A 288,358-nucleotide genomic window follows, 5' to 3' on the forward strand; every position below is an offset into this window, starting at 1 on the left:
TTGAAAAAAGTCAACTGCATGTAGATATACAATTTCATCAACTCTGTATGAGGCGTCCTCCTCAGTCTCTTTCAACATTTCATCTCCAGTATTACAATTTCCATACTTGAAAAGCTCTCTGTCTGCAAGGAGGAGAAGAAAAGATTGTTTCAGTGAGCGGGTGGGACTGTGTATGGCTAATTCATAGCAGTTATGTAACAGTCACTTGCACCAGTGAGTCTAAGAGCTTGTGGACATCCTTCAGGCAGCGCAGTGTGATAAATCATTGCAGGCCTGGGGTCATTTGGGTTTATGTTGGATTGATCCAAGCTTGACGAATCCACATGGAGATCACTGAATTTTTTTCCTTTGAAAAAAAAAAAAAAAAAAGGCTGACCTCTCAGCCAAATGTAACTCAGAGAAGGATAACCATGGACCGAAAAGCTTAGTATTCATAAAATTAACAATAATTACATCGGTTCATGCTTGATTTTACAGGCTTTGGAGCCATCTTTCATTCTTGAACATAAAAAAGGTTTATAAGCCAGACACCCTATTAGACATTGTTTGGAAATTTTCTTTGGTGTACATTTTCCCTGTCCATAGCTATCATTTCTGGCACTATCCTCTCAGTAATTAGGCCTGCTGGATTTCGATTCAATAATCCCCCTGGATTTGATCAAGAGTGTTTAGTTTTTTCCTGTCAAAGTGTGGCCCCTGTCCATCTTCCTTTGCTGCGAGTCAGCACTCGGCAGATCCTTTTTGGGCAGACTACTCAGGATGTCAGACAGGAAGAGGCGAAAAAGAAGCGAAGGCAAACTGGGCGATACCCAAAGACGGAATATTATAATACGATGAAGTGCCTGCATGTGCAACAGACTTCACTGCTTCCTTGGGTGATCGTTTAAAAGTACTGTAACCCTACTTTACCTACCTAAGTCTCTTCAGGTTGCCTTTTATAAAAATAAAAAGTTATTTTGAAAACATTTAAAAAAAAAAAAAAAAACTTTTAAAATTAAGTCAAACTGAAGTGTGAAGTTATATTCAAGAGTAAAGTGTATAAATGATATGGCTGTGGTTCAAGTGACAAACCACTGAGTCTGTCCAGTCCACTGTCCAGTCATTACAGCTCATTCACTGTAACATAAACAACAGTTTGCAAACAATAGTAAAATGGGAAGTAACAGCTGGTTTTCCAAAGTCAATGACTTGAGAGTGATATGCACTGAAAGTGTTTGGAAAGAAATAATTGTGTCTGTCTACATCTGAGCGAGACCCTATGGTATAGAATACATTTAACAAGAGGGAGTTTATTTTGCCCATTACGTCATCTTTTGCTCATTACATTCTGTGTTTATGGTAAATCTGTTCCATGGCGAGTCTATAAAGTGCAGTCTTGAATTTATTTTGGCTTCAAAAGTCTAAATATCACTTCTATGTACATGTTGAGCTCTAAGAAATAATGGGATGTTTATGGGTTTTTGGGACCAGTAGTCAGGACGGAGTACAAGTTCAAGGGTTAAAGTGACAGATTTGATTATGTGTGGACAAGAGAGGACCAGAAGTATAACTTAAATAGGAAAAGCACTGGTAATACGAAGCTGAATATTACCGTTAACTTTATAAAAAATCACTATGTGGAACTCTTGAATTTAACTCACTAAGTCTGTCTGTCTGCCTCTCTCTCTCTCTCTGTCTCTCCACATATAAAAAAGTACATTAAGGTTCAACAAAAAAATTTGTAACATTTGTGGTGGTAGCTGTTAAAGATCAAACGACCGAGCCTGGAACCCAACCCATTGGCTTCCCTATGATAATGCCTACACATGAGATGAAACATAAATTATTCTGGCAGCTCTGCATGTGCCAGCAAATGAGCTGCGTCTGCAGGTTTTCCTTCCTAACCTTTACCAGTGCGCCGTGGAAAGCTGGCTGTGTTAACAGTGGGCCTTTTTTGTCCTGTCCTGGTAGGTAGAGTTAAGGAGAATATCCGTATTATACGCTGGCGGAAAAAAGGCCATTTGACAGATTTGCACAGAGGAGTATGAAGGATGTAAGGTGAGCTGAGGCTTCCTGGAACTATGTGCTGACAGCAGTACCTTACTTACTGACTTTACCTACAGAACTGTGTGAAAACCTTTGGAGCAGGTTTGTGATTAAAGTGGCACATAACAAAACAGTTAATCATATCGCTGAAATGCACAGAAGATGATTGTTGAACATTATTACAGTGATTCAACAGGCTTCATCAATATTGTGGATTATTGCATTCTTGACAGCTGTTGAAGTCACATTTAAACTCACTCTCAGTTTCACATTTTAGCCAGGAACAGTTTTAAGGCACTTTGATGCTAAAGATGAAAACTAAGCAGTTGAAGGTCAAACATAACATAAATCCATCTTTCCGTGTGGGGTTTGCATGTTCCCTTTGTGGATTGTCTCTGTTTGTTTAAGTTTTGTAAAGCAGTATAGCTGGTAGATGGACGGAGGAGTGATTGGTAACCGGATACAGCTGAGGTGGGTGTGGCGGCTGGACATGTGGCAGCTGGATGGTTTGATGCTGGAAGCACGAGTGAAACAAGAAAGACCTTCAAGGATCCCATATGAAACTATGGTAGATCCATCTCATTATAGCACTGAAGAGTTAAGGTTTATGTGAATAAGAATGCTGAAATTCATCTTTAAGTCTGGTGGACTAAATAGGCTTTTCTTTGTATCGGCTCAGAAGCTTGAGCGACACTCAGGTCAGATTTCTTTATATACGTCTCAATTTGTTCACTTAGCCTGTTTCCATCGTTCTCTTTTCTCGCTCTTCCTTCAACGTTTCCACTTCATCCTCGAAATGTTTGACTATTTTTATCTTTTTTTTCTGGTGTTTCTAGACTTTTATGCACAGTGATGGATGGAAACGCTCCACAGCTACTGGCCAAGCACTCACATTCTGACTGAGGTAAGAGAGTGCCTTCCCACCCTTCTTTCCCTTTTAATCCCCCCAAAAATGCACTGAGAAGCAGTGTGAAGTTATTGAAAAACATTTAACTACTAATTCATTACCTGAAACGTTGATGTATGGCAAACGGTTACGGCAAACCGCTTTAATCTGCGAAAGTGGTCTCAGCTGACTTCATATGTCATGCATAATGAGGTCATGCTGGACAGAAGTGTTGTCTGTATTTTTGCAACAATCCATCAGAATCCATTCATCATTCTGCTCTGGTATATTTCATTGTCTGTCTAAACACATCCCCACATGGAAAACTAGGAGCACAGACCAGCATGGAAAAAATGACTGGGTCACAACAGAGTATTTTGAAAGGAGAAGAAAAAAAAAAAAAAAAAACAAACCCTGGAGGTCAAAGCTCCTTAGAACGTTACAATGGCAGATTTTTCACCGCTTGTCCAGGAAGTTTAAAAAAGAAAAGATAATTTTCCCGTCAAGGTATCAGCAGACGTTTGGACTCCTCGGGGAGCTTTTCGGGGAGCTTTTTAACTCATTTCCTCCCCTCATCTTGCTTTTCCTGCCATAGGCCCTCACAAGTCTGAATCCTGTTTGAAATGGTGACTAAACAATGTAATAAAGGTCAGACTGCAGCTCGGTAACAAGAACCAGCTTTTGATTGTCAGTCAATGTGAAACTTTCCAGTGTGGCATAAAGTGTTGGTTGATGGGTGAAAAAAAGAGCTAAGGTGTGGATATAATCCAAGAATGTGATGGGGCAACCCCGGAGGGAGTGGAGGTCCACAACTTTAGTGTCCATGTTTTTGTGCACTTTTGTGTGTGTGTGTGTGTGTGTGTGTGTGTGTGTGTGTGTGTGTGTGTGTGTGTGTGTGTGTGTGTGTGTGTGTGTGTGTGTGTGTGTGTGTGTGTGTGTGTGTGTGTGTGTGTGTGTGTGTGTGTGTGTGTGTGTGTGTGTGTGTGTGTGTGTGTGTGTGTGCGATGTAGTGATATGCCCTGCCAGGGGATTTTCCATAGTCACCGCTTTGTTCAGAAACAGATGCAATATTGGCAGTCAACTCGGTAGTCAGGGAGAGATCCGTAGAAAAATAAGACCTCAAAGCATTCTTCCTGCTGTCCCAGATAATTTCACACTCATCAGCGTTCTCACTGCCATACTTGCGATTAATGCAACTTTCTTTTCTCTCGTCCAGTCATAGTTTGACTATTGGCTTCTCTAGTTCCTCACTCTCACTTTTTCTCTCTGAATTAAGATCCCCCTCTGCCGAGTTTAAAACAAATATATCACTCGTGGACTACTTGATAGACAAGTACCTTTCCTCTTGTGGTTTTGAAATGAAAATGTATTTAGTTAAGACGGGACGGATTACACTAGCAAGTAATTCGCTCAGCTGTCTTTTCTTGTACACTGTCTGTTTCTTTCACTATCCCTCCCCCACTCCTCGCAGCCCTCCCTCTGCTGCGCTGCGTCCATGTGAGGTGATTCAGCATCAGTGCAAGTCTTTAAAGCGGCACGTGAGTGACCTCACCCTCACACATCTGCCACAGAGTTTTACCCAGCAGGGTACCATGACGGGTCCCAGCGCTCTACGGGGGCTGTAATCAACGCGTACAAATACAGAGCCCTGATGAAGGAATTGACCAAATGTGCACACACTGTCCAAACACAGATAATCACTTGTGTATACACAGAAAACTTTAAATGAGGGGAAAGTTGCTGGAGTGGTTCAGAGGATGAAACTATGAAACTAGTCCGGTGTCTGTACTACTAACTTAAAATTTTTTTTAAGTTATCCATAATTCAGCAGATTTGTACTTTTTACTTCTTAGATTTTTTTTTATTGATGCTACTTTCTTTTTGGACTGCACAGATCGTAGTTGTGTCACAGAACGGGGCCTGGACTGTGTAACCTATACAAGGTGTACCCTGCCTTCACCCCGAGGCAGCTGAGATTGGCTCCAGCGTCCACAAACTGAAATTAGGCAAAGTGTCCTAGAAGATGGATGGATATGTTCTTTTTCTTTTCAACCTAAAATATTTCCCCTTGTTTTTTTCTTACATCTTTGCGTGCCTTCCCTCCATTAGGACCATTGACACCCTCAATTGATGGAACAGTAATACAGAAAAAAAAAATGCTCCCATTGTGTGACAATTAATTCATTTAATGCAAAACAGATGTAAAATCCTGAAAACTACATAAAAGTCCCAACTCGATGGAAAAGACCGGCGGTATGAAAGTTTGAAACTTGACCTTGGAGTGCAGACACCTATTGTGTGTGACGTCTGTTTCAAGAAGGGTTTCATAGCAACATGATTGAAGGAGCATCAGATAACAGTGACGACGTGGTGACTCAATAAAGAAACATGTTCTTACTGGAACCTGTTCAAGACAAATATTGGAAATTTCATGCACAAACAAGACGGCTCGTACAAATGGTCTTCAAAATGTACGTTTCAGACTCGGAGGGCATTATATTAGTGCCGACATTTATTTTACATCTACTTGAGGTCAATGAAATTTGCATTTATAATTTTGCCAAGACCTTAAAAAAGCATCGCCTGTAAACCATTCCAAAAACATTTGTAATTGAAAATATGTCAAATCACATTGTTTCAATTATAGTTTTTGGAAAAAGACATTCTGTAATTGCAATGCATTAAGTGACGTACGTTCAACAGAACAGTTCCTGTGTGAGCTGCAGATTTTATAGTTCGGCTTCAAAGCTGCATTAAGAGATTTTTGTTGGTCACTTGGTGGCTGTGAAACAAACAAGTATGTAAACGCAGTATTACGATATCCTCAGTCCATAAAGTAGTGTGAAATTGTTAAACAATTGCCCATAACCAACCAGGCGGAGAACGAAAAATATTTGCATTCACCGAGTCACGTCTCTCATCACCTCATTAATGTCAGCTGTCTGTCCTAAAACGGATGAACACTTGGACTCTTCTCACAATTTTGCTGTTCCCCTTGCCAGAAAAAAAGAAAAATACAATCCAGCTTCTTTTGAATGTACGCTCACAGAATGATGTAGACTGAAGGTTCATGGGATATATTGCATTAAATAACTAAGACAGCAATGCTCAGCTGAGCCTAATGTATTTGGGGAATACTTAAGTTGGCATCATTCTCGGCTCATAATTGCTCTTTAAAAGTATGAAGGAGTCGGAGCAAAGTTTTTCCAGGGTTCTTTGGGACGTGTGTGAATGCTTTAATAACGCAGATACTTGGATAAACCAGTGAAGTAATTGCAAGTTGCATTTTCTCCGCGTTTGAGAAATCATTTGATGTTTGCATTTTTGCAAGACCTCAGGACTCCAGCCCTCCGTGGGATATCAAATTACCAACCTTGGGATGTGAAGAGAACGAGCTCTACGAATCAAGCCACATCTACCACAAAAGAATGATGTGGCTTCACATGATATGGTTCAGTGGTTATAGTCTGACCTTTCATGGTTATTAGTTTCATTTTTCACACAGTTCAACTTGCAATATGATGCCTTGCTCTACAATTGTTGCAGGGTTTGCTTATTTCCTTATTGCTTTGCGGCGAATAGACGTCGCAGATGGAACTGCAGACAGGAGGAGAAGAGAAAGATTTCAGATTCGTGGCTGCAGCTCGGAAGGACATGGAGATGATCAGTTTAACAGAAGAGGTGGCAAGTGATATGATGAGCTGGAGGCAGGTTGTCCACTGTGACGTCCTCTAAAAGCAAGCAGGTGAAAGACAAAGAAGTCCCTCTATATACCTGTGTTTAGTGCACTGATCAAGAAGTTATTGACTGGAGAGATTCAGAAGTAGTGCCCTTGTACTTCACAGGTATAGAATACGTATGGATTAAATGCAAGTGTCATGGTTAAGATGCCTGACTCTGGTAAATGAAAGAGTTGTAGGAAGGACATGGTTCAATCTCTTTACCATCGCTACAGTAAACAAACCTATGTAGTTATCATGTACACATGCCTTCAGACTGGCTTGGTTGTAATAAACATGCCAAATTCCAAAGCATCTTAAATGTATCCAGTCTTTGTCTCAGTACTTGGCAAGAATAGCCCAGGACATTTATATTAATTCTTTTTATTATTGACTTAAAAAAACACGTTAAGTGCATCTTTAAATGCATTTGCGGTTGTCAAGGTTGTTAAAGGATCAGTTAGGCAAACATAAAGTATCACTGTAAAGTTGTTCCCACAATGTCCCAAAACACCAAAGGTTGTTCCTGCTGTTGCTTCCTTTTGCTTCCGTTTGTCGGACATGGTTTCGTCTCCTCGTCCGCCAGCAGGCAGCTCCTGCTGTGATGAGACTTTTTTTTTTTTTGGGCCGATCGGCCTGAGAAGATGTTGATTTTCCCGTTCACAACATCTTCTGCCTCTGCCGTTGAGGAAGTTTTTTTTTTTTTTTTTTAAATGCAGAGTGATTAATAACGCATAATGTAAATTATTGCCCTGGATTCCTCTTCAGGAAAGAACGTTCTTAAATTTTCCATGTATGACTTCTTTTTGCTGTGAGATGACTTTTCAAGATGTAATGTTTTCCCCCTATTTTTTGTACTTTTTCTTAAAAAAAAAAAAAAATTAAATAAAATTGATTTAGTGGCCTAATGCAATTTCCAAGAGGGGAGGAGTATAATGCTTGCTTTGTAGTCTTGCATTGGACATGCAGATTAAGATTTATTTGGTAACACTGAGTTTCTGTGTGTATCCGTAGTCATGTTTGGACGTCTTTGTGTATTTTAGTGTGCGTATTACTTGTGTGCATGTGTGATCTCTCTGGAGGCATATGGACAGCGCATGCCTCCACACACACACGCATACACGGAAGTACTTGTGTTTCTGTTTATTCCACATCTGTCAGTGTCCTTCTGTGTATAAATAAATCTGGTCCCCGGAGCACTTTTCAATGACAGCGAAGAGATAAGTAACATTGTATTTTGTGAGCACAAGGATCACATGATTTATTTGTCACTACTGTGTTGTGTGTCTGTCTGTCCCAGCAGAACCGTGCAACATTTACAACTTTATGAAGTCTGACAAAGTGGGAATGAGTGTAAAAGACACATGGAAGTGGAGAAGAAATCCAAAAAGTGTTTGCCAGGTGGGAACAAACTGCATTGGCAAATGGTGTTTCACATTTTAAAACATTTTTGGAAACGTTTTTTGACATTCCATGTGCCGTGAGTGAAACGGTCCACTGTGCATTTTACTGGCTGACTCACCCTGTGCCATCTCGGCTGTCCAACCTGCGAGTCGATTAAAAAGGGCCTACTAATTATTTGCAGCAACCGCATTTACCGAAGCTCGAGCCTCACTGAATTTGAGCGATCACAGCAGCTGAAGCACACTGTTCAGTAACGTAGACACATATGGGGATGAATTCCAACCGAGTAACACAATTATTCCACCTCCATCTCACAGATGGCAAAGAAGAATAAGTCAACTTGTCAGATTTTCTCAGGTCTATAAATGAGCTGAGAGCGAGAAACAGTTTCTATGCTATACAAGCATGCTGAGGCATGTCTGCTTCATATTATGCAACTGCAAGCCAGGCCCATCTTTATAGTTTGTTTACAACTTCTCCGGGTCTGGTGATTTCATCCTTTAGTAGGCTAGTGTATGTGCGGTATTGGATGTGATATACCATCAAAGCAGTGAATGGGATGTAAATTCTACTCGGTTTGAGTGTCGGGGTAAAGCTCAAAGGGAATGATTCATAGTGTTGTCCGACAACAATATAAAGAGTTTGATCAGGATCCATACTGTCAAGAAGCTGTCTCAAACATATCTTTCTCCAATGTAAATAGAGTTTTGCACTCAAAATTTGACCCCAGAGAGCAAACTTGATCCAAACTGTGATTTGACTCATGTTTCACTCATTGTTTAGTGTCACTGTCAGAAATGAAAAGACGTACATTTAAGAGTTTGTGCCTTCTCTGTGTGATCCACTGGACACGCGGTAGATCAATGCTATACATGTGGATGTGAAATGATGTAAGGTCGTTATTTTCATACAATTTGAAGACATAAAAGGTGTGTGTGTGTGCGTGCATATATGTGAGTGAGTGGTTAACAAAACAGTTTGTCCATCCAGCAACAGTTCTATTGGAGTGCTTGCACTTTAATTCTACTCTTTCCAGATGGGGGAAAAAGAATACCACTGCCTTGATAATTTTCCAGAATCTTCCAGAATCTGGCTTTAAAGGTGCATAAACCATTATGCAGCATCCTGGCATCTAAAAAGTGAAACCTACTTTTCTGGTGTGTATCTTATCTTGTCAGGTGTACAAACCAGACCCGTCTTAAAAAAACTTTTTTTCTGAAAATGTTCCACAACTTATAAACCTGCTTTCTTTTGACACTGGTGAGACTCTGTTAAATACTCTTTTTATACCCAGATCATTCAAGATGCAATATGCTCCCTCGGCCATTTACTGCACTTGTCCCAACTTTTTTGAGTTGACCATCAAATCAAAAGGAATCAATGTTTTTCATGAAACTGCTGCAAAATGTTTTACCTAAATGTTCAATGATCTAATATATTGTCTTGTGACTGTTGATTTATTTAGAATTTTGCTTTCAGTTTCCATTAACTTTTTACAAATTGTCCAAATAACTCTATCACTGATAAGATAGAGTTATTTGGATAAAATGATGTCAGTGCTGGTAAAAAATTGTAATAGACCTGAGCAATTATTGTTAAATCATACCTTTGGACTCAACAATGGAGGAGTCCCATGTTGGAAAGTCAACATGGAGACAAAGTGCTTTCTGAACAATAAACGTGTCAAAGGTGAAACAGCCCTGCCAACTGTGTGTTTTGATTTGACACGAAAAGCCGCTTCTGGCTTTTGCTTCCACTGGCATGGACTTTTCCAATGAGGTACGCAGCAAAAATAATGAAGTAATAGAAAATCTCTGCAACTTGGCATTTGACATGAGCCGTTGAAATGGTTTAATTAGCCTGCAATGCCCAAGGTCTGCGTGAGATGAGCTCAGAATCAGATAAGTGGCTTTATTGTGTCTTCTCGACCTGCTTTAGATGCCAGTGATGACGTACGTTTCACCCTATTCTGCACATCATTTTGTACATGTATTGTTTAAGCTGGACTTCTATTAAAGGAATGGGTGAAAATGAGTGATGTTTTAATTGATATACTGCCTAATAAAATTATATGAGGTGACAGAAAAGTGTGTGTGTGGTGTGTAGATAGACACATCCACAGTGATGCAGATATTTTATGTAGAGTATATAGGGACATAGATTAAGATTAAAAATGCAAACAGAGAAATAGATGTGGACATAGATATGAATATAGATGCAGACACATATATATAGAAGCAGATAAAGATTTTGTATTTCTTGTAGATGGAAGAACACAAAGTTTGATAGTCCAATATGAGCTCATTATGCCCAAAGACAAATTCTGGTTTATTGCAATGTGGGTCTAATTTGACACAAATGTATGAACCTCAGAGAGTGAACACACCCAACAAGTATGTAACAACCATTTTTTGTGCACACGCCACGGCCATGGAAAGTGTGGCTGATCAGGACAGCACCAGAAGGCTGGTCTGCAAACTTTGATCAGTGTTTACACAAGGGAGTTCGAATACAATTTTCTCTACCAGACTGTATTTGCTCATCCACACAAATCAGGCAGAACTCGGCATTCTTGGAAAAAATTAGATTTTTGGATGCCCCAGTTCTCAACTAAATGAAACTTCTGTGTTACTACAAGCGATGATAAGCGACGACATAATTGAAAAAGAAAACTAAAGACTTCTGAGGAAGTTTAATTACCATTCTGTACAGATTTAATTTGATCAACTTCTCAAATTTGTATGATTAACTTTATCAGTTTCAACTCATTTTTGGAAATAAGTTAACATAACATTCTCAGCGTTTGTTCACAAAAAGTTCATTGAACATATCATATCTGACTGTATTTTTAATGAGTTAAAGATGCACGCGCCTTCAAAGACCCTGCAGCAGCTGTCCTGGCAGCGCTCATGTTCGGAGCCTCTTGATTCAATCACAGTATATAACGCTGATCTCAACTCTGACTGTAAAGACAATCAAGCCTCATCTTGGCCGTTTCTTTTTTTATCTTTATCACATGTACTGTTTATAATCCAAAAGTGTAAGATAGAATGACATAGTGGTTTAAGTAGCCAACAAACCAAAGTCATGGGAGTAATTACCTACAATCCGTAACCCTATTTATGTGTTTTATGAGCCAATAAAAGAGTGTATGATCTCAAAGCTGTTGAGTAACATGGGATTTGCTTACATAACCCCCCTGAGCTACAGCAACATAACTGTTTATTTACACACCTGCAGTTGTTTGTGATGAGCAGGCACGTGTTGGCACGCTTCATTGCCAGTGCTTACGACGACTCGTGGGAGAAGCTACATGCATGTCGGACCTCACACACAGTCTTAAAAAAAAAAAAAAAGTCAGTAGCAATCACCTCACCGTTTAAGTCTGAGAAAATACTCTGCTTTGTTTGAGTTAACAGCTCTTCGAATGATCTCCTTTTCCAACTTTGCTTCCTTCCAGTAATGTTAGACATCGTGTCATAAATGGAGTTTAGCCGTTGACAGAAGTGGGATATGAAGCAGTGCCTTGTCTGATCCCGGGCTGAATATCCTAAAATGAGTTTGCCATAAAAATAAATCTGTGTTTTACTGCTTCAGATTGTGGTAAGACAGAGTGACAGTGAGAGTGTGTGCATTGGGAAAGTTTTACTTAAATTGTAAAGCACCGAAAACCTTCTGGGTATGAACAAATCAAGTGTTTGTCCTGAATAAAAAGTGTGTGTGTGTGTGTGTGTGTGTGTGTGTGTGTAATCGTTGCTGTTGTGGCAACCGAGATCTGTTTACACTTTCACGTTACAGGGGAGTTTTGTGTTTGAGTGGACAAAAATATAGAGTCTAGTAGTTGTAGTAGCCGGTCCCCAGGAGATGAGGTTGCGTTAACTCAATGTCTGCGAGGGTGATAAAACACTGTGTGTGTAGATGGAGGTGAACTTGTGACTGTTATGGTGACTGGAATGTGTTTACACACTCATTTATTGACTTTCAGAAGTTTGTGCGAGCACAAATAAATAGGTTTGAGGAAACCGACCAAATAAGACAATGCAATGGCTTCAAAAGGCACAAAAAACATGATGTGCATGTATACAACTTTAAAATAGCACGTTCGACGAATATTAGAAAAAGTCAAGTAATCTGCCTTTTTCTCCTGATTCTCTCAAAAGAAGGTAAAAGACAGTGATTTGTTTTTCACATTTAAAATCTTGTGTCCTGTGCAACCCCACCTCGGATATATAGAGACAACAACAGACGTCCTCTGATCATTTCAAAAAATAACATCTGAAGTGCCGACCATGCACTTCTCTCCTGCGGAAGTTCCTCATATTTACGCGTGATCCAACCATGTGCCAACAAAATGATATCACTGCAAGGCTCCGCAGGCTGAGTTCATAACTGACTTTTACAATGAAGTCAGACCAGTAAAAAAAATAAAAAATAGGGTTCCATCCAAACCCAATTACAAGAATATAACCTAAAAGCAAAACAGCCGAGTCTCTTTGTGGTGCTCAGTAAATATTTTGTTTCTGAGCAAACGATAATTCCCAGATCTTTTATATTTTCCTGAGACTGTTGGCGAGTTCAGAGGACGAGAACGTACCGTCCCACTTTATTTGGTTCTGCTGAAGACACGCTACATATTCTTCACTTTATCCTTCCTCCAGCAATCATGGCTCATCTTTCAGTTTATTCAACATTTTAGCCACACAGCTGTGACCTTTAACCTCTGGACAATTCTTCGTTCTTTTTTTCAAAGCAGAGACGGCGAGTGACCATTTCGGTTTCACAATAAACAAAGCTGCTTGCTCAGACTGGTCCAATAGAGCCAGCCATCCCTCTTCCGGACTTGCTTGATGTATAGATTTGGTTTGTGGGCTTTCAAGAAATTACACAACATTTATCATTAATGTTTTCCCACAACACACACTGGTGGTCTGCTTTAGAAAACTGCTCTGAGATCACTATTCCTAAAAAAACAGATAAATGTTCAGGATGTTAAAAAAAGACAGAATCCCTAGTTGTTTGTCTTGTTTTAAAACTGTCTCTGACTGCTTTTCACAGGAATAGTTCAGACATACTGAACAGTGTAACTATAAATAAAAGAGCTGAGAAGTCTTGAACAAATGAAGAAAAAAAAAGTATGTTGACGCAACACATCTAAGTTACGTTGGCCATTTTAGATGCTTTACAGATGCTCTAATCAATATTTGTTTTACGTTGGTCTCTTCGGATCTACCATAAAAAAACTTGCAAGCATTTTGTGTTGAGTTTTCCCGACTCCTGTTTCAAAGAAGCTGCTGCCAGTGTGTTGTGTGAATGGTAAAGTGTTTACATTCTTTGGAACCGTGAGCCTTCGTGCTTTCACATGATGCATGCTTTGCTCCAGAATGGGTCAGCGCCAATCAAAATACAGAGGTGAAGCTTACGTTTGACCCACATTTCGGTTAAGTGGTTCACCATGAATGAAGCAAGAATGTGCCATGCGAAAGGACTCGCTCGCAACTACGCGGGCCTTCCGTTGACCTCGGCGCCACAGAACTCTTCAGCGCATTTGAGCGTGTTGTTTTGGTTTTAGGGGCTCCTGAGCTGAACTGTTTTGATTCGGTCTCACAGGAGCAACGTCCTGTTTTCATTTTATTTAAAGAAATGCTTTGATAAAGCTTCCAGATGCTACTCGATCAGCACCACACTGAGAGCAGGCAAAGCCACTGACAAGCTTTAATGCGTTACAATCAGGAGGAAAGTTTTTATTATAGAAATTTGAAGTGGAGTTTGCATATTTTCCACCTGGTATTTTTCTCCAGGTACAGTCCAAAGTCATGTATTCCAGGTTAACCGCTCACTCCTAAACTAACTAAAGGTGTGAAAATGTCTGTATATTGTCATCTTCATTTTTGATTTGCCCTGAGATGGACCAGCAATCTGTTCTACAATAATCTTCTGGGATCAGCTCCAGCATGAATTGGAGTGAAGATAAAAATTAAAGTCAATATGTTGTATTTAAATTGATTGCATCTCACTACCTCGGTCTTTATGTGATTGTGCAACCTTGTTAGATACTAATATTTTAGTTTTGTTTCACAACTCAGTTACGCAATTGCAGGATGTATTGCAGTGTAAAATGAATCTGGCAATCTAATTGGTGCACGTTTCTCAGTAAACCCAACATATGGGAGTGATGTGGGACTTGACTGCATTCACTCATACAGGTTACAGTAAGCGGCTTTATTTACTGCTGCCTATCTAAATGTTTCAATTCACGTATAAGAGAAATAAACTTGACGTTGCTCCTCATGGTCTTTCTCTTCAGCATCTGTTTCTCACACTTCCCTTTTCTCTTCGCTTTCCTCCCTTCAACCTTCTCCTGATTCTTCTTGCGATGATTTCAGCTCTTCAGAATGAAGTCTAACTTTTTCCAGCCTGAATACCATGTGACCCACTTCTATCCCCCCCCCCAAAATAAAATGTGGAAAAGTGTGAAAAGATCTGCATTCTTCGCAAATAGACAATTATTTTTCATTTAGGAGATTTACGTTGTCCTTCAGTTCAGCCGTTCTGTGTATTTTCTAAAGTAGGGGAATGAGCTCTTTTTAAACTGACTGCAGGTTCAGGAGCAGCTTCCTGGCATCGTGAAGCTGGTTTGAAAAGCAGAGTTGAATTTATAATGTGAGATCCACGTGTGGAAAGTCGGCTCTGCCTGTACTCAATCAACGCAAGCATAGCTTCTCTATATATACCTACGTATGTGTGTATAGTTTGTCTGATTAAAACAAAGAAAATAAAAGCATACTTTCTTTTGAGATGATGGCCACTAATTTAGCTTGTGATGTGAGCTTTTGGCTGCACTTCTCGATCAGAGCCGATCCACTGGGTCAGATGCCTGAGGCTGTGAGAAGAGGTTGGCGAGCCAAACTTTGTTGATGGGATCTGTATCCATGGCAAAATCTGCCTTTGGGGAACAAACAAGGCCACCCTGCCTTGATTTGTTTTAAAAAGGATGGTATCACTTTGAGCACCAGTACTACTGTGAGGCCCCTTGGAGTTATTTTTGACGAGGACTTTTCCTTCATCTCCCACATTCAAAGAAATCTGCAGGACTGCTTTCTTTCACCTGTAATGACTCTAAAATAAGAAACATGTTGTGATGCTGAGAAATGGTTCATTGCTTTTGTTATTTTCAGAGTAGACTATTGTGATTATCGAGCAGGGTGTCTGCTTAAAATGTTCAATTGATTCAAAATGCTGCAGTGAGAGTACTGACAGGAACCAGCCACAGAGATCACGTCACTCCATGATTAGCTTGTCTTCACTGGCTTCCTGATGAATCTAGAATTGAATTTAAAATCCTCCTTTTAACTTATAAACCTCTTAACAACCACAATCCATGTTCCACCAGCAGAACCCTTCGTTCTCAGAATGCTGACCTAATGGAGGTTCCGAGATTTCCTAAAAGTAGAATGGGAGGCAGAGCGTTCCGCTGTCAGGCTCCTCTCATGGGACCAGCTACCAGTTAATTCTGGTTCAGGCCTCCCTGGACCATTTTCTTGTTAAGGTGCTATAGGTTTATACTGCTGGGAGACCTGCACAGGCCTTCTCTTCGCTCGCTTCATATCTTCATATGTTATTATTACATTACATGTCACACTTTCTCATGTGGAATAGCTGGGCTTTTCTCCATAAAGGTGACCGTGTTGTATTTGATGCTGTATACATAAAATTCAATTGAATTGATTTTGTAGAAATTCTTACTATTTCCCCCTCATTATCGATTGTCCATAGTGTTGTGGGCTTAAATTTGGTTTCATACGGCCAAAGACTTTCTTTTAAGGATTATGAAGCACATCTTATCATAGTATGAAGGCAGTAACGATATACTTGTAGTTTCAACAACATGTTTGCTATAAATCCTATGTTTTAAGTCTTATTAGTGTGTCTGCTCTTGTTTTCTTATTCATAGATTTTGCCACACCGCTGTATTTGTGTTTGTCTATTCCTTCCCCATTTCCTTTAAAAGCAATCATTTCTCACAAAGACGAACACAAAAAGAGCTGCTGACTATCCTCTCTAACATCTGTAGCAAATGTGGGTGCCTTCACGTACACGTGTTTATGAACTGCGTTTATCTTCATGTTTGTTTTTTTTGCTTCTCTTCCACTGTCAGTTTCTTGATCATTAATAGTTTTTAAAAAGCCTACTTTCTTGTCTCACCGGCGAGGTTAGGAAACGATTTCACAGAACTAAATTTCAATACGCTCTGCTCATTTCAAACGGCAGCCAATGAAAATATTTTGGGGGCAAAGCAAAGCTCATCATTCACTGAACACATGGCAACAGAGGCCTTCATCCTCACACAGCATACCTGGAAAATATGTCTGAAATCTGACATCTACCGAGGTGTTGACCAATTGGTCTGCAATGACTCCAAAAACAACCATCCGCATTAAATCATTGCTCAGGAGAGATAGTTGATGCCCTCTCAGTGCACTCTCCCCATTTGGTGTCTGTTAAATCGTCTAACCTCGGCCTTGAAGTAAGAATAATATCAACATTTGTTTTGTACTGGCATAAAAGGAATGACTCTAAACAAGTTTTCTTTCTGTACGACACATCACACGTTTTGCGCAGATATAAGTGAGATCAATTTCCCATCCTAAAACAATATTTGAAACCTCTTACAGATTTACCATTACTTGTAGATTTTTCCATTAATTTGACCATACTAGTGAAACATTTTTCACTTGGTTTAGTGTGGCGCAGATCCAGTTAAGATTAAACTCTTTAATTAATACTCTTTTTCCGCAGCGAGAGTTTAAGTGATATCCAAGCATTACAATACAATCATTGTACCAGATCTAGTCATGTACATGAATGGAAATGCAAAGCTTGAAATATTTTATCAAGCAATTAAACAATTACATCAAAATCTAGAGAACTTGGCAGGGAATAGGATTAATATTGACATTCAGGGAATCTGACTTACACCAGTGATAATTGATTCAGCAACTTTCTATTAAATGTCTTTCCAAGTCCAACACAGCAGCTGTGGACTCCCATTCGAATGGTGGTGAAGTAAGTATGTAGAGCCTCACAATACCATTATGACCACATTGGAGTATTCAGTTACATTTTGCTTCAATAACCGTACTTACATGCACAGTGGTGTAGTGGCTCGCATCCTCACCGCTCGGTAAAGTTATCACCAGCCCTTCCATTGTCCAAGAACATGCATCCAAAGCCTGGATAAATGGTTCAAGAAGGGCAGCCAACGTAAACAAATCAAAATAATGTTTTAATCTGTGGTGAGAGTGGAGAGCAGGTGGAAAAAAACATTGAGAGGAGGACGCCTGCACTGAATAGAGACGGGGCAGGATATGTGTGTGAATAATGCGGCGGTCAGTGGAATGATGAAGATCCAACGCCGTGGGGGTGGATGAGTTCAAGTGCCTGGGGTCAACCATACAGAGCAATGGACAGTGCACAAAAGGATGGAGTTGGTGGAAATGAAAGGTGATGTGTGACAAAATGTGACATTAAGAGGGAAAAGGAAGGTTTACAAGAAAGTAGTACCTTTGTGGCTGAGCTGGAGGTGCCAGGGATGAAAATGAGATTTCCATTGGGTAAACAGGATGGGATTAGAGGCTCATGTAAGACTTCCGAGAAGTTTCAAGGATCTAGTGAAGGAGGACGCAGAGTTTGTGTAACACTAAAGGAGCGAGATGACAGGGAAGGATGTAGGCAGATGATCCGCTGAGGCGACCCCTGAAGGGAGCAGCCACTGGGGGATATCGAGAGAGATTTATTTCTTATTTGTACTTAGTTGCTATCCAAACATTGATTTCAAATGAAATTACATCAGAGTTCTGTATTACATAACGATTTCAGATATTTTTGAACCATGCAGCTGATGCATCACCTCATCTATTCTTACATAATACCATCAAACCAATATCTTTGCAGTTATTTCTCACCTGCCTCTGGTGACAATATGTTTTTTTTCACATTTCATCAGATTTTAACCACTGGTGATCCAGTCGGCTCAGTATAACCAAGCCTGTCTCTCAGATTTCCACTGGATTGACTGAGTAGAACTGGATCACGTGTGCTTTAAAAGAATGTGGCAGCAGGGGGAAAGTATGATATGATTCATGCGTATGGATCGCTGTTGTTTCCAATAGCACCTTTATTCAATCTTGCACAGTTCCTGAGCAAATACTTGGTCTTTTATTCTTGAGCTGTATACAAAAAAATAATAAAACTTACACAGTAACTTTTAATGGATTCTGGTGAATAGCAAGAAAAACACACAATGATGGCTTAAAAACACATATCAACAAACAAACAAAAAAAAAGCTGTCAGAAGCTATAACATTATGAAATATAAATGAAAAGACCTATACACACCTATAGTGTCCATTCTTACAGTTTGCTTTGCAGCATGTTCTTCATCCATTGTTACTGCTTTGACCAGGTGTGTGCATTATGATGAGATAAATAACACTGGGTAAGGGCTTCGCTGAGATAGCGGGGAATAGTACAAGGACACTCGGAGACAAGAGGTGAACTAAGCTAGAGCACACGTGCTTATTTTCCCATCATATACAGACTGCTTTATGTAAAAAAGTGCATTGTAACGATATACATTTTAGTTGTTTAAAAAGTAATATATTCTCTTTTTTTTTTTTCTGTGAAGCTGGAATAAATTTGTAGTGGTGTCTACTCCCGGTGGCAGGCAAAAGTCTGTATTTTAAGGGCAGACATGGCGATGCTGAAGCCTGCAGCAGGATCCAGAACAATTTGCCCTTGTTAATATTGTCTCCTTCCTGTGTTACCACTTGCCAGGGATGGGCACCCCACATTCATACCAGCCCACAAACGGATGGGGCGTACGCCGTCCAATAACTCCAAATGAAACCGGCTCCTGTCTGTAGGCGCGATAAAATCCTGCAACAGACACAATAAAGAATAATAGATAACAATAAAATACACCGATACTTGGTAGGAATCTATATAAAATAAGAGTTTAAGTCTTGTGTGGCCTAATTTATTGCTTTTTAAAATGGAGATAAAAAGATGATACTCTCGTCCTAATGAGACAGTTATTTCGTGTCAGAATGCTTGCTTTCAAAAAGTTTCACAATGATTTGTTACCATGCAACATGTGATATTACTTTTACTACACAAGTGAGTTTCTTTTTACTAAAATGTGATCTAATTATGTACATTTAAAGACTTGTTTCATCTGGGGCATAATTACAGTATTCTCATTATGTGATCATTTGACGCCTTTTTTCCATCTGCCTGAAAGTTACAGCATCAAAATATGTTTTGGTGAACCTACAAAAACAGCCCGAACTATGACAAGAAACATGCGGATCACTTTCACTGTATCCATAAACTTTACTGTGTTCATGTTCATAGAATCAGTTCAGCTGGCTCATTATAGAGAGCGACAGGTCGACTTAAGGCAGGTTGGGTTTGTTATTCTTTACCTTGTGCTGACGGCAGATGATTTGATAGGTAGGCCGGGCCTGTCCTTCCATCCCTGTAGGAGTCCACGAACTGGCAATGGTCCTCTCCCTGACCAAATGTATCTCCTATACTGTAAAAAGGCTCTGCAATGAGGGAAATCGAAGCAGGGCTATTACCCTTACAATGTAAAATTGCTTATAAATATTATCCAATTCTGCTTTGAAAGGACAGTTTCATTAAATACTGTGACTACTGGGTGGCAGGTGTTACCTCTTAGACCATCTCCCATGAAGATCTTGTATCGTAGTGAATTACAGAGAACAACTCCAACAAACTTTCTGTACCACGTGCGCTTGACGTACTGGCTGCCCTTACAGCTGCTGTGTGCTGAGTTGTACTTGAAGGTGAAGGGGATCCAGATCGGTTCTCCACCTGAGCAGAGGTTAGAAGCAGTCGAGGAAAGGAATAAAGACTCTAGAAGTAAAGATACATAATCTGCAAAGGTATGTACACTTTTTGAAGGATATCAGTAAATGGCCAGACTGTCTGTATGACTGTTTTGTATGTCAGTATAGCGGTGAGCACTTAGCCCGGTTCAATTCCACACTTGGAGACTTTCCTGTGCGGAGGTTAGGAATTCTCCCTGTTTGTGTGTGTGGGGTTCCTGTCTACGTGCTCCACTTCCTGCTACCATCCACAGACATATGGAAGGTCATTTTACTGTAGCGGTATGGATGGACTCAGTGGATGGGTTGTCACTCTCTCAGTGGTTTTCAAACCTGTGACCCATTGTGACATTTTCACGACGGAGCCCAGTCACTATGCCTCTTTAAAAAGGTTTACGATTAATATTCCAAGCAGAGGTGTTGAGGATGGATGAATGAATGGTTAAACAAAATTATAATATTTTCAATATTTACCAAAGACCTTAAATCAGAAATGTGCTGCCGGTAGAAAGACTTACCTGGCGGTCTTTCAATGAGAAGAGGGTCATCTGAAAGAAAGAATGTGATCTTTAAAACACTGATGACCGCTCTGAACAATTACTGTATTCACCCGATTATGGGAAAGAAAGGCTGATGGATTTCAGACTGTTTAGTACCAAAAATATATAAAACTACATGCAAAGGTGTCCTCCGAGCTATTTGAGCAGGCATAAAAAAGAAAGCACACCTGATTCCGTCACATAGGTGAGTGTCTCACTGAAGGGTCCCAAACCAAACACATTCTTAGCCTGAACTTTGAAGTAGTACCTGAAAGAAAACAGACCACAATGCCAGGATTTAATGAGAGATTTAGTAGTTAAAGTGTCACTCTGCCAGCTTTGTTGTGACTGGTTGAAGGCGAAGAAAATGTTGACGAGCCTAGCAGATGACTTGGCGTGCTTTAGTCTGCCTGATTTAGGAGCAGTCCGACTTGTTCTAGTATGAGTCGAGAGCGAGGAGAGCATAATAAAACAGCTTTTTGGCTGAAGTTGAAGGGAGAAGTAGAGAGTGTAGAAAAGAGTGGTGGTGGAGGGGGGCTGGGCAGTGGAGATTAACATACGAGAGCAAAAGATGAAAATAAATGACAATAAAAAGAGAAGGTATGGAAAAATAAAACAGAAATAACAGTACATTGAGAGAAAAAGTATGTGTCGAGGAGTGTACTCAGAGGATTCGTTTCTCACCATTCAGTCACTAACTGTCGTCAAAAAAGCAAAACAAAGCTATGTGGTGAGTTCACTTTGTCTCCAGGTTGTTAGGGCATCATAGAATATTGTCACATTAAAAACAACACCCCTGACAACTTCCACTTTGCTCACTTTGCAGACCGACGCCGTCTGCTGCGAGAGAGCCTTCTTCCACTCCGCAAGGTCACATTCAGTGAGTTCACAGTCCGTCACTTTCTGGCCAAAAACATTCACCACATACAGCTTCGAAGCCTGGATCCAATCATGGCGGCCACGTGATGATGCTGACCAAAATATGTTACCAGAGATGAGGAGAGAGGGAGAGAGAAATGCAGCTGCGCAGAGAGGTGATGTAATGAAAGAAGATACTTGAGTAGAAATCTGAGAGGGTAGAACAAATAGAAAATGTGAGACAGAATATTTAAATAAAAACTGAGGCGGGCTACAAAATCGAGAAGTTGACAGCAGTTGATGTTGGAGCTTCATTCACAAAGAGAAGGGGAAAGAAAGCGGAAACTGCACATTCTGTCGTCCTCCACTCCAAACCCAACCACACAGTTCTCAGTATATGTGGCAGCACAGCCGCAGGAACTTCTCAACCTGCAGACGCAGAAAGTAAAGGTCTTCATTTCAACTATTCTTTAACTTCACTCAGTTATTTCTCTGGTTTACTGATTCTCTGGTTTAGATTTTCCTAATTTTGGTCACGATTTAAAAACTTTTTTTGAGTACCTTACGAAATCTAAAGTGATGAATAAATGAATGAAACGAGCAAACAGATGATATTCTGTTGTTTAGATGCAGCTGGTGCTTGGAAAGAATAAGCAGTCTGCAAAAAGTTATCAGTTTTATGTCGACCACACAGCTGACTTTTGTCAAAAGCAAAACAGAAAACTATTAAACACTTCAAAGAAATGCTTGTCACAGCTTTTCAGTCAGCCACAACTGATGGCTTCAGATGCTGTGTTCAGCTCCTTTCAGAGATCACAAGCACGAAATAATTTTACATTTCTAACCATTTCTATTATTCATTTTAAAACCAAAAGGGTTAAACATACAAGACGCCACTTTGAAGCTGCGAAATGTTCTGTAGCACGTCATGTTCTCTTGTTAAATTAGAAGATGAGCGCGCTTCAAAGTTCAAGTGGAAATAATGAGTAGAAATCTGACATATCTATATATCTTTAACAGGGTACATATACAGTCAATGACTCAATGGGGGAAAAGTAGGACTTCTCATAGGTGTGTACATATTCAGTCATTCTGAGTTACACTGTTTCAGTAGTTCTGGAAACCAGAAGGAGCCTCGAGCACGGGAAACACCAACACTGTCCCATAAACCATCCCATGATCCGGACGCAAACGGCTTGCCAGGGAGGGAAACCCGCTTCACAGACTCCTGGAAAAACTTTCTTCTTACATGCAACGATCGTGTTTGAGTTCAGCAGCAGGTGTTTGGGTCTCTGCAGATGTGACATCTATCACATCTCAACAGAGTCATTCTTGCACTCGGGGTGGGGGTGGAGTGGGGGGGGCGTGAGCCCTCTGTTCCTGATTAAGTCACACATCTGATGCTGGTTATGAGATTTTCAATGTATATGACGAGATGATACTGATACATGAAGTAATGACAGATAAATCTGCTTTAATCTGGAGGGTCACATGGGAACCGAACACTACCTGCATATCATCTGGCTGGTTATGAGCACCATTTTTTGTGAATTCTTTTTACAAATATTTATTTTAGAAAGTTCCTTTCTTCGTCTGGGAGGTCAGATGATTTTACTGAATTTGTATATGTTGTAGATTAGTTGCATCCTGTTTACTCTGTCAGGCCTCACCTCAGCTCACACAGCAAAATCTTGGAATTGACTCATTGTTATAAAACAGCAGTTGCTATTAGTTCAGTCTTTATGTCTGCTTTTGATTCGGTGTTTGTGCTTATTTCAGCAGACTATCATTCACAACTATTAACACACTGTTTCAATGTAAAATCTTTTTAAGAATATTTAAATCTTTAAAGGACTGTGTTTAAGGAATTGAGCCTGTTCAGTGTGTACCACAAATAGCGTGGACTTGGGAGGGTCTGGGTCTGATTTAAAGAATTCCAGTTCAATTCAAAGAGTCTGGGTTTAGTCTGAAGAGTCTTCATGTAGCCCAAAGATTCCTGGTGTACAATAAATGGGTCTGGCGAAGTACAAAGGGTCTAGGTCTGTTTTCATTTGCGTGGTTTGATTAATCCATGTGTTTTGAACAGTCTTAAGTCAAGTTTTAAGAGTCTGAGACTTCTGGAAAATTCAAATTCTTTTGATATATATATACATATATATAAATATTTTTTTAAGAACCCAAGTGTCCTGGTAAGGTTAAAGTTTGAATCCATTTGAAGGATTCTTTGTCTCATTTAGTTCACTTCCAAGAATCCAGGTCTGGACTAAAGAAACAGTCATATCTAAAAAAACACAAGTTAATCTGAAAATTGGTATGTTTTTAAAAATGTCCAAGAGTGGTGTAAGAAGTCAAGGTGAGATGTTAGGTGTCCAGGTGTATAGCTTTAAGGCTTCACATTCCAAAGTAAATCATATTTCACAGTCGAGGCACGAAGTGACATAATCATTAATCCCACATAAAATCAGTGTAATAGATAGAAATAATCGCCCTATTATTTGCACATTTTTGAAGCCTTCATGGAAAATATTTTAAAAGCAGGTGGATAAGAAAGAAAGAAAGAAAGAACCCCTCCCCCACATTTCCTTGCATATATTTTGGAAACTGTGACCCATGTCTCTTTCGAAATAGTAGTGGAAACATGCTGTGAAGCTTTCAACTGGCTGGAACCGAGTGTAAATGTCAGATAATGTGAGAGGTACTTATGTTCCACTCAATTTTCCAAGGTCTCTACCGAGCTTTACGACACGTCACCTCAGATTCAAATCTGCACCATAACCTGCCTCCCGACTTCCTGCACTACTTTCTCAGCATCGCAGTATCCAGTTGGCACTCTGCTCTGATCAGTGTCTGCTTGGCTTGATCGCGTATGATCACTTTCTAACGGACAACACGCACATACAAAATGGCACGCAGAACATGCAACCACGAACACACACACTCACACAGACTAAAAGATCTCTGAACCGAGCAAATCTTTGTTTGTTAAACCAGGTTCTTGGCTTTTATCACTTCCATGTGAGAGACGTGGAAATGACTGCAAAGGAAAAGTGTGTGACTATGTAAACTTCTCTCCAGGCAAGCAAACGTGTATACTTTCAGTGTGCAGCGATATAAACACACATGACAACACCAGTTACCTTGAGTTGGGCTTGAGATTCTCCACAGCGAGGTGTGTCCCACTGGAGGACTGAGACGACCACCGGTTGTTGAGGACGTCGTCATACGAAGCACTGTGGACCAGGTAACCTGCGAAGAGCAACGCAATAAATGTGGCAGGGCTCGTAACTCTTCTAAATATTGAGGATCAGCTTTTCTGAATTAGTGTAGCTACTATATGGACTCTCAAATGACAGTATTTATATCACGAAGTTCAGCAAAACAGAATTTAAAATTTTCAAAAGTACATTTTTTCTTTTAAGGGAAAAGCTACACATCAATTTCAAAATTGTGTATGTCATTGTGCCGTTCTTAGTTTTGAGCTTTTCCCTGTTTTCGTGTTTTGTATTCCCTCATGTTTTAGTCCATGTCTGGCTTCACACTCCCAGCCTGTGTTCAGTTCAGTGTCTCGTTGCTCCGTTCCTCCTCTGATTCCACTTGATCGTTGTTGGCTGTGCTTTGTTTGTGCGTGTGTTTATAGGTGCCTTAACTTTTCTCCCAATGGGATTTTGTTTCGGTTTGGAAACGCTGGTTTTTGTTTCATTGTGTGGAAAAATGTTGGGGTTTTGGATCTGCCCTTTTATTAAATATCTCCTTTTGGGTTGAACCCAAGTCAACACATTGGGTCTTTTCCACAATCGCCCCTTTGACACTACACACATTGTGCAAGTTTACTAGTTTCTAGTTACTGTAGATAAATGGTAAAAAAAAAAAAAAAAAAAGCCCCCAAAAAACCACAAGCATAATCACTACAGCCACAGTGTGAAAATATCAATCGAGGCATCAGATTATTTCTTGGCAGCAATAATTGATTTTCAGGTATTTATCATATCCAGCTAAGTCTGTCATCATATCAGTGATAAAGTGGATTCTTCAAGTTTACAGTTTGGAACAAAGTTCCTGTTTATCAACTATTACAACAAGAATCTGAGAAACCTTCTAATTTGTCAATCTTGGACTTAAATCCTGTTTTCAACACTGTTACATAACTGGGTCCACGCGGTGTCTCATGCATCCAGCTGTTCTGGCCTCTCCTTCGACTCGTCCTGACTGTCCTCCCACCCGTCTTTCTCTCTGTCTGTCTCTTTCTTCACCTCATCCTTGCAGACTAATCCCGAGAATCCCACAAGCAACCTGAGGTCACGCGGTGCTCAATCCTTCGGTTTAAGGCTACAGAGTCCAACGCTGCCGCACATCAAACTACCCACTGTCTATGGGACTTTTTTTTTTTTTTTTTAGTTTGACTGTATTTTGACTGGAGCGGCACCAACACAGCTGGCTGCTGACAGGAGGGGAAGGGAAATACTAGCTACTTTGTTTTTCCTCTTTTTGGGTTTTCATCCCTTCTCCGCTTTACTCAGTTAAACTGGGGCATGACAGAGTAGCGGCTTCTCGCAATTACCATCAGCCTCTTTGGAGGATCTTGTCCTAGTCTGGGTATAACTTTATCAAGTTTCCCTAGAAGTTGGTCTCTTTTAGCCAAAAGCAACACTCCTCAGTAGTTATGAGGATATTTTCCTCAAAAATATTTAAGGAAAGCTTCCTCTGTGCACGGCAATAAATGGAACCACAAGTTGGTTTCAGGTGAAAACTCACACACACTCACAGCTGTTTCCATCCACTTGTTTTAAAAGCAGTGACCCAAACGCCGTAAGCCATGGCTGTGCAAACACACCCTAACGACTCAAACAGGGACTCGTGATCGAATCTGCATGTGTGAACCGTACCTGTGTATTTATGTCAACTAATACACACTGTATGCAGAGGACTGGATTGTTTCTGAACAAATAGCAACATAATAACCAGAATTATTTAGATCTGTTGTATGTTCATACAAATAAATAAGTTCACATGGTGGAAATACATTTGCTGATAACCATATTATAGAAATGAGCATTTGTACTAATAGATGTCCAGGCAAATGAAATGCAAACTATATCAAACTAAGATTAAAAAGTCAGAATAGTCTCTGCACTGAAAAGAAACATCATGAAGAACAAATGGAAAGAAGGAGGGAGGAAGAAAATACCATTGACAGTACAGAGTATCTGTTTTACACATCAGAGGACAAACCCGTCCTCGGCATGACCAGGAGCTTGTGTGTGTCTGCCAAGGAAAACACACTGCCTCTCTTGCTGGCCCAAGACTTACCCCTGATAGTCCACTATGTCTCATACTGTAGACTCTTATCATCACTTTCTTCTTTATTCCCTTTTCCATGGGTCAGTTTCTAGGTCAGAAGACTTGCGATTTTCCACAAGAAACAGTAGGAGCTCAGCAACTTGTGCTCCACGTGTTAAATACAGTCTGCATTTTCATGATTTATTCCCAATAAACTTCTAGACTCACTTCTTAAAATGTGAGCCCTGAGGGATCCTGGTGAAGCTCAATAGATGAAAGGTTGATGACACAGAATCGTGACATGAATTGAGTATTTTTGCAGTCGCTGCAAAATGTGCACAAAGTGCATTTATTCTCCTGCTGTTACGAATATGCAAACGCACTCATGCAGCTTTAAAATTAACCTGCAATTTTGAACTCTCCTTTGTTCTTAGTGAAGGAGTGAAAACAACAATGGCACATCTGGGTAGATGGTTTCCATGGCAGCACTCGCTGATATTTGACAACCTTGCCAGCAGATGTGCTTTTAAATTACATAGTGCTCTGGTGAGTTTTACCAGGCTCGCGGCGGCGGTCACACACAGTTGGCGACATCTGTCCTCCTTGCAGCTTCTGGGGAGACGCATTGTGCTATTAAGTTTTAATTCCACCTGAAAGGTGCAAAAATGCTTGTTATGCTGCTCACTAGCCAATTGAGAGCCGCTATGTTTCAAACCGAAACTAATAATTGAACTGATTGACCGTCTAATAAGTCATTTTAATTAAATTTTTCATTTGTGACACTTTAAATCAATCAACTATCTGTCCTCTGTAGAATTGTGTTAGACTAGTAATCTCAGCGATACATGTTGAAAATAAATAATCATTAGACTTCGAACCTTATCCAAACAGTTTAATCAGTTCATACTGTGACTTTGACTTGGCTGGTTCGTCTCACTAAATTATGGGGAGTTCAGGTTGAAACTGTTTGGGTGGGCGTGTCACTCAAAGTTTAATCTGTTAATAGGCTACTGTTTCTTATGTTAATACGTCATTGGGCTCACGTTGTGCTTCATTAACACATTACTGTGTTTAACAACCTTCATTATGTTTGTTGGAGTCACACAAGTTCACATGGGGGTCATAAGACACCAATTAAGATGGCCGATGACCATTTGAAGCTGGATTAGACATTTGTTTGGCAGAGAATAAAGAACAGTGTTATAAAAGGGGGTGAGACGATGACAGAAACTCCTATTCCTCTATTAAAGGAAGGTTTTTCAAATTGTAATTGCTCCTTTTGGTGTAAATACACAGCTCAATCCAGTCTGGAGAAGGTAGCCCATGTCTGTTGATCCATAAGTATGTTCAGAGGTAGTTAAACTACCACTAGTAAATGGTGGTACGATCATTTTAGAGAGGGGTTAAAATAGCCAACGTATGAAACCTTACGCGACACGCCCAACAAGTTTAAATACTTGGGCAACCAAGAATTTAGTTAGACTAGCCAGCCCAGTCTAGTGAACAGCATGAACTCAGCAAGCCACTTGGATAAGAGAGGAAATGTCTTCCAGTACCTATGGGAAGGTCCAGCTGACCTGATTCACCTGCTTTGAGATGAGGCTGTCTGTCATTTTAACATATTAAATTACAGAAGGAAAATGTTTTTCTGAGATTGTGTCAGTCAGAGCCTCTGAATCTACCTTGAAAATCTTGTTGTTTTTTCTTATGTGGAGTCCAAAAAACTTAAAAATATCGTTTTTTTGTCTTGCGATGTTATTCGACAAGTAAATACGTCATTTCAGTTTAATTTTCCCTTTTTCTTGGGAGAAGTCATCTGTCTGTCGTTAGTCTGTGATAGAAAAGCAACCTTCTCTTTACACTCTCCAGGGAGTTGCATAACCAAACACTTTCCATCACAAAGCAAGATTTCTTTATAAAAAAACATCAGGGGAGTGTCTGCCGTTTCAACATATTAGAGGGAAGATATTCAGTGGTAACCTCATCAGGCATAAGCTCTGATCATATCTGCAAATATATTTATTCCAACTCGATGTCCAAAAACATGTTTAAAAGAGCTCAAACACATGATTTTTTTGTCTAGTTTTTTTTTTCTGTTCGGGCATGTTTTACTCAATCGTCTGTCCATGTTGGCTCTGATGGAATGCCAAACCCATGCTCAACCCAAGGAAGGAAGGAAGGAAGAAAAAAAGGAAATGCATTTTAAATACTGCAATGAGACATTCTTCGGGTTTATGTCAGTTAACCAGTAAATAAGTTATCAGGTTTATTATTCCCCAGTTGCATTCAACTACATGTTTATCTGGTATAGCTGGATGCAGCATCCTTGCCTAGGGACACCTTGCCTGGGATATTTTCCAGTCTTCCAGACCGTTATCTCATGAAAGAAAGTAGGGATGGATAGATATTAATGCTGTTATTGCCGTTTTAACGCGTCTATCAACTCATCCTGTCATCATTGACCTCATTTCAGTTTAGGTTTGCGTCGTGGTTAAAAAGACGTCTCTTACCTGACACCATGTCATCCTTCAGGGGCTGAGCCCAGTCCACGATGATGAAGGAATGGCAGCCTTCCATGGCGACCACAGTGAGGTTGTGAGGCTTGTTCTTGGGAGGCTGGTTCTGATTGACCGCTGAGCTCTCCTTCCCGATCAGGTTTTCTAGGACGTCCACCTGAAGGTACTCCAGAGCCTCTGTCAAAGAGCAAGGTGCCCCCGGGTCCTTCTGGATGTAGTTCACATAAGGCGCTGAAAGCAGGGAAAGTGGTCACTTTAAAAGTCCTGTTTGCTTAGTTGCATAAATTACAATTTCTCTACCTTTAATTCAGCTCTTCTTTTTTTTGTTTTTATCCTTTTTTTGTTATTTATTTGCTTGTTTTCAGTGACTTTGGCTATACGAGCAGTACCTGCAGCTGTGAATACTTTAGATATCCCACAGTTTTAGTCAGACTGGGATTTAAAAGGAACCACTGGAGTCTGGAGTTGCTTCCACCTCCCCAGATGATTGGATCTCTTCAGATGCCAGGAGTGAAACACATGTCAGTGTCTACACAGCCGCCCACAGTCTGCTAGTCTGTGCAGGTTTAGGCTGTTATAAGCATCCTTCTGTATGTCTTACGACCTCTGTGCTACACATTTATAAGGTAAAATAAATGCATGACGTGCCATCAGAGTGGGCAGATTTATGTGTCAGTCTTTTCACAGGATGCGTGTAAGGTTGTATTTCTCTACAGCACCCACATGTCCGAGATCTGTACGGGCTTGTGCACGTGGATGATCCAGATGTTTATCTTTGGTCATGTGTGCAATTCTAAATGCTTAATGTATCTCCCTAACAGAGACATGTTGTCCGCTTCTGCTCGTTGAAAGGCCAAACACAAAACTAAGCGACAGACATAATATCCCACTGGGGAAAAAAATAAAAAATAGATAGTTAAAATAATGTGACGTTTAATTTCAGCCGACTAAAGCAGATATTTGCATTCTAATAGTCCACATTTCCAGGTCGTCATTTTCTTTGTCCATTGTGGCAAACGTCATCCATCTGGAAGTTACTGATGCAGATGCATGCAACTGTTGAGGATTATTCTTAATATTTTCTATCTCAGCCTTGAGCTATATCCATTCTAGCCAAACCCGGCCTGAACAGATAAAACGTCAAAAGGAAAGTATCTGTTAAAAAGTTCAAGCAAAGCATGTCAGTAGTCTGGCAGGCTGTTCAAGTGTATCTAAAATATATGAAACTCATAAATAGGAGGAAAAAAGGAGTTTCTCATTGAGCCAAAAGACTTTTCTCTCTCTGCTGAGGTCACCACTCTTTAACTTTATGATTTCCATTTTGGACTTGGGAGATTAATCACTTTCAGATGTTTGTGAACGGTGTGTAGTCACAAGACAAACGTTGTTTACCAAATTATTGTAAATGGTATCCAGAGTTGGTCATGTTTTGTCTGGAGCAGATGACACTGAGGATGTATTGTTATAAATCTCCACTTTTAAAAGGTTTCAACAGAAAAGACACGGACAAGTTGCCTTCAGTGTGTCAATCAGTGGAGTTGAAGCCATTACTCAACACTATTGGAGGATGCCATGGGACTCGGGCTTCATTTGCATCCAGAATGAAAAAACCTTACATCTGTGTCGCTTTAATACCTGTACTATTTTATTATGACCACAAATCTCTGAAGGGGCTTCCTCATCACTTTTCTAAATGAAGGTGTCGTTCCTTTAACTTCACATGTCAAGTTACTAACCACAGGGAGTACTGCAGAGCCTAGGAAAACAATCGTATGATGTTTTCTGTGGCTTGAAAGAGGCTTTGTCTTTTCACAGTCATACTTTGGCATCTATGTACATATTTTTCACAGAGAAGCAGGACAGCTAGGGTTTAACTAAAGAGCCTGTTGAAGTAAGGGATTTTAAACAGCTTTTCTAAAGTACCGTACTTTGTGACTTCATACTTTTTCACAACTTCTAATGCCAAGACATTACCTTTAAAAGCAACTTGTATCATGTACAGTTGGGAAACATGACATGCACCGCTTTCTTTACCTAAATCTTTTATAAGTACTTGACTATCAGGGTACCATGCCACTTGTAGTAAAATGTATGATCATAATGAAAACTTCCGAATTCTGAATTGATCATGTTCTGGGAATGTTGTTAAATAGATTGTTAAAACTTACACTATACAAGTATAGTAGTAACTGTCATCATTTAGGCATGACAAGCCACCATCATAAAGCCAAGTCAGATTTAGAGGACCTTTGACAACGCGTAGGTTGGAGTAAAGCTGATCCCACTTTTATTTCTGTCAAGAGACTATCTTGGTCTATTTGGGCAACCTTATGGGTTGATAGGGTCTGAGAAGCCAACATAAACACACATAGAGACTAAAAAGGCAGCTGGAGGTCACAGTGTATAACTATCAAGTCTGGAGTCAACACAATTTGCTCAGTAAACTTTGTTATTTGATCAAATTAATGTATGTTTGTAGATTTGTTCTTCTTTGTGGGAAATTGTTGCTATTAACTATGAAAGGATCGTATCTTTATGAGGCGTTACTAAGAAAGCCAAGATAGAGCTTCAAATTTATGGCTCGTTCACAAAGGAAAACAGGGTTCCCATCAGCCCGCCATTATTTATAGCACTGAGAGACCTTCATCAAACAGATGGACACATACACTCATACACTCATAAAGAAAGACCCAAAAACACACGACACAGCAAGGTCAGTCATGCTGTTTGACTTTGTTAGCACGAGACATATGATATTTGTTAGGTTGTCAGGCAAATATACAGTACGTTTGTCTTATCTATCCTTGAATAAACTCACAGAAATGAACCATGGTAAACGTAAAGGTTAAAGGTTTGCATACATATGGTGAAAATATTCCTCATCTAAAAACGGGGCCATCAAACATATGAAAAATTGTGAAGTTAATTCAAAAATCTGAGCTAATGTATTTGGATAAAAATGACCTTTCATACATTACAAAAGTAATTCTTAAAATGTCGAAATCATTCATAAATCCTAGGAACCTGGAACTCGATGAAAGTCAATGCTATGACAAACATTATTTTCTTTGGTTACTCAAAAGAAAAAGCTGCAGATCTCATGTTTTTGGCCACAAGTCAAATATTCACCCTCACTGAGCTTTGTTTTGGACCGACGGTAACTCCTGGAAGCAAACATCCGGCTCTTTGAATGCCCGATTATGTTCACAAACTAGTCTCTAGATACATCTGCCAACGGTTTGGAGCTGAACAGGTTGCTTCTATTGGACTTTTGGCTGCAGACTGTTTCTGCCATACCTGAAAACAGTGAGAGGCAAAACAGAAAATAGACGCTACAGAGTCCAAAGAGCTGAGGAGGACTGCAAACCGAGTGATGAATATATGTTGGTTTATTACAATGTCTAAACCTTTTTCATACAAGTAGAGAAATGATCAGTTCAGTTTATAGCATCTAATTGTGTCAAACTAATTTATATTTGAAGAGGTGCAGAAGTACATTATAAAATAAAATTTTAATAAAATCTCTATTTGCTTTTTTAACATTATGACATTTTGAGCCAAGCCTCATGGTTCCAAACTGAGTGAAACAGCTAAACGTTTTGAAGCATCCAAAAATGCCTTTGTGCTTCTTTACCAATTCTGCTGAATGATCCAAGACCATATCTGATCTGTCAGTGTTTTACTTTGCTTAGGTCTGTTGCTTTTCAAGGCAACCTAAGTTTCTGCAGCCTTCATCAGGCACATTTTTACAAATTCATCCCCACAACTTGACTTTGATCCTAATGCCTATTCACTAGCAATAAGCTAACTATCTTTCAATGTGGCTGTTCGGTCGGGTTGGGTTTTTAGTCACAGTGTTGTGTTATGTCTGCTCTTTTTAAAAAAATAAATATGGTGATCCCCAATGAATAAGTTAGAAACAGCTGCAATGTTTTTCCTTGTAAATTTTACACTTTGCACAGACGTCCCATGGGCTGGTTTTGGCCCCTGGAATACAGCAAGATGTTTTTGGTGGATTAGTTTGAGTAGTTTATTGACGATACACATTGAAGTGTTTGAGTACCTGTGAATCTCTTCTTTCCACTGAGGTCAAACTCAGACGACGGGCCTCTGTTGCTCAGACTGGTGTGCAGCTCCACAGTCGGGACCTCTGTGGTGGTGGTAATGGCGGTGGTGGTGGTGGGCGGCAGGGTGGTCTGGACAAAAAACTCATCTAGCAACAACACATGTGTCAGTGAACCTTTGATCAAAGTAGATTTATAGCATTTATTTATTGCTTAGTAATATGCTCATGTGTTTGATTAATACTACGTAATTCTCACCATGACCTATGTAGTAAAAGTGTCGCATAGAATTAATTGCGGCCAGACACCATGAGGTCACTTTCAAAAGACACCACAAGCTGTGTTTTTGCTACCCGTAGTTTCCATGTGAGGGGGGGTGTTGAGGGGGGCTTGTGGACAACAATGATTTTTAGTCACCAAAGCTAACAAATGCCGAGGGATTCTGTGGTTAAAATTCAATTAGCTTCTTCCTCTTTCAACACATTTTGCTGCACCAGTGGACATTACATCATGGTCCACACACATGCAACCAACTTTGCTTCACGACAGGCAAATGCTTAGAAAATAACATAAAATGTGACTTTATAATCAAAGAAAAAGCAGATATGACATGCGATTAGTTCTCCCTATCATCTAGAAGTTAATATCAACCAAGTTCTGCAGGTTGACCGTGAAAATAACAGATTCAAAGACTAATCCTCACTTTCAATTGAGCTTTGGAATGTTCACATGCGTTCAAGTGAAGAACGAAAAACAAAACAAAGAACCCAAGGTAGAATAAATCCAAAACTCCAGCTGTGGACCAACACAAAGCCAAACAAACCTACAAGAGTAGAAACAAAGCGAGGACCACAGGCATGGCGAAAAAGACAGGAATAGCTTGCACACAGATCCACTGATAGATAAACATACAAGGAAATAAACAGACAATGTGGAACAGGGCAGGTTAGTCCATCCAAGCCCGGTGGCGATAGGTTAGTCTGAAGCCAAAACCAGCCAATACCTTTCTCAAGAGCTAAAGCATCAGGCAGCATGGTTACTGCAACAATGTCGTCCATTTCCATTCCTGAGGAGTCCTCTGTCAGAGAAGCAGAACAAGCTGAATGCATCAATTTCACATGACTATGAGCAATTTTGCTGAACTGGCAAAAAAATTTAATAAAAATACTCAAATGCACACATTCACCTCCACATGGATAAACCGACAAAATTGTTTAGGAATGTAACAATTTCTTAAATATAATGTGGCTTTTCAGCAACACAACACAGAACAACCAGCATAATGAAGATATGAATAAATCACCGATGGCCCAGCTTTCCCCCCAAAAAAGAAATCTGGAAAATAAATAAATCAGTGACATTTTAGCTATGGTGCTTAAGTGTATGGGAAGATTTGAAGGTAGTCTGTGTGTGATAAGTTTGTTTATGACTCTTCAAACCATCAAATCTTGGGAAAACAATTTGTACAAATATTTATAATTAATAAAATAGTCACACAAAAACAGAACTGTCCATTTCTGATTAGGTTAGGTCTATGGTTACAATATTTTTTTTTGTGTTAGTTTGATAAATAAGTACTAAAAGCAGAAATACTAATAAGTACTACTACTACTGCTATTGTAAATACTAGTACTAATAAGTACAGCTTAAATTATGCAAAGTATAATCTGTATTTTAAAAGTTGATGGAGTTGTCAAATTTCCTGCCATGTCTTGACCATTAACATCGTGTTACACAGTATAGATGTGTGTAAAAGTTTTTCGATCCTTACGATAAAACTACTCACAATGTGAAATCGGCGGCACAAAGCATGTTTAACCAAGCAGCACTCTCACCAGGCAGCTCCCACATGCAGAGACGTACAAATGATTCTTGTGGCAACATACACACACACATCTTCAAAATACACTGAACACTGTCCAGATCACACAGTTACAGCGTTGTAGGCCTCTGCAGGCCCCAACGGGAACCGCTGATGGACTTGACCTGGATGGTTATGACACACAGTATGACTGATGTAGTAAATTCATGCTTTATTTATGTTCACTAATATACCTTCGAAGTCCACTTCAGCTCTGTGGAAAATCTATCAAATAACAATATTTAGGAGGAGAGCCTGCAGTATATGGTCTTATTGCTGGAGCACAAATTCTCTGAAGGCTGATCTCTGATAAATATGCTGCGAAGTCAGGGATTTAAAATCGGTGACTCACCTTCTGGGTAACAGTCCAGAATTCCCTCTGGGTCCAGAACTGGATATCCAAATTCATCTGTTTTGGAGAAAGTTCCAGGTGGGCAGGTTGGGAATGGCATTGGAGTGGTAAGTTCCTCTGACGGCCACTCAGTCGTAGTTGTAGGTTCGGGTGTGGTAGTGGGAGTCTTAGTGGTAGTTTTGGTTTGGATCCTGGACCGAGGTGGGTTCAAACCAACCACAGGTTTGCCTCCTATCATTAGGACCTTTTCTTTGGGGTTAACAACAGGCTGACTTTCCCTGCCATGGCCAAACAGGGCCATGCCTTCCTGGTTTACCAATGGACTCCCCATATGGTCTGTAGAGTGAGAAGAAAAAACCCCATAAATGAATCTCAAATACCAAATTGTAAACATGTCTGTAAAACACATTGTATTTTAAATGCATTTTAAACAAACCCAGTTAAAAAAAGTACAAAAGTACAATTTTCTAAGTTTAAAATTGTTTGTTAACAAGGCTATTGTGCAGTTGCTGCACTCGATATTTAGTTAAAGACATCTTCATTTCAGGCATGAAGTAAGGATGACTGAAGCATATCACCAAAAATAGTGCGTCCATCTTCTCCCAGCACCACTCTCTTAGGTTGGCCTTGGGAGTCCTGAAGAACTTGACCGTCCTGATTCATAAGAACTCCGAGCTCCAAGTCCACCACCTGGAGAGACAAAATATTTCCCAAACCTTTAACACCATCTCAGTTAAATGGAGATCTCCTGCCTCTCAATCTATTGCAGTGCAGTCTACTGTCTGTTATGAGAAGTGTAGAGAATAAGTTATAGAGAGACTGTTTGCACTTGGTTTATCTCAAAGAAAGCAACTGATGATCAGTTAATGAAACATAATTACCCATTTGGTTCCATCGGGCCCGGTAATAAACCTTTGACCAACAGCTTTACTGGTCCCTTGAGAGGTTGACACGTCTTTGTCACCTGTTGCTGTTAGATTGGGTCGTCCATTTTTACCTTACAATTCCAAAAATTTACATTTTGTTACATGTCATCATCACAATATCACATAATAACTATCATTTAAAGGTACAGTGCACTGATGGTATTCCACTGACTATGGTATTCACTCACTTATCTGTGTGATTAACCTGTTAACAATTCATTGGGGTGTGTGTCCTTTTCCACAGATTTTGTTTTAGTAGAGTGGTATTAGGTTGGTTGCAGCATTATATCTGTAGCTGGATGCCACTAAATGTCACAAATTGCACATTTAAGCAGATGTTTGTCAAAGCAAGTTTTTACTTGCTGAGTAAACCTTAGCTATCAGCATTTGTTTTAATCACATGCGCAAGTCAACTGACTTTACCATTTCTTGGTTTACCTCTGACGATGGGATAACGAGGCCTGAGCCCATTATTCCTTAAGCTGTCTCTAGATGACGATGAGGAGTGGGAGTTGCCACCATTTAATCCCCCTGTTCTTGTTACAGAAGTACCACTGCCAACGGCATGATCTGAGGTCAACACTGACTGTGGCAGTTTTGACGAGGAAGAGAAATCCGATGAGGATGGCGAGGAATTGGATGTTGTAGAATCTTGCCGAGAGTTCTGTGCTGGTTGTGGTCTTATGGGAACTCTAGCGCCACCAGCCTGCCTGTTGGCAACAAAGGGAGAGCGCACCCTTCCATTCGCTCCCATGCCGGGACGCCGCTGTGTTGGAACAAATGCCGGTGAAGGCCTTGTCCTCGATGGGGTTTCTTTTGCATCAACACTGTCATTATCTTCTGCATTTCTTTGGGAGTCACTTGAAGTTAAAGAAGGATTCTTTTGCTCTGCAGTGGGGTCTTCAACTTTATTAATTCTCCCAGTGGTTCCTCCATTCCTCTCGTCAAGGTATTCCTTACTGTGATCTTCATTGGAGATCCCTCTGTGGAATGGCTCACCAGAGTCTTTGCTTCCACTTGAGGAACGCTGGGAATTTGAGGACGTTGAGGAGGGATGTGATGAAGATGAGGTAGCTGGGTTTCTAAAAGCAGTATTTTGATTTGTCACAAAAGGTTTTACTGAGCTCTCACCAGCTCCATTCTTTAGTGAGTCCTGAGTGGAAGGAGTCCTCAGATGCTCACTGGTCTCTTGAACTGAGGACACTTCTGCAGCGCCTGTCGCCCCTGACACTCTAGTTGGTGTCCCCCTTAAAACTGGTCTACCAGCCCCAACAGAGGATGACGCTCTGCTCATTGGGGTTCCACCATCCTGCCTGGAGGATGACGTCCCCCTACTTGAACCGAATCGGCCAGGGTAACGACTGGCCAGCCAAGGGAATCGTTCAGCAAAAGACGGGCTAAGTCTGGAACGAGGAACAACAGGTTTCTCATTAGTGCTAGCCTTAGTTTCCTCTTCCTGTTTTGTTTCCTCCTCCACCTCCTCTGTGGGTTGTGTTGAGGTAGGCTCCTCCACTTTGGTTATCTCTACATCTGGGTCTTTGGGGTTGCTGTTATAATTTTCCTCTGTATAGAAAGTGTCTTGCTCTGGGGATCTGTGTGAACCCTGTGAAATTCTTGTATTATGGGACGTTGTGACGCCCTGAGACCCTCTGTGTGACGTTGACCTAGACTCTGATGTGGACTGTGATTTATCATTATTTGAATCTGAGCCTGCCTGTCTGTTGGAAGTACTTCCTGGAGTTGACATAGATGTTGGGTTGAAAGTATTTGATGTTTTGTGGTTTTGACTCCTGTCTGCTGAAGTGTCCTGAGATGTGAGTGAATCTGTTCTTGCTGGAGAGTTCGACTGTGAGGTGACAGCAGGTTTGTAACCATTCAGAAATCGGGTTGAATTCCCTCGAAACACATTTCCAGATTGCCTCCGGCCGTAACCATATCGAGAAGCAATTCCTGAGCCACTTGTACGCCCAGCCGAAGATGAAGCTCTGCCTGTAGATGGCGTATCTGTTCGCTGTGAATTGCTTTCCTTTTCAATCTCTGTGGAAGGTTTTGCATGTGACACACTGAGTGTGTCATACATGTTTTTGGTTTCAGGATATGTGGAAGCAACATAATCCTTTCTACTGGCTGCTGACTCTTGAACACGTGAGGAAGTGGATGATGAAGATCTTGAAGAATCAACAGGGAAGGAGGAATCAGAAGAAGAGGATGATGTAGCTGAAGAAGATGAAGATGAACCCGTTGAAGGGAGGAAAGAGGATGCCGCTTTGGATGGGACCTTTTGATGGACCCTAATTTTTACAGGCCTTCTAGTTTTTGTAGGACGAGGTTTAGTTGGGGAAGGCGTCAAAACTTTGAGGCTGGGGGTTTCAGTCACCGTGAGATCTTCAGGAAAAACATCATTGTCTGGCTTTTCTGTTTCTGGAATAACCTCTGTAGTTGTTTCTTCCGCGGGAGGTTGTGTTGTTGGTATTTCCTCTTCTTCTTCCTCCTCCTCCTCATCTTCTCGAGATCGTCCTCTGGTTGAACCTCTATTCATCCCATTCCTTACGGATCCCCTCACGGAGGAGAAGATGCTATGATATGAGCGTGTCTGGGAAAGTGGCCGTGTACGCCTGTTGTTTGGTGCAGCAGGACGTGGCTGGGGAGTTGTGGTCGGTTCCTCTGGCACATTTGTTGACTGGAAGTTGGATTCATCATGGTCGGTATCCTGTTTAGATGGAGTGTGGCTTGTCCTGATGTTGTCTTTGGTTTTTGAGAGCGATGAGGCGGCACTCCTGGCTGGCAAATGAAAAAAATAAATAAATAAATTGAAAGATATGTGGTGTTTTTCTAGCGTCCATGTAAGCATGTACTGAAAAGAGTTAAATGTGCTTACATCCTGGCATAGCAACACTATAGGCCTTGCTCTGTGGTCCCATCCCCCGCCGGTTGGTGGCTCTGATCTTGAAAATGTAACGATCTCCGGGTGTGAGACCATCAACGGTGGCCGTGGTGCTGCTGCCACGGTACGTCACACTTTTCATTCCAAATGGTTTCATAGCAGGGGCATAAGACAAGATGTACTCTGTGTGGAAGCAGCATGAAGAGGTTTGAAGAAATGATAAGAAAACTCATAAGAACTGATCTTTAAAATGGCTTTTTTTTTTTTTTAAACAAGACTTTTTGTCCCGGCCTGACCTCTTATCCTTCCATTAGGTTCTTCAGGTGGATCCCATGTTGCGATTACAGCAGTTCCTTTTCCTCGTAGTGGTTTGATCTCAAAGTTCTCTGGTGGCCCAGATGGTGCTTGCAATGAAAGAGAACACAAAACAATGAAATGACAGGAGTAAAAAGATTACAAACCACATGCCGCCTTAAGAAAGGAAGATTAAGAAATTGCTGTATAAAGTGAGGAAACTTTTGCCAGGGGGCTTGAAGCGTTTCTGCTGCCATACATTGTTAAAAAAAAGAAAAAAACGTGAGATCGTGCATGAAGCTGCAGATGGAGACGTGAACTGTGAGCCAGGTAGTAAAAGCTGACATTTCAATGAACTGCAGATCAGGAGTTGCTATGACATGGTATAAATCCTGCAATGACAGAGCAGCAGCCAAAGTTAGAATCAAATATCAGGTGGGAGTACGAAGCAGTGGTGATGATGAGGTGTGGTAAAGCAAAACGAGAAGCAAATTCCTAATAGGCAAAGCTACGCATGAGTGAATTCTTTTTTTCTGAGAATAACAGCTCTTTTCAGATCATGAGAAAACGTTTTAGCGCTACTGCTTCGGTAATCATTATCCTTCAACTGCATGACAGGATTTTCTGTAAGCGATTCTCGGCGTTCAGCACTGATAGATACCTGACTCAGGAGTCCTCTGAAACACAGAGACACTCCACTTGCCATGGTTTTCTTCCTGGGAGATTCTGACGGAGAACTCGTACATGCTGTCAGCAGACAGGGTGTCTATCATCAACCTCCTCTGGGTGCCGTCCTTGTACTCCCAGCGTGCTGACTCACCCTTCTCCCTGTATCTCACTGTGTATGATCTGAATCAAACACAAATATGGCGTTATCGTCCACTCATTTTCTCTCTTTTAGCTTGAACCCTTTTTCTGTCTTTGCAACAGACACGTCCACAAATGCACTTTACAACAGAGCTCACCTGGATGCCCCGGGGGCAACTTTTCCCATCTCGACAGCAGGATCAACCCAGGAGATAAGGACTGACTGAGGTGACATGACCCTGGCGCTGATGTCTTGAGCCTCATATTCGGGTGGCTCTGCACAAACATTAAACACACACGTGAAGACAGAGACAATGAAGACCTAGTTCTTAATCTTTAAGTAGTAAATATGAATGTCAATTATGATCTGCTTATTTTTGCAAAACATAAAATACTGAGAATTCTATGGCGGTACAGTTATTATCTAGAAGGCTGCTGGTACCTGGCGTGGTGGTTTTGGTTGCGAATGCTCTGTTGGCGGGAGCGCTCTGGCCCTGGGCCTTCTGTGCCTGCAGTGACACCACATGAACGGACTCAGATGCTATGAATAGAAAGGGATACCAGGCACGACCAGGGTTTACACTATGGACACTGAAGACAGTACAAACAAAATGCATCCACTTAGCTAAATTATGAAACAAAAATAAACCCCAAAAGAAAACAAACAAAAAAAAGCAGCATTCAGATGCTGTCCACCTTGATTGCTTGAAGTTATCATGCTTCAGTAATACATATCCAATAATAAAAAAATTAGTAGTATAATATGTGGGTCCTCTTACTTAGTTTAGGTGTGTGTCGGTTTCTTTGGTCAGACTGAGGCTTGGTATGATGCTGCTGCCTTCTTTCCAGCAGCGCTGCTCCGGTCCAAACTCTCTCAGGCTGTCTTGGACCTGAAGAGGATTGAGGTGCCCTCCTTTGTGTCCTGGTATTCGCCGGGGCTGACGGGTGGTGAGTCATTCTGTCTGCCCTGGTTGCCCGCGCTGCAGAGGAGGGATTTCTGGCTGCACTTTGTGAAGGCCTGACTGAACCTGTTGACGGATGATAAAAGCAGGCATAAGCCAGAGTGCAATGGAGTTCATTGTACCCTCATGACCCCATAACTCACTTGTAATCGGTGCCATCTACTTGGTTTGCCTAAAGGGCTCTCTCAAAGCGTGAAGGAAAAAAAATAATTGAACATTTTTGTTTCTCACATCTGCTCAGCGATAGAAACATAATGTCACTTTCATCCAACTGTTGCTGTAAACATGGATATCGTGAACAGAGTAGTAAATGCTGTGGAAGCGCACCAAGTCCTGTGTCATCTGCTGCAGTTTTTGGTCATCTGTTTCTCACTTTATTTCAGTGCGAGTTGTCGCTTCATGTTTGACGATGTCTCAGGCATGAACTCGGACAACCAGGCTATCCCCCTCATCTGCAATAGCATTGCCAATATGACAACAAAAGGAAAAAAAAAACCCTCCCGTCTCTCTCTCTGTTTTGTTCTCTTTCTTTGTTAAGACCGTTGATCCCTCCCTCAACCATTTGTTATAATCACTGTCAGATGAAAAAGACCTTCTCTGTTTTCCATCAGGACGACTGCATGCGCTGTTAGTCCTGATAAGTCAGCCTAACAAGGTGGCTAGAAAGAGGTTATAGGGTTGAATCAGTACTGTAAGTTTTACTTTTCAAAGTGTAGGTAGGATGTAGAATCAATGAGACGTTGCCATATCTACCGAGTGCCTTCTTCAGTTATGGCCAGGAAAGTAAGAGAGGGTTTAGTGCCGATGGTGCAGAGTGGATGTGAATGGGTGTATGAATGCAAAAAAATGTTTTGTCTCAATTTGACTTGGAACGCTGCTTGCGTTTTTAAGCCTCAATCTCTCATCTGTCCTTTGAGCACAGCCAAGTGAACTTTTTCCCTTTCAATTTGGACAACACTGATGATTTGGTATTGTATGTCTCCTAGTTTTGATTGTGCTCTAGGTCTAACAGTGGGCTGTGATAACAATAAGACTCTACAGTATTACATTACTGTTGCATTTGGATTAAATCTTATTGTTTACAAAGTATTTGAATTACTTTGAGGTTATGAGTTTGTTCTGGCTTCCAGACTAGGGCTGATATTTATCATTTTTAGCATGGTTAGAAAATTAGCACTTACACAACACACAGAAGAGAACACGCACAACATTACAGCCTTAAATCCCACAAACTATTCATTTGAAATATGTTTGTTGTTAATCTCAAAGGGCTACACAATGACCACTATTCTACCATTTCCTGTCAGCTTATAATACCCAGGCAGGATATAAATAAGAAAAAGTTCAAAAAGTCTCATTAGGTGCTTTTGGATTTTCTCTGTTTATACTATTAGATACTGTTAACCACAGTTATCTTATGGCACTAAGCCAGTGAGGGGAGTTTTTTGTTGTTGCTAATTCAGTCTCACCCCTAATCCATTTCAATGGGACTGCTTCTTTGAGAAGCTATAACCTAAACCAGAAATAGGCACATTTGGTTTAAATCAGCCCATTTCTCCTTTCTTTTTCGTCTTCCTGTCTCTCTTCACTCTGGAAAACTGTCACAGTGCATAGTTTGGCCCAGGTCACAATGCTGCGGACCACAAAAACCATTGACTCCACAAGCCAAATCCCGGATGTCTTTTCCTGGAAGCTCGGTGGTTTCAGGTGCTGCGATGCTGGCCGGCAGACAGGCAGACATACCAGTTACAGTGGAGAGACCCACCTCCGTCTGCTCAGGCTGGGCTGGATAGGAATGCCCCTGTTTTTTCCCCTAACACCCCACAAAAACTGTCTTGAGGAAACGACGCTTTTAACCACTTTGATATTTCATCACCTTCTGAGACGAGCCGAAGCTTGGCAAACTCAAACCAGTGAGTTTGGGTTTCAGCGTGGACTGAATCGCTTACTTTACACAGTTTACTTCTATAAACAATTCTCAACGGAAGACGACAGTCAAAGGTAAACAACCTAGTCTAAAAAGGGGAAATGCAAAACTTATTTGTACATAATGGAATTACAGATGTAATGTAAGTGACGCGTTTGTTATATAAACGCTGCAAATGAAATATGCAGCACAAATGCCGTTATATTTGCATTCATTCATAACAGTGAGCTTTCAGCAAATAGTTAGGCCACTTCATACAGTGAACTGAACGAATTAAATAGGAAAATTGACTTAACTTTGAATTTCACGCTGTGATTAAGTTCTCTCTGAATTTATAATTCATAACTCACAATAATGCCACTTTCTCTGTTTAATTGGATTATGGCCTTCCAGTCTGTCACAACTTTGAAAGTTGAAAAACAATATGACAAATGGACCACAGACAGATGATTGGCGCTCTAATCGATGAGACCGCATGGATGTCACATTGTCAAATCAGGAGGAGCTCAGATTTTTGTCAATAGCAAGTTTGCAACCCTGAACTGAACCCCCGAACCGTTCCCAGTAGCGGTTGGATGGATGAACGTGACTAACAACGTAAGGCGTAAAATCAAAAAGTATTAAATATGTTGAAATCCATTTTACCATTTATATTGTTTATATACCACTTTTAGCTTCTTCTTGGGGTAAATAAGGATTTTTAACATTTACTTTGTCTTCTTTTTCTTCCTTCCTTCATTACACAAGACTTTTTTTGCCAGAAACCCATCATTTGTTTGACTCTGTTCACCCAAGTGTAACTCAGCAAATATGATTAGCAGCGTCTCCAAAGCAGCTCTGCCTCAAACAAATAAACTGAGCCTCCAAAGCAGCATGGTGAGTCAGTGGTTAACACTGCTGCCGCATGCAACAAGGTTCTGGGTTCAATTGCAAGTCCTGGTGCTTTCAGAGGAGAGTTTAGATGATTTTTCTCCACGCCAAGTGGTTTGGAGACTAAATTGTCCACAGAAGCAGAATGAGCAATTGTCAATAATGAGTTTAGAGCTTTTTGCAAGCCCTATAGTTTAGAATATACACAGAAATAGAAACATGGTTTGCCTAAAGATATCTGTCAATGCTGTAATTGAGCAACTTGCTCACATGATATCTATACAATCGGTGGAAAACCTGCCAAAGATGTTAAACGACTAATTTCCTACTTACTATACAGTACGTGTAAACCACTGAATGCAACACACAATAAAATCAACGTTAATACTGGACACACAAGAAAAATATACATGGCAACATAGATGGGAATCTGTGAGTCAGAAGTAAGTGAGAGGTTTTGCCCTCAGATCCCGTCGGGGCAGAACAAGAGAGGAAATGAAGGAAAAGGAGAGTGTCGCCCCCAAGACATGACACTGTAAATCATCATCACATCTGAGGGTTCATTTCACATATCCAATGTCAGCCGATTGTTTCTGCCTTGAAAGCGTTTCTCCTGTATATTTTACTCAGATAGATTTGAACCGAGGCACACCCCTCCCTTGCGATGGTATTGATGGAGATCAGGTTTTACCTGCTGATGAGTTGTTGACAGATGCTCCGCCCAACACTGCGAAGCCATCCAGGTTCACCCATTCTGGGTCTATCAAAAAAAAAAAAAAAGCACACAAGAAATCTGTATAAACAATCATGTCAAAATGATACATGAGCAGTATTTTGTTAATGACAACCTAAGATATTGATAATTTGTATGTGTTTTTCTGACACAATTTTAATTTGATACTACTAATTTATACAAATGTGTAATACATGACCCTATCATCCTGAACAGGACCTGAGCAGCAAAATGGATGCATGAATGTATTAGAAGTATTAATAGGTTACATTTTCAGAAAATTTAAATTTTTCCTGAATTAACTTATTAGTTTTTATTTCTTTATTTTTTTCAACCCAAGCATAAGTCTTGAATCTATGCCAGAAGCTCTTCCTTACTTAGACAATCCAGTTTTTGCTGATCCAGTTCAGACTAACTTTGTATTGAGCCTCAAGACTTCCAGGAGCTGGTTAACGGGTGCATTAGACTGTAAGAAGGTTTTGGTCCTATTGCTCCTTAATTTAGTAAAAAGAGTCATGAAAATGTTTTTTTGCATTATTTATCTAACTATTTCAGCAAAGTAAGTGTTTTTTTCTATCTATATCCATTGTATTTGATTATGTGGGATGTTTCTGAAATGCTTCAACTACAAAACTAGAAAAAAATGTCTGCACTTATATAATAACCACATGATTTGACCCCCAATTAAATAATGTGAAAAAAAAATCTTAAAGTTTTTGCTCAGAAGCTTTATTAAGTTATGTAATGATAAATCAAGGCTAACTAACGGCTCTAAAAAAATATATATAAAAAAAAAAAAGAGGTGAGTGGTATGTGATCTAACTTTCTTCCCAGTGTCTCTTTAGCTTGTATTTTGTTGTTCTTGTCTGATCTCTTTTCAATTCCTTTGCTTCCTGTATTTTAGCACCAATGTCCTGTCCCATTCCTGTGAACATCACTTCCATTGGTCTTAGGATTAGTCTGTTCGCTCTCTGTCTTATCTCCTGTTTATTTCTAAGTGTGTATGTGGTCATGTGTTATTCCCAATGTGAATTACGTCTGTTACCTAATCTCTTGCCTGCAAACCAGCTGCATTACCTGGCTGTGATGCCTGTTTTTCTTTTTCACTCTTTTTTTTTTTGCCAGGTAAGATCACTTTTCGTTCCACCTGCTTCATTGTTTTGACCTTGACTACAATGATTATCCTAATTTCTTCCGTTCTTGACGACTTTCCATTTTGCTCTGTGTTGCACACAACAGGTCAGCTCTTTGTTTTTGTAGCTCTAAGAACAGCTGGCCAGACACATTAGCGACGTGGAAGCAAAGCAGAACTGTGTTATTTATGACGGCTGATGCAGCTCTCATGCTGCTGAGGGAACAACACACGATCTGCAAGGAATTTCTGGAAAGGCAATGTCGAGACTCTGCTCGGCAGCCAGAGGTTTCTGGTGAATCGTATCGGGAGCAGGCGAGACCAGAAGGGCCGCCGCAACGTGCACCGGGCAGCACATATTACCACACAGACATTTATAGATGAACAAACTGAGATGCAGTACAAGACAACGTATGACTTCATCACTGGCACCACCCCGTGCTTCACCACAGCCACCACCAGACACACATGCACTGCACACACACTCGCACAAAGCAAGTGACCACAACACAGAGGGCTAGGTTATAGGAGCAGGGCTGGGTTTTGGAAAAGGGCTGGCTGCAGACTTTGAGTCGCTGGTGAAATATGGCATCCAGGTGCCAAGGCAGAGGAAAATGGAATAACGACAAAAGCAGACCAGACGGTCGACACAGCAAAGTGCCTGTGCGTAGAAACATAAAGACTTGACTTATGTTTTACAATGCGGGATTACAAATAGGCAAGAGAAGCCCGGCGAGCCTAAAATAACCTCTATCACACAACACTGTGCCTCAAGCTTTTTCTTGTTTCACTGGCAAACTTTGATGACTGCGCCTCCAATTATGACGTAATCCAGCGATAATAATCGCACACAAGTGAGTGCTCACGTCTCACCTCCCTGATCTAAACTCTGTACACAGCGCTGCTCATCCCAGCTTTGTTTTTGGCACTTGTCTTGAGAAAGTGCAGATTTCTGAGGGTTGAAAGCTCACTCCAGTCTTCAAGCCAAGCTTTAATTTCTTACACTCTGGCCATTTATTTTCCAATGAATCACCTTATTCTTTTTTTCTTCTTCTCACATTTCTTCCAGCTCTTACATTCCCATTTGTTTTCTCTCGGTTTGTTGGTAACTGTTAAACATGCTCAAATTCTTCTTTTTTTTTTTTTCTTGTTTCCTTACCTACATCCTCCAGTAGAGGAGATCGATTGTCTTTGCCCACTTTAGTGAAGCGGTGAGATCTCGCAGGTTTGCTGGAGCTGATGACGAAGCGGTCCACAGGTCTGCCATCCAGATGGATGGAGGGCTCCCATCTCTCTCTCAGGTCTTTGTCCACAGCTGTTTGTTTGCCATTTTGTGGCCGCACTGGTTTCTCAGCTGCAAAACAAAATGTGTCATAAAAAAAAGAAGATGTGGCCTTTTTAATTCATTTTGGAACTTAATTAAAGAAAAAGAAATGCTTTATTCCCTTTACAAAATACATGTTACTTTTGCATATAAGAATGTTTGTGGGCTTCCTTTGGGTCTTCAAAGTTTAAAAACATGTAAGTGTGTGGTTGTCTCCCTCTGACGGACTGATGCAGTGTGAGCTGGGATCAGCTCCAGCCACTTTGCAATGCTATGCTGAGCAAACCAACACAAAAGAGAGATGGATGGATGTAGTTGGACGCGATCGGCTTACGACGATAAGCGATCTTCCTCTCACTAAAGCAAGGAAAATGGAAAGCAAATGGCTCATTTGTTTTGATATAAAATGAAAAATGTAGCTTATGTGTGAGAAAAGAAATTGCCTGGGGGAAGAGTGAGCACATGGGAAATGATAAACAATAACTTGAAATATTGACAATAGCTCATTTGACTTACAAAGTACTAAGTGATGGCTTCATGCTTGAGCGCTTGTTGAAAACTCAGCTGGGTCAACAAATAAAGGGAAGAAAGACCATTGATACTTTTTTCAGCCCTCATGTGAACTACACACAAAGCGCTGATCAGTGTTCAGTCTGTTGCTTTAAAGTTCATCACCAGGAGGCTGTTGGATAACAGTCCCCCTCACAATATACACACTGCTCTCTCTGTCACGGTGTTCTTGTCAAACAACGGTCAAAGAATTATGTTTACGGATTTCGATTAACAGTTTTTTAAACTGTAAACCAATTAGAGTTTTGGCATCACTTGTTCTTCAGAGACATATGATAAAAGAAAAGACTCCATGCCGAAGGTTTTACTCTGACTTATTTGTAAAAATGTTGACCCTCTATCGCACTGCAGAAAATCCATCTTTAAAAATGTTTTGGTTTTTTTTGGACCGTGGGAGAAAAACAGAATGGAGGGAAACCACACATGCAAAGCGAGAACATGTAAACTCACATGCAGACATTGTATCTGTTTGTTTTTTTTTTTTTAAATTGACCTCGGGGCAGTAGGGCTCACATTTTCGTTTTGTTTATAATAGCATTGGAAGTTAGAATAGTTTTGTTGATGAATGGATATCCAGTATTGTAGCTCCGCTGTGTTTTCCACCCAGTCCTGAGGGAAACTACCGCTCTAAATATTCCAGTGTTCACTCGCGAGTTGCTGACTTTATCTGTCTGCTGTTTTGATCCGAGGCAGGTGGCCCGCATTTGGTTTTCAGAGTGAAATCAGCTGTCTCTTGTCGCTGCTGCTGGAAACAGTGAGAGGGAAGCAAAACAGCAACACTGCTCGAAGGATGTGAGAACACAATGGGAGGCTCAGATGAAGTACAGGAAACATGCAGTCATTCAGTCAACAGTTAATACCATTACAGTATCTTTGAATCCTTAAATCCAAGCAGGTACTGTAGTTCTCCTTGCGAGAAGGGGGAGATGATCCCAGCTTATTTACATATAATAAATACTCAATATAAAAGGTTGCTCGTAGATCACAAGACAAACACAGAAAGTCAGTCACGCACAGTCATAATTATACGTACAGGCAACTTAGAGTCACCAGTTAGCCTCAAATGCATGTTGTTGGACTGTGGAAGAAGACCACATTATTTGGAGTAATAAAATCAGTCGGCACAAGGAAAACATGCATAAAAAACAAAATACCCTCAAGCTTCACTCCGTATTGAAACCAGGGACTCTTGTTCCATGTTGAGAGCGCTAAACACTACACCTCGCTGTGACTTTTATGTTTCATGTCGCTCTCCTTCTACTGGCCTTTTCTTTTCAACAAATTTAGACATGAATACATGTGATAATAAATTTTCCCAAATATTCGACTAGTTTAGTGAACCGCAGTGAACTGATGAAGCCACTTGGATGACTGGACAGAGGATTAAACGTCTTCCAAGACATATGACCAAGTCTGAAAGGTGATATAGAAGACATACGAGTTTGGTTGATTCAGTCAGCCAAAAGTAGGAATAGTAAAGTGAGGTTTATTGGCTTGCTGGAAATTTATTGCTGTCATAATTGACATTATTGTTACCATGAGGTCCTCATAAGTGTCTTTGCTCCCCAAAAGGTTTGCAGCGGCACTTCTGCTTCAGCCTGCCCCACAAAATCACTTTTTCATTTGTGCGCAGGTGTGCTCCCAGCTGGATCGCGCTCACTTTTCACATTTAGAAATAATTGCCACTTACAGAGCCGTACTTCACAGACGGTCGCAAAACCTCCCCGGGGGCCGATAGTGCAGTGTCAGCTTAAGTCGTTGTTTTAGGATGTGCTGAAGGGCCGCCTCATTACTGATTCTCCTCACTGTGAATACCGGCACTCCTGAGATACGTGTGGTTGCACGGGCACATAAAGGAGCGTGGCAGTGTTTATCCAGAGTCCCTTCATTGTTCTTTTAAGTTTTATCACCTATCCATGGCTGTCTCCAGTGACACTTTTCTGGACACGCTTGCGTCTCTCGGCCCCTGTTTCTAATAAGACTCCTTATTACGTAGGACGGGATCTGCTGCTCTGTCCAGACTTCGCTCCATGATTTTAGCCTCTTTGGAAACTCATGATCCGAGCGCACACCAGACATTTCTGATTAAATCAAGACTCTTCAAGCGCAGCAGATGCATGATTGCTGTCCAAGAATAAACAGTTTGGCAAGAAGCTGAGCAAGTGAGCAGTAACATCGTAATCTTACACATCGAGGCTCGGTTTCAAGGCATTGCAGCAGGCGACTGGAGCAACAATGCAACAGATTCTATGCCGTGTTTGTGACCGTGAAGTGAAAAGACAGACGAATACCAAATGATTGAGTTTGACAGTGGAAAGTATGAAGTATGTGAAAAATGATGGAAAAGCCTGTGGGCCAATTTATCACAGAAAAGTAAAACAAAGTGGGTTTATGTGTCTGATGGACTCGGTATGTGTTGCATTAATACACACTCAAAGACTCAGACAGATAGGCAGACGCAAACATGTATCTGCAAGTATATTTTGGCACAAGAAGCATGTGTAGGTAAACCCTGGGGTCAAAGGACTCCTGAAAAACGTCAAGAAAATACTTGTGGCCCCGCACCTGCAATGCAGTTCATTTTTTACAAGAGCACCCTTTCACCCGGCCTCAAAATCACAGATGCCGACCCTTCATTCACCCCTAATGAGTTCGCCTTTAACTCCTCGTAAATGTCATCGTTTGCCAACTACCTTTGATAATCAGGATCACTGCTGAATGTGTGCATGTGCGCACTGATAAGGCACTTATTGCAGCGATTGACAACACTGCAAGTGTTTTTGGTGAGATGATTCAAACTCATGTGCAGCTGCAGGTGTTTACATCGTGACGTTTTCCGATGTCATGACAACAACAGAGGATTGCACTCATTGAAGAGTCTTTCCTCAAATGAGTGGAAGGACCAGATGCAAATGACGTGGAAGTTTCCACTTAGTAAGTTTCAAGATATTTTTTTGATCACTATAACACAAATTCAACAATATCTATGGATCGCAGCGCTGCTTTTTTCCCCCCACCGTAACATTCAGCAGCACTGATTCAAAAGTTTGAGATGTTTCAGATTTAGGATTGGAATTGCATTTTAAATCACTGCTCAAATAGTTCTGGATTATCACTTCAGCCAAAACCCACAAATTCTCGCTCACCGCAAGTGTTGTGGAGATGGTTTCAGTTTAATCTGCCAACATTTCAAAATGTTTTTCTCTCGGGCGTTTAATGGCCTTCCAATAACATCATTTTTACACAAGAAGTATGCATTTTTAAGTAGACCACCACAGATTTCTCTCTCCAGAAAACCAGTGTCAAAGTTGCTGTGAGTAATCAATACAACATTCAGTAAACAACTTTCACTCGACATGACTGCGTGTTCTGATATGTTCAGAATAAATGTGACTCTGTTTTTAAAAATGTAATGCTGAGTGTCATTTCCCCCCCCAAAAAACATGCACTGGGGGTCCCTGACATCCCTGGCATGAATATAATCCGTGCACTAATCATGAAGCTGCAACCAGGGTCTCCACTTCTATACACGCTTATGTGGGTCTTTCAAGTGGTGCTTCGCAAAATAACACGCTGCTGCTTTAGGGTGTATTAGTTGAGAGGGACTTCTGAATTTATTTACCTTTAGACTGAACACGTAACTTGAACAAACCACAAGAAAGCTGAAAAAGATGTGAGCTGCCGCAGTGTGAGGTTGATGTCAAATTTTGCCCGAGGGGACCGAATTCCTTACGGTGCCAGTAATTAACCTCGTCATAAAGCTGACACACCAGACTGAGGCTGTAACCCAAGACGGCCACACCGACCCATCAATTACCGCAGAGTCCGACACAATGCTGTCAGTTTGGTATCAACAGGTGATTGTTATTTAACACAAACTTTTACAGGAGAACACAATATATGCATGGGAACGACCTGAAGTGAGGGCATGTTTCGTTTGGGCGGTTCATATACATACACATTTATGAGTCATGGCATCTGCAAACAGAAGTCAGCCAGTACAATTATAGCTGGAAAACATACTTTGCTTTTTAGAGGTGGCCATAAGTCAGTTTCCTCTCACCCAGAATCAATCAAGTTGACGCTCGCACACATACAGAGCGCTCACTTTTAAGTGTAAGTTTCCTTGACCGTGAGAGGGAACCAGAGGGGCTACAGAAAAGCCATGCATGCGCTGGGAGAACATGCAAACTCCTCACAGAAAAGCAACAAACCACACTAAAACTGGATACGCTGTGAGGTCACCGTGCCAACCACTACACCGCCGAAAAACCTCCAAAAGAAGTTTGATCAGTCACTCACTGATGCAGACTGAAAGCTCACTGTGCGGCGGCTCTTCATGGAGCACTTCTAGTGCCCTGACTATGTGACAGGTGTGTGTTCACAGCCCAGGTGGTACTGGTTTAAAGATGACATCATGACACGAGACATGCCGCCGCTGGCAGGTCTGACAAGCAGCCAACTCGCAGGTGGGTGGGATGCGGGATCGAACCGTGTCGTGGAAAATAGTAGATGGACTAGACATATGTTGGCCCTGACGCCGAAAAACTCACTGCTGATTTCCCGAAAGCTGTTGCTAAAATATGACGTGTGTTATTCCCGCAGAATCCCAACATGTGAAGTCGAGCATAAGATTAAATTCCTGTTGCCTGCAAAAACATGATTCTCTAAGTCTCTGTCCCACTTACACTGCAAACACATCACAGACAATCCAAGAGTTGATGGACTGCAGCTGCATGGAAGAAATCAACTCTATTTCTTTTTTCTTTTATCCAAATACAGTAGGTTTTTATGCTCTCTATTATAACTGCTCCCACCGAGGTGTCCAGGATATCCCCATCAGCCCAGCTTTATCCACTGTGAGCAATTTTAGGATGACAACTTGATGACGTGTGTGGAGAAAGTTAATGGGTGACTCTCTCCTCTTCCTTAACAAGCACAGTCAAATTGCCCGCGCGGAACACATTTAACTCCGAAACTGCTCCGCACGCTGCTCAGCGAACGTCAGCGAACAGCAGTGACCTGTGGATGCACTAAGCAGCTCCCAGGTGTGAATGTATGGAAGCAAATGATTGTGAAGCAGGGTGTTGAAGGGAGAAAGGGCTCTGAAATGGCTTCCAAATTGACGGAGAAGAAAACGACTTGAAGAAAAGACCACAACAAATAGCAGCTGCCTGTATTCAGTGAAAGCAGTGATCTCATGCTATAAGTGCTTGCAGTCGAGAAGGAGACGTATAGAAACGTACAGATCAACTGGCACGCTGAGAGGACTGAAGACATTGAAAGAGAAAAAGAGAGTTTGGCTCTGACCTTTAAACCCATCCAAAGCCATGAGCTTCCTACTCTCCAAGCTCCTCAAGGCTTTATGGCACTTTTGGTATTTTGGATATTTTTACTGTCTTGACGTTGTGGGAGTCTTTCCCCTGAAAATTGATTTTACAAAGAGCACTTAACAAACTTCAAAAACATGTGTGCTGCTGTGGGTTTTTTTTTTTTTTTTTTGCCTCAGAGCTGCACATTTTGAAAAATAACTGCATGGAGACGAGACTACTTTCTGGTGGAACCCTGTCAGTCTCTGCATCACCAAAACAATTCAGGTTAAAGTATTATGTGACATTCTGCTGGAAGGCGTGTTCCACTCATTCCAGACGGTTAACAGACTGCAATGCCTGCTGTGCATAGGAAATATGAAAGAAAACCTGATTTCTTTTCAATCTGCGTCACCCACCAAGATGGCAGCTAATTTATCACCACTTACAGACATATTAGTCACCAATTTGGCACGAGACCACTTAGAAGAAACCTTTTTTTAAAAAAAATTTTCACATAGCAACCTGAAAATGCCATCATTTTCTGAACTCTGGATTTTCTTTAGACTGCTCACTCTAACTGTTACAAACACATAAATCTCCAATTTAACTTTTATTTTCCCTGCAAAGACTGAGGTATGCAGATATCCCTGCGAGGTAAAGAAGTGGGGGGAACCACCTGCAAACTAGTCACCAGTGGCCATACTAATCCACGTGAATGCTTTATAAAATACACGGACTACACGTTAACTCACATTAACTCTTTCATCAATGAATTATTATCTGCACAGAAGATCAGAAAAAAAAAATCAACCACTCCCAAAGAAACTGAGCAACACGTCAGTGCAAAACAAACAAAAAAAAAAAAGTGTTTACCTGTCCATCCAAGTTCCTGTGTGCAAAACGTAAGGAATAGCGCCAGGAGCGTCCTGCTTGCGGCCAAAGCCATGGTGCGTGTGGCGCACTTCAGCCGAGCTGCAGCTCTGGATGCAGAGGGCAGGGACACAACAGCCCTCCTCCCCTCAGTCCACACCAACACTCTCTGACAACTGTTGCTCTTTCTGCAATCTGCAATCTGAAAATAGAGCACGTCTATATCTGCATGCACTGTTTAAATATTCTGTTTCTACAATAAATCCACTCATTTTGTGCTTTAAAAAAAAAAAAAAGAATGGCTGTGGGAAACCAAAATGAACTGCTTACCTTTAGCCAGCAGTGAAAACTTTACATCCTTATTTTAGTGTTCGTCAATCCAAATGTCGGACAGTATAAACTATACTATCTGAATGTGAGGGTGCTGCTGCAAGGTGTCCTTATATTTTGGATAATAAATTCAAAAAAGGGTGAAAATGTCTCCCTCTTCGGGGAAAAGTTCCGATTTCAGCAAGAAATGAAGCAGATCTGAACTGGGGAGAAAAAAAAATGTTTTGGATTCATTCAGATGTGCGCTTTAAACACTGGCCACGCCCACTACCTATATACGTGTTATGAATGTTTACTTTTGTGACTTATTTTAAAGACTGAAAGTAATAGATTACAAGTTTATCACCGCAGTCAAACAGCTGGTGTCTGAACTATTTTTCCTCCTGTACTTTTTATTGCGAAAATGTATTCTATGTAAAAGTGAAATAAGTTTCCATTATGAGACATTGACAGGCAGGCTGGTCAGATGGACTTGCTCTGCACTTCTTTCAGCTTTATTCCCGACACATCTTAGCGACTTTGAGGTTAAACTTTTTCATCACTGCCCGATTCCATCTGGGCACCAGGTGTGAAGGAACAGGACGATGGAGAGAGAAACAATCTTCCACCATATGATCTAATTTGCAGTCAAAGTTCAGTCACGAGAGTTTTCCAAAGAGGTCAGATAACCACTAGATGGCGGTATAACTCCGCGTCTTTGGGAAGGTGCGTGTTGTGAGAAAGTGATTTTGTTTGGTCAGAAAGAGACAAATCCATGGTTCGAATAGCGACTGAGTAAATAGTGTAAGTTTGATGACTCACTCAGAAAATATGTGACTGGTTTTTTTTTCTTTCTTTTTAATTTGATGGCTATTTCCATTGTTTCATGTGGTTGTTTGCCCTTTATAGAACCTCACTCTTATAATGGCTTTTTAGATTCTCACGTCTTTATATGTCTTGGGATCCACATCACTGTTTATTTTAACAGAAAATGTCTGTCGGAACATGTAGTTATCTCACAGAAAGGCATTTTTTTTAAGTTGTTATTTTGGAGGTTAGGTTGTCAAAGTAATGGAGATTCATCAATCTGTGCATACACAGTCCACAATGGCACATGAAATATCACCATTCATTTGTCTTCGGTTGATTTAATTCTTATTCCTGAACAACACCTCCCTCTATTGGCTAAAGTCTTTATTTCTTTCCCTGTACTGTTCTTGTTTTTTATGAAGGTAAGGTAGCACGGGCCTGGACAGGTCACACCTACGTCCATTTAACCCAAGAAGCCCGCCTTTGCATTGTGAGAGGAAGAGCACGAGTAGAAAACCTACGCAGCTACATGGAGGGCATGGAGACTCCACTCAGGAAGGCCCTGGCCCGGATTCAAACTCCTTGGTGTGGGCTGCCAGTGTGAACCGACGCACAGCCGCGCCACTTTTAAACATTACATTATTGATTCAATTTGAGAATGAGTGTCAGCAGGAAGATGTGGCATGATAAATTCTCTGGTTAAATGAAGGGGCCAGACTTTCACCACATTCTTCAGGGAAGCTAAGAGGCATATCATTTCGATCCATCCATCTTCTATTCTGCTTTATCCACTTAGCCTTTTGGCTTTGAGCTGATCCCAGCTGGCGATGAGCGAAGGCCGCCTGCACCCTGGACAGGTCATCAGTCCATCACGGTGTGAACACAAACAGGGCCATGACATTCACAATAAACACAGGTCTTTACAGTCACCATTTACCCTCATGATCTTAAGATCCACCTCCTGCTGCCAGATGCTGATTTACACAGCTTATCCATTGTTCTTAATATCTATTGCTTCAAACAACAGATCCAACTGTGATCACTTTGAGTTTTTTCAAAGGCCTCGAAGAGATTCTACAGTCTTTTTTATTGTTTATGTTCCCCCTTCAAAAAGAAAAAAATATATATATATTAGTCACACACCCCCACACACACAAGCTTGAAATAGTTCATGAGTCAGCACCCAATGTCATACATTTTTTAAACTGAAAATTCTTATTGAAGTACAGTAGGAGGCTCTCTCCCTCTTTCTCTCTCTTTCTGCAAATCAGCAAATGTACAGACTTACACACACACACACACACACACACAAAGAGTGACAGAGAAAAAGAGTGAGAGGACTGGATTGCTCCTCCGGTAACAAACAATTCAACAAGCTCCATATACAGACTACAAGGTGTCTTGTCTTGTTATACACATGATGCCCGAGGTTGTTTATGCCACGTCGCGTCGATTCCCTCGAGTGAAGAAATAAGATGCTTGTGATGAAATGAACTCCCTGCCGATGTACAGTATCAGAAGTGACTGACTGTCAAGCTCAGTTTATTCAGACTGTGTTAATGCACAGCAAGGTCTCCATCATTTTACCACTATTTCTGTACTTTTGCCATTTATCAAAAATATTATTCTCGGCTGTCGTGTAAGATGCTCTTATCTGTAAAATTCAAGTCGTACTTATCTATACTTTAAAAACTGAGAGGTGTGGGAACTTGGGGCTGAGAAAAGCATTGAATTAGTCGTCTAACACAGTTCAACAAATACAAGGACCCGATACACAGAAACACCAAAATCCAAGGCAAAACACTTTTTAGATGCTCTTTTAGATAACTTCCACCAGTCAAGGCTGAACCGCGTAGACACTCGTGTGGCAGTGTTGCAGTCAGTGTACTATGCTGTCATACAGTATTAGTGCAGAAGCCATCCTCAGCAGGTTATTTGACTCTGATCTGACAGCTGCTGCTCATATCCGAACAGGCCCGCGCTAAGCTGTGCTGAATCCTGCACGTGTCCGTGAAGCTGCTGGCGGTGTGAGATTCAGAAACATCACAGCACTGTCGGGGCTTCTGTTACCATCTGTTCAACGGTGATACTCACATTTGTGAGGAAAGTCAGCGTTTAGCAGCGTGAAACATGCAGAGTCTTCTTTTGGCATTTTCCCTTTAGGGGTTACTGTATTCTCTTCTAATACCATCTGTCCCTATATACTCAACATCATTTTCCCTACATAACTATCATCTCTCCTACATACAGTATATGACTCAACCATTATTACACTTTCCCCAAAGTGTCTAACATGAACTGTCCTTATATTGTATTCTATCAATCCTCTCCGATCGACTCACTCTCATTAAAACACTCATCAACCTCAACTCTGTCACCTCCAGTTTAAGACAAGATAAGATCGGACTTTATCAATCCCACATGGGGAAGTTCAGCCGTCACAGCAGCTCAACATTGTACAAATACTTGAAGACAGTCAGGATAGGTGAACACAAGAGAATAAACTATGAGTATACATACATGGATAATTACGTAGATAAACACATGGAAACACGGTAGGGAGAATACTTATAGTAGTATTAATATTTACAATATTTACAGGATTCACAGTGCACCAGTACCAGGACAGGGGTGTTTACACAGATTCTTATTCAGTTTCTGACTCATAGCAGCGGGTGTGAATGACCTGTGGTCGCGCTCCTTCCTGGATGGTGGCAGTTTAACCTTTAACCAGCTGCTCTCACTACCGTCCTGCAGACCAACTGCTTCAATCCAGCTGGGATCTTCTATCTCGGATCACTCTTGTCTCCCTCCAGTCCACTCTGTCTCTTCTCTAACCTTTCTTTCACCTCTTACACTGCTTTGGACGGTTGTTCCTAAGTACTTTAACTGTCTCTTTGCTGCCCGCATCCTCACCTTTTCACCGTTTCACTGTTCGTCCTGCTTGGCTCCATTCATCTCCTCTCTAATTCAAACCTCCACGTTCTCCTCATCCTGCTCCCTACACTCACTTCGGCTCAGTTTATTGTCTACTGCTCCAATTACAGCACAGATTGTCATGACGCGTTGCATTCAAATAAAATACATAAACAAAATTTACATTTACAGGCAGGTGCAGGTGACGGTAAAAAGGGAAACCTCGAGCAAATATAAACTCAGAGCTGCCGGGTTTCATCTTGGATCGGTTGCAGTTGGGGAACAGTGAGGGAGTAAAACGATTACACAGAGAACAATAAACCGACAAGGATGATATCGAATCACAAATACTCATAATCCTTTGTTACTTTTATGGTATTTTTCCAATTATAGCATTTTACCGATACTTTAGTACAATCGACATCATCCAATTTTAAAAAGTCTCGACTGCATGCATGAAGTCACCAAGTTGAACTGTTTAACAGGAAATTTCAGAATGATATGTGAATTTGTTTACCATAGTGTACATTTTAAATTGTTTATAATTTGTGCATTGTGCTTTGAATCATGTACAGATACATTGAATAAAATGATATTACAAACAAGTTGCCGTCAGATAGCAACCAAACCTCAGACAATGCAGACTTCAGATGCACATGGTGGTGTAGTGGTAAGCACCGTCATCCCACAGTGAGATCGACTTGGTTCAGGCTCTTTCCGTGGTGAGTTTGCTCTGTCGTTCCTCTCTGTGCATGCTGGGATTTGGTCTGGGTACCTCGGTTTTCCCTCCATAGTCCAAAAACATGTGCTAGAATGAATGCAGTCTAAATTATGTATGGTTGTCTGTGTTTCTGTGTTGGCCATGTGATGGACCGCTGCTCTGCGCTTATCTCCCACAGTCAGCTGGGATCGTCTCCAGCACTACAGTAAGATGGATGAAGGGGTGTAGTACATGAAGGGGCAATCTAATATAACTGAAAGCAAATATATTTATTATTTTTGATGATATTGAACACACTACTTGTATTTTCACAGTGCACATTAAAATAATACTTCAAAGATTTACTGTTGATGAAAAGAAGTCTTGAACAATGTTTTCAGAAAATCCACATATTCAGCTGAATATCTATTGAGTACTTCTCAAATGTGCATGTCAGTGGAGAGTCATCTCTTGTGACAAAGATACAGCAGGTCAGTCAGCAGGTTAGGGTGATCTTGTCACTTCAGCAAAACAGAGTAAACAACCACTGCCCAGGAGCCACAAAATAACAATGTTCATGTGACCCCTGGTATTTGGTACAATTCACCCACAGCCTTGCTATGGGCAAATGAAGTTGCCTGGCAACGGTAAAGGACCTCATTTAAGAAAAAAACAACAAAAAACAAAATGTAAACCCGCTGCTTATAGTTGTATATTATTTTAAGGTCACTGTCAAACACAACAACAATAATAAGGTCAACACTCGGGTGTGGCAACATACTCTCCTCTGGATCTCTCCTGACTATGTAATTTCATTGTCTGAATTTAGTCGATACTGAAAGATATGCAGATACATATATATATATGCACATGTATACATACATATATTATTGAATCCAAAAGACATTCAAATTCTCAGCCACTCTGACAGTAGGTATTGTATATAGCGATGAATATCAAGTATATTACATTCATTTCCAATCACACTTTATCCATCTCATGGCTGTGCGGTGCTGCAACGGTTCCCAGCTGATTCAATGTGAAAGAAGCACACACTGGACAAATCAGCAGGCCATCACATGCAAACATAGAGAGACAGATAACCACATATAGGTCATTTAGAGTTAAGACCAACATGTTTGATGTATTGTGTGTTTTTTTAGTTGTGTGAGGAAACTGGGGGGCATGGAGGAGCAGCGCTTAGTGCTCTCGCTTTACAGTGAGAAGCTCTGGGTTCAAATACCGGCTGAGCCTTTCTGTGTGGAGTTAACATGTTTTCCTCTGTACTCGGTACTCCGGTTTCCTCCCATAGTCCCAAAACATGCATGTAAGGTTAATTGGTGACCCTAGATTGCCCAGCAGTGTGAATGCATGGGGCTATTTGCCCTGTGATGTACTGCCCTCATAGTTAACTGGGATTGGCTCCAGGAGCAATTTAGAATCACTAATTAACCCGGTGCATAGTTTTGACTGAAAATCCATGATGTGCAGATAGAACATGCAAACTCTCAGTATGAAGCATTAAGAGTGCCAACGGTGCAACTAAAACGGTGCATTTACAGACAGAAATACATATGAAGCACACACATTGATATCTAGTTTCGAACAAGTATGACACAGAACATAAAAAATACTGGGGTGGTGATAAAGAGAGAGAATTTAACATCTGTATTATGGAACGATGAAGCCGTTGCGAGAAGAGAAAACAGAGAACTCGAAATGCGTTTTGTTGTAGGCTGGAGGATTTTCACCCACTGCAAAACAGGGAGGCGGTGAATTTTCTCCAAATCCCACAGCCAGGCTGATGTTGTACAATTAGAGCATCCCATCCTCTCCCCTCAGTGGAGCTGAAGAAGCCCACCCCCGCCCTTCCTGCGCAACGAGCAGAGTAAAACCAGCTCGGTGGAGAGAAATAGAGCAAGCACCCACGGAGCACAGAGAAACAGGGAACGACAACTCGTGCCTGTGATTAACTCGCCTTTTATTTAAATTTTTTCTTGCCAAAACAACAACAACACACATTTAAAGTGTTTATTCCGTCCGTATGGAAAACGACTTGGGATCCTGCGAATCCAGACGAAAGAGGAGGCTCACCTGAACATCTCCAGATTGCACCAAACGGGTTCAAGTTTTCTCTGTGTGGAGTAAATTTGCTCCCACGATCAAAGCGGACCAATGATGTCTTTAATGGTTCACCTGAAGACGGCCGCTCACCTCCGGGGTAAAGGTGACAGGATCGCCAAAGTTACATTCAGAGGTAAGACGCATGGTCTACCTGCAGCATTTCTCTGTGTGCGCAGAGATTGGATCAAGCTGTGCGCTCAGACCCCATTTGAGTCACATTCCACAGTCTGACGGGACATATTTAGCACTCATGACTGCATGAAAAGTTGGGGAAACCCTTTTTTTTTTTTTTTTTTTTAGATTAATGGCTGACGTGCTGCGCTCCGACGCGCGTCTTATCCAAGAATCACATCTGGACGAGAGGAACTAAAAAAAAAAATAACAAAAATTAATCCAAACAGCAAAACACGGATCATAACCGCACATAATGTAAGCAAATATAATCAGCAAATTTGTTCCAGGCAACATTCTGCATCGTTTTATTCAGAATTCCAACCAGATTTGAACGCATCATCAAGTATATGGGCCGTTAACTTTGACAATTATTGTTTAGTAGCACAAAAACAAAATGTGCTGACTTGTATACAAACAAGTGTGCCAGGAGCCAGGGCACAAGTCCTTGTTAATATTTTATTTATGATAAAACAAAAGAAAAACAACAGTGTTGCTGTTGACTGTTGCTCAGCCTATAATGGAAAGACATTGATTTGTCATTCCAGTTTTTCACTTGCCTCCTTTTACTTACCTTTAACTTGTCAGGGCAATTAGGGCAAGAAGTAAGTGATGACTAAGGTAATCGATTCCTAAAGAAGGAAACGGAGGCAGACAAAGCCTTCTTTGTCATACAATTGAGGTAATGACCCACCTCCTCATCTTTTGATAGTCTTGTGGGTCATTAAATTAGCCCTTCATCTGGAAGAGGAATGGAGTAGAGGATGGGCACAGGGAAGACTGGTGCATTTATTTGCCAATGTATAGGTTTGTGGGGCTTTTGTGTGTGTGTGGAGAAGAGGAGCAAGCAGGAAGGAGGAAGGGTGCATGTTTCAGCACCTTGGACAGAGTTCAGTCCTGTCTGACAGGTGCTCAGTCCCCAGTGATCTCTGATTTAGTGTCGGCATTACAATAGTGCAGGATGTTACCAGACCACAGCTCCCTGTTTTCTCCCCTCTCTGCTGTGTGTGTGTGTGTGTGTGTGTGTGTGTGTGTGTGTGTGTGTGTGTGTGTGTGTGTGTGTGTGTGTGTGTGTGTGTGTGTGTGTGTGTGTGTGTGTGTGTGTGTGTGTGTGTGTGTGTGTGTGTGTGTGTGTGTGTGTGTGTGTGTGTGTGTGCGCGCGCCTGTGAGCTTATACATTGGACAAATGGATGGCTCTATGCTGCAGTGAATTCAGCTGGGTCTTGATATTATATGAACCGTGTCATCCAAGTCAGGGATTAGATCGTCCTCTCTTTCCCCCTGTGGTCTAACTGTCAGCACGATAGCAACAACTCATATGTTTACAATTTCAAATACCCTGAGCATTGTGGGATGTACATATCTTATTCATGTTCTGCGGGCCTACATATAATGCAAACATTGTTATTTTGTTAACGACTTGTTACAAAGATGGAACCTTTACAGTGTGAGCAGTACAGTAACAGGGATCTCTTTAAACTTGATTTTCTTCTGAATTATTGTGATTATTTTCACCAATGTCAAATTGATGCAGTTATACAACCAATCCACAGTTGTTATAAAGTCTTACGATGAATTGCTTTATTTTATTGTTCACCCTATTCTAGAGTATTAAATTTCAATTATTGAATTACAGAGATTTCCAGGAAAGGTGCCCACCGTATGGTTAGTTTTATTTCAAAGACTGCTATTCTAGTAAAGCAGCTGCTTTATATTCTGGTATGTGTTAATAATATTCATATTATTGAGTTAAACGTAGAAGATGCCACAAGTTAATTTTATTCATGTGGCAACGACTTTTCCACAGATGGTGAAATCATTTTACATATCATGACCCTCTCCACAAACACTCTCTCTCCATCTGTTTGAAATTCTTCTTCATCCATCATTTAATTGTGGTTAAATTTAACAGGCATCATAAAAGTTTTACTATTTCTCAGTTCCAAGGTTGATCTACATTCAGTGACAACATTTCTCTGTATGAGTCTCAGTCTTGAATCTGCAGTCACTTCCAGTATTGTGGGTTTTGAGCCTTTTCCCTGCAGACTGTCACTCACCAGAGTTTCCTGAGTGCTTTCAGCTCCCAAAACACCCTTCCTGTCTGGAGAGGAAAAGGTCTGCTGGTAGGACCCAGACCCTCTGGATGCCAATGCATCTACAAACCCCAGTGAGGCTGGTGGTTATATCTTGATTGAAACATAAACCCAATCAAATCACCCGGTTTTCTTGGTGATAAAACATGCTTGAATACCACACTTTTGAGCCTTGTGTGCCGTCATTGAAGACTTCCATTAAATATTCAAATTGCTGGTGGGAAAAGTAAGTCAACCGTTCAATGTAATGAGGAGCTGGCTCTCCTTTGACGACGATACCCTGAAGCATAGTTGGAGCTGCACTCTTCTCACTCGCAAAGCAAGTGCAACTTGGCAAACGCAGAGGCTGTCTGATGTAAATAACGCTGAAGAATTACTACAGCTCTGCCAGGTGTCTATACTTTCTTTGGTATTTGTTTCACTGACTTGTACTCTGTCGAACACAAGCATCTCTACTTTCTCAAAAGCTTTTTCACTTTTGCTAGAGTGAAGAAGTTGAATCTGTACTTTTGCCAAATTCACTTTCTGTACTTCTTAAGTAAAGAATGCGAGTACTTTTGCCAGCTCGGCTTGTCAAAAAGTTGCTCAGTTGATTAATAGTTCTTCATCAACAGTTATTGATCTTAAAGTGAAAAATTGATCTACAAACCAGACAACCCCCCCCAACCCCCCAGGAGAAAACTGTCTCTTTAACTAATGCCGTCCATTTTGTTTTGATGAGGTTTGTTAAAGCCTGACTATGGTTTTTCATGAATGTTAGAAGAACAGGGGTTCACGTCATTTTTTTCAACTTGCACTGTGAATATTTAATTGGTCTGTCCAATGCCAATAAAAACTATTTATTAAAAGTGTTTTCATTTATACTAGATAGCCCATCCATTGCTGTATCCAGCTGGTTATACCCTGGCCCGACTCGCAGTCCGTCAGAGAGAAGATGCAGACAGACAGTAGCACACACTTGTTCCTGGGGTTAATATAGGGTTTAAAAGGTTGTGTGTTTGGACTGTGTGACGGGGAAAAAATACACACATGGGGACACCATGCAATATTCACAAAGTACTATGGCTTTTTTTGACCTGTACTCGCCTTATAAGCCGTATGGTTTCAGTTAAAAACAAACACTGTGCTGTTTTCTGAACAGTCCAACTAAAAGTGGTACTTTATTAACTGAGAACACTGACGGTCAAAAAGTGGACTCAGGAGGAGTGGCATCACAATTTAATTGATTTCCTGACAAGCCTTTGATGAATTCTTGGTGTTATCTGTGGCTCTTGGCTTGATCAAAGAATTGCTCCACAAATTAGCCCGCAGGATCACAGTTCAGCATGATCACCAAAGATAGGAGTTAATGAAAAATTAAGACAATCTTTCCACTTTTAAATAGTCAATGTGGATGTGACTCACTTGCTAATGTCCGTCTCAAGGATTGAACTTTTAAACCTCACCTTGCATTGTTGCTTTGTCGAAGTGACTTTACATATGACATTGAACCATAAAGTCGTCCAGCTGAGCCCAAGCTCAAGTTATGTAGATGATGTTGCCATTCACTTATTTTGTAAAGTAGTTTGAGACTGTTGAAGCAGTATAACACGTGCTGTACGAGTGCCATGTCTATGCATATTATAATTTGTACCAGTAGGATGTGTCTCACAGCAGTGGAATCGAATCATCTAAACATTTTGTCACTTATCCAAGTGACTTCATCAGTTCATGCTGTTTCATTGACTAGGCTGCTTTGGTATATAGTATGTTCTATATAGTATAGTCTGTTATTGCTTCTTTCACCTGTTTGACTCTTCTCTTCATACATGTGCTTTTCATTCAAACGGCTGTTAGCGTCGTAATACTTGTTCCTTTCCCTTAACATTCCTCTCGTCCCTACATTGTCTGCCGGAGCAGATACTTACTGTGTTTTAAATCACACTGTTATTAGTGAATTAGTGATGCAAACCAATTATTGTTTACCCCTGAATGGGTCAGGAAATAAGACTGAATTAAATCCCAGTATGCAGCGACAAAGATGAGATACTTCAGTATGCAAGCTGTGATAACACTCTGGCGAGATTAACAAATGCTCTCCATGTTTCTGTTTTGTCCTCACTAAAACGGTAAAACAAGGAACCCTGATCTGCCTTCATTTGAGTCGTCTTAGTCTTTCACAGACTTCTCAATCCATCTCTATCATTCATTATCCTGTTCGCGGCATAGAAACGTAGCCTCCGGTCCTTTTTCTCCTCTCCAGGTCACTTCTTTCAGTGGCACTTTTTTCTCTGCTCGTTGCTCGTTGCTATTTCTCACTGTTACATCAAGGCCAAAAGCCAAGCTGATTAGCAGTGTTGTGATTATTTGGTGAGGAGCACCTTACATAAGCCTCACATGAGCTACTTCTCCAAACCCACATCTTCAGCTCTTTGAAACCAGCGGCATTGTCGTACAGTGCAGCTGTTTTCAATAATGTAGGAGGAATATTGTCTCTCCAGCTCTGACAGAGAAGTGTTTGTTTGTTTTCTAAACAATATGTCAAAGGATGTGTGTTTCATAAGGTTATGGAGAGTGTAGGAGTAATGAGGAAGTGAGTCGAGGACACTTTCAGCACAAATTATGAACAAAACTTTTAAACTTTTAGTCTTTGTATTGGTGAAAATTTAAACAGGATGTGAATAAAGCATCATGTTCCTGCAGGGCTTTGGAGGACATGTGAATCGATGCTTTCAGTGCATATAACATAGCAAAAAAACAATACTCCAGGAGAAAGCATTAATTTCTATTTAGATTTACAGCCAGGCTGACGGGGGCTTTAATTAACTTCGCAGGTGTCTGTGTGTGTGTGTGTGTGTGTGTGTGTGTGTGTGTGTGTGTGTGTGTGTGTGTGTGTGTGTGTGTGTGTGTGGTGTGTGTGTGTGTGTGTGTGTGTGTGTGTGTGTGTGTGTGTGTGTGTGTGTGTGTGTGCGTGCGTCCGCATTAGACAACCAATGCATGAAGCCTCAGATACACAAAGCAAACTACCAAAACAAAGCAATATGCACGCCGCCCAGCCCATTCATGAGCGCCACAAAGCAAGCAGGTGAGCACAGGCTGCATCACGCCTGAGTGAATCAGGTTATTGTGCAGAGAATGGCAATCCGCTCTGAATACAACCTTAAATAAACACGGCAGCAACAGATTATTGTTTTCACTGACCTCCACAGGGACCGACTCCTGCACGTTTTTATCATCTCTGACCAGCGCAAACGCGCGAGTTAAGTTTATAGCCCTCAAACTCTGTAAGTTGAGTTGATTCTGTCTCTGTTCTGTCGCAGAGTGAGTCATACAGGCAGCGTTCACTTGTCTGCATGTCTTTGTGTCTCCTGTGGCTCCACACAGCTGTCTCTTCTCTGTTTGTCGGGTACTCAAGTCATTAATTTCTCTTTTTGCTGATTTGTAGTCAGAAACGTAAACAGATTTTCCATGACAGCAGGACGAGTTACAGTTTGATAAATGACTCTTTAAATAAACACATTCATTCATCAGACTGATCTTCATCCTGCAGACAAAAATATATATAAAATATATATATATTTCTACTCTCAAGAAGTAATTACTTTTCCTGCAGACAAAAAGACTACATGATGTGGTCTTATTATTTTAGACTTCATTTGTTATTTGGTCCTGTGCATAAACCTCCTGGGTTGGGCTCAATGACGGAGGGTCACTAGATCAGTCCAGGTGGTCATTTGATGATAACTAAACAATGTTATTCCAGTTAAATAAAGGACATTAATGCAGATACCAGGTGCTTCTTTTAAAAGTAGTGGTTTGACTTTACCGGTGTCACAAAAAACAACTAATTACTTGGGAAGGAAATGCACACTTTACTTTTAATTGTCTCCCAGGATTAGGATGTCTCAACTCTTTTGAAAAACTGAACAATTAAAATAATGTATTTTTTTCTTTGTTTGTTTTTTTTTTTTTTTACAGTTTGTTCAAATGCTATTTTAGGTCATGAATATACAGTGAAAACCTGACAAATAGCACAATTATTTCAGAGTTTATAGCTGAAAAATGGGATGCCAGGAAGAATTACTCTCAGGTTTTTGTTATTGTTTTTGGAGCATACAGTCTTACAATTTCATGACTTATTAGCAAATCTTCAGCAGACATGCAGAATTTGCCATAACACCTGCATTAGTGTGCATTATTTAGCCAGTTAGCATTTAGGTCCATTTTCATCACTTTTTGTTTAAAACCTTTCCTGCGTCAGTTGATATGTTCAGGTAAGTTAAATGCACCAATCGCATGCGCTGTTGTACTGACTGGGAGGAATAGTTACTTTGCCAAATCTTCAAAAATCATTACAAATGTGTTTCTTTAATGAGAAAGATAACGCATTCCTTTTTGTAAATTGTCGTCATTTTCACTAATCCTTCAAATCCTACACAAGTGACCCCAATCTCAATGAAATTATTGAATTCAATTTACAAATAATTATTTCCAGTTGAGGTTTAATGAGGTTTGAAATGTGCTTATGGGATTAAACTATTAATTGAATTTTGAACATTTGAAAATGGTTTTTGACAATTGTATTGAGCCCAGTGAGAATATCCTGATAATCTAATATCTTCTTCTTGTGCTCTATACAATAAATGCTTCATGATGTGAGTCCACACAGTGAAAGTGACGTAACTTCATCCCACCGATGTCACTGAACCATGTTTTAACCACTTGATTCCTCCTCGTCTTCCAGGTCTGCCCTTTTACAGCCGAGTGGTTGAAAACTGTGAAGAAGTGGCCCATTTTAATGAGGTCAGTATCTTTATTCCCTCCATCATACGCCACCCGATTTATACTGTGACCAATCAGTTGTTATCAGATGACAACATGCTGAATCCACCGGCTGCAGGCTTTGGTAATGGAAACTGGATCAGAGACGGAAATCCTTAATGAGAGGACACAAAATCGGTGGTGTTTTTTTTTGTCTTTTAATTAATTAAGGATTACTTGGCTTCCATTTGGAAGATTTTCAAGCACAGTTACTTCTTTAGAAACAGTGTGTTGTAAAGGATGAAGATTTTTAACATTAATTGAAAATCTGACATCAGTTCTTTCAGTGAGGGTGAACGCTGCTTTGTTTTCTTGATTTTTGTTATGTTATCTGGCATCTGGCTGTTTGATTTTTTACGGGAAAAATGGCAGGAAACAAGTGCTGAGAATTGAAAGACATTTGGCAAAGAAAGGAAATCCTGTCACTTTCCGTTTTCTACTTTGTTTTTATAGAATTTGGCAAATAAATAGCTGGTAATTTTCAAAATGGTAATGCATTCAACATCTTCAAATGCTACCTATTATTAAAGACAGGAAAAGCTCATAAATTATTCCAAATAAGCCCAAATAATATAACCCCAAAGCTCTAAAAGGAACACAAGTTATGAAACATGACCCATGTTTGCATTGAGGCCATTTTGTATCACAGGTTTGCACAAGGTTCCACATTATTCCGGCACCTGCTATTTACCAGTTCCAACAATTTGAGAAACGTGTCGCACTTGAACAATCTTCATGCGGATACTCGGATAACCTCTCATGGGTGAACCGCTGAGCCGTGACAGGATCACATCTCATCACCTCATTACCGTTTGCCTTCAGAAATCCCCCACTGGTTCTCGATTGAAAATGCCCCCTTGTCCTGCCAAGTTTCTCCTAATCGCCCTTTTCCTGTTCACTTACAGCCTATCAGAACCGTAGAGACAAGGCAGAGGTAGTGATCTCCGCCCATGCATAGTATGCTGCATTGTTGTAATTAAACGAGACAGTTACTATTATACTCCTGTACCGAGAAACACCTGGTCGCTTAAATAGCTCCTGGACCAGACCTGAAGGATTTTTCAACTTGTGAAAGAAAGTTGAAAGAACTTTTTTCCAATACCTCCCTTTAATAACTCCAGTAAATTACATTATTCTGCACAGAGGCAGAGATCACAGTATCTCTTAAACAACCCAAAGGAATTCACCTGGGCTCCTCCGGTGCTGCTCGGCCTGTCTCTTTTCACTTTGGCTGCTGTGAAATTCTGGGAAGTGTTCCCTTTGGGAATCCTGCAAGCTCCTGTGACGATGAGACACCGGCGTTATGATAGATTCAAAAGCAAAGAGTCATGTAACAGGGCAGAGTGCTGCTGCAGAAATCACACAGGGCTGAAGCAAAGGAGACAGAAGAAAGGTACCAGATGAAGTCAAGGAATGAAAGACCAAATCCAAAAAGAAAGCATCTCAAACATATACAGCACCATCCCACAGGAGCTTTTCTTTTATGTTTTTTCCTTACTGAGCTGCTGTTTTCTTTTTTTTTGCGGCAAAAGAAAACTAAAACGTTTTGCTTTGATGGGCTCCGAAGCAGAGTGCTGCTTCCTTTGCTGATAAGCAGGGCTTTTGTTTTCAGTCTAATCAGGAAAATGGCTAAATGACTGTACACATTTGGCCACTTGCACAGTTATGCACTCAGAAAAGAGAAATTATCCCTTCAGGGGGGGGAAAAAACAGTTTATGAAAAACGGTCTTGGACAAAATATAAGAAAGAAAAGCAGTCGAACAGGGAAGTGTGAGGGAATATTTACGATGATGCTGTATACTACTCCCGAGGTTAAATTACAGTAACTGGTATAGGACTGCATGGCTGCCGTTGATGCATGATGTCTTTTGACAGCCTCACCCGGTTCTCAGTCCTGCAGTGCTCGGGAGGTCGTTAGCATCACTCAGCATCAATAAAATGTTCGAGCTTCTCTTGGGAAGACTTGTGGTTCAAATATAGAATAATCCCGCGTGTAGCCTACTTGTGTTTATGTGCATGTTTATGTGCAATAGATAGAGAGAGAGAAAGAGAGAGAGAGAGATCATGGGTGTATGTTCTACACTTTGGCTGCCCAGTGACCGATTGTACATGTGGTGTTTTCACTCTGACCCCTTCAGACGCTGGAGCAAATCCTCATCACATCCTCCTCATCCTCAGCATTTGCATGGCTCAGTAAGCTCAGTCCAGCCTCTGGAGTCGAGGACCATTAGCATAGAGTTGTGTGTCTTGTTGCTTTATGCATGGACTAGCGGGATGCCTTTGAACTACCGTGTGCATAGACTGGGTGGAGAATCTGTATTCATTATTCATTCCATGGTGGGGCTTTTAGCAGGGGAACATCAGGGCTTCCCCCCACCCCGACTAGTTAGACATAACTGGAGCATAGAGAGCGCTGCATGTACTGTATGTGGCCACAGGGTTCAGATTATCGCCTGCTGATATGGCTATACTGATGCGTTTGTTTTACACACAAGATGTCGAGAAATTGGAACCTTGCAGACAACATATGATGCATTGATAGGCAAATATATTGAGAATCCATTCATCCCGAGCTTCCAGCCACTGCCCTGCTCTGTGGGATGAGCAATTTTTAATGAGACCCTTGTGATTACGTAACACTGCATTCTGAATGTAGTGACTTTTCAGGGCTTCTTTTTTTTTTTTAAGATGTTGAGTACTTACTATTCCCTTGCCTGCTTCGAGTAGAAAATAATGTGACCAACTTCTTCCTGTAAAACAACACAAATCCTCCGAGTTACACTGAATCAGCTCTCTACGAACCGTTCCAAAGAACAATCTCAAGCTCCTCTGTGAAGTTGTAGTCCATCAGTACCTCCTGTCCTTTATGTAATCCCAGACTGGCTCCATGATGTTGATATGGGGGCTCTATGTCGGCCAGACCATCTGCAGCAGATGGCTGATAGCATTGCTGAAACCAGTACTGACCAATAGAAAAAAAAAAAAGAAACAAACAGTGCTGGGCCTTGTTTCTCGACAACATCATGCCAAAACTCGATATTTTTCTCTGAGTGGACAGAAATGATGATTATTACAGCTGAAGAAAATGCTTGGCCACTCCAGTTTGTTTGCAGTATATCCAGGGTCAGATTTGTCTTGGGGAAACACAGATCCTCTTGTTGCTGTAGCCTTCCTTCTGCTGAATTATTTTAATCATAGAATGGGTTAAATATCAACTCCAGACAAAATAAAACCAGTCGTGCATTTCAAATCAAAGTAAAAAAACTACAAAAAACTGTGCCACTGGTATATCACAAGTGAAATAAAACAGTTAATTCAACTACTCAGACTACTCACATCCTTTACTTAAGTAGAAGTACAGATATATATAAAAAAGGGTAACAGTAAATGTACAAATTCAACTTCTTTACTTTGGTAGAAGTAAAAATGATTAGTTCTGAACTTAATCTTTTTCTAGAATAAACACAAAAGCAATAACAAGCTGGTTGGATTTTATATGAAACACCATGAACTCCATTTACAATTTGGTTTCATAAGGTCTTTCAGCTGCTGAAATACAAACAGGAAATGTCATATCACGTGATCACTCATAAATGTATCCCCTTCTGCTGCTTCGGTTTGAAAGAAAAGACAAGATAGTTTTAAGGTTTGAAGAAGTAGAAAGCAAAGATATTTGTCTTCAATGAAGCAACAGTAAAGAGTCCCCAGAAAACATAAATACTCAAGTAAGAAGTAATGTGCAGATCTTGTCATGTACAGTGCAGAAGTACAAGTACTTTACTTGCTACCGCTGTGGTTAAATACTCACATTTGAAGATATTGTTAATTTCAGCAGGGATCCCAGAGCAATTGAAAGAATCTGATAACATTAAATGTAATTCTTCAATTGCAACTGCTGTACCTTTTACACTTCTGTTTGTATATGTTTATTCTTGATTATTATCTAAATGTTACATTCAAGTGTTTCAATATAAACTTTAATTAGGAAATACCTAAATTTGGATTCGTCATAGTTTATTCTAAAATACGTGGACCTCATGTGGCGCAAATAAAACTAAAGAACTATGTTGCTCAGCAGATCTGCATCTCATACAGTTACATTCAGTTGCATCAGATTACAAATTGTATGCAGGTCCAAATGTCACATAAAGGTAGTTCGAGCATTTGAGCCTGATTATATAGAGAAATACCCCAAAAAAATTTAATTATCATGCAAAATACAGTAGACATGAATACAAGCACACCCCTGCCGTTGATATATGGTTTTAAATAAGTTGATATCTTGGACTTTGTTCAAGCTCCATATTCAATCTCTCCCATAGTTTTCCTCCATTACCTGTAATACCAGTTGAACAATCCACACCAATATTTATATGTGATGTAAATGAACCAACTCGCACGCCCAGTGATGGCAGGAGTGGTTTGCAAGGGTCTTAATAACTCCAGGTTATGTTTGTTTTCGGCATATAAACAGAAATTAGTGTCTATTGGGCTGCTTTCCTTTTGTTTTTATAGGGGTCACCATGGCAGGTACCTCCACCTCATGCTGTTTTTACACCACTTACCCTTCCTTCCACAAAAACTGATGCGCCACCAGCATACAAATGCAAATACCAACAGTGAAAGACTAAAATACAATCAAATATAGTCCCATGTTAGGAAAAACAACACACGGAATAAGGGAATCTTTTGTTTCTTAGAAAACTCCGCCCCGGCTGTCTATCAGATTTGGGTGGAGGTGCTCGATTGGCTGACGCTCCTGCAGTCTGGGCGGTGGACAATGTGGTGGTAGTGCTCCACTGAAAGCCTCGTCAGACTGACCAGTGCTCTGAACTCGGCGGCGTGTTGTGGCTGGTCAAAGCACAGAGGAAGTGACCGCACCGAGCTCCACTTCCAAACCACTTCCCAGATTTGACGGATAATCGTGTTTGGGAAGTAAGCGAGGTGGAAAAAAGACGTTTCTGATATATGAGAACATGCAATATCAATATCAGGGTGAGGTTTTAAACCAATATACATAACATCAGTTCATGCAATTAGGAAGCGCCACTGCTCAAAGTCCTATCTCTGATGCTTCATTTGACCAGCAGTGAAAAAGAGGCAAAGCGCCTCCAAACTAAAACCAAGCTGCAATGATGCTGGAGCTAAAAATAGTTTATGATTTTCTCCAGTTTTAAGACTTGGGGAAGCTCCAGGGAGGTGCTTTCCCTCATCTAAGTGTGTTGAATTAATGATGACCTCAGCAGAATTTCTTTCCTCGCTCGTTTAGATTTGGAGGGAAGCTAAAAGGGGAAAGAAGAGCAGCTCTGGAATAGAATCCTAAACCAGCTAAGAGTATAAACCATGCTTATGACTGTCAGTTTGTTCCATGCATTACATTGTTCATTATTTTATATCTTTGTGTATGTTTCAAGACTGATGAAGGGAAATTAGGTTCTGTGTTGCTGTCTATATACAATATATAAAGAAACATAGTGGTTTTGTTTATTTTGCCATCGCAGTCCCCTCCACTAAGGGACTACAAGTTTATTGTTGCTTGTTCTGCTTTCATTTCTTTGTTTTTGTGAATGTACTCATGTGCAGCAGCTCATAGCTCATCTGCTGTTTGGACTTTCTCTGAGGAGTTATACAGTTCCCCGATAGACATTTGCACAGAAATCAAGCAGCTCAATAAACTCCCAAATTACCCACAATAATAAAGATCCAGTTCTTCATTTTAATTGCGACACATTGTACAAACCTGTACATCCAGAACAAACCGTCTTAATGGCTTGTCTCAGGTTAGTCTACTAAGACAAGTTACAGTCAACAGTCATCTACTAGCCATCTATCTTCCATACAGTTTTTGTTTTTTCTCCAGGATGCTGGAGATCACCCCGCCTGAACCAGGGAGCTTCTCGCTTCAAGGCGAGAGCGCTAACCACGACACCACTGTGCAGTCTCTTTGGGGATTTCACGCTCTGTTAATAGCGATCAATACAAACAACAAGATTTAAAACTTAAGCACTTGTGAAAAAAAACAACAAAAAACAACAAAACAGTCCTTCATGTGGCTCAAATGACCTTTCAGGTAGTTTTCAGTTTCAAACCTTGAGGATAGAGTGTAACACAATGTCACTGTGTGGTGTGTGGACTCTTGTGGTGAATATTGAGCTGAGCTGTGAGGCGACGTTCTCTGTTTACCATTCGTTCTCACCTCGATTTCAATATACATTTTCTCTGCAGGGTGTCGGACCTCACTCTCTGTAAGAGACTGAATAACGTTAGTATGTGGTAGAGCCTCAGAATGGAGCTGCTGCTGCTCCTCCACACTGATGGGAGCCAGTTGAAGTGGTTTTGGTTCCCGGTGACCTCCCGTTGGAGTTGTACCTGGTATTCCCAGCTGGAAGAGATTTTTATCTCTCCCACGTCTCAAAACCGGGAACGTCTCTGGGAAAGAGCTACGTGACATCGTGCAGGACAGGAAACTACTTCTTTCCTCTCATATTACCACCGTGTCCATGCGGAATAGACGGGAAAGAAGATGGTTGAATGGACAATGAATTGACAGATAAATAAAAGCTATGCTGATTGTAATGATGTAACTCTGGGAGTAATTGGTTTTCTCTGTGACCAAGGAGTCCAATTACTGAATGAAGCACATGGAGACACACGTTTATTGATTGACATTCACTATGGATCATGATTGGCTGGTTAGTCCTGCAGGCGTACACCTCCCCATGTTTTTACAGCATTTGGTATTTAATGTCGGTTTCCATACATCTGTGTGTTTTTAGGCTTGCTGATTCAGAGTGAAACATAATTCAACCAGATGTCAAGTTGTGCAATAACAGGGCAATACTTTTAGTTGTTGGGGTTAAATGATTCATTGAATATTCATTTTTAATTACATCTGGAAAATGATGGCCGACTGTGTTTTCAAGTTTAGTTTAAAGAGTAATGCAAATAAATGGGCAGGGTTTTTGTTGTCATTAGTTGCAAAACAGAATGTGGAGAACTTTTCCTGGAAAATGATGCATGTGATTTGACCTAAATCGATTGTTAAAGTCACCACAATTATGAAAGGAAAATCTGGGACATATTCAGTGTGATGGGCATATATCATTAAATGTCATTATTTAAAAATATTACACCTTTTTAAATAATGTATTTCAACAGTGTTTATTAATGTAATGGTGTAACCAATTTGTACAGTAGCTTCAGAATTGTTACAGTTCCAACCTCTTACCATCAATTCGGCCTCAAAAAACAAGGAAAACAAACAAAAAAGCCCAAACTTTCAGGCTTCAAAAATTTTAATTAATAAACAACCGGTCAACATTAACTGTACTTAACTATTAGTATTACTGTAATGATGTTTAGAATAGCGTCCCTTTTCAACACAGTGCTATATAAAGGTTTTCAATATATCTATCCTGTAGAATGACCGGTAATCAGTAGTGTTCATGAAATATGGATCAGGAGAGTGAATATCATGGTGATACTTTCCATTTTGTATTGGTTGGTAATCTTTCCGCATTACCTAACTTAGTGTAGGTTGTGGGGGCTATTTCAATCCATTTCTGCTGAAAATATTAATTTACTTGCAAAGAGAATCAATGACATTTCATGTAATTGAATGTTACTCGTCACTGCAATCAATTACTCTTATTTAAACAATGTGCAAAACACAAACACTTTTCCTTTTGTTTGTCCCTCATATATTTGTACTCTAACACAATGAGGAAAATCGGCTCAGATGCATTATCGACCTCCACAAGCATCTTTTATTCAAAATGATTCATAACTTCACTTCATGCTGTTTATTTAAGAACGTTTAATTGCGGGGTGAAGCGATTTCCCAGCACAACACCCACTATTTATAACAAGCTGCAGAGCAGTTTTCTTGACAATTTACTGTCAATTATCTCTGCACCATCTGGTCAAGCAGACACCAGGGAGCAAACTTAATTTTCTAATTAAGTTACTCACATTTGTTTTTTCTTTCTTTATTTGAAGCTATCTACATTGAAAGGATATTCAAGTAGGTTGCAAAGGAAAAGAGAAATTACAGGCGCTTCAAATAAATCATGCACAACAAGCGCGTATCGCATGGAACATTTAAATTCTGATTATACTAACTAGTTTTGATGTTTTCAACATTTTCAGCAGCTGTTCCATCAACAAAACATATTGTTTGGATGTTAAAACCACTCTGGGAGGTTTAACGACAATATGCCTGCTCCGGTGGCATTTTATCCGACGCGCGCTATAAATTAGACAGAAACATTGGCGCGTGCAGAGTTTGGTGACACATGGGAAACAGGGTTCGGATGGAAATATAAACAACGATGGATAGTTGAACTGGGGAAAAAAAATAAATTGTGCTTGTGTTGGCGGTGGGGTGGGCATTTAGGCAGCGCTGTCAGTGAATTGGACAAGGTTGAGTTTCACTGCGGAACCAGCTTATCAGAGATGCTGTTTCATCCGTACTGTCAGACACACAGTGTGACCCACCAACGAGCTGTTGCAGCGCATCAAAACAAAGGCAAGGCTGCACCCTATTTAAATTAGTGCAATACACAAAACCAAGCATATGTTCTGTAAAATAAGTCGCTTCCAGTGTTTAAAGCCTAATGCAATGGACAAGACCAGTGTTTTTGCCTGGTCTCTGTATGGGCTTTGATTTCTTGACCTGTGCCAGTTGTTGAAAATATTGGAATCGATATAGAGGGAGACTGTTGGGGTGCAGAGATGAAAGCGATGGCCCTTAGGTGGTGTGGTCATGTCTACTGGAGAGAGCCAAGCTATAGGGAGAGGAGTTCTGAAGATTGAGCTGTCAGTCAAGATGGAAAGGCGGAAGGCCCGGTGAGGAGGTTCAGGGATGCATTGAAAGAGGACTCGAGGATGAATGATGTGAGGGAGAGTGAGCGAGAGTGAGAGTTCAGGAGACAGAGGGGGCGAGAAGACGACAACCTGCTGCTGCAGCTCCCTCTGGGAAAATGCAGAAAGAAAAAGGAGAAAAGAATAAGATCTATTGCCTTTATACATGTACAAGGGCTGGACTGGCATCTGTCCAATGCTCGTGTAAACACTATCAAACAAGCATAAAACCTTCGGAACAAGCATTTAAAACAACAACAGCTGATAATAAAGTGAATATGACTGATTGCACAAGCGGCAGTGATCATCCTGAGATGTTTTTTTTTATTTTTTATTTTATGCTGGTTATTGAAACAGTGCAATAATAAAAGGGTAGTAGGCATGCGATGGGGGTTGGATGAGGGTAACTGAGGCCACAGTTTACTCTCACTTTAAAACAATGTGTAATTTATCCAACGACTTATCCTGCACTTCAAGGCATTCAATATTCTACTTCTAGTAGAAATACATAAGCTTGCTTAAAACTGGCCAGATGTGTTTATTACAAATTCCACTGATAAATGTTAATCAAGCCCTTCTCTTTCAAAGTATCATTACTGGAAATACATAATGTAATAATGTGATAAAATGAAAGGGTTGGACATCTCTCACGGGGTCTGATCAGTGTAAAATTATCTGCACCCTACAGCCTTTGCAGTTTAGTTCAAGATTTGCACAAGCTTGCCGTCAACCATTGTAAAGTGATTGAAGTCGACAGATGAATGGACGAAGTTGGTTGTATTTGATTGAAACCAAAGCCACGCTGGGATAAAAGGGAAACTTTCTCCTGTTTCTCCTAACTATCAGGAACCACGTGGATTGAGTTGGTGCAAATAGGAGTGACTGGTAAAGCTTTCTATAATGAGAATCTGGCTGTTGCTGCCTCTTTCAGAAGCCTGCCTTTATCTCTTTTATCCTTGAAGAATAGATCTAAGCCTGTAAAACCTCGCTGCAGAGGGCTGCATCATCACACGAACACAACAAGTCTGCAAACTTCAATGACGTACTGTCAGCACAGAAAGACTGCTGATATTAGTAATGTACTGTATTTCACTACACCCCTCTAGAGAATGATTGTAAAAGATGGCACATACTGTTCATAATTAATCAGGCATTTTATTATTTCTTTTGTGTGTCCATGGCAACAATCATGAGATGTCAAAGAATGGCGATCAGAGGGAAACTGAGGACGACCCGATCGTCCATCTGTTCGCCGCAATGCTACAGCGTGAGATCACAGCAGTATAGCGTCTCCTCATTTCAGCATTTAGCCTCTCTGATAGTTCAATGTGGCCTCAGGACTCAGGACTTTTAATGAGACGTCTCGCTCCAGCAATTAGGCGTCAAACCACATGTAAGGTTAAAGGTGGAGCGGTACCAAGAAAAGCGTGGACAGGAAATGGAAAGGAGGAAGATCTTCAATGAGATCAAAGCTATTTTACTTTTCTTTTATATTAGTGCAGAGATGGCTGCTTGCCAATCGCTGTTGGACACTTTTCTTTTAATCCTTACAATCGGTGATACATTTTGATAAAGCAAGTCGAGCTGAATGCTGCAGTCGATGCAATGCAGCAGTTTTACGTCACGATGACTGTCGGAAAGTTTGAAGTCCGATCAATACGGAGCTCCGACTCTCCACAACAGAACAAAAGTTCAGCACATTAGATTCATTGTTGGTGGCGTCCTTTGTAGTTTTACATATCCTGAGGGGTTTTCACCCATTCTGGCTGAAGCATGTCAAACTGTTTGTTCTAAAAATAGACTCTCTTTTTTTTTTTTTCTCAGCAGCAAATGATTTGACTTGAGGAGAAAAAGCACAGGTGCGATTAATAATCTCATTTATGGCTGGATTCCATTTAGCTGAGGCAGCTTCGGGGCCGAGCCGTATTGCAGCTGTTCATTCATTATCTCAACTCGCCAAAACACAATATTGTCCTTTTTTGGGGGGGGGGGGGGGTTCTTCCTTGTTCTTGTCCTGCAGCCTTCCCATTTGAGGAGTTGTTGAATGAAAAATATGCATATCAAACCCTGTCAGCTGTGACAGGATCATTGTGAAGGAGTGATGGAATTTGAACAAGTTACCTCAGGAAGAAGAGAAGTGTTAGTAGGTGAGGAAAAAAAAAACCAAGTGGTTGATTTGAGTAACAGTTTAATATTTCCCTCTAAACTTTCCTCAATTTAATTATTGAGAAGAAATCCTGTCTAAAAATTCAATATGAAGAGACTTATTTTGGATTAACCATAGTTAACCTTTATCCTTTATCATGTTTTCGCTCAATGAGGACCAATGTGAACTATAAACTAAACTTAGACATAATACCGTTAAAAAAGGAGAAGGAAATTTTAAGTAAATGGTACAGAATTATTATCGCTTTAAAATAAAACAACAGCCAGTAAATTTGTATTGCAAACCACCATACCTTCATACTTACTCCTATTGTATGAAAGTATTTGTACTCTGTTACTTTCCCTCTCTCTGTATTACCTGTAAAATGAATGTTTGTGTTGATAATCAGATGGCAAGAAAGCTTCGAAACAAAAAATGGAAAAATCAATAAAATAAAAAAAATTAAAAAAAGGTTATTTGACACCTGCGCTCAACGTCTTCTGTGTTGGGCACATGATATTTTCTTCTCCAAGGGGCAAAGTGCCAATGTGTATTTATTCAAGACACAAACCCCTTCTGGCATCTGTATGACAGGAACAAATTCAGCATTAGAAAATATATCTATAACATTTGTTTTGGTTCATGAAATGTCAGTTTGATGAATATCAGAAAAGACATGAACTCAAAAGAATTGTTGAAAGTCAGAAAGTTTGGGCCTTATAGGTCTGCTGATGAGGGTTTACCATCAACAATGAAATATATACCAATATATTTGTAGGAAAGCATACAAATAGTTTCAGTTTTGTCAGATTTGTGTTGTTATAACGTCAAATGCTCCATCAGCTTCATCCACTTCCATTTGTTGCACAAAGGTCATATCACACAAGAAAATGACCTATTATTGGAGGTCTAAGATGAACAATCGCTGACAGCTCAGTCTGTCTTCATTTTGTTGGTCTGCTATATCCAGTTTTAAACTAAAATTAAAACCCGTTGCTCTCAGCAGCAACATACTTTGTTACCTTTAGGAAATCTTGTCGCTTCAAAACATCCCAACAGTATCTTTACAGGCCGTGCTGGTCCACAAGCATTATAGTCACCCCATAAAGGTTTTATTGGGGTCGCCATGGCAACACAGACCAAAACACATAATTGCACCCATGCAGTGGGCTGGAACCATGGCGTGTAAATGTGTTTAAAATTTAACTCCATGTTGCTCAGAGACTGAGAAATTAAAATTGAATATTGAGCGAAGTCCCTGCTATCACATAATCATCTCATTTATTTATGTCTAACTTGTTGAATAAATAAAAAGACTTGAATAAACAACATTGCAAGCTACCTGGCCAGAAGAAGCAGAAAAATCACTTTGTATGTATTTTTTGCTGTCCATAAAATAAATATTAAAGTATGTCTTGCGGGTAGAGCTGTATTTTTGGATTGATGTATTTTTCCTGTATTGCTGCAGTGTGGGACTTTCTGTACATTCAGACTAAACCTTTCCAGTGTCTCACCTTAATGGATTTCCTGCTCTGAATTCATTCTCCTCCAAAGTCTCTGTATTTAGACCGTTGTAGGCGTTTCATGGTGGGTGTGAGAGTTTTCCAGAAGAATATAATTAGTTTACTTTTCTTTCCTTTAGTTCACATGTGAGTCTACATCCGAGAACTGAGACATCTGTTTGCTTCTTTACTGCCTCGTATTAAAAATGTAACCTCTCCTATGTTGCTGCCCAATGACTCTGGTGTAAAATAAACAAAACATAATCTTCTTGCAGTGTTTATAATTTCAGCTCAAGTCTGCGTTAAGCATTGGTTTGTGCATATTAGTCGTCATTTCCCCAATAAAATGTGTGTGCTATCAACTGTGCGACATTAACCCCATGCTGCCTCCCTCTCCCTTCTCTCTCGCTCCTGTTCCAATACACTGGAGGAGATTGAGTAGTAAATGAGATGTGGTACAGAGGAATTAGCCATAATCTCAGCCAAGGACCAACACTCTGGAAGGTGTTTGCAGCGCCGGGGTGATGTGCTTGGAAATAAGAGGCATCAGGATCGGCCTCAGCAGGATGGAGTGTCTGTGGAGAGGAACCACAGATTTTAGACTGATGGCTCAATGCGACACACACACACACACATACACAGCCGAAAACCTTGAAAAGCACGTCTTACAGTAGCAGGTTGAAACCCCGGGGATCCGGTAATGGCACAGTCCTGATGGAGCTTCACTCTGACAGCCTGCAGTGTTTTCCTGAATGAGAGGCCAATATCAGCAGGGGGTGAATGAGCTTTAAATCACCTGCACTACATTTCTTCCTCTGCTCTGGTTGAGTCTCTTTCCTGTGATGCTGTGAAGAGGGTTCAGAGGGGATTTTGTAAATATGAAACATGTGAATCCATCATGTTTCTAACCTCTAAAGTGAACTCTTATGTTTCCCCCTTAACTTTCTAGTCTTATTCTAGTTAATGTGGGAGTGCAAAGTAGTGCATCACAGTTTGCTCCTATGGTAGTGCTTGTAATGGGACTTCTGAACAAGAATTGCCTTTGTGCCTTTAGCACATCTGTCATACTTCCCTTATTAGGTTAATTACTGAATAATTTAGACTTTGCAAATCCGAATCTAGTCCCCAGAGTATGCAGCTTAATTGATATGAATAACTCCCTCCTCCAATGTAAAGCCAGCAGGGTGAAATGTGGAGGGAGCGTTTTTTGGGGGATATTTTCCTGTTCAGGTTCGCTTTAATTAGAATTTTAATAGCTGAATAGAGGTGTTCGAGCATGTTTCTGAAATTTGTCAAGGCCGAGAATATTTCCAGAAATGCTGTTACTGAAATTTCCTCTGTTATATAATTCATTAAACAACAGGGAAACTAAAGAAAACCTCAGTATATGGTATAAGTCCATTGCTAAAGCTTTAGTTTACTGTGCATGTCCATTTCATAATAGATGAGATATTGGCATCATAAGGTAACATCAGACATCATTAATACATGAAAACACTTCACTGTATAATGTATATCGGTTTTGGTTCATTAAACCATGTTTCACATATTTCCCACCAGTCACTGCTTAACTTATGAATCCCTAAAACATATATACAAATATTTTCATCCTGTACTTTGTTAGCCTTGGTAACAAAGTCTTATTGGCTGTATCTCATGTCAAGCAAACTTTGCATGCTTTTTATTTAATAAAAAAAAAAAAAAAAAAAAGAAAACACCATCTCACAGCTCTACAAATCTGAACTGCCTGAACATTTATAGACTCCCGAATTTATCAATAAACCTCAGCAATGACATAATTACCCTTATAAATATAAAGTAATTACAGTATGCAACAGAATCTGTGGTGTTATTCCCTTTGGTTGACACAATGTGTTACAACAGACTGTGAAATCCCATAAGTTATATTACAGCTTCAGATCATAAAGTTGGATCTTATTGGTTTTTCAGTGTTCAAAGAAAGAGGAGACTGAATTATATGGATTGTGTGTCGCTGAGTCTTATGTTTGAGTTGCATTGCATTGCATTTCTTTCTTTATTAAAGTGAAGGACGACAGAGTGCAGTCATAGGATGCTATGGTTTGCTGATTACAGGCTACGGATCGTTCACAAAAAAACAGCAATGAATTGACTCTTTTCAAAAGGAGGTTCCTACTATTTTCAGAAAATTGCTATTAATTGTTGCCAAAAACATTGAAGAGTGACCGACTGGACCATTTTGGGGTACAACGTGGTATTGCACGGTCGATCATTTTATCCACACGAATCATTCAATATTAAGTTTTTCCTTGTACTTTTTATTGTTTATTTTTTTGTTTCTAACTTTTTCTTAATGTACCCTAAAACAAAGAAGGTAATCAATATGCTTAGTGCTATATAACTTGGATATGTCTCTGGTAATAAATAAAACATTCACACATTTTCATTCCCTTCTAAACAGGATGTTTTAAACTCAGGGGTGCTGCAGAAAAAGACGTATGCAGACAGGGGGCTTAGAATACACTGCAAAATTGTGATTAAGTTTCAAGATGAAAAACAAAAAGGCATAGGAATGCAAATGTCAAATATAATCTGCTATAAATATTTAACACTGTGATTTGTTTTCTTGCAGAGTTAGATGAGAAAAGAGATGCCACTGTCATGTCTGATAAGTGCAACTTCTGTACACGTTTAAAGAATGCAGAGTTCTCGCAGAGAACTCATAACTTAATAACAGTACAGTTTAAAAGAAAATACATTTAATTAAAAAGACTATGAGATATTGAGATCTTTGAGTGGTGGACTATTGATCTTTTAAAAAAAAGCATTTAAAGGCAGTGTCATTAAACCTCATCTATTTTCCACATTTGTGCCTCTTGAGAACACATTTATTCGATACTAACTGTTATTAATAGACACATTCTGGCTATCTCTTGACCCATCGTATATTCTCTGTTTCAGATGTTTCGGTGGCCCATTGCCAGCAGGCTGGATGGAAACGAGATGCTGGAGATTCAAGTGTTCAATTACAGCAAAGTGTTTTCCAACAGGTAACAGGTCTTGTCCGAGCTTGAAAACGTCCCACAAATAACGTTTCAGATTAAACTGTTTCTACCTTCAGCATCCTTCCTGTCACATCCTGTAGCCAATTCAGTGGCTCAGTGTGTTTCTCAGCTGGAGGCGAATGAGCCCAAATTCCCTCAAAGCTCAAACTTAAATGGGCTCAATTGCCTGTGAAACAGCCTGAAAACCACAGAGCCACCCATAAGTGAGTTTCACCTAAGTAAGAAGGTCTGGAGGCAATGAAAACCCTAGTGGTTACTTCACACCCTCCAATCCAACAAAACATGAGAAACACACAGGTACTTGTGTTTAGGCTGCTCTGTTACCTCGTTTGTACAGTTTAAAAATGATTCATATTCAGCCATCCCCACCCCAGTGGTGACGGCGACCATGCAAGATGCTCACACGTCATTTGGCGCAAGTTCAGGCACCTACCTGAAGACACATCCACACAGAATTGCACCTCAAGCCAAAAGGTTTGAAGAAAATCTGCTCTACCAACTGAGCCATGGCTGCAGTTTTCTCCCTGTTTTTTTTTTTCTCTTGATGTCCATAACACCAGAAAAAGTGTGTTGCATTCAGAAAACCCCCTAACCTAACACATGTGCAGTGCAGGCTATTCCGAGCGTAAGCGTGTGAAATCTTTCCACTCACCTCATCTGAATTTATTATTTCCACAACTGGTTGCCTGATGGATGTGTTCCACATGCAGGTAATTGTCCCGACCTGGGAAACTTTACATCGCCCACACTATCATCAGAATCTAGGGACAATGTGTTTGTGAGTCCTGATTATGTACGACCGTCTTCATGACATTTCTGTGGGACCTCACCATACCCGTCATGTGCTATTTTACTTGTGTGTGATCATGTGTTATGTAATAAGTGACACATATCTTATCTCATTATAATGACAACTGAGAGCAAACAGCTGGGTGACAGGTGTGCCGACAGGCGTTGTACCCACTCTACATCAAAGTGACTCCTAACTGTCATAAACACTTCTGTAGCGCCGTACTGTGGACGACCAGAAGTGAAAATGACAAGAAGACGATATTAAAGCCACACATGACCGCGTATGGGGGACCGTACGATTCTAACATCAGTTTGGAAATGCCCTGATAATGAGTTTCTGTTCAGGATTCAGTCAGGCACTGAGATGGGATAAGTGGCTCCTTTTGGTGGAATCAGATGTTGCTTCCCAACTAACCATCTAGGATTTACTTCTTATTTATCATATTCATGTCAAGGTATCCAACAACTAGTATATTTTAAAGTTATTGTGATATGAAGTCCTAAAAAGTGGATCAGCTGTCATTACCTCATCGTTTGAATCCTTTTCAATCTGCCCTATAAAAAAAATAAACTAAGATTTCTGCACATTAACGGTTGGTTGGTTTTAACACCATTGATAGAAAGTAGTGGTTAATCCAAGAAATCCAGGAGGTACAGTGTTTTAAATAGTTTTTTTAAATCCATTGGATTCATATGGAAATTACCCCCAAAATACAGAATTCTCGCTAATGAGTCCTCCCTCATTGAAATGGTAAACATGCATGTTTAGTATTTAGCTTGAAGCATATTTCCACTGAAGTCCAGGCTGACAGATCTTCGAGCAAAACTCCAGACTTTTTCTCTTGTTTACACTAAATAAAGACTTGACGTAACCATTGAGCTGCAGCAGATTCTCCCACACTCGTCTCTTTTGCTATTTTCTGGCTCCGGCTCCACATCCTTAATCTCGCCTGCAAAGCTTTGATTGGCCTTCGGTGTACATTTCAAGCATGGCAGCACACATCAATAATGACAGAGTAACTTTATTCGCCGAACATCAAGTCTGTGCAGCACATCACAGGACCTGAACTAAGTTATGAATTAAATTTTCATTCATATTTTTACATACAAATAGGCGGTTTTAGTGCAGAGTGAATTATATGCTTGATCAGGTGAAACACCTTATTTATGCAGGGACACAACCAAAGTTATCATTCAGACTTGCATATAGAAAAGTGCTTGTGCGTGCAAAAACACTTGAGCACACACCTAAACACAAGCTGACACACATTTATGTGAGTAAATTATTCAAGGTGAGTCATAGCTTGAGTTGTTCTCACACCTGCTCCATATGTCCGCAGGCTGGTTCATTATCCGGGTAACTGATCTACTTCATCACCGAAGGCAGCAACACACTGTAAGGGCCAGTGTGTCACACCCTGCGACCACAAGTGGTATCGCATTACCACAACACAAACAGCGAGCCGTGACGCACCATGGTCCCCTGGCTGTAGTGGTATATTATATTTTATCGTGTGTTTCCCCCTGAGGCGGAGAGATATACCTTCATGTTCTCTGGAGTACACTGTGCGTGAATAACTGACCGGTGGGACAGACGTCAAGCTTGACTGTATTCAGTATCTCTATCTTGTGATTAGCGGCTCCCCTTTGGTGTTGGAGGAGAATCAGCGGGTCCACAGAATCCGATTCATAATCATGCAAATATTAATAACCAACTGATTAACCAGATGAAGGACTTTGTCATATCAAGTCTGCATGACTTCCCAAAATACACAATTATAGGTTGGAATATCCAGCCTTCAACATTAGTAATAATATTCGTGAGAAAGAAACAATAAATTAGTTGCTCATGTAATCAACAGATGGACTCTTGTGTTTTGCAAGTCCATTCCTGGATGACAACTATCTTGCATGATACAAATGTCTATCTTTTCCTACACTTCTAAATCACATAATTGTGGCATAACCATGGTCTGCAGCCTGTTAGTTAACTGTAGTATAGGATATAAACTCTCCAGCTTAATGCATCAGCGGAGGAATAATCCACAGGTTTCACCTAGGCTTTTGCGATTGTACAGTATCTTTGTCCTCACTCGTATGTAAAGTGGCTGCTCTGCTTTAAAACATTGTCCTTCCTGACACACACAGCCTGAGACTCAGTTGTTTCTAATGCAGACATAGAAGCCTGAAAACTAGTTAAGATGTAAGACATACGTTGACTTCAAAGTTTCCTTTGTAAAATATTTCAAAATGCAGCAAGAATGCCAAGGTGACCCAAAAAGGAAGTACCAGTGTGGCGATAGATTAAAATGAGTGACTTTGTGTCTCTAAGTTAACTCACTTCTCAGTATTTTTTTCTAGTTTTCTATTAAGATAAAACGCAGAAGTTTCCTTTAATCCCCCCTTTTTTTGTGCTTTTTTTCTGTTCAGGAAAATGAAGTCGAATTTAATTTCATTGTTCAAGGACAAGAGAAATATTGAGTAGCACCAACAAGCAGTTCATAAATAGGATTATGAATATGAATAAATTATTCTGTAAATAAAAACTAGAAAGCTAAGGATTAGGGGAGCTATTGCATAGGGTTAGTCTGTTCATAATGGGCTCCACCAATCTATGCTGTTCCTTCCGGTTGCTTTCTATATTCCTGGAGAAACACACAGTCGTTTCAGCATTATAGGTAGTCTCTGTTGGGCCTTCAAACGTCTGATGGCAGATTTTATAGTCCAGATAAGGTCAGCTGAGATGTGGACCCCAAAGTATTTTCAGCTCTCCGCCTTTAAGGTTAGGATTAGACTGCAGTGGACCTCAACCTTCTGAAGTGTAGTAACATTTCCCTGGTGTTTGTAGAGTTAATGTCCTGGTTATTCTCTCAACATCATCATCTTTTTCATTGTTTTCATATTTAAGTCGGACTGTTTTGTGTCATCAGCAAATAGGAATATGTTGTCACTGGAGTGGAGCTCAGACCTTGAGTAGTTTCTCCTGACAGCACCAGTAGAAGAAGGATATTTGTTCTGGATTTTCACAGTAAATGAAAGTGGTCATCATCTTTGATCAGCGGTTAAAATCCCATGTCAGTGTTGGGGAGAAGACAATAAACAAGAAATCTTTTTCAAAGGTTGTTTTTTTTTTTGCGGTCAACAAGTTACACGTAGCAGCTTGTAAAAGTATTAATACTCCTTGAACTTTTCCTCTTTTTGTCATATTACAAGCACAAATGTAAATGTATTTTATTGGGGTTTCATATCAGAGACCAACACAACGTGCTGCATGATTGAGAAGTGGAAGGAAAATGATATAAGGTTTCAAATTCTTTTTAGGGTTTGGGATCGTTTTCACATCCCCTGATCCAATACTCTCTAAAACAGGGGTCTCCAACCCCGGTCCTCGAGGTGCCCTGTCCTGCATGTTTTATCTCTCTTCCTGCTTCAGCATACCTGAATCAAATGATAATGTCATCACCAAGGTTGTGAAAAAGCCCAATAATGAGTTCCTCATTGCAATCAGGTGTTTTGCAACTGGGAGAGTTAAACATGCAGGACAGGGCCCCCTGATGACCGAGGTTTGGAGACCCCCGCTCTAAAGCCACCTTTAGCTGCAATCACAGCTGCAAGTCTTTTGGGGGTGATGATCCTGCCACGCAAAGTGTTTTACATTTAGTCCAAATTAAAAATGTGGTCTCATCTGACTAGAACACCTGCCTCCACATGTTGTAGGCTGTATCCCTAACATGGCTTGTGGCAAACTGCAAACAGGACTTCCTCTGGCTTTGTTCCAACAATGGCTTTCTTCTTGCCAGTCTTCTACAAAGGAGTAATTTGTGGAGTGCAGACTGATAGTTGTCCTGTGGACAGATTGTGAATCTCTGCAGCTCCTCCAGAGTCACCACTGGCCTCTCGACTCCTTCTCTGATCAATGGGCTCCTCGTTCGGCCTGTCAGTACAGGTGGATGACTGTTGTCTTGGTAGGCTTGCAGTTGTTTCCATTTTCTATCTAAACCTGAAACGTTTTATATCTATAATCAAAGACGTGAACCGAACCCTAACCCTCCGCCTGCGGGTAACTAAACCATTGCGCCACACCCAGGTTTGGCCTGACATGCTAATGGATTTTTCCAGACAAAAATTATAGCGCTAGATAGCTCTCTTTATTATGTGTGGTTGGAAATGGTTCTGTGTGTGTGTGTGTGTGTGTGTGTGTGTGTGTGTGTGTGTGTGTGTGTGTGTGTGTGTGTGTGTGTGTGTGTGTGTGTGTGTGTGTGTGTGTGTGTGTGTGTGTGTGTGTATACGTAAAATACATTTTAATGGGTGTCTTGCATGTGAATCAATAGATGCAGGTCATTAAACTCTAAGTGAGGAATTTGTGACCTGAATCTTCATATTTCCATCATTATGTGCTGGCTCATACTTCCCCTCCATGTATCCTGTAAAGGCCAGTTCACACACGCCCTCACATGCACACCTGTCAGCTGTAACATTTTCATTTCACACTGCAAGTTACCAGCAGCGGGAGAGGATTCGTACCTTGAGAATGCCTCCGTCGGGTTTGCGATCATATTTTACATTTCAAAGTTGCGCTCCCCTTCTCTGAAGTTCACCTGAACCAGATATTTCGTCATAGTCACGCCTTTATTTCCTCCAGAAACACGAGGATCACAAAGGAAAATAATGCAAACTGAAAGCGAAGGCACCTCTGAATTATGGAGCAGATGAAAGTCAGTTGTTTGCAGATCTTCAATCAATAATGAATGCCACCTTTTGAAGTGCTAAAAAGTAAGCTAGAACATGATAGGCCCTGCTCAGCTCAATTATTCAGCACTTGTACACATGTTACAATGGCTGAGAGGAAATGACCGACCACAAATATCCCTGGACTATTGATCACCCCGCTTTCCTGTGACGGAAGCAATGAAATATACGGCTTTGGATTGTCAAAGAAATTGCTCCTTAGAGGTGCAGAAGTTGCTATATTTTAGCAGAGAGCAAACTTTTCCTCACAAAACCATCATTACACTGACCTTCCCCCTTCAGCCACTAAAACCCTCTAAAGTTGAGCGTGGAAATGTGCACTGGGGAGCCTGGCAGACAGACACCTTCACAGAGAAAGCATGCCGACGCCAAAGGGGAAGCACACACACACACTTGACATTCAAAGCAACGGCAGGCTCTGCAACTTTCAATTTACCTCATTATTAGATTTTTAAGCTTCACAGACAAATGCAGCGTCACTTTTTCCTGTAAGCCGAATTCATCACCTCAGACTCCAGAGGAAAGAAAAAGTAGAGAAGAAGGCTCGTATGGAGATAAAGAAAGAGAGCCGTATATTAATCTAGAGAAAGGCACCAAATGATAACAGCTTCCGTCTTTTATTTACCCAAAGATAAGCTGCGACTGCTTCTGTGGTTATACTTTGGTCATAAAATTGGCGAGAGGGTACTGTTTATCAAACTGAAGTGTGGATGTACTTGTGCACAGTGAGCTCGTGTTTTCACCACTCACTCCGACTGTCAGCTGCTATCGTCCTTTTGGGAAGCGAACATCATCCCATCCCTGCAAATTTGTCTGCGTGCATTTGTTTGTGTATGCGTGTGTTATGATGTTATCCCTCCCTGCGGAATCATTTCCAGCCCCGTGTTTGTATATCATACTTTAAGTGTTGAGGAGGTGTTTGTCTATGGGCCAGCAGAGCCAGTGGCCAGTGTGGTAGAAATGGTGTGGCTGCACTGTCTGTTCTTCATCTGTGGCCGATTGCTTTGGAGGCGACAGTATGTTTTGGGGGAAACTCTATAAATTATTCAGACGCTCTAATTGGCCACCTGACAAGGAACTGTACAGGGTTTCTTCCTGCTGTTCCTGAGTGGTACATAAATACAGTTAATAATCTGATGATGTTGTGTGTGAAACAGCAGGAGTTAAATGTTCCCGTTTTGTCTGGAATGGTTTTTACAGAAGAGTTAGAAATAAAATAATCCTTCTGTGATACAACATTATGCACTGTTTTCTTCTTATGTCCTGGTTGTGTGAAGTCATATATCCACCTTTTGAAGAATATTTTCTTAGTAAAGATTTAACTTTGCCTGCCTGAAGCAACAGAAGATCTCCCAACTCTTCAGGTACCCAGAAAGAAGTCCATTTCTTTCAAAAGAAATGGACTTATTTAGACATTCATAGTTAATTGCGATAAGATCTTGTTAACTTGGTTGAGGTCAAACATGAACTCGCTGGGAAAAAAAACCAACTTTGAAATCTTTGGTTTATGTAAAAAAACACTTATAAACCAATTCCCTGTTCATTATATCATTCGAATGCACTGCTTTTATCAACATTTCAATACATGAATACCGTCTCATTCAAAGTGTGGTGTACCTGTGCAGTTGGATATAAAGCGGTCTCGGAGACTCCATTGCATTTATACATTGTTTTCTTGAACCAGAAAGAAAAGCTACAGGCAAATTGAAGAAGTGAAGAAAAAACCTTTTCACTCAGTGCTCAAGGTGAATGAACGATGTCTTCAACCATTGTGTCACTTGTCCTTAAGGGAAATGATAAAAGTAAGACGGAAAGTAGCAGTGAATTGCTGCTGTGGCTTGAAAACCTTGCAAAGTTAGTCCGTCTGATATGCCTGCAGACGAGTCGCCTATTCCTGTATATTTATCATTACTTGTTACATCACGGTGCTATTTTTTGATCAGACTAATAGTTTGCAGTGATTATTCTCAACCATACAAGTGACATCAGAAAGCAATAAGTGGTAAAACATTGTTGAAGGTTTGTTCTAATTTACATTAGGAGTATAAGTAACTGTTGTGTCATATCTTTTTTTTTTTATATTATTGCTGAATTCACTTGTTTTCCTCTTTGGTGCTCAGATCAAGTGGAACTTTTTCAATCATCTCATACATCTGGTGTCTCATTTGCAAATGAGAAAAAATCTCCAGTATTTGAGTGTAATACATACAGACATCAGTGGTTTACTTAAGTAATAGTTCTTGACAACTTTAAACCTCTACGGATGACGATTCAGAGTTAAAATGAAAGGATCCCAGCAGCGGATGGTAACAGTTAAATCTAGTCAACTGCATGCTTTTTTGTGAAGTGATGAAGATCTAATGTGCAATGAAGCCTGTCTCTCATTCTTCATCTTGTGAAATATACGCTGCTGAGAAATGGGCTCATTTTGACCAATGAAACGGAAAACAAATTTGTAAAAATGAAAAGAGGAACATAACACAATTTACAGTTTAAAAAAAAAGGTATCGTTGAAATAATAATTTCCTGTGAGCTATGTTTTTAATCATCCATGCGTGAATCATTTTACTGAATAAAACTAAACTCATCGCAAGTGCAATAAAGCAAGAGAAGTTTGAATAAACTGAATACTGTTTATAAGACAAATACGTCGCGAGAATTAACCTTTTTAGCACTGCCTGATTAAGGTAATCCTTTTTAACTTCACGCACTCTCAATTCCAGAAATTGTAAAATGCTGTGTGTGTGTGTGTGTGTGTGTGTGTGTGTGTGTGTGCGTGCGTGCGTGCGTGCGTGCGTGCGCGTGCGCGTGCGCGTGTGTGTGTGAGAGATCGAGACGTTATCTTCTCACTCTAAACTGCTGTGAGGTGTGACGAACTGCAAAAGGGGCCGGTGACAAAGGCAGCGTGGCACTTTGTCAATGTCTGTCACGGTGTGTATCTGTTCCCACTCGTCACACAGCGGAGTGTTCATCACCATCACTCACACACTCACTTTCACACTGTGAGGCACGAGACGCGGTCAGCAGAAGTTTTTCAGTGAAAGAAAACGCTTGCCAGTGTCTTATTTTATTAAAAAAAAAACGTGACCCGGTGATGAATATGCATTCGTACAGAGATGAACAACGTTGCTCCTGAGGAGAAACATGCGGACAAAAAAACTGTATATATAATATTCTGCATTGAGTCTACTGATTTCTGTTCTCAATGTGTGTTTGTGTGGTTTCCCTGCAGACTGGTGGGGACGTTCTGCATGGTGCTTCAGAAAGTGGCTGAGGAGGGGCACCTGGAGCTGACCGACACACTCATTGACGATAACAACACATCGATAAAGGTAAACACTGCTCTTACTATGAAACAACAGCTGCTATTTACAGTGGCTATAATGTTTGTAAGTTTTTTTTTCTTTACCTCTTATATTGTTGCAATTTGTAGAATAAATCCACATGGATATTTGGGTTAAAATTAGGAACATAAAATAACTCATTTTCATAAAATTAGCTGCCATAATTCCGGTATAATAATAAGTCCTTCGGGGAGATTTCCCTGGTACAGAGTTTTTAAGCAAAAGTTGCAACGAATCAGCGAAGTTGCCCATCCCTGCTCTAAATAAAGTATTACCGTACACAACGACAAATTACAAAAACACAACAGCCACAGTCCTGTACTTGTGTCTTTCAACAAAAGTGTCAGTAAAAATCTGTCATTTTAATTATTATATTTGGCACAATCCCCAGAAAATCTGGTATTTTAGAATAAAGAAGAATAAAGAAATTATTGTTCAAAAGCTGTCGTTATAAATCAGCAGTTGTGTAGAGATGAGTGAGCTCAGCATTGGGTTCATGTGAGAGCTGTTCGCTGTTCATTAAGGATTAATCACCTACCGAATGATTTAATTGAAAAAAAACTACTTGGTTTAAAGTAACAGAGCACAACCTGTCTCCACAGATTATAAGACTATGAATTATATTACTCATCAATATCAGCCAAAATATAAAACAAACTGCACTAGTCACTTTAAAGTAACGAACAATTAGTGTAGTTTCTTTTTGGTAATATTAGTTTTTCAGTCATATCTTTTGTTCCGGTACTGTACAGAGACTTAGTTTGAAGGTGAAAAATAAAAGTGGCCGTTGAATCACAGGAGCACCAGTGGCCTTTTGAATTCATGGGGCCTTGATATACTTGTCTTGATAAACCCACGGGGTGTTAAATAAACATGCGAACATGGCCTTATTACTCTATAACCACAGGTATTCGGACAAGTGAGAATATTGCATTTAAAACTTTAAATATTATGGAGGAGCATAAATGTGTCACTCAATTGACGATGCAGTTTTTCTTTCTTAGTTCTACTTAATCTTATACTTTAAGATGAAATTAGTGTGGAACAAAACCAGCCTGTGAAAGACAAAATCCAACCGTTTCCTGTTGTACATTCGACATCCTGCCTGACAGCTATTGAAAGGGAATGAATGTCATTAGTCAGCAAAAAATGTTCACAAGCAAACAGGGGTCGTTAAACAGAGAAATCAATCTTGCGTTCCACCTACGGTGACGGCAGTAGGCGATGTAGTGGTCGTCATTTGGCCTATAAACGGCAGCAGCCCTGAAGACCCCCACATCAACGAGGATCTGATGGAAATACGACAGTCTCTTAGCAACATCAGCACATTAAGTCACTCCTCATTAACATTAATCTATGTATTCTCTATTGATCCAGTTTCGAACAGATAAACAGAGAGAAGCCCAGTAAGGGAGAGTATGAGGACAACTTTGTGGTAAATATATAATGTGAGAGTGACCATGTAAATGGAAATGAGGGCAGCTGAATGGGGGCTCGTAACATAACACCCCAAGGGGGCAAAAGTGTGTTAATGGAGCCAGAACTGCTGATGTGACGCTTCTGAGATGATGACAGACAGAATGGGAGTGCTTTAAGGGTTTCACACACCAATAGAGAGATTCACACTTAGACACTGACAGATTGTTTACAAGTTACTATCCAATGTATACACACACACACACACACACACACACACACACACACACACACACACACACACACACACGCACACGCACACAGCCAATGTCATTACCGTATATCCCTTTTGGCAAGAAACTGGTCAAACTAAAGTAGACTCAACCTTAGAGCAAGACTCTGTCTTACAACGCCGCACTTGTGCTGTTGCCATAGTAACAACTTTAACCCTTGATGTGCCGCAGTTGCAGGAAGAGAGAGTGGCAACCAGAGTCCTGTGTATATTCCTCATCCGTCTTTGTCAGTGGAATAAATTGGCTGCTCCGTAATAAAGATCAGGTCGCTGTCAGGAGGATATTTGTCCAAACACGATTACTGCGCAGACACGAAGACAAACAACGGTGCCATCGATGTTCCTGGTCTGCATTAAACAAACTGTTAGTGTCAATCTGAATTCCCCCTGCAGTTACCAACGGGACAACATGATTTATAGTCCTGCTAAGTTTGTTGCCAATATTGAGAGCTTTTTCTGTTCACAATAAAATGAACTGATCTCGACCTGCCGAGACTCACTGCTGTGGCTGGTTTTTTTTTTTTTGTTTACTCTTTAACTCTCTTGGATTTATGAAAATCCTCCAGTAAAATGTCACTAATGTAGTGTATTTTCACTACTTTAACTGTCTGAAAGAGATGTTCACTTTTCATTGCACCCATTAACAGAGGCTCACACACCAGTGGAGACAGAGTTGCTCTGTAAGTTGCTCAGCGTCCATTGGGAGCAACTTGGGGTTTGGTATCTTGTACACTACACAAGAAGTAGTGAACCACTTAACAAGAAAGCTTCAAACATACCTCTTAAACATACCATCCATTATTATTATTATTATTATTATTAGTAGTAGTAGTAGTAGTAGTAGTAGTAGTAGTAGCAGTAGTAGTAGTAGTAGTAGTCGTAGTAGTAGTCGTAGCATTAGTATTATTAATATAATTTAGATTGTTTAAGATATATTATTATTATTTCTTTTCATGTTTTTCTAGTATTTGATATTAGGAGTTTTTTCTTTGTTTTTTTTGTACCTTTCTTCTCTTTAATAATTGTTCAATTATTTCATCTGGTTTACAAACTCCCTCGTTATTATTTCCAAACTTTATTAGACAAGGCAAATGTATTTCTATAGCATCATTAAGTGACAAAACAATTCACAACACTTTTCAAAGAAATACATTCAAACAATTAAATTAGTTAAATGGCTTTTTAAAGTCAGGACAAAAAAAAAATACTTATTGGTTTTTTGTGTTTTATTAAAATACAAGGCCAAAAATACACATATTTAATGTAATTTAATCTTAAATACACGTATGGGGAGAAGATGCAAACTCCACATAGAAAGGCCCCAGCCAGTAGTCAAACCCGGAACATTTCACTGTGAGGCGAGAGCGCTAACCACTGCTCCACAGCAATCACTCTAAGTTTATGTTATATAGCAGTCTGCCTTTGACGCACTATGAATTGGACTAATCTTTATGAAAAGTGGCAAATAAATAAAGTTTATGATTGGTTATGATAGATTTTGGTGCTGAGACAGGCAGAGTCAAGGATCAAACCACTAATCTTAAGATTATTAGTATTAATTTAGTGCTAACCAAATGTAGGAGTTAAAAAACTAAGTAATGTGCAAGTTAAACTGCTAATAACAATTTAGCACTTTGTAATAATAAGAAATGTATTCTCCTAATTGGTGTGACTCTGTTACAGAGTGAATTTTACTGAACTCTCCACTGACTTTCAGACCAGCGTCACCATAGAGATCAAATACCAGCCGATGGACGGCACAGTGGGCGCGTGGAGCGACGGCGAGTTTCTGGATGTTCCCGAGGACCGTGATGGGATTTTTGCTTTTGAAACGGACAGCTTGCTGTCGGGACAAAGCCACGGGTCAGGGACGTCTCCTGGACGGTCGCTCCAGGGATCAATACCCACCTTCAGAAAGTGAGTCACATTCACATTGTCTCCAAGTCGGCTGTTGAATGCCTTCGTTGTGGAACTGAATATTCATTTCTTAGCTCCAAGATATTTTTTTTTAAAGCCTGTACTTTAGTTTTTAAGAGGATAAGAGCAGCACTCGTGCCAACAAGGCCCACGTAAGTGAGGATGAAATTAAATGGACTTGTTTAGTAGAGGTGGAACAAATTTAAATTCTTTTTGTAGTTGTATCTAATAGAAAAGTATACAGAAAGCATGTCTTTTATTTAGGTTTTTTACCAGTAGAGTATCATGTATCCATCTCTACTGCAGCATTCTCCAGCTTCGAGTCTGGGTATAAGTCTGCTATTCACTGGTGAAGGACATTTGCATTGGATAGGAGGTTTCTATTCAGGTCATCTGAACTAACATAGTATCTAGATGATAGTAAGAAAGGAGAAATTAGTAGTAATAATCACTGGTGTTTGTGAAAAAATGTTTTTGTCATCTTTTAAACAAATTTTAAATAAGTATTATAGATGGTGGAATTAATATAAATTACCATTTTTGAACTGGATGTTAATCAATGCCATAAATGTCACAAGGTGTGAATTAAAAGCCATAAAATAGGCTACGATTTTACGATGACCGTGACAATTGTAGGCAATACATGAGAATTTCTTGTGAGTTTCAAAATTAAATCTTTCCAGTGGTGCGCATAAAATTATCACCTGTTACATTTGGTAAACAAAAAGTCATGTGATTTTAAATTCAAATCCAGCTTTGCAGCTCATCCCACGATTTCAAAGGGCCGTACGGCAGCTTTCCAATACAGTTTGGGATTCATTACCACGAAGCATAGTCACAACGAGGTAATATAGTCACAACTAAATACTAACTCCCTTAATATATATGCTTTTTTTCATAAATGAGCATAAATGCACTTGAATTTCTACTTGGGGAGCCGTGTTATAAAGATGTGTGTTCCTGAGTTCATGTGTTTCTGTAAGAAGTGCATTATGAGTCACTGCAGAAATAAACAGTCAGAGTGTTTGAGCCCCTGGTTGATATGAGCTCCGCTGTTGTGAGCGTCGTCATTAACGTCATGCTGCTTCATAAAGTTGGCGTTGGTTTTGTCTGTGACCGTGTAGAAACGGATAGAAAATGAATTTCTTTGCACAGAATGAATTTCCAAACAATAGAGCGGGATATTTTTCTCTGGTTTTTAATCGATACTGTGAGAGTTTGAACTTTGCTTGACATATTGTGCTGCTGTTCATTGTAATTGACATGAATTGTTAGACTTCACAAGGTCACAGAGATTTGATATAAAAAAACAACAACTGTGAAATCCTTCACTCTGCATCCAGCTTTTTGCCTCGGTGCATTCTCCTCCTCTCTTGTGATTTTGCTGAATAATATGCGAGGTAATCCGCGGGTGCTGCAGATTTCTGCCGGGACTATCTGCGATGTAGGAACCGTAAACCCCTTGCTATGCTGCATTTAAACTGAGAGTGTGGAAAAACAGCTAAATGCTATTCTGCTCAGTATTTCAGTTTTTCTTTGTCTACACAGAATGCCTAAGTCTTATGGTGTACTCTGAAACACGAGAAAAGTTGCCCTATCTAAGTTATGGAGCCTCCCACGGGTGTTATATAAGAGATATTTGGATTCAGTCAACAGAGAAGAAAAAAGAAAGTAGTGCTGGTAGGAAACTCTGTCAATGGCTCAGGGAAAGAAGGATGAAAATCGTTTTATTTTTCACTACAGTGTTTTGTAAGGACATTAATTAGGCTTCACATACATTTTATTCACACTTTGCTTCAGATAAACAAACTCCCTCAACTGGCTGCCAGTCAGACATTGTGAGGGTGGCTGATGTGCCTTTGTTTAAATATAAAAAAAAGTAAAAGACTGGCTGAAATAAATGCAAACGATATCAAGCTTTACTAACAAGTACTGCTCGGATCTGCCCCAATGCCAGCTCTGGCTCGACAGATTTTAATAACCCCGCCACTTCTCAATCAACCTACCGCTGAATTAACCTCTGGTGGAGATGTTTGCAAAACGATGCTTCCCGAAGATATTTCATTGACTTTTGTGTTCTGATGCTTTGCAGCCGACGTTAATTGCCCTTATTGTGGCAATGAAGCGTGAACGTGGAGCCGATGATAACCTGGAATGACTTTCTCATTGCTCCAGGGGGGAGGAGGAGGAGGAGGAGGAGGAAGAGGGGGGGAATATATTGAGCAGTTTTGGCCCCGAGGTATATCTTCTGCAGCCTTCTGTGTGCGGTTTTTTGTCTTTTAATTCTACTTTTCAAACTGATGTGACGCAAATGCGTCTCCTCAGTTGTCACCTCGGCTGTCTTATTTTTTTGGCGATGTTAAAAGAAGTCTGTCCTTCCCAGGTGGTGGTAACGATGATGTCAGACAACAGATAACGGAAGTCTTTCTTCGAACTGGAACATAAAACCGTCACACTTTATTTCGGTCACACTCGAGAGACTCGGCGAACAAACACCTTGAGTTTAATCACGAGTGTGTTGATGAACAAACAGAGGAACTCCTCCCACTGCCGAATATTCCTGCAGCCTAAAGGCCACTTTTTCTTCCTCTACGAGAGTTTGTGCTCATTAAAGTTTTCAGTGGGAATTGAATTTCATTATATGGGTAAAGTGATATTGCGAAAGACCGGAGGTGGCTTATTAAGGCATATCGGCTTCTCTTCGTCTCGCTAACTGAGCGAAATTGCACTCGAAGTCGACTACCTCGCTGCCGGCCACCACCCACCTCTCGGCCTGCAGGATGATTTATGGCAGCACCTCTAAAGCATTTTGTTCTATCTGCAACACCACAATACGCCTGCGTCACAGGGGGGTTTTGTTATTCTTAATAAATAAATTACTTTCTGTCCGTGAAGCAGATTTTCTGACTGAAGAGAATGGATTGTTGGCTTCGGCCTCATTTGATCTTGATATTTGATCAAATACTGATATCAAAGAAGAGATGTCAGTATGTGTTGTTCAGCACGAGTGTAAGATCCTTCTTTCGTTGTATGATAAAGAGTATGCTATTCTGAAACAATGTTTAATTTAGGATATACATCAACCATTCACAAATCCCAGAAAGTGCAACACCACATGATAAAACCATCGTATTATGTATTTTGTGCCAGAGGCTGTGATGGAGGATCGATCCAGTGGTTCGACTCTCACTACTGATGGTTCAGAGACTTAACCCCCACCTGCAAATCAAATGGTTTTCTGAGGAAGCCAAATTACTTTCATTGTGATTTTGCACTGAGGAGCTTTATTTATTCATGGATTTATCTCCATGAATCGCCATGTCTTCAAAGACGGCTCTGGTGTCAAACGGTGACGATGCGTCATCACACGAGGCTTTGATGCAGGTGTTGTTTGGTCTTTTGTGTCGCTCTTCTTTGTCTCGGAGGGCCTGCTGGGGGCAGCACTGAGTCCACATGGACGCATTCATAATACACAGAAACGATGTTTAGTGTTCATTACGAGTTCGTTTTTTTTCTTTTTCTTTTGTTAATGTGCCGGTTGGTAAAGTTTCTACCAACACAAGTGTTTTCACGCGAGATGACTGATTGGATCTTTTCTAAAGCCTGTCTGGACTTTCAGACACCGACTTGATCTGATGTCAGTCTGCTTGCAGGAGCTGCTTTGGGGCAGCTCTGGTAACTCACCCTCATTTGACAGCTTCTTATCCCGAACCCTGAGGGAGGCTTCACATATTTTGTGAGGAAGTTTTTACAAAAAAACGTTAACTCTTCAGACTTGTTGATATTTGGTTCTTGAGATCAGGCTTTCAAAAGTAGAGAACAAAAAACACAGCTATGTGTTGCTTGTAGTCTTATTATATCTTTCAGTATTTTGAGATAGTTTTCTAAGTTTCAACTATGTTGCATAAAAAGTATTCCTCTTTTATTTAGAAGTGCTCAACAGGTATAACATTTGGCCTGTCAACCTATCGCTTGGTTTATTCCTTACAATCCCATGCTTCTGGTTATGTTCCTCAACTTTATAGATATGCATTTCTGTATTGCAGTAAGCCTCCTTTTTTTTCTAAATTTGGCCAAAAACCCCTTATTGCTCCAGTCTACTTGTATATAATACATGTTATTATAATAAAATCTTCTCATGCTGTCATGTTAGGGAATTAATATTGTAACCCCACTAACGACTGACAAAGCAATTGTATTATCTTGTTAGCATTTCTTTTGTCTTTTGACTGCTGCCGTGGTGTTGATTGTTACATGGATTATTTGGTTGTAATCCTCATATTGTGTTAATATGTTGGCCAGTTCATGCCTGTGGTTGGTTTTATACAGTATAAGAGATGGCTATGTTATTCTCATTTCTCATCTCAAGTTATCAGCCTTCAAACCTAAGACAAGCTGCTGTCAGCAAAAATGCTCAGATCAGTGAATCAGAGCATTGCCGACACACTCCAATTACAGATATGACTTCACAGGGAACCCTTCCGTTTCAGGGTTTAGTATAAGCGCTATAGAACTATACATCATCAAATGGTTTATATTTTATTTGTACAATCAGATACAAATTTTTTAAAATGCCAGATGTTTTTTTGGGTTGTTTTCGTGCTTGTTTCCTCCAGCTGAGACAGATGTCAGCTTGATCCTGTGTCTTTTTTCTTCCCGTATGCTGGTATTCTCTAGAGAAACTGCTTTGTGCTCCTCAGCTTTGCTGTGGTGTTTTGCTGTGGTGTGCAGTGTTCTCATCCACAGTGATTGTGTGATGATGCCGTTGTGGAAATGTGTGAGTTTGTGTTATTTCCTGTTCAAAGCTCTGACGAGGGAGCAGATCATGATGACATGAAGACATGCCTCTTGGGGGTAAATTGCTATGTTCGCACGTTTTGTCCTAGTTTGGATTTGTATGTTAATGTGGATTTAAATAAGATGTTTGGCTAATTAAAGACGAGGACAAAAAATGCATAACATTAGGAAATCCTGAAATGTTATATAATTTTGCCTCCAAAACTCTGCGTTGCAGTCTATTCAGACTGTTTTGTCCAGACATTTTGTTCCAGCAGCCCGGTTGATGCAATAACACAGTAAAAAATGCAACAGTGCTATTTGGAGTGTCTATTAAAATTTCAAAAAGCGACATGCATTCACAGAACAACCATTGTTGCATAAGGTACAATCTCATAACCTTCCATTCCACTTCGGTTTTCTCTGCACATATTTCTTTCCATGCTTCTCTCATCATCCTTCTACCTGCACTGTGAATCACTGTGGATGAGAATTCACTTAACAGATGTTTACTCAGTAAATCACTGCATGTCACAAAATACTAACCTGTGAGCTTTGCGAAAGAAAAGAATGTGTAGTTGATCCTCCGTAAGTAGGTCATGAAGACTCAGAGGAGCTTTTTGTATGAGCACATTAAACTTGCAGAAGCTTTTATCCACGCGACACTAATGAGAGAAAAGTTAGAAGTAAACACTTGTGAGATCACAAGCAGAGAATATCAATTCCAAATCCATCAACGCCATTATCGGCAAATGAAGCAGGGGTACAAAGCACATAAGTAGAGGTGTCAATGCAACAGACACAAGAAATAATCTGGACATTCTGTTGCATCCAATAAGGTTTCAGTTCAGGGAAAAGAAGAAGCTAAAATGAAGAGCACTTAATGCACCAAAGGAGGATTTCCAATGGGAGAAAGAAATTAAGCGTTGAGAGATGAGAAGCTGCAGAGTTCAATAACCTTTCAGGACAGAGTCCTCCTTCACTAAGAGTTTTCATACTTCACCTGAGAGAGAGAGAGAGAGAGAGAGAGAGAGAGAGAGAGAGAGAGAGAGAGAGAGAGAGAGAGAGAGAGAGAGAGAGAGAGAGAGAGAGAGAGAGAGAGAGAGAGAGAGAGAGAGAGACATTCGGCCAAACCCCCCAGAGCAGAATGTATAGTATATGTCCATGAAATATTAAAAGTGTTAATTCCTACTGGATTATCTTTTCAGCTCCCCTTTTATTCAATTATTTTAATCTAGAGGTTTTGAGTGCGGCAGAAACTCGTGAGAATAGATATCATGCAAACAAGGGAAACTCATTAAAATTAGAGTATAATTCAAAGTAACTGCCCTGCGTGCTATAGTAGTGGTAAAACTCTGAATATTAATAAAATACAGCAAAGCACAAGTGAAGTCTTATATGTTGAAATGAGATAAGTGGATAAATGCATAGAGCCATCTACGGTAATTATTTATCATTTCCCTCACGCTAAAAACAATGAAACGGTAGTAACAGAACACACCGACCCTATGGAGTAAACAACAAAGCAATTGATCAAGAAAACGGTGGTCCACAAGAGAAACATATATTAGCTTCCCCAAAGTAACTTCATAATTATTGTTAATTAAAATGTTCTATTAGGAGCCTCAGAGTTTGAAATCTCGAGCATCAGCTGTGAAACTGTCTGCAAAGTAACACAGATTTCAAAGTTTTTTACTTAATACCATTTATTACCAATGGTACAACAATAAATAAATATGAACTATAACGCCAGATCTGTTTCACATTCACATCAGAGATAACTGTAAATATTCACAGCGCACGTAGTTCAAGTTTCTTGATGTAGTCAGCAGTTAAATATGACGCTGTCAGCAAAATATCCAGCATTAGATGGATCATTTATTTATTTTTTTATTTATTTATTTACAAACGTGCAAAAAATAAAAAGGAAACAAGAGAAGCAAACAGAATGAATTAAAACCAAAAAAGACACTCTTCCAAATGAGTAATCCCGAGATGACTCTCCATTCAATTTCTATATGTAATGAGACAATTTATTCATAGTTTCATACTTGATTTCAATGTTTGAGTGCAATGGACACATATCTGTCTGCTGTTTTCTCTTATAATGTTTAATAGTTCTGCGTTTTGTTTGTAAACTTTCTTCTATTAGTTAATCTTGAAAATTGCATCACTTTGTTTGCGCTGTATATTTTTTTGTTTTTTTGTTTGTTTGTTTGTTTGTTTGTTTGTTTGAGGGTTGGTCTAAAGGGTCTCTGGTGCATTTGTAGTTTTTACTCAAGATCAAATGACAGAAAAGAGCAACTGATACTGCCCATCGAAATAGTTTCTCTTAAACTTTTACATTTTGTGTGAGCGTCACTTGCTGATGCCCGGAGTAATTCTACATATTTCCATTAGACTGACTGGCAGCTGTGAACTTTCTTTGCCTGAAGGTGACATTTCATTTTTTAATGAGATGATGGAGGGATGGCTTGTTTAAAAAAACCCTAAAAAAATTACATTTGAAAGTTTATCTCATTTCAAACTCAGACATGACCTCAAGCATTTGTGTTTTAATGTGTATTTATTGTGATTTATCTCAGCAAACGAAAGCAAGAGAGAGTGAAAGACAAGTAAGTAAAACATCCGATGCTTCCATTTGTTTTATGTCGCTCAGATTTCCAGATACTCTGAAAAAGTTTTTCCTGCAGGTTTTCTGTCTACTGCTGTGATATGACTAGTCTTCACCTCAATAACATCAGCAATAGTGATTTGTTCAATAACATGACCTGCGTTTGTATATATGTACATATGACCTAATGTACCATCAGAAGTAAAGAGAGGTGTATTGCAGCAGAGCGGCGGGAACCTATTAAATTATATTCCACCTGTCATCTGCCCTTTCTTTCTCCAGACTAATTCACTGACTGTATCGACTACAGTTATCAAAACCATTCAGACGTGTTAAACAGTCTATGATAAATAAACAGTTAATTGCATCAGAAAATTCTACAACCGTTAAAATATAAATCCTCAGAGATTTTACAGCTCGCCCTATCTGGAGCTGCATACCGTGTCTCAGTGGCCTGAGGGCCACTTTGACCAGCTGTGACCGGTACACTCAACCGGAGATAACAGCATAAGGAATTAGTTAGTTTCTCCACAGAAAGTGAAGTGAGAGCAATCGACTGAGCGGCAGTAACTGTAGGGGCTTCATCTGTGAGTCTAATAAGGATGCATTGTCTCACACATCTTTGTTTTACAAGAGTGAAATCGTCCAAAGTTGTGATTAAAGTCTGAATTATGAAACATGGGACAACGATGCCAGCATGGGTCATCAAGGTCACATTGGGGTAAATACCAGATAACCACCGGGTAACAATAAAAGTGGCAAAAAGTCACATTAGGATCAAGTTAAAGTCACAAGCAGTGCACAATAGGGTACTGACAGCCTGTAGGTGTTTCCCTGTATTCACCCCTTCACCCCTTCCACACACTTACAATGGGGTAACAAAAGAGTCAGTGTGAGGTAACAGAGGGGTAATGACAGAGCCAATGTGGCATCACCACGGGGTAAGAACAGGGTCACCATAAGGTAGTGATGCAAACAGGCCACAATTGCGCAGAGTCAGTATGCAATGCAGTAAATACTAAATATATACAATATAACGGGGAGATACAACTTCAAGGTAACAAGTAGAAAGTAGCAATAGACTATAAGTGACAGCAGGGTAATTATAGGCTTTTTACAGGATCAGTTCTTCATTGACTATTACCAATTTCTTTGCAGCTTCAGAATTCAAACACAGACTTCACAAATTGAAACCAGTGTCTTGTTTAATGTTTCAGGATCCCCATTAGTTCCCTCAGTAGTGACAACCATCCGTTACATAATAGTCACAGTCGATCATTCATAAGATCCAGAAACATCACAATACACATGAAGGTTTACCCATTTCTAGACTTTCTAGAGTTACAGTGTTTGTGATAGTAATCTAAATTAGTGTGAAACAGCTCTATAGAGAACTGTTTTCTTCAATGCACTGGTTTGAGGGTGACTTAGGCTGAAGTTTGAGCTGCAGCTTGGTGAGTTCTTTCTTAATTGCTTTAAACCAGCGCTGTCAATCATAAGGCCCTCGGGTCAAAACCAGCCTGCAAAAGGCTGCAATCCGGCCCATGAACTCACCAAGCATATTGCAAACACTGCAAAGAAAGCATTGAATTGTTTGTCTTTTATTTATTTTTATTTTTTATTGTGCTAAAACATGCATGCAAAAGGCTGCAATATGCAACCTTGCTTGTATTTTGTATCATTGAAATGGGGCTCTATGTTGAGATCACAGTCATTCTTGGTCATATAAACTTTTTCAAAACGTACAGTCTGTCCTACAACAAAGAAAAGAGTGTGAATTCAAAGGTTATTAGGTCATTATTTTACCGGTCCTGCTCACTAAAGATGAATTTGAACTGTATGTAGTTTGACCATCATGACATGTTAACTAGATCACTGTGACTTATGGGGCAATAACAGTGTCAATATGCAATACTTGTGGGATATTTACAGAGCATCGAGGAGGTAATGATAAAGTGACAACAGAGTAACATCAGAGTGTCTCAGTGACAATGAAGAGGTAATGATGGGATAGATAAAGCTTATGGATTAATTCTGGGGGAAGAAAATTAGGATTAAAGAGTATTTAAGGCTTTACTGTTTACCTGAGGTTTAGTTCAGTTAGTTTAAGCCTCTGGAGGCTGTCCACTGTGCATGTACTCAAACTGGCATAGTGCCCAGCCTCTTTATCTGTCTCCTCTACCTCCTCCGTTTTTAATGTCTTCAACCATGTCACTCCACCTCTCTCTCTCTCTCTCTCTCTCTTTCTCTTCCCCCTCCTCTCCGCTCCACATCATCCGCTCACCTGTCCAACTGTTATGTGCCTGCCGGGTCTGTGTTACCTGCACCTGACAGGTGACGCATGTGGACATATAGTTTAAATTAGAAAACAAGTATTTGGGTGGATTTATGACGATCTGACATCTCTGTGCAATCGTTCCTGTGGTATGTATGGGGGAACCATTTTGTTTTATTTGTGGGTTTGTGAGGATTTCTTTTCTGGCAGCTGTAAGTGTCAGATGATCAGATTTTACTGGAGCATTGAAATTGTTGATTGATGAAAGCCACGCCTCCATTTAAATGTTTTATTTTATTTATTTATTTTTTTTGTTCATTCTTTAGCCATGAAAAATGTGGTTCCAGATTGAAAAAAAAAGTGAACTGAAACATTTGAATTATTGACCAATCAGCAATGTTAATATCTTGAGGCATGTTAAAGTATTAATGATGCACTGTATGAAATGAAGTCATCATTCCACATCTTGTATTGTTTTGGTACAAAGTGAAAAAACAGAAAGATGAATATGTTAGAATAGATAAAAACATCAAGATGTCACTGTCATAGCTACAGGTTTTGAATCCAGTGCTGTTCTTTCATAGTTGTCAATCAAATGCATTGATCAGACATGTAATTACAGATGCAGACTAACAAACGTGGTATATTTTCTCCCCTTGGTTTCTCAGTGTGGACAGCTTTGATTTTTATTTTAATGCAATGTGAAGCTTGTTGCTCAAAATTAAGACCTTCCTCTGCACTTTATAGCTTCAATCCATGACGGTCCAAACATTTATTTTGAAAGTGTTGTCGGCACTCAGCTCAAGATGAACTCTTTTTTATAGCCTTTGACTTTTTTGGTACTCGGTGAAAATGAAGTTGAGCATAGCTTCAGAATAATGAGGGGAAAGATCAAAGCAGACGCTGAACTCTGAAGGCTCAAGCAAACAAAAAGAAAACCCTCCTATTCATTAATTTCCTGACATGTATCCATATCCGCAGCAAATTGCACGGTCGCAGTCTTTTTTAATTATTAAGGGCCCTCATTTGTCGTTGTGCTGATGACATCACAAACTCTTTGTTGTTGTGGTGATATGTGATCCAGATAAAATTCAATGTGGCGACACCAGATACTCTTGTCTTGTGATTGAGGGTCTGGAGAATTGGTCGGCAGGGATGTGGGGGTAAGGGGGTTCAATCTTCTAGAATTAAATATCCAGCCATATTACAAAGATGTCCTTGATGTATGGACAGCACCATAGTGGTAAAGTGCATTTTGAGTATTTGTTGAGTGGGATTTCTGTGGATTTTAGCTTTTATCACTTCTGAAGCCGCTGGAGATGCTGAAGAAGTTGAAGTGATGGAGTATGAAGTTAATTAGACTAATATGAAGTTGGCAGATATAAGAGTCGATCAGCAAGGAATCAGACATTCTGCAGTCCTGGTATCACTTTCTTCTTATCTACTCACTTTCATTGTTTTGCTCTTCCTCACTAGAGCAGGGAAGGGCGTTTTCTCAGCCATGAAGCTCGGAAAGATCAAGAGCAACAGAGACGACCACAAGAGAGGAGGTAAAATAATCAACAGGCCAGGCCCCGTTTGATCCAGAGATGATGATTAAACTAAAACTGTGTAGAGAATATATTCCCTATCCAAATTTACTGAATTATTCATCAAGATATAAGCCTAAAAGTCATGCAATTTGAATATAAAGCATACAGTCGACCATGAAATATCACGTATGAATCTTGGTTATTGCTTTGTTGGATTGCAGCGGATGAGCCGGCTGTCCTGGACATGGAGGACCTGGACAGGAAAGCAATTCGCCTCGCGGGAACATTGGACCCAGACACCATTTCTCTGGCCTCTGTCACGGCTGTCACCACTAATGTCTCCAACAAGAGGTCAGAAACACTGACACACACATGATGCCGAAGACCTGGTCAAAAACACACGGCCAACAATTAGTCAAAGAGAACTTGAAAATTGAAGATGAGTCTACAAAGTACACGCTTTACAACTGTTTTGCCGGCTCTGGCTCCTGGTGGTTGTGTTTGTGCCTTTCGCCGTGGAAGATCACAAATATCATCACCATTCCAAACATGGAGCTACAGAAATACAAGACTCCGACTTATAGGAAGCAGGAACATTAGCTTCTCAAAACCAAGTGATGTGATGCTATTTAAAAGATACGTTTACAGTTATATATTAAATGTATATTGAGTGGAAGTGAATACAATCTATAGCTCGGTCCTTCACAATAGTCTTAGTTTTAATTGTCTCTTTAAATTAACGCACATTTACTTACAAAGGTATGCACACACATACAGTCAGAATTTTCACTACTGAAGACGTCAGTAGTCATAAAAGTAGATTGTCTGTGTTGTGTAATATTGCAGTTGGTTATGAAAGTGTAAAAAAAAAAAGTCGTGAGAGTCACTGTCTCTGAGCCAGAGTCGTGCAGAGCTCCTCAGACTGCCGGTATTGATCCTGGGTTTCTAGAAAGTGCCTAAATAAGGTGTAGTACATTATGCAGTTTGAAGTAAAGCTGGCATGGTCACACAAAGCCTCCCCAGATTGAGGCATTTAATGATTTTTGCAACATACAGTATACGCTAAAAATGTCAATGCACACAAAAGGGAAAAAGTAGGATACTCCGTATTGATATACTTTGTATTTGTGTGTAAAAAACACAAGATATATATATGCACTCACACGCATTATAATCTTTCATCTATGACAACGACATGTAAAGTTTTTTTTTACTATTCATGTATCACTTTGCATCTCTTCAGGTCAAAGCCAGATATCAAGATGGAACCAAGCTCTGGACGACCCGTCGATTATCAGGTTTGTATCCGTTCTTTGTACACCTTGGTCATTTCTCTTCATGAGAGCTGAATGCATCTCTCACACTCTCATGAATGATGGCAGGGATAATTGAACCACTGGAAGATTTGGCAGCTACATTCGCATATGATCTAGCGACCAATGAGGCATCGAATGGACATTTCTTCATCTTGTAGCTCACAATGTTATTTTCACACAAACTGCCATCCATCATCTGCACAGCTTTGTCTAACTTTGAGTCGTGGCGCCTGGAGTTCACAGCTTACTGTCGGTGAAGGCAGATTATGCCTCAAACAGGTCGCCAATCCATCACAGGACTGAGACAGACACAACCACAGTCCCACCTAAAATCAATGTAATCATCCATTCGTAACTCATTCAACCTGTTCAAGTACCAAACTGGTAAACTGTGGATTATATTGCTGTGGATGGACAAGTTACCTGTTCACGATGTATCTTGTCTTCAACCACAGTCAAGTGTGTGTGTGTGTGTGTGTGTGTGTGTGTGTGTGTGTGTGTGTGTGTGTGTGTGTGTGTGTGTGTGTGTGTGTGTGTGTGTGTGTGTGTGTGTGTGTGTGTGTGTGTGTGTGTGTGTGTGTCCTTCCAGCTATTATATTAAGCTCATTCTTTCCTAGGCTCCATATCTATATATGTATATACTGCAATTGTTTGAGGTTATGTGCAATATTCCAAGGCTACATGGAACAATAAATACCGCTATAACTACCCAAAGGCTAAACAACTATGCCCATTCATAAACATCATCTCATTTATTCTATTTCTGATGCAATTGTAATGAATGTCATTTTGTGGGGGGGTTTATGTTCGGATGATTGTCTCTCAACATGTGTAATACTACTGCTTCTGCAAATGTGCGTCCTTGTTGACCAACAGTAGTGGCTGTTTGCCTCCTGTGGCTGCCACGCCTGAATTTATTTACTGTAATAACAATGAAACAACACAGGACAGTGTAAGTGTCCTCCAGCGTTCCTCATAGTCTCATTTCAAGGCATTTTTAAATTAGAATCACGCGCACAACAAACCTTGGTACATAAGCTGTATAGACTCAACCCCCCCTCTGTCTTTCTATATCTTCCTCTGTTCCTCTTCATCATCTAGAGATTAATTAGAAATAAAGGGGTAGTGTTTTGATGTTCAAACCTTCAGTCCGGATCCAGTTTTCTTCATTCGATGCATCATTACGTGAGCGCGGGGAGATGTCAGAGGAAAACTTACAGGCTACATTATCTGGCACAAGCTCTCACCGCTCAAAGGCATTTAAAATGAAAAAGACTATTTTGGACTTTTTAATGTTCTCAGGGTAATTACTGCGCAGCTGAGTGATTTACCATGATAGTTTATCTGCTTGTTGACTCCCTGTTGCAGGAACGCCAGCTTGTTGTACAGTTCAGAGCTATATATGATGTGATGATGTTTCTTACCAGATCAGCATCACTGTGATTGAGGCCCGACAGCTAATAGGTCTCAACATGGATCCCGTCGTGTGTGTGGAGATCGGAGATGACAAGAAGTACACATCTATGAAAGAGTCTACCAACTGTCCATACTATAATGAGGTTAGTCCTTTCAAGCCTTTAAAACTCACTCTGCAGATTAGGAGATGTTGTAAATATGATTAGGATTTATTTGTTTTAAATCTTTCTGATCTTACAGTGGTATTATGAAATAGGTACATTAAAAGTAATGACACAGAACTAGATGACTAATCTAAAGAAACATACTCATTTAACTTCATGAAGTCTTTAGCTTTACCAATTAAGTAAACTGGACCTGATTATTGTGATGAGCTGCATCACAACTCAAACTGGGCAGAATCACAGTGTCTCGGGGTAAATGATGTCAAACTAGGCTGAACGAGGCTAGTCAGCCCTAGTAGCAGTAAAACCTGTCGTCACGTGCAGGAAAATATTGAAATGCTTGAACTGAATGTGGTTAGAGCCACATGTGGCTCCAATGACATGAAAAAAAAAATATATATATTTTTTATCTTCATCTAATTTTGATGCAGCTTAAGTAGACAAACGAGACACATTAAGGTAAAACAGCAACAAATTTTAAAAGTTCAAATAGTTAAAAGTGGATTATGGCTAAAGAGCTAAATCAGCTATTAGCACACGTACCCGATAAAACACTAATCAGTTCATCTCAGTGGATATTTCTGCTGCTGATTAGATAACCCTTGAAAAAAAGGCTTTACTTCCATGAACAGGTCTACGCTTGTCCGTCATGACAACTTTTATAATAATAAGATTCTCTAGCTTCTTTCAGATCATTGTTGTGAAACAAGAACCCACAAGCTCCTTCTCAATGTGTGGACATAATCATTATGTTTCTACTGTAACTCACACATGCACAAAGTAAATTGCAGAAAGCTCCAAACCTTCTCTTTTATGGTCAAATGTGTTGATTTACTTATTGGCTGAGATACTAAATGTAACATTTTAAACTGAGGAGTTGTGGGCAGCTGTTTGTAAATAGCAGAGGACCCCCAGTAGGATAGGAGGGGTGACCCTGCAACACCGAGCTCCGTGTCTGTGTTGTGTCTGCACTGCAGGGAGAGTAAGTGAGAGTTTGTTTGTTATCGATTGGCTGTGTTTGTCTGGAAATAAAACCCAGCTGACTGACAAGCTACAAACCAGAGTGATCAAGATTATAGTGCCTCAAATTTTATCATCTCATCTTGAGTATCAAGGTTGTTCCCCCCAATTTTATTTCCTTGTGCCCTGCATTTCTCTGACATAGTCCCCTGAAATAGGCCATAACAGCATACTATAATACTCTCGTCATTATTGGGGCTCATTGATATTAGATATTGTAAAAACTTATTGTGTGAATTACTGATCATTTTTGAAAGATATGCTTTTTGTAAAAAGACTTGAGCAATGAATACATTAAAGGTCACTAAAATATTTATGTATTCATTGGATTTTGCCAGATTTGAGCACAAACAGCAGTATTGTCAAACTGTACATTAATATGAGCCTCTAGCCAACGGAGCTATTATTTTAGCTTTATGAGGTTGCTGCTGCGTCTTCCTAAAAATAGCTCATGAATTTGGTTTTGTTGAAACCCGCTAACAACCACATTATTAGTGTTCTTCCTCCGACTAATTGGTGCATCTTCAGCTGAGTGAACCCATCATCAGACTGACCCACGCAGTGCTCACATCTCAGCTCAGGTGTCACAGTATTTATTTATTTTTTCACTGTAATTCAACTGCACATTAAGTCAGAAGTTACAGAAAGAAATAATTAACAATAACATCCCCTGATCAGTTCACTCAGCTTTTCTTCAGTGTCGTTACGGTTGAATTGGTTATACTTTTGTGTTGAATAGGACTTTTAAACTTGTGTTAACACTATTGGTCTTATTTAAACCTGGAAAAGTGTGTATTTTGCATCTAACTTTCAGTGCTGACAACTGACTTCAATACAGTTTTTTATTTTTATTATTATAAAGTATACCAAAATATGCTCATACCTTACAACAGTTTCAGTAATTTGACCATTTGAACCCAGATCTTCGGAAATTCCATTAATCTGTTTAGAATCAAGAAAATAGACAGTGTTACGGTCAATACTTTCATTGAAAATCATACTTCAAAAGTCCTTATTGCATTTATTGTAATTCACATGGAATAAATTCTTAAATTTGTCATCAAATAAAACTTGTTTGGGTTCATTGAAATAGTCTATATCTCCTGCTGAAGTGACCTCAGAATGAGAAAAGCAAAGTCATATTTCTGCTCAGTTTTGTGGTTTAATTTTTGTCTTATCTACTTTGCCTTGTCAGAACCAATTGTTTTTTTCACACTACTCTCACAGAGCAAAGCTGAAAGCTGGATGTGCTGTGAACACTCTCGAGAATAAAGGAGGCAAGAGTAAATGGTTTTTTTTAACTAGATTTTTTCTTTTTTTCTTCTCTCTGCAGTATTTTGTGTTTGATTTCCACGTTCCTCCTGACGTCATGTTTGACAAGATCATCAAACTCTCGGTAAGTCTCTGTGTCACGAATCCTTCACACTGCAGTAAAGCTGAATAAGGTGCTTTCTGCCTTTTTTAATACAAACTGACACAAAAACATAGACTTTGTTTGACGGGGATTTCTTAACCAAGCAGCGGTTTAAACTAGAACCCAAACTATGAAACTGATGGCGCCACAATGAAACCTCCTTCTTCTTCACTTTCTTTAATCTCTCTAATTGTGTATCTCATGTAAATCCTCTTTGGAGAATGTTGAAACCTCCGAGCCATTTACCTTCAAGGTTTTTCTATATTTGGATGTTCATGTTTGAACTTCATGATATCCTCTTACTGATTCGTTTGTCTTTAGGTTATCCATTCCAAGAATCTTCTCCGGAGTGGGACGTTGGTGGGAACATTCAAGATGGATGTTGGGACCGTTTACTCTCAGCCCGGTAAACTGCGAGCTGTAGCTCTCATCCTGACAACGGGGAAACTTTTCCGGAGTTGCAGTTAGATTAAACAGTACCATTGTCACCCAAACTTGAACCGTGTGTCTGAGAATTAAATGTCAGGTTTAACTTATGACTGCAGTTACTTTCATTGGTGTCGTTATGGCTGAAGTGACTTGAGTGTAATCTCCACCAGAACACCAGTTCTACCACAAGTGGGCCATCCTGTCCGACCCTGATGACATCACCGCGGGGTGCAAAGGGTACATAAAGTGCGACATTGCTGTGGTTGGGAAGGGCGACAACATCAAGACTCCACATAAGGCCAATGAAACTGATGAAGACGACATAGAGGGGTAAAAAAAAAACAACAACCTGCCATTGAGCAGCAAATCTGTTTAACAAAATTTTCACACTATCACTTTGTGTATTTATGTTTAATAGAGTATTTATGATCACATATTTTTTTCTGTTTTTTGTCTATAGAAAAGATATATTCTACTATGACTGGTGAAGCTATGATGTCATAAATCCTTAGCACTCTCTCATTTTGTGCATTTCTTTTTCATCTGTCTCACACGCTGCAGAAACCTTCTGCTCCCGGAGGGCATCCCAGCAGAGAGGCAGTGGGCCAGGTTCTATGTGAAGATCTACCGCGCCGAGGGACTCCCCAAAATGAACACCAGCATCATGGCTAATGTGAAAAAGGCTTTCATTGGAGAGAACAGAGATCTGGTGGACCCATACGTTCAAGTGCAGTTTGCTGGGCAGAAGGTAACTGTTTATTTGTTTATTTATTTATTTGCCATCTGTTTCCTATGTAAACACTGCATATATTGTTTTTATCGTACTTATTTTATATTTCTCTTCCATTCTTTTTCATTCGATTTCATTCTTTACTATTTATGTTTTTGGCGTCGGCCGAGCCTCAGTAACAGAATTTCATACAAGGACATTTAAAAATGCGTAATGGTATTAAAAATACAATCCTCGAATCTTGGATCTTGAATTATCACTCCCCAAGGAGCGATCCCCCTGGAATACAATGTGAGTTTAATAAACCGCACAAGTGTGAATATGTATGCAAGGCTCAGATGAGCTCATAAAAGCCATGCGTACCGGTATATGTATTTATAGAGGCGCAGCAGCCATGGTTTATTTTGGCTGCTGCTTCTTTCCTGTTTTAAATATTTTAGGGCCATTAGGTAGCCATATTTATGTGGTGGTTGCTTTGGTTGAAATATAACATGTTTTTAATATAATGGCAAATCTTTCTCACAGATCCACTTATTCCATGAATAAACTTTATCACCAGCTAAACAGTTTCTGATGGTTAAATGTCCAATAATATGGAGGAAGTTTAAACTGGAAAACAGACCTTCTTGTTGTGTTTCAACTTGAACTGTATTATCACATATTTTTATCTAACTATGGAAAGATAACCCATGAATTTTTAATCAAATGAATGTCTACATTGTGTATTTATTATTAAAAAAAATTCCATGTATGTTATAATTCCCTGTGATAAATGAAGACATTTTAATGTGTGTAACAGATTTATACAGTAATATCTTGTACACAATATCAAGTTATTTTTTGTGTTCTTTTTGAGATGCGAAGGGACACATAATCAATATTTAATGCTATATTATGCAGCTCACCAAAGCCCGTATAAAAAAACAATCTTATTTAAGAAGGATTATCAGTTCCTAGATCATGCAGGTCATGTGGTCTCCAACTGACTGACAGATGTATATGTATTTTCCACCTCTGTGAATTTCAGAGCTTGTCCTTTTATGTGATTCCAGGGAAAGACTTCAGTCCAGAAAAGCAGTTATGAACCAATCTGGAATGAGCAGGTCATCTTTACAGAGCTGTTCCCTCCTCTCTGCAAAAGGTTGAAAGTTCAAATCAGAGACTCGGATAAAGTCAATGACGTTGCCATTGGGACCCATTTCATAGACCTCCGCAAGATATCAAATGACGGCGATAAAGGTGACTGAAACTACATAAAGCACTGGAAATTTGTCTAATCTGCTTTGATTATGTGTCAAGTACTGTCATTATTTTGCTTTATCAGGCTGTTATTCCATTTCACATGCTGTATAAATTAGCTGTGCATGATTGTCCATCGAGCTGCACGAGGCACCTGACCCCTCCTGTTAATGTCTGCTGGAATTTAGTGACTGGCAGTCAAATCGACTTGCAATCAATATATATATATTACCATATATATTAAACCTGAAGTATATGATCCATTGAGGAGTGATTTTGAATGAGCCACATAATGAGAAATTATCAAACTGTATTATTACGATCATTATAAAAGTCACTGAATTTATCAAACTTAAAAAGGCTTTGATATTTGTGTCTATTATTTGATTTTTCTGTTCCAAAAAATCACACAAACCAGAAAAGATACCTTAAAGGTAATACTGGTGTTTTATTCAGCTCGATGATTCAAATGAACATTGATAAACAAGACATGTGGTTTTCTAAGTGACATGTCAGGTGATCAAAAGTACATCAGACAGAAAGTAAAACGTTACAATCAAGATCGTTTTGTCTGTTTCTGAAGCCTTCCTAATGTGTTTATGTTCCCACAGTTGAGTGAAATTGTTTGGTCTGCTGGAGATCTTTCAAAAGCCATCAAATTAAAAAACAATGAACAAATCAGACATGACTTCTCCCTTCTTAATTTCCAGGGTTTTTGCCCACTGTGGGTCCAGCCTGGGTGAACATGTATGGCTCCACCCGCCAGTACACTCTAATGGACGAGCACCAGGACCTGAACGACGGGCTCGGAGAAGGCGTGTCCTTCAGGGCTCGTCTCCTGGTGTCCATTGCTGTGGAGATCCTGGACACCACTTCACCCGAGATCATCAGCTCCACTGAGGTCCAGGTGGAGGGTGTGTCCAACATCTCAGAGGTGAGAAAAGCGCAGAGAAAAGAGTTTGTTGAAATCAAGGTAGTCATAAAGCATAACATAGCTCTTACTTTCATAACAACAAAGCTGTTAAATCTCTCCTAACATCCTGTAAACACTGCGATGCGACAATCCGTCAATGTGTTGACACTAAGTACTTATCTGCTCTTTAGGGAAATTGTTGATATCCAGTTAGTTGCTGTGGAGGAAATCATATTTAAAATCTCCGCTGGGATCTTCAATCATGTTCAAATGAGTTTGTTGTAGTTATGCTTTTCAAAGGATGGACAAAATAGTTCTTTAAAGAACAAACACGACTCTAAAAACTCAGTAGATATCCTAACTGAGCTCTCTATGTGTGATTTTAAATCTTAGAATATCCTCCTACCACTCTCCAAGGGAGAAACCTTAAATGAGTATTTCAGTCAATATTCCTTTGAAGGTTTTGAAATTAATTTGAAGAGTGTTTTATTTCTTACTGTACTGGTGTTTAGGTCAGTTACGACTGTCCACCAGTTGTACCTCATACCTCATATGTGTTTGGAGCAGTACATTATTACGTCATTCAATTTCATGTGCTTGAAGCTTTTTCTGAGCTGAGCTGTCAAATGTTCCGAACACATAATGCTGAAGTGACATGCAGTAATTCACATTAATGTTTCTATAGCAGCACATGAATTAGTGAAGAGCCTTACAGGTCAGAATATCTAGAGGAAATGAATACACTTACAACATTAATGAAAGTCAAAGTGGGCTCAGTAACTCAGGAAAGCGACAGGTACACGTATATTACATTACAAACAGATAATTTGCGGTTTTCTTTCGGTTTGAAAATAAAATTAAGATGGAGTAACTTCTGCTCCAATACTATGATTGTCGTTTCTCTCCACCAGAGCGCCACAGGAAAAATGGAGGAGTTCTTCCTCTTCGGGTCGTTTCTGGAGGCGACCATGATCGACAGAAAGATTGGCGACAAGCCGATTACTTTTGAAATCACAATCGGTAAAAGAAACATTAATATGTAACATCCCGGTGAAGTGTGGAAGCAAACAGGAGAAATGAAAAGCTACGCTATCCACATAAATGCTTCATAACTACCTGCAATGTTCATGTGACAGGTAACTATGGCAACCAGATAGATGGCGTGAGCAAACCTTCAGGGGGAAAGAAGAAGAAGAAAGATGGCGAGAATGAAGAAGAGGAAAGCGAGCTGATCCAAAACTCTAGCGAGGACGAGGCGGATGAAGACGCAGACCTCGCCTCCGTCTCCTCGACCCCTCTGATGAAGCCCGTCATCACCGACAGGTCAGGGGGCAAAGGTCACAGGACCAGTCAAGCTCTTCAGTTCATATTGAATTAGAAATAGGTTGAAGCTTAAGGTGGTTATTTACTTCGCACGATCACAGGGAATGTGTAATTCACGAGAGGACATCACCTTTGAGGAGACGGGAAATAAAGAACATGAAGTGGCATATTTGCTTTTTCACATATCTTTAGAAATTTAGTCCATTTATCCGCGTGAGCACTGAAGTTTGATGGTGTTTGTTGTTGAACTGTACAGGAACTACTTCCATCTTCCTTACTTTGAAAAGAAGCCGTGCGTTTACATCAAGAGCTGGTGGCAGGACCAGAGGAGACGACTGTACAACTCCAATATGATGGATAAGATTGCAGACAAACTGGTCAGTATTGTTCCATCTTTTGGTTGATGGTGTGGCTTAGTTCTACATCTCTACCTGTTTGGATTGGTAACCATATTGGTCCTAAGCCTTGTTACCTTTCATGTCTTCACAGGAAGAGGGTGTGAATGATGTTCAGGAGATTATTAAAACGGAGAAAGCCTTTCCAGAGCGCAGACTCAGGGGAGTGCTCGAGGAGCTCGGAATTGGCTGCAGGTGAGCTCTATTTTAATGACTACCATTTCTCTTTGTCTTGTATCACACCGAGTAGTGTGACTGTGCCGATTATAGCGATACAAAGAGTTTCCCCTTGAAGCCGGGAGTGATAAACAGTGGAATACTTAAGAGCAATCTTTGTATTGAGCGCTTTTAACAGAAACTCACACTAATGACTTCCTGAGGCATTTCTAAAACAGTCATTATTGGGTGTTATTTATTCTGGATCTATTTGAATTGTCTAAAACATTAGGTTTTTTTTTTTTCCCTCCATTACCTTTTTATTAATTCATGTGATCTTGCGCTGGACAATTGATTTTAATAGAATTCGAAAACATTTTTGGAAATTAGCAAGAAAAGGTGGTCAATTTTGCATTTGAAATCATTTTAACTGAGTCGAAATATCAAAGGGTTAAGACACCATTTGTGTGTTATGTTCTTTGCAGTCGGTTTGTGGCGTTGGCTAACAAGGATGTGAACCAGGCAGGCAGAACCAAACTCGACCGAGAACGGCTCAAGTCCTGCATGAGAGAGATGGTAAGATCCACTTTTCTCAAAGCCAGAAGGAAGGATGGGGCATTGGGAATAAAGAGGGAGACAGTGCAGTGATTGACTTGCTTGATATTCAGCTGCTAATCTCAGCACCGAAAGTACATAACATGGATTTGCTATAAAGGCCAAGCAAGTCAATTAAATCCTGAAATAGAATTTTCACTACCTCGTAATAATTATTCACAGTCCATTTGCATGCATTTGCAATAATATCACAATTATATTATCTACGATTCAATGGTTATGTATTTCTGCAACTCAACTTTTAATTTGGCGGAATGCAACAGGAAGGCAATCTGTTCTGCAGGAACAATAAAGAGAATAAACACAGGCGAGGTGCTGAAGAGAGACCAGGTCACAGTGTGAAACTTTTTTTTTATTGTACATCGTGTCTGTGTATATCTCTCTCGTACGGAAGAGAAAAAAAAGACGTTCGTAATTAAAATTTTAGAGCACAGAATGTGAAGGTCAATTTGAAATTTGAAGTGAAGAAGATTAAAAATTGTTTAACCCTTTTATGAGTAGATCGACTGGATATATTTAGATTTTATAGCATTTGCAGTATTGTGGAGGTCCTGGATCAACATAATGACTTTGGCCTCATAACTCATTTATCTGCTTCCTGGTCATTTATGAATTTTGCAGATAGTTTGGAAAATCATGTTGGCGTGAACAGAGTAAAAAGGTTAAAGTAATAAGCGTAGAATATAATACCAGTAGAACACACCACAGCTATAGCACAGAAATTGATAGTTGTTTAAAGGATTTGTAGTTTCGGTAATGTCCGTGCAATTTAGAAAGAAATAACTTTAAATGCTTTAAAATGAATGGACGCACATTTCTATGCAACATGTTTGTATGTAAGATATTATCGCTACGGTGCTCTTCATCACCACTTATTATCATCTTACTCCCTGTAGGACAGCATGGGTCAACAGGCCAAACAGATACGCACTCAGGTGAAGAAAAACACAGTTCGAGACAGACTGAAGCTGGTGCAGATCTTCTTGCAGAGGCTGCGATTCCTTGCTGATGAGGTATAAACAAATCTTTCCATCTTGTACACCGTGATCCAGTTCAGGCTCGCAGGGCGCTGAAGCTGATGCCAGCTAACAATCTGCAAAGTCAGACACACCCTTGGACAGTTCCCCCGTCCATCACAGAGCAGAGACAGTCACACCTGCGAGCCATTTAAAGTCCTCACCTATGTGATTGTTTGGACATTCGCTGTACCTGAGGATGCGAGTCTCTCTCTATCCTGCCTTTGCCCACAGTCATCTGATATCAGCTCCAGCCCCCGATATAAAAACACGATAGAAAACTCATAGATGGATGTAAAAACTATAACGTGTTGGTCATTACTGGAAAAGCCATGTATTTGTTTTGTTCAGCCTCAGCACAGCATCCCAGACGTGTTTGTCTGGATGATGAGCAACAACAAGCGCGTTGCTTACGCCCGCGTTCCTTCCAAAGACATTCTCTACTCCATTGTCGATGAGGAAACGGGCAAAGACTGCGGAAAGGTCAAAGCTGTCTTCCTGAAGGTATTTTCCCTTGTACCTAACTCTCCGACACTCAGGTTCGACTCCGCGTCGGTCTGACGACCACATTGCAAGACCTCTTACTCTTTGCATGGGAGGAAAATACACATAAATAGACAGCAGCTTCTCAGCTTCTCCATACTGACAGCTCATTACGCCGCTGCCAGGTCTATAAACCACTCTGAGAACCACGGTATGATCTCCCCTGACTGTTTTTCCAGACTCAGTTTTTATGCGCTCCATCTTGTTATGATGCACTCGGTGATACAGAGTTTTATGTAATTTTCTTGACATTTTTTATAACTCTCAGCTGCATTAATCTCCCTCAGCCTAAAATTAGCCTCATAACTCCTCCTGTGCAGCTGATTTATCTCACCTGCTTTTCATCACTTTTCTCCAGGCGATCGCGGTAAAGCTCCATTTTTTTTCCCTGGAAAGTTATTATAGTTAAAACGATTTTTCAGATGAATTGATTTCCTTCCTGTTTATAACTGTTGATCTTCATTAACAGTTTAAATACTTTAATTCTAATTACAATGTTTATGTGAGCGGTATTATAAATGTTTTTATCTTCAGTATTGGTTCTATAAATAACAGAATTGATCTTAAGTTAAATAGATGGACAATAGCAAACTATCAAAGCTAATCTGTCTGAATTGATTCTTCAATTTTAGTAAAGTCATCAGTGGGGTTTTTTTCTGTTGTGACCAGTGATGTAATAATATATGCTTTGTCATTTTTACGTTGGGAAATCAAAGGTTAGGTAATTATCATCATACATTTATTATAAATAACACAACTGGTGAATATTGAAGCCATATGATACAATACTCACAGATATTAATATGTGCCATCTATAGCTGCTGTTTGTTTGTATCGGCTGAGTCTTTGTGTGAAATTATCTGCATGGTGTCAAAATAATACCATAGTGAGGATATTTCAATGCATAATCAATTGCACAGTGCACAATGTGTTTGCAATGAGTTCTTTAATATAAACAGATCTGTTTTGTTGTTGTGTCTTCAGCTGCCCGGTAAGAAGGGCTTCGGTCCTGCAGGGTGGACGGTTCAGGCTAAGCTGGAGTTGTATCTGTGGCTAGGCCTCAATAAGCAGCGAAAGGACTTCCTCGGCGGTCTGCCTAATGGTTTTGAAGAGATCAAAGCAGCTAAAATGGGCCCAGGTCTTCACTCCGTCCCCCCTGTCAGCCTCGTCTACAACAGTAAGCAAGAAAATGGCACAGTGTGACACTTGAGCACATCAGAGGAGCCGATCCAGACTCTCGTCAGCTCTGTTAGAGTGAAAACACTTGGCAGGGAACACTTCATCGCTCAAATTAACTGTCACTCAAACACTCATTATTGCTGAGCATGCAGTGGCACAGTTATGTAATCTTCCTGAAGTGCACTGCAAATCTACTTCAAGTAGCGCGCTTACAAGGAAGTGATTTGTTTATTTTTTTTCCCTTCTTCTTCTCTTCATGATGAAGTTCCACAGGCAGTTGTATCTTCTGTCACTAGTAACTTTGAAAATAATAAAAAGAAGAAAATGAACAAGCTCTCACAGAAGGAGACATTTAGTTGTTTTTAATCACTTTTACTTTTTGATTCACTCTCCCTCTCTCACTTCTAAGCAACGCTCTAATCCATTCATGCTTTATGTGTCCCTCACCTTATGTGATTCTCTTTTAATGAAAGAAATATTAGTTTTAACATCCAGTCAGTACTTTTCTTTCGCCCCCATCATTTCTAGTTTCCTAGCAAATCACCGCCCTTTCGGAAGATACCAAAGCAAAGTCAGACTCACTGCTCATCTGATGTGTTGTGTGTTTTTGTGCGCGTGCCACAGTGAAGCAGGTGTTTCAGCTGCGAGCGCACATGTACCAGGCTCGAAGTCTGTTTGCAGCCGACAGCAGCGGCCTTTCGGACCCCTTCGCCCGGGTCTTCTTCTCCTCGCACAGCCAGGTCACCGAGGTAACGGACAAGTGTTTGTGTGTTTGTGTGCATTTTATAAGTAATGTGTTTAGATCACATGTCGACAGACTCTGTATATGTGTGTGTGTGTGTGTGTGTGTGTGTGTGTGTGTGTGTGTGTGTGTGTGTGTGTGTGTGTGTGTGTGTGTGTGTGTGTGTGTGTGTGTGTGTGTGTGTGTGTGTGTGTGGGCAGGTTCTGAGCGAGACTCTTTGCCCTACTTGGGATCAGCTGCTGGTGTTTGATGATGTCGAGCTGTTTGGCGAGGCGAGCGAGCTGAGAGACGACCCTCCAATCATAGTCGTCGAACTCTATGACCAGGACACTGTGGTAGGATCTTGTTTTAAAACACCGCGTGTTGATCAGCTTCACAGGAAGAAGTTGGTGATGATTAAACTAAATGTGCTTTGCCTCTCCATCCCTCGTCTTCTTACTGCCCGTCCACCCTTGTCTCACTCCACCCTGTCCTGCACATCAAACTCAAACAAACATGCTGTGCTGGCTAAACAGAGTGTGAAATGCATTGCAATGGTAGATTTAGTCTTTTAGGTTAGCTGCTGGTGAGCTCTTATTGTTTTAAAATGAAGCTGCATGGAGCTTGTTCAGCTTGTTTTAGTTGTAATTTATTGCAATTCTTATTCATAAAAAGACAGCTTTTTTTTTTTCTTAAAGCTGTATGTTTTTTGTTTTTTAAACTGGGTTTGTGGAATTTTTTTACTAGCTTTCCCTTTTCAAATTGCATCCTTTAGCCTCTATCAATCAGTTCTAGCTATACTGACACCTCACGGCTGCCTTGGAAACTGCACCTCCCTGACCCCTGTCTTAATTCCCTCCCTTATCCTCTTTACTGTCTTGACTGGCTGCTGTCACACCACACGATGTACAGGGTAAGGCAGAGTTCATAGGTCGGACATTTGCGAAGCCCACCATCAAGATGTGCGACGAGCATTATGGCCCCCCGAGGTTCCCGCCGCAGCTGGAGTACTACCAGATCTACAGAGGGAACTGCACTGCCGGAGAGCTGCTGGCCGCCTTTGAGCTGCTGCAGGTGATAATATCAATATTCCTGGTGATGAATACACACGTCCACCCAACGAAATACATACGTATTTATTGTAAGTCAAAATATTTGTATTAAACTGCATTATACTTGTTTAAAGTCATAAAGTGTTGTTTACTTCATATCTTGACATCATGAATCAACATTTAGATTCTGCTGTTTGGAAAAATACACTATAATTCAATATACTTAGTATATATATACTTAATTAGACTTTGATGATTATTGATATCTTTGGCTGATCCATTGTCGGGACTTGTGACACACACACACACACACACACACACACACACACACACACACACACACACACACCTCTTTAAACAAGGTGACTGTGTTGTCAATTTTGTCACTAAACTTTGTTTTTCACAAATCTGTGACTCTTTACTTTCGTTGACTTTTCTCACTCTTTGTCTGTTCTTCCCAATTTATTTTCTCCTTTTCTTTGGTTTCGCTGTCATATCCTCTTGTCCCGTCTCGCAACATGACAAATCCCATTTTCTCCTGTCATGTTTCTCCGGCCACCATCACCTTTTCAAACATCCACTTCCCCTGTTCTTTCTTCTTGTTCTTCTTCTCCGGTTGCCTACAGGTACCCTTCGATGCGGAGGAGATCAGGCGAGCTCTGATCGCTGTCCATAACTTTGCTGTTCCTCAAATCAAGGTTCTCTTTTCATTCCCTCTTTTCATCCCACTCTGTCTTACTGTTTGATGTTGCTGCTTTCAGTCCGTCTGTACTACAATAACTTGGTTTTTCTGTGCCAATACGGCATAAATCACTTCAGTTTCCCTCTCTTCTTTAAAGCTGTAACACTTTAAAATATGGTGTGTTCAGATAACCACCGAGGAAACTAATGAAATAATGGAGTAGTTAAGTTCCTTTCTGCTCCGTATCACCAGATCGGTCAGGGTGGCAGGGTTGATCTTCCTCCTCTGGAAGGATCAACAGACTCAGAGCGTGGTCCAATCCTTCCTGTGCCGCTGGGAATCCGGCCTGTCCTGAGCCGCTACCGCATAGAGGTGAATTCGACTTCTTCTCTTGGTTTTCAAGTCAGGAGATCCCCACTTTCCAACTCTACTGCATTTTTCTTTTCTGCTTCAGGTTTTGTTTTGGGGTTTGAGGGACCTAAAGAGAATCAACTTAGCGCAGGTGGACCGGCCCCGGGTGGACATAGAGTGTGCCGGTAGAGGCGTTCAGTCTGTCCTCATCCAAAACTACAAGAAGAATCCTAACTTCAGCACGCTGGTCAAATGGTTCGAGGTGGTAAGTGTAAACTCCAGCAGTTTCAAAGTACTCACATTCTTGTGCTGAATACACAAACGTGGCTTTATTTCCTGCAGGACCTTCCTGAAAATGAGCTTCTCCATCCACCGCTCAACATCCGGGTGGTGGACTGCAGAGCGTTCGGCCGCTACATCCTGGTGGGCTCCCACGCTGTGAGCAGCCTGAGACGTTTCATCTACAGCACTCCTGACAAGTCCTCCAACAACTGGGCCACTGCAGGTACCGAAACCCACCTGACGGGGTCGATGCATTAGTTAGTACTGAGTTTATCGCTCTGGATATGTTGTGTGTGTGTTTGAATTGGCAAATTTTATTATGAGATCCTTGAGTTTTTCTTTTATAAAGACACTCCTGTCAAATGCAGTTTGATGAAGGTTAAAGGCTGAAAGCCGTCAGTGCCTTTTTTTTTTTTCATAGAATGAGTGGGGAAACCTTGACGATTAAATACGTGATTCTTTAATTATATTTAAATAATGTATCCTTTCTGATATGTATACATTTATTCAGTCACGACAGGTGTCAAATATTTTTTGTAGAAATACAGCAGAGTGGAGGGATCAATTTATGATCAACAGGTAAACCAAAGTTAAAATCAGTCCCACTCATCATAAAAAAAGAAATAAAAAATCATTATGCACTAATTCTCCAAAGCCATTGTAATTATATTGAATTGATGTTGTTTTTTTTATAATCTATTATTTCTTGTTGTTTGGCCCTCCCTCTCAGAGGTTTTAGAGCAGGTCAAGTTTTACAGCTGTTGACTTTTATAATGATATAAATGCAAAATGTGAAATATACTTTGTGGAGTATATACATTTGTCATTAATATAGTGCTGCAACCCACATCTGGGTAAAACTGGCTGGCTGGATGGATGGACTATAGGATAGTTATTTGTAAGACTTATGTATGTTTAATTTTTCTTTTTTTAATTGAATATCTCAATTTATGTGTAAGTAAAGTATTAGATTCGAGGATGGTGAAAGAAGCTAATGTATTATGGTAGAGTTGCATGTCCTTTTAATTTCAATCAAGTCTTCATCAAAATGTAAAGAGTAAAGTAATAATTCACACAGATTAAAATACTTCAGCTCTTTGATCTCCTTCATTAACTTTTCTGATTCCTCTGCTTACTCTCTGTCCTCACTTCCACCTTTCCTGTGTGTCTCCTTCCTCCCTCTGTTGTCTTGTTTCTCTCTTGCATGTCCCTGGCTGTCTTGTCCTTTCCTGCCGCCCTGCTGCTGCTGCTGCTGCTGCTGCTGCTGCTGCTGCTGCTGCTGCTGCTGCTGCTGTCTTTAACCCCGGGCTCCACCCCAGCTAAGCTAATGAATGGCTACATGGTCCTAACCAATGGCGGCTCCCAACCCCGCTCCTCACCCAGCCTCTCTTCCCGCACCTTCTCTCGTCCCGCAGGTGACATCCTTGTCAATATGGACGGAGAGCCGCCGGTACGAAAGATGGACACAGTCGTCAAATTAGATCCTGTAAGCGTTTGAGAACACGAGACATTTGTGTATCTACGTATGTAGATTGTGGTAGTAGTGGCACTGCTTTGTGTACAGTCCTTTTTACCTGCCTCTGTATTTGTGTGGCTCATACCTGCTCTGTCCATTGTGTGTATTAACCCTTGCGCTGTTTCATGTGACGCCCCCCCTGTCATAGATGTCTGATGCTGTAGTAAAAGTTGACATGGTGAGTAGTCTTCCTGTGGTGTTTTAGCACCGGAAACATCGATTTTGTTGTTCCGTCACAATGAAAAACCACGCGACTGCAAATCACTTTAGTGCCTTTACTTCCACAACAGACTGAGGAAGAGAGCGACAAAGAGAAAAAGAAGAAGAAGAAGAAAAAGAAGGGAGGAGTGGAGGAAGATGACGAGACAGACGAGAGTGTGCTGGACTGGTGGTCTAAATATTTTGCCTCAATCGAGACAATGAAGGAGGTTTGTCTCCTCTGATATTCTCTTTCCCGCTCACATCTATTTGCTGTTGTGTGTCTCTCGCCGGGTTAGAAACTGATCAGTCTGACCGATTATCCTGGTTTGGATTTTCAGACCCTGAGAGCCCAGGAGGCGGCTCAAGCCGAGGCAGACGAGAGAGAGGACCTTGAGATAGCAGCTGAAGCGGCAGGTATTGATCTCCAGCAGATCAGTCGGGCTGCCGGCCAGAATCTCTGCTGCTTTGAATGGATATTTCAGCAACACTTGCTCACGAGTTTTGCACGTTTGCAAATTGTTTTGTCTGCTTTCGGTCCGTTGCGCTCAGATTGAGCACGAGAGGCATCGTGTGCGTTTCCTGCTCTTCCCCCACTTCCTCCAATGCATCCACCCTTTATCTTTGATGTTATCATACACATAACCATTTTCTTTGCATCGGCATGTGTTTCCAGCCCTGCAATGCTTGATGAAAGCTGGCTGATGGATTTTCACTGAAATGTGTACACTCATGAAATATTTATTGATAAACTGAATCATATGTAAGATAGCACTTCTGGATGCCCCTGGTGTGTTAAGGAGCAATACTTTTTTCAGGGTTCCTATCAGTATTTGGTTAAAAAAAAAAGTGTAAACACTTGAGAAGATTCTTTTGATTGTGACATTTCAGTAAATGTGAAGCTTCATGTCTCTTAAATCGTGCCTGTGATTTTTAACATGATAGGACTATTCCTTCCCTTTATGCATCTTAACCCTTAATCAGACAAGTAATAACAGTTTGTAACTTACTCTTTTCTCTCAAATTAACAGTAATATCACAAAGACGGTCTCAGATCAAAGCGCATGCAGGTAAATCACCCAGAATTTGACAGAAGTATACACACAACATGAGGAAATTTGTGTTTTGTAGATTACTTTCTGCTGTTCCTGTCTATAGAGCTTGTGCCATTGGGAAAACGTGTTTATTTTCCATTGACATGGTATCATATCAGTAAGGAACGTGTAAAGCAGAGCAAAGTATGTGAGTTCTTGCTATGAAAGATTTGCTAAATCTTCCCTGCCCATGCCAGAGTTTTTATTATGGTTTTGACTCTTGACACTAATGGCCTCAACCCCATTGAACACATGCGGGAACAGCTTGAGATATGCTGACTTGCAGCAAATTCGGTCATAAAATGTTGTCTGGCACTGGGGAGGGTAGATTTGGCACCAATCAAGGAAGCAATACACAGGTTTTCCAGTGTTATAAAAAAATATTGCCAGAAAGCATTGTAACAACAAAGAAATAATGTAACTAACACAAATTTTCTCACTTTTTGTGAATAGTTGAGTCAGTCTAAATTCTATGTTTTGGGTACCAGGCCTCAGTAGTGTAAAAAATCTGACATGCATTAATATGCAATATGTGATTTTGATCAATTTGACACTTTTGAACACATTTCATTCTATGGAATTTGAATGAAACTTTGGATATATATGTAAATATCTCTACACACGTCTTTAATTTGTAATGCATATTTTTCACGTTTCACAGTACTTCAAGTACCCTGTAAAGATATTGAGAAAGAAGAGGTGCTGTAAAATGATCTGCCTCTTTGCATTTGCTTCACCACCTTAAGCACAACTTAACTAACATCTAACTGGTGTGCAGTTTCTCTTATTCCACAACGATGAAATCCCTGTGTCCTGCAGTGCATCTGTACATGACTGCAGCAGGATGATTGTACATAGGACTACATTTACAACAGCATCTTAAGGAAATTCAGTCCCTGTCAGCTTTCATGTGAACGTGTTTCATGTTGTGCCGCCTGCAATTTTGCAACCCCTCTTCATGAGTCCAACCCTACTTTGTCCACCTCCATCTCCACTCACCCTTTCAATCAGATATCAAACCAGATGACCTTCTTCTAAAAGGCTCCAAGATAAAGGAAAAGAGCAAAGAGAAGAAGAGCTCCAAGGACAAGAAAAAGGGTCATGCTGCAGACGGCGCCGAGAGGCGTCCAGTTAAAGCGAGAGTGGATGAGCTGGTGGTGAGTGTGTGAAACACATTCATACAAAAGGCCGCCTGCACGCAGGGATACACACTATGAGCCTTTGCTTTGTTGGCTTACGCAGGTATACAATAAAGAGCTGGAGACCGAGTATGGCAACTTTGAAGACTGGCTTCACACTTTCAACTTGTACAGAGGAAAGGCTGGAGACGACGACGAACACGCTTTGGATGACGACAGGATTGTCGGAAGATTCAAGGTGAAAAAAAAACTGTAGAAACTGTTTTTGCCCTGAATGAATTAAAAGAAAATATATATGAAAAATGTGTTTTCTTTGATCCAGGGATCCTTGTGTATGTACAAACTGCCTCTGTCTGAGGAGATCACGAGAGAAGCTGGATTCGATCCTAATATGGGCATGTTCCAGAGCATCCCGCACAACGATCCAATCAACGTCCTCGTGCGCGTCTATGTGGTCAGGGTGGGTGACATCCTCAACAATTCATTCTGTGCGAAAATCAGAACAGTGATTACAGAAATAATATTTGTTGGATTTTCTTTTTTTCCCCCCACTTCAGGCTACAGACCTCCACCCAGCTGATATTAATGGGAAGGCTGATCCATATGTCGTCATCAAGTTGGGAAAATCAGAGGTCAAGGATAAAGAGAACTACATCTCCAAGCAGCTTAATCCTGTATTTGGAAAGTGAGTAGAGAGAAAGGTAGTGGAGGCGGGATTAGCACTATCATCTCACAGCAGAAATAACTATGATTTGAACCTGCTGGCTGAGGAGGCCCTCATCTACATTGAGTTTGCATGTTGTTCTTGGAAGTACTCAAACTTTCTATCCCTATCCAAAGACATATTTTCTTTACTTTAATTGAAGTCTGTTCGTTCTCCTTGTCTATGCATGTTTTTGGTTTCCTCCCACAGTCTAAAATAAAAACGGATCTGAGGTTTCTTTTTCACTCCGACTGTGCCCATATTTGTGAATGTGAGGATGAAGTTGTTGAGTCTGACTCTCTTTTGTGGAGTGAAAGAGAAACATCCTGTTCCTGGTTCAAGGGGAAAGTACTCAGGCTTTCATGACTCTAGCAGGAGAGTAGGAGAATAATACAATGCAAAATACTAATGAATGGGAGAAACCAGACACTGCATTGTCATGAATATTGAGTCACATTAATTAAACCTAACAATAAGAGTGTCCCTGGTTCATCCTGTATTTTGACTCCGTCTGTTGCCCTCTTTAAATTGCTCAGTTTCTTTAGTATGCTTGTCTGTCCTCAGGTCATTTGACATTGAAGCCACGTTCCCCATGGAGTCCATGCTGACTGTGTCCGTGTACGACTGGGACCTGGTGGGCACTGACGACTTGATTGGAGAGACCAAGATCGACTTGGAGAATCGTTTCTACAGCAAATTCAGAGCCACCTGCGGTATTTCATCCAACTACTCCGTGTGAGCATCTGTTTGTTCATTTATTCTCTTGAAGTTACTGGTTAACCGGCACTGTATGAAATTTTAAATCCAACTTCTCAGTCAAAGTTCACTCTGTGGAAAATAACAAATTTCTCTGATCTCTGACTTCTATTAACATCTTTGTTATTTATTGATACAAGCCATGGATATAATATTTGGAGGGACCCTATGAAGCCCAGCCAAGTCCTGGCAAAGCTCTGTAAGGACGGCAAGATTGAAGCACCTCAGTACGGACCGGGAGGCAAAGTGAAGGTGGCTAATCGAATATTCACGGGACCAACGGACATCGAGGATGAAAACGGTATTTAACAAAGAATCTCTACGATCATCTGACTGTCTTGAATGACCTACCGGTTAAAAGTGTTTCTCGGAAAGTTGAATCACGATGGAAAAGTTCATATTCCCCATAATTTAATCCAGATTAACCCTGCATGAACTGAAATATTTCAAGTTGAATTTCTTTGTTTATGATTTTAACTGAATATATTCAAAATGTAAGATATTTTATTTATTTATTTATTTATTTTAGATTAGAATTATCACAAATAAAGTCTCAAAAATGTTTTTGTGTCTTTTAGTTCATCACATATAAACAAAAATGTATTTGTTATTTATATGTCATGAGTTAGGAAATAAAATAGAAAATATTAACTTTTTAGTGATAATCACATTTCTTGAGATGCATCTGCAAGAGAGCGATTTGATTTTGAAGTTGTGATTACGCCTCCTCTCTTTCACCAGTATAATGTGTTGTTTTCATTTTTAAAAATTAGTTCAACACTTCTTTCTCACTGTATATTGAAAATTATTTCTTGTTTTTATTCCTTTAATTTATTTATTATAGAACTTTTTTTTAATTCACAGTGTCAACCTGGCAAAAGGTGAAACATTTAGAAGGAGAGGGGATAAGGGTTAAAAAAAAAAATAAATATTAACACCAATAGTACAAGTACAATTTAGAAATTACATTTTCATGTTTTTACTTCCCCTATTATTGTTTTGGTTTTCTATTTTTGGTTCTGCGCTGATCTCTCAGGTCTGAAGAAGCAGACAGAGGAGCATCTCGCCCTGACGGTGTTGAACCACTGGGAGGAAATCCCACGGCTTGGCTGCAAGCTCGTCCCCGAACACGTGGAGACCAGACCCCTGCTCAACCTGGACAAACCCGGGATCGAACAGGTGGGAGGAGAGCAACGTTTTTTTCAGGGGGGTGTGGAGAACAGACCCTCCCTTTAGTTGTCAAATCTTTCTTCATCTGCTTCATTTTTTTTTTATCTATGGAAGATACAAAATCCCTCACCTTCTCATAGTGATTAAATCTACGTCACTGCAGATGATGGGTAAGCAAATGGCATTAAGGGCTTTTGTTTTGAAAGTAAAGTTCAGTCCTTGTATCAGGCTGCCATGCCTGTGACATCTTTGGTGGTTCACTGTGCCTGATTTTAGTACTTTAACATTTGTTCTCAAAGTGTAAAAGTTTGTCTTTTGATGAAAGAAATTAGTTGAAGCTACATTTCTTCCTTTAATATAATTTATTGTCATAAATAAATGAATAAAATAAATAAATAAAAAAATAAAAAAATAAATAGTTAAGCCTTCCCCTTCAGAAACATCTCTCCCCCCTGATTTCTCCACCTTGCATGAAACACATCAGTCTGTTAATGATGATGTGCATCTCTTCCCCTCCAAGGGCCGTATTGAGATGTGGGTGGACATGTTCCCGATGGATATGCCGGCTCCTGGACCCGCGATTGATATATCACCACGTAAACCAAAGAGGTACCTCTTATCACCCTGTTACATTTTGAGATTTTTACCAAAACAAATACCAATGTGAGCGATCCTCTGAACGCTGCTTCTTAAGTGTCTAAAGTTCTTGAGTTTCTTCAACAGAATATGTAGTTTTATCCCCAGCTTAATTTTTGGTGAGTCTGTTTGAATAGTTAGCTCTTTATTTGTATGAACTAGAAGTCCAACTCTGTGTGTCCCTTCCTCCCCCCCTTACCAGATATGAGCTCAGGGTGATTATTTGGAATACAGACGAAGTAATACTGGAGGACGATGATTACTTCACTGGGGAAAAGTCCAGTGACATATTTGTCAGGGGGTAGGTACAGCGGGACGGGGCAGCCAAGCCTCATCCCGTGGGTGTGAGCCGTGTGTGGACTTTTTGTTTTGTTTTGCAGTTAACCTTTTTTTTTTTTGTTTGTTTGTTTTTGTTTCCATTTTTCTGTGTGCGTATTTGTGTTGTTTGTCGTGTCCCTGTGTTTGTGGCGTGTCTCCTGTCTTCCCGTCTGTCTGTCACCCTTTTCTCTCTTCTCTGGTCAATGCTCTGCTGATGTCTAGCTTTGAGCTTCGTGTTGTTATTTGGAACACTGATGACGTAATACTAGAGGACGATGCTTTCATGACAGGAGAGAAGATGTCTGACATCTATGTCAGGGGGTAAACACACGATACCATCGCATGGCTCGTACCAAAACAAAATCCCTTCTTTCCTCCTCCTGAAGCTCTTGAATCTTTTCTTTATGGCTCCTTCCCGTTTGAAATCTTCACCCGGCACGCAACCTCGCTTGTTTCAGACTTTCCTATGAGCACGCTGAGAGCACATGACTCAAGAAAAATGTGAAACGTGACGACCAAACCACATGAAAAACCTGGAAAAAAAGAAAAAGTCAAATTTTTGCTTACATAGCTGTAACATTGTAGCCTTCATTCATCTGGACATGACCAATGTTATTAGTGAACTTTGACCTGGTAGTTTATGTATTGTATTTTGATCAATAAGAAAATTTAAGGTCCAAAAACAGTTTATTTAATTTTTTTGTTTCACAAAAAGTGCTGCAATTACCTCATTTTATATTATTAGTTAAAAAAAAAAAACACACACACAAAAACACTTCTTGTACTACCACTGTCATAAACCTTTAACTCCCTTATATATGATCTTTTTCTGAAATTTTTTCGGATGTTTGGACAATGTTGATTCATTGATCTAATTTTGACATAGAAACATCTTTTAAAGCATTTGTGAAAAGTGGTGCCATTGAAAAATGTTTGGAATGTATTTTATTATATGTCATGTTTGAGGTTTTGTGGTTTGGTCTTGCGCTACCATATCTACCAACTTACTATTTTAAATTTTTTTTATTATTTTTTTTAAATCAATGCAAAAACAATCAAAGCATGAATGTGACCTGTACTGTGCGATCACCGAGAACTTGATCAGAAGCGCCACATTAATAATGCATAGCTAGTTCTTTTACACTCTCAGGAGCCTCGTTTGTTTGACACTTGGATGTCATGAGGTTTTGGAAACACGACTTTGAGCTCTGTCAGCTGCATATCCGAGCTGTCAGTCTCCTGTCCTATCAAGTCTCAAAGGTGCCTTGTCAAATTCAGATCCGGTGACTGCGGAGCCTTTTAAAGTCCAGTGAACTCTTCATCATGCTATTAAAACCAGTTTGAGATGACTCCTGCTTGGTGAGATGGTGCAATGTCACACAGTCGTCAATGCAAACTAGATATGCTGTGTCAATCAGACCAAGATTGACTGATATGTATGAGGTTATAGTGATTGCCTGGCAAATATTTACACCATAACCACCAACCTGGACTGTCCACAGCCAGAAAGTTGGCTCATGATTCATCCTATCGACTCCAACTTCTGAGCCCACCATCTGCAGCTTCCACACTAATGGGAACTTATGAAACCAGACTTCTTGCTTGTTCCATTTTGGCAAGTCCATGTCCGCTGTCGAATCAAATTCTTGTTTTTGGCAGGAACAGCCCAACATGAATGTCTAGTTGCCCTGCCCATCTGTCTCGAGGTTTGGTATGCTGTGAATTCTGAGACCCTTTCCTGCTCACCGTACTACGTGTAGTAAACAATAGTTTTCTGTGCGTGCAATTCGTGTAGAAACCAGACGGGGGAGGTTTCTGAGAAGAATTTCAGAGGTGGAGTTTGACAGTGCTATTTATTAAATTAAAAGGCTTTTATTGTTCTGAATGTAATGCAGACCAGATAAAACAAATACACTGAGCATACATCAGATACTGTATGTCAATTGGTTTCAGGGCTATATATAAAGACCTACCCGCCTGGCTTCCTCTTTCAAATTAAACTAACTGTACTTTATTAATTGGCCACCACTACAGCCTCCTATCATACTTTATGTTACTTCTGTATCAAATACAAAAGCTTTTAACTGTGAAATTCCCTAGAAAGTCTGATCCCAATCAGAATGGGCTTTTAGATGATCCGAGGTGATCCTAGAGTTAATGGAGCGACCTGAAAACTTAAAGTAAGTGGCTTTATTTACTGTGAGATATAGATAGATTTTGTCCCCCTGTGAGGAAAGTCATGAACAAAAAGGGAGGAATATGTTACCTGAGCCCCCTTCCCCCATCCCCCATCCCCCCCAGCTTCAGACTGGCACTGCAATCACTTCCTTTTTTTTAGGTGTAATGTAACATGAATCCTCCCATCCATCGCTCTGCGCGCATGGCTAATTAGAGAGCTACACTAAGTTGCAGGTGCTCCTAATAAAGTGCTCGGTGATTGTATGCATGCCAGAATTTTAATGACACTTTTCTTTGCAGCCTAGATTTGACTTTATTTCTTTTTTCTTTTTTTTTGAGGATGATACAATTTTTGGTGCCTCCTCACTCGCACATCTCTAAATCAAACTCACTTTTCCCTTTGCGGGCATCACCTGAAGACCTCACTCTAACAAACAGGCTGCCATCTCTAAACAACCCTGAACACTGGGTGGCAAATACACTCTGAACAGAGGATGACTGTCACCGTGTGCTTCAAATAGCGAGCCCGGTTATATCATATTAGACGTGAACATAAAGGAGGACTGGGGTTGTTTCAGATGGATCTAATGTTGTCATACAGTAGTTGTGATTCTTCTGTTGAATCACAGGAGATCAAGCATGATTTCTTACGTCTGCAAACAAGTTAAAACTCCCCAATGCCCTCCAATCAAATCCATCGCAGTTTTTCAGATCAGTGTTTTCAAGCTGCTTTAGGTTGACAATAAGACTTTATCCGCTTACACACGGTGTTTGTAAGTCTTTTTTGTTTTATTTGCATGGCTTCGTAAGTGGTGTGAAACTCCAACATCAAATCAGATTTTTACATATCAGTCAACAACAGGTTTGACATGGTCATGTACTCATCTATATGAATCTGATTTGCTGTTGGGGAGCCACATTCTGTTTTTTTTATTTTGACCAAAAAGCATCATCTCTCTTGTTAGCAGACTGGTGTATTTAGCTTGTCCTTTGCTCCTGTTTAAACAACTCAAATTTTTATTGATTGACTGACAATTGCAATTTTCCTACTTGTTGGACCTTAGAGGTGCATGACTAACAACCCCCCCCCCCATTATAAAAGATAATCTACTCATCTCTGCAAAGACTCGCAGCTTTATAACTGATTTCTGTGGCGGTTTCCACAGATGGCTGAAAGGACATCAGGAGGACAAGCAGGATACCGATGTGCACTACCATTCCCTGACTGGTGAGGGAAACTTTAACTGGCGCTTCGTCTTCCCCTTTGATTACCTCATGGCTGAGGAGAAGATCGTCATCTCTAAGAAAGAGTCCATGTTCTCCTGGGACGAGACCGAGTACAAGATCCCTCCTCGTCTCACGCTGCAGGTCTGGGACGCCGACCACTTTTCTGCTGATGACTTCTTGGGTAAGAAAGTTAAGAGGGAAATACTAATCCCAGCACACATGAAATCCATGTCAGCATGTTTGAATAAGACGGACAACAGCCTGTCGTAGTGTCGCAGCCAACTGACAAAGCAGATTTTTTCTCACGATGACAAAAAAAAACAAAAAACTGCAGACGTGAAATCAAGTACAAATTAAGGTTTGACGTTACCTCAACAAACTGATCTCACTCTTGGGAAGTGTGCATGAGCTCGCCTAATCTTTGATCTAAGCTGCTTGTCCTCGACTCAGCCGTCATTGTGATCTGACTGCGTTCACTGCCACCGTTCACTGCCACCGTTCACTGCCACCGTTCACTGCCACCGTTCCCAGGTGCGATCGAGCTGGACCTGAACCGGTTCCCTCGCGGCGCCAAGACAGCCAAGCAATGCTCCATCGACATGATCCGCAATGAGCATGAGTTGCCCACCATTTCCATCTTCAAACAGAAGCGGGTCAAAGGATGGTGGCCGTTTGTCGCCCGGGACGAGAACGATGAGATGGAGCTGACGGTAAGACGGCCGTAAAATACCGACGAACAACAAACATCTGAGTCCAGCGCTTCTGTTTGTCATTCCGTGTGGGAGACAATTTAAATATGTAGTAAGAAGGAAGGGACAGAAAAAAAACATATAGCAATAAAACAGGGCAAATCTTGGTTTTGAAAAATTTGGTATTTATTAAAGGAATGAATTTTTTTTTTAATTAATATTCTTAACATATTTAATATTTTTGAAAAATAACATTTCAACCAATGAAAATTTGACAAATTGGTTAATGTCCTATAGTTCTGGGCAATACAATAATACTAAATCAAAAATAAATAAAAGAGATGCATACTTAGCTTTTTTTTCCATTTGAACACAAATAGCTCAAAGGTGAGCAAACCTGCATATAGAAATACATTCATAAAATGAAAAAGTAAGATTAAATATATTTTTATAAAGTTGAAAAATAAAGTGGGGTATCAATCATAAGAAAAGAATAGAAGTGATTTGAGGGAGAAAAAAAAAACTAATCAGCTCTCAATGAATATCTAATCTTTTCTATTTTGAAGAAAGCCAACATCCTTGAGACATTAAGTACTGGAAGGACTCTTTGTGGATTTCCAGTGAAGAGGAAGGTGAAATGCAGTGAAAGCAATGAAATCCAATCGGTTAGAATTGTGTCTGTTGTAATCTTCTGGGCAACCAATTATGGCAACATGTACAGCGACTGGAAGCACTTTGGAAATAATGTTGAAGTACTTGAAAAGATCGTTGGACATGAGTAGTAAACTTCGAGAGAGAAGTCTGACATTTATCACAGCTATCAGTATATTATACTAGATTTGGGACAAGTTTTCTTTTAGCAAAGTGAAGTGAAATTTGTACACCACCATGAATTGAACAGGTGTAAGACGAGTACAGGTTGAGCTAGTATGAATTTTGTTCAGGGCGACATCCCACCAACTGTCATGTCAAGTAAGTCCGAACTTGTTTTAACTTTCGTAGTTGGCGAGCTGTCAAAAGAAGAGTTTATGATACATTTCTCAGATGATCGAGATGACTCTTGTAAGGCGTCAGAAAAGAAAAACCTTTTAAACAGATTTATTACAGTGTCTGATTTATAGATATTGGATAAAAAAAAATAGAGGAAGAACGATGAAACTCACTTGATAAATCTGCAAAACTATAAAAAAAATAAATAAATACTAATATCGTAAAAATCTTTAATAGTTCTAAGGTGTTTATTGTGCCAAACAGTGAAAGTAGAACAGAAAAAAAAAAAAAAAACTGTTTGGAATTTTTCAGCAAAGGAGCAAATATTGATGCAGATATGAATTTGAAATGAAGTCTGTACTGACACCAGATTTTAAGGGTGGAACTCACTACTGGATTGTTTGTGAAGCCACAGGGATTATTGGGAATGGGAGAGGTGAGCAGAGTGAATGCACCTCTAACTGACACCATGGGAGATGAAAAATTTGAACCAGAATAATAGTATATATGTATGTGTACCCAGTAGTGGAATTGAAAATTTGGGAAAGACAGTCCAGCATTAAATTTACAATTCTGAAGGACAGCCTCACATATTCTGGATGCCTTAGAAATGCTTTGGTAGGAATAATATAGGACATTAAAACAGAAACGTTCTTTCAACATTGATTCCTAGATAACCAAAGCCAGAGGGGCTCAGCCTGACGGGGATACTGGACTGATTTAATTTTATACGGAAGCATTAACGGCATAGCATTCGCTTGTGGAAACATTAACTTTATAACCTGAAAATGGGGCAATTTTCTGGGGAAAGAAAGGATAAAATTAATGGTACAGACAAATTGGAATCTAATACATTAAGCACTAAATCATCCGCGTAAAGGGACAGCTTGAATTCAGTTCCCCATTGTGAAATACCAGTGAATGTTGATGGTAAAGGCTCTGTGGCCAAAGCGAAAAGTAAAGGAGATGAAGAACACTCCACAGGACTTTTATCTGAATCAGCCGCATTGTTTCAGTTGTGACTGAAAGTCTAGTCTGCAGACCGGATAAGGACATCGAAATCCTCACAGTGGTGTCACTGCACATTATCCAGGCTGAAAACTCACAGAATTTAAAACCAAACACCTGCAATAAAGCCTGCAAAATTTCTATGTTTTTTTTTATATATGCTTACTTTTGATGTTTTCACTGTGGTTACAGGGTAAAGTTGAAGCTGAGCTCCACCTGGTAACAGCAGAGGAAGCAGAGAAAAGTCCTGTAGGACTTGGACGGAATGAGCCCGACCCACTGGAGAAACCAAAGTAAGATTCGCTGATAATGCACTCATTCACTCACTCACTTACTCACTCACTGGTTTCACAGTTTGACATTATGAACACTTGTATGGACATGGAAAAGACGCAAAATCGTCCCTTGAACTGTCTCTTCAATTAAATCATTCCTCCAATGCAAAAAGCAGTGCGTTAAAACAGAGTTACAAATCACCAGCAGATTAAATCAATGTGAGGAGAAAGTCCCCGACACTGCTTTTTACATTGTCAAAAAGCCACTGTGACACACTCGTTTTTCCTCCTACCATCTCTTCAACTGTCTCCCTGTCTCTCCTCTCCCTTCGTCCCTTCTACCTTTTTGGGCATGTGACCCTCCATTTTTTCTTCTTTGCCCTTCCTCCCTCTACTTGCCTCATCTCCATTCCTCCTCCCCCCCCTTTCTCTCCCTTCTTCCACAAAGTCGCCCGGACACCAGTCTAATGTGGTTTCTGAGCCCTCTGAAGTCCATTCGGTACTTCATCTGGCACAACTACCGCTGGCTGATCCTCAAGGTTCTCGGGCTGATACTGCTGCTGCTCATGCTGGGCCTCTTCCTCTACTCAGTCCCTGGCTACCTGGTCAAGAAGATGCTGGGGGCCTGACGCGCTGGTAGCCTCCGTCCCCTCCTGACTGTTTTCTGCTTCTCTTTTTTGCCCTCTTTTGCTTCCTGGATCCTCCCGTCCTAACTGTTGCTCTTCAGTTTCCTAGTTTGCTCTTTTTGCTTCCACTTTCTGCCCTCCAGCGTTTTAAAACTTGACTATCCGTCATTGTATCTTTACTGTATAATGTCTCGACCCTTTGTGGCAGCCAGTGTTTTGTCATCAAGGATCATTGTCCATCTCATATGTGACTGAGTGTGTGGTGTGAAAAGATGCAGGCAACAACAACTGCTGTCTTTATGTAATTTATATGGTAATATCTACGTATGTTGTACAACTACAAGGACGGTCATGTATCAGTCAATAATATTCTACTGCGGTAACCAGTCAAGTGTATTTGTCAGTCTGATTCAATTAATTCTGACTGAGAGATCAAGTTGTCCTGTTTACATGTGCACAGGTTAATATGCGCCAAGAATATCATCCAGTTCAGTCTGTGGATCAATCCCATAATGCTTTGCACTGTGATGTTTAGTACTTGTGACACGTGCACAATGATCCACAGCAAACTTTACCTGGAGCCATTGAAGATATATTAAAGCCATTATTTAAGATGAATCTGTTCACCCCAGAATCAGTCAGCCTCTCATGGACTTGGTCGAGCCTTTCAACTATTTTACTAAAATATGTTTAAGAGCAGTGATGTTTCCTGCATCAATCACGTGTCCCTTGCCACAGTTTTTTTTTTTTTTTAATCATCTTGCTTAAAGTGTGGTGTGGTGATGTTAGACGTGCACAAAAGCTCAGACACTTTGAAGCAATCCAAGATGATAAATTGCACAATCTCCGATCGGATCAAATACTCAATTATACCACTACCATCTCAAAAGTGTTGATATATTGGCATAATATTTAATAACTGTAAAAGTGTACTTTATTAAAGATGGAGATTTCTGGAAAATATGAAAGAAAACCAAAGCCCAAATTAATAAAGCAATGAACTGAAACCTGGTAAAGAAGTGGGCAGGGCTCAGGGACGAGGACAAACTCAGGAACAAAGACAGGCTGAAGCTTGTATACACACAAAACAGGAGAGGGAAAACAAGCCACAGCCGGCACAGTCAGGGTGTGATGAGAGAAGACAGTGTGAACAGAAGAGAGAGATGGAGAATGAACTGAAAAGACATGACAGACAAGACATAAAACTAAAGGTTCTTACTGACTACAGTTTTAGCAGTTGTTCAGGTTTAATAGCTGCTGCATGGATTTCATGAGCTTGAATATGACAGTTTGGCTGCACAGTGAGCCAGAGGTGATCACTACAACAACGTACTTCATTATCCAGTACATCATCCACACACCACCACCATTTCTTTCAGACAAGAAATACACACATCTAACAATCGATCGAGCAGTTTCTCTGGTAGCAGCTACTTGCAGGAGACAAGCTCAATATTGAAGGAGAGGAAGCTTGTGGATGTGGTCCTTATACCTCCATGGAAATCTACTCTCTATTGTTTTGCTGCAACGCTGATTGTTACATGGTTTCAAAGTTCCTACTGGCTGTTCGATGCTGTGGCTCGTTGCAGGAGACAAAATAACACAGCGTGTAACTCCTGAGGCTGCACGATGTCAGGTCAACATGCAGCGTCATCTTGTTGAGTGTTGGAACAACGATATAGTTTGCCATGAATATGAACACTTCTGTAGATGATGTTAATGTCTTTGTGCTTCGACATTTGCTCTTTCAAATAACACTGCTCTTTCTATTAACCCCAAATTTACAATGATTGTGGGCAGGTTTTTTTTACACATTTCGTCACCTCAGGCACTCAAATCTACTTAGTGGGCAGATATCTCATTCTTCCTGCAAAGCACGATAACGCAGTGCATTGAATGATCATTTATCGCAGGTTGGTTTGTCTTTCACATTATGTATAATGCAGGCGTTGATATCATGACACGGGGACATTTACAATGTATTGTGCAGCCCCAATAACCACTTTCAGGGACCTACGACACGACAACATGACCAGATAAACTACGCACACCAAAACCTGAACTCGACATTAGCACGAGAATAAACTCAGATAAAAACATGCATTTGTTTTATTTTTTTATGTTAATTTGTTGATTCCGGTAATTCAGCTTCAAATGAATATTTGGGTTGTTTCATGATGCATTCAATTTAACAATACATAAAATCCTAAAAATGTGGACTCTGGTAAACTTGTTCATGCTAAAAGCTATGTTAAATTATAAATATCTTGAAAGTCTTAACGATAAGTCTTTTGCAGCAGGTGTCTCAGTGTAAAACTACAAGAATCAACTCTGCAGAAACATCCTTTTTTAGAGCTGTTGGTTAATCATCCATCTCTTTCTTTTTATCAGCATACCCATCCTTCATATTGGTATTCTTTCACCCTGTGGTGTGTGTGTGTTTTTTTTTTCCAAGAAGTAACACTTAGTACTGATAAGTGGATTGTGAGCATGCTGTAGTGTGAAATACACCAACATATAAAACGTGGCTGACTAACCACTAATCCGCTTTCTCTTTCTCTTTAACCCCTTCGTGTTTCATCCCACGTCTTTCTCCAACCTCTCTGATGCACCCCTACATCCATGCATGCTCCCCTCCCCATTTCTTCACTCCAACCCTCCACCTCCTCCGTCCAGTCGCCCAGACACCACCTTCCTGTGGTTCCTGAGCCCGCTGAAAGCCATCCGCTACCTGGTGTGCAACCGCTACAAGTGGCTGATAATCAAGATCGTGCTGGCCCTGCTGCTGCTCATCATGGTGGGCCTCTTCCTCTACAGCATGCCGGGCTACCTGGTCAAGAAGCTCCTGGGAGCCTGAGTCACCGCCGGGAGGATGGAGGATGGAGGACAGAGGAGGTGGAAGAGGAAGAGGGTGGCAGGCCAGATAGGTAGAAGGATGGATTCATGAGTTAATTGGGGGAATTAAGAGAGTTCACCCACATGAAGAGAGGCAGACAAATATAGAATTGTAATGTTTTCTCCTCTGTAATCCATTCTGATCTCCATAATCAGCCCGCCACCTTCCACTCTGACGCTGAGGCGAGGTTCAGACACCATCTGAAATGACTGTTTTCCCGCTCAAACTACGACGAAATGCTTAACTAACCAATCTGTAACAAATCTGCATCCTTGAACTGACTCAACGGCGATCATTGGCCACACAGTAACCCTTCATCTTCTTCTTTTTACGTGACATTGAATGTTTCTTTATCTGTTCAGAAAGCTGTTTATTATTTATTTATTGAGTTTTGCTGGGTTAGCGGTCAGATGATAGCATGGACGTTCATTTCAAGTGATGCTCTCCCATTACTGCTTTGGTGTCTGATTCAGATCAAATTAAACAAAATAAAAAGATTTTTTTGGTAACTATTTATTCCTTGACACCATTTAGCGTTGTAATTACCTTACTCGCTAGATCAGGGAAGTCAAACATACAGCCCAGCCCACAAGAGGGTCCAAAGTGGCCTAACGGGATGAAATTGCACAGTGTATGATATACACACATTTTTGATAGTTTCTAATTTATTCAACGTTCGATAAGATTACAAACACAAATGCGAGATCTACACCTGAACAAGAGATGGCGCAGAGTCGCTACAGTCCAAGCTTGCCAGCAAATTTACATTAGCCTCTCGCGCATCCTGTCAGAGTTTAGGAGAGAAGTGATAGGACTTCACCAACACCGGTCGTGGCACAGAGGATCTCAGATTGCATCTTTATTAAGACATTTCAGACTGTTCATCAAATTCTTGAAGATAGTTTTATGGGTTTATTATTTAAGTGCACTTGAATGAACAACTTCAGGGTCCTCTGTTGCTTCTGGTAATCTGGCCCTCTCTCCATATCACCTGGCATTGCGTGTGGTGTCCATTACCGTGTTTAAAACTTGCCTGTGGTTAAAAAATCATAAGCGTTGGACTTGTTCTTTGTGAACCTGTGTTTCACCGATAACAGTTGTTGTTTGCACTAAACTTGCCTGTTTTTACAATTAACCTGTGTATTTATGTACGTGTTTCAATGTGTGCAATATTTGTTTGTTTTGGCAATTTGAAATAAACTGAATTTCCCGAACCACATCCTCAAAACTGTGAGCTGCGATGCAATTTGATGTCGAGTCAGTCTGTGTGGAAACGTAAAGTGAGCTTCAGCTGTTTGATTTGGTCTCTGGATTTATCTCTGGGGTTAAGCCCTGATTTGAGGAGATTGCATGTTCTAGCTGTGTGTGCATGGGAGTTTCTAAATGTGCTCCAGTTTCCTCCAGAATCATGACTGTGAGGTGAATTAGTGACTCTAAATTGCCTAAAGATGTGACTGTGTGTACAAGAAGTGTCTCTCTCTGTGTTAACCCTGCGTTCAGCTATAGCCAGCTGGGATCGACTCCAGCGTCCCTCGCCCTTACGGTGGATCAAGCAGAATAGAAGATGGATGGATGAACTGTTTTGGTGAACTGTGACCTTGCGCATACCATCATTTTTAGCTCCAATGGGCTTAAAACATCTAAAAACCACTGTAGCTATCCGGGACCTCGGGGTATGGAATATGTGCAGGTGCATTTACCAGAGACTAAAGCACAACTTAAAGACTAACTGATTTAGGCTTTAAACTCATCTATAAATGTCGGTGCTGTTACATATCTGCAGGATTTGTTTTCATCTCACTGAGCAAGCAAAGGTGAGAAGAAAAAAAAAGGATTTCAGACTTGTTTTAAAGTAGTTTGAACTGAAAAGCGGCAGCTGTTTGACTCGTGCATCTCTCTGTGCAGTCGTCCCAACACCAGCATGTCGTGGCTGCTGAACCCGATGAGGACGGTGTGTATCCTGGCCTGGAGACACTACAAGCTGCACTGTGCCGTTCTGCTGGCGGCTGCCGTGGCGCTGCTCTTCCTGGCTCTGCTCTTCTTTTCTCTGCCCTCAGAGCTCAGCCGCAAACTCTTCAACATAGCTGGGTAGAAGCACCATTGTACACTGTTTTATATTCGATTTTTCATTGCAGCAGTGTATTAAGCGCGTATAAGGTTGTAAGAAATAAAAATACATTGAAGAGATTTTTTTCTTCACAAAAATGTCACACTGGGGGAAACTGAGAGATTCCTGCTAAAAACAGGAGAAACAATGAACATTAAAGAGAGAAACTAATTGTAAAAATGCAAAAGAGATGCGATCACAAGCAAAAAAAAATAAAAATAGGTAAACCAATACAACAAGTTACAGGTCGAACTGAAGTCATTGGAGGAGAAAAAGAGAAGATTTCTACCAGGAGGCTCAGTTTGATGCAGACCCACGACTTTGCTCCATCTGACTCATTGATAAATGTGGCTTGAAATCGCGGGAACAAAAAAAAAAAATTAAAGCATTGTTCTCTCTCGTGAAAAAGATTATGTTTTAAGGAATTTTCCCCACACGTGTTACATCGTCTTGTTTGGCAGGTTCTTGTCACGCTTCTGATGTGCTCGTTTTTTTTGATCAGAGTCACGGTTTAGCCACAGTCGCCACTTGTTAGGGGTGTTCTGTCACGGCTGTTTTTGAGTAGACATTTAGGTTTTCCCATGTATTTGAATGAGGCGGCGGGACGCGGCGGGAAGCAGCAGGATTCGGCGTTCGGAGCGTTGGCAGCTAACAAAAACAAAACCGCTCGACTAATCAAAAAGCTGAACTGAAATATTGAGCAGGAGTCATTTAATGTTGTTTTGAAGTCGATACAATATTCACCCTTCAGAGGAGATAGCATTTGCAAATCTTATTTTGAAAGGCAAATTGCAGACTTCCTGTTGTATGTAGGGGTATCGCCGCGTGATTTTTAGGTATTGATGAGACGAACAACTGATTTTGGACAGGGTTGTTCTGATACCAATTTTGTGTCCCGATACCGATACCGATACCCGGTTGCATAGTATCGGCTGATACCGATACTTGCCAATACCGATACTTGCCTATACCGCAGTGTTTAAAAAAGATATGGCCTGTTTTTCTTCCAATTCTTAAGAACTGCATACTCACTTGGTTGTATAAGCCATAATAGCAATGATTTATACAACCAAGTGAGTATGCAGTTCTTAAGAACTGCATACTCACTTGGTTGTTATTATGGCTTCATCTGGCACTGCTTAAACATTTGTGAAACAGGAAAAAAAAACACCAACACAGTAAATGTAGGACAACTTTTTTATTTCCTACCTGGTATGGGTGAAACTGCAAAAAGAATAAACTTTTCTTAAACCTGAGTTTTAGCTCACAAATGCCAAAAAATAGTGCAATATCCATGTACCGGTAAATACATGTAAAACAGTAGTCCAACCCCAGTTAAATTTAAATTAAAATAACAACTAATATAGATATGAGGCTTTCCTTGGCATGCACTGAATAAGTCACCATACATCAGGATCAGGAGTCAGGGCAGTAGTGAGTGAGAGTCGGGAGAGAGAAAAACACACGGCGCTGCGTATCGGCGAGTTAATAGTTCGTACCTGCCGATTCAGATACCAGCTTGTGGAATCGGTCCCCCCTCCCAATACTGGTATCGGTATCGGCATAACACGAATTTTGGGTTTGATCTCCCACCACGGCCGTAGTGGGGTTTTTTTTGTTTCTAAGTGGCCGTTTTAGTGTTTCTAGGTGGTGCTAGAGAGCACATTTTGGCACTCTGGCGGTTATTTTTTATATTTTCTTATATTCAAAACCAGTGTTGATTAGCGTGCCAAATTTGGTCAGCATTTGAGCATGTTTAGGGGGTCAAATTTATTCTCCCTCACAGGTATTAGCGTTTGCGTGAGGGCCTTTTTTGGGTAACAATCTTACTTTGAAAGGCAAATTGCAGACTTCCCACTGAATTTAGGTCAGGGGTATCAGTGCTTTTAGGTCTTGATGAGACAAACAATTGAGTTTTTGTTGTATCTCTCTTCCACATTCCTACGGGCCGTGGTGGCCGTTTTAGTTTTTCTAGGTGGTGCTGGAGAGCACATTTTGGCACTCTGGCGGTTCATTTTTACATTTACTTTGCCAGTCTTGATTCTCAGTCTCTCATTCCACTCTCTCTCTTTCTCCATCCTCTCTCTTTCCTGCTTCTCTTGAGTCTCTTTCCTCTCTCTCACTTGCTTCTCCTTCCTCTCGCTCTCCTGCATCTCCTTCCACTCTCTCTCCTGCCTCTTCCTCCTCTCTGCCTTCATTCTCTCTCTCTCTCCTCCAACTCTCTCCCCAGCCTCTGCTTCCTCTCTTTCTCCTTTCTCTCTCTTTCCTGTTTCGCCTCCTTCTCGTTCCTTACTCACTCCTGCTTCTCCTTCCTCTCTATCTCATGCTCTCTCTCCTGTCTCACCTTCTTCACTTTCTCATCCCTCTTTCCCTCCTTCCTCTCTCTCTCTCCTGCCTCACTTTCCTCACTTTCTCCGTTTTCTCTCTCTCCTTACATATTCTCTCCTGCTTCTCCTTCCCCTCTCTCTCCTTCCTCTCTGCTTCCCTCCTCTCTCTCTCCTGCTCTCTCTCCTGCCTCACCTTTCCAACTTTCTCCTCCCTCTCTCTCTCCTTCCTCTCTCTCTCCTGCCTCACTTTCCTCACTTTCTCCTCCCTCTCTCCCTCCTTCATCTCTCTCTCCTTCCTCTCTGCTTCCCTCCTCTCTGTCTCCTGCTTCTCCTTCCTCTCCTCCCTCTCTCTTTCCTGCCTCTCCTTCCTCACTTTCTCCTCCCTCCCTCTCACCATCCTCTCTTCCGCCATCTTCTCTCTCTTCTGCTTCTCCTTCACCTCTGTCTTCTTCCTCTCTCTTTCCTGCCTCTCCCTCCTCACTTTCTCCTCCATCTCTCTCTTCTTCCTCTCTTCCTCCTTCCGCTCTCTCATCTGCTTCACCTTCACCTCTCTCTCCTTCCTCTCTCTCTCCGGCCTCTCTATCTGCTCTCTCTCCATCTTTTTCTCCTTCCTCTCTCTCTTGGGCTTCTCCTTCACCTCTCTCTCCATCCTCTCTTTCTCCTTCCTCTCTGCTTCCCTCCTCTCTGTCTCCTGCTTCTCCTTCCTCTCCTCCCGCTCTCTTTCCTGCCTCTCCTTCCTCACTTTCTCCTCCCTCCCTCTCGCCGTCCTCTCTTCCTCCATCTTATCTCTCTTTTGCTTCTCCTTCACCTGTCTCTCCTTCCTCTCTCTTTCCTGCCTCTCCTTCCTCACTTTGTCCTCCATCTCTCTCTTCTTCCTCTCTTCCTCCTTCCTCTCTCTCTCCTGCCTCACTTTCCTCACTTTCTCCTCCCTCTCTCCCTCCTTCCTCTCGCTCTCCTTCCTCTCTGCTTCCCTCCTCTCTGTCTCCTGCTTCTCCTTCCTCTCCTCCCTCTCTCTTTCCTGCCTCTCCTTCCTCACTTTCTCCTCCCTCCCTCTCACCATCCTCTCTTCTGCCATCTTCTCTCTCTTCTGCTTCTCCTTCACCTCTTGCTCCTTCCTCTCTCTTTCCTGCCTCTCCTTCCTCACTTTCTCCTCCATCTCTCTCTTCTTCCTCTCTTCCTCCTTCCGCTCTCTCATCTGCTTCACCTTCACCTCTCTCTCCTTCCTTTCTCTCTCCGGCCTCTCTATCTGCTCTCTCTCCATCTTTATCTCCTTCCTCTCTCTCTTGGGCTTCTCCTTCACCTCTCTCTCCATCCTCTCTTTCTCCACTCTTTTCATGAGCTCTTGTCTGATTCGCTCCATTGTTTCTTTGATCTGGGATAACTCATTATCTGAAACATGTTGGAAGAGCTTGGACTTGAACTCTTCATTCTCCCACAGCAACTCCTCTTCATCTAATTGGTGCTGCTCATGCAGATCTTGTTCTGCAGCCAGGTTCTCTTCTTTAACATCTTCCTCTGCCCAGGTATCTCCTTGCTGTTGCTCGCGTGAGTAGATTTGAACTTTTAGCTGTCCCGGCATCTTCTCCACACTGTAAAATGTTCAAGGAAAAAGGCATGGACTTTGAGCTAGACGGTTATGAACTGAGGTACAACAATAGGCAAAATAAAAGTGGAGGAGGTGTAGCAGTATATGCGCATAAAAGGCTGGACTTCAAGGTTTTGATAGCATGACAACTGCGCTAGGCAACCTATTAGAATGCATAACAATTGATATCAGCAATGGAAGGAATAGAAATATCTGCATTAGCTGTATATACAGGTCACCGGGATCAAGGATTGACATTTTCAAGATTGATTACTGATTACTGTTTCTCGTTCTGTTTTCTTTAGTATGAGTGGATGTAAATGTGCATATATGTATAAGTATGTGTGAATGTGTATATATACATATGTGTATGTGTGTATTGATGTATGCATATATATATATATATGGATATTTAATATCCATAATTTGTTTACTTGATACTTGTGTTTACATACTCAAAATCAATATCTCAATCAATCAATAATAACTTGAGCTTACTTAAACGAATTTAGGAAACCTGTTGCACTCATTAACGGTAAGTAATTGTCATCAATAATCGTAAGTTAAGTTTACTTCACATCTACTTGCTAAGTTTACTTAGAATCTAGCTGTGTTTACTATTTTGTGAACCTAAAAATAAAAAGTATACTAAACTTGAGCTTTCCTACTTAAATAAGCCAAGTTAACTGAACAGTTGCACTCAGTAGAATTTTGTAAATCTCTAATGCGCATGTACAGACCTCTGTGTTTACTCAAAAATTACAATTCCAGTTTATTAGCTTAGTTTTAAACTTATTTTAGTAAAAATGACTACATACTCAGAGTTCATGAGTTCACTGAACAGGATAGTGAGACTTAAGTAAAGTACACTGATGTGATTCAAGCAAGCACAGGTATTACCTTTCAGAGAGCATGGCTCCAGCCTCTAGCTGTTGGTCAAACATCATCTTAACTCCTTGTCGGTTGTCACTAGTATGTGCTCTCCGTTTCTTCTGTATAATACTGCAGCAGTGCTTAATGTTTAAATCGTACGGGGGTGCTTGCACTATCTTCTCAGTAGCTCCTGTATGGGACAATTTGGAGAGTTTCCAACTGATGGGGCTCTTTCAAGTACTCCCAAGCTGCAGGCTCTGACATCAAAGGCTTTCTTGTGCACTTCACATGGGACATCGAAAGGTCAGAAAAATCAAAGGGGATGATGTCATAAGCGAACCTGCTTGGTCTGATGATGTCACAGTCAGAGGCCCCAGGCCGAAGGGAGGACGGCTGACATTACTCAATTTCAATGCAAAAACATTTAACTGCTTTGAAACGCTGCAACAACAGCGCATCGGAAATCGCCCTTTCCCAGTAGTCACTGGCGAGATGCTAGTAGGGGGCCCCAACAGACTATGGAGGTATTATTGGTGAAAAAGTTTGTGTACTTGTAAAAGTGAATTTGTAGTTGTGTACCGTGAGTTGTGTACCTGTACAATTGTTTTGTGTACCTGTACAATTGTTTTTCTTTCCACAAATACAACGCCACACTTACACAGGTCTTTTTCACTAGATATCTCAGCTGAGAGCCACGATGTGTGATTTGTAGTTGAAGAAAACAATCTGGGACTTGTGTGGAAGAACTTCACGTCGATACAGGTGCACAAATATTTTTTTCACCAGATGTACTGTAACAATTGGAGGAAAAATATTGGCATGACAGTTTTTTTAATCTGTGATTTGTGAAACAAGATTTGTGCTCGTGCAGATAAAAATTTGTGACTGTGTAAGTGTGGTGTTGTATTTGTGGATATATATTTAGTATGGTATCATATGGTTATTAGTCTCGCGAAGAATGGTCTTCTTTGTGCACAAGATAATCGTTAATATGTCGGAAGGCGTACTTACGTGATGCACCTGAACGCATCACTCAAAGCGGTCAGCTATGAAGCGGTGTCATCCCGTTCTGACATTGGGGCACTACAATACTACTTATTTGTTTTCAGAAATACATTTCTGGAGACCGCATCTGAGCCGGTGCACAGCTCGCCCGTTGAGTTTGCGCTCCGGGCAGCTGCCAATGTTTATGTTTCTTTGTCAAATATACTAACTATCTTATGTTTTTGTGTCAAATACACTTAATAATCCTTCCAAATGTGTCCAACTGTATTTTGAAATCCAATCTTTCAAATCAGTTATGCTGAAAAAAATTGCCGTGGTCCGGTTTTGCAGTTTTGTGGACAAGTTTTCCGTTCACCATTTTGAATTAATATTAATGAGGCCATTAAATTCATCCTTTAAACATTTTCTGTTTACACAATAAACAATGCATTTGCAACCACATTCTGAGTCCAGACTTATTATAAATATCTCAAGGAGGCGCTTCTCTTTTGGATGAGATTTTCCAAGACAACAAAAAGTCAAGGCAATTAAAAAAATAAAACAATATTGACAATTGCAGATTTATTATAGAGAAAATATATTTCAAAATGTCTATTTAAAAAATAGACATTAGACAGTATTATTTACATTATAGAATATATAATTTCAATTGGAAGACAATTTAATTATGATGTAAATATATACACATATAAGACATAGAAAGGTGCCCAACTTGCCAACAAGTCTGTTGAAGTGATTTAAGCTCCTTTTCTGGAGCCTTGTTTCCAAGCTGGGCAGCTTTCTGCTCGATTTCATAGAGAACACTTTCTATCTTGGATTTACATTCAGGGAGGAGTTGCGGCGAAAGCGACCTCATCTCTCCTCATCTGCAACATACAGGACGTATCTCCCACAGGGGTCATTCATCTGGAGGATGTCGTCTCGTCTCCGCCGTCCAGCCTCCTTCACAGCTTTCCTCTCGTCCCTTCTTCTGTCCAAGGGAGCAAGAGCAGCTCCAAAATCAAAACCACTTGATGTGGCTCGTTTCCTCTCCCTGGACCTTGAAGTGGTCGCAGCAGGCGGAGGTGATGCTGCAGGCTGAACAGGAGCTGGAGGTGGTTGTGGTGCGGGTGAGGTGGGAGACGGAGAGACCAGCAGTGAACTCCCGAGGTCTTCCGTATTGATGGTGGCACACCGCTGGTCTACAGGGGATGAAGTCTGGGCCAGAGGAGTGAAGGAAGGCCCTTCATCATGGTCCACGTCATCGTCCTCAACAAGACAACAACACAAGAAATTAACAGACAGAACCTAAAAATTCTCAAGTAAAAATACTTCAGTCAGAAAGATAATTTGAAGTAAAGTGGCGTTCACCGCAATTTACGCACGTGTTTGTCATTTTGTTAAAAAAAAGACTTCTAGTGTTAAATGTTTTGATTTAAGGCCTTACAGTGTATGAAAATGTAGGCTACATTGATTTTTCCTCCACCATCATGGCAAACGGTTATTATTATTACTTACTGACAGTCTGTATGGATTATCGCCTGTGCAGCACTGCTAACTTCACTCTGTGAAAGCGTCATATTGGTGGTGGTTTCTCGATGCTTCACGTGGTCGTCCAGCCACTGAAGTGGTAAGTACAGCACCGGTATAGTTTTCTTCCCATCTGCTGCCCCACTTTTTTTTTTTCTAGGACCCCACGTTTGGCCTTTGTGAACTTGTCAAGGAGGTTTCTCCACTTCCGACAAACGCTCTTCTCAATTTTCAGTTTTGTGGATATTTCTCTCCAACAGTTCTTGGCCATTTCAATATCTTTATATTCGCGTAGGCTGCTGTTGTACAGATGTTCATATTTTCTCACCTCCTCCACCATCAGTTCTTCCATTACTTCCATGTTTAAATTTCCCAGCCGGTCGAACACGGAAGTTTAACAAGCAAAATCTGACCAATCACACAAGAATTTGCGGACCACGTTGCCGAAATTTCGGCAGTCCAGCAACCACATAGTTCGGTCCGGAACAGTTGGCACAGCCGACCAAAATTTCATCGGCCAGAGGTGATGTCATTTGGTACGGAAGAGTTTTAGGGCCACTGAAGAAAAAAAAAAATTCGGAGGCTAAAAAAAACGAAAAACCTTTGTGGCCCCAGAAAAAGTCGAAAATCAAATTCGCGATTTTTTTTTTTCACGGTGGAAAAAAAAGTGCGTCCATCCACTTGCCAGCGCGTGTGACTGCTTCCTCAAAATGCATATCAGCCGGTTTAATGAAGTGATGAAAAGAGGCTTCAGGACAGAATCTAGCTCATAAACACGGTGCAGTTATCATCAGTATCAGGACTAGAAGAGACAGAGCAGCCTGCAGCGTTGTTCCGTCGCGGAAGATCATCGAGTACGAAGGACAAAGGCACGGATCCCGGGCTGCTTATTTAGATGTGTTCTTATTAATCAGAGAAAACCTGTGTAAAATCACATGTCCATAAGCATTAAGCAACCCGATACAGTCAGAATTAAGTGATTTAATGTGAATTCACATCTACGGGCAAATGATGAGGGATGGATTGACGTCTCTCCGTGAAAAAAAAAAAATCTCGACTTTGATTTTCGACTTTTTCTGGGGCCACAAGGTTTTTTTTTTTTTTGCCTCCGAAAAAAAAATCTTGAATATGATTTTCGACTTTTTTTGGGGCCACGAAGGTTGGGGTTTTTTTTGCCTCCGAATTTTTTTTTTTCTTCAGTGGCCCTAAAACTCTTCCATAATTTGGTGTGTAAATAGTACTTGAAAATGGAGGATTCAATGTAAATATGTACATATTCACTTAAAATGTTTAAATAGGTAATTGCAATGTGTAAATATGTGTAAAGGGTTAGAATCTGTGTGTGTGATTGATAAAGATACATAATTTCCCCTTTTATGAATAAGAAGTAACATTTGCTGACAAAAAAATAATAGGAGACTTCCCCTTTAAGAGCCTGAACGCACCTTCCCTTTAGCAAGAAGGTCGGTGAGCTCGGAGCTGAAAGCCGAGGAAGAAGCAGGATTTGGGGCCAAACGATGTGAAAATGACAAAATATATTGATAAAAGGATGCCTACAGAACGTTTGATCCATGGACACTTATATGTGTGAACCTCAGCGGTTGATGGTGAGTTTTGGTCGTTTAATTAACTTTTCCTCACGCGCACGTTTCCGTCCAGGCCACGTTGTGGTAGATACATGCTAATTAGTATTAAAACACTCCGAATCGCTGCGCCTTTTATTTTCACCTTTTTTATGAAAATCCTGTGTTGATATGCTTTTTGTCAATGTGGAGAAATTAGTTTTGTTTGACGATGTGAGGAGTGAGAGTGATGTTATCGCTGTAGCCATGTGGTAGGCCTCTGTTATAACGCAGCAGCCATGATGGGCCTGAATGAACAGCGTGACAATGACGTCACATCTCACGGTGACTTTGAAGTTTTATTTAATGAATGTCTGTGAACTGAGTGACTTATTTTCTGTTATGCAGGTCGGGTTTTTTATTTTTTCTTCCCCCGTTTGTGTGAACCATTGAAAACCGAACTTGGGTGGAGGATTTGTCCACGAGGTGGAGAAAAGGCGGGCCAACCCCGAGAAGCGAACCACTTGTTGAGAAACTCTGCCACATCTGCCTGTGAAACCATGGCTGCACACTGCAGGATGGATTTAAGGTAAACTCGCTGCCAGAGTGGTAGGAGTATTAAACCCTTTTCATCCTTTTGCTTTTTCTAACTGATTTGGACACAACAGAATTTGAGGACAAGACTGAACTGAATTATCTTTTTTGAACTGTGGAAACTTTCGTTTTGGAGAAAATCAACTTGATCTGAATTACATACACGCCTGCGTTTTAACTGCATCAAATGACCGCACCAACGCAGATCACAGCACAATTGGGGCCAGCCACCTTCCGGCATGTCAGCCTCCTCGGACGGGTGAGGCCACCTCCCGTGTCCGCCCAGCAAGCCGCAGCTGAACCACGTTGCACCCATGAGGTCTGGGACCCTCCAGACATACGGGTGGAGACCCCGGCGAGATGTCCCCCTGGACCAGATGTGCTGAACCCCGGCCGGTCTGGGCCCTCCAGAGGCCCTCGCACCTTTTCTGATTTTCTGACTGACTTTTAGACATTAGCATAGCGTATAGCCTGTCACGTGGCAGAATAACCCACAGGGCTACGCGGGTAAACCGGCAGTCTACCCGGTTTATCTAGATTGGGGCCTAAATGTTATTTTGGGTACACTTGGGAGGTTCTTGCCTTATGACCATTGTTCAAACGTTTTAAAAGAGGGGTAAATGTTGCATACCACAGCGACCTGTGCATGTATGTGTGTCACGACAGTGGGACGCATAAATACCATAAAGTATTACTGTTAGTAGGCGAAAAGCCTGCGTTCCCTGGGAATCCTGGGTAATGTAGTACTGTTTAAAAAAGCCGGTTCCAAAGGCATACAGTCGTCGTCTACCTGATTTATATCCAATAAGTTTGAAACAGCTGGTGGGCAGGATTCCTTCTTTGGGGCCTGATGGGACCACAGACCTCCATGAAAGCCGTAGGAGGAGGTTTCCAAACTAAACCGAGGCGACTGCCAATCAGGGAGTCAAGTTCCGAGGCGTTTTTCACTCACAGTTTGACTTCTGTATCGATGGTTCGCCACAACTCGTACTGCCTGACGTCGGCACGAGCAAAGTGTCTGCATGAAGAGAACAAGAGGTGCAGGAGGAACAGGAAAGTAGAATTAGGAGGGAAAAAACCATGAAGCATTTATACTTCACAACCATAATGTCTTTATTTATGACTCACTTGACTTGGTTTTGCAAGCGTTCATATCTGTGAATGAAGCGTTTATAGTCATTTAAAAGTGGCCGGTTCTTCTTTAAGTCTTCGCCCTGCCTTGCTTTTAAATTATTAATTTCTTACTTCATTCTGAAATGCAAAGGGATCAATGTCACAGCCTGAGTGTGCGTGTGCATGCGTGTGTGTGTTATAGACAAATGGTAAACCTGACGAGACGCTTTCTTAGTTGGCCTCGATTCTGGTCTCTCTCTCGATAAGTTCCAGTATTGTGTCGTTTAACACTAACTTGGAGCCTTTTTTTTTCTTTCTTCTCTTCACCTCCTGCAGAGACCGACGTGAAATGGTCACAGTTATTTCACTGTAGGCAATATAGATCATAAACATAACAGTTTTTTTGCAACAAACCTAAAAGTTCACCAAATAAAGAGCTGGTTGGTATATATGTGCAAACCTGCTACTCAAACAACTGTTTCAACTCCATGAGGATATCCTATCTCGTCATTATTACTTCCTGCTGTATTTTCTCTTGACATTTCTCCGTTGTCGAGCTGCAGGAAACTATGGAAACACTCGTGAAAACGACAGAGTTCAGAAATCATTACTGACACTGATATGATGCATTCCAATCTGATCTTGTCATCTGAATGTCGCATTTCAGATTCCGTCATAAAAACTCTGCCAAAACAGAAATATGACGAGATGCTTTCTTGGTTTAACCTCGATTCTGGTCTCTCTTTGGATAAGTTCCACTGTAGTGTAAAGCTGCAACTAAGGATTATTTTATTAATCGCAATAATTTTTTGTAATTATCGATGAATCGGATTTAACCCTTTATAGGGCACTCATTGAAATACTTTGAAATTCAAAAATTCAACTTTGGAGTGTTATTTGGGGACCTAACATGACATAATTACTGTTTTAAAATTTTTGACATTTTTGCATTTTCATGGAGAAAATTTACATAAATGAAGTTACCATATTTGGGTCCTTGCCCGTTAATGGTAAAAAAAAATCCAAGAAGTTTGTATATAAAAAATCCAAGGAAAAAACATATAAGTTGAAAGGAACATGTATTTCTTTAAAATTAGAATAACTTTTAGAACAATACAACATAAGTGCTGATACAGACACCTGCCAACTTACATAGTGTCACTTTAGACAACATTAGGACACTTCTTGAAGTTACGAACAGATATGCTCACTGTCCATGCAGAGGTGGACCTTGCAGACCCTGCAGATCACATTTGCCTTGAGAAAGTTGCCTTTCCTGCTGCAATACTTGCATGTCTGCCATTTGGCATGTACAGGAGCATTGAAGAGGAAGAGGTCAAACCACGCAGCCATATTTGGGGTGTGGCTGCGGTGTCCTGGGACAGGTGTCGGGACATCAGCAGTGGTGGCCAGGCTATCAACAGATGAAGATGAACTTCTTCTGGAGCTAGGTGTGACTGGCCTCTGGCTGCTGGCTGCCTGGAATACCTGGATTCTGAACTCTTTCAGAGACTGGGTATTCTCACCAAGGGCCTTACAGGCCCGCTTGTACATGACCCAGGCATTTGTGAGGCTGACATCAATGACATATGCAAACAGATGCAGATACCACCTCTTGGACTTCATGGGGGTGCGGTGGAGGTATACCAGCATATCACTCTTATCAATGCCCCCCATATTGGCATTGTAACTCTTGATGACAGCTGGACAACTCACTGGCTGTTTCATCTTGGTCTCACTGCAGTCCCTGATAACTGAGGACATCGGCTCTACCTGCATGTCTGTTGACAGCAGAGTGAGAGTTTTGTTGTCCTTCCACCTGATGGCCAGTATCCCATCATCACTGGTGACATAGTCATATGTACCACGCCGGACAACCATTGTCCCCATCTCCTTGATAGACTTGAGTGGAGGAATATAAGGGTCTGCCACATCTTCATCTTCCTTCTTATCATCGTCACTGATGGCATGATCGGCTGGCATGACAACACTGACCCCCCATTTGCCATAAACCATCTGAGCAGACACTTGCTAAAAATGTATCCAATAGAACTGGAATTAGGTCATAAACTAGGAAAAATGTAACAAATTGCTATTTATACCTTTAGGATTTCTAAATTAATGGGTTAAAATTAAGTCTGAATCACTGTATTGCAGGTATTACTGTTTTAAAAACATTTAGTAACATTAAAACATAATGCCCTAACTTGTATTGCCTTATTTGTAAGGAAAATGTGTTGAGTATGACTAGTTAGATGCATCGGGCATATGTCCAAAAAAGGTCACACCAAGCCAATTCTCATTTTTAGGTGAATCGGGCATATGATCATATTTGGCACCCACATTTTTCATGCTGTAATTTCACTCATTTCATGAAGTTACTCACAAATAACACTTATTTCATGACTTAGCACAACTACTCAACATTAAAATGTGAGTTTCATCAACTTACCATGGTTAGTTTTGATGTTTCAACTGTAAATGCACAGTAAGTTTAGCCAAATGGCCCCCTTTTTCTGACTTCAGAGAAAAAAGGAAATTGGAGGCCTCCCAGGTCTCTGCTGATTGGTCAAATGTCACAATCATGTGGTCTGTGATATAGAGTAATCTCTGCTGATTGGCTGGGTGAAGACCACATGGTTCTTGATCTCACCTAGGCAAAGTACTGGTGCCAAATGTAATGTGTGTGGAAATTACCAAAAACGGTCACTTGCCCGATAAAGGGTTAAAAATACACATTTTGGTAGTTTCTTTATTATTTTAGCAAGGCATTGCAATTTAAAATACAGTATCTAAATATAGTACAGATGAGTAAAAAATATTTCAGTATGTCAAATATTTTTTCACCATTTCTAAAGCCATAATTATTTCAACTAAATAAAAACAACTGCTCGAAAATGTAACCACTTTTAGTGTATAACTAATACTAATTCCATTTTATTATTCCCCATATGGAAATTCCTTTGCCGTGGGCAGGTGCTCAGGGGAGCTGATTGGGGTAAAGGGTCTTGCAGGGACCCACACTTGATACCACTCCCAATGTAAATAACTGAATAAACAACTACCTTTTTGGGGGGGGGAGGTATGAACTGAACATTTAATGAAAAAGAAAAATAGAATAAATTAAAAGTCCGCTCCTTGAGCCTTGGTTCCCACCTGACTGAGTCTGCCATGCTGGCCTCTTCCCACTGAGTTGCTTTCTCTTTAGCGTCACGGAAAACATGATCGTCTACATGTGTGATGATTATTTACCTCCAGGGCTCCAGCCTCCTGGCTCATTATCAGCTTACTGCTTGGATCCGTCACTTCGGCAGCCCTCACAGGGAACAGCTGATGGAGATCCCTAACAGTAATCAGAAAGTCCCTTAGTGTGTCTGTATTTGGGAACGCATCCATTAGCTCGGGGGTCTCAAACTCGCGGCCCGCACCTTGCTATGAAAGTATAACTTTAGTGCGACCCGCAAAGGGAGTGGACCTCCAAGCGTTGCAACGCCGGTGGCTTGCACTGCGTGAGTGTATACATTCAGTTTGATATTGTGATCGCTATTGTTTTTAAGAGCTTGAACTTAACTAGATTTCTGAGCTGTCAATGTAAAAGCTTCTGCCATTTAGGTGTCTAATATGAGAATCTCTACCTTGAATGTTATCCTATGCATTGCTTGACATTCTTAGGACCATGAGTAGCGTGGCTTACAATATTATTTTAGTTGTATTATTTTCTATTATGTATTGATCATAAAAGTCCCTTTGCACACATCAGTGGTTTTATTGATTGGATTGATTAAAATGTGGTGCTCCACAGCCTGCGGGCAACAGTTGGTCTGGGTGTACAATGCCTTATCGTACGGTCCGACCCACCGTGCTCCGGGATAAACTGCAGAGCGACCAAAGAGCCGCGGGTTGCCGACTCTTGTTCAAGACGTTCTGAGGGTCTCGACTGCTTTTTCTCTCAAGGCAAATGTGCCTCAGACATGAGAGAAGAAATGCTGCCAAGCGAGGAGAAGGCAAGAGAAACCATGTTCAGAGGAGCCGCTCATGATCTTCATTCAAAGTTCCATTCATGTTCAGGACTAACATGTTCAGAAGAAATCGTTAAAACTGAGGATTTTTGTACAACTTTGTTGTGTAATCCCTGATTACCCAGCCTCTGCCTCCAGTGGCCCCCAGGTAAATTGAGTTTGAGACCCCTGCATTAGATGCTGCTCCTCCTTCTCCGGCACCTCCTTCTGCTGTTCCCCCTCCTCCATCATAGAGTTTTTCTTGTGATAATCTAGAGGCCGTTCTAAACAAATCATTTTTCTGTGATGTCTATTTTTTGAGATTTACAATACTGGCCAAAAAAAAAAAAGTATGTAGTCACTTGGGAACCTTTCTTGTATAATTTTTTATTTTTTTGTTTCCTACACTTGGACCTGTTTTAATAACACCCACATAACTGACAAATTGTAATATTGCAGAGCTGCCACTGCTGTCTGAATCAGTCTTGACTTTTTCCAGCATTAATAAAGGACTTAATGTATTGATGTGATGATTTTATTTTTTAATTTGAAGAATTTTAAACCCTCTGTCCTAACTTTCTTTTTTTTTTTTGCCAATAAGTCTATTGTAGAGAAGCGATATGATTGTTCTTAACAGTGGAGGTGAACGTCTTAATTTTAAGTTGGATGATTTTGCTTTAGTAGCAGCAGTAAACAGACTTATTTGTGAAGCATACAGAGATAAACTGACACTCTGAGCAGCACTGCCATCTAGTGGCAGACGGATGTCTAAAGATTAAGAAAAAAAGTACATAGGTGATATGCAAGACAATATTGAAAGACAAACTGATTAATATTTATATCTAGTATACTTTATATGAAACATACTTATGATTCATATTAAAATTTACATGAGTCAAAATATCTGAATATGGAAGCATATATTTCATTTATCCACTGGGTTTTATTCATTTCAGAGAATCACAGAAAACTAATTAATCCAGTGTTGTTGAACTACAGGGGGCAAAGTGGAGAAGATATAAACACACAGAGATCTGGGATTAAACTCGAACCAGGTAAAATCTTGCTGTGAGCAGAGAGCACCAACCGCTGCCTATGCAAATATTATTTCAGTTTTCTAATGTATAGACACCATCATGTGTATTTTAAACATTTAGTTTGGTGACTGATGCTAAACAAAAAGAACCGTGAAACAATAATATCCAGGCATTTATGTGAGCTGCAATCAATTGTAGTTTTAACAGTCTGACTCTAGGTGACGCTGCTATCTTGTGATCAAAAATTGCACGTGCCAACCCAGTTGAAAATATAATGGAAGCAGTTGTTTTGCAGCACGTGCAGATTCAGCAGTCATGGCCCTCTCACTGTCATGTGTGCTGATCACAAACAGGAATCCAGAGACACTCCACATGAATGATAAACGTCTCCTCAAGCTGATGGCAAGATGCGCACTGTCTGGTTGCTCATACAAACAAACCCACACATGGGTCAGATGTTCTTGCCCTGAAGGGTGCCCCCCCACCACCACACACACACACACACACACACACACACTCACACTCTTCCTGGCAGCCCCCAACCCTGCGGGGCACCTTGTCACTCTTTTAGCCTCAAGTGGCCTCGGTTACTGTCGAGGCACAAGGGATGTAAGTCAGCCAGCAAAGGTTTCTGACATATGATCCAGCATCTGTGATGTCACCAACAGCTGACTTGTCTTAAGGCCTTTGGGGGAGGGGGGGGGGGGGGGCGCACAAGGGAAAGATGAGGAGAAGGCCTTATTTTCTACAGGACCTTGGCTGGAACGCTTAGTGCTTTTTCCCTTCAAGCTGCTGAGATTACACACTGAATGACTGCCATTAGAGAATGATTCTATAATCTATCATAATACCTTAAGCTAGGGATTGACAGACTTTGACCCCATTCACAGGTGTATAATAAGCCCCATTCACCCTGATATGCTCTGTGAGAGAGGCTGCACTCGTGTGTGTGTGTGTGTGTGTGTGTGTGTGTGTGTGTGTGTGTGTGTGTGTGTGTGTGTGTGTGTGTGTGTGTGTGTGTGTGTGTGTGTGTGTGTGTGTGTGTGTGTGTGTGTGTGCCCGCTAATTCCTACCCCCAGGGGCATATGTTTACTCCTTGTTCAACAAAGCATCATATTCATTGCTCAGGGGTTGAGAGGTGCATAATCTAAGCCTGACCTTCAGCCAGTTAACTAACTGACAGCTTGGAGAGGTCTTTGTGGTGGAGGGTTGCATAACACTTGTAAGTCCTAACTAAAAGTTTCTTAATATTGCCATAACGAAGGAGACGCTCGGTAGCGCGGGGCGGACTGCAGCGAGCCCAGGAGAGCGGAGGATGATTGCAGGAGGAGACAGTGGGAAATACAAAGGCATTTAGTCTAGAGGAGGCCATGACCTTGTCAAAGAACAGCAAAACAGTCATTTTAAAAAAAAAAAAAGAAGAGAGATTTAATAAATGAAAACAGAAGGCCCAATTCACTAACAACACGAAGAGCATCCCCCCTACTCTTCAAATATGAAATGTACTGGCCTTGTCTCAAGGTTACTTGTGCAAAAGGAAGTATGTTGTGTTTTTTTTTTTTCATCTGTAGAGGATGCATTTGCAAACAGGCACACAGTATTTATTTTCCCCCCCCCAACATAAGTCTGCTATCTGTAAATCAAAATCTGCATCATTTTAAACTTTGAAAATAGGATCTGTAGGAACAAATGCAGAAAGACAAAGGGGCTCTTAATGAGGAAACACTTCTCTTCACAAATTGCGTGGATAGCTGTTTGTAATGGGTAAAATTATCTCAAGGTCTGTGCGGTTGGGGGGCCGCTTCGCCGCCTCTTGTCATCTTTATTTCTCGGTAATTATATCTTTTAGGTATGTGTCCTCGCTTCAGACATCAACAATTCTCAGCTGCTCTCTTCCAGCATTCTTGTTTTGTTTTGGGGTTTTTTCTCCCCCCGAGCTTTGAGGAAGTCAAGTAAAAAAGTGTTCACATTATACAAGCAGAGAGCGCAATGTGAAACAGCATGTGTTTAATAAAATGACCAATTTAAAGTCCATGCATGTAAACACTGAAGTTTATCTTTGAAAAGAATTGCATGGATGCTTGATTTGATTAGTTACTTCAACTGCTGGTGCACTGAAGGTAATGGGGTCTTGCACACTGGGTTGTTGCATGAAAAATAAAACATATGAAGCCCTACTGTGTAAATAAAAGATTCATTTCTACAAATCATGAATGCAGCTTATTATGCGACAACTTCCATATGCATTTATTTATGTACCTTTTGTATGAAAGTATCGTCGGACAATGAATACTCTGCGTAGTTATTGCGCTTCATTACAAAGAAATCTTTCATTTCTTGGCTCCTCAGCGCTTTCTTCCACTCTAATCGGACACAGAGAACTGGAGCAAGTGGTCAAGATCCGGATGTGAGTTGTTTTACAAAATCATATTAAATTCTTCTGCATAAACGGTTCCACTTACGGTAGAATTATTCTCGCAGTCATTTTTTAATCAAAGCTCTTTCTGAGTGGATTAGGTGAACAATAATTTTGTATGGCATTAGACCATAATTACTGGGTTTTTATTTTTTATTTTTCCCCTCTGCAGCCAGTTCAACGTGGAAGCAAATACGCTGCCGCCATCATTGCAGTATATAAACTGATGTGGTAGAAAAAGAAAAAGATGCTTTTTGACACATTAGTGAAATATGAAAGTTGTCTATTTGGGGTAAAGACTTCAAAACAGATTACTCAACGTTGACACATCTGCTTCTCAAGGTGAAGTACAAGACACCAAAAGCAAATTCAGCTTCTTATCAAGCAAACATTACAACACCACTGTACTTGTTTTGCCCAACATCGGGCCAAAACCTGGAGGTCAGAGATACAATACCTTCTTCCACTAAACCATGGTGATTGTTCAAGGCACTTTATTGCTCCTCGTGGTTCTTGGAAAAGCTGTTTTGATCCTAATCCAATTCAGTATGCAGATAAAAAGGGGTAATTGTGCGGCAAGATATTTATCCAAAATACAATCATTTAATGCTTTACAGTTGTTTGCTCATTATTTTAATATTTGTATTGAAGATGAACATTTATAAATGTAGATTAAGGGAAAGAAACACATTTGTTTAAGTCTTGTTTATGGCCAAACTGCAAGAGGTTAAGTTGTAGATTGCAGATAAATATTTAATATTAACAGAGAACAGCATGGAGGTACTGGTTTACCGACTGAGTATTGTGCTGCATTTTTACAACAAATAAATGGCACATTAATGTAGAGACGATGGTATAAATACCATGTTGGGAGAGATGATATGAAAAAAGAAAGCATGTTTATTTTTCCTTCAAAATTACATTTCTAAGGAACATGCATTTGTAGGATGAGCAGCACAGCTGAGTATTTGGGTTGCACACATAAAATGTGTTCCTCGATCGGTGCAGCAACCCACAGAGCCTCCTCCGTGTCTTTGACTCTAAAATCAAACTCCTGTAGAAAGAATTGGCACATCATTACTCCCCCAGATCTGGTACTGACCGTTCATCCCACAAATGCATGTTCATTTTAGGTTTTCATAATGTAGAACATTTATTCCCAAAATGAAATTTCTGTACGGCTTTCACATAAAACTGTGATATTTGACGATGCGAAACAAATATCTAGTGTTGTTCATGTTTTGCACAACTGAAACTGCTCATGATTCTGTGAAGCAGCTTCCTAACTAGACCCGAATCAGATGTTGGCAAGATCAGTGTAACCAAAAGGACAATTATCTTCTTCTGTTCACATCTGGAGCTCTTCCCAGCTCACTATAGGGAAGGGCAAGGTAGTACACCCTGGACAGGTCACTAATGCACCAGAGAAAACAGATTTGGCAATTAACCTCACGTGCATTTGTTTTGGGACTGTGAGGAAACTTCACAGAGAAAGGCTTGAATTGGTGACCCTTTTTGTTATGAGGAAAGATAGAATATATTAATTAAGCAAGATGGATAAATAAAAATAGTAATTGAATGATGAAAAAGTGCGCACTTTAGATTTTGAAGTGACTTATCTTCATTATTATCATTTTGCTGCCCCTCCCAAATATGATTGAGGTTACAAAAGTGTATCTTTTGCTTAAAAACCTGTTCTGCGGGAGGAATGCCGAACTTCAGCTGAGCTCGGATCTTTTGGATCCACTGGAGGAGCCGCTCCTCCCGGGTCCTCCCCGTCACGTGGCCGCCTCCGGTGCGCCACGCCGGGCGCACTTTCCTTGACTTTTAACCCCGCTTAAAGACCCGGTGTGCCTTCCGAAAAGCAACGGAGCTTATCGGGAATCAAATGTGCGGCCGCTCAACACCCTTCGCCGTGCGGGAGCGCAGCAGTGACGGAGAGCCCGGTGTTTTTTAGCCGCTCATATGACTCGGCATATCCGCAGTAATGCGCTTAGAGCCGCCGCTGGCCAGCAGTGGCTGCGCTCCACAAGACCAAAAAGCCAAAGGAGTTTAACGGATGTGTTGCTGCGATTATTCGGCCAAGTATCTTTATCCCACGTTTGGATTAGCTGCTAATGACGGAAAGGGGGAATAAAAAAAAAGAAGCCTAGTTGCAAGAAACACAAGGCTACGTAACCCAAGAACAAGGGCCATTCCTGTGTGGAAGCAGCTTTCAGCACAGTGCAACAGGCTTATCAGGAATAATGTACCTGCTGCAGCCACTGTGACCCTTTACAGAAAGACCTGCAGCACACAAGCACCAACTAACTATATATAGCCGCCGTACCATCGAGAAGTTCTGCACACAGAAAATATTTGATCGTAAAGTGTGAAAGATGCAACAAAGCCTCCAGCTGCGCCAGGTGTGCGTGAGATCTGCAGCGGGAAAGTTGCAAAATGCATCAAAAATATACAAGGAATGCAGTTCCATGTTGTGATGCAAATGTGTTTTGACACGTCATTCAAATTTGCAAACTTGCCAGCTATTTTTCGGGGTAAGCATCTGTTGGGTTCCTTAAAATGACAAAACAAACAATAATTATCAAGGAATGCACTGAAATGTACACCAGTGGATGAATGTTTGTTATGGCGCATCATTCAGAATATGAATGCTTACATCTGTACCAGGTAAAATATTTGCTCACACCATTTACGTTTTTTTTCAAGAAAGGAAATATTGTGAAATACAAAACAATGCATGACTTTTTTTTTTTGCATTTTGTGAAGCAAATTTATTGCTGCACAGTAGCGGCAGGTGATTTTATTTAAGGTTAAGATTTGTTTCAAATGTGTTATTGGACATGCTCAAAATGATAGCATTTCCAGAACTTTAAAGTTGTAGCAGCTAAAACATTTGTACCAATAAGGCTTAAATATTACTTCAAAATGTACAAGAACAGGAAGTTTGTTTCCATTTCTGTATTGCCAATGTGTTAATGCCTATTTTTCAATATTTATGATTGCAGCTGTATCAGATAAAACATCTTAAAGTTCAAGGGGTATTTTTGCAAAACCAACTAAAACTGTACAAAACATGTGTACCGTTGTTAATTTGTTATTGCTCATGCATCAACAAGTATTCTGGAAGTTATAACTTGACAATTTTCGGTTTACATAATAAAACTGGGTTATGCCACTACAAGCAGCACAAATGCTGTTAGGAAAAATGGTGGAAACAAGTACATTACTTCTCTCTGTAATGGAGTAAACAGACAATAAATCACTCAGTGTGTTGGTCATCTCAAAACAAACATCCATGTATTAGTAAATCATCAATACTAAAGTGTTAATGGTGACATTAAATTGTAATCAGCTGCACCACATTTGTCACATTAAATCTTTTATTTAAGTCATATACATTCAAAATAATTCAGGGGTTTTACATTTCTTCACAGCAAATTCATCATCTCGGCACTCATCACTGCAAAAAGCCGACTTCTCTCTCCTGAGCAGTCAGAAACCTTTAACAAATTAAGTTAAACATCAGTGGGAAACAACAACAAAGCACATTAAAAGCTTTATGCAACCACGAAAAACAGTGACTGGAATACAGGTAACATTACAGTGTGCTACTCTGGAGTGCTCTTACATTATGTGTGTTATGTCTTTATTTACCAAACCCCCCCCTCCCTTCTGATGTGGTCCCCTTCTTCTTACAGCAGATACATGTCACCACTAATGGACATCAAGTGCTTCCTTTTTGCAGCTCTCCTCTGGACATACATTAGAGACACAAAAACCCATTTCTCAATCCATAAATAGAGTGCGCACACGCACACAGACACACACACACACGCAAAGCACGCTCACACACACACACACATTGTGTTCGAGCCACTAGCACTCTCAAGTGACAGCGGGATGTACTGAACACACGAAAGACCATTAACGAGTTAAAACAGTCCCCCCCGTGCTGGAAGTGCCACTCTGATTAGAAGTTCATGAAGTTAGACGTATCGTGATTCCAGCACGTCTTCCTTCACACGGATCCATAATTTAAGCTTAAAAACGCGACACATTTAACAAAATTATCTTTACGTGCTCGAGGCAGGGGCAAACGCAGCTCATAAAATGTGAAAGGCAAAGTTCAAAGGACCCGAATAAGTTCAGTGCATTTCGTTTTCCATTGCATGCGGCAGCTTCCTCCAGGAGCGGTGACTTTTGTTTGGTTGGCAGAGCGCCGGGCAGTTCAGTCACAGACTGTAACAGAGGTGAAGAAACGTCATCAGGCGGCCGTGTCCTCCTCAGCTGAGTTTGTCCTGAATGTTCATCATGCTGGCGTATGACCGCGCTCGCTTGGCTGGAAAGAGAAAACACGAGCATTAGTGACGTTTCAACAGGTGAATAAGACGGCTTTACCATGCAGGTACTAATAACAACTTATGCATTGATCTTAGTGAGAGAAAAACACAGCAGCTCACAGTGAAGTGACAGAAAAATGATGGTCACATAATGAAAACATCACATTTATGGCTCCTTACAATGTGCACAATCAGCATTGTTAGGCTACAATATACAAAGTTTTACCAAATGTCACCAAAGCATACAGAAAAATTACATTTTAAGACTAATCGTTCAAGAATCAAAAGCATTAAAAAAATATATATCATGGAAAATGATTTTTGTGTCTGTGTCATTGTGTTATATTTAAAGTTGTACAAACTAAAAAGTTTCAAGTTTTTTTTTTAAGTGTTTATCATGGTCATTATAGCCCTCAGTTACAATAAGCACAAATTGATCTAATTAAATAATCTAATATTTTCAGATACTTGATTTTTATACCGTATAAACTAAAATAAGACACTAAAACAACAAAAAAAAGACTTGAAATATTTATATTTCTGTGTAATAAATCTCACATATGTTAAGGTTTCATTGTTGAATTATATTACAGGAGAAATGCTTCCACTGTAGTCTATTTCTTTTAATTGTCTTTGTCTTAGCGGCATGTCTGCTAAAAATAGAATTTGTCTGAAATTAAATTCTAAGTGAAGAAATCCCAGAGGAGAAGAAAGACACTCATGGAGACGTTTTACTATTTGAGCAATCTGGCCTTCATAAGGACCCTCATGCAGCTCTCCAAGCATCAAAATATAGATTTACAATCATCAACTATAGCAGAAATTCTCTCAACAGCAGAAAGCAGCCATATACAAGTTCCCAGGACTTCCACAGTACGACCCACAGAAATGACCAGTGCGTCATAACTTTGGCCATCCACAAAGCTCAACGTGGCAGAGTGCCCAAGTACCAGGTTCACCGTAAGGAGTTGTATAAATGCGCAGTTCTCTTTTTCTGTGCTTTCAGAGAGTATTGGGATTGTTTAGACATCATAGAGAGTATGACTTATAGTAAAGAGAAATGCACATGCTGTACTCAGCCAGGGAAGGAATAAAGGAACGCTACATGACACCATCTTCTCCCTTGTAGTTCTTTCTTTCAAACCACAAGACCACTGGAGACCTTAAACTTTGAGTACTCCCGACACGATCCTTCCTCCTGCATCCAATCAGAACTGATCTGAGCCTGATAACTATTGATCAGGTTGTTTTCTTCAGAAGAGTCATTTGCTTGTGTAGCACAAACTCTCTGGTAACCGTGGGTCGTTTAGTAGTAAAATAGCATGAATTCATTCCTGTAAACATGCAGAGGGTATCTGAAGGAACTGTGCAGGAAGGATTTCTCCAGAGTTAAACACAGATCTTCTGTGGATACGGGCTTATTCAAATTCTTGTGTGGATTCATGTAATCAAACTCATCCCTGATGTTGAGATTACGACTCTTTTAGAGCAATACAATTACTTAAAGCAATCTAATTGGTCTTTATATCCTAAAATAATACTTAATGACTGTGTCTATATGATAAGTACTATGGTAGGCTGTTGCAGAGTAGATCTGGAACTAATCAGATGTTTTCCTTCAGACGTGCTTGAAAAACTTATGCACGACAACAACAACAGGTAAAAACCATAATAAAGCCCCAACGTGTCCCTGAGCGTCTCACATCTCTTGCTGTTGTAGTACCCTGCGTTCGGCATTTTGCAAATGTTCCTTAAGTCCTTAGTGGCACCCTCAAACACCATTCAACCACCCACACACAGAAAAGCAACCCTTTAAACCTCAGCTATGATCCAGAGCCAAACCCCAATATCACAGTCGGTGAAGTCGCCCCTCCACAAGAAAAACCCCCCAAGCCCCTCAAAACCCCGTCAAAAAATCTCTCTGCGAGTGACAATGGGCGAATTAAGCCGGTTACTCACGGTGTATGAGCTTGCGTTTCTTTTGTTCCGAGTGAAGGAAGCTGCTCAAGTAGAAGATGATGGGCAGAAAGACCATGAAGCTGGACACGGCGATGACAGGCACGGTCTCCTCACGGGGGAGGGAACAATTGAAACTCTTACTCCACTGTCTGCGGGTCATATTCATCTGAAACAAGGCAGCAGCCAACGCAACATAAACTTCAGCAGACCAAATTAGAGGACAGTGTCACCTATTCATTAAACTCTCACAGGTTTATGTTGCCGTGTCCTCACAAACAGCTGACAGTCAACAAGTAGCAGATTTATTTATTTTTTTCTTTTTTCTAATCCACCATTGGGCATGAAAATAGCGTTAAATGAAGTCGATTGCCAATTTTTTTTTTTTTTACTGACGTTTTAAAGTCAGTGATGAAGTAAAATTTGTGAAAAAGACCAAACTGATATATTTTCTAACTTAACTCTTCAGATGGGATGAAGTTCTCCTATAAACTACTTGGTAGCGGGATCCTGCAAAAAATGTGTTTTGATCAGAAAAGTTATGTGTTCTGTAAATTTGATCAACTTTATGAACTGCCAATAGTGCTCTAATAGTGGAGTTTTCCAATAGTTTTGACAGATATATATATATATACACATACATACACACAACAAAAGTTTGAAGATTTTTTTTTTTTACTTATAATTATGACAATTCCTGACTCAGAGCAATTTTGCATGAGCAAAGTATTTCTTCACTCCAGTAATCCTCATACTATGATCAATATAATGCATAACTATCAATATAATAGACAAGAACATCATTTAGTGCCATTGTCACATCAACTATTCATCTGTTTGTACTTTATTCTCCAACTTGCCCGTGGGCTCGAGGTCACGCACACACAGACCTGGAAAAACAGAAAAAACCCAGAGCCTGGAGTCCAACCAGGACATTCTCGCTGTGAGACATGAACGCTAAGCGAAGGGCTGGTTTGATTCTCTGTGGTGTCCAAAATCAGGAGTGACTCTTCAACCTGAATGATTAATGGACGACTTGGTGCAGCGTTTGAGGATGTGACACAGAAATTTCCCAAAGCTGCGAGTCTGTCTGCAGCTAAAAGTGGAAGAAGACATTTCTGACCATCTCTCATTTTTAGAGTGCACACGACTCTGTTCTGGGTGTCCTTCCCTCTGCTCTCAATCCTAAAGTACTCTCTTCCCCGGGCCGACAGGCCGTACGCACCGCATCCTCGATGTCAATGCACATGGTCTGATTCTTCTCCATGCCGCCGTAAAGCTCATTCAGATCTTTGTAGAAGCTCTTGCAGTTTTGGCAGAGCTCTGTATGGTTCCCCTGTGTGGACGAGAGTCAGTACTGTTAATCTCGAAAGACAAACCTGTAACGTCATCAACACAATGCGGGACGTACCTGTTCATACTTCCTGAAGCAGGTGATTGTCTCATTGTGAATATTCATGAAGTAGAGCGTGTCATTGGTCAGGCTGTTAAAATCGTTGGTGATGCACTCTGCCCAACCAAAGAAACAAGAAGACAATCGTCAGAGAGGTTGACAAAATGAATGTGTTATTCTGTCACGTGAAAATAATACCAGTAGATTCATCGCTGTACCCAAGATGTTAACTAATTATAACCATTAGAAGTTGGGAAGAAAAATAAAAATACTCCACCTACTAATGTAGGGATAAATCAATAGGATGCAAAAACAAATACTTCACTTAAAAACTAGCTGTGAAAGGTGCTGCTTTAGTTTTTTCTTATTTGTTCCATTCACAAAATAACACCAAGTTGCTTGAGCTTCTGAGATGTTGGTCGGAGACGACCCCAAAGGAATGGTTTCACACTGACAGTTTGTCTCACTTTATTTTCTCTAACATTTCAGCAGTTTGTCGCAGACGTTTAGTGTCTGGACCTGAACAGGAGCTGCAAAGGGAGACTTCAATACTACGAGAAGGTTTACCGTTTCTCCAAACACAACGTCAGCGTCACATTGTTGTAACATGTATACAAGCATGTGGAGGCCAAACCACCGAGTACCATATTCCTTGATGTGGTATCATCAGAAAGATATTAATCAAAATTCTTTCTTATTTCTTTGTGTGTTGTGAGTGTGAGTGAGTGTTCCTCTCGTTTTCTTTCTACTTAGTTTCAGGAAAATTAGAAAATAAAACAAACTATGTGTGCTTGACAAAATACTGACCGACTTTATTTAAAAACTAATTTCAGACTTTCAATTTTCTAATCAAACGCCAACTAATTGTGAGAACGTTAGAGAATTGTCATAAACTGAAGTTAAATCAAATATATTCTCACTCACATGAAATATTATGAAGTCTCAAACTGCTGTGGTACTCTCAGGATATATAACTTTTATATTAAGAAGCTTGTGTTTTGATGTGTTTCCTGGGTAAGACCTACGTTTACAGTTGGAGCGGCTCCACACGTCTTTGAGGTTGTTGTACAGCAGGTAAACCAACATCAGCCGATCGCTGCGCAGGAGGCGGTCCCTGCAGCTCTCATCACTAGGACCCACCTGAGGACACACAGGCATCATGAGATGGTGAGAAATCATCCTCACCAAACAACTTCTTCTCATAGTGTCGGCTTACTTCAGTTTCCAAAAGGCAGGACATCTATCACACTCTTCCTCTGAGGAAACAGATTTAGACTCTATTCCATGACAAAGTGTGCACCAAACGTAGCCCTGTGATGGACTGGTGACCTGTCCAGACTGTATCCTGCCTTCAAGTTGCTGACCCTGAAAGGGTTAATGTGACATTTGGCTTTGAGCATATCATCCAAGCAGTAATTTTAATTACTGGTGTTAATAATTATGTTTTTGTTAACTTCTAATATTTTTCCCTGTTTCTTACAAGCTACCAATGATAAAAAAATGAGGATAGCCGCTTGATAAATGTTTAAATGTTTGCGTTAGAAGCAAAGCAAATTCCTTTATAGCGCACCATACAGACACAAGGCAACTCACAGTGCTTTAAGAAATTAAAGAAAGATTGAGTGTGCCCCCGTGAGACAATAATATTGTGCGTACAACTGTGTGACATGAAGTCCAAGCGAAAGATAGAAGTTGTGTTTCCTGTCCTAGTTTGTTTGTCCCGACAGTCACGTTAATCCTCGTGACAGACGTGACGGCTAAATGGCGACCTCTTTGTAAACACTGTGCAAGACTGGGACCGACCTCATCCGCTGAGATGTTTCTGTAGATCTCCAGGAAGCGGCCATAGCTGGAGAAGCACTTCTGGCACACTTTGACGGGTCGAGCCGCGGGCACCAGGCAGTTCACGTAGTCGACGTACCGCCGGCCGAAGATGAGCAGCAGGTCGGTGCAGTAGTCGTTACTGTCCGGGTCCTCCGGGGACGAAGACAGCAGGTTGAGGGGGAACACGGAGTCCACTTCGGGTTTAAACACGGCCGCCGGACTCGCCGACGGAGCTGAGGCGAGTTCTCCGCACGCGAGAGTGTAAATATTTATCGCCAGAACTGCCGAAAACAATGAGTTTTTCTGCAGCGACATGGCTGAACACGGAGCTCCGCCACGGACTCCAAACACATGACTTCCTCGTTTGCTCCTGACGTCACAGGTTACGCCCGAGAGCAAATGTCGCGAGAGTTCATCCGGAACAGCCTCAACGAGATTTAACTTTTTCTTTACAGTACAGAAACGTAATTTTGATTAATTTCAACTACAACAACCCAAGTATATCTTCTTCTTCCGTAAGCATGTTTCATTCGCCATTTTATTTTCGGGTTATATGACTATTCGTTTATGTGCATCTACCTGTTAACTATTTTGTCAATTATTTCTACACTCAAGATATATAATCTAAACATTTAATAAAAAAAACCAACCATCTGACCGTATCAAATACATATATTTTTCATGCAATCAACGCAAAATATATTGAAGTTTTTTTTTTTAGATGTATCTGTATATTTTCCACTTTGCCTGTATTCCCTGTACACATTATGTTTTCCTCAATTTACTTTATTGTGGTTTCAAATTCGATTGTCGCATTTTTGTTTGGGGTTCCTTGTGTTGCACTTACAGTATTGATACAAATATACTTGTTTATTCAAAGGTCATATGGTTAAAACTTTGAGTCACCGCTGTGTTTTGAGCTCATGTTTCTAACACTTTTCTGGTGTGGGAATGGAAGGTAAGTATATATGGCAAGGCCTCACACAAAACATAATTTGGTATTTATCTATTGCGTTAATATATTTTTTTTAACTGAGAGCAAACGTTTTTAGACAAAGCCTTCCATTTCCAATTTAAAGCATGTAATAATGAAGAATATATTCATAATTAGGTATGGCCTTTTGTTAAATTAAACATTTAGAGATCCAGATGAACAAAACATTAATTGCAACAATGGCACTGAAGGTACATAATAGTTCAACAAGATTATTTGTTGTTTACAACTGCTGGTGCATTGTGAACCGTATACTGACAACCTGATTATCTGAGCATTAATCATATTATTATATTGATTTAACGTTCTTCAGCCACATAGTCAGGACATGCTGAGTTTCCTTGATTCATTTAAACAGAATTTAACTCATGTTGAGCCAATGAATGAATTTTTTTTTTTTTTTCAACCCTAGAAATTCAAGGGTTATAAATTAAATGCTCCCTGGACTGAACAGCCTTTAAACAGGGTCTGGTAGATTTATCTAATTTAGGTTGTTAGGTCTAATTCATTCTGTACATTAGACAAACTTTTAAAAATGGATAATTTCACTGTGATAGCACTTTTACTCCATTTAGTGCACTACATGAGTGCAGCAGTCTATCTTATCAGGAGACAAGAGTTGAAGCGTTGAAGCTATTTACTCTGAAGTGCAGGTCACTGGCTCCACTTTGAGTAAGGGGGAGGTGTGAGTGTTCGTCTCTGCTGGAAGGAGATAGCCCGTCCTCCTGGTCTGCTCATTATTTACGGGTTTTTGACACCATACAATTTTGCAATGTGCGCATGGCACGGAGCAAATAATCACGGAGTCAAGGTAAACGATTTGGGCTCCAATCCTGATTGTGATAATTGTCACAAACCCCCTCGAATCAAGCAACCGCAGTCAATGGTCGTTAATGTGAAATTAGTGGCTCTTGATAACTCGCAGGCCGCATCAATTCCGCAGTCATCAGAGCCTAATGAAAATAAGGGGGGAGAGTGTGCGAGCAGCATTAGCGGCCTATTCTGCGCACAACTCCACTGATAAATATGGATTCCGGCCCCTGAGGCTCCTCTCTCTGCACATGGCAGCGGCAGCTCATTAACTCTTCTTCTCCTGACCAGAGATCACCTAATTGTTCAGATGTTCCCCATTCCTTTATTCTTTTCTCATGTGGCTCTCAGAAAGAAGAAGTGATTACATCATATATTCTTTATGATCTATAGGTTGGGGGTTTTTTTGTTGTTGTTTTTTGGGGGCTAGGGCACAGTTCACAATGGTTATATATTGAAACGTTGCATCTTCCTTCATTGTTATTAAAAAAAAAAAGTGTAGCATCGAGGATAGTCTCAAGCTGCAGTACTCACATCATCCAATAAGTTTTGGGGGTCTAATCAGCAAAGTAGTGGGTAAAATCGGAATATCATCACCATCCTGCCGATGTGAGAGAGATGACCGTTATTGTCAGATGGCAGAAAATGCCTTCATTAGCATGTGATAGAGAGACAAACCAAGAGGACAAAAATCACTAATTAAGTCCATAAATTAGATGATGTGATGATGAGAGCCCTTCAAGGGCCTTGGTCGGGCTCAGAAGCTCCTTTTAATTTAAGATTTAAGGAACAATATGCATGCATGCATAGAAGATGTTCAGGGTGACTACAGATTAAAGCTAATGTCCTCAAATTCAACCTGGGAATATCCTGCTGAGAAAGAACCCTATTGTCTAAATGAAAAGGTACCATTACACTCATGTTAATCTATTTTAAGCAGCCTATAGAAATATAATTCAGAGTCACTGAAATCCAGAACAGATGATCAATAAACAAAGATAATATCTGCATTACTGCTATTTAATATGGGTCAAATGCTGACTTTGTTTATGCTTCTGATTCTGGCTTTGGGCAACTCGTATGTCGCCATGTTCAAATATATAAGTGAAATAGGATTGGTTGTGAACACAATGTTGTCAATAGGGCTTCATCTGATTGGGTAAATATGTTGACATTCAAAGAATGAATAGTGTATAAGCATGTATTTTATTGCAGTTCATTCTCTTGATGGATACTGCGAATGTGGACTTTGTGATAATTATAAATTTGTCATGCAGCAGTACTCCAAAGGTAATTAACAGGTCTTTTGTCAATGTCAAGTATTGTAAACAAATCACATCATCAGTAGGGTAAAACTAACCTGTCCCACTAGTCTAATCCCAGCTCACTTTGGGTGAACAATCCAAAGCTGCAGATAATGTCTAAGAAACAAAGTTTTGGAGTAAAGAAAATACTCTATTAAAGAGTATTATTGCGCTATTGTAAAACTAACCAATAGTATTGAGCCAAATTCACCTCCTTTTGTCATTTTTAGCCGCTAATTAAAAGCAAGTCTGATTAAAAGGTTTTGATTGGTGTGAATGGGTTAACACATCATGCGCATTGACGCATTCTACCGAGTTTGTGACCTTGAGGAGCTGGACAATCACAAAGGGGTTAACTCAAACCAATCCAGCCTTAAACTTGGCTCTTGGCGTGGGGAGAGAAAATAGCTGTAAAGTTATGCAGAAGTTATTCTTCATCCTTCGGGCCGTCCCTAATCCACCCAAAACCTCATTCTTTCATCGGAGAACTGTGCCTCCTTTCTTGTCCCCCCTTCTCTATACAACATAAAGTCAGACTGCATTTAATGGTTATGTCGGGATGGGAGAGGGGCTTTCTTCTTCCCCCTTTCTCCAGAATATTGCCCTTTTCGTCGTGTGAGTCTCCCAACCCGCAGGGACCCCTATATTCTTCCCTCCGCGTCTGACTCGAATCACAAACTAACCCTGATTTTCACCACTTCGCTGGGAATCGCTGGGAGTGATAATAGAGATTTCGCTTTCATTTTATACGCTTGACTTGGTTATTGTTGCTTTTCTCCTCTCCCGTGATTCTCTCCTTCTCCGGGGATTAGCCCTGACTTCGCCCGCTACACTGGCCGCCGAAGTGCCCCTGAGCCCCGGGATGACAAGGGACGCAGATCAAGGCTGCGCCTATTCTGCGCCTCTGAAAGGAGCCGCTCCGAGCCGGGTTCAAATGAAGGCGTTTCAATGGAGGACACGGACGCTCTTCACTTTACTCCCCACAAAATTAACTGCTGGAATTATTGTGTGGCAGTGGAGATGATGATGATGATGATGATGATGATGATGATGATGATGATGATGATGATGATGATGATGATGATGATTAATATATTTAATCTGATGTCGGGTTAATCACTTAAATGTTACTTTTGTTTGATTTTAAAACTCCTTTGTTGTGATTTGAAACATTTCATCTTGCTTTCATACGAGTATTTAATTCCACCTCTCTTTCCTTCAATTTTAAAAACTCAGTTTAACTTTTAAAATACCTTTTACCTCCATTGTTGCTTTTTATTTTGTTTGTTTCTTTATCAAGCCATGTGTCGCATTATGCCATTGTCATTGGTCAACTGTTTAATTGTTCAGCACTGTATTTATTTTTTAATCTTGATTCTTGGGTTAATTCTTTCTCTATCTTAGAGGTGCATATTTCCTCTCTCTCAACTGCCTGCATTAATTTCATGTTGCTCATTTGATGTTTCCTGCCTTTGCAAGTATAGAATTCAACCCTCAAGGACTTTAAGTTGAATAGAGAGGTACTGAAAGTGGATTCCACAGAATGCCAATCAACATGAATGGTGCAGAGAAAGAGCAACACTTTTATTTATCTTTGTCAAATAGTTCAGTTTTGAGCTTCACTTCTTTTTATGATTGGAATGGCAATTGGGGAAGCAAACAAGGGTTGCCAATCAGATAGCCCCATTAAGGCCCCGCCCATGGTTGACAAGAACCAGTTGGTGTGAGGAAGAATGACCAATGTGAGGATGATGAGGCCGAAAATGATGGCGCTGATCAGGTTATTGTGGTGGTGATGATATGAGGAAGAACTGAGATGATGATGATGATGATGGTGGTGGCATTGTCAAAGCAATGGCAAGGGCCTTTTTATGAGTGTGTTGAAGAATCAGAGGATTGTGAAAGTAGATAGGAGTACAGACAACAGAAGAAATACCGATGAAGAATAATGATCACAAAGAAGAGGAGGAAGAAGAGAAGATAGATAATGTTGGAACGACATTTTGAAATTCTTTGGTTTCCAGCAGTCCGTGTGTCAAAATAACATGTAAGAAGATTTGTGCGCAGCAAAAACCATGATACAAGTTCAGGCAACATATATCTGATTTTTGCACATTAATATTATACATTATGCTTCACATACAACAAAACGTTGCTTAAATAAAGAGGCCCGTGAAAGAAAAGTGACCCAAATATAAAAAGAAAATATGGCAGTATGATGAAGAGTACTGTCAAATGTGCTAGATTTATAAATGTATTCATTCATTAGGATCAATGGTATAAGTGTTTTCAATATTTTTATTTCATAGTCTACAATTCTATAATGTCCTCTAATGACATATTGTGTGGAGAATACATAAAGAACAAGAGGGAATATCATGTATTACAAGAGGTGAGCGTACAATATGACAATGAAAATGCTGAAAAAGAGGAATTTTTGTTCGTATCAGCTTACTACTTACTAAGAAATGAATAAAACAATACGAAGAAAATAAACAAGAAGAAATCAATTTTTGAAACAGCATTGATTACTCTCAACACTTGTACCTTGTGTGAACCCGGAGGATGTCGACCTGCACATCTGTGCCCTCAGTTCCAGGTGTTCTTCTTCATTACATGTGTGCAGTCGTCATTGGTCTCTGCTGCAGAAAGTATTTGCATCAAATGCCTCCCTGATGGTGGAGCATTATACTGACATATTTCACACCTTCCTCAAACTGTTGCATCGTACCAAATACACACTTGATACTACACTTCGACATAACAGTACGTACCAGAACAACACACTTCAGAAGCCTGGAGCTTTTACAAAATTTAACAACTTACTCTGAATGAAGTATGCATGCTCAGGTTGGAATAGATTAGATAAGCATTTGCTAATAACAAAAACAGTCTAAGGCTCTTTTAGTTTTAATATGAACGTAATTGGGGCAGTTGTGGTTTAGACTCAAACTACTGAAAATAAAACCAGGACTTTTTTTTTCTGGTCATACAAACATGATATATCTAGTTGGGTCAAGCTCTCAAGAAGTTTGTGATATTTCTCCTGCCTATGTATTCAAAAGTTGTATCTTTTAGCAGTGTTAACTGATCTCAGAAAAGAAAGTGGAAGAAAAAAAAAAATACATAAATGACCTCCTCTTTCCTATTTCATTAGGCATTCATGACCCCACGTGACCCTTTATTTTGTGTGAACTGACCTTTTAGCCAGAAACCAGAGGAGTAAACTAACTACTGACGTCACCTAGAGAAGTGAAAACAATCTTAACCCACACCAGTAAATACAGACAGTCATATATTTAAAACCTGGATCTTTTTGTGCAAAAGAAACACTCTAACATTCAACACAACACTGAATGATGTAAGAAGAAAGGGAAGAAGTATTGCAGTCTCTCAGCGTTACAAGTGTCACTGTCTGAACACTTCAGAGGTTTGACACAAAGCTGCAGATCTGCTCATCACGTCACACAAGAGGGAGCCTCATGTATTTGGTGTGTCTCCTCCAATCAGGAATCCCAGCGGCCCTGTGAGGAGTTAATCTTTGTTGACGGTGTGTTGTGCACTCTTCCGTGGGCCGGGCGGGTTGGGATCTCTCCTGGAAAGTCCAGTCTGTGCTCATATAGAGGGGGATAATTACCAAACACGCAGCCGACAGCAGCCACACAAAAGCCGCATTGACTTCCTCACTGCTGGTCGCCTCCAGGGGATGGTCCCGCTCCGTGCTCACCCTGCTCACCCAGACCTCTTCTCATCACTCCTGAGAGGCAGGACGACTTGTTCCATAACAAGACGCGAAACTGACTTCTTTCAGCTCCAGTGAACTGGACATAAACCCCGACTGACAACCTCCAGTGCCCAAACAGAACAGAGAGCGGACGGGTGGGCCAGGACAGAGGACAAGAGAGGGGTGGGGGCGGCAGAGCACACACTAAATAAAGTTGTTTTTTTTCCCTCTTTATTCTACATCTTAGGGAGAAAACAAACAAAGGAGCTTCATTAAAAACTGATTTGTCAGGGTGATACGCAGCCGTTGCTTTTCCTCTCCTCGGAGCCTCCCTCACAGGCGCTCGTCAGCTTTGTGTCTCCCTGTTAAGTACAAATTTATGATTTCTCCTCATGGTGCTCCCACAGCCACCTTCCCCCCTCTCAGAGCTTGTAGCGTCACGGCACTGAAAGCACGACGTGCTGTAAATGTAATGGGCCGAGCTGTGATTGTTTCTGACAAGCAACAAAACACATCGTCCCTCCCCTCAAATTAGTCCCCCAGGAGGGGGTGAGGTGAGGGGTTCATGTCCCAGGAGACACTTGGACACGACTGCAGGGCGGCATATAGCATGAGCATGTGGCTTTTATTTAAAGTGCTGCGGTTTCACTACTTTCGGGGGTTTAACAATGCGAAAGTGCCATGCTATGAACAACCAAAAACTTGTTACAGGTTGCCGCCTAAAAGAATTAAAAGGAATAAATTAGAAGGTTATCTTGCTTTTATTTCTCAGTTCAATTTGATCCTACATTATGTGAAACAAACCTTAACACTTTGCGAATATACTTGTTGCACATACAGCTGATTCAGGCTGCTGCTGCTGAGTTTTCACAAAAACTGGGCCACAGCAGTCCATCTCTGGGGTCTTTGCACTGGCTTTAACTGACTTTAAGATGTTACTGCTGGTCTATTAAACTCCGAACGGTTCAGGAGCAAAATCCATTTCTGAGTTTCTGTGATGTGAATCATCCAGATCATCTCTGGTTTTTCTGGATCAGATCATAAGAAAATAAGCAGCAGCTACAGCACTTTCAGTCGTTCTGCACTAAGTATTTGCAACAAGCTAGAAAACTGCAGAATTTGCTGCGGCCTCTAAAACATTATTATGTGATCCATCTTTAAGACATGTAATCAATTAATTTTTTATTATTTTGTATTATATTCTTCTTTTAAAATAATTTATGCTTTTATGTCTTTATATTCCTTGTTTGTGTTCACCTTTCTTATTTAGTTTGTGATTATTTTGCACTCGTCACTGTTTACGTCTCTAATGTAAAGCACTTTGAATTGTTTGCAGTTGCCTTGTAGCTGTAATGTGCAGTAGATATGTATATGCAACAGGAACACCAAATATTTCATGACATATACAAATATTTTTTAAATGTTTTTGATTTTTGCCACAATTCTAATATTTAAACTACAACCCAAATTATAGGGGATTTATTCAAACATTATTTCAGTCAATCAATTGGTGAACATCTATGTTTCTAGAGCATCTGGCCATCCACAATGATTTCTTCTCTCTGCAACTGGCAGGAATATTCCCACAAACGAGCTGCTCACGCCAATAATCCTATGTTTTACAGCACAATGTCACTAGTTACAATACATTTATATAGAAGCTGCTGCATTGTCATAAGTATGCTTGAAATAAAACACATTAAAAAAAAAAAAACCTCTGTAATAAGAAAAGATGAACAGACTTCTAAAACTTTGTGCCTTAAAACAGGCTTCGATTGAGGAATTGAATCGCAATCCAAATATTTTAAGTTTCGGCTCACTCTCAAACGGGCAATATTATTTCCAAAAAGATACCTCTGTCTTCGGCTTGTTGAAGCTCATGAGCTGCGTTACAGCTCCGAGTTACCCAGACACATTGTTAACGGGAAGTTAGCTGGTCAGTTAGCACGCGGTTACCCGTAAAGCAAGCCTCCATTTGTGAGCAGGGCGGTGGGAGGAGTGGTGGAGGGTTTGGCGTGCAGGAAAGCCTCTCCTGGGCCAGAAGAAAAGGATTTGGCCCAGATGCAGGCAGCGATGTTAACTTTGAGTGGCCCCTGTGGCTCAAGCTCAGCACCCCCTCCTTCTTACTTCCCAAGCCCCCAGGTTGCCTTTGCATGACATCATTCCCAAACTATGCCCCCCATACCCATGTGAATCTGAGCTGTCACAATCAGCAGCACCCCCCCCCCCCCCCCCCCCCCCCGCACCCTCCCATTAAACTGTACTATGCTGCGAACCCATACGTCCCCCCCTCCTCCCCCCCCTTTCCCTTTCTCCCTCTCTTCTTCTACCACCAATCTCCTCCCTTCTTCTCCTTTTTTAACCCCCAGAAAGGCATTGTTTGAGTCAGGACTTGATCAAAAAACTGTTGCCCGCCAACCACAGGGCTTTCTGTAAATTCAATAAGGCCACCTTAAAGATTTTCCTAATTAATGGATGACATCTTTGGCTGGAGGAGAGGCGAGGCATTCTGCTCCAGCTCGCTCTTTGTTCGCCTCCTAATTAACTTTCCTAGGTCACTCAGGTCCCCGCAACCTGAGAGTGAAGAGCCCCCATTGAGGAGGGAGTTGTAAACTTACTTTTTTTGCCTCGGCACTTAAAAGGGGAAAGCAACTATAGGGAACAGAAAATATCCTATTTAAGTCCTTTGTGAGTGAACTGCTTGCACATGTTCCAATAAAGGAAGTCTTCTAAATAAGCTGCCATGTTGCTCTCCGCTCCCCCTCTCTCTCCCTTATCCCACCTCTTTCACTCCCAGCTCCACAGAAAGGTTATGAATGATAGCTCTGGGTTGAGGGGGGTAAAGGGCCAAAGGACAGCATCTGGGCATTGTGGAATTGTGAGCATCTGAAACTTTGAGGGAATTTGAGGATGGGAAAGCACTGAGCTGCCGGGTGGTGGGGAGCATGATTGAGAAAATGTGGTGAATATGAGAAGAAGAAGAAAAAAAATAAGTACCTCTTTGCCCTCATTATTGTTTGGATGTTTCAAAAGGACCCCACGTCCCTGAGCTACTTTCATCATTTCTAATCCCTATCTTTCAAAGGTAAGAAAAAAAAAAAAAAAAAAAGTCTAACTGAGAGACACATAAAAAGGTCTATAAATATCAGACAATCTGTGTCTGCCATGCATGTCCAATTCAAAACTCATAACTGGACACAGATGGAACATGCATGCTTTGTAATGTCATTTAACAGGAGTTTACCTTGAATGATCCCAGTACATATAAAGTGGGCAGAGAGGCTTAATGACATGATTCAGAAAGTTATAAATGGTATGGTTTTTAAAGCAAAAATACAACAAGATTATTCCTTAAATATCAGTCACCTTGAAATGTTCATGTCACTGTGAGAGGAGATAATGTAGAAATGTTTTGTTCTGTGGGAGCAATACCAATGAAATTACTTTGTTGAAAGCGAGCAACAATATGTATTGTGTTTTTCCCTAAAAAATATCATCCAGTGAAAAAAGGCAGAGAAAACAGGAAACCGGAATGACAAAGTCAAAAGTTGATTCAGTAAAAACAAATTCCTTTTTTGTGTAAATAATTTTTTCTTTTCTTTTTTGGGGTTTTTAATGAATCATGTGACCTCCATGAATGCAGAACACGGTGATCTAGTATTGCAGTTTCATCATTTTTTTTTTTGGGCATCCTCAGACACAACGAGTAGAACCATCAAGACTGAAGTAACAGAACCTGATGTGTCCTGACATGGAGTCTTTTGTAGAGTTGGAGCTCCATTGTCTGTCACAGGACTCGACGCTGCAGGCCAGAGGTGGGCAACTCTCATCACTGCGAGGGCCAAAAAGACTTTATCCTCACTAACAGGGGGACGAAATTTGACTGAGCAGTTTGAACACAAAGATACATCAAACTTTGTGTAAAGTTTGAAGTTGTAATTCATAATTATTATTTTTAATTCAATACTATGATTACAGATTTTACTAATAAATAAAGTAATAATGTGATTTAAAGGACTTCTCTGTGCTTTTAACCTGTGAAACCAATGGTGTAATAATATTTGAAAATCGTGTTTTAAGCCACATATGAATATGGAGGAGCACTGCCAGCTTCCATGGAAACTATGGAAAAGTTCCTTCACTGCCGCACATGACAGATTAGACTATACGATGTGAGGTGTTTGTTGTGCGAACTAAACTGAACTGAACTTAATGTGTAACAATGCTGAAACCTCCTTCAAGTCCTGGGGTGTCTTGAGACCCGTGAGGTGACGGTGAGATTCCTGATGACAGCGTCTGTGCCGCAGAGTCCCTCGGGATTATTGGGGCGTGGAGAGCGTGACCTCAGACCGTGATCGTTGAACCTGACCTGTGGAGCCAGCAGGATAACGCCAGGAGAAGCGGGGCAGAAAGCGAGACTGACTGCTGTACAGATCTGGGTAAACGGCAGAATGACAGTCACAGTGACTCCAGGCGAACTGCAGTCGCAGAGTGAGCGAATGTCATTAGTCATTCCCTGATTAATCTGTGTGACGGCTGCAACCAGTTTTCACACTGCTGCTGGTTCTTAAACACTCGTTTAGACACGGCATGCATGCATGTGTGTTGACACTTGTATGTGAAAAAGCAGGTTGAGCTTTTGGGTATCTTGACCCATAGTGAACAGAGTTTTGCACTGAAACCTTTAATAGGCAAGTGACCGCATGTGGTAATATCTCTTTATATTTCCCTCTGAACTAATAATAGGAAACAGAAAAAAGAGGTACAACTATGTTAACTGTTACAAGCATCTTTCTAGTATTTATTTAAAGAGTATAAACACTATAGTATTTGGCCCATTTGGTTTAGAAAACTACATCATACACCCAGTTTGAGATTGATGCATTATTCTTACAATATGATATAAATAAACACCACAAGTAAAACCATGACCCAAAATGTCTAATGCAGATTTAGTGAGTTTATATCACATTGGACAGAAGTAATCAATAATCGATATGGAATCTTTATCAACTGGATAAAACTTATTAATTTATTCATTCTTCTATCATAACTTCCAAAAACTATAAGAATCGTATTTTCTCAGTCGGTTGAGAAAGTCTAAAACTGGAAAGCGATTAGACTGAGAAACAATAAATCTGGTTCTCAAAACTTTTACTGATGTGTTTCCTTTAAAAGAGCGAGGCCTAGTGAAGATCCACGCCTCTGAAGCAAAGCATTGATGTTGTGCACTTACCTGAATGTTTGGTGTCCAAGCAACCAGGGCAGGACGACAAACCAGGTTTTATTTTTAACTGGTTAAGGGTGTCATTTCTAAAAAGTGAATCACAAAATATGTCTTTATTTGTCTTGTCTTGTCTTGTCTTGTCTTGTCTTGTCTTGACCTCGCCTCGCCTCGCCTCGCTTCATCTCGTCTCATAATAAGGGAACATCGTGGTAAAGAAAGAACCTTTCTATTCCACACGTTTCATGTTGTACTGAAAAGGCCAAACTTTTAGTCCAAACTGAACCAGAAAGTAATTTTGCCACCTAAAGCCGAACAACATCAAATGCTCAAACATACTTTTGAGTTAAGGCTTTCTCATGTGCATCAAACTCAAAACAAAATGTTATGCTTAATGGCAGCCATACAATAAAGGACTTCTGGGCAGCTTGGTCTTGTCCAGTCACCTCTCAGGAACCTGCTCTTTTAACTGTGGTAAATCCCAACACTTTCACACACCACAGGCGGAATATTAAATGAACTGTAGATACATTGATCACATTGCGGCCTCCTTGGCTCTCACATGTTTGTCTTTGCAGTGTGAACAGACTAAGCCCCTCTACTCAGCTGTCATAATTTGTTAACGAGTCTTTTCAGGGAAGGAAAAAAGAAAAAGAGCAGACAGAAAAAAGAAAAGAAAGCTCTTCACGAGTGACTGAAAGCAGAGGTCCATCCAGAGAGGGAACCCAGGGGCGACATCAGACCGATTTCAGACCAGCCCGTGATGGCATCTCTGTATATTTTAATATTAATGACCCCGGCTCTAAGCTTCCAACAGGTGCCCCTCTGCCCCACTCCAGTCTGAAAAACCAAGATCATTCAACATCCCACTATCCACCGGCCAATGAAGACTGCAAATGAAGAGGATGGAGGCACACAGAGGAGAGAAAGAAGAGGGATTTCCAGAGTCAGTCATCTCTTGCAAATAAGTTTTTGAGTCACTTTCCCCAGCTGAAACACGGGTCGATATTTTTCCCCCCCTTGAGAAAGAGATTGACTTTTGTTTGGAGTTTGTGAGAAGTGGGAATCAGAAGCGGGACAATGGGACTCCCCACGGCGAGAGGCTGAGAGGAGCCATCTCAAATCAGTCAGCCAGGGGACTGACTAATCCGTCCATTGTCCCTCCCCAGCCACCGGCCGCACATCAACACATTCGCCCCCCATTGTCCCCCACCCTCATGCAGCGGGATTTGCTCTCCCCAACAGCCAGTTTTGTCCAAGGCAGTTCGAGCGGAAGTTTCTCACTGACAATTTGCCCCAAATAGATTTGTCAGAGCGTCCAACTGCACCGCACCGACTTGTGGGTTTCTGGGTTTGGGTCCTGGGTTTGTATTTCTCTCTCTCGCTCTCTGTCTCTCTCTCTCTCTCTCTCTCTCTCTCTCTCTGTGTGTGTGTGTGTGTGTGTGTGTGTGTGTGTGTGTGTGTGTGTGTGTGTGTGTGTGTGTGTGTGTGTGTGTGTGTGTGTGTGTGTGTGTGTGTGTGTGTGTGTGTGTGTGTGTGTGTGTGTGTGTGTGTGTGTGTGTGTGTGTGTGTGTGTGTGTGTGTGTGTGTGTGCATGCGTGTCTACGTATGCAAAGGTGTGGCATGCACAACAGAGTGGGAGTGCACGGACACATCACAAATGGACAAAAAGCGAACCTGTTCCACGTAGTATTGGTATTGGCGATATGACACACACAGTAAATATGACAAGTACACACTGCGCACCTGGGGGTATTAAACACCTTCAGGGATAACGCACTTGCTGACTCTAAATAAAAAAGAACCTGTTGCACCATGCACCTGCACATAGTTTAGGTTTCTGTACCCCATCAGCTGGTCACACTGCAGAGCCTCCACGTCCTTCACACATAAAGATGCAGCTGCTGTGTTTATACTTGAGGAGAATGGCTGAGCTGAGTCACTGCAACGTATCTCTTCATAATAAAATCTCTCACCGGGTGCCAAAACATGTATATTGGCACTCGAATAATACTGTGAAAATAATCCACTCATCCCTTGCAGATGTGCGCATACACACAAACACAGCGCTTACTCCTCCATGTGGGAAAAATGCATCTGAAAGCTGTACAAGTGGGAACTTCCCATAGGAAAACGGGAAGTTTCAAGAAGCTCTCTTTCACTGGTATGACATCAGTCAACATGTTGGCATTAGCACATCTGGCATTTCGTCAAGATGTGTGAGGAAGTGGGGCAGCACACCGTACTTATCACTCTTGTCTCACTGTCCAGATTGGTGTCTCAGTTGTCGTGTTCCTCTCACGCATTTGTAGGATTTCTCCTATTCCAATTATTATATAATACCCTGATACTCCATTATAAATATACCTCACCACAATGAGTGTGATAACAGCCAGACAACATCCAGGTCTATATAGGATGTCTTATAAGAACTTTCCAATCATATTTTATGCAATGTGTTGTGGCCTTTATTGGTGAAGATAATGTTTGTAATTTATCTTCTTTAATTTTCTTTGTTTGATTGGTTGTTTGGAGGTTCCTATCTGGTAAGTGTGACCTTCCAGCTGGCAACTTCCCAACTTCCCTGCTCCAATATGTCTTCATGATTTCAGGATGTTTTCTAGTTATAACCTGACTGCAGTGGCTCAAATGGCAGAGCCAAGTATTATGGTTTAACTTCCAAAATCATTTCAGTGACAAAATGTTTTGCTGACTGATTTGGGTTTAATTTGACTCATTTCTACATTTTGCAAAGTCGCGGTTAGTTTGGAGATGAATGTGCAAGTTGTGAACTTTGACTGAACATACGGATATTTGTCTTTCATCGATGTGTGACACACCTGAGAACGTGTTCTATGTGAATAGACACGTGGACAGGTGAGTTGCATCTGTGCAGTGACGCTTGTTGCAGAACTGTCCATGGTGCTGAAATCAGACTCAAGGGGTTTTGTTTTGTTTGAACTTATTTGGAATGGTAGATTTTAATTAAAGCAAACGTGAGTAAATCATTTCCGGAATTTTTCAATTATGCAAAATAAATTATTTGTACTTTCCTTACACAGTGATTGCCCTTCTAGTTATCTCCTTTCTTATTGGCTGTTTCGTCGCATTCCAGAAACTTAAACAAAACACACACAAAAAAAGTGCCTCTGGCTATAAGATGAGTGACAATAATCTCCCCGGGCAGTTTTAAAGGATGCACGGCTGCCTTGCTCTCCGGAGCTTAGTGACTTCTTCCTAAAGCCAATTGGTTTCCGGCTGGTCGGTTCGGGGCCCGCACAGTGATAACAGGATCCTGAAGACGGTCAAAGCCTCCAATCGGCAATTCCCAACAGCAGCCAGTCCCAAAAGCAATGTGAGCAGAATTGATAGAGTTCGATAATAATAATAATAATAATAATAATAATAATAATAATAATAATAATAATAATAATAATAATAATAATAATAATAATAATAATAATAATAATAATAATAATAATAATAATAATCAACACCTTCACTGGGTTTATCTTCACCAACTCCCCCTATGATCTACTGGCGTGTCAAGATGTTTGCTGTGCGCAGGTTTCGTCTCTCTCTATTGTTTGCAGTGACTTTTGTTGGACTCTTACTCCTATCTCCTCTTTAAAGCCGATCCTATAGTATGTCAAGTATTCGCATACTGATGCAGAGCTCCCCGAAAGAAGAAAAAAAACAGATACACAATCCAGTGCCCCCTTTGTTCGAGTCATTTCATTGACTGTTGGAGGAGAGGAGAGTCACTAATACAAAAAAAAAAAAGTGAAAGAAGGCAGCCCCGGCAACCATGATGTTGGTTATATTTGTGTAAAGGCTATCAGTGAATGACGAGGATTAGGACGAGTTAAGGAGATTATGTCACACATTCACCATTCACCCACCCCAGCAGCCACCCACACACACGCACACACACACCACTTAGGTTGCACATGTTCTCAGAAACAAGTGAAAATATTATTTATTTGTGGTGACGGCAGATCTTCATTGGGAATGTTTATAAAAGTGCTCGAGAAGCTTCTTAAAGACATTATGAAATAAGACAAATCTTCCTAGATATGATTTACTTTCTCGAATAAGCAAACTTTCCTTATTTTTCCTCTTTCTTTTTTCTTTTTCTTAAGAAAAGTTTAAACAGCTCAATATGCGCGTATAAACTTTCTGTTTTGGACCAAAGGCACTCTGTGTGCCCTTTCAGGAATCTCAAAGGAATATTATAGTGATTTCTCCTCAGGCTTGTTAGGCTCCAGCCGTAGCAGTGCAGATAAAGGGCAGGTTGAGAGACACAACAATGGCTAATTGCAATTAACTACGCCTCTCCGCCTCGCCCCTGTCCGTTTAAATCGACACTTTGTGCGTCCATATGGCCTTCAGTGTACCGTGGGAATGAACACAATTAAAAACAGAATATGGATTTCTGGAGTTACCCGGCGAAAGCACAGCAAGCTGTCAAGGTCAGGGTGTCAGTGAGCGGGCCTTGCGGCCCGACCCTCCGGTCAGCCGGGCACGGCGCGCACCCCGGGGTCTGAACCCGGGGTCGAAACCCAGCCACTGACAGTGGGGGCGCGCAGGAGGAGCAACATGGCCAACCCATTTTAAACCCACTAAACTGATAAGATAGTCAGTGGAGGGAGAAATAAAATTAACTCAAGTATCTAACAAGGACAAAAACTCTTGCCCAGTGCACTGACATTATTCTTCTTATTCTTATTCTTATTCTTATTCTTATTCTTATTCTTATTCTTATTCTTATTCTTATTCTTATTCTTATTATTATAATTATTATTATTATTATTATTATTATTATTATTGTTATTATTGTTGTTGTTGTTGTTGTTGTTGTCATTCAATCTTAATTCGGTCTGTGGAACTTCATCTCTTAAATGACGATTATTTTTCTGTTTATTTCAGTTTCTGTCACGTTGGTTAAAGAGCTTAAACTTAATTTTTGCTATTTTGTTTTTTTCTTGTTGGTATCTTCTCTATATTTGTCCACTTCTACCATGTGATTTTTCAATCAATGATAAATAATTTTCTATTACATATTCCTGTTCAAACACTTGAGACCAGATAAAACTGATCCGTGATCATACCGGCTTTGAAATAGGCTTTTAATAAAGAAAAAAACAATCCGGATTCTTTCATGAAACTAATCGGCCCTGATGCCGCTGTTTGAGGTATTTATTTATTTATTTATTTATTTATTTATTTATTTATTTATTTATTTATTTATTTATTTATTTATTGAACTACTTTTATCATTCAGATTAAGACATTTTAAGGCTTTTGTGATTTCCATGACCTTCAAGGAAAGTACAATTTCAGTTCTGGCTGATCGGTGTCTTTGGTCGACCCCTAAGCACTTATCCTTGAATCTTAAGGACTGTATGTGCAGCCAGACACAAATGTTTTGGTGTTCGTGTAGGAAATGGGGAGCATGACACTGTTTAAGGTCTGACCCCCCCCCCCCCCCCCCCCCCTCCTCCGACCCCCTCCTGCATGTGGTAACAACCTCTTATAAGCAAGTGGTCAGCATACCTCAGCATCCCTCTAAATGTTTACACAGGAAAAGACGGCGAGGTTCAAAGACAATCTGCTTTAATCATGTTTGAGTCGTTTAGGGGAAACGAGAAAGTTTAAAATGAAGACGAAAAGCGGATGCATCACCTTTCTTTTCTCCAGGGGCTCTGGATCCATGAGCAAGGCACTTCACTTGCGCACACACACACATTGAAAACATGCACGCACACTCACACGCCAGTGACGTCAGGCTGGAGTTTGGAGTAGAAAGCCAAGTGGATGAAGGAAGTGGAGATCTCCACCCTCCAGCCTCCCCCTGACACTTCTCATAAATATTACCAAGGCTTATTCGGGGAACTCGCACCACAAAGTCACATCGTGTCGTGGTTTTAACAAGCTTTCACCCGTCAGAAACTACCAAATATTTGCCTTTTCCCCCCACAATCTTCCCTGGTTTGGCACCGTCGGATGTGCAGGCTTCGTTTTGGGGCTTGTTGGTTTTTTTTCCCACCAATTCCAACTTTTTCCCAGCGACTGTTGCGCACCGAGCTGGAGCGCTGCTTTCTCCCGCTGAGAGCGGCTGCTGACCGGAGGCTTTCACCGTCTGTTAGGCTCCTCACACCCTGATAGACACGAAGAGAGGTGATACCATGTACATGTACAGCCGGGCGTCTTAATTCGGACCTGTCGATCGGAGGCTCTGCGTCTGTCAAGTTGAGGACTTTGACTTGCCGAGATCGTCGCTGCTGGTAAAAGAAACCAAAACGTGCTGCGCTCTCACAGACTTCTTTCATGTCAACAAGAAGAGAAGAAAAAGGAGATTTTTTTCCTTATATTGACTCTTCTAAGGGACGAGAATCCATGATGAGCAAACCCGCAGGTTCAACAAGTGGCTGTTTGGATATTCTGAATGTCAAATCAAGTAAGTTTCGCTCGTCTCTTCCACGATGGCGCACGGCGCAAAGCACGAGAGGCCTTTTAGGTAATACAGATAGTAAAAAGAAGAAAGTTCACTTAAACTGGCGTGTGATAATCAGTGAGTAGACGTTTCTTTTAGTGCAATCGGAGCTTCAGTGTAAGAATTATTTCCTCAGTCAAAAGGGGGAATGACGCCGGGACCCGCTTTTTTTTATTATTCAGTGCGAGTTTGGCAATTAAAAGCTCTTTATTGCAAAGATTGCCTTAATAAAAACATACATTATTGATTTTCGATGATAGGACGAAGAAAATAAAGAAAATCACATAATTTCCACCACTAATGCGTATTTATCCTACTTGTTGCCACTTGTTGCCTCTAATTTTATATTTAGAAATGTCTTCATTGAGCTTTTTAAACGGAAATAATAATAAATTGTATTATAGAAAATGTGGGAAACAAAATATTCTCTTACTGCGTTAAAGCAAGTCTTTATGACAAAGTATTGTTATTATTATCTAGTTTTTATACGTGCATGTAAGTCTCTGCGATACAATTTATTCTAACTATCTCCCCAAAATACTGAATGTAATGTTGGATAAATTTGCGTTTTATTTGTAAAATGATTTTCAAATCAAATTATAATGAAAGCGTTTCTCTTCAGCCTTTGCAAATATATCCCGACGAGGCCTCATCACAATAGTAACTTTAATCCCACTCACACTTCAAAGCTGATGATTTGTTTAACATGCACAATATTTCTGTTAAACATACACTCTCCTGTGCGTGTCTGTGCGTGTGCGTGTGTGTGTGTGTGTGTGTGTGTGTGTGTGTGTGTGTGTGTGTGTGTGTTTGTTTTTATCATCTTTTTTTTACCACATCCAAACATGTAGACTATTCTGTTATTTGTGTTATAATAGTTGCCACTGCTTGTTTTTTTTCCCCAAATGGGTTCACGACACGAAAATAACACATTGGTGTTAAATGACACAACCAGACAGCGACATATAAAATATATGTTCATTTAAACTGAAAAGAAGTCAGGCCATAACTTCACCGTCAGACAGGTTCATGTCTGGATTATGTGAAAGGAAACAATGACTTCTCTCTCAGTGAAATTAAATTTTCAGCTCTTTCCGCACTTATTTTGCTTGATGGTGATTACGTTAATAGAATATGCCATATATCTTCAAGCAATTACTGCGCACAATGGAGACGCATTGGACCCCCACAGCGGGAAGTTAAATACATTTCCCCCTTTCACAACAAAATTGTGTGTCAATTTATTTAATTGACTGTCAGCAACCACCGTTTAGTAGTTCTATGGGCTTTTTTCTATCTTCGAAATCTGCGCACGTTGGTTATTTTTTCACTTTAATTGTGCTTTTAACTACAATTCTTGCACGAATGAACTTGAACTCTTTAGCTTTGGTTTAGAAATTAGTTTTTTCAAAATGTTAAATTCGTAAAGCAAAATCCAGAGTTCAGATTACCCCACACCTATTAAGCGTATTATCCAAAAATTGCCAATGTGATAAGAGGATTACTTTCTCCATTTTCAAACCTATAACAAATACGATTTGAATTATCTTCACAACCATGATCGCTAAATTGAAAATGGTTTGTCGTTATTTTATGGAAATTATACGATTGAGGCCTATGTTTTCAGAAACTACACGGCCCTCTGATTCTTCATAAACAGCCAATTGAAGTCGTATAACTCTCCCCTGAAGTCATTGTTTTTGCTGCCGGGTAGTTATTCCCATGCTACCCTTTTTGACGGGTCACTGGTGAATCAATGAGCAGGTGGCAAAACGTCAATGTAATTACATAGACGGCTTTTCCCTCCAGAATAAAAAAAAAAAAGAACTCCCTCATATGCATACAAATATAGTCCCTTTTAAGAGATCTGAATGCAAAATCTTCACAAAAAAAATCACATTTTTTTCATCTACACCGAGGTTGATTTACATACACTTCATTTGAGTTGGTGAAACGAGTTGGTGCGCATTATTCTCATGGTGCAGTGTCACTCCCTAATCCTGGGGCCTATAGACCTGTGGGATAAAGCAGCTGTCGAGTCCCATTATGAAGTGGAGTTGGCAGCTTGTCGAGATCCAGGCAGTCAGACGAGGTTCAATGGGGGAAAATCATTAAGTTAACACTTTCCCCTAATGTCTCCATTGTGCGCCCTCTGGTCATTGTCTTAGAGAGCTCAGATATGACGCTTCCCACCGGACTTTATTCTTGAAATGCGCGCGGTGGATTCCCATGGTCATGGTCGGATGAGGCGCGGTGGCGTTGTCCTGTGTGTGTGTGTGTGTGTGTGTGTGTGTGTGTGTGTGTGTGTGTGTGTGTGTGTGTGTGTGTGTGTGTGTGTGTGTGTGTGTGTGTGTGTGTGTGTGTGTGTGTGTGTGTGTGTGTGTGTGTGTGTAAGTTGATTGGACACAAGTTTAAGATGTTAATTTGGCGACCCACTCTTTTCACTGTTCGAAAAAAGTTTTATCAGCGTTGGTAATCATACAAACACTCAAAGTAAATTCAAGCATTACTAAATATTGGATAATTCAAGCAGAGGTTCCAAGTCCCCATCAAATATTATCAATTCATAACTCGCCTCACATAGCTTTTGATTTGTAAAATTAGAGAGCATGTTAAGTAATTGACTTTTGGGCCTTTTCCAGGTCGCATACTGGACATCCCATGTAAAGTGTGCGGGGACCGCAGCTCCGGGAAACACTACGGCGTTTACGCCTGTGACGGCTGCTCGGGATTCTTCAAGAGGAGCATCCGGAGAAACAGGACATACGTCTGTAAATCTGGCTCGCAGGTGAGAGTCCTTGTCCGTTTCTACCAGTCTCAATGAATTTTTAGCTTAATGAGTAGGTTGTGATAAACAAGTCTGTTTTTTATTGTACGTCTGGAAATCAAGGCAAGGTGGTAATCAGGTGAGCATTCCTTGTACAGACGTGGCGAGGTCTACAAGCAAACAATACTGTACTAGTACCATCTTCTGCATCCAACGAGGCTCTGGTCCTCATCCAAAAACGCTCGAGCAGCTTTACGCAGGGCATGATGCGTTTTTTACGCGCAGATTGTTGATTGCCTTTCCCTCTTGGCGCTGCGTTAAGTCTCCCTTGATGAGCCTAATTGTGTCATGCCTGGACCATTAAGTACAGGGCTAAACACCGCGCTGCTGTAATACATCAGGTGTAATCCAATCTAATGTGATGACTCGATGGTGAGGATTTAGGCAGCAGAGGGCGGGATGGAGTACTTATCCTGCGGGATGAAGTTGCACTGGAGCCGCGGGGAGCAGGGTTATAACTACAAGATAATAGCACGATCTTTCACCTGGAGATTGGCCTCCCAGGAGGATAATGGCAAGGAGCGCTCTGTCGTGCGGGCTGGAGGGAAATTTAACCACAAGCTGTAACCCCGTTTCTCCCAATCCCCCCCTCCCTCTTCTCCTCTCCGTACAGGGTGGCTGTCCCGTAGACAAAACTCACAGAAACCAGTGCCGAGCGTGTCGTTTGAAAAAGTGTCTGGAAGTGAACATGAATAAAGACGGTAAATGGGTTTAATTTAATTATCACTTTGACCACAGAAACGCCATGCTGTGGTGTGCGGCTTGAAGGTGGGGAAACTCGAGGGGAAAGTGCATTAAGGCTGTTAATCAAGGCTCAAAAGAAGTTGATAATTACCTGCTCTTTGCTTGTTTTAAAGGGGTATTATTTCTACTCTGTTGGTTCGCTCATTAGAGCCAATTATTTTTCTTTTACACTGAATGTTTACGCTTTGAGTCACTAATTTGATTCATTCAGCCTATAGTTTAATAATTCTAAGTTGTAATCACTGTAATGATGCAACAAACAAATGATATCCTGCAAAGATCCCTCTTTCACTGTGCGTGTGTGTTTTCATGTCCCGTTTCACAGCCGTTCAGCACGAGAGAGGGCCCCGGACCTCCACCATCCGCAAACAGGTCGCCTTATATTTCAGGGGCCACAAAGAGGTGAACGGCTCCTCGACCCATTTCCCCGGATCCTCACTGCCCGGACCTCCCTTTTTCACCACCGTCACGCAGCTGGAGCCTCACAACATGGATATGAACACAGTGGCGACCACGCCTGAGAGACAAGCCATTGTGGCTCTGGCACAACCCACCCCAAAGGTAGATTATGGGACATTTTAAAGGAATTATCTTACAATTTTTTTCTTTTAAGGCAAATTTAATAGATTATGAGATGGATATTTCTATGACAGCCCTTTCAAATGTTATTATAGGATTATATGTCCCCCCTCACAAGGGTTAGAAGTTGAAATTCCTCTCCCTATTTAGCAGCTTCTAAGAACCATAAATCCGCCAATTAGATTTCTCACTGTTAATCCACCACAAGCAACACTAATAATTATAGCACCAGGTGCCGGAGCTTGGAATTTGACCTTTGTTGTTCACCACGCTGTGAACGGTGCGTCATGAAAACACACTGCAGTGACGCAAGCTGATGAGGAGGGCGATGCTCATTTTGCGCTCTTTTCAGTATCCCCACGAGGTCAGTGGCACCCCCATGTACCTGTACGAGGTGGCGACGGAGTCTGTGTGCGAGTCGGCGGCGCGCCTCCTGTTCATGAGCATCAAGTGGGCAAAGAGTGTCCCCGCGTTCTCCACCCTGCCTTTATCCGACCAGGTACAATTTGAACCAAAAACATAAATGTTTAACCCTTCATGGTATTTCCAAATGTGATTTATTCGGGTATTTCTTTTGTTATAATTCATGTTTGAACAATTTATGTTGGAAACGGGAACTTTCTTAATCTTGGCCAAACGAATTTAATGCGTAAGGATGTGTTTAATCAGGCCTACTGTTATACGTGCACCTAATACATGTTAGGAAAAAAAAAAAAGTAGATTTATTTAGTGTACTGTACAGAGTTCAACGCTGAACGAATTCTGATCTTTCTTTTAGCTCATTCTGTTGGAGGATGCGTGGAGGGAGTTATTCGTGTTGGGCATTGCGCAGTGGGCCATTCCTGTGGACTCGTCCACTCTTCTTGCTGTTTCTGGTATGCGCAAAGCACGAGAGAGCTTAAAACTTAATGCTATTCATGAGCCGCACATGTAAATGTGTCGGGGAAAATACCTTACTGCATTACCTCACGTGCTGACATTTCCCCTTCAATTTCCGACACAAGGGATGAACACTGAAAACACCGAGTCTCAGCGGATGAACAAGATCATGTCTGAGATCCAGGCGCTCCAGGAGGTGGTGACCAGATTCAGACAGATGCGTCTTGACGCGACGGAGTTCGCGTGTTTGAAATGCATCGTGACCTTCAAAGCTGGTGACTATTTTCCGCAGTTTTAAAACCTGACAACGAGTAATTATATTCATTAAATGTATCTTTAAATCTTCTTTATAAAACGTCAACTAGGGGCACTCGTCTTGATACACGCATTAAATCAGGACATTTATGCCTTTTCCTTTACAGTTCCGACGCATGGCAGCACCGAGTTAAGAAGTTTTCGCAACGCAAGCGCAATCGCAGCACTTCAAGATGAGGCACAGCTCACACTCAACAGTTATATACACACCAGGTAAGAAGAGTTTATCTATCTGTCTATCTATCTATCTATCTATCTATCTATCTATAGTCAGACAGATTCATTACAAAGTTGATGAGGCAACAAGCCACTGAAGCTCCCTGTAATTTTGCACAGGTGTTACAAATGAGCCGCGCATTTAAGTAGCAGGTGTGCGCTAATTGGACACGCTCCCTAATAGAGAGAGAGAGAGAGAGAGAGAGAGAGAGAGAGAGAGAGAGAGAGAGAGAGCTATTAAACCCGGGCTGTGGTGTATTTCAGGTACCCGACTCAGCCCTGTCGCTTCGGGAAGCTGCTCCTGCTCCTCCCGGCGCTCCGCTCCGTCAGCCCGTCCACCATAGAGGAGGTGTTCTTCAAAAAGACCATCGGCAATGTGCCAATCACCCGGCTCCTGTCTGACATGTACAAGTCCAGCGATATATGAATCCTCTGCACGTATATGGAGGCGCACAGAGGGGACTGAAGCTGAAGGCCTGCGCGGACACCCACCCAGCAGTCACACAGAATGTCAAAAGTGTTGAGCACAACATTACATATAGGCTGTCTTCATGTAAAGACTCGACCACAACCAGATCACCAGTTAGTCTGTTAACAGTCGCTCTAGTTGACGATTTGCATGTACCTTTCATTAGAGAACTGCCATCTGTGGGTGTGGTGCCAAACGCCTGCAGCGTTCAAACAACACCTAAAGACTCTGGAGAGCACCTGCCGCGACAAAGAAATATTGTATATTTAGATGTGTTTCGAGTGTCTTTGAGACCAATGAGCTTGACGACCAATTCAATCTTGTTATTGCTATTTTCAATCCCAGTGGAGGAAACCAAAAACACAATGACGCATGCGTAATGGCGCGATGCGAGTCGCTGTTCCCCCGATCCGGTGCTGAAACCAAAAGCACGGGACAAACACGAAGAGGTGCCAGTTCTTTGAAATACTACGGAGGAAGAAAAAAAAAAATTTAATGAAATCTTTTAAATGATATGCGCGTATTGACTGTAAAACGACATTTATCTGAGGAAGGTGTGTCTATTTAAGTGGCTGCTGTCCCGTCTGTGTTGGTGTGTCCTGTTTGAGGAGCAGCACAAGAAACAGTTTAGGTCGACTTTGTGAAGTTAGACACTAACATTGGATAAATTAATATTCAGCACTTGGAGGTGTGTTTTTTTGTGGCCTGTGATGTTTTTATTCTGTTGTAAATAACTGGAGTTATAACTATTTAGAGTTGTAACCAAGAGAATAAAATACACTGAATTAAACTGTTTTCTTGGACAGTTAAAACTATTATCTGCAGATGTTAAGCTTGTTCTTAAAAGACATCACACAGCTAATGATGGTGTTGCTCTTCTTTCTCATGATCGTGTTCTCATTGTAAATACAGTTTCACAAATATATAAGTGGTAACAATTTATCATATGGAAAATAATTAGATTTATTGCAGAATGACCGGTGGCTTTCTATTTTTCGTCTTGAAGATATGTTCAAGTTCCTCTGAATAATTATGACATTTGGGAAGACGAGTTGACTCACTAGTTGACGTTTTGCAACTCACTCATTTTCGTTTGTCCTGTTTTTACCAAGCTCGCAATGATGATACAGAAAACATGAAGAAAAAAAAAACTGTTGTGGGACACACAGGTGCTGCTTGTGTTTGGTTTTCTGAATTTGCGTTCAACTACAATGCAACACAATTCTCATATATTCTCACGGCTATATGTCTTCCGGCTTTTGGTGTAAGTAAAACTCACAAACGTCTAGATAGAGCTCATAGACTTTTGATAGAAAACCATAACATGTGATCCCAAATTTAATCAGAATGCTCACAAAACACGTAAAAATACATATTTGGGGGAGATATTTTGGCAGACTTTAATGCAAATAACATGTTGATTAGTCTCAAAACTGTTAGAGGCATTTATTGAGATTATTCATATTTAGATACATTTTTTCATTGATTTGATTAAATATGCTTTTTTTTTTTTTTTTTTTGATTCAACTTCCAAATGCCTCGAGTAAAAATTCCCCCCTTGAAATACTCTTCAAATAGATTCTCGACTGAAAGTTTTACTCGTATTGAAATGGTTAAGACCTGGTTTGAATTAGACTCTGTTATCAACGTGGATTTAAACTTGCCGTTTTCATTGAAAACCAAAACACATGAATCAGGGAGGCGAATGAGTTTTGGCGCAACCCGTGCCATGGATTTCTGATGTGGTCAGAATTGGCTTTGAAAACAGACATGGGCATCAGTCTGAAATGATCGGTGTGTTAAAATCAAGCTTCATGGAGGGATAAGTTGCTGGTTTGAACTCCAAATGTTCATTAAAATAATACTACGAGTTGGTTTCCAGCAGGAAATTTTATTCGCTGCTCATTAGAAGCATCTACTTAATGAAACCATTTCAATTGCAAAAAAGAATTTCAGATTCACAGAAACAAGTCAAACTTGATGTTTACCGTTAGTGAGTCATTGTAAGATGTTAGAGGTTGACTGGTGACTAATTTGTCTGCAGGTATGAGTGTGAGCGATGACCTAGTGATGTTTGTACCCTGCCTTCTATAGCTCTGGAGTGAAAACACAAACCATCAGTTTCCACAGGGGCTACTACTACTCACACACACCGGATTAATTCATGCAACAGGAGTTACCGACATTGTTTCTCTTTAAAAGCAAAGCCCGCCATCCTTCCTTATATTTATTTATCCATTTTTAAATCAGCAAGGTTTAGCAGTTGTGGCCGCATGAAGTCGTATTCCACCAAGGACCCAATGAGCAGCTGAGGATGGATGCAAAATCAACAAACGACCTTTTACGTGGAGACATTTCACCTATTTTATTGGAAAATCTTCAAAATAAACAAAAATGGCACAGCAGTATACAAATCTCAAAATGCATATAGCCAGTAGAAATACTGCAGATCCCTCTGTGTAAATTTCTTGCTAGAAAATCATTGTGATAGTTGGGCAAGTGCTGGTTGATACACAAATACGCGCACACACATGCTTGCTTCTGACGACAGGATGAGCAAATTGTGATTTAAAAGTCGAGGCCTTTCAAAATAAACGTGTGTCTGTCCGTTAAGTTATGGTGAGCAACACATGCCAGTACTGGATGGGTTCATCACAGGAGCTTTACATACATAGAATGCTCATTCGATGTCACTATATAAATGAAGCTATTCAAGACATTTAGCGAAACGATAAATACATAATATATTCATGTTAGTGGCATTTCCAGAGATAATGAGAAATCACTATAAATTACTTTCAACCACGGTTATGTGTCAAACATGGTCGACTCCAATTACAAGGTGAAAACAAGCACCGATCAGGATAACTAACTGAATAATAAAAAAGAAGCAGTGATTGAAGTTTTTCTGACGGGGCGCAGGAGGGGGAAGATTGATTTTTTTTTTTCTTTTCGTTGTTGTTGTTGTTGTTGAGAGAAACCTGTAGCAGTGACGAGAGCATCGAGTTGGTCGAGTGAAGCTGAACAGGGCAGAGCCAGACCAGACCAGAGTGAGCAGAGTGAGCAGAGTCGTCTTTAGTTTTCAGGCTTGTCTGACTTTGGATGGGGTGTAGTTCTTGTCCACAGACTCGTCCTGTAGAAACATGTGCAGACATCGTTCGTTCTGAGCGAGAGGGTGACCGGCCACTCTGGGAAAATACAAACAGAGGGGAGTTTACCGACTTAGCAGCTCACGAGGGCTGATAAAGGCTCACACGGACAGACAGCGATCAGCTGGCAGCCGATGTGAAAAGCACTGGTTATATCGGTGAAATGACTCTGAAGTGTTCCAACGAAGGAAACTGAACCAACTACAGGAACATGGAAAACTGACCCATTGGGTCCAATTAAATGGACTGGTTAATGGTGGCTTTGATTGAGACACATCAGAAACACGTCACAGTTGTTCTGATTTATGAGAAACAGTATTTTCAGATGGTAACCAGCTTTCTCTCTGCAGGATAAAGAAACAAGAACGGTCCAGGAATGGTTTGAGGAACATGAACAGTTTGAGACCTGTGCTTCCAAATGACCAGTGTTGCCACTGTTACCTTAAAAAAAAAAAAAAGAAATGAGATCACGGATTACTATTACTCCTTTAAAAAAGTAATTTAGTTACTTTAGTGATTACTTGCTTTTAAAAGTAATACAATTAGATTACAAGTTACTTTCAGCAGCTGCCAACAACACCCCACACCATCTCTGAAGTTGTTGCACTGTTAAGGTTTACTGATGATGGTTGTTGGTTCCAATTCTTCTGTGCTACCTGAATGCTGTTAGAACGAGTTGGCCTGTGATTGGCTGAGAGTGGAGAAAGGGGGCGGGTCAAGCGGTCATTCTGTCCGGTAATAAAGCGGCTTTACCGACAAGAAAGTCGTCTTCCTTTCCAATGTCCTGCGGGAAGCTGCAATAGCAACGCAGTGACTTGGATAAGTAACTTTAATCTGATTACTGGTTTGGAGATAGTAACGCATTAGATTACTCGAGACTGAAAAAGAGTTGTCATACGAGAGTTACCAGCTTCACTTCAAATGACCCAAGATCTCAATCCAGCCGAGAATCTGTGGGATGTGCTGTACAAACTAGTTGGATCCATGGAGGTCCCACCATGACTTTAACCCAACATCTTAAAGTTCCCTTTATGCCAGATACATGGAAACATTAAGGTCCATTCCTCAATGGTCAGAGGTCTGTACTACGACGCTGGATTTTCACTTATTGAGATAACTTCAAGGACTAACCCTGGGTTTTCCGTGTGATGACGCTCGCTCACTTCTCACCGGGATAAATCACCCGACGCTGAATGTCTGACCTGCTCCGGAGCAGGATACGTTCTCGATAAGGTCACAGTGAGTGTAACGGCTCCGCCTCCTCACCAATCATAACTCTTGGAAAATGACCTGCCCATTTTTAAAATGATGGTGAGTGGTGCACGGGTTCAGCGCTGAGCTGTGGCAGAGAGGAGATGATAAATTAATTCAGAATGATCTTTTTGACATAATAAAATAAATCCTGGCCACTGAGGCTTTGAATGAGGTTTTTGTTCTTGACTCGTTCCAGGTCTGTTGATCTGAAATAATGTTGTTAATAATAATGGTCACGCTGACAGAACTGCAGAAACATGAATTTATGGAACGCAGAACTACTCGTGCCGTTGCGGTGATGAATTAATATTCCAAGATTAAACACACACACACACACAGACGGGCACGGGGGAAACGCCGCGTCAACACAACTGGATGGAAAATCTAAACTAAAAGAAGAGCAGTGAGGAAGTTCAGACACGTTTCTGCTGTAATAAAGTGAAATGGAGTGATCACAGTGCCGTCCGTTTATATCGCGGATGAATTAATATTGTAGAATCTCACCAAGTCACGCATCAACAAGTCGGGAATGGTCTGGCTTTGGACACGACAACAGTGTTGCTCTTAGCCTGGTGGATGAGTTTCAATTCCTCATATTTTCAAAGAATCAACTGCACGCAATCAACACGCTTCACCTGCTTCTTAGTAACGGTTATCAGGATCGTGCGTGTCTGGATCAGTCAACCCACGGAACCGAGAGAGATCTCAGGCCTCAGGTCTGTTTAAGCAGCAAAACGTTAAACCTACACAATAAATAATCAACGTCATGGCTGATCAATGTTCCCTGGAGAAGAAAAAAAAAACAACGCAATTATAAACTTCAAAGTTATAATATTTGATAAAATACTGAGCGTGATCGATAGAAGGACGGGGAATGTGAGCAAAGTGTTGATTACATCAGAAAAAGCCGTTTCTCACTCGACAGTAGGGAAGGTTTTGCCCTCCGCATGGCGGGCGAGTGGCAAGCGAGCAAACGCCACTTTCTGGACACGTAAAAGTTTGACTGCGAGAAGGTGGAAACATTTTTCCACTTGGGACTTCTTGCGCTGAAACAAAAGTCAACCGAGACTTTCTTTTCTCTTGTTGATGCGTCTCTGCTTTTATGCTTTCATGTGTAGCTACAGAGCGGAGGAGCCGCTGCTAAAAGGACTTCAGAAAAATGATTTTCTTTGGTTTAAGTGCTTCTCTCCAACATCTTTCATTTCCTGGCCCGAATCTGTGCTTTAAATCACCTCCCTCAAAGCTGAACGTTATTAATTTTTTTTTTTTTGCGAGAAATAGTGAATGTTTGGAACGACATTTCCTCTCTTGAAGCCACTCTGACATCAGGTTTCCTTGAATGTCCTTTCAGATGACGCAAAGGGGCTTAATGAGAATGAATCGGCGCACCTGAGACTCCGAAAAATCCAATTTTTTATTTTTTTTTTAAAAAGCTACTGATTACTCGGGGAAACCAACACGGTGACATTCGGACACATGTGTGCATCTTAACTTCTGATGGGAAATATTTCAGACAAATTAAGCGGCACGGGGAAATAACTCGCAGGTCAATGATTGGAAAGATCAAGTTTGCCCCGGACGAGCGCTCCTTAATAGGTCTGCAAATGTTGACATGTTAAATCCCGAGGCCTTGTTTGATTCAAGACCTTCTCTTTTACCTAGAGCATGAATAATGTTTGAGGAGCTTCATTTAAAAAAAACAAACCAGCACTTTCTTCTCCGCCTTCTCACTTTTTCACAGCGACACCCATGTTTAGCATTCCAAAAGATTTCCTCTTCACAATGCTCTCAATCACAGATTAAACAATGCTGCCAGCCACATGGGCCAGTATCACGGCTGAACAATAATATGATCAACAGCATGGTTTCATTCATAGAAAGCAAAAGAGTGTGTGTGTGTGTGTGTGTGTGTGTGGGGGGGGGGGGGGGGGGGGGGGGGTCTTAATTACCAACACATTCTCATATTCTTTGAAAAAAAAACAAAAAAACAACAACCATATTTGTGTATTTTAATTTTCTCAACTGTCTTAGCGCACTTAATATTCCAACAGGAAACATTGACGCATTTGCACATGAAACAAAGATAATGGCCAAGTCCGCAATCAAAGCAAATAATTACAATCACACTGTAACTTTTATTGTTCGGCAGCTGAAAACGAGGACATGCTGGATCAAAAATAAGCAGAGGTGCACACACCATCCCGCGGAACCACGCGCTGTAATTTGAGCTGCAATTAACATAAATTACACATCAACAACAAAACAAATGTGGGAAAAATTATGTTGTGGGGGTGTGCACTTGAGTCCTCTTTGCTTGTTCTTGTCCTTTGCGAGGTAATTATAAAAAAAAAAAAAAAAAAGAATTAAGGAGGATGGAGAGAGAAAAAGACCTGTCAGTGTCTGTGGGTTCAGTTTGTTAACAATGTGAAGAGAAGTGAAAAAGTTGAATCTACTTATTGCACAAAGTGTTTCATTGTTCTTCAGAGTTAAAAAAAAAAGAAAAAGAAAATTTAAAATAAAATAAAAAAAGCAACCTCAAGCTGCAAATGACTGCAGCTGCTCGGTGGAAAATTGTAAAGAATAGAATCGCTTTAACCTCGCAGTGAAGTAGGAGAGGAGCGGATAAAGAGTGAGGAGACGTGGACGGGCTTACTTGTTGAGAAACTGCTCCAGACCTTGTCTCCGCTCCTCAATGAAGGAGTCATCAAATATGCCATTATCTGCTCGAAACGGAAGCTGCCGGAAGAGAGCTTTTCCAGGGAGAGGCGGTACAACCACCTGAGATGGGGGGGGGGAAAGAATTGAATAAAAATAGAGCCGCAATTAAACAAGCACAAACTGTTTCTACAACAAGGTTTCAGAATGTCACATTAATAAAGTACACTTGTACGCTCGGCTGTAAAATCTCGAACATTGCAGCTCGCCTTTTCTCCGACTGCGGTTTGCAAACTCGACTCAGAGAGCCGAGATTTTCTTTGTCAACAAAACGCAGAGGTTCAAAAGCTCTCTCAACCGCTTTCTCACTCGGAACAGGATTCGGCAGTTGTGGCCAATGTTACTTGCTGATTTGATAAGCTAAGTACTCAGCGGCTTTTGTGTGGCGTTCACCTCAATGGCTCACCTTGCTCTCCCTCTCCAGCTCCGCTCTGAGCCACTCAAAGTCGCTGTACCGCCTCCGTACACAAGACTCCTTCAGCTTGAAGATGGGTAGGTTGGTCTGCGGACACAAACAGGCAGCAAACGGGTTACAGGTGTCACTTTTAAAGTTACTCTAACGGAAAGAAAATAAATCTGAATTTTTTTTTTTTTAACTTCCCATAAAAAAGGTCTCACTTCTGCACAGAGAATAAACCAAGACCGTTACCACTCATCTCCACTAATTTCCAACCCGCAGTTGTCTAAATCGATCACACGGGAACATCTTTGGAAACCTGTTGCAAGGGTTTCTGGGATATCAAAGATGGCGTCGCGGCAGCTCCAGCAAAAATATCAACGTTTGACCGTTTCAGCCCGGGGAAAAAAAAAAAAAAAAAGGCACACTTTCTCAAAGGAAAAGTATTCAGAGCCACGAGAACAGTCTTAAATGTTGAGAGACTGATCATTTATCGATTTTCCAGTGCGAATCAAGATCTTGCGAGATCGAGTGTGCAAGCGTAAAGAATTCCCTTGAAATTTCCACCGTGACGGCACTTAACGGCGTGGTGCTACTTAGTTAGCTGTACAACACATGCACTACTGACAAAAAGCTGAATTTTCAAGATGAGCTTAAAAGGCACTATAACTTTTACAGGTGAATTTAATGTGACCGTCTCAAAACAGCTGAGTGTGCGTAACCAACTGCTCAATGTTTCAGTAGTTTTTGCACAACTTGCTGTTTGTTCTCTAACAAGACGCTTAAGGGCAAAATTCAAAAGCGGTGTTTGAGTCGTGAATCAACCAACACATTTCCAAGTTCGATGAGAATTGGTATATTCGCAGTTCTCATCCTGCTGTTCAAATTGGACATTCTGAGACCAAGACAGCACCTAACGATTGATCAACAGTACCTCGCCATTGCAGGGCTTCAAACAGGATGCTCTCAGACGGAAGTAAACCCTGAATTTAGAGTGTCGCCAGCAGGTTGAACGGCGATACAGAGAGACTGGAAGAGACGCAGAAAGACATAGAAGTGGACGTCCTTTAGCGACATCCTGCACTGATGACCGCTTCATTGCGAACTGAGCCCTGCAGAACCAGATGATGAATAATACTAAACTCCAGGCACATTTCAGGGAGACGAGAGGCGCCAAGTGCCACGACAGACTATTGGAAATCGTTTGCAACAGTGTGGTTTGCGTGCGAGGCGACCTGCAAGGGCACCTGAACCACGCCACTATTCACAGGCGTCGTCGTCTTGAGCATTTACACTGGACGAGGGATCAGTGGGCTTCAGTGCCGTTTCCTGATTGGAGCCCATTCATGTTGAGCAGAACACGTGGCCGCAAATGAAGTTCGAGCACTATGCATCAGCCACTGTTGTCACCAGACGAGCCTTTGTTGGTGGTGGCGTTACAGTTTGGGCAGGCGTGTCCAGTCAATACAGAACTGTGGCTCGCATTTTCTCCACACCTGAATCTCATAGAAAACCTGACGGCCGCCCTTCTAAGGAGAGTGGAATGCTTCAGCAGACAATAAGTCGACGTCAAGCTGCAATTGATGCTCAAGGTCACATGACAATTATTGAGACACTGACATTTGTTGGTGTGACGCATTCACCACCGTTGCTGGATTTTGTTTCAATAAATTGTTTGAGATGAGGAAATCGCCACTGCATGTTTCTACCTAAATGCCCCACCATCATAGTATAATCACTGTGGCATGAACTTTTTCATCCATTTCATCTGAAAGCCAAATATTCTGAACCTTTTTGTGAGTGGTCAATGATTAAATTGACACCCTTTAACTCAACAATATAACATCTTGCACATTTAAGATGCAAACCAAAACTATTTGACAACTACAAACCAAAGGAGGGGTTGTACTTTCTGTTCCAATGGTATAAATAGCAGTAGAAATGATCACTTGAAAGCTGGAGGGAGGGCTCGTACCAATTTGAAGAATTTAAAAAAAAAAGCGAGTGAAAGGTGGTTTTGGGCTTAGCCTTGTGTCATCTACTCTGACTTTATTAAAAAGGGAAAAAGGAGGAGAAAAAGAAAACAAAGACTCCTTCAAATTGAACCCAACTGAATAGAAAAATTGAAACTGGCCTCCAAGCAAAAAAAAGGAAAAAAGTTCACTTATGTTTTGCTCACCAAGGTCTATCCCACTCAGAATGTTTTGCCATTTTTTGTGCTGTCGTGTACGCCAATGCACAGATGTGTGCACAATTCTAAGTTGCTGTTGACAAGCACTTGAGAGTGAATTTTATATTAAAAAGGGGGAGATGTTTCGACATTGACAGAGAACACTGAAGCAAACAGCACATTACAGCACAATGCCAAACCTCTTCACTAGTCCTGACAGCACATGGCCATCCCACGACAATGTACAAACAAGGAGGGAGTGAATGAACATTTCATTGGCAGGCCATATTTACAGAAGGTCAGAATTCATGGAAGGAGGAATCACAAGAGCAAAGCAATTGAGCAAGTAGGTGCAGGATGAATACAGCGTGAGCAGCAGACTGATCGATGAGCAGACGACTGTGACTGTGTGCAGTAAAGGGGATGGAGAGTTAACTAGAAGGCTGAGTAAATGGCTGAACAAAAGAGAAAGGGGGGGGGGGGGGTGTATGTGGCTATAAAAGGAGAGCAGAGAAACTGGAGAGGTTGGAGCTTCGTCTGCTCTGTGCAAGACTAATTGAAGAGGAGGGAGACCAGGAGTGGTCTTTTCGCTCTCATGGTCTCTCCTTTTCAGTCCTTTCCTCCTTTATTTCCCTTGATCTGCAAAAATAAGTCAGATTTTCTGCCCTTGAGACTCCTCTTCTGGTGTTTCAACAGGGAAAACATGGCCATTTGTTTTATTCAGTCTTTGCTCCTGTCCTCCTCTACGCCTGCAAAATGATGGGTCCCACCTAGTAAACTAAAATCTGAGCCAAGATGAACAATGATCCCTGCTGTAACAAAAGATTTATGTTTGACCGAAAGACAAACGTTACCAGCTAAATATACCGACTTAATTATCACACACACACAGGTGAAAATGTTGTACAACAAATCAAAAGTATTACATTACAACATACTGTGTGTGTGTGTGCTACACAGAATCTCACAAAAGATGCATTTTGACCAAAAGTACTTGCGACCATTAAATCTAGGTCCTTTTTCTCAAGTAACTAGAATGACTCCTGTGCCCAATATGACTTCCGTTTCCACCGTAGGCTGAAGTTCCACAAGTATTATACCAATCAGAGTGATGATAGGAATAAAACAAAGAATAGATGCACTACATCTCAGAGGGGAGCGACAAGAAGACGACCAAAGTAATAGAGAGGCTGGCATCCTCATTTGATGGACTGTAAACATGGAGGAAGTTCAGTTTTGGCCATTTTTGATTTTGAATTGCATTGTAAAAGGGTCCATTGAGACAACGCTATAAACAGGATGAGCCCTATGGCAAGGTGGATATCCCCAGTAATCCATTAGATCAGCAGTACAATAAATGAGAAAAAAATATGGCAGGTGAGACATGATACGGCAAGTCCAATTAGATAAATTCGGCATTGCAGATCCCAAACCCAAACTTTTTGAATTATTATTAACTGCTTAAGAACTCAGGAATAAAATTTAGATCCCTATGATCCCAGTTGTCAAAATAGAAAATGCCCAAAGTTTGTGTTTGTGATAAGTCCAAGCACTTGGGGGATTTTTTTTTCTTCTTTTTTTAATATATATATATATATATATATATTTTTTTTTTTTTTTAAATAATACTTTATTAATCCCTCTTGGGGAAATGTGTTTTCCGAGTTGACTCATCTGTAGGCAGCCACAATGTGGCACTGGGGGAAGCTGGTGGGGTTCGAGGGTCTTGCTCAGGGACCCGGTGCACATGGAGGAAACCCACACACAAGGGGAGAACATGCAAACTCCACAAAGAAAGGTGCCAGCTGGAATTTGAACCTGGGCATTCTCGCTGTGAGAAGAGAGTGCTAACCACTGTAGGTTTTTTTTTTTTTTTTTTTTAATACATAAACATATCTGATTAATTTATTTTTTGCTGCAGGTATAACTATATATGCAACTAAAAGTTTAAAGAAGATATATATATATATATATATATTCAGCTATCCTATGTGATTTTATAAGCCTTCAGGGTTTTCAAACAGCCAAGATGTGTAAAAACAATTGTTGACCTATTCTAAGTTGCCCAAACTAGTTGTGTCAACCCCTGTAAAGAGGAAGCAGTCAAATAAACACCTTGTTTATGACTTCAACTTAACCTGAATGAGAATCAATCTGCTCTGACTATGAAAGTGAGACACCAAACATTTACAATTGTGCAAGAAAAATAAAGTGGCCAATAACCTTTGAATTGTGTCCGTTTGGATACTGTATTGTGTTAAATAAATGTATTTCAGAAACTACGTGAAAGAAGCAAAATAAGCAAACATCATCATGACAAAACCATTCTAAAAGTGATATTTGTATTCAGAAGTATTATCTTGTTCCATGTACACTCCCTCTTTCTCACAGGGTTTGTTATGTGGCTCAGCAGCCATGAAAAACACCCCATTTTCATTTATTTCCCGTTCTCTCCAGGTGAAGTTGTCAATGAGCCCCTCACTCCTCCTCTTTCTCAGGTCACAGGAGAAGTGGATTATCTTAGCTTTATTGCTCCAGTGCCCTAGCATTAACTCCACTCTCCTCTCACCGAGGTCTCTCCCTGCTGCGTCATGTTACCTCACAGCATGGAGCGCCACAAAGTTAATCCCCACCACAACAGATCACAGTTACAGGTAATCTGCCACCGCCGTGACTCTAATCCCATCATGTGCACACAGGAAACACTCAAACCACGCGCAGGCACACACTGACGCGCATGAAGTATGCGTGCACAGGTGTTCACTGCACAATCTGACCAGTCACACAGTTTACAATGTAGGTAAATATAATAGTCCGAAGCATCCAAGCCTGTTTGCGGAGTCGAAACGAGAACATTCACGTCAAGACAATGAAGCTCGCAGTGCGAGTGTAAGGAAAGAAAGTCACCTGGTCTTCCAATTCCCTCACTTTCCCCAACCCTGTGATTAAGAGATTGGCCTTGCAGGACAAGGGGAGGAACGAAACGACAGAAGTGAAAAATGAGAGGTCTCACTCGCTCTCGCTCACTTATACAAACACAGAGAGAGGTGGTGCGTGAGAGCTCTACGAGTCAAAGATCAGGTTTCAGTGCCCTCTGTTCTCTTCACGGCTGGTTAGAGGTTAGGGCCGGGTGTCTCAACTTACTGCCCTCAGAAGTGATTGGAACATGGGCGCAATCCACACCCGGTTAGGTCTTAGCATTTCATTAGAAAATAAATCTCAATTTGCTTTGTCACTTTCTATCGACTCGACCGAATTAGACGGGAAAATATAATCAAAATATAGAATTACAAAAAAATTTTTACATTTGAAATCAAGCGAGTAACAAACATCTTACAGCTTAAAATTATAATAAAACAAAACCGAAAGAAAAAAAAAGACCATAAAGCTATGCACCTCCTCCAAAGTAGTCTCCTGGCTTCACTTTCAATTATGAGTTCACAAAGTACAATCTATGCTCCATAGGAAGCGCATGCGATTCATAATGTGTGGAACACAATATCTTGGGCTCATTGAAAATGGGTTGAAAAGAAGCCGAACCCTTAAAAAAAAAACAGCGAGACACAGAAAGACTGAGCGAGGGGACAAAGATCACTCATCTCCAGAGAGAATGGTTCAAGGCCACCATGCATTAGCTTTTAGCAGGATGGATTAAGTCAAGTTTGAGAGTGCACATCCTAAAGCTCATCATGCCCCCTTCTTACCCCTCCCATATAGTCCCTTTTCAGAATAATAGCATTAAAAATGGCAACATAATACCATCTCATTGCATCATATTCCAAAATGGGAAAAAAGAAGACTGGGAACAAAAGCATTGGGGCTATGGGTCTTTTACTCTCGCCTCTCCATGTACTCTCTCACTCGTTCTCTCGCTTGCCGGCCTCTACGGCCTGACAGCCTACCCTCTCTCCAACTCGCCTAGCTGGCAAAAAGCTGCTTTGTTGCCATAGTATCAACTCCCACTTTTGATACTGTCATTTCAAGTAGGATATGGTAGCCTTGATACAATATGTTCCCTATTTCCATTAAAATAGTTGTCGAAGAGGATGCTGTAGACTTTGGATTACACTTGACTGTGCCTGACAAGCACCCCCCCCCCCATCTCTCTCACACACTCACACACACACACCATTTTATTAATGACCAAAGGCCCCCGCCCCAGTGCCCAAATGGAAAAGAGAAAGAAAGAGAGAGGGAGAAGAGAAGAGGAGGGGTAGAAGACTGAGTGAGAGACAGAGCTATAAGAGCCCTTTTATGTACTCCTATCCATAAACAAAGTGAGATCCCGAAGTTCGCTTCGCTGAATGTGCTCTCTGGATGAGATGGGAACCAACTAAAAACAAGAAATTTCTGATAATACCCATCACCCCTTCCTCCCCCCTACCAACACAGCTTCAGGGGGTGGGGGTGGAGGGGGGTCCTTTAAGCTAGAAATAGAAAAAAGAAAAAAAAGATTAACGCAATATGATAGGCCGTTGGCAAAGAAAGGTCTCCATTAGGGAAATAATAAATGAAAACATTAATGACGAATGGTTTTCTGGTTGATAAGTCACTTAAAACCTCTCCTTACAACGAGGGGATTTAGATGTGAATAGTAATGTATTGTTTCAACACGACACTGGGCATTACATGTCCACTCAGACAAAATGAGATGTTCACTTTAGTTTGAAGTAAACTTAGCTTCAACCTCTTATGTAGATCGATCCCATTGATTTTATTAATCAAATGCAAGAGAGTCGATCAACAAGTGTCTGTGTAAGATGCCTCAGACTCACTGCAAGCTGTCCGCTTTACAAATGATTGCACAATACAAATACTGGATGTTTCACTGTTTACATTGTGAGCACAAGTCAAATAAAAAAAGCTGATATTTACTAACCAAAGTCAATCTGACTATTTTTAAATAAGAAGCAAACCTCTACTTTGAGGTTTACATGATACGGTTTATGTACTGTAGCCATCAGAAGAAAAAACAGGGACCACACGATGAAGTAAGCAACTGACTCCACACAGCTGGGCGTGAGATGGGATAAGTGGGCAATGGGATGAAAACTGGTGAAGGGTGGCTTTCTGCCCTTCCATAGGTGGGGGTAGGGGAGAGTGGGGATGGGGAGTAAATGTTCCAGCTCCCCCACACCCTGGCCGGTTTCATTCTTCTGTCTTCTCAATGAGGGGATTAGGCAGACTCTCCCAGTGCGGCCATAAGAGCCCTCTCCGAATTTCAGGGGGGATAGCGGGACAGCAATGAGAAGATGACAAACTGTTAGAAATGCACTTTGGAATAATGAGATGATCAAATGAAAGCAGGCTGAAATATCATAAGAAAATGGATAAGGAAAAAAAATAAATAAAAAAAGTAAAATAAAAAAAACCAACCACAATGCATTCCAAACAAATGCATTGTGGGTAACACTCTTAAAATGCTGGAGATGAAGTGAAATGCTTCCAAAGAAACCTGAAGAAAAGAAAAAAAAAAAAAAAAAAGAGAAGCAAAGCTAAGTTGACACCACATTTGTTGAGAAGTGAGGGATGCGCCGCTTCTTCTGTGGTCTTATGCAAAACAGGGTCACACAGGGCTACGAGGTGCACAATAATGCTGATTACACGCATATGCTAATTATTACACGCTAATCAAGTACAGTAGCCTTATATTCAACACTAATGCCTGGAGACGGCTTCTCTCCCTTCAGCCGGTTTCTTTAAGGGAAACTATAAAATACTTGAGGGCCGCAAACCAGTCCAAATACTGCAGGCCATTAACTACAGGGGTGTCAGTCAGCTGAAATGACAATTTAGAAATAATAGAAGAGGCAATCAGACAAGCCTCATGACTGTCTGACAGCTCAAGACACTCAACACACTCAAAGTTCATGGTTATGGGTAAAAAATTGGGGGGAAATCGGTGGTGACAAAACGTGTGAAATTCATAAGAACAAAGGATTAAAAAGCTATATACTGTATATGGCATTTGAGACGGTAAACACACATTTGTCATCTCAAAAGCTCTTTTTAAAAGGTCATTTTGTACAAAAGGCTGCAGCAAACTTGTGCTTCCAATTGATTTTGGGATAATGTGTTCATTTTACTATTAATCTGCTATAAAAGTCAATCAATCTCATGGTACATCGTCTGTCCACGCTGCCAAAAGTTAGATGTTGGAGCATATTGAGCTGTTGATCAGGACCCAAAGACCTCGGCCCCATTTGAATCCAGAGCAGGTGTGAACTGAAGAAGTGCCTCAAATGGTGTGAAATAGGCCAGACCAGCATGGGCTTCTCCATGTGGAAGAAAAAACCTAAAAGTTGGCTCTAACTGTCATCTTACTGGCAGCTTCACTATATAAAAAACAAACAAACAGGCTTTGTGAAAGCGATTTATTTAATTTTGTTTTTTATTGATTGGCTCAGTTTTGCAGTTGCCAATCAGCTCAGTTGACTCTTTCTCCCTTTTACAGCTTGCTGTAAAGAGAGCACTTTTTACAACTTGCTGTAAACATGTAACGACTCCAACATAGTTGAATCAGCATCAGTGATGTGGAAATTCAAAGTACAAAGCAAAAACAATCCAAGGCCCATTTGCAATAGCAGCCTTTCAAGACGCAGTTGAGCAACCGATTTGACCTTGTGAAGGCCAAACTAAACGCTGGGCTCCAAAAAAGCAGCTGGAGAGAGCAGCAGGAAGAGATGGTCACTTAAATTGAGCCAGTGTCTGAAATCAAGTCGTGAATTACTGGAGTTTGGTGGAGTGTTGCAGGTTTCTGAAAGCAGGACATGTTAAAGAGGCCATCGCGGAGATGATGAACAAAGAACAAGTCCATGTCATTTTGTACACCATACAGCAGGGTTAGGCAAATTAAGTTTAACTTCAGCCTGAACCCTCCGGTCACAAGTTATGAGTAAGGATGTTGTCTTATTGGCAAAATAAGTTGACAGAAATATTTTTTGTGTATCTTGTTGACCGAATAAGCTTACAAAGAAAATATTAGTATTGGATCAAGAAGTATCAGAATTGGCCAATACTCATTTCTAAAACAAAGAATGGGATTGGAATGAGGGGACAAATAATGACTGGAAAAACCTTAAAGTGGATTATTTGGGACTCTGAATGATCACTCAGCATGTCATGAGTTGACTGTGTATTTTTTCTGCAGGAGGCAGCAACAGTTACTTTCCTGAGGCCATCAGGACTTTGAGCTGCCTCCGGGTCCTTTGTTTTCACCACTGAGCAAAGCAGACTAACATGAGTGGAAGGACATGGTTGGACCTCTCACCTCACAGGGAGAAGGTCTGCAGTTCGAGTCCAGGCTTGAGGGCTTTTCTGTGTGTGCGTATCTACTTCTCCGTTTGCCAGGTGGTGGTCTTGCGACCTATTCAAAACTTTCGCACATGGTCAGCTGAAATCGGCTCCGGGATCATGCAACGCAAAGTTGAACTAAGTGATATAGAAGGTCGATGCATCCAACCTTATTTTAGAACATCTGTAAATTAGCACGGTCTACGAGAGCGAATGTTACACCAGCTTTATTGCAAAATTGAAAAGATGTCTTCCTTCCTTCCTGTGGTTTTATGGACCTTTTTTTTTTTTTAATAAGGTTTAAAATGACATACTGTTTAAGACATGCTGAGAAAAATACTTACATTTATATTAAATTTACAATATGATGGATTATCAACAAACATAACCAATAATTTGCCTCATTGTCATTTTAACATGGCAAACAGCTGTTTTAAAAAACTAGTGCAAGGTTCTTAGGACTGTCTGCTCTGGACTTTTCAACTATTTCATAAGGTTGTCTGAAGTGCTATTGAGTTGTAGCTGAACTTTGGATGTTTAGACTGCCCACTGTTCAGTGTGTTTTAATAACATGCATGTATTGGCTTTGAGCATTTCCTTGATATAAAATTATTACAATGAAATGTAAACAATGCCATAAGACTGAAGCCTCCATAACGTTTGTGAAAATCTCTTTATTCCCCTTGGAGTATTCTTGTTAAAGTATCAAGGACAGTGAAAGCTAAGGCTCAAATACAGTGCAAAGTACATCTATTTAGTCTTAGTTATGTAGCAGCATGACTAGAACAGAGAAAATCACACACACCATTTATTTTACAACTCCTGGCATTGACCAACTCTTTCTATCACTTGCTCAATAATCCTGTCAAAGTCCTCACAGCATTAGCCAATAGTTGCAACAAACTCTGCTTAAAAAGCAGTCAGATCCACTCCAAACCCGATGAGCAACAGGAAACCCACAGAAGCCAAGTAATTGTACTTTTCTATAAGTTCTTGACTGGAGTTGGGGGAAGGAAGTGTGTTGGAGGGGGTGGGGGCGAAACTGGACAGGATCTGGCAGCTCTGAGGCATCCTGTCCACACTTCCAAAGAAGCTGACTCGATAAATCATGTTCTCCTTTGGCCTAACTCTATAGACTTGAATGGAGATTAGTCAATAATCAGTCGTTTTTCGAGACTGATCATAACAGAAACATGAAGTGTCGGCTTCACACGACATGATTAAAAAGGCAATGCAGAGCATTCTGTCAGGGAGGCCACTGTGAAAGAGATCAAAGCTGTTATCGATACTTTGCAGTCAGACAATTGGGTGTGGTTGAAGTTGAACTCAGGACTGAGCTGGTAGCAACTTTTTGGGCAAACAGAAATATCACTTTATGACAAAATATATGAAGTGCAAACGACGCTGCACAGTTACACCGCCGGGGGAAAACACTGGAGCATAATGTAAACAAATTCCCATGTTGCTCACAGCGATAGCAACATGTAGGTCTCCGCTAGCATCAGTGGACACTGCTCTGGAAAACGTTGTCAAAAACTTTTGACAATGCCAGTTTCAACATCAATTTATCTTTATCTGGCCCTATGACTGATATCGAGCGTCAACTAGTAGCGGAATGTAGGATAATTAAACACAGATTGTCATAAATGTAGCTAACATGCTAGCAAACGTTGGCTAATCCGTTATTTTATCATACGACTCTTTTGATTCTGAATACACGTGTAAACAATAACTGTTTGGCTGTATACGGGTTTGAAAGACGGCGTCACCTCAGGTGTCCAACACCGTTTTATTTAATAAAAACACAGGTGTGTATAGCTATCTTTAAAGCTAACGCCATTAGCAGTTGTGGTGGTTTACCTTCAGCCGGACTTCGTACGTCGTGTATCTGGTCCTGCCCACCCCGACAGTCTCAGGGTTGCTCACATCAATCTCTAAAAAGTTACTCGGGGGTCCATAAGCGTCATTTAAGTTCTGTGGCTTCGAGAAGAGCCTTCTTGTATCAGCTATGGTATCAGCCATTCTCTCCCCTGTCCTTCTCAGCGACTCAGAACTGGAGGAAGCTAAAGGCATTGCAGTTATATGCAATCCGGCTTTGCTCTTCAGAATAAAATTATTCAGAAAGTTTTGTAGGTATAATATAAAATCAAGACAACAATGTGAAACAGTTTCAGATGTCATTTAATCATACAAAGGCATTCAATCTTTCCATGCACTTTCTACAAATGTTATGGTAAATACACCAAAGGAAGTTTATTAGCTGCTTTTATATTGAAGGCAGCTTACATAACCTGCAGTGTAGTTCCGGTTATCACTGTCACGAACTTGAAAGGCCGAGGGGCTTTACTTCCGATCAGCTGAGGTTCAGCTGACACTGATCGACCACCTGCTGGTTTGTTGACAACCGGAAACACGCACAAATACCTTCATTCCATTAATGTGATCAAAATTAGCCACAATTCAATGTATGGAACAGCTGCTCAGTAATACACACCTATCTACAAGGCACGGCAACTTTATTCAGACTGTATAACACCATTCAGACATAAAGCAATTCATGGTACTTTATGAAGGAATAAAGGGATTACATTGAAATAATGACAGAAAGCCATTATAAAAAAAAGAAAAACTTCATTAAGATAAACGTAATAAAATCAGTCAAATCTATTGTTTAATGGGAATCCTGAGCAATTGACACTGTTTTAGGTCCAGATTTAAAAGAAGTGATCGTGTTAGCACTCCTCAGGTGTTCAGGAAGTTTGCTCCATAGTTGAGGAACATAGCAAATAAAAGCCGCTTCACCTTGATTGCTTCTGACTCTGGGAACACTTATTAAACCTCTTCCTGAGGGGATCATTCTATGAGTAAATCTGAGATGTATTTAGGCCAAAGACCATTACCCAGAAGGAAGTCCTGTGAAAAACAAGCAGCAAGTGCAGTGATTTAAGCTCATGTGTAAAGTGCTCCACTCTCTTTGTGTTGGTGAGGACTCGAGCTGACCTAAAGCTGTCTAACAGATATCATACTGAGACCTGTGAAGACAATAATAGAATTATCCAGCCTCCTGAAAATAAATGCATTAACACATTTTTCTGAATCTTGTTTGGTCCTTTAATTCTTTCAACATGTTTTAGATGACAGTAAGCTCATTTTGTTAATTTTTTAATGTGGTTGTTGAATTTCATGTCCGAGTCCATATATATATATATTAGAGAAGTAAAGTAAATTAGTTCATCATCATCATTCATTTTCTTTAATGGTCTAAAACAACCTTAAAAGCAGTTAATTAAAAAAAAAAAAAAAAAAAAAAGCCACTAAAATGAGATTAAAGAAATGTAAAAAAAAAGAAAAGAAAAAGAAAACGTATTAATTCCATTCATCTAAAATGATTTCAACGAAGGATTAACATGAATATACACAGATAATATAGCAACGACATATTCCCAAAAAATGTTTTAATGTTGTAATAACTTTGTAATAACTGGTAGTAAAACGCATTTTTTTATATAAGTGTTTCTGTTAATTTTTTTTCACAATACTTCCACTTGCTCGGTCAAGTTGGTGTCAATAAAGTTGAAGCATTTTGAACCGTCATGGCGACTTACTCGGCGCTAACAGCAGCCAGAAGCTCAATAAATGTCTTCTTTAAAGACGCTGTCCTGACTTCTAATAAAACATTTCTCCTGTCGGATGCTTACACCAGAAAAGGTACGTGTCCTTCCACCTTATCGCGGTCAATATTTCAGGTTGTGTTAGATTTAGGGGAGAAATTGAAGCATTAACCTCTAAAACAGTGCAGCTCACACTCATTGTTTTGGTCCTGATTGAATCGGGATGGATGGACAGCGATGTGATGATAAACACAGATAGGTGTCCTCTGAATGTCTTCAAGGTTACAGACGCTGGAGGACGTGCGGCTCCCGATCCCCTGACTCCGCTGGAACCGTGTCCCACTTTGACAGCCTTGTCCAGGGCGGCCGACTGAGGACAGATGCTCAGCAGAGACATGTCCTCCAGCAGCTGGCTCAGCTGCAGCACACGCTGAGGACATACTCCAACAGCGTCTACCTGAGTCCACCGAAGCTGAGCTCAGAGGAGGAGAAGAGCCAGGGTCTAAATTACAAGAGCCCCCCCGCTGAAATCACTGGGAAGAAACGCAAAGAGCCTGATAACAAGGTAAAGGAGTTACAGCGTCGACACAGGAGTCATGCAATTAGGTCGGCTCGTCACACATCGTTATAGATATAGTCTTACTGAAATAGGTGAATAACATTGTATTTCTCATTTTTGTGGGTGGATACTGCAAGTAAATACAGAGCCAGCATCGCCAATACTGATCCGATACCAATACTTTTTAATATTCAAGGTTAATGCGTCATCAAATTGCAAAATCTGGAAGAATTTTCATGACCTTTAAGTGTTTTTATGATTTTTCCTTATGTTTTTTAATTAGTTGAACCTAGAACAGAATTTGGGAAAAGTTTATAGGTAAACCAATAATACTTTTATATCATATTTAAACAATTTTACTGAAACAACCTGTCAAAATATTTTTCTCCCATACATTGCAGTGTCTGGATTGTTTTGTTAAATAAACAAAATGTACAAAACTATCACTCCAGAACAAATATTATTTCAGGTGGAGTGTTCAGGGTGGAGCAGCACACATACTGGAGAGAAACTGAAACTACGTATCAATCTCATTGCACTGGCATCATTTGCTACCGATACCAACGTAGGTATCGATATTATCGATATTTGGATCGATCCACCCACCACTACAGGGTGACTAGTTCTGAGCATCTCCAGCACCGTAGCCTCAGAGTGATGTGCAGTGGTCATCCATCTAGGTTTTTACATTCATCCTCCAACTTGATCAGGGTACTCTCTGGACAGGCTGCCTGTCTATCACAGGGCAAACACGGAGACAGACACACTCACATTCACACCCACGGGCAACTTAGAGCCAGACATGCCCCTTATGTGCATAATTTTGGAGAGAGGTAGGAAATTGGATTACCCAGAGAAAACCCAGGTACGCACAGGGAGAACATGCAAAGTCAGGACTAGAAGCCCAATTCAGACATGAACTGGGGACATCTTTGCCAAGAGGTTAGAGTGCAAGCAACTACACCACTGTATAGTGGTTATCTTTTTCTTCCTGTTACAAAATAAAACAACAATCAACCAAGAAAATAATCAACAATGAAACACTATTTAGTTATAAATCTTGTCTGTAATTCACTTGATTCAATAAAAAACTCCACAAATGACCAAACCAGCATAGCACGTAGACATCAAGTGTTTGATGTGTTGATATGTGTCATGTGAGTGAACACAATACATCTATTTTATTGTTCATTCATGCTTTAAGATAGGAGATCTTTGCCCCTAAAAAAATAAAATTAAGGGAAAATTCAAACTTTACATTAACTTTTTAGTGCTTTGAGTCATTTCTCGTATAACCGTTGCCATAAGAGGTTTGAGTTTGCTTTTTGATGTGTATTTTCATTTTCATCCATCTTGTAAAACCTGGACAGGTCACTACAGTACCGGTAAGAAGCATAGCCATCCACACACCACGAATTTTAAAGAAGCCAACTCACAAAACAAAATGTGCTTTTGGGTTTTAAACCACAAACAAGCAGAGGTGAGACAGCACAGATTGTTTTTTTTACAGTGTGGCGTCAGGCCACTGATTGGGTATAAAGCTGTGCTGACGTCTAACATATAGTCACAGAGTTGATTGCACTGTACTCCACTTGTGTCAATGATGGTGGCCATGGAGTTCAGGTCAAAGGGAGGGTAGGGGTCTGGGAAGTGTATTGTCCATGTGAGTTTTGGAACGGCATAACGCAGGGGGCTTTTCTTTTTTAGGTCAGGGGAGCTGACTGTCTAGCATTTGGTGGTGGGAGTTTTTCTGTTGGTTGCCTGGCACAGACACATAGGGTTAGGCAGAGATTTTGGAAGGCAGCAGGGCAGACCTCCTGCTGGGCTCGCCCCGGCACCCCTCTCGCTCTCTCACCGTCCACATGCAGTAATGAGGGGATCCCCCATTGTCTGATCCATTCTTGTCCTTTTTGCTTTTGATTCAGGACTCTGACAAATACTTTGGTGTTAGGCTATCAACACCAGCGCGATCCACTCCACCCACCCCCTTCCTTGTGCACCTTATTTCTTTTTCTCTCTCTCTCTCTCTCTCTCTCTCTCTCTCTCTCTCACACACACACACACACACACACACTGACTAAAGTACTTATGCAATTATTCTAGTTTGAATCAGGTCATACCACTGTCCTTTCGGTGTCTGTCTTCTCTGTGAAAGTGCCGCCATTGTCCTCACTAACTGACCAAGTCTGTGGGGAGAGCACACTTGACTTAATATTGACCCAATGTGGCGTGGGTTTGCGGATGGTTGGCTGACAATGGCCCATTGTTTAGTGGGAGGTACCCTCTTCAAATCAGACTTGCATCACAGTCCTCCTGTACACGATATGTCTCCGGCAGGACACTCGTATGAGTTAAACCTAACACTGACTCTTATACTTACTCTATATACTTGCTCGCTTAGGACTCGGCCTCTTTGGTTGCAGATGAACACATGAGAGCCGTGTTGTTTTTCTGATGTTGGTGAAAAGTTGAGGTGGCCATGTCCTGCATGTGAACTTTCCACTCATGCGCCTGTCTGTATCCTCCACCCGGAGGTGAGACAAGGCCACAGAGCTCTGCTAGACAGAGTTGCTGAGGGACAGCCTTGTCCTTCTCCACTCTGCCGTAGCAGAATGGCTAACAGCCACCACTGACAATTACCCCACCATGCCAGAGGGCAGCTTAGGAAGTCAGGGAGAAGTCGCACACTGTTATGCCAGAGCAGACAGGAAAAAGGCTTGTTGCTCTTCCAGTACTTCACATCTCGCTCAGGACAGGCAGTAGATGGACAGATAGAGGAGGGGTGGATGTGGCAGAGAGGCAGGGAGAGGGCAAAAAGAGAGGGGATGGGTAGCAAGTCTGTTTTTAATTTAGTTTTCAATCTGCGGTTGTGGACATTTACCAGAGTCAAGTGCTTTTTGTGCTGTGGACATCGAGTACCATCCCCATGAAATAGTTGCTGAATTAAATATCAAGAGGACAAATCTCTCCTTTCAGTGAGTGACTTAATTCCAAAGCTATTTAATGTTGCCCAGTTACAGAGATAAACAATCCTCAGTAAAGAAGCCAAGGGAAAAGGTCCATCTATGCACCGATTGATAAATACACTTGCAATTATTCTTACTGCTAATCACGATTGAACTGATGACACATGCATCAACGTAGCCTGGATCCTCAGGAGGGAAAATTTGGCTTTACAGCATATTCTCAGCTTGGTCACACAGAAGACTGTTTTTTTTGAAGCAAGGACCTTTTGATAATAGGAGGCAGGCAGCACAATGACTTCCAGCAGCACCTCAATGCAACAGTACCGTATCACAATTAGCAGCGCTAAACAGGCTGCACAGACAAGTCCACTCCATCTCGTATGGAGCCTCATCCAGTCCTCTCCGTTTTGTCTGACAAATCCCTCCATTGTTCCTCTGATGATGCTTTTCTTTCGTGGGAACCCTGGCTTGTCTTGTTGATTAGATCCCCTTTGTCTTCCTCCCCTGCAGTGGGTTAGTCTGGAGAATGTGAAACCTCACACTGTAGTAGTGGCTTAATGCCTTAGCATACTTTGTTTATTAAATGGTGTTTCATGAATATAAAGAGGTTTATTTAGGTCATCAGCTATAGTTCTTTTTTGTACTTTTAATAAGAAATCATTGAATGCATTTGTTTTGAATGTGGTACATTGTTGGTTTCATTCACAAGCAGCTGTTAAGACTGAATGTTAGGCAACAAACAAAAGCCATTTCCTAATTTTTTCATATTTTCTGTAAAGGAAGAGCTCGTTCTCTCATCACCACCGCCACCACCCAAAGGAGTCTACATATACGGAGATGTGGGTAAGCACAAATCAATCCGTCACTCAATCATTATTGATACAGCACCTTTAAGACATTTAGATCTAATTTAAATTAAGAAAACACTAAAAGCAAAATGTTTACTAATATACACACACTTGTGTATATACATATGTGCAAATGCATTAAAAAAAATTTATAATAATTTTAAGTACATATAAACCTGGAAACCAATACACAACTGAAATAGTGATATAAATCTATATTATTATAGAAATTATCAGCTCTATGGCTCCATATATAACACTAAATAAAAAGCTTTTAACACATATGTCATCAGAAATATGTTTCCACTTTACTTCCCCTCTCTCCCAGGCACAGGGAAGACCATGCTTATGGATCTGTTTTACTCCCGGGTAGAAAGCAGTCGTAAAAAGCGGGTCCACTTCAACGGCTTCATGCTGGACATCCACAAACGTTAGTAGAGTCCTCACACTGCACAGCACCAACTGCTGAGGGTTGGCTTCCATGACTTGGTGGAAGTTTCCAGATTCCTTGTGCGCAGGAGATCCTATATTTAGCCGTGTGTTTGTCCTGAAGCCCTCCTGCTAATTGTCTACCATTATGCACACAGGTGAAATTACCGCGTTATTCAGTGCCGCCACCGAGTTTGGGTTGCTGGTGCAGGTGTGCTTTAGGATGTGTCGTGTCTGACATTTGTGTGCTGTTTACAGGGATCCATAGGAGGAAACAAAGCCTGCCAAAACGAAGGCTAGGGAAAATGTTCACCTATGACCCCATATCACCGGTTGCCATGGAGATCAGCAATGAGACATGCCTCTTGTGTTTTGATGAGTTTCAGGTGAGTGTGTATGAGTGTGTGTTTGTGTGGTTTTTAACCCGGCTTATTTTGATATTTATAAGATCAAAACTAGAAGAATTTTGCAAACTTTTTAACAATGGACAAAATTTGCTCTTATATTATTGTTTAAAAAAAAAGCCACACGGACCTTTATCTATTGGAATGATACCTCTCCTCATATTTGTGAATTTAAAAAAAATTTAAATACTTGTGCGGTTGCTCCTGAAATTAGAAAACAAGTTTTCCTGTTTACTGGATAAACAATGTATGCGCTTTTAGAGCATTTAAAGGTCGAAATGAATTTTCAGAGATTTGTTAAGGAGTATTTGACAAGGTTTGTCATGTCAAAGCATTTCTCTATATAGTATTTTGATGCATGCAGCTGTGTCGCTAGTTAAATTCAGAGGCAATTGGAAATTAGCCACAGATATGTCCTTTGTGAACCCCCCCCCCAAAAAAAAAGCCAGCATCATTAGAAAATCACAGGAAGGGAGATTTTTCCTGTAAGTCAGTGATCAGATGTTTTGTAATCTCGAAAGAAAAAAAACCTAAATGATATTTGGCCCTTTCATTCCTTCTGTTTGTAGTAAGAGTTTGCTCTGCTTTCTTGATAATCCATGAATACAAAAGCAAAAAAAAAAAAAAAACATGTCGAGTGCTGCGCTCTCAGTATTTTCACTTTAGACTGTGAATACTGTTAAAGTTCAATCACAGCCAGCCTTTCTTGTCCAGACAACCTTATGCCTCTGATCTTGATTAAAAGAACAGGACTGGGGACACCTAGTGGCCTCCAGTGAATGTGGCAGAACTTTAAAATGACCTCCTGTATGGACTCTGGAAAACTATCTGTCTTTTTGTATGTGCTATAGTAATAATGTATTTGGAGCGTAGTAACATGCTATGCTTTGTTATTTCACAGCGACCATACAACTTAGACTGATATTTGCTCCTGTTGCTTGTTTACATACTTTCATGGATATTTATGCACTGAGGCCATTACAGCCAGTCACCCACAGTTTTTACACACAGGATTTGCACGACTAAAGGACACTTTCAGTCATCGCTGATGCAGAAATTCTCATTATTTTACCTTTTGGTGTCAGAGAAGAGAGCCACTACTGAAGCTCTTTCTATTCTCTGAAAGGTAGTTAGTCATTCATTGCAGCAAAGAAAGACATGATTCTGTGTATTTATCATTAGCCAGCCAAACACATCTGCTACCAGCACCGTGTTGCTGCTCTTACTGATATCATTACAGTTAATGCCAGCAGGTCAGAGGTCGCAGAAGGTGTAGTTGCTCTCTCTAATCACTCTCTATGCATCTGCGAGGATCAAGAGCTCCTTCTTTCATCTGCCCGTCTTTCACATTTTAAACTGCGGCGCTGTTTGTGCTTTCTCATTGATTTGTTTTGTTTGCTGTCGCCAGCTTTGCTGTTTTTGCTTGTCGACTGTTGCTACCGGTGAATGGAGGGGAAACAAGTAGACATGTGCGTGTTGTTTGTGATGCATAAACAAGAGGTTGGGAGGTTGGGAGAGTTGGGGGGTGTGGGGGTCTATACCAATCAGCATCCTCCTCCACTCAGCCATGCAAATGAGGCTCTGGGTATCAGTCGCACTCTCCTGCTTCCTTAAGTGAGTGGAGCTAGAAAGCGACTGGCGGTGGCGGGTCAGATGGATCTTATCCTCTTAAATGCTAATGACATTTCTCCATTCTCTTCATTAGCGCTGTGCCATTATCAGTAATTTGTAGCCCCCCCCTCCTTCCTTTTACGACCCCCACCCGGCTCCCCTAATGAATACTCGCCATTGAGAGGTCCAAGATGGAAAGATGGGGAAGAGAGTGAGAAAGGAAGAAGAAGAGTGAGAAGAAAACGCTTGAGCGTCATTGTCTCAGGGCCCCAGTCACTGTGCAGCCTCGGTGAAATTGCTCATAGGTTGTGTACATAAAGAGGTGTAACATCAAAAGAGGTTTAATTTGGCACCCGTGTGCCTCGCTGTAAACTGACAGCCGCTTGAGTAATTGGGTGCTCATTTAAATATCGGCAATGGCTAACAGAGATTGCACCATTATTTTTGTGTGCTACAAGTGCTACATCAGTCCCCTCCACCTTTTTCATTCTGTGGGTACCCATTCTCTTTCCCTCTCCCCCTACTCATTCAACAATCAATATTGCCCCTCATACTATGCCCATGTTGAGGGCACATGAATAAACAAATCCATGTTGTATAAAAGGTCATTTTTAAATGATTCTTTTGAAATGAAAATAAAATCCTGTGGTCAGAGGAAATGGGGGCCCCTTCAGAAGGACAGAAAGACACAGAGCCTTGGCTTTTTGTTGATTCTCTTTACACACACACACACACACACACACACACACACACACACACACACACACACACGCGCACACACTAATTTGATGCCCTTAGCCACCTCTCCTTAGCAAAATCAAGGCTTTAACACAAATGTTAATCAAGTATTGGCAAGGGCAGTGGGGCTAATATGCAAAAGAAGAAGACTCTCCAGAGTATGAAAGGAGGCATATGCTGTGGGTATGGCCATCAGAAGTGCCTGTTATATACAGAAAAGTAGGTAAGAGGGAAGATCGAGGAGCAGACGGGACAAACTCTTTTATTCAAGACAGCCCGATTCTTTTAAAGCGTTATGAATATATTAATGTACAAATACATTTCTCACCTCAATTAAAATGCCAGAATTTATTGTTCAACACTGAAACAGTATTATCCTTGATAATTTTTATGTTGAGAAGTACATCAATCAAAATGTATTTATATACCGTGCCTACTTTCAGACAGTTCAACTCAAAGTGTTTCCTAATTGATCAACAAAACCATTAAAAGGAAAAATGTTTGCGATCATTCACATCTGTATATTTGCTCTACATGATGGTTCACATGTTTCCACACGTACTAAAACAAATGCAGATATCCAGGGCAGTAAAAGTTGATAAAATATTATCCCTAGTTGGAGACTGGGCTTGGGATTCTTTTTGTGTGGAGTTTACATGTTCTCCTGGTGTGTGTTTTTTTTTTTCCCCCTCAGTACTCTGCTTTTCTTCCACAGCTGGTTAGAGTGGTTAGCCAATCTAAATGTCTTGTGGATAATTGTTTGTCTTTGTGTCAGCCCTGTAATGGTATGCTGACTATTCATCCAATTGCAGGATTTAATTCTGATTCGACGTCTCGCTGGTAGGACTTTACATATTCTCCCTGTGCCTCCACAGATTCTTCTCACAACCCAAAGGTTATTGGGTTGTGAGCGTACAACCTCAGTTTGGTGGAAGCTGGCATACAGATTGATGAATAGGTGACTTTTATAAGGATTGTATTTAATTTAATGTAGTCCTTACAGCAATATGTTTTGTATGGATCCCTAGTTAATGACAAGGATTATTTGATATTATAGTAAAAAAAATATTATATTCAAAATAAATGACATTTATTTGAACTTGTTGAAATAATTTTGTACTTTTATGGACGCCTCTCATCACTCGGTCATGATGGTTAATCAGGCATGTTAAATACATGCCTCCCCGACAACTGTGCATTGCTGGGCAACATTATTTCTCCATTTATGGCTGTTCAAAAGAGCAACATAGGAAGAAGAGAGAGAGAGAGCGAGAGAGACAAGAGAGAAGGAACAAAAGTGAGAGCACTAGATTACTAATAGAAAGGTCAGAGCTCTTTATTTAACAGCCAGCGACTCATAAACGTCCTTGCTTCAGTGTTGTCATCAACCTTTGTTTATCGTGGACCCATGGAAATGATGTAGATGAAAAAGGCAGCAGACAGTTGAATTGGATTTATGTATTATAACGTTGGACAGCCTTGTGTGTAGTGCATTCAACACACACACCCACATGCCCACCTGTATATGCCTTTATATGGCCATCTTGAGAGATGCTTTGTCCACCATCGTGACCCTAGTCCTGATCCACGTTGCTCTGGTTTTTTTTTTTTTCTTTTATCTTTTCGTTTCTCTTGTTTTCGTGCTTACATCCAGTTATTCTCACATCTGTTCAGTTGATTAGCTCAGGCCTGCTGCTTCGTCTGCTGCCTATTTGTCCTCAGCAGAAAGCGGCTTCATGACCATTTGCAGTCAGTTCAAGTGCTTTGTGTGTGCGTGTGCTTGTGCGTGTGTGTGTGTGTGTGCGTGTTACACCAGTATGAATGGCCATGACCAGACAAAAAGGACTGAATGAGCACACCTGAATGACACTAATCAACATGGAGTGTTGATGACATCATTTGACCCCAGATACACATGTGCAAGGCGAGAAAGGGCAGATTGCACAGAGCATGAATATGGTCCTCTTCTTCTTCTCTGCTTCTCTTCAATCAGGTGACTGACATTGCTGATGCCATGATCCTGAAGCAGCTGTTCGAGACACTTTTCAAAACCGGAGTGGTGGTGGTGGCTACCTCCAACAGACCCCCAGACGGTATGAACATCACATGTACTATTTTTGTTCTTTATTGTATTTTTCCCACCATTGGCTGTTACTTCTTTCAGAACTAATGCTCGAAATTGAGTGACTGGATAAAGTTTCAGCTGCATTCAAACATCCACATATTAATACTGTGTGTGCAGGGATGTGCTCTGGGGTGATATGCTAATGCATGGACTTCAGTTGACCTCTGAAGGTGTGCTGTGGTGTCTGGCAGCAGACACTTTAAATCAGGGATGTCAAGCATGGCTTGCAATCTCGCAAAGTCATACATTTATATAGAAGCATTCACCAGAATGGATAAATCCAGAAAGCAAAGAAGCAAGATTGGGTCAAAATTGTTGGGGATTGTTAGAAGTATGGTTTGTTATGATTGATAAATTTCAATTGATAAATTTGTGACATCTTCCTCTCCATATTGCAAATATTAGACTGAAAACTGCCTCTCTTGCCTGAACACAAATGTCCAGTAGCTTCAAAATTCAACAAACAGTTTTATCCAAAACTGCTTTGCTCCTGCTAGAATCAATTGAGCCTCTCTCAGATCACACCAACTCCTTCCTGTTTACAGCAATTAATCAGTTGCAAAGGAGAGAAACAATCGATGTACCTTTCCACCTCAGAGACTTTAAACGTGCTTTGATGTTGCATTTCCAGCCGGCACAGCCAGGCTGGAGTAAGAATTAGCAAGACGCAGATCAAGGTGGAGATAAATGCATGATGTGTTATGGGGTGTCTTTCTCTCTGAGGTAAGATGTTGATATCTCGAAGCCTTAAGTGGCTATCAAGTGGGCAGCAGCAATATGCTTCTTATAAACAAAGACATGTTTCTCTGATATTTATTCGCTATCAAGAACAAAGCGACAAACCGTGCAAACTTGATAGAGAGCCTACTTGGTATTAATTACATGGTTAATGGAGCACTGAAAGCCATAAGAGAAAACTGGACATGAAAGGCACAGGCTTCCCATCTTGTATGGTGTGGAGATGCTGGCATCAAAAAGGGCATATTTAGGATTTACGTTTTTTGCTGGAACACTTACTGTTTTGTTTTTAGACACTGATGGAGTTTAAATTTAATCATGATGGTTTAGAGCCTCTCTCAAGTGGAACTGCATTATTATTCTCAATAACGTGTACTTTACATTAATGGACTTAAGTGCAAGATTACTCTTACTAATCTTTATAAATGTAGATGCACAATTTGCCGCAGTGTTACTCTGTTCAGCTTATTAAAATGTTATAATAGTTATTGTAATGTCATGTTTTATTTCTTTTAATGAGCAGCTGCGATTTTTATACCAGAGGAGTTGTGATATTGTGTAAAATGTAAATAACGACAATGAAAGTGTGCTAAAAGGGAATGTTGAAGCTTTAATTGACATAAAAAGTATTTGACTTGTTTTGATTTAATTTTAACATAAAGTGGTAGACCCTAAATTATTGGAGAGTTCAAGTACGATAATAAGTAAGAGTCTGTCTAGTCAGACAGTGATGAGTAGCCTGTGTCTATTTTTTGTTGCCAATTATTTGAAAATGACAACAAAGTTTTTTACTTTTAACATGTGTCACTGTACTTGTTAATGTTAAATGTAAAGTGATCAATTCTTTTCCCTTCAGTTTATAATAACTTACTTTATTTTACAGAAAAAGTCAAAGCAGGAAAATCAGATAACAGCAAAACAACAGAAACACTCATCCTGACACTGATGACCAACAAAACGTCAAGTCAAACTTATCTAAAACTACGCGTGTCCTTCCCACATCTTCACCAAGAGACCCCTGATGACAGAGCTTTAACTTTTTGCTATTAGTCGGGGTGGGTCTACCTCGATGCAGGGATGGAGTTAATTGTGCTTCTTCTCGATGAAGAGAAGAAGTACAGTCAGGTGATTCCAGTGGCGAGGGAGGACTTGATGTAGTCCCTCATAGCTTTATTCTCGGGTGGGGACAAGGATGACAGTCGTCCTTGCGGACGCAAGGTACCCGGAAGCACATCTATGTCAGTTATACAAACGTTGAGGGGGAAGGGAGGTCGCCTGAGTCTTGCTGAAGAGCTTCTTCAAAGCCCAGTAGACCCGAGGCACCGACGATAAATTGGGGGAATCAGACACACTAGAGTTCGAGGCAACGTTACTTGTGGGTGTGGTGTGGGCAGGTGTTGCTGAACAGTTCACCTTTCATGGGTTGCTCCGGGACTCGATGCTGCCGGGCTGCCGGGCCTTCAGCTCCAGAAATTCCAGCCTCCGCTTCACCAAAGTTGATAACAACAGGATCTGTGTGTTTGAGGGCCGTGGCTTGGAGGCGCCTCTCCAACGATGCAACCCCCAGTTTGAGCGGTTTAACTAAAGAAAAGTCCATCAGGCCGGCATGGACTCAGAGTCAATAAGCACCACCTGCTGCAACGAGGACAAGGGGACTGTGGGCATGGAGCGAGTGAGAAGCAGGGACCACTCAGGGTGTCTGACCTGAAATTCCCCCAGAGCCTGACCTTTCACTGGGCAGGAGTTGGTGCCCGAGCTGGCCACGTTAGAAGCACCGCTTCTCTCAGACGCAGCGATTCTGGAGGTGGTCTGGGACCCATATATCCACTCACATTTTGTAGTGTAAACAGTAATGCATCACGGATGCTCTCCAGGACAGTGGCGTAGCAAGAAAAATATGTCATACGAAGTCTGTAAATGTCGTTAGTGTGCGCTGTGTATTCCTTTAAAATATCTGAAGTCGCCCCAGAAACATCTCCATTGTTGTTAGCTCACCGGGATAAAACCAAACCAAGCTTTTGTCTGGGTAGAGACTGAGGTAACAATCCTACAATTCTAACTGAAGTGGTTTGCCTGAAGCGCATTATATGGACAAGTGTAAACAGTCACAGCCACATCTGATCTGATCACCTGAAAGAGCATGGTAATGCCAGGTGTGAACAGGCCTCAAGACACAGCAGGAGACCTGACTCTGATATGTTTCTAATCTGTGAACCCGAAACATGCTCTTCTATTAGAATTGTGAATTATTGTAGTGTTTGTTAACATTTTACAGATTGTCTCAACTTTACTGGAATTTGGATTCAAATATATTCTGTGTATTTTTTATATTGTCTGCCTCACTTGTTTAATGTGATTGCCATCCATGGGAACATGTTATGGTCGGTGACAAGAAAAGACTGAAAGTACCAAAAGGATTAAAAGAAACAATTATTCAAAGTTTGAATTGGGAACACCCACACAGGCACCACCAGGGGACCAAAACCTGTTAAAAGTTCCATGTGGGGTCAATATTTCCATAAAGTAGCTTTTAAATGTTTTTAAGTAAAAACTTAAATCAGTTCTAAATCAGAACTGTCAGTGGAAGTACCGAGTGTTGAAAGCGATGAGTGAGTGAATCCAGAGTGAGTTTTGGTTAATGCAGGAAAGAAGGGAAGTACAGGAGCCCAGCTGGTGGCAGTTGGAATACACAACAGTATTAAACTGTGCGTACGTCTCGTGACACCTTTCAAAGCGATCATAACAACCTTCGTCTGTCTTTAATATTTTTTTTGTAGCTTTCTCTTAACTATGTGTAAATTGCACATTTTAACCCTGATTTCAATTATACGATAAAGTAGTTTGTGAAGTGGTGTAAAACTGACCAAAACCCCACTTACTTTACCATATATGGTGACGAAATTATCTACTCTATCTTTTGTCCCCTTAGAGATCGCTTATCCATGATTGATAACAGTGCATTCATTTTTGGAATAAAAGTACACTAAACATGACTTTTTAATGTCATTTGTTTCCTGTGTAAAGTGCATGTGGTCAAGTAGAGAGTTTGTAATCACACTTTTTGCATATTCTTTAAGTTCAATGCATGGATCTGGGGCATTAACAGGGAACGGCAGACGATAACAAAGTTACTAAATATGATAATGAAGTTACTAAATATGGTCACAGATCAAGTGTTAACAGTTTGTGATGAGCATAAATCCTTTACCAGCATTTTAAAGTGTTTCATCACTTTGTACATCACTCTGGGATATTTTCTGCAGATATCGGAGGAGCGTTGATTGAAATAACTGCCGCCACGAAAGCAAATGAGTCCAGAAACAGAGCACTGTCTTTCTTTAACCTTCAAAGTAGGCATGTGTCATACGCAGCTCAGTCCATTACAGTATGGAGTTTTGAAGAGAGGGTTATTGTGTGTCAGGTCCTACTGTAGTGAGCTCGAGCCCAAACATCAACAACAGCCACTTGTTTGCATTCGCAGCTGTAGAGAGCTTAAGCCTCACTGTGTGTATGTGTGTGTCTGTGTGTGTGTGTGTGTGTGTGTGTGTGTGTGTGTGTGTGTGTGTGTGTGTGTGTGTGTGTGTGTGTGTGTGTGTGTGTGTGTGTGTGTGCGTGTGTGTGTCTTTGTCCCTGTTTGTGTGTGAATCCCTATCTGTTTTATCTGTCTATCAGGGATGCTACTTCAGATGTAATTTGTTCCAGCCGAGCTAATTGAAACCTCTATTCAGCGAGCTGCTGTGGACATTGTCCGCGCTGAAAAGGCGACAGTCCTTTCTCTCGCCACCATTGTTTGGGAATGTAATGAATTTTATGTTGCCGCCGCTGCCGGTAGAGAAATCCATTTTTCTCCCCTGGTCCCAGTCCTTTTGTCGTGCCTCCCCACCCATCCTTCAGTTCATCAATAGCCACTTTATTTGCCAATCTGTGGCGGGGGAATGACATTATTAGGAGGCTAAACAGCAGCTCTAATACAGGCCCTCCCTTCCTCTTTCAGATCTGTACAAAAACGGACTTCAGAGGGACACCTTCCTACCTTTCATCGGCGTGCTGAAGGTAGAGACAAAGTCATCCCTCTTTTTTGTCTTGTTAATTTATTCATTTGTTTATCACACACACTAGCACACGCGCTTGCATGTGCGCCTCAGTCCTCCCGTCCCTCTGTCTGTGTCCGTCTTTTTTGGAAGTTGCTCTTTAGTGGTTTGATGTTTTCTGCTTCCTGGATGCCTCGCACAGTGTCACAAAGCTGTCTTTGATCATGCCAGAGCACAGTGAAAGCAGACTCGCAGAGAGACCGAGGGAGAAAGGTAGGGAGAAATGGAAGGGGGAGGGGGAAAAAAAAAAAAAAAAGGGTGAGTGGGCACAGGTAATGTGAATGGGAGATGGGTGGACTAGCTGAGTGACTGACCCAGACTGCTTGCATTTCAAAAGTAAGGGGGTGGGGTGGGGGTGGGGGGGGGGGGGGGGGGGGGTGAGACGAGGATGGGAGAGAAGAGGAGAGGCGCAATGCATTTCTGGCAAAAAAAAAAATCTACTTTGCAATTTAAGCAGGTAGGACCATTATGCTGCCTGCATCTCAGATGATCATTGATGTGTTTGGAGTGATCGTGATCATAAATAACTGCACAATAATTTGTTGTCATGCATTTTGCAACAGATTAGAGCAGCGTTCTTACGCCTCACATTGGTATTTAGTCTAAGCAGTAAAAGCAAAGCACGCAGGAAGCCCACCTTCTTCCGCCATGAGTCCAAAACGCAGCTTGGTGTCAATGTTTAGAGCAGGGTTGTCCAATAGTCCAGCCCACTTCATGACACTTTGACTGGCTTTTTAGTGGGAGGAGTAAAGACAACACAAGATTAACACCCAATCTCAAACAATAGCGATGAAGCACGAGCGTCACGGTCTCACAGAGAAAGTAAACTTGGTCAAAGCAAATGAAGCACAAGCTCAAGTCATTGCTGCGTACGTGCACACAGCGGAATTTAAATTCGAGCAGCAACTACAGCCAGGATTTTTAGGCGTTTAAATGTATTTTTCATCAGGTCGTTTTCATGAAGTTGCACCTATTTTTCATATACATTTTCAGCATGTTCAGGATTTGTTGATATTTATTAAATGTATACATTTTCATAATAAACAAAGGAGGCTGTGGGAGATGTGGACGTGTTGTTATTTAGTTTCTTATGCTTTAATTTTACTTGTCTGGCCCGATAAAGAGCAATTTGAGCTGTAAGCCCCTCCCCTATTTATAATGACTTTTATAATCCTGCTTTAAAAGGAGATTAACTACTCGCAAATGAATTTTACTGATGTGTGTTGATATTGTCACAGAGATAATGATTCTTTTTGATGAACTTTTTCTATTTGTCATAAAGTGAATCAGGCTTTTACCTCAATACTAATATGCCAATATTACTATGACCTGTAATTTTAATAGAGATACTTTTATCAAACCTAATCCTCAACTAAGGATTGACTGAGTCATTCTTAAAGGATCAAATAACAGATAAATGTCTCTACTGAAAATCAGTGAATAAAAGAATATATTCACCCTGTCTATTTGACCTAGTTTACTGACGTTTTTTTTTTCATACTTGTATACCACTAAATATTACAAAGGTATGCAGTACATAATGCAAAAACAACGACAATGTCTAAAAACAGTATAACATGAAAAAATATTTAGACATGAACAAGTTCCAGAAAAGTTGGAACATTGAGTGAAATACAGAGATAGAAAATGTTATGTAAATATATGTATACATCATCAAGTTTTACAAATGGTATGTTTTGAAAATAATGTACTTAATAAGCTGAAGTTTAAAAAAACAAAAATTTTTCAGTTAATTTAGCCCTTTTAATCCACCACATTGTAGATATATTAGGTGGTGTAAATCACGATTACTCTGCGCCGTACCTGAATACCTCATGTCTCCAAACCACAAAGCCAGCCCCACTGTACACAATATGAACTAAAATCACTACACAGGTACTTTAACATGATCACGGAGTTCTTCTCTTTCACTTAAACTGGAGTTATCAAGCACCCATATGCACAGCTGTTAAAATCGTGTAAAAGTGTAGGAGTCACCGTGCTCCCCACCCACTCTCCCAGCAGCACCCTTGCCCTCTCTAATCCGCCCTCATCAATGTCCTGAATGCCTGTTGTCCCCCCGTGCACCGTACTACCTCCTCTCTTTCAGGGTCCCATGTTCCCCTTTGTCGAGCCATCTGGTTTTAGGGGTCGGGAGCTTTTTGTGGGGTGCATTGCATTCTCTCTGGCGTTCTCCATTCTGGAAAGTTAAAGCGTGCTCCGGCGGGGTCGCATCGCTAACTAGTTGACCCTTAATAGATTGAATTAATGCTACCGAGGACCGGTCGACGCAGGATCTCGTCCGTGCAGATCGCTCTTGCCTGAGCGTGTCAGAGGGTGTTTCTAAAGCCAGTGTGGGAGAGAATGAGGGTGTTAAGGCATAAAAAAAAAAGAAAAACCCTCTGACCTCTCCTCCTCATCACCTGAGCTGGAAGGGCAGAGGTTAATCTATCACTTCTGTCCGCCTGACTTCATATCTTTATTTAACCATTGACTTCTGATTAGTTAGGACCCCCCCCCCCTTTTTTTTCGCGCCACCTCATCCGCCACAATCCTGGAGTTTCCTCATCTTTAAATGAGAAATCAATTCAATCCAGTTCAAAGTTCTCAGTAGATCATCTTGGCCAACATGGATCCTCATTGAATATAAAGGCATCACCGGATGTTTTTTCCCACTTTATTTTGTTTACTAGTTTTTCATTCACACAGTCATTTGTAATTTCTTGTCCTTTTTAGCATCTCAGCGCATCTATTCAGTTGTTAAGGCTTCTCTTTTCTGTGTAGCCATGGCAAAGCTCAGCGTTCTGTAAAATACAGGGTTTTTAGGGCTTTTTTTTTTTTTTTTTTAATGGACACTGCCAGTATTGTAACTAAGACACTCTTTCTCGCTCACAAACTGTCCTCCCTCTCCACTCCACTTTTCATTGCACATCCTCTCTCTCCACCCCTCTATCCCCGGTCTTTATTCTATCACTACCCTGTTCTGCTCACTGGCTTTACTCGCCCAAGGTCAGGCCTCTGTATTTTGGTAGCAGAATAGTGACTTTATTTTTCCTCCGCTTGTTCGATTGCAGTTGCGCACAAAGCTGCCGAGGGGAGGGAAAAAAAAAAAACCCCAACATGACAACAACCCTGAGGCAACTTTGAGTATTCCTGGGTTTCCTGCCGTTTTTAACCCTTCTTTTGATCTGCTCTCCTTCTCCTTTTTGTGTCATTGTTAATAATTGCTATGTGCTGTGCAGTTGGTGATGAGAGTAAAAGAAATATATAAATAAAAACACAACGGCAGAGAAAGAAAAATTGAGGAATGAGAGGGACGTGGCCCTCCAGCGAAGACCTTGGTGGGAAGGACCGCGCGCGACTGAGACTGCGAGTTCAAATCAAATGGATTTTGATATTTGATGATTGTCATTGTCTTGCAGAGCATTTAATGACAGGGCAGTGCTGCTGAGAGTATGGATCAAGGGCGAAGCGCACGTCTTTCACATCGCTGTCTCTCTCTTCCAAACCTGCACAATTAATAGCGAAGAGATTGATTTTTCTCCTTTTGAACGTGACAGAATAAATTTTGCACCTGATTTTTAGTTCGTTTGTAATTGATTCGGTTATTTCGCCTTGTCCGCCGAACTGCAGGTTTCTTAGTATCGCTGTGCTCAAATATCACTGCTGCTTGATTGAAATAGGTTTTACGCACTGACATGATACTATACAGGCTGTGGGCCAAGACAGGCCTGCCAAGAAGATGTCCATACCAAGAGTAAACCCCACTGAGATGTTTTCATGTTGTCTTTTTGTTGCAGGTTTTTTGTTGTTGTTGCAAAAAAAAGAAGCTATTTTCTTTTAAAAGACATTACAAGTACATGAAGAGACAAACATGCGCATGTTTTGGAACAAAGATATTCAAGTATACGTACACTTGTTTTTATAGCATACTTGTTCCTTTTGGCGCACGCAGCAAAAGAAAACTTTTGGAGAGTATTAGCTGAGCCGCCTCGGATATATTTCATCTAAACATGACTATATATTTTTAGATATTTTTCAAACTGATGCCCAAAACTTATATACTCTTTTATTCTAGTGATATGTGGCATCCCTGCTTCTATTTGTTGTATAACTGTCATGTGGGAAAATGCACACGACAAGTGGTTCGTTATTTGAAATGTATTTGCTTGTTGGAGTCGTTTGCAGCATATAAAGTGGATTATGTCTTCATGTAGCCAAGCTTCTCTTGTTTAGTTTACATCACAATATTTTTAATGTGATTGCAGTGCTTCCCATCTGCCCCTCACTTTAGAAGGGTTACAGTGGTGACAGATAACAAATGTTGCAGATTTGATAAGAAATTCTATATTATTATCTTATAATTGATTACAATATATTTGTCTATAAAATAGACCTTTGCCGTGTTTCCACAGTCTTTCATGGTGTGTCAACTGCACGGCTTGTGCAGGTCCAACAACTCTCTGTCTCAACTCTTAACTACATTGATTAAACTTCATTTTTACAGAATTAAAACTCTTGTCCGTTACAAAGTGGAATACCGTCTACATCAAGAAGACTTCCCATCAAGATTACTTACTTGTTTTAGTTCAAAATACCTTTACATACCTAGGTTCTCATTTTGATTAATAAATATCAGAATACAATAACTTATATGGAAAAAATAAGGATCATTTAAATCAAAAGTCATAATCAATCATCAGATTGATCTTATAGTGCAGATTAAACATTTAATTATGTATTTTGAGGTAGTGCATATTCAAGCTTAGATACATCAAGATTCACTTGTTTTGAATATTTTAATGTTTTTGTGAATGTCTGTTTTTTATATATATGATTTGAAAATATTTTTATATTTCCTTTTCTGTTTTCTGTTGATTAACTGGATAAATATCGATTGATAAATGTATCTTCTGTGTTCAGCATTAACCTCTGCAGGGTGATGAGGGAATTGAGCTGATCTCAGCTTACTATGTGCAAAGACATTTTAAATCACAAAACATATTTTTGAACCGAGCTTCTTTTTTTGAAAAATAATGAGAAGTGAGAGCAGTGAAAGAAGCAGAGATTTCAGCTCTACAAAAGCATTCATGTGTCCGGCGAATGATCCAAATTGAAACCTACAAGTCTTGGGAGGGCATTGATCCTCTTCACATTTGTATGGCAACTCAATGGACACTCAAAGCAACATTTAGTCTCTGCAGTGTTGATACTTAAGGAAACAGTGCAATGCTGTTGCTATAGTAGCTTCCTGGTGTTTTTCAGGTATTTTCACCATTGCTCTCTAAACTTAAAGGGCAGGGGGGGACAGTCTGAAAAGAGTGTGCTGCGTCGATAGAGTGCACTTTGAGACATGCATTGGGTGTATATATTACATGAAGTGAAGATGGGGGTATTTTTGTTTGTAATTAGCCAACAGTAATAGTTTAATGTCTGTGAAGCTGCAGAATTAATTTTTTTTTCTCTTGAGGCGATGTGCTCTACAAGCACTGAGGTCATTTCTTATGTGCCTGCCTGTTGCACCCTCCATGCTCAGCCTCTGTTGGCCAGGTGCAGGTATCGCAGCCTACCCCTAGTTTCAGTTTGGTTCGGGTTTTGGACCGAGGAAGCTCCAGAGGGGTTGAGGGTGGGGGGTCCGGTGGGGTCCTGGATCACAAAAGGTGGGGCCTCCAGCTCAAAGGATGTTTCCCCAAGAGGAGCAGCCGAGGCAGGGGGAGGTTGTGAGAACGACCCTGCAGAACAATCCACGGCTGGCCCAAGGCAGTCACACTTTAAGGGAATAGATCATTAGGTGTAATTAGGGTGTTCACATTGTCACGTACCCCCCCAGACTGCCCAAGAATGAATAAAATCACCAGATACACCCCCGGCTTGCTCGCTCACACACACACTGCAGCTCCCCAGTTAGTGAAAACACTTTGATGTCATAAGAGTCGTCCAGAACTTGCCAGCATAAAGGCAGTGTTTTAAGCTTTCTCTCTTTTCTCCCCTGACTCTCTCTCTCTCTCTCACTCTATCCCTCTCTCTCTCTCTCTCGACCTCTCTATCCCTGCCCCCCTCCTACTTTTCTTCTGTCCCTCCACACAAGGCTGTAAGACACACATGGTTGAATGAGCGACAACCTTTCCCCTCCTCCCCTCTCCCCCTCCCTTCGTCTCTTTTTCAGCCTTCCCACCCTGCATTTCTTTGAGGCCCGGTCAATTCTCCAGGCCAAACAAAAAAAGCATCAAATGTTTTCTGCTGCTGGGTAATGAGGGAGTGGACCTCATCAGGACCCAATAGTCAGCTATCCTTGGCTTTTGTTGCAGCTCAATGGCACCGCGCTCTTTGAAAAACTCAAAAGCAACTTTTTGAGGAGTAAAGGATAGAGAAAGATATGTCGTGGAGGGAGCGGGCACAGAAGGGAGTAGAGGCGGAGGAAGGGGGGGGGGGGGGGGGGGGGGGGTAAAAAAGCCACTCTGTTTTTATGCTAAACGGCTGTCCAGAGAGAGCAGTGGACAGCTTGGACAATGACATGATTGGAGCTACATGTGTTAAGATGACTTTCTCTCTAAAGAGCCCCTGATTCTCATGTCTGTCATCTCTCACTCTGGCGTTGCTCCCCTCTTGTGTCTGAGTTTGTGAATGCGACCGTACGAGCGGTGGAACTCCTAATTTGCAGTTGTGCCGCTTTTGTGTGAGACTGCTTCACACTTCCAAAAGTTTTGAAACATGAGAAGGAAAAACCTGACATCGTGGAATACTTCATCAGAAAGGTGTCATGAATAACCGCTTTTCAAAGAACTTTAGTTGAATTAGTTAATGGTTACCAGCCCAAAGATATTCCGAATACACAATAGTGAAGAAAGTGAATCTTTGCTGGAACTGAAAGATATCTTACATTAATTCAATTTAGCTTGACTTTAACTTATGCGACAAATAAAATGCAGTTTCCAAGAAAATATTTTTTATCCAGTATTGAGAAATTGTGTATTTTTACTCACAGTGCGGTTAACTGGACTTGGTTTTCGGTCTCAGGTTGCCCGGTGAAGGACTGATGACCTGTCCATCTTGTAATCTGCGTGAGCCGGAAGTCAGCCGGGATTGGTTCAAGCACGCCATGAACCCAAATTTGATAAAGTAGTAAAGAAGCTGTGCGGTTAAATGAAACAACAGTCTATTTTAAAAAATAATTGATAAGTCCATTCACTTCCAAGTCACTCGGTGGTCACACCTGTTAGAACCCAGTTAATCTGTCATGACTGCTAGATTTGCAGATTAAACTGAAGGGACTTAGAATAAAGATCTGAAAGTTGCAAAGTAGACTGACAAGGACTGGAGAATGTGTGAGAGGAGTGTGGTGGAGGTGGCGGCGGCGTTGGGGGTGGGGGGGTCTGAAAGACCACAATGTGTAGGCGGATGAAATCTTGGAGGAGTGAGAACTTGACAATCCCCTCAAGATGGATAATCAAGTAATGACCCGCAAGGCCTCAGCTTCATCTGATTATAAATAACCAATGGAATCATCATCCCTGATTGTGTTTCCATTCCTCCTTCTTCTCCCCTCTCTTATTTGTACCTCACTCTTCCGTCAAGAAACGCACCGGCCGCCGTTACCGGAGGGAGGTAGCGACGGTTGGCGGAGGGTGGGAGCTGAAGATGGCAGGAGGAAAGACAAACTGAGCTTCTAATGATGTGGCGGCAATAGTGACAAGTTTTCTTTTTTTTTCCCTTTCTTTTTTTTTTTTTCCCTTCTTCTCCTTTTTTTAAGGGACTATTTACCCGTTGGTGGGGTCACAGTAGGTTGATGAAATGACACCTCCCTTTTGTGCGTGGGGGAGGGCGAGTTTGTCAGGTTGTTATTAAGCCTGATTCAGCCAATTGGCTCAGAGTGGGAACCCCGTTTGTGTGAGCGGACACGGAGATAAAAAGTTGACAGCGGAGAAGAATAGAGTATTTCCGTCCCCTTGCTTTGTGATGATTACTAATTATCCTGCAGCTTAAGGAGGCCAGTGGCAGAAATTCACTGATTTCATAATTTACTGGAGCTGTCGCTGGATACTCAGTCAGCCGGTGACGGCTTGGATGGGATGATATGCATTTCCTCTTTTTTCTTTGATAGAATAGTGGAGATGATGATTATAGTTTGTGCGGTACTCCCTGACATGAATCCTGTTGACGTTTTACACTATCTGCAAAAGTTTGAACTCGGCATCGTGGGTTCACCTCCGCAAAAAATACACTTGAATAGCTGCAGAACAATAGATCGGCTCAATAAACCGTGAAGAAGTGACATAAAATCTCAGACCTGCCAGAGGATAGAGAGACGCCTTCTGCCTTTTGCATAGCGCTGTCATTTAATTTGCTCATTCTTCTGCTGCTCTTTGTCCATTTTATTATATACGATGAGCAGAAAGCAGTGACACAGAACGTTTATATTTTGCCATTACAGCTGTCCAGAAGAGAAAGATAAATTATCTTTAATGTTGGCAGTATGGCAAGATATCACTGTAAGAATGCAGAATGTAGCAATAGAACAAAAAAATTCTTATCGCTCAGATTGGGTTTTTTTTTTTTAGCAATTGACAATATAAAATCAGATTATATTCTAATAACTAATGTTTTCCACAAATATATTTTTTTGTTAGTTTTTTTAGTATTTGTAACATTTCACACAATGAAACCTCGATTGAACCATTCATTCAGACATTTGTTAAACATTGGTCTTAATAAATTAAGCTTAATATATTCCAAATTCCAAACAAAATAACTGTTCATTGCAAGGAACCCTGATTTACTGTGTTCCCAGGTTCATGCTGCAGAACAGGCCTATCGGACATGAGGCCTGTTGGGCGAAAAGCCGACCACAACAGGATCCGTTCTGACACCACTGGGTGCTCTCAAAATGTATAAAACTAACAAGAAAATATTAAAGTCTTTCAATAAATGTTATGTGCTGTTTATAATCAATTATCAAGGAATCGCAGAGTTTTCAGTAAGACTACCAACCTGCTTGATATGTGTGGATATCTGTGAAAATTATTCCTCATTTGTCCACTGGGGGAGCATAACGCTTACCAAGAACTGAACTGGACAGCAGCGGTGTCACCTAATGACCTTGTCGAGCTGACAGTATGAGAGCGAGTTTGTGGAAACAGGCACACAATGAAAGCTGTGTATTTTCAGCATACCTGCATTTTATACATAGTAATAAGAAAACGGTCTCTTTGCATGCATTGGTTAACTGTTTACTCTAAGATTCCTGTAGGTGTTGATACGAGTATATAGTTATCTGTCTTTGTGTTTTTCCTATGATGGACTGGTGACCTGTCCTGGGTGTATCCTCCTGTAGTTGGCTTTGTGATGTATTCTGCAAATTTTGAACATTCGACAACAGTTTCTTTGGTGTGTCTGTGCATGTATAGGAATATTGCCACACTGTCTGCCTGGACTCAGGGATTGACTACAGACAGCTGGACCAGGCTGCAGCGGGGAACCTCTACTACCTGTAAGACATAATCAAACACACTATCATTGGTCACTTCTGTTTCCTCTGTTTACAGTCCAGCACAGCTCGAAGGTGGTGCAGACGTCCAGAAAAGATTCAACATTAACCTGCGTGTGCGTGTGTGTGTGTGTGCGTGTGTGTGCGTGTGTGTGTGAAACCCTCTCACAGGCATTGACCCACACACACACAAGCTCATGCTGGAAATGTTTGTGCACATCATGTAGTTTGATTTTATTAAAGCATAGAAAGAGAAGGCAAACAGACGGATAAATGGGGAGAAGCAGGCTGGGAGATTTATAAAGACCTGCATTACCTTGAGAGATCCATGAAAAGAATGAAAGAGGAATCAATAGAATATGAGAAAATGGCAGAGCTTTAAAAGCTAGTTTTCTATTTTCCTCATTACTAATACATTGTTACAGCGCACACACACACACACACCCACACACACAAGTGCTTTCGTCTTTTCACTGTATGTAAATAGAGCGCATCACACCCTTTTACCATGGGTAAAACACAAGCACACATACGCACGCACACACACTTCACAATCTCATTTTGTTGTGCATTCACAGGCTAATGCATGTGTGTAGAGTCTAACATCCTGTTTTTTACTGATGGAGTGAAAAGCTAAGTGCCCCCCTCCCATGCTCTCCTTGCTGCCACCGTTTGATGTCGCCACTTCAGCTTTATTAATTTCATATCCTATTATTTATACTGTTTCTGGTGTGTGTGTGTGTGTGTGTGTGTGTGTGTGTGTGTGTGTGTGTGTGTGTGTGTGTGTGTGTGTGTGTGTGTGTGTGTGTGTGTGTGTGTGTGTGTGTGTGTGTGTGTGTGTGTGTGTGTGTGTGTGTGTGTGTAGCTCAGGGCAGCCTGGTGCGGACTCCTTTATGGATGCGCTGTTTGAGGAGCTAACATCAAGACAAAGAAGTGGTAAGAAAGTTAAAAGAAAATATTGTTATATTGAGGGTCACATTCATTGTATTCACACAGATATTAGCAGTGAAATTTACAGTACAACACTTTTAGTATTCACTATATCGTCTGATGAAGTAATAAAAGAGAGCGTGTGGACGCCTAAGACCGCTGGTTCTCTAAAGTTTTTCAATAATTCAGTTCAGTTCAGTTTTATTTATACGGCACAGATTACAACGTAGGGATCTCATAGCACTTAACATTTAAATAAAACACCTGAGATAAAAATTAATTCCAGCACATGAATACCCTTGGCGATGGTAGAAAAACAGAGGAAAAACTCAATTTCAACTAAAAGAAATTCCATTAGAATTTTTTTTCTTTTTAATTGGATAACTTATGGAAAATGCTCATTTGGTGGGTTTAATACAAAAGTACAGTGAAGTATTGTGCCGTCAGTGTCTGATCTATTAAACAACAACCTTCTAACGTTTTATTCATTGACAATCCATCAAATGAAATTTTAAAAAAAACAAGCTTAATTTAGTGTGAGGAATACATCTAGTAATTGAGAAAAGTAAAGGGAATAAAGGGTAATATTTGGAGTTTCAGCTTTATGAGTTCATGTTTAATTCTCACTGTTGCTGTTTTGGTGCCGCTAGTTTATTTAAATTTCGGGACATTGAGCGTCGTGAAGGGTTTCTGTGCAACATGAAACATGCAGAGCACATGATCTGGTGTGGCAACCAGAGTGCAAAAAAATATAAATATGGAGTACTGTAAAAAAATTAAATAATAATAATAATTATTAGACACTATAAATGTTATTGTTAGATCCAAAACAATTTAGAAAACAGGATTTCCCTTACTTTAGCACTGATGATAATGTATGTTTTATATTGTTTGTGTCTCCATAGTCCCAGGTCCGCGGGTGCTCACTGTGCTGGGCAGAGATGTGACTCTGCAGAAGACGTGTGGCTCCGTCGCTGACTGTACCTTTCAGGAGTTATGTGGCAGAGTGAGTATTGTTTAAAGTTTCTTTTCATTTTAAGAAACGAATTTGTTTTTACAAGCTTATTTTGCAGGTAGAATATCTTATACACCACAGTAATTATTTTAGTCTCTCAATATAGACCGTAAAGTGTGACAACATGCAAGATAGGGGACGTAGTTGAAGCTTGTGGCAGTTTTAAGCTGTTTTTATTGAGCAAAATGTCACAATTATGCAAATACAGCAGAGGGTTAATTCTCTGGTTCATGGCTTGGCAGTAAATGTGGAGAGTGAGCCCCAGTCGACTCCTGATCTCATTCTGTCTTACATCCACGTATGAAAATCCACTCAATGGAAATGAAAAAGGCTTAAATTGAAAGCACTTCTCTATTTTAAATGCCCACCTCTATGCTCCATGTCTTCGCTCTCCTGTACACTTATTGTCGAAGCCTTTCACCTCCATCTTGGTCTCATTTTTTTTTTTTGCTCAATGTCAAAAAGCTCGTCTTTTGACAATTTAATGATTAGTTGAGCCCGCCGTACCTCAAACTTAGCGTTTGGCTCCCGTATTCTGCTGGGTTTTGTAAAGTCTGATCCCTGACGGACAGCAGTGAGCTTCAAGGTTCCCGCTGAAATATACTGCAGTGTGTCCTCATTAATCTGAGGGCTATAAAACTGAACGACAAAGAACCAACGGCCGGAAACTAAGACTGCAATCGGCATGAGTATTTTGCACAAGGTTCTCTCATCAATGTCAGTTTTTCCGGGTAAGTAGGTCGACTGCCAAACTCACAGTGGCTGCACGTGTACTCGTGCACTCGTGCAAATCTGGATGCGCTGCCGGCGTAGTTGTGGTCGGACTGCGTTTCGGCGCGTAACCACGTCACTTGTACCTCAGGACCTGGGTGCCAGCGATTACCTGGAGATGGCGCAGACCTTCGACACCGTATTCATCCGCCATGTCCCCCTGCTGACTCTGTCTTTAAAGGACCAGGCCCGACGCTTCACCACCCTCATAGACAACTTCTACGACAAAAAGGTAACGGACATCCAACACCTCTGCGACCCACATGTAAACCCAAAACGTAAACAGGCCGTTGATCCCCGACTCTGTCTCTTATTTGACGACATTCCCTCAAGATTTCTGAACTCCGTCGCATAGATTTGCCCCCATTCAGTTCCATTCAGGTCCCAGCAAGGACACGCTTTGACGTTGGGTGATGAGAAAAGGCTTTGTTTGGCTTTACACCCTGAAGAGCATCAGTAAGGTCAGACACAATGTGTGGTTGTGAGGAAAGGCTTTAATGTTGATATTCATTCCAAAGGCCACATGGAGTTGGGATGAATAAAGAGCCAGTGTCGACAAAAGTGGAGTAATGGTGAACTGCTTTCTCAGGGCAAATGATTTTATCAACCTTTACTATGTATGTTTTCATGTTTTCACAAATTCAAGCCTGAGGTAGAAACGGTAGGTTCTGTAAATTTAAAAAATATTGAGTTTTACAGAGTTTTTAGGGTGAGAAACAAAGAAAAACATTCCACTTGATTCTCGCCCATCGCCACAAGCTAACCTTTTCTTCTTGGTGTGAACTGTGTGGTTACTCCATGCTTCCTTCAGGCCACACCGACAACGTGAAGATGACTGGAGGAGGTTGAATCCCCTGATTATCTGCAGCTTTTTTATTCTGGATCGATTGTATCTGCAGCACGATCGATCTTGAGCTCAGTGAGCAGTAGATCAGAGGAGTGATTCCTGACCGGATACATGTGATGTTGTGACGACTGGATGGAAAGAGAAGCTGCACATCGAGGGTGAACGTCACTTTTTTAGAAGCCCTGAATGCAAGTGCGAGTCTTGAAAAGCTTTGCAGCCTGCTGTCTGAGGAGCTTGGAGATGTGATGGTGCTTTCAGGAGGTCGGCAGGGTGTCGTCACTCATCTTGGACAGAAAAAAAAAGATCTTCTTCACTTTTGCTCCCAGGTTGTCCACCCGGCCATACCCATACGGCTCTCTGGACTTTTTTCATTGCTACTCATGTGAAGCATGATTCTTTCCTCCTGGTCTGTGGCGTCGCCAGTGAGAGACGTAAAAACTTGCACGGATCTCAGACCCGGATTGGACACAGAAAGTTGGTCGGGCCAACTTGCAACAGCTTGAGAACCACTTCGAGGTGAGGATGATGGGTCCGACTCTCCCCCCAGGAGACCGCCGTCAGAGGCACTCTGATCCTGAGCCGCATCATGCTCATCACTATTTCACCTTGCCACTTAATGACCGATGTACCTGCCCGCTGATGTGCTAATGGCCTTTTTCCACATCTTGGCAACGATGCCGCAGACCAGCCCTGAGATTACCACACTATCTTCTGATTAATGGATTGATTGATTCGTCTCTTAAAGATCTTTGTGTGATTGGAGCCTTGCGGTAGGCTTTGGTGTCTGGTGTTCTGTTTGCTGCTGATGAGGGGATTTCACATCAATCAAAAGACAGCGTCATTCCTTGGTACAGTGTGTCAGGATATCACAACATTTTGTGCTTTCTCCCGGTGTGGATTCAGGTTCATTCTTCCCAGGACCTCACATTTGTGAATGTTCTGCTTTTTCAGTTTGATTGTCAGTGAAGCTTCGTTTTCTTGCTCTTGGAACTGAATATGCTAAATGTAATGGGATTAAAATAAAATTGCAAAATGAGTGCCAAAACCGTTTCTACATTTGCCTGTAGAAGGCGGCCATAATATTTCCATTTGAAAGAACTTTCATTGCTTACGGTTGTCTGCAGCCGTTACCGATATTATAATAAAAAATTATTATAATTTAGAATGTGTAGTTTGAAAAAAATGACATTTTCCATTTTTGTATTGAAAATAAGAGGAGCAGCACCTTGTTTGGATGAGTTTAAGTGCCTGTTACAGGATTGTATTAGTTTAAACGAACGGCTGGGTTATCATGTCTTCTTTTCTCACATTGTGACTGTTTACTGCACCTTCAACCCACTTAACCCATGAGTGTTAATAAATAGATTTCATATGAATTCTTTTTTTTTTTTTTTTCACAGCTTGTGTTTTTCATTAGTCGTCTGTAAATGTTATATTTTGGATTTTGAGCCATGTTAACCCCCCCCCCCCCTCGCCTCCTCGTCCCAGGTTAGAGTGGTGGTGCTGGCCGCGGCGCCATTGAACCGGCTGTTTCACCACACAGGAGGAGAAGACGAGCGAGACCGACAGCTGCTTGATGACCTGGGTCTCAGCCAGGTAAGAGCTCATCTATGTTATTCACCCAGTTGTATCAGACGGCTTGTTCTGCCCACCATTTCCAATTTGAACCATTGTTCCCGCTAAAAGTGTCTGCTCTATTGAAAGGTGTGATTTTAAGTTTTTATGGAGAAATCACAGCACGATAATGACAGGTTGAGATTGTCCTACCGAGAGACGGATACATTCATCCTGCTCAGCTGTGATTTAAACCTTTTAATGTCAAACCTGCCGAACCAACCTCTCACCTCTAACTCACTTTCCGTTCCTGTACAGACTGGTTTGGCGTTTATTCGCGGCTAACTGGTGTGTCTGCTGGTCTCTGCAGGAGGCAGCAGAGCGGCTCACTCTCTTCACGGCCGAGGAGGAGATCTTTGCCTTCCAGAGGACCGTCTCTCGACTGATGGAGATGCAAACGGAGTCGTACTGGGTAGCGGCAGACCGGAGTCACCGCAGAAAACAGGATACAGCAGCCTAACATCTGTTTCCAACTGTCATGCCGATTACCTACCTCCAGACAGCACAGGCCCTCACCAAACCTCTAAATATTTCCATCAAACAAACTTATTTTGGAAGACCAAAGTTTGTAGAGAATGAGAGGCACTTTGTGCCACCGCAGCATCAAAGTAGAACAAGACAATAACGAACTGCAGTACTTCTTTGTCTTTGACTGCTCTTCATCTTCTATGCACATGGTATATGTTTCCATGGTCCTCTTGGGTAAGGTGTGCTCTCTCCCCCTTGTGGAATATTTAATGTTACAGAATATGTGAAGCTCTCCAGCAAGCCACAAGGCAAACAGGTGCTCGCTTCAGTGTACGACGGGGAACAAGTGTTCTTCACTGCAGTTGGTTGCTGCCCTCTTGTGGATGAATGAGGAAAGGGTTAAAAACCTCGAGGCATCGATTTAAAATACTGTGCATTATTATAAGCTACACATTTATAAGCTCGGCTCAGAATTTTTAATATAGCAAGTCATCCCAACTCGCACTGTAGAGTTTGCACACACACACACACACACATGTGCAAACTACAACTGCTACTCTAAATTTCTGAAATAAAGAAAACTATCGTAAGGAATTCTGTAACCCTGTGGGATTGGGTGTTTTGTGGAAGTATCATTATATAAATGAGTGAAATGTGAGAAGAAAAAACACTGGGTCTTGCAAAGGTTATTTTGTGTGACAAAGGGGACAAAATGCAATTATTTTAATAAACGGTGTGATTACGTTTTTGCTTATGCAATAAATACATTAAATTTACAAAGAGAAGAGAAAAGCCTCATTTGGTGGCACCATGCAAAGCTACTGTGACTTGCACAGTCTGAGCAGGTCTGATGATTTCTGTAGGTTTTAAAACTTAAAAAAGCTGTGACCTACGTCCACAATAATGAATTATCTCATCGTTTTGAATGACGAACTCGGTCACTAATTTCTGTGTGGTTAAGTTGTAAATAAAGGACAAATGAAACGTATACTGGCTTGAGGTAGTGTGACTTCCACCTACTGTCCTGTAGGTGGCAGCAGAGGGCCATCAATAGCTCAGGGTTTATTATTGCGTCCATGTAAGGATGAGGTCATTCTAGTGCACCACTTCAGTACCACCAACCTGTTCCAACGCCTACTACAGTAATCTAAACCAGGACTGTAATAAATCACTCTGAGATTTTATATAACCTGCTGCCGTCCTCACGGAAGTCAAATGTCTGAGGTCTTTAAGGGACAGTGGAGGCGTTGGGTGTGTCTTTGGACGCACACACACACACGATGTGCATCAGGGCTCTGTGTTCACCTGACTCTCACTCGCAATTAAAGAAAAAATCAATCACACTATGTCAAAGCTCCTAATCCAATCAGCCAACATCAGGCACAAATGGAGATGGCCACTGCGCTTTCTGATTGTCCTAATTGGATGATTCACGCTGACTTAGGAGAGTGGTCATCATCGTCATCATCATCCTCTCTGGACCACTTGTGCTGACAAAGGGGGAAAACTAAAACTCCTTGTTTCAGTACGCCTTTTCTCCAAATCTCCAGAATGATTAAAAATCTGTAAATTTTATGTTAATAATGTAGATAAAGTTTATCTGTTCTCTGTACATTTATTCAGCTTTGCTGGCTTTGATTGCTCTGTTGTCCTACAACTGTATTTCACTGTGACTGAATCATGTTTCCACTGGACAGTTACAAACTTGAATAAGGAGGCTGTGTTGGATAAAATAAAAGGGCTTCTTAATATCATATATATGTTGCAAATCAGATTTTTTATTTATTTATTTGGTACACGTGTGGTTTGTGTCCTCATGTGACACTTCAGTCACTTTCAGAGGGGGGGTGGGGGTGGGTGGGGGGGCATGTAAGGTGAAGCTGCTTATCTTAGTACCAAATAAATTGGCTCAGCGCCCGAGATGCTCCAGCGGGTATTTAAGGTACTCATCTGAAACCTCCACATGACATGGCGCGACAGAAACGGGCGAGAGCAGATGGAAGACATGTCAGTTTTAAAGTGCATGTGCCTACCTAAGCCCAGATTGTGTTGTAGGAAATACAACGAACAGTTGGTCATGATTAGTCCAGACATATTAAATTCACCTGAGATGATATCAAATTGGCTCGGTGGATTCATCTTTTCAATGTCGGTGCTCCTAATGAGCTGCAACATTGAAACCTTGAAAGAGCGTCAGGCACATTTTAGGCATTTGCATATAGATGCCCTGAAACATCACAACCCAAATCCTTTAAAACCATGGTGGCTGCTAACAAACCTATTTCTAGTATTAAATTACAAGTTTTTATTCTTATTTTTTCTGATTTATCCAATGCGGGGCATTAGAGGGCTGGAGCCAACAAACCAGTTGGTTTTTGCAAGTCCAAAATTCTGCATAGAGTTCATCAAATGTCTGTTCGTTCACCGACAGTAAACTCCCAAATCCTGTGAAACCATCAATTCCAGTTTGTTGAGTCAAACCAAACAGAATCTGTTATTTGAATCGGATCCAGCTGAGATGTGAACTTATACAGAGAGATCTGTGTCTACATTCAGACCGTAACCGGCTCTCAGACACCATAACCGTCCTGCTATACATCCAGCAGCTCGCTCTATAGTTCTCTGCAGGGGGCAAACTGCTGCATCAGGTATTCTCTTTGATGAGACGGGAACAAAAACCACCACACAGTGTTTGTACACCAACCGTCTCCTGTTATGTCGTGCAGTAAAGACCCCCGACTAACTGCTGCCGTCAATGAATCTAAGAGTGTAAAAACGTTGTGTGTCTATGAGCACAACCATCCTGTCTCTGCCTGCAGAGAGTGAATACAGTGATGAAGATCTTGACAAAGGCACCAGCCTAGTGTATGCTTTGCAGTGGAAGAAATCTTCACTAAGGCACCATAAAGAAAAACACGATTTCTACTAGAAAAATCACATTGGGCATAAAATTTACGATAAAAAATCTGCCATTCATTGAAGCATTAAATCCACATTTTGATACCCTGCTCAGGTGATGTCATGTAGTGGTCAGTCGTGAACGCGCATTCCTGTGCACAGGAGTGGTGCGCACGCGCGCCACGCACGGCCCTCGGTGAAACAAAGACCTGAAGGACGTTGTTTTGATCCCGTCAAGGTGGAGGAGAAGCGGGAGGAGGAGGAGGAGGAGGATGGATGGAGGTCCAGAGCATCACTTATAGGATGGAGGATCATCCAGGACGTCTCCTCTTATCTCAGGCTAATAAACGAGGTGACGTCATCCTGGACTTCAGAGGGGGCGTGGCCTGTGCGCCGTGACAGGCGTGATTGACAACTGGGCTTCGTTAAAGGCACAATCAGCCATAAAAAAAACAGCTCGGCACATGTTGAATGTCGAAGTATGTCCTCTCCTGACTGCTCCAAATCAACAATGTTAAAATATGAAGTGTATATCGATATTAATATCTCACACGAGGTCGTAGAAATCATTTTTCAAACATTTTTCCTGACCATGAACATTTTCTTCATCCCTCGCATTAACTTTTGGATTAATTAGTTCATAATCTAGAAAGTAGTGCACACGTGATGCCAAAGATCCTGTTACTGGCACATAAAGCGCATTCATTTTTAACAAAGACACTATAATTGTGGTAATTAAATTGCCCGGCTATACAATTAACATGTCATTGGACTTAATCGCTCCTCTTTTCTTCTTCTGTCATGCCAATTTCGCCTGGTGCTCGTCCCCAACATGTCAGGACTTATTCCAAGCAGCTGAGCAGAGCAGCGCGCGCACTCCACTGTGGTGTCTCTTTAAAAGGCGATCCCGTGCGCACAATCCAGGGGGCTGGCCCTTCATCGACTTGCAGGCGCGCGCGCGTGTGCGTGTGTGAGTGAGCGTGTGTGAGTGTGTGTGTGAGACAGAGTGAGGGTGTAAGTGTGTGTGGAGAGCAAATCGAGATACAGTAGTAACCCAGAGTGAGGTGGCAGTCTTATTCCACATCGACACCGACTTGTCCTGCATTCATCCAATCTCTCTCTTCGCAGCGCACTTGAGGAGTGAAAGACAAAAAAGAGAGTGTGAGGGAGAGAGAGTCAAGATGGCATCTGGAAATGTCTCTGGACAATTTGGGATCGAGTCTTTTTTTTTTTTTTGACATTACGGAGTACGAGTGGCTGGCTGTGAGAGGTATTTCATTTAATGTGTTCAGGGGAAGGATTTATTTCCCGGGGAAATGAGGTCTGTGCACTTTCAGGATTCAGATGATTTGACGGGCTTTAGTGAAGTCTGGATTTCCCGTTAACGAGCATGTAATGACTCATTATGAACGTAAAGACCCATGTTTTCATTCTGGACAGTCTGTGGTATTTCTACGAGGCAGCAATAGAGGAGATTCATTGACAGCTGATAAATACGACACCCAGTCGCTGTCTTAACGTTTTGTTGAAGACTTTATAAAACTGTCTCTTTAATATTTCCTCGTGCTCTTTAATGTCTTCAACAGGCGTGAATAAGTAAGTTGCTGTTGGCCCGCTGGGACTTCGCTGGTGTGGAACAGCAACAAAGGACGGGAGCGCGCATTCATGGGACGCGACTTTGACAGCTCTTCATTTCTTGTCTTCTAACTTTTATTACCTGACATCTGGGGCGAGACTGTAACAGGAGCTGGGAGATCATGGCAGAGGCTCCGCTCCCCGACCCACTGCCGGACTTGGACGTGGCCATCGACCCGGACTTTGAGCCCCAGAAGCGGCCCAGGTCGTGCACCTGGCCGCTGCCGCGACCGGACTCCGGCGCAGTGAAACCGGAGAGCAATGACACAGATATCATACCCGAGGAAGAGGATGATGAAGAGGACAATGCCACCCCGACAGCCATCAGTGTCAATGGCTCCGGTGCGGCGGCAGAGGACCAGAGTAGCAACAGCCCCATCGCCGATGGAGCGCTCTCCTCCCCCGGCCAGGACAGCGGAGGCTCCCCGCTCCCCACGCACTCCCCCTCGGCCACATCTGGCGCGCTGACCCCCAGCGGCTTAGCAGCCCCGCAGACCCCGAGGAAATCATCATCCCGCCGTAACGCCTGGGGGAATCTCTCCTACGCCGACCTGATAACCAAAGCCATCGAGAGTGCGCCAGACAAGAGACTGACACTGTCCCAGATCTACGACTGGATGGTCAGATCCATCCCCTATTTCAAAGACAAAGGCGACAGTAACAGCTCCGCAGGATGGAAGGTAAGAGTGGCCCCCAACCACCCGCCCACCCCCTCCTTCCTCCATCAAAACAAAAACAAGAAGCATGTGGCTTGTAAACCCACTGACGCACAAGCAGACGGACGTGCTCGCACGCATTCATTTCGCGCCGCATAATCAGGTTTTCACGCGCGTCCATTTGGATCGTCTGACAATCATTAGACCCGCTCATTGTCATTTTAATAGGAGGTGCGGATCAGTCCGAAAAACGACGGAAATAAATGCACTACAAAGCGATTGAAGCACACAGATCTCCTTAAACAGAGACCCAGAGGGTTTGGCATATATTGTGTTTTTGATTTACACCAATTCCTTTGTGTCAATCTTCAGATATGTCACCTGCTCTCAGGCAACGCAGTAAGCAATATATGTTCCCTGCCTTCTTTTGTTTGACAAGTCTCAGGCGTGACATGACTTGATGAAAGGAACTGGAGCGAACACACATTATAACCTGTTTGTCTGGAAACACAATTGCCTATTTTGAGTGATGCAATCTCGTTTGAGACGCTCAGAGAAAGATAAAATTACATAAGGCCGTTACTCTGAGGCAGATAATCCAATAACGGGGCCAATGATCCGAAAGTAAACAAAATGATCTGACAGTAAATGCTGTGTGTGAATCCTGAGGAGAGAAAAAACCCGCTTTTCGTTATGTGTAGCCATCAACATAGTTCAACATGTTATATCCTTGTCTGTTATTGTGGCTCGGCAGTAATGACGTTGTGGCCTTCGCTGCACTTTTCCATTTATACTTAAAAGTTAAACTTGTGTCATGTTACTGTAACCAACTAGGCTTTGCCCTGTTTGCCATTTGTTATGTAAACCTAGGCAGCGATCTGTCAGTCTCTTGGGTCAGGTGTGCCACTGCCAAGGTTGCTGATCCTGCCCTGGGGGAATTACATAACCTCACGGTTGCTCTGAGTTTGGGGCGAGCTATTATGGGTAAAGCTCCTTTTTGGAAGACATCGATCTGATCCCTCAAAAGACGTACAGGCCCCGTGGAAAGAGAGGCCAAGTAGGAGGAAAAAGGCACAAAAGGTCAGAGAGCAGAGATTAACATACATCAGAAGCTGAAGGACCAGTCCCATGGGGGTGTGGAGCCTATAGGCCATATTTTTTCAAGGCTTCTCAAGTTTTGTCATGCGATATGCTTCGGTGAACAGCGAGGGAGATTGCATGTGTGCTCCGACCAAGTCAAGGCTGGATTCACCGTCACCACGCCGGGTTGCTGCTCCTGGAATTTCGGGCATGAGGGCCAGGCTGTCAGTGGTTTAGTGTTACACATGGCCCGTCGGTAAATCTTGGCTGCAGCTTACAGCCAGTGCCCGCTTTAGTGTTCCTATAAAACACTCTTTTCAGGAGAGCCTTCTATTGTTTCTGCTCAATCGGCGAGTGGTGGCTCTGTACAAATCGGTGAGCTTTTAATGAACTTCATGAACAGAGACCTTATATTAACACAAAACATCTGCACTTATGACCTTTTTTTAGGATTATGCACTATTGGAAACGAAAACCAGAATAATGTGACCGTTGGAAATCAGGCATATTTACATTGCAGGTACCCATACAATAGGTGTACAACTGCATTATTCTCATAGATCGCATATATTGTCTACTTGACTGTAAGATGTTAGAGGCTGATGAGCTGACATCCCAGTAATAAGATCCAGACCTTGTCAAAAGCTGCACTTAGATGTTAGTGAAAAACCCATGAAACCAAAGACCAACCCCAGGTTTTCAGAGGGCCACGTCCATACAGGTGCTTTTTTCTGAGACTCTTTCCCTCTCCATTTCACTCTCGGAGACTCTTAAGTTTCCCGAGTTTGAACACCTACAGTTTTTTGCAGCTCCGGCACCTTTGTTGAGGAGATTTACCGAGCAAATCCCGGTAATCCCCCCTGGGTTTCTCTTTCTGATTCTACCTACGTCATTCTGCTTCATATCTCTGTCAGCTAACTAGCAGACCTGACAGAAGTTTTTTGTTTTTTTTGATGAGATGGAGCAATAACACTTTAATTGGCCGATGAGAGCCATTGGCTAAGCTTTTAATAGCAGCACAGTATTAGGTCATTTACTTGTTCTTACACAATAAGGAACAGAACACTATACAACAACTATCACTATACCAACCCTGACTGTTAAGTACATATTTGCCCTCATAGGGCCGAGTCCCATCACTTTATTTGCACAAAGCTAAAATATGTCATGCATTGAACTGCAAACATCAAGTTCATGTTCACATTCACGGACTTGTTGACCTTGGTAGAAAATTCAGGTTTTTGTTCAAATGAAGATGAGTTTCACAGGGAAACAAGTTAATTTTTCTATTTCGGGGACAAAAACTGACACAGGCACTTTGTCCTAAGAAACTACACAAAATCCAAAACATTAAGTAGCACGTTGGAAGTTTCCTTCTGCTTATTTTCACGGTACTACGTATCGCGCTGTCCTGGGGAAAGCCGGCTTCAGAGCGGCTGAAATATGTGCTAAGAGGAGCTTTGGTACAGCAGGGGAGTGGAAGGCTGCAACTCAAAATAGCACCTGTAAACAGTACATAACTGTCTGCGTGTGTGTCGTTGCATAAAAGAAAGATTAGCTGCACCTGTGTGTGCACTTTGTGTGTGTGCACGCAAATGCAGCCCTGTGTTTGTATGTGTGTGCACAGGTATTCCTGACTGCGGTGAACTTTGTGCTCTGGTGTTACTTAACCATGCTGCAATAAGCTCACCATTCCTGATAACTGCTCATCACAAGCCGGGACCTCGTTATGTCACATTCTCCTTTAACGGCGAGGAGATTTTTTTAACAGCTACGCAGAGCTATATACAAGGTACCGATGTAGTTCTCACCACCAAAGATTATTTTCACGTCTCGAGTTGCTGTGTATGTCTTGAAACCTGCCGCACATTCCCGCTCAGACATGCACAGCCATATTTAGTGTATTTGTCTGGTCATGTTCAGGCTTATCACCCGGGCTCATGGCTGTGAGTCTCCGATGCCTTAAATATACCTGGTGCTCAAATTTGTTTAGCTTAATAGGATTTCTTCATGACAATTAGTTAACGGAGAAGTGTTGGAAATAGCAAAGGACAATTTAAACATGAAATCATTGAACATATGAAAGTTTGTGTGTGTGTGTGGCGGGGGGGGTGGGGGGGTTAATTAATGTTTGCAGGTTTTTTGTGTTCATATGAAACTACAAACAGTAATCTTTGCTCCCAGGAATGAAACACGCCCTTAACTTCACAAAGACACAAATAAGCATGTTAATTTGTGGACCAACTCTGACTATTCTTACACTCACACACAGATTGAAAAGGTTCTTCTGACACACTGATGACAACAGCATCAAACCTAAGTTAGACTGGAAGTGTATGAAGAAACAACACTTCATTAAAAAAAAAAAAAAATACAATTATTTCTTACTTTATTGGAAATCTGTACTGAAAATATAGAATTTAAGATCTAAAAAAAATGATATTCTGATAAGAATTTAGGTCCAATGCTGTAGAAAGAGTGTGAGTGTGTGTGTGTGTGTGTGTGTGTGTGTGTGTGTGTGTGTGTGTGTGTCTCACAATCAGAAGTCTCCTTAGATGGAGCTGGCATTGTACTGGAGGTGCTGAACCAAAAAGGCAATAAGATGAGGGGGGTGGGGTGGGGGCAGCCAAAAGAGGAGAAGGGGTGGGGTGTATAGGGGGAGCTGAGTGACTAAATTAATAAGCTTTGCACTAAATTGGTGCATTACATCTGCCCCCTGGCTGTGATTCCCAATGGACGCGTGTGAGGCTGCAGGGATGATGGGCTATGGGAAGCCACCAGTTCCAGGCTCCCCTCTAATTCGGAATGGTGTCACCTGGAGCAGGAGGAAACCCCCAGGTCTTGTTCTAGTTTCATTTTCCAATCAATGGACACGATTTCCCCTAAATGCCAGAGGAGCTTTGTTCAATCTGAAAAGATGATTTGGAGCCAAAATCACGAGGAACTCACTGAAGGTTACGGCCACATGTGACAGTTTAAAAGAGCCACGAGCAGATAATGTTTGATTTGAGTTTGTTTGTGGCTTGAATTCTGCTTCACTTGGCAGCAAACCTCAATTTCAGCTTTCCATTTTCTGTGTTCGAAATGGTGAACAGAGTGAAAGTGCCATGGCACCGTCATAGACACCGTTTGTACTTCAAAACCATGCTGCTTACCAGCAAGCATGTGGTTTAATGAACAAGAACTCAAGATTACTTTGACTACCAAACAAGCTACTTCTTTTTGACAATTCTTTTTGCTGCATCACGGCCACCTTTCAGATGAACCTGACAGAAGACGTAATGAGTTGAATACTGTCAAGTGGCTTTTCTCAGGCTCGCATGGAGACGAGCTGTGATGTTGGGTGATGACGCTGGCCTCGCAGTTGGTGCCAAAGTTCATGATGGAGGTGCAGACTACAGGGCTGAGGTCAGGGCTCAGATTCTTTCACTCTGTAGTCGAAGAGTGCAGAAACAATGTATGGTATGAGTCTCACTGTTCTTGTTGGCTGCCCAATCCTTAATGCAACAGGCAGCCCCCCCCCTCCCTCCTAGAACAACCTGTAAGAACTCCATAGTTACAGGTGGCCACAAACATGACTAATATGAATGCTGATGGTGTGCAAATGAGCAGCTGATCACTGATGAGTCAACTTTGTGTTCACAAGTCGTTTCATTGCCTCTGAATGTTACGCAAGTCCTTTTGATGCAGGTTGAAAGATCTGGTTTTGTGCAGGAGGCATTGTTGACACGGTGAAGAGCTTATTTTCCACACTGAGCCTCAAAGTTAAAGTCACACTATTGTCGAAGACTTGTTTACTTTAAGGCGTTGAGATTTGTCTTCAGAGTGAAATGATGCACGGATGCATGAAGAGAGGGGTGTCCACATACATTCAGCCACATTGTGAGTGTTGAGCAGTAACTCCCATCTGTTGCTCTTTGTCTGTTGCTCCGTCTCTCAGTCTGTCCGTCTGACTGTGTGTGAGGGAGAAAGAGTTATTCGTCAGACTGTGTGTTATAATTAGTCTTGGATGTTAAACATGCAGCAACTCCGGAGTTGCTTCAGTCGTCCCATGTGTGTGTCTTCGTGTGCAATGAGAGCTTGTCCAGCCCTTTACAAAATGGTTGTTAAAGGGCCGGACAAGAATAGCATATTTTTGCATCTTCTCCCCCTTTACCCCTCATCATTTTCTGCATCTTCACCGCCCATGTTACCTTCTGCCCGGCCTGTTCTCCTCAAAGACACTTCTCAATTATTCAGTGCACTTGGGATGAATTCAGATCGCTGTATGAATTTTTAAGAGCCTGTTCTTGGCTAAAGGCTAGCCCCCTTTTTCTCCTTTTTCACAGTTTCTGTCTCTCCTTCACTGCTTGAGCTCTCGTTTCTCGGCCTTGCACGCCATCCCTCATTATTTTCCTGCCAGCTCCCTCATTTGTCTGGATGTAAAACACTGTGGCGAGCAAAAACAAGCCATTTCCCTGTAGCTTACTTCTGCTCCTCTCAAGCAAAATTCTTGAAATCTGTTGTGGGCTCTAATGAATGGAGATAAATCTTGGGCCTCTCCTCTCATCACAAACAAGGACTAAAGGGATTCGGGGGAGTATCCCTTGATTCCCTCTTGTCTTTTTGTGGTCAATATGCTAACAGAGCAGCTTTTTTCTTTGGAGCAATTTTAAGATAAATAGTTTCAAAACCTCAGTGCGGCCGAACTATTTCACAAATTCCAGACCAAGAGAGATTTTGACTTTGGATTGGTAATAGGGCCTCCTTGCTGTGTTTTGCTTAGTTGTACATGTGTTTAAGAGACACACAGATACAGCGAACCAGCTGCGGGTACATGCCCAGAAGCTGATAAGATCTAAAATACAAACACTTGTGTCTCACATACTGATTACGTGCTGGGGGCTGGATTGAAGTTGGCATTTTGCCCCATGCACAGTAAGCGCAAACTTCTGCAGGGCCGAGGAATTACTCAACACTATGGAAAACAATCCAAAGATATGCAACCCAGTAAAACCACAGTGTGTCCTTTGTACACTCAGGCTTATGTATGTGACCTAAGAACATAAACTTAAGAGGAGGTGTTGAGCAGGTTTTGTTTTCTTTTGGGCAGAACAAAGCCAGTCGTTTTCCCACTAAGAGAACAAGCGGCTGCGATACACACTTTAAAATCCACCCTCTTACGGAATCATGATCAAGAATACATATTATCTTATGTTCCCTCCTTTAAAAAAAAAAAAAAAAAAAGTAGTCCTTTAAATGTATTACTTTTCAGGCTTCAGTTCACCCTCATAATCCTGCAGAAAGAAAATCACTCGGTAATATTGAGTTCATGACTAATGAAGAGCGTGAGTGGCAATGCCGGTACTGTCATTTTCTGCAGCCTGCATGCTAACAAAGCATGGGTGGAATTTTCCGGGGAGATTATCTGTAAATTTGTCCATTGCTGTCATAAACCAGGGACTTGAGGATCAGTCATGCATTTTCCCTGTTGAATCACCAGTATTTCTGCTCCTGCCATCAAGTCAGCCTCACGCCACAAAACATGTGTTCAGCAGTTTATTCAACATCAGATTACACAGATCTTTAAAAAACTGTTGGTGCTGCAAGCTTGTGCTCCTGTAAGATAAGTGCAGCAAAGTGCAGTGCTGAAGTCGCAAGAGGAGTTGGAGAATTAAAGGGGTCGGCAAGAAGAGCACTGAAATGACAGAAATTCAACCCTACAAAAAAATAGCAATATACTGGGATCTCTTGTCCCGTCAACTATCGACTAGTTTTCAAGTGAAAAGCTGAATGTTCAGTGGTATCCTTGTAAAAGAAAAAAAAAATCATTGCATTCCTCCGGACTCAAAGTTTACAGTTCTGTAATTCACCCTGACCTTTGACCTCTCCTGAGAGTGGTTTTCTCCAGTGCATAAATAACATAGAGCATAAAGTTATACAGTTGTAGTTCGGCACCAGCAAATGCACACTTGACTATAAAATCATGCTGTGGACAAAACAAACTGCCTTTTTGGGCTTTGTAGAAGAGGAAATGTAGGAAAGCAGCAATTATGCATCCCCTCGGTGAGGACATTTTGCTCTAAATGGGGTAACTCGCTCCTGGCCTGAGATGGAAATTTACTGTACACAAGTGATTGAACTCTAGGCAAGAAAGTGAGTGTGAAAAATGTGAATTGAAGCCTTTAAGTGATGTTCTGCGTATGTATAGATCCAAAAGTGTTCAAGAGAAAATATGCAGTAGTTTCCCATTTTTCCCCACGTTTTCCATTAATGGTATTATGACAATTATACAGAATATAAATGAGATGTGCTATGACTGAGATCAGTGTCAACAATCAATGTCGTGAACATTTATGTGAAAAAAAAAAAAAATGCAGCAAATATTCTGTTGGTTCAAATGTTCTAAGTGTTGGGGGCAGCAAATGAAAGTCTATGTGAGGCTCAGATATAGTTAATGACTATCCAAAGCATTGCTATCCCCTCAGCTGTTGGAGATTTGCGCTTGCGTGCATAAAGGCATGCATACTTGGGTCTACAGGGCGGAAGGGGGGTGGGGGCAGGAGTTGTTGCTTATATGTCTCCACAGCAACCGATAACTTGTCAACCAGGTGGAGGGACGACACGCAGTTTGGGCGACAGCTGATAACAGAGTGACCCAGTGAACGCGTCTCCCTTTGCTTGCTTAGAGACACACACACACACACACACACACACACACACACACACACACACACACACACACACACACACACACACACACACACACACACACACACACACACACACACACACACACACGGCCTGCAACATACCTCCCATTCTGGCCGTCCCTCTCAGTTTCTCTGATAACCACATTGCTGAAGTGGGCCCCATGCCTCTATGCCTCTGTGCCTCCTCCTTCTCCACCACTGTAATCCACTACCTTCATCACCACACACACACCAACATACCATGCACACACCCGTCTGTGTGTGTTGCTTAAGCCCTATTTATATTTGCGGTGACATGTTCATATATATTTAGTGCAGAAGGTTAAAATTATAAGCAGGTAAAGCTCTAAATATCCCCTCCTCTCTGTCTGCACGACTTAATTACCCCTACTCCATCAACAGTCATCTGCCCGTGGCTCATTTGAAGTCATCATCACTGAATTTGGCTCACCAAATGTGACTCAAGGCTTTTAAACTTTAATTTGTTTTCTTCTGAGCCTGTCTCTTTCAATTACTCCACTCCACCTGTCTGGCTTCACTGAGTCTGCAAAGAAGAGGCTGAGCTACTGTTTCTGATTAACATTTCATTGGCTACAATAAAGCTTTCTGTGTGAGAGGAGAGGAGAGGAGAGGAGAGGAGAGGAGAGGAGAGGAGAGGAGAGGAGAGGAGAGGAGAGGAGAGGAGAGGAAAATGTATATAGCTTTCATATACGTGTCACTCACTTCCAAAACCTTCTTTGTCGAACACATCCCATCTCTCACCTCTCGATCTACTCACACCCCTCCTTCTCAGTGAGGGTTACACCAGATTGATGACAGCAGATTAAACTGGGATTATGTTAGATTTGGAAGCCATAATTGCTGCTAAATTGAGCCAAACCACGTGTTTGGGTGCGTGCGGGCGTATGTCACGGGTACTTCTCATAAGTGATTTGGTGGTTCAGTTTCACAGTAGTATGCATGTATTGCGTTACTATGGTGGCTCTTTATTGGAAAGTATTTTCATAATCACAAAGGGAAATAGTCTGAATACTTCTCATTCTGACTCCATTAACGTGAATATGGAACGCAAGCCTTCTCTAGGCGCATTTGTTTCTAGTGGTTATGAAACTAATTCTAAACTAATAATCCCGTGTCATGTATCATCTGTTCAACGTGCCATTTTTGTAGAAATTGTTAGCAGTTCTATTTTGGAGAAATCAATTGCGAGTCAAGCGACAAAAAGTGATCAGATTCCATCATCAATATCGCTTTGTCTGACTGTGTGGGTACACCTCGGAGAGTTCACCAGTCCTTCAAAAGGACAAAGAACAAACAGACTGGTCATACAAAAGTTATTTTATCATTTTGCCTGGCTGGGGTGCAGCTTCGAGCAATCCGTAGTCTCTGAGTTACGAGTGGAAGCTCTCCAAGCGCAGCGACGGCACTCCCAGATTTGATAAGCAAGGACCGAGAGTGCCATCGAGCAGCCATCCTGCTCGCCACCTGTTCAAGCCGCAGGCTTTCTGTGCGGACACACAGGATTCTCTCTGTCTGTGTGAAATCCTATAGGTCAGAGTCACACATGCAAAGCGTGTCAGTTTCTGGTATGAATTACACAGCCTGAGATGTGTTGCCGTACACATGCTGGGCTTCAATGTTTCACATCCTCCATGCATCATTAAAATACAGGAATTATGTTTTCACCTCTTTCTGTGCAACTGATAATGGTTCCCTTGATTTCCCTGCAGCAAGTTTTCCACACAAAATAGGGCCCGACTGTGTGTGCGTGCATGTGTGTGCACAGGAAGAAGGTCTGCTTTCACCAGCGAGACTGAAAGATCAAGAGCGTGTCTTAATCGTTCCCGTGCATCTCAATGTATGTAAATGGGTTAAACAAACAAAACAGACCGTTTCCTCTTTTTTTTTCCCCTCTTGTGTAATGTACATTTTTTGCATGTAGATCAGTGGGTGTTTTCACGCTGCCTGCTTGCACGGGAGTTTGTCTGGGTACAAAGACACACACACACACACACACACACACACAAAGGGAAAAAATCACATATATCATTTTTTGGACTCTATCTGCTCTTTAAAACTAAAGTTGTAATCTAGTGCATCCACCATTCACTTTTATCTGTTGCGTTGGTTAAGCAAAACAAATTCCATACCCGATATCATGCTGTTTCTTTCAAACATCAGATATCTGTGACACTGGTGCATCCCCACAACTTCAGCAAGACGAAACAGGTTTCGTGTTAAAGTACTCACTCTGACAGGCAATTAAATGCTTCATTTCTTTATCCTGTAAAATTAAATGTAGACTCTGCAAACAAAAAGAAGCGTTTTTCATCCCTGCATGATGATGAATCCGTTCAAGCCCGTGCGAATCTATTCAAACCCATTATGGCACATTATCTGTGACTCTGCATCGCCACCAGAATGAATAGTTTTGATGCAACTTATTTGTACAGGGTTATTTTCACATTTACATTTCTTTTTTTAATCCCAGCTAAATATTACAAAGATGTTATTCTCTGAAATCCCTGAGGATTCCAGATGTTGACATTTTAATTACAAAGCTGCTATTAATATGAAGTCTCTTCACTTCAGCGGTTTATTTTACACCACTATGATTAAATATAAAACTTTAGAAAAATAAATGATTCTCTATCTATACAATTTATCAAGTGTTCGCTGTAAAAAAAAAAAAAGAAAGAAAAAGTAGGCCAAGTCATAACCCAGATTATGAAGTCATGAGGAGCCTGGCTCCTTTCCTTTCATTTCTGTCTTCCTCTTGTCTTATCTGTTATCTTTTATGAGGCCTAGGTAACCCTTTGTATTTGCACACCTGGGTTTTATAAGCGAGAGTGGCGGGAGGAAAGGGCTCGATAAGGGTCAGTAGTTATGCCTGCACAACACAGCCGCAGCAGATATGGGTCGATCTATTAAGCATGCGCCTACATGCCGACAGCATGGACGGATTGTTGAAACACTCAATTGTTGGATTGTTAAAAACACTGAAAACCAAAAATCTGAAATCATTTGAACTCTTGCTTTGCTGAAAGTGAAACTGGAGAGTTGGTGAAATTTGATGCTGGGCTTGTGTGCAGGGTCAAATCAACCTCAAACCGATGAAGGGACAGGTCAGAGCTAATATGTTGGCCCAGTAACCCTAAAAGAAAGATTTCTGTCACACCTTTCAGCCACAAACCTGCAGTCTCAATCTGAATTTAGACAGACGTAGATAACGGAGTTTTGGCTTCATGCTGTATGTGCACTTTTAAAATAAATAAAATAATTTTGAAGTAATCACTGGTTTTCCTAATGCATGTTATAGAGCGGATTTCCACTACAGCTGAAGGAAACTATTTACACGGTTGTGGGAGGACGAAGACAGGTTTTTCCAAGCAAAGGTCTGAAGGCATTTACAGCTTTCGAGGAAAATGTTACTGAAGACTTTACGTGTCAGGTCAGCAAAGCTATGCACGCACACTTTAGCTGACAGGAATGAAAGGAGCCTGCCTTTTGAATGAGCTTTTGCCTTATTAGCGTGAGCAGATTTCTCTCTTCAGGTATCTTTATACTGCCCTCGCTCTCCGTCTCTCAGCACGCGCTGTGTTTTTTTTCCATCTTATGTGGGTATCTGGGCAGAGAAAATGCCTGGCAGTGTGTGTTTGTGTGTCTGGTTCGGTGTGTTTTATTGCTTATGGGGGCATGAAATTGCTCCAGAGCCTCAAGGCACATTGGGCACCGCTCTGCCCAGACACAGCCTCTTCCTCTCCTTGTTTCTTTTTTTCTTTTTACAGACACACACACACACACACACACACACACACACATAGATACCTTCCTTCGTCTTCACCCTGTGGGTCAGTGTGTTTATGGGCACATGCATCTGTGATTCCTTTCTACTGGTAGATGTTCCCTCCATTCCCACAGCGACCTTCATCCCAACCAGCGAGCCATCTGCCCATCAATCACTCCTTCCCTCAGTGCTGCTGAGGAGAGTAACTGATATCCAGAGACACTGACCTCCAGACCTGGAGGGTCTCACAGTGTCTCCATGGCAAGGACAGAACACAGACATAAACACAAGACTTGGATGGGAACACGACTGCGCCACGTTATGAAGAAATACACATACATAAAACCAGTTTGGAGCAGCACCCAGTAAGGGGGACATTCTCCAGTGCACATTTCTAATTCCCACACTCCACTCCAGGCATTTGAATGTGTAGGAGCCCTGATATAGAGAGGCCTTTGTGCTCATTATGAATATATACGCACGTGTGCGTGTGTAGTAGTAGTAGTGATACTGTACGCAGAGGGGGCTGGGCTATGTAAGGAAAAGCCCTGGCCTCAGCTGTTGTTGTACATTTCCCCCCAGAGAGATCCTCACTTTCGCTGCACATTTCCTTTCTGGGGAAGCCTTCGGGTCAACGTGACGAGTCTAGAGCCACAGCAAAAGAGAGCCAGAGTTGAGGAGACGAAAGTGGGCCCCTCGCTTTATTTTTTTTTTTTCTGCCTTCATCCTCCTCCATGTCCCTCCTTTTTTTTTTCTTCTCTCTTTTGTCGTTCTTACAACATACTGGTTGTGGTGGTGTTGGGGGATGGGGGATGGGTACGTACAGTGGAGGAACTCGTGATCTGGCTGGAGTCAAGTGAGCAAGACAGTATGTGCAGGCCCACCCTCGTACACTGTTACTATCTATGTCGGAGGCTCCACGCGCTATAGACAACTGCAGGCAAGGATCATTTAAAAGATACACAAAACCTACCCTGTTTAAATAAAAAAAAGCACACAAAACAAAATAAACGGTTGGTGCTTTACAGCTCTTCAACCAGTAGATTTGAATCCACAGTCACAACATACATGATTGTTCACAGGTAATGTGGGGAATTCATGAAAAGTAAACTCAATGTAGCTAAAAGTATTATCATAATCCATCCGAGGATTAGGGAGAACATTGTCTTACACCGACTCAACTCGTGTAATCCCAGTGCTCGACACACAGGCCGGTGTTTTGTGACTTTTAATTCCGAGAAGTAACAGAGGTGAGGGCGCCGCAGCTAACAGTTGTTCCACCTGAACGCTGTAACGTGCCCGAGTGTTGTCCCACGCCCTCGTCTCAACACGAGAGCCCTCTTTAGCGTTGCAGCGTTCAGACTGGAGGGTTGTACGGGCCCTCTAACCCGCTCACTTTCACAGTACAGTATAATTATCTCAGACGCCCCCCCCCCCCCTCACTCTGGAGAGAGCTTAGCCAGTTGAGTGCTTTTTTTCCCCCAAGTAGACGGGTCAATATTGGTCAGGAATCCATTTTCATACGACCACTCGAGTCAATGTGTGCATTATTCATGAAGACCCATCACCCCTGATAGGCTCAGCCGTCAGTTGAAAAAGGAGGAGGCCCGTAAATCCATATCCAGAGTGTTGGCTCAGTGTCGGGAGCTGCATAAGCCTCCATCTCTTCAAATATGGGTTAGTGTGCCTCGCGGTGCCTCTGCACGCCTCCCCACGCCTCCATCCTGCCCCCTCTTTTTCCTTCAGTTTGCTCTACTGAGCCTTTTTATTGTCTCGCTTTTCCTTCCTTTGCTTGATTTTTGCCACCACAGCAAAACACTGCCACACATAGAGAAGAATAGAATAGAATAGAATAGAATAGAATAGAATAGAATAGAATAGAATAGAAGGGCCGTATCTGTGTTTCAGGTACGCAGTGGCTAAATGCTTATGTAAGCTTTTCTCTTACAGCCCGGGGTTAGTTGGCTGCAGGATGAACTTTCCACGTTGCTCCCTGCCAGCAATGCCTTCGTCCTCTGCACAGCGGCATTGTGCAATCAAAGCTGTCAGTGGATAGTTTAGTGTGTGCGTGCATGCATGCGTGCTGTCTTGCAGATATCAACAATGAATCTTGTGCACTTGTATTGATTATATAATCTGATGTGCAGTGGAAGTGCTGCATGCATGCAGTTGTTCTATGTAGGAGAGTGTCTTTACACAGGCAGTTTTGACAAGTAATCTTTTCTTTTTTTCAATTGTTGTCATAAATACTTTCACAGTTAATGTAAGCAATATAGGTGAGCGATGTTTCTTTTATATAAATTATTTGATTAAACCACATTTAATGTATGTTCAAGTGGCAAACCTGTTGAACATTCATGTTTCTACTTGCTTAAATAGGGTGCACAGATTCCTCGAAGGTCTCAGACATCCTGAAATTACCCTTGGTGGACCTTCAGCCCCTTTACAAGTCAACAGAAGTCCTTTTTAGTGAGAAAAAAGAAACATATCCCTTTCCTATTTCGATTTGTTATTCTCTTTTAAAGACTTTTAAACTTGTAATTGGAGGACTGAATGAGTTTTGACCTTCCGTTCCATTGGTCATAAATAGTTTTATGGCAAAGCCTTTGTGATATTTAGCATTTTCCTGTCATACCATTGCGGCTCAGGCATCATCAGGCCTTAGCGGAGCAGATCTGATATCGCTCACATCGTCATTGGTGGATTATGAGGTTTAGCAGCTAACTGCTAAAAATAGACACAACACAGGTCATTGCACCGCCATTGAATCAAAAACACAAACTGTCAAAAAGCTGGTGAATGATTACATGACAGCGGCGGCTCACTTTAACAGTTCAAACCTTGGAGGAGGAATTTTGAGTCGGGAATTTAATTGCAGACATTGGGTTCTGAAAAAGCGAGACTGGTAAACGAGCAGCGACAAATACGAGCAACTAATTAACTCTTTAGCATTGCGAGGTGTTAGTCTTCATCTGTCAGCCACTGCAGCGCCATAAGAGACTCATCCTGAGAGGAAACAAGTAAGAAAGAAGCACGCGTGCTCCTGAGCCATTTCCCTCCACTCGTTGATTTTCTATCTTTTCACTCTTTCCTCTGTTTCTTTATTTCTTTTACTCATTTTTGGTGGTTTCTCATCTGTCAAGCTCTCCCTTTCAGTCTCAGTCACTCTCCCTGCCACTGTATGATTACTGAAAACTGTATGGAGACAGTGCAAATGCTCTGCCAGAAGTGGCCGATGCCATTGGCTGGCTGGCACTCCACCCCCACTCGTGATTGGCCGCAGGCTCCAACGTAAGATTCAATCAGCTGGGAGGAAGTGTATGTAGGTCAGTGTGTAGTGATGTGAGCCTTCCCTCTTTCTATCTCTCTCTTTCGGTTCCCCTCCTCCACCTCCTCGGTTTGGTGAACCGGCTGTTGTGTTAATTGGCCGTGTTCCAACTTTCAAACCCAGGCTTGAGGCAAGAGAGAGAAAAAAAAAATGGGGGGGAATAAAACCGGGAGGTTGAAAGAGAAAGGGAAGTTGAAGAAGCGAGAAGGAAAAGGGCAAAGGAGCGTGGGTGGGGGAAGGGAATGATTTGACGTGGGGTGCCCTGTTGCACTCAACAGTGCAATCGTAGTCAAACAAACACGCACTATCCAGGCAGACACCTCCTGGCGAATCTAGCGGACCAGCGTATTTATTTTCATTCTGTTTGAATGTTTGAAGAGATGGAGCTAAGAGGGATGGGGAGAGTACCATGAATTCATGAATAAAACGGATGGAGGAAAAAAAGTGACGGATTGAACACAGATTCAATGTTTCTTCTCCTTTGTACGGTTTCTTACTGAAATGACATCGATCACGCGGCAATCTCACAGTGTTGTCCGCAAGTGACTTATACAGAGGATTGTTTGGTTATCTAATCAGCTGGGCTGTGCCTCTGTGGACACAGTAAACCCATTCATATGCACAGCAATCCTGCCACAGCAGCCGCTGACCCCACATGTCCCATTACAGCCCCTGAAACAGAGAGCGCTGCCCAGGAAGACGCCGTCTCAGTGCGTCTGTACTCGGCTACATCGGTGAATAATTCACACTAACCCAAATTCTCCCGCAGTTTCTACTCTACCCCCCGAAGTGCACGAGCTGACACGCAGAAACACACATACACATTCGAGCCCCCCCCCCCCGTAAGTGGTGCTCCCTAGGCGTTGCCCATAGTAGAGTAACCCAGACAAGCAGACTGTGAAAAGCAGACAAAATAAAGTCTTGTACACTTCACTTTACTACTCCCTCTGCACCCATGTCTGTCTGCATACTTCACATTAAAAGCACCCTGCAGCAGTTTGTGTTCACTGCTGCCCTCCCTCTTCGTGTCCAACTGTCTCTCTCTATCTACACATCTCACCCTCTCACACCCGCTGCCTGCAGTTCCTTTCATTATCCAGGACAGTAACCTTCATTTCGTTTTGGACCTGGACCTACCCACATGAGAGAAAAGTACATTCCTGCCATTCTGACCTTCTCTTATTTCCTATTCTGTGTTTTTCCCCGCTCATGCCTCAGTCCTCTTCTCTCTCTGCCCTATCTTTGAACTCATTACAGTGGATATAAGCGACTCTACCCCACCCAACCACACACAGTATGACTTTAGCCTGACTTTACCCTCTCACTCAGCCAGCCACTGACCCACTTAGTGTGGAATAGCACACCAGACGGACAGCAGGTTTTTTTTTTTACTCCGGGGTATCCTGGGGGAAAAAAAGAGCTAAAAACAACAAAAGATGTACACACACACTGGCACACAGTCACGTATGTATGTAGATGACATCTCACTCAGTTACGCTGGCGATGGAACTTTGTGTTACACAGAATACAGACTGGTTTATTTACCATTTTGAAAACTACTTGTTTTCTTGCGTTGTCCTAAATAAGATGATACCACGGCCATGCCTGTCCATTAAAACTAAACCTGGACTCAGCAGGTAATTACGTTAGTTCAACATTAGGCCTGAAAATGCTTCTTCATCGTGTATCGCTAAACTGAAGAAGAACTAACGTGTATGATGTTCATCTAAGGATGGACTTGCACTGATTTCAGAGTCTTCTAACCTATTCTTAGATTGGAGCCTCATAACAGCCGATGAAAAATTTCTGACTTTTCATATTTTGATCATGCAAAGTTAAAGCTGTATCATGACTCCATTACCCAAAACCTCAATGCATGTTTTGTCTCCCAACCTGTGTGATGTAATAAACAGAGAGCATAGCCTACTCTAAGATGAGTTACACAATCCTGTTGTGGACAGAAAACATGAAGGTCACACTGATCGAGTTATGGCAACAACAAACCTGCTTATTGGACATATCCTCTTTCTCACGTCATGAGCTGTGACTTAAGACTTTTGCAGGCAAGATGGGACAAGTCATTATGAAATAACACCCATCTGCTAACTCTGGGGTTCAGAAAGCTGAGCCTGATCACAGCTGACAATCCCCACAGATGCAGGAAGAACATGCAAATCTCCTCACAGAAATGCCATAAGCCACCAGTGCTAACTGCTACACCACCATGCAGATCCAGTAACATACCTCTTGCTACACTAAATCACCTTCAACTTCATTTTCCTTCATAGAAATTTGTGGTTGTGAAACAGCTTCGGCTATATTACTGCCATCTCCTGATCACACAAAAATCACGTCTTCCTCAGTGGAGGATCATTTTTCACATTTTCAATGCTGTGGCATGACAGAGCGCACATGGTGAAACCATCAGTTCTGCTTCACTGGTACAGTTCGAGTTCAGGGTTACAACAACATTTTCTAATACTGTACAGTGTGTGCTTGGCTCTATGCTATGGTCAGACTTGCAGTATTTATTCAGTGATCTGAACCCAAAGAATCACATTCAAGTGAAGTAAGCTTTGTGAAAGTGCCCTTTGTGACACGGGCCCAGAAGATGAGTCACATGCATCCAATATGGTGTGAACCAACACCCTATGTGTGTGTTAGCTACTGTGATATACAGTATCTAACATGCAGCCACACCTTGAAACTTAAATAGACGCTTAACGAAATGTAGACGCCACAGAAAACTGAAATGGCGCCGAGTGTTTGTTCAGAGACAAAGACAAATGCTCAGAATAAGATTTTCATATTACTTTTACGGAAGATGCAAAGACGCAGTAACAGCCAATTCAGTTCTTCCTTTCTCGTCCGTCTCGTGACTGTACCAGCGAGCGACAGACCGACTAACTCACGTAACTTCACCACTTCCCCTTTCCTCCGGTTATTTCTGTCAGTTTGAGGCTGGAGGCTCCTGACTGCACGTGCCACACCGTTGTGACTGGTGCGGGGTCAGCATGTGAGTTCAGAGGAGGTTTGCGCACGAGACACCTGAAACCACTTCTTCCAGGAGACTCCTGTGTAATTATTTTTTTTTTCTTATTATTGTTTTCCGTGATTACCTCTTGCCCCCTGTCGACACTTCTCTACCCTCGCTGCTTTCTGTCAAGGCTTCAGCTATGTGAACTTGCCGCATGACAGGCATTCATGTGCAAGCTTTTCATTACTGGGCGCTTGTTTGCATCTGGGGCAAAGCGCTGTCACTCAGCTCTAAGGTGATGCCTTTCAGCGGCGTCCTCCACGAAGAAGTCACACACTCCTCAGATCAATGTGAGTGTGGTGTGTGTGGACATGTGTGTCTTTTTTTATTAGCATGTAGAGGCCATGGTGTTGAGCCTCTCAGAGAGAGGCCCGCTCTGCTCAAAAGCCTGTCAGCGCTTTCTTTCTCCCTAGTTTTTTTCCTTCAACTCTTCCTTTCTTCTCCTCTTTTTTGCCCTCTCTGGTTTACAAGGCCTTCGCACACAAGCTCCAAAGGATTACCAGACACACCCCTTTCAGGAGCACTGAGCCCTACAGCTTCGCAGTAACCTCTGTGTGTGTGTGTGTGTGTGTGTGTGTGTGTGTGTGTGTGTGTGTGTGTGTGTGTGTGTGTGTGTGTGTGTGTGTGTGTGTGTGTGTGTGTGTGTGTGTGTGTGTGTGTGTGTGTGTGTGTGTGTGTGTGTGTGTGTGTGTGTGTGTGTGTGTGTGATTGGAGCGAGAGCGTTTGAGATCTCACACTTTCTGCTCTCGTCAAAGAAAAGAGTGTAGAAGAAAAACAAAAAGGAGAGGTAAATGGAGAAGAGTTGGGGCTTATGGAGGAAGGAGGAGCAGATTGAGTGATTGTTGCTCACCAACATAGACAGCGGGGAAGTTAAAAAAAACCCAGAGCAGAGTTTTGGCCTGCAGCCAACAAGTGCCACCATGCAGCTTTTGTGTGGTTCTGACTTAGAAAAGACCTTTCAGAGACGGGAAGAAATGAGTGGGAGATCTCAGAAAATACACAAACTGGCAATGAGAGAACATCAGAAAGAGAAAAAAGAAGGAACAAAATAGAAAAAAATATTCACAAAAGAGGAGATGTAAGGGAGAGGACAGACGAATAATGAGAAACGAGAAAAAAATAGGAATGAGAAAGAGGGCTTAAACCCAACGATAGAGGCTCTTTCATGAGCCTGTACAGTAGAATAAAGGGACCGGCCCAGAGCGTCACTGTTCTGCTCGTCTGTCCCTCCCTCCCAACTGTCTTTACAACCCCTAAACACTTAAATTGGCATGAGAAATGTTACAAACAACTTCAATTTCCATGCTGGCATATTCGTAAAGCGAATACGGAATGTGTGATTTTAGCTGTCTGCATTAAAGACAACATTATTCTGTACGTCATCTACGTACACCTCTGGTACCGTGAGGAAGTAAATAACTAAAGCAAACGCAAAGTTTAGCTCTTGAAGTCTCATGGTGTTGCGTGGTAAACATCCCGCCGCTGACCACCATTGTCTGCAGTTGTGTAACAGTGATAACGGCTGTCCGTATACCCCTCCGATTTTAAGCCATTACAAGAGGCGTTATTATCGTTGCTTATTTTTCATCTGGGAAAATTGGAGAGCCATTTTTAAGGCAGACTTTGCAGTCGCTTCTTTTACATGAGGCCAGGGAAAGTGGGCTGATGTCAGAGCCACAGACTGGATATTGTGGGGGACGTCATTATCGGATCAGATGAGAGGATTACCTGCCGCTCAGAGACTTGTTTCCTGTCATGCTTGCACGTGCACACATTCCTCAAAACCCCGTCTAAAAGAAACAACAGGCCAGTGGCTTATCAATAGCTGGGTAATACAAATACAAAATGTGGCCTGTGAGGAAAAGAACTGGATCGGAAGGTGAGCCGAGGCCGAGGTGGAGTGGTGGCGACGGGACGCTGTTGCTGCGACCCGCCTGTGTGTGTATCGTCATGTGCGCAACATGGCCGTGGATGGAAGGAACTACCAACCTGACCTGTGAACCTCGGTAAATATGGTAGTGGCCTATTATTATGGATGAAATGGAGTGCTAAACTGTGAGCGCCTCAGAGATCCTGGACAAAGAGGAGGATGTAGGAAGGCAGTAGAGGGCCTCTTGTGTCCTCACTGAACCCGCTCAGCTTTGGGTAAACTGTGGCCCAGATGCTCAAGCTCTTACCCCCAAATAACCCCCCTATAGGAAGGGGGCATTTAAGTTCACACCATGCTTAGGCTGGAAATAAATACTGCGACCTGATAACAATATACAGTCTGCTTGGACCCCGCTAATGAAATTCCACCAGAGTCACCATGGCAGTGAAGTTCCAGCAGTGAGGGACAGAAAGGAGGCATGGGCGGCATTCACATCCACCCAGGCTTTAAAAAGTAATGATACCTCTCAGGATATGAAGATTAATAATGGGTTTAATTTGCTTCATTGCTTGTTTCGTGAGAGAAACAGCTTGGTGTGCAGGCTGTGAAGATTTCGTTGGCTGTACACTCTGGATGAAAAGATGCTGGCGAGTGGGTGAACGAGGAATTAGTGGAAGGAGCGGTGGTCCCTTTGGACAAAAAAATGCATAACTTAGAATTTATTTCAGTCTGGTTCATAACCTTTTCAGCATGCTCTCTCTCGTCCCCAGACTTCCTGTAACTTTTAAAAAAAATGATTAAAAATGCCATGAAGCCAGAGCATATCCGTTGCACACTAGAAAACCTTAATGATGTGAGGACGAATCAAAAACAAGACACTGGACCTTGTTTGGAGTGTATTTTAAAGTAAATACACAGAATACAAGCATAGGCTTCTTTTATGTGCTGCACTGTGCACCCTTCATGGGGCTGTGGTTTTCATGTGTCCGAGCTTGTGTCCTTTGTCAAACAAACACACTCACAGATGAGTCACTCACTGTTTTTGGTTCAGGGAGATTTGCTTTCTTTTCTAATACTGTTACGCTGCTTTTAATTCTATTTCAATAAGTTTTGTTTTGTATTGTAAAAAAAAACTTAAAGATGTGTTTATAAACCTATGAAAACATGTATATGAAAATCATTAAATAATAAAATGTTGGGAAATGAACTACTGAACATACAGTATAACAGAAAAACAAATGAGGAGGTTGGGCAGACTTAAGCTGGCACCTTGACATCATCATCATCATCATCTCCTTTCACAATGATTAATAGGCTTATCAGAAGCATTCTTCAATCACGCAAATAGACCAAGATAAACTTGTGTCACCTTTGTCATCTGGCATGATTGTATTGGACAAACTATGAACAGATACACTTTAAGAGACTGCTGAAGTGGGTTTTGCGGTGACAGAACAATAGGTTTGCTCTTGAAAAAAAGCATTTCAAAGGATCCTTTGAGATCTGATTGAAAGGATGTGACGTAAGCGAAGAGAGACAGGAGCTATAAGACAAGGAAAGAGTTACGGGACCAGTGTGAAAGTTGAAGTTTGAACACAGTGGGTGTGATTCTGGGAGCATGTGATTGTGGCATCGGCCGACCTGAGACAATGGTACGGAATTTACAGTAACGGTCCAAATCCAAGTTCGGGGTGGAGCAGAAGAGCAAAGAGTGAAGGCAAGCTGCTCCCCTTCCTTTTGTCTCGACACAGGAAATCACGTGACTCCTCAGAGGAGCTGAGAAAGAAGCTCGCTGTTGCTGGGGGAAAACTCTTAGAGGTGTGTGTGTGTGTGTGTGTGTGTGTGTGTGTGTGTGTGTGTGTGTGTGTGTGTGTGTGTGTGTGTGTGTGTGTGTGTGTGTGTGTGTGTGTGTGTGTGTGTGTGTGTGTGTGTGTGTGTCTTGCTCCCCTCATGCTAAAACACACACACACTGTGTGAGCATATGTGCGTCAAAGACCTTCACCGTCACCTCGTCCCTACTTTCTCCAGCTGCTCAGCTGGTGTGTGTAGGAGGAAGAGAGCTGACATGACGGGAAGTGCAGACATCAGCAGAAACACACACACACACACACACACACACACACACACACACACACACACACACACACACACACACACACACACACACACACACACACACACACACACACACACACACACACACACACACACACACACACACACACACACACTAGTGGGTAGATCAGGTCAGGCAAGCTACATTGACTCAAACTGGAAATGCTATACCGCTGTTTTATTACTCTCGTGGTTTTTATTGGCCAGTTTGGATTTTCTTTGCATAATGCAAATCACAATCGCTTCCAGTCTGGCAACACAAGTGTGAATGCAAAGCCATCTTAATGTTGGTTTTCTGTCTTTGTTTAGCCCACCATGACTGCAAGCAAAAGATGCAACTTCCCCAGAGTTTTACTTTTAAATTGAAGTTTAACCCAGTTGGAGTTTGAACTGTGTATAAATAAAAGAGTCTTTACTGTATGTGTGATTTGCTCGGTGGATGGACCTTATTGTAGTTTATGCCCCCCCCCCCCCGAAATTATTTTACCTCTAAAATGCTTCTCTTTAGCATTGTGATTAAAGCTACCTCAGCAGATGAGACAAAAACCATGAGGTGAATGAAAACTAAGACATTTTCTTTCCATTTTTCAACAAGCCATCCATCAATATCACCCTCTCCTTCTACCTTCATCACAAATCTCACCCTGTATGAGCAGGAACATTTCAGATTCACACTTTATGTCAAAATAAGCTCGGCTACAGTGTGAGTTTAAAAACCAGCAGATGGCCTCTCTTGTGTTTCCACCACTTTTACAACACAGCAACTGGCTCTCAGTAAAGACCTTGCTGAGCACAACATTATTGTTGCAGCGAGGCGTGACGGCCAGAACCAAAGTTGCAACAAACACAATGAGCATGTCTCATTGTATAACATACAGTAGGAAATTAGTGGGCTGTGGTCTTAGCGGGAGTGTGTACTGTATCTGCTTTTAGCACTGTAATAGCGTGAAGAGCCCCGTGAACGCCATCGGGGCCTCAGCAATAATCCGGCCCAGATGTGAACTCCACCGCTGCACCAAAACTCGCACGCACACCGGAACACACAACAACTTGTACCTCCGTCTTTCTGGGGCTCGCTCATTAACATAATGCATTCCTTCAGCCTTTTAGCCGAATCTTAACTATCTCAAATGAGTGCCGACTCCTAACCCTGACCATTCCTAACTGTAACCTTAGCCCTGGAACCACATCATTAACCCTCGAATGCAAGTAAAACATTGTGGGGCCCACGGGTTAGGGCAGGCTCCCTCAGTCTTCCTGCTCACAAAACCAAAGAAATACACTCACGCAAACAAGAAACGGCGCCTCACCTGCTCCAAACAATTGAGTCCAAACTAGATTGGTTCACTGTTTAGTTAGCCAAAGTGATTATGTGTAATGCTATTATTGCCCTAATCCGTCTAATGAGATCATAGCTCACCTTCAGCGATGTTAATTGAAGGTTTGACTGGTTATTAAACTTGTGCACGTCAACAGATGGAAAACTACCCAAAGTAAGTCCCTTGGGCATGACTTGGCGACAACCCGGAGGTATTCAGGAGTTTGTTTTGTTTGACTCGCTGACACCAAAGACACACACGGATAAGTCATTCATGTCAATTGATTAATGCCCAGATAGAGTGGCATCTGAAAGAAGAGAAAGAAATATAAAGGAAAAAGCATTTCATACATTTTCATGGTTATAATCACGGCCTCTTGTCGTGAGTAGTTTGCGAGTGGAGACCTTTTCCAGCATCACACTTACGTGTTACGTATCATGAGGGACGTTTAATTGGCATGAATGCAGCAGCCGTGATGACCTCATACCTTTTGCATTAACAGCTCGACACACTCAGCTTTGCACGCCGGTGTCCCCACATGACAGCACGCGCAAGGTAGTCTTTTATGCTCGAGTCCTCAGAGATAACGTAGGCAGTGATTCCCACCCGTTTTGTCTTGTGACTCATAAAAACAAAGAAAAAAAATCTTCTTTGTGCCTCCTTTTCACATAAAAGTTGACATCACTTGTGGAAAATTCCTTTTTTTTTCTTCTTTTTAATCTCTTCACATTTAATTGCCTCCCTCATTTATCAGATTTTCAGAGATCGTGGGAAAGTTTGGAGCATTTACCAGAAACTATAATCAATGTTGCAAAACAGATATAAACTTGATAAATAGTGTATATTTCTCTATTGCGTATTGTTCCTCAGATGATCTTGTGATCATGTGGAAGCTCTTCTTGTAACATAAATACTATTCCTTGTTAGTAAAAAAGAGCTTTCTTAGGCTCTTTCTTGCATCGTAGCTTCAATATTATTGTTAACATTTATGAATACTGCAAAAAGTTAGCTGTTATTAAAAGCCCAATATGAGAAATACATTTAGTTCACAAAATATGAATGCACAGTCTCAAAACCACAGACCACAGTTCACTCTGCTGCTGCTGTTTTCTAATTTGTGAAAATAATTCCTTTTTTTCTTTTTCCATATAAATCATAGACGCTGCAGTTTCTTCCATAAATCTCTCGCAGGCTCTCAATGTAATCCATAATCCAATCGCTGTCCTTACTTCACCTAAAAGCATGTGCAAACCTCCACCAAATCCTCAGTAGAAGTGCAGCTCTGCACTCGGGATGGAGTGGTGTGTGTGCGTGAGTGGGGGGGGGGGGGGGGGCAGTAAACCTCAGTCAACCTCATGTTACACACATAAAAACAGCATGTACCGAGCCCACCCCACCCACACTTCCTCCTCACGACCCTCCACTCGGCTTTACCCCTGACCTCACCATATCCCATTCCGGTGCTTTTTGAAATAATTCATCCTGCTCTCCATAGGTTTTATTTAATCCTCCATTTTTTGAATTGAGAGAGGCCAAAGTGGGAAATTGGTCTTTAAAGCCTCGTTTTTTTCTTTTTATGGCATTGGTGAAATCAGACAAGCGCGTCTGCTCGCAAAAGCACTGGTGGTTGATGAATTAACTCCTTACAAAGCTGTGACGCATGATTTTGCTGTCGTTTTTTTCTTAGCGTACAAGCTTGTTGCATCACATGCGTGAACTGAATTGTTGTCCTCAGACCATATGGAAAACTGGGACTACTGTGAAGGACCGAGCCACATAATCTGTCCATTAAAAGTTATTCAAATTGTAATATTTACACACAGTGAAAATAGAATAAAAAAAAATGTGGACATAAAGTGCAATACAGATGTTTCTTAACCAACCGTGCTGCCACAATCCTTTTTTCTTTAAACTCATCATCAATTGAACGCTTGAACACATGTCTGGGAAAGTATGTGAATATTTATGTATTGTGGGTTTTGTTATGAGATTTTTACTCATTCAGTACCTGTCTTCCTCAACCTCATCCTCATTTGATTTATGACTTCTTGTTGACGTCTCACAGGCCGGCATGTGGCCTGCAGGTTGTATAACGCCCCAGTCTGGAGTAGTTTAAACTGGAGTGCTGATACATTGTTTACCACAGTCTATTTTTCTATAAATTCATTTTAACAGGTTTTTTTTTTTTTTTCGTCCACAGTCCTTCATGAATAGATTTCCATTTCACTTCACAATGTGTGTGCAGAAAATGAAAACAACTCTTACTTTACAATAATCGGGATGCCAAAAATAAATCCACTCCATTGTCCTTGAGATACGAGTGATGGGATGAGGTGTGGATGCCGGGCTCATTACCCAAACCCATTACTTGTCACCTGCGCCGTATCGTCACACAGGAGTAGAAACATTCCCCTTCCTGATCATTATGAATGATCCTGCCCTTCCCCCTTCCTCGCTCCAAGCCTGTGCTCCTCTGTGCTCCTCGTATTGTGCAGAGATGCAATTAATCATGAGAAACCCTGCTAGTCTTAATATTACGAATGCCCTTTTTTCCTCTCCTCTTTATCCAGCTTATCTCTCAATCCCCCCCCCCCACACACACACACACTCATACAATTATAAGGTTTCATAAATCACCTTCTTGCATACATTCGTTCCGCCATCCATGCCAGTACGTTAACCTGGTGATTAGCCTTTTGTTCGGTTTCCGTACCAGTTTGTCACGTCCCGTTTACTTCACCAGATAGATTTCCTTCTGAGAGAGTGTGTGTGTGTGTGTGTGTGTGTGTGTGTGTGTGTGTGTGTGTGTGTGTGTGTGTGTGTGTGTGTGTGTGTGTGTGTGTGTGTGTGTGTGTGTGTGTGTGTGTGTGTGTGTGTGTGTGTGTTTCAGTACATGCCCTAATGGTGCTTCTGTCATCAGAGCCAGTACGCCAGGATAAGTATGATAATCGTCGCTAGCAGCTTTGGTCTGGTCTTCCTGCTATTTTTAGACGTCAGATGATGAAATAGTTTAAGTTCTTAAAAAGGGCAGACTGCAAGTTACCACAACATCACCCAAAAGCCAGGGCAGAGAAAAGCCACAAATAGTTCACATCCAACGGCACTTTATCACACAGAGCTTCATCCTCATGCTGGAATCACTGGGATGGGAGACGGCTTGTGCTTGTTTTGCATAGTTTTTTCTTCTCGGTTAGGATGGTTGACATGAAATGTAACTGTAACTGTAATTGAAAGTTCTTTTCTGGACTCATGCTCTATTGTTTATGAAGTTTTATAGTGTAATGTAACTATATTTGTTTCAGGTATATCGCACAGATTTTCTTTACTAACCTTGTGGAGTATTGTTACTTTTGTAATATAAAAAAGGAATCGGAAAGTGTTTATCTGAGGGGAAGTTTAAACTCGTAAAAAAACCGAAGCACACGACGATAATAATGTTGAGCTTGGATGTGTTTTCAGCCCTAAATGTTTCTCCTTCTGTCTTTGTCTGAATAAGCCATCTCTTCACTGAGATGTTTCTGTTGTGTGTGTGTGTGTGTGTGTGTGTGTGTGTGTGTGTGTGTGTGTGTGTGTGTGTGTGTGTGTGTGTGTGTGTGTGTGTGTGTGTGTGTGTGTGTGTGTGTGTGTGTGTGTGTGTGTGTGTGTGTGTGTGTGTGTGTGTGTTCTTGGCAGACACAGTTGCTCCGTAGCTTAAGGACGCTGTGTCCTGGAACTCGGGTTGATAAAACCCAGCAGGGATGTCCTGTGTTGTCCCAAAGCAAAGAGCGCACGCCCAGTCCTGCCACGATACTGAACAGTTGAAGGTTGAATTGTTTGTTTTTCCTCTCAAAATATTGGAAAATCGATTTGTTTAGAGACGTTTAGATCATGAAAATATGTGGTTATAAGTGCCTCTGCTTTCAATTAGTGTGTGTGTGTGTGTGTGTGTGTGTGTGTGTGTGTGTGTGTGTGTGTGTGTGTGTGTGTGTGTGTGTGTGTGTGTGTGTGTGTGTGTGTGTGTGTGTGTGTGTGTGTCTGTCTTTTGGCTGAACTTCCCTGTGACCATGAGCCACATGCTAAACAGGAACTGAGGTCGTCATAAAGGACTGATTAAAGCGCACTAACCTAATGAAGCCTGACCAGGGTAACATGATTAACCCTGTCTTTGCACCGGCCTGCGCTGATTGGCTGTGTGGGGTGGGATGGGTCGGCCAACTCCCCCACCTCCAGTGCACTGATTGGACGGAACGTAAGAGTAAACAAGGAGTTCTTTGAGCATGTGGCTTTACACAACCAGGAAGAACATGCGGAACGCAGGCGAGGAAATAAGAGAGGAGCAGCAGACAGATGAGATGGATAGAAAGAAAGAGGGAGGTTGACATTGCAGCATAGTGAGGGCCTGTGTTGTGTCAAGAGCAGGCTTCTTCATGATTTGTCAAGGTCACAACTCTTACAAAGGCGCATGTAAGAATGTATGTGTTTTCTTCTATACAAGTCAGGACATCAACCCGAGTTTACACCAACTTAAGAGGACCTCTGTCAATCTGGGGAGAGTAAACAAGGTCCACGCTGGGAGAATTATTTATCCTTCAAGGGAAAACGTGTTCATGTTATGTCATAGTGAGGCTCGGGAGGGAGACTGGAGGTGAGCATTATATTTTCCAAGGGGCCATATATGGTTTGCATGAGCTACTATTCCTGCTCCGCATCATCCATATTCTTGTTTTTATGCAGTTTTTGTCAAATACAGTAAAGACAAATAAAGCTCCACCAGAAAGCATTAAATATGTACAATGAAATAAAACAAGACATCCAATTCGGATATGAAAGCAAAGTTGTGCTGTGTGAGTTTCGAGTAAATTTGCATGAAATATCTGTGAGTTAAGGTGGGAGATAGAATAAATCTGTGCACGTGTTCATTCTATATGCCGTTTAATAGAAGATATTATAGAGTGGATATGAGAAACCTCTCGATATGTTCAATTTCTTGAATCGATTCGACATTGAAATCTCTCTGGTTTCACTAAATTTGACCAGAAATAGGTGTAATGGTGTTGCTTCTGCCAAACTCCAGATCCCTGTCCTTCACACTCATAAACACACGCACACACACACACACACACACACACACACACACACACACACCCGGCCTCAGCCTCTGGCCGGGAATCGTTCGTATGATTGAAGAGAATGGAATGTTCTGTCTGCAGTCCAAAGCTCAGGGCGGCTGGAACCTGGACCCAAAGTGTGTTTGTGTGCGTCTGTGTCGGGTCACAGTATAAATAACCATCCTCTCGCTCAGCGTTAGCACGGACCAGCCGGGCAGTTTATTTATAAACCGCCTTATACGTGTCGGAGACCTGCGTCTCGTCTGCATCTCTCCGTCCTGCGCCAACTCGCCAGACTTCCTCCACTTCTCCATGCACACATTGCTGCGTGTGTGTGTGTGTGTGTGTGTGTGTATGGGCATTTTAAACAGAGGTTCCAACCTTCCCTACACAGTTTTGGACACAGTTTTTCACACATCCTCATATTTCTTTCCTTTGGAATATTTTGACATTTCATGAATTAAATAGTACGTCTTAGACACTAGTTTTGTGTCACTGCCAAAGCAACATTATACACACACACACACACACACACACACACACACACACACACACATCAGATGTTGGTAGTTTTCTTAAAATATTTCTAATTTGTTTATTAAGCATATCATAAAGGAACACATCATGATATCTCTCCAGCACGATGCATGATGAACTTACAGGTCCATCGGGTCAGTGATCACTGAATGTGGAGTTGAAAAATGTGTGCAAAATGTAACAACACATTAAAAGTTTTGAGGAAGTACACAGTGATATTTTCCTCTGCTTATCTTAAACGGTAACTGATGTTGTCCAAGTTGTCAGCTTGACCCAGCATCCCTCAGTGTTGACACTCGGTTCTGGATAAATCGGGCTTATGTAACGGCTGATAAAGTGTTTTGTTTTGCCGGGACTCATACATACATGAATACATCGTGTTCCCGTGGCTTGATAAGTGTGTCAGAGGTGCGATGCTCAGGTCACAGAGCTTGTCCAATCACAACAGGCGGGGGGGGGGGGGGGGGGGGGGGGGGGGGAATGGAGAGAAATGGGTGGGGCCCAAGACGTATGATGCAAGACCTGCGACTTCAAAAGGACTTTGACCTTTGACCCAGTGTTGTCTCTTGACTCGATGACACTGTAACCTTTTGAGACGACTCCTTCCAGAAGCACAAAGCCTTCTTTTCTGTCCCTCCGCACTTCTTTTCAACAGCAGCACAGGAGTGTCTGTCCACCACCTGCTGTTTTTCTTTCTTTCTTTTCAGAAGCACAAAGTGTACAGGAACATAGCAAAGTGAAACTGACCCAGTTCGTTCATTTGACTTGAGATACGCGCTGTAGCTGGGTGATGAAATACACTTGCAACACCATGCAGACCCTCCCTTTTCTGCACTGCCTGGCTACATAAACCAATTTCACTCCACCAATCATGGCTCTTGGAGCTGGGACAGCTACAGCCAATTAGAAAGCATCTGGAGAAATCCTCTCAACCAATCACAAAATAATGTAAATGGATTATCCTTTCTATACATTTACACCATGCAGCCTTACTTATTATTTTATCCATTCTATTTTGACTCTTTTTCTGAATGCAACTTTCGGGTTTATAAAAATGCAAATATATGAGTTCATCTGCACCTTCAGATGTCAGAAGATTGAGAGAAAGGAGGGAGAGAGATTCCTAGCGTGGTTGCTGACAGTGATTAATTGTTCCCACATGTTGCTGACGGACAAAAAGACCTCTGTGTTTCTGAGTCCTGGCTGCAGCTGGTGCACGCACACACACACACACACACACACACACAGAGAGCTGGGGCCTAACACACAAAGCGAGTTCAGCTTTGTCAGGTCTGTGCATTTGTTGGCTTTAAAAACACAACAGTACTGAACCAGGATAACTGGTCTTATGAGCAGTTGGTGTTTTCTTTTCTCTCTCTTGCTCTCTTCTTTTTCTTTTTTTTTTTAAAAACCAGCGCAGGTGAGCTTTCTGAACACCAGTCAGCCGTACGAAATGTCAACAAAAACAGCCCTTCATTTGACATCAGATGAGATTGAGCAACTGCTTTAAGAATAACAGTGTTCACCTTCACCGAGGTGTAAAACATGTCCACAGATCTCAATTCAAACAGAAAATAATGGAATCCGGGCGTTAACTGCTTACTAAGTGGCTGTTGTAGTGGGAGGAATTGTAGTAGTAGCAGGGAATACATTGCATTGAACTGTCCTCTAAAGTCAAGTGTGTAAAAATATGAATAAAGCGAGGAGTGGAATTTAAATTGCTGTAACAATGCTGGAGATTTATAGTTGTCATTAGAGCAACAGCAGATTTAATTAAATCTTTTTATGGAATGCCAAATACAATACATTTCAAGGTACTTTGACAGTGAAAAACCCAACAGTGACAAAGTGTCCTTCCAGGAAATACACCATTATGATGAAGGAACACACTCACCAATGACGACCTTGTTATATCAGAGTTGGAGCCTCTTAGTCATCATAGCTACAAGAGGTGCCTAAATAATTGATTCTATTAAAAACAAGCTAAAATATTGATTATTCATAAAAAACTATTTAGCAGATGTTTTATTAACAGAGCTCAGTGTCGTGGTTCGCACCCTTGCCTCACATGAGAAAGTCTGAGCTTTGGGGTCTTTCTATGGGGAGTTTGCATGTTCTCCTTGAGCATGCATGCATTTTCTCCAATTTACTCCTCGGGTCCAAAAAATATACATCTGAAGATGTTGGTTGTTGTTTATAAATTGGGGTGAATGTGTGTGTGTTTGCTCTGTGACAGACTGGTGACCTTTCTTCTGTTCACCCATAGTCAGCTGGGATTTTCCACAGTGACTCTACAATCCAAAGTTAGATAAAACAATATAGATGGATGAATGGTTTATCAGAATGTAACATTTTAAAAAGAATGGTGGATGGGTGTGTATGCATTTGTTTGGGTTCAGAATTAACACCGAACAAACAAAGGGGAAAACTTTGACACAACAGAAAACGATGGGAAAAGTAAGACAGAGAAAAAAAAGAAAAGAAAAACAAGTCCTAGAATTACCTGAAGCTATCATGAATGGTGTGTGTGTGTGTGTGTGTGTGTGTGTGTGTGTGTGTGTGTGTGTGTGTGTGTGTGTGTGTGTGTGTGTGTGTGTGTGTGTGTGTGTGTGTGTGTGTGTGTGTGTGTGTGTGTGTGTGTGTGTGTGTGTGTGTGTGTGTGTGTGTGTTTACTGTATGAGAGTTATTTAGCTCCTGTGGCTGGATTGTAGGAGTGATGAATCAGAGCTGCTGCCTTACCGAGCTGCTTTTATTAATGGGCTTTGGGAATACCCCAGAGGAGCTACAGTAGAGAGCAAACAACATCCCACTCACACTGCAGTGTGCCATGTATACACGCACACAAACACACATGAACCCATACAGTACATACATTCAGCTTGGCACACAACGCTAAAAAGACATGGTTTTTCTTCCAGGCAGACATACTGGGCCACATTCTGAAAGAGAGGGAGAATAAGCAAACACAAGAGAAAGCCTGACAGAAAGAGCAGTAATACTGTAGTTATCTCTTCTCTTGAATCTATGTAGGCTGTGTACTGAACATAGATGGACGTATTGATCCGGAGCTTGCGTTCACAAATGAAGCATCTCTTTCTTCTGAGGAATGCTCTCCTCCTCAGACTTTGAACTTTTCTTATTTACATGTACTGTATTGACAGGGTCACACAGTTTAGTGCACAGTCACAATTCTATGTGTGCGGCCTGAGCGGGATGCGGGGGGGGGGGGGGGGGGGGGGGGTATCCTCTGTTGACCGGCTTCCGCACCACTGATGAATGCATGTGATGAAGTCCTGGAAAGTTGAATAATATGAAAATGTGTGTAATTACTGTAGGAATCAGATGTTGTGGTCTGCCTGAGAGGCTGATTGTCTGCATGAAAAGTGCAAGAAAATATCAGTATGGTTAAAAGGTCAGTCGATGGAAACTGCATATTTTCCAGTTGTCTTGCCACAAGTACAACTCCATCCCTGCTCACTGGAACTGAATGAAATTTGGCTTGTGGTGCTCACAGTTTTGAAAGTAGATTTCAGATGAAGAGGATGTGGGAGGATCCACTACTGTTGTTGCTGCACAGCCCAAAAACACCTCTCTAAATTGACTGTAGGTGTGAATATGAGTGGACAGCAAGTGTCTTTATATTTGACCTGTGATGGACTGGCGACCCGTTCAGGGCGTGCCTTTCCTTCACCAGTAGTTCACTGCCATCGGCTCCAGTCCAACCCAGAGTTGGATAAAGTTGCATCGATAGCTAAATGGTTTCCTGCTCCGTCAAGTGGAGTTATGAAATGTGTCACTCAAGTCGTGAGATATAAGTATGGAAGCTGAGGAGGTGGAGGTGCAGGGACAAGCTGAATGAGGATAAACTAAGGCAGAATTGAAATTGATTCAGGTGTTGGCAGGTGAATGTGTACAGAAACGACAGAAAGAAACTCTAATTCCATCCATTCTCTTCTCGTTCACGTGACAAAGGCTTTCTTTTTCCATCACAAAGTCTATCTTCTGCTTTTTAGTTACATCTTCCTGGCAGCTGGAAACACTTAGAGTGTGTGTGTGTGTGTGTGTGTGTGTGTGTGTGTGTGTGTGTGTGTGTGTGTGTGTGTGTGTGTGTGTGTGTGTGTGTGTGTGTGTGTGTGTGTGTGTGTGTGTGTGTGTGTGTGTGTGTGTGTGTGTGTGTGTGTGTGTGTGTGTGTGTGTGTGTGTAATGCTCAGTAATAAAACAGCATTACGTCATGCCTCGAGAGATGCTGGCAGAGGATAAACACTGGTCTCCCTGGTATTTCTTCTCATCTTACCTCATTGCATTGAATACACACCCGCACGCACACAAGCCCACAGAGGGACATTTGAGAAACATGCATTAACACACACACACACACACACTATCGTTGCAACTTTTTATGGCTTTACTAATGCACTATGATGACAGCAGAAAACACAAAGTTCTGCAGGGAGAGGGAAAAAAAAGTCTTATACAAAAAACATTTTGCTGGTAATTTCACAATTACAGGAAAATGCAAACCCAAACAAACACACACTCACAAACACAGGGTCATAGGTTCAGTTTGGCCCCGGGGATCACACTCGCTTTCTCTGCCAACGTAGCGTTCAGAAATGTAACTTGAACCTGCTCCCCCCGTCTCTCTGATTGAACCGACTTTGACCAGAATAACAATCCAGACCAAATTGCCTGTAAACTGCTGCCCGGGAAAGATGGGGATTTTTCATGGAAAACAAAATTGTGATTCCCACAAAAACTCAAAAATGTTGGTCCGTAGCTCGTTTGAACCCAGAAATCTGTTCTGTTGTACGGAGTAAAAATATACAGGAGGAAAACAGAGAGGGAAGAAAGAGTGCATGTTGCGGATGGCGGTTGGTTTGTTTATATGGGAGGATATAACATAGACCCAGTGTCCCTTAGGCCCCATAAGAGTTGTGTGTTTGTGAAACAACAGAAGCTACAGAAGAGGGAGGGGGAATTGAAAGGAAAGTGTAGCATTTACGGATCAACTAACGTTTGGATTTCAAGTCTCAATAACTGCACCCCCCCCAGAGCTTACATCATACAAAGGTCCGTTTAACCTGCACTAATCACTGACGTGAACCAACGTAAGACTTACTTTGCATTTCAGTCGACAGGATCCCAACATGTTTTCGCTGCAGTTTTGTGACAGCGACTACTTTACTTACATTGCAGTTTGAGGTCTGACAATATTTATTTTAGCTATTTAATATTAATACGCACATGTGCAGCTCTGTGAAATCTGTCACATTTGCGACACGTGTGAACATGAAATGAGTCAGTAAAAAGCTCTCAATGAGGGGAGGAGCAGGATGTTTTCCATCTCTTTATAATGCATTGCTATGCTGTTATCAAACAATTATGATCGAAGCTAACAGTTATTTCTGCCATTGATTCCACAATTATCTTTGCTCTTTGTTTAAACGTAAAATAATTTGAACCAGTGAACCCTCCAAGCCTTAAAGGTCTTACCTTTTTCTTCAGATCAGAACTAAAAGTTAATTAATCCATTATCGCTGAGGTGTGAATAGAGCTCGAAGAAAGAAAAATCATGTTTATGTAGCACAAATATGGATTTTACAATAAACATAAAGTCATTAAAACAATTGGGCCAATCAAATGTTTCATTGATCGTTTGGCTTTGGGACAAGAATCAAACCTCTTGAATTTATTAAATGTCAAATTGCCAAATAAACTTCAAAGTTATTACACTGATTAACACTGATTGTGGCTAAAATAAAAAAAATTCTGTCACATTGGGGCACGATGGAAATATTTGAAAACCATGAGTTTAACAGCTTGTCATTTTCAGGTATTCCCATAGTTTAGTTTTCTTCAATATTTCTTAAGATGTTTCAGGTAGGAACAAACGCTCGCTCGCTGAGACAAACATACACACAGTTGCACCAATATATTGTAAATTTGAGGGAGAAGCAAATGTCATTGTGACGGTTATGAAAGTAAACAAAGCGAGCACAAAGCAAGCAATTAGACAAGGAATGATTGGGTAGTGTTGCTGTGTTGCAGTCTCCAATGTGTGTATACATCACTGTGTCATGAATTAAGCTGTTGATCATTAGCCAGGCTGCCATGTGTGTCTGTTCCCCCACAATGAGTCTTTTGGGCTTCAACAAGGAAGCGGCTCAAAGTTGATCAATACACACCAGCCGAGAGTCGCACACACACGTGCATGCAAACGCACACAACCTGACACAGAGAGACTCTTTGTATGCGTCATTCATTATTGAGGAGTCGCTTGATTGTGGACCAGTGTCTCTTTTTTCTCTTTTATACCCACAACACAAAAGCTGCAGTGGAAACAATGCAGACATCAGCGCTAAGTGCCGCGCCACGTTAATATGAGTCTGTCTATATTTAGAGGATAAACAATGAGCTTTTTTGTTTTGTTTACATGTCTAATCACCAAGAGCAACTGTTTACATTGCCACAGAATCGGTACCAGAGGGTGTTCAGTGGATCACTGTTGTGGTTCTTAATAGGAGGTATTCACTGGCAAAAAGAAAACACAAGTACATCAAATCAGTACTGATGACTGTCATGGTCCTTGTAATTCACTTCATTTACAATCTCTCTCTTGCTTTTTTTTTTTTGTGTTGCAGAACTCTATCCGGCACAACCTTTCCCTCCACAGTCGATTCATCCGTGTCCAGAACGAGGGAACAGGAAAGAGTTCTTGGTGGATGATCAATCCAGACGGTGGAAAGGGTGGCAAGGCGCCGCGACGCAGGGCGGTCTCCATGGACAACAGCAACAAGTACACCAAGTCCGCCCGTGGCCGCGCTGCCAAGAAGAAGGCGGCGCTGCAGGCCGCGGCTGCCGCAGCAGGTGAGGGCGGTGGAGACAGCCCATCAGGTCTCTCCAAGTGGCCCGGAAGCCCAACGTCACGCAGCAGCGAGGAGCTCGATGCCTGGACAGACTTCCGCTCGCGCACTAACTCTAATGCCAGCACAGTGAGCGGCCGCCTTTCCCCCATTCTGGCCAACCCTGAGTTGGACGAGGTGCATGATGATGAGCCTCCTCTCTCGCCGATGCTCTACTCCAGCCCCGGCAGGGCGCTGTCGCCGGGCAATGCAACGACTAATGGGAAGACTGTGCCGACTGAACTGCCTCGCCTGGCAGATCTTGCAGGTACAATGAACCTGAATGATGGAATTACAGATGACCTGATGGATGTGCTGGACAACATCAACCTGGTGCCAACCACCTCCAGCCAGACTGCGTCAGATGGTTCCTCAGGGTTCAGTTTTGTGTCCAAACCCAATGGCATTGTCTCGCCTTCCTCGAATTCTTCCCCATCCCCCAACGCTTCTTCGAACGGTGGGACTAATGGCTACACCAACTCCATCTTCAGTCCTCACCCAGCAGGCTCGTCTTTACGTCCATCCCCCATGCAGACCATCCAGGAGAACAAGCAAACGTTCTTTTCCAGCATCAGCATGTCACGTTTTGGCAGCCAGACTCTCCAAGACCTGCTCAACTCTGACAGTCACAACCACAGTGACGTCATGATGACCCAGTCCGATCCGCTCATGTCGCAAGCCAGCGCAGCCGCCGTAATTTCCCAGAACTCCCGCCGTGGAATCATGCTCCGTAATGATCCTGTTATGACCTTTGGGAGCTCTGGAGGTCTTCAAGGCAACCAGCGAGAGCTGCAGCAAAGTAACAACCACAACCAGAGCTCCCTGAGGTCGTTAAACGGAGGCCTAAACCTAGCCAACGAGGCTAACACCCTGGCTAATGCCAAGCAACAGCTCCTGCTCTCGCCCCTGGGAGGAAATGGATCTTCCTCCATGCAGATCGACACCTCCATCTTCCTCAATGGAACAGTTAGCGGCAGCAATGGGGGCTGTCAGGACCGTTTCCCCACAGACTTGGACCTGGACATGTTCAACGGCAGCCTGGAGTGCGACATGGACTCCATCATCAGGAATGAGCTGATGGACGCAGATGGCTTGGACTTTAACTTTGACTCTCTGGCCAACCTGAATGGAGTCAGCAACTTCACGAACACCAAGCAGACCTCTCAGAGCTGGATACCCGGCTGAGGGTGACGCAGCAGAGCAGGTGTGTATTTTGGGGTGTAACTATGTAGTGGAGAAAATCAGTTGAATGTGTTGGAAGAGTTGGCTGAAGCGGATTCTTCTCTTAAGTAGACGTATACAAAGGTTCAGAAATGTAGTCAAGTTATCAAAGGAAGCGTTTGTCCTTTGTCAGACATTCCCTCAATTCCATTCATCAAATTA

General features: G+C 41.3%; 7 protein-coding genes across 9 annotated transcripts in view; 4 read left to right on the plus strand and 3 right to left on the minus strand.

Moving 5' to 3' along the window:
- Positions 1–18,178: 18,178 nt before the first annotated feature.
- fndc1 (fibronectin type III domain containing 1) lies at positions 18,179–54,210 on the minus strand. 2 transcript variants are annotated; one of them, XM_080491335.1, is made up of 22 exons: positions 54,025–54,210; positions 47,105–47,299; positions 44,772–44,840; positions 41,101–41,349; positions 40,764–40,862; positions 40,480–40,597; positions 40,176–40,363; positions 39,517–39,624; positions 39,215–39,403; positions 36,775–39,117; positions 36,292–36,407; positions 35,989–36,100; positions 35,411–35,746; positions 34,201–34,275; positions 33,197–33,346; positions 29,128–29,364; positions 24,478–24,586; positions 20,671–20,750; positions 20,462–20,491; positions 19,768–19,929; positions 19,518–19,640; positions 18,179–18,969 (listed from the first exon to the last, which is right to left on the minus strand). In XM_080491335.1, the coding sequence occupies exons 1-22, from the start codon at positions 54,095–54,097 to the stop codon at positions 18,854–18,856; spliced, it is 5,277 nt and encodes a 1,758-aa protein (XP_080347461.1). In that variant the 5' UTR covers positions 54,098–54,210; the 3' UTR covers positions 18,179–18,853. The 2 variants fall into 2 exon arrangements, with proteins under 2 accessions (XP_080347461.1, XP_080347462.1); XM_080491336.1 differs by lacking the exon at positions 34,201–34,275.
- Positions 54,211–60,934: 6,724 nt separating this feature from the next.
- On the plus strand, positions 60,935–138,695 carry otofa (otoferlin a; the record flags this gene model as incomplete). The annotated part of the gene is made up of 46 exons (XM_080490309.1): positions 60,935–61,013; positions 67,868–67,926; positions 83,396–83,484; positions 92,273–92,372; positions 95,810–96,009; positions 107,151–107,224; positions 107,428–107,557; positions 108,450–108,504; positions 109,950–110,081; positions 112,456–112,518; positions 112,858–112,942; positions 113,136–113,295; positions 113,527–113,713; positions 114,748–114,934; positions 115,645–115,868; positions 116,759–116,867; positions 116,984–117,170; positions 117,427–117,547; positions 117,660–117,760; positions 118,207–118,297; positions 119,233–119,349; positions 119,704–119,856; positions 120,880–121,072; positions 121,699–121,823; positions 122,017–122,151; positions 122,708–122,869; positions 123,782–123,901; positions 123,984–124,145; positions 124,223–124,385; positions 125,482–125,648; positions 125,827–125,856; positions 125,969–126,106; positions 126,218–126,293; positions 127,982–128,127; positions 128,213–128,347; positions 128,432–128,569; positions 128,667–128,794; positions 129,377–129,547; positions 129,709–129,869; positions 130,605–130,747; positions 131,259–131,347; positions 131,577–131,675; positions 135,037–135,278; positions 135,629–135,807; positions 137,977–138,077; positions 138,508–138,695. The coding sequence occupies 46 exons, from the start codon at positions 60,935–60,937 to the stop codon at positions 138,686–138,688; spliced, it is 6,087 nt and encodes a 2,028-aa protein (XP_080346435.1). The 3' UTR covers positions 138,689–138,695.
- A 26,288-nt stretch (positions 138,696–164,983) lies between these two features.
- ostm1 (osteoclastogenesis associated transmembrane protein 1) lies at positions 164,984–171,604 on the minus strand. Its single transcript, XM_080490064.1, has 6 exons — positions 171,203–171,604; positions 170,425–170,539; positions 169,418–169,515; positions 169,232–169,342; positions 168,010–168,175; positions 164,984–166,049 (listed from the first exon to the last, which is right to left on the minus strand). Exons 1-6 carry the CDS (start codon positions 171,536–171,538, stop codon positions 165,994–165,996), a joined length of 882 nt encoding a protein of 293 aa, XP_080346190.1. The 5' UTR covers positions 171,539–171,604; the 3' UTR covers positions 164,984–165,993.
- Positions 171,605–189,678: 18,074 nt separating this feature from the next.
- Positions 189,679–196,664, plus strand: nr2e1 (nuclear receptor subfamily 2, group E, member 1; the record flags this gene model as incomplete). Its single annotated transcript, XM_080491490.1, has 9 exons — positions 189,679–189,739; positions 192,418–192,563; positions 193,216–193,303; positions 193,672–193,907; positions 194,278–194,424; positions 194,704–194,800; positions 194,930–195,079; positions 195,227–195,332; positions 195,600–196,664. The coding sequence occupies 9 exons, from the start codon at positions 189,679–189,681 to the stop codon at positions 195,760–195,762; spliced, it is 1,194 nt and encodes a 397-aa protein (XP_080347616.1). The 3' UTR covers positions 195,763–196,664.
- Positions 196,665–198,154: 1,490 nt separating this feature from the next.
- On the minus strand, positions 198,155–214,837 carry snx3 (sorting nexin 3). The gene is made up of 4 exons (XM_080490849.1): positions 214,643–214,837; positions 203,329–203,424; positions 202,861–202,985; positions 198,155–198,992 (listed from the first exon to the last, which is right to left on the minus strand). The coding sequence occupies exons 1-4, from the start codon at positions 214,802–214,804 to the stop codon at positions 198,887–198,889; spliced, it is 489 nt and encodes a 162-aa protein (XP_080346975.1). The 5' UTR covers positions 214,805–214,837; the 3' UTR covers positions 198,155–198,886.
- Positions 214,838–216,352: 1,515 nt separating this feature from the next.
- Positions 216,353–247,786, plus strand: afg1lb (AFG1 like ATPase b). Of its 2 annotated transcripts, none has more exons than XM_080490054.1 (13): positions 216,353–216,490; positions 216,675–216,958; positions 220,698–220,761; positions 221,095–221,196; positions 221,454–221,581; positions 225,942–226,041; positions 230,806–230,864; positions 240,307–240,389; positions 241,252–241,322; positions 242,222–242,322; positions 243,194–243,334; positions 245,438–245,545; positions 245,874–247,786. In XM_080490054.1, the coding sequence occupies exons 1-13, from the start codon at positions 216,376–216,378 to the stop codon at positions 246,021–246,023; spliced, it is 1,506 nt and encodes a 501-aa protein (XP_080346180.1). In that variant the 5' UTR covers positions 216,353–216,375; the 3' UTR covers positions 246,024–247,786. The 2 variants fall into 2 exon arrangements, with proteins under 2 accessions (XP_080346180.1, XP_080346181.1); XM_080490055.1 differs by having other exon boundaries at positions 216,358–216,490; positions 245,822–246,691.
- Positions 247,787–249,883: 2,097 nt separating this feature from the next.
- foxo3b (forkhead box O3b) overlaps positions 249,884–288,358 on the plus strand; it is a 41,115-nt gene continuing 2,640 nt past the window's right edge. Inside the window, exons 1-3 of the mRNA XM_080490698.1 lie at positions 249,884–250,199; positions 250,516–251,244; positions 286,715–288,179. Of these exons, the coding sequence (XP_080346824.1) occupies positions 250,687–251,244; positions 286,715–288,160 (2,004 nt within the window). The 5' untranslated portion in view covers positions 249,884–250,199; positions 250,516–250,686 and the 3' untranslated portion in view covers positions 288,161–288,179. The remainder of the gene's footprint in view (positions 250,200–250,515; positions 251,245–286,714; positions 288,180–288,358) is intronic.

The sequence above is a fragment of the Lipophrys pholis genome (assembly GCF_963383615.2).
Source record: "Lipophrys pholis genome assembly, chromosome: 21".
In the NCBI taxonomy this organism is placed as follows: domain Eukaryota; kingdom Metazoa; phylum Chordata; class Actinopteri; order Blenniiformes; family Blenniidae; genus Lipophrys; species Lipophrys pholis.

Excerpts from the sequence above, each read along its gene's own strand:
- fndc1 (XM_080491335.1), bottom strand. The coding sequence starts at position 54,097 with ATGGCTTTGGCCGCAAGCAGGACGCTCCTGGCGCTATTCCTTACGTTT. Across the intron at positions 47,300-54,024 it reads ACAGGAACTTGGATGGACAG|CTGAGAAACCAGTGCGGCCA; the intron begins GTAAACACTTTT and ends TTTGTTTTGCAG. Across the intron at positions 40,598-40,763 it reads AACCAAAACCACCACGCCAG|AGCCACCCGAATATGAGGCT; the intron begins GTACCAGCAGCC and ends ATGTTTGTGCAG.
- ostm1 (XM_080490064.1), bottom strand. The coding sequence starts at position 171,538 with ATGTCGCTGCAGAAAAACTCATTGTTTTCGGCAGTTCTGGCGATAAAT. Across the intron at positions 170,540-171,202 it reads GAAACATCTCAGCGGATGAG|GTGGGTCCTAGTGATGAGAG; the intron begins GTCGGTCCCAGT and ends GTGTGTCCTCAG. Across the intron at positions 169,516-170,424 it reads GAGCCGCTCCAACTGTAAAC|AGTGCATCACCAACGATTTT; the intron begins GTAGGTCTTACC and ends TTGGTTGGGCAG.
- snx3 (XM_080490849.1), bottom strand. The coding sequence starts at position 214,804 with ATGGCTGATACCATAGCTGATACAAGAAGGCTCTTCTCGAAGCCACAG. Across the intron at positions 203,425-214,642 it reads CGTACGAAGTCCGGCTGAAG|ACCAACCTACCCATCTTCAA; the intron begins GTAAACCACCAC and ends TTGTGTCCGCAG. Across the intron at positions 198,993-202,860 it reads CTGGAGCAGTTTCTCAACAA|AGTGGCCGGTCACCCTCTCG; the intron begins GTAAGCCCGTCC and ends GTATTTTCCCAG.
- afg1lb (XM_080490054.1), top strand. The coding sequence starts at position 216,376 with ATGGCGACTTACTCGGCGCTAACAGCAGCCAGAAGCTCAATAAATGTC. Across the intron at positions 230,865-240,306 it reads CTTTCATCGGCGTGCTGAAG|GAATATTGCCACACTGTCTG; the intron begins GTAGAGACAAAG and ends GTGCATGTATAG. Across the intron at positions 243,335-245,437 it reads ACAACTTCTACGACAAAAAG|GTTAGAGTGGTGGTGCTGGC; the intron begins GTAACGGACATC and ends TCCTCGTCCCAG.